We start from the raw sequence: 256,202 nt of genomic DNA on the forward strand, positions 1-256,202 counted from the left end.
AAAATAAGAAGAGACATTACATGTGTCAAATCCTGGTTCACATTGAAGTAAAGAAAAAACATAATCCTTGAAGCATCAAATTTTAAAGAATTTAGATACAATAAGATAATTACACATTATATTTTAATCTGACAAAGTATCATTAGGCTTTTAAAACTGTGTATATGATATATATGAAACTTTTTGCCCTATACAAGTAAAAAAGAAAATCTTATGCCATTGAATCACTTAACTGCTGTTTGAAGAACTTTAAAAAAAAACATATCCCATTAATGAATCAGTAGAAATTAATGGCTCTTACATTGCATCTTTTTCAGAATATTGGTTATTAATTTACCAGAACAGAATAAAGTACCCTAATCCACTGTTGGTTGTAATACAAACTGCTAAAACCACTATGGAAAACAGTTTGTAGATACCTCAGAAACTCGAATATAGTCCCACCATACGATCCAACCATCCCACTTGGAATTTACCCAAGGGAAATGAAATAAAAAATAAAAGAATTATCTGCACCTCCATGCTTATTGCATCTCAATTAACAGCAGCTAAGACATAGAATCAACCTAAATGCCCATTAACAGAAGACTGGAAAAGAAATTATGAGATATGTACTGTATGAAATACTACACAGTAGTTAAAAATGAAATCCGGCCATTTGCCTCAAAATGAATGAATCTGGAAAACATTATACTTCGTGAAGTAAACCAGTCCAAAAGAGACAAATGCCATATGTTCTCCCTGATCTGTGATAATTACCAGATCACCTAAAAGGAAACCTGTAGAAGTGAAATAGACACTATGAGAAGCAATGACTTGAACAGCCCTTGACTTGACTGTTGAGGAACTTTTTATTATTTTATTTTTTATTATTGTTTGCTACTTAATTCCACTGGTTGAAACCTTTACTTAACATAGAATAAAGCATAGGTGTATAAAGTGAATTGAAACTAAATCTCATTAAAAATGAGAGTGGGAATAAGAGAGGGAGGAGTTGTACAGTTCATCACACATTCGTGAGGACTTACCCCTAAGGGTAAAGCTAAAAATTTATCATGGGACTCCAAATCCCATCAAGCTGGGTGATACTAATGCCATCTTGCATGCTAAAGTGATCATATTAAGTTTGTAATTGGTCATATAGATAGGATTAGGTGTCAAAAAGATCACATAAATAAGATCAGTATCTGGTAATAACAATAGATAGAACTAAAAAAGAGAGAATGTTCCAACATGTTAAGCAATCCACACAACAGACCTATAGAAAGACAAATGCCCTAAACAGCACTCTATCCTCAGAATCAGCCCTTAATGCATTTGTATCTGGCTAAAAAGCCAATGAGAGCATTTCAGGCATGGAAAGCCAAAACACAGTGGCAAAAACATGTTCTACATGAAAAATATCTGTGAGTGAGACCCCAATGGAGAGAAGGGGCCATAAAACAAGTATGTACTTCTATCTGAAGGGAGGAGAGAACTTCTATTTGCTTATGGCCCTGTCTAAATAGTGACAGAGTTTGTGGACTCAAAAGATTCCCTAACCTTGGCAACTCATGTCAAGAGCCTCAGGTAATCACTGACATCATAAATAAGAGTGTTAGGCCGGCGCCGCGGCTCACTAGGCTAATCCTCCGCCTAGCGGCGCCGGCACACCGGGTTCTAGTCCCGGTCGGGGCGCCGGATTCTGTCCCGGTTGCCCCTCTTCCAGGCCAGCCCTCTGCTGTGGCCAGGGAGTGCAGTGGAGGATGGCCCAGGTGCTTGGGCCCTGCACCCCATGGGAGACCAGGAAAAGCACCTGGCTCCTGGCTCCTGCCATCGGATCAGCACGGTGCGCGGGCTGCAGCGCGCCGGCCGCGGCGGCCATTGGAGGGTGAACCAACGGCAAAGGAAGACCTTTCTCTCTGTCTCTCTCTCTCACTGTCCACTCTGCCTGTCAAAAAAAAAAAAAAATAAGAGTGTTAATCGTAGGGGCCGGTGCCGTGGCTCACTTGGTTAATCCTCCACCTGCAGCACTGGCATCCCAAATGGACACCGGGTTCTAGTCCTGGTTGCTCCTCTTCCAGTCCAGCTCTCTGCTGTGGCCCAGGAGGGCAGTGGAGGGACGGCCCACGAGCTTGGGCCCCTGCACCATTGTGGGAGACCAGGAAGAAGTACCTGGCTCCTGGCTTCGGATCGGCGTGGCACTGTCCATAGCATCCATCTGGGGAGTGAACCAACGGAAGGAAGACCTTTCTCTCTGTCTCTCCCTCTCACTGTCTGTAACTCTACCTATCAAATAAATAAAAAAAATTTAAAAAGAGTGTTAATTGTTACATCAACAACAGAAGTCACTGTGCACTTACTCCCCATGTAGAACTTCTGTCTTTAATGAGTTATACTATGAGAACTGACTGTAAAACTTGTTCATAAACACTATCTTATACTTTCTGTATGTGTGTGTGGGTGCAAATTGTTGAAATCTTTACTTAGTATAGTGTTCATCTTCTGTATATAAACTTAATTAAAATGAATCTTTATGAAGAATGGGACAGAAGAGGGAGTATAAGATGGGATTAGAGTGGAGGTGGGAGGGCAGATGTGGGGGAAAGAACCACTATATTCCTAAAGCTGTAACTAAGAAATTTGTATTCATTAAATAAAAGCTTTCAAAAAAGAAAGAAAATATCCCGTTACTAAGTATAAATTAATGGCTCTTACACTGCATGTATTTCAGAATATTGATTATTCTTTTATCAGAACTGAGCAGCACCAGTGGATTGACTGTGGCATAAACATTACTTACAAACTTCTGGATACTTAGAAAGACTTGATCATATGTCCACAACACATGGACTGAGATAGTCATGATGATGAGATTCAGGCAGTAGGTGTCCACAAAGGCACTCACCAGCAACAGGATAGTCTGGGTGGCCCTTTTCTCTAGGGAGGATCTTGGAGAGTGGCTGGTGTTGTGAAGGTACTGACACCTCTTCTGATGTCTGGACAAGAGAATCACCATGTACACACTTGAGAGCAGCATGACTCCTACTAGTAGGACATCTCTGGATGTTGTCATAATGAAAAATACCCTCCCAAAGATGGAATTCATTGGAGATATTGAGCAGTGTTTACCAATTTGGAGAAGATCATTTGGGGTCACATTAGGAGGAGACACAACATGGAAGATTACGGTACTACTGATGGACAAATTGAGAAACCAAAAGAAGATTAAAACATAGAGAATATAATTTGTCAATTTATGTTTACATCTCACAAAATAGAAAGTGCTGGGGCTGATGGTGACAGCCTGGATGACACTCAGAATGCAGGTGAAACAGATGGAGAGATTCCTCATCACCCGGTTTGTGAAGAATAAGGCTTTACATATGAGTTCATTCCAAAAATTCACTGACTCAGCCAGGTCCATAAAAATAAAAGACATTGCTGTGAAGAGCATCACTTCATGGACAAGGGCCAAGTGACAGGTGATCAATTTGGTGGGATAAGACCTGTGATCCTCGTGGAATGTGAATATGTGGAACAGAAGAAGGAAAGAGTTGGCTGCTATCCCAATGCCAAGTTGGAATAAAAAACATCTATTTATGAAAGCACAAGTGGAATGAGAATTCATTTCAGTGACATACTGGAAATAGTTTTATACCTGTAAGAAAGAATCATTTTCACATCACCAATGTTCTTTATCATCTTTATGTTAACCACTTGCATATAATATTCCATTTTGATTTAGAATCTTATTGATTAAGCCCCTGTATTGTCTTCTCCAACAAATAATTTATACATGTAAAACCCCAGCACATCCACACTAGTGGCCTTACAGGTTGCACACTGTCTGTATCCCTATTTTCTCTGGTTTCCAGTTTGAGAATTCATATCTGTTTATTCTGTGTACACTCACTTCTAGGTAGTGGTCAAATAGTGACAAGAATATAAAATTTCTCAATGACATTTGTATGGTGAAATATTTGTAATTTTTGCAAGCAAGAAAAGAATCACCAAGACAAAAATTGAACAAATATATCTGGCTGTAGCTGTCACATGCAATCCCCCTGGCAACTTCTGGTCTCATTCATTCTTTCACATTTTGGGACCCCTGGATTTGTATTGTTTATAGTCCAGTTAACATCCCAGTTTCTAGTAACCATTTTAGCAATTTTGATGCCTTATGCAACCATATTTTTGTTTATAATGAAGTCACATATACTCACAATATATGGTACATCCCCAGGTACATGGCTTTCACAATTGTTATTGTCTCAGACATTTCTTGTTTGAATGCTTATAGTCTCAGCTGAAAATTCAGCACTAATGTAATGGAACAAATAAAATTTGTTTAGGAACAAATGTTACAAATCCACTGTTGTTTATGAATATAGCTCATGTTTGACAATGTCCTGGGTTGAAACACTATTAGAAAACTATAAAATATTTTACAAGTACCTGTAATTTTTAAAGGACACACAAGCATGTCTATCATATTGTGAATTGTTCAGTGTTTATGTTTTACTAGACCCCAAAATGAAGTAAAATTTCAACTTGGGTAATTGAGAAAATTTCATAAACCAATAAATATATGGTCTTACACATCTAAGTTTAGTTATGATACAGTGAGTTCTAACACTGAAATCCTGAGCTGAGGATTCTTGTAATATGTCACTTACAACAATTCTGCTTCATCCCACCATTGCCTTGCAGTCTCCATGCAATGAGCCATAGAAACAGACACCCAGGTGAGTCTCCAGTGTGAGTGCATGTGAGGTGAGGCTCCCAAACTGTGCTTATAGAGTAGTGGCATCAGCTTTTCTCCCACCAGACCCATAAATGCCACATCATTTGTAGAAGCAGGACAGCCCTGTGCTTGGAATGATTATCAGCAAGAGTCACCAAAGGGAAAAGTGAACTTTCCTGGTTCTGGAAGACAACAGATTAGTAGCACCTGGGTTCCACAATTCACCACATGTGGTCTCATTTCCCTGAGCTATATGTGTCTAGTTTGCCTGCTCACTGTCCTTGTCAAAAGACTGAAGGAAAACAATAACATTCCCTTTGAAACAAGGAGAAACTACATCAGATTACTCAAGATATCCCCACTGCGTTGAAAGACCCCTGGCTGACTCCACACTTGCTTCCCTCTGATGCCAGGGTCTCAGCAAGATGATGCAACACACCTGTGTGAATTAGGAAACTGTTTCCTCCTCAGAACATACTCTGGAAAAGTAATCATTCATCATGGTTCAAGATCCTGAGCCAGCGACCAGCACTGGATCCAGAATGCAGGTTGCATTTCCTATTACCCCCCTAACTGAGCAGATTCATTTCTGAGGACTGCGTGTGTATCTCCGTTTTCAGCAACAAGGAGAGGGTGGGGATTCACTGACCTGCTTACTTTAACTATTCAGATATGGATGGTCAGGCTTCCGTGGCAGTGCACGCTACGACCTCCCACAGTCATATCACCAATTCCACACAGAGGTTCTTCATTTCACACACTCAGATATAATGACCAGAAGCATATCAACTAAAAAATTCCTTGTTTCTCTAACACCCACAACCTCCCCTGTTTTATTATTCACAGTAAGTGAACCTTTACCCCAATTAGGGCTGCAACATTTTGACCCAGTTTATTAGTTCCTAATTTGGACCAGTTTATTAATGCCATATCTTCTGATTTTCAAGTGATGACATTTGTTTTCTTATCTTTTTAAAAGAACTTACTTATTTTTGAGAGGAATAACGATAGAAAGATTTGGATATATATAGAAAGATACACTGAGACATAGTGAGAGAGATCCAACCTGCTGGTTCACTATTAAAAGACTGTTATAACAGGAGTTACATTGGCCCAAAGACAGGAAGCATAAACTCACTCTAATTCTCCTATGTGAGTAGCAGAAACCCCATAACTTCAGCTATAGCCTTGCCTCCCAGGGTATGCATTTTCAAGAATTTGCAGTCAGGAGCTGGGGCAAGTAATTAAACCCATGACATTTAAGTTTCAGAACTAGAAAAATTCACTCATTTTAAAGGTATAATTATATATTTATTTTATTAATTTGAGAGCCAGAGAGATGGAGATAGAGCAACCACTGATTCATTTCCCAAATGCCTGCCACAGCAGGGGTTTGGCAAGACCTGAGTCAGGAAAGAGGGACACAATGGAGGTTTACCATGTGGGTGGCGGGACTCAAGTATTTTAGTCATCACCTACTGCCTCTCACAATGCACATTAATAGGAAGACAGACTCAGGAACAGAACTGGGACTCAAGATCAGACATTTGGAAATGGGAGGAGGTAGAGGAGAGAGAGAGAGAAAGAGAGAGAGAGAGAGAGAGAGAGAGAGGAAATAGAGATAGAGATAGTCATGATTAATATCTGGTATTAAAGGAATATGATAAGAAACAGTGGTGGAATAGGCACAGACATGACATGAGTGATGTTAAGTCTGCAAAGACAGAAGAAGACTTCCTGGAGTGGGAGTGCACATGAATTAAAGTTTGTCCAGACAAAAAAGGAAGTAATTGCTATTAGCATATAGAACTATACACTGCTGTAACTCACAGACAGTTAGTTAGAATAAACATGTAAAGATAATATCAAAGTGAGAACATTCTTTCTCAAATGAAGCTCACAGAAACAATGTTGCATAAATGTTTTAGACAGCACCTCTGTCCATAAATGCAAAGACTTTTGCAGTGCTCTCTTCCCAGTGCTAATTTTACCAACTAGAACTGATAATAAATACCAAATTACATTACTGCAACATGAAAGAACTTATTTTCAAGTTTTTGTTAGAGTTGGCTACTGTGCTATACACTAAAAATTTTTATACAACTATGTATTTGCTTTATTTAAATATAATTAGGAAAATAAAAAAGCATAATAGTATGGATAATCAAATAATTAAAAATGGCTAGTACTCAACAAAAGTCTTCAGTAACTTTATTTTGCCTTAATTTTCAGCTACCAATTCCAGTTCTCTAGAGATATTTTAATGCAAACATTACATACTATGTCATTGAATTTGTAGACTATATTTTAGTGCCTACTTCCAAAGGCTGAATAAGTCTAATAAAACACAGTAATCATACTTAAAACAAAATTGCCGGCTGGCGCCACGGCTCAATAGGCTAATCCTCCACCTGTGGCACTGGTTGAGATGCTGGATTCTGTCCCAGTTGCCCCTCTTCCAGTCCAGCTCTCTGCTGTGGCCTGGGAGTGCAGTGGAGGATGGCCCAAGTGCTTGGGCCCTTCACCTGCATGGGAGACCAGGAGAAGAACCTGGCTCTTGGCTTCAGATCAGTGCGATGTGCTGGCCACAGCATGCTGGCCGTGGCTGCCAATGGAGGGTGAACCAACGGTAAAGGAAGACCTTTCTCTGTCTGTCTGTCTGTCTCTCTCTCACTGTCCACTCTGCCTGTCAAAAAAAAAAAAAAAAAACAAAACAAAACAAAAAAACAAAAAAAACCCACAATTGCCTAATTTCCTACGGTAACTGAGTCCCAGGGACAAATGTTTGACCTATTGGATAAAACCAACTGTGATCTCTGCATACCATATCATAGTGCCTAGACATAAATACCAGCTTCATTTCTGTTGCAAGTTACCTGTTAATTAATACCCTGGGAGGCAGCAGTGATAGCACAAGTACTTTCCTCCCTATAACTTGTGTTTAGATCTGTATTGAGTTCCCAGCTCCTGAATCCAGGCCTGTTAAAGCCTGTCATTGTGGGCATATGAAAGTAAACCAGTCTAATGGGAGTACTCAGTCTCTCTCTCTTTTTCTCTTTCTCAGTTCAATAAAATAATGTTCCTAAAAATTCAGTTTCAGTCACTTTTATCATTAATATTAGAAATCCCAAACTTCCAGGGATTTGGGGTGACACATATTAATATTTTGCATGACATATTTTTGTTGAGTTTTTAATTTTTTATTTACATAAGGTGAGCAAATTTCATGTTTTTCATATATACAGATTTGAGCACAATGGTATTTCACACCATAACTGTCTTCCCTCTCATGCTCTCTTCCCCCCTCCTCCTTCTTTTATTTCTTTTTCTTTTAGTTTTTACAATGACGTACTTTCAGTTTATTTTGTAACATCAAGTTTAACCCTCTACTAAATACATAATTGAACATGTAAGAAGTGTACTCTGTTCCTCAAGAGTACAGCCAAAAGCTATAAAAAAATCAAACCTCAAAATGCCAATTTAACCCAGCACCAGGCTGTTTGTCACTTCCATGTAGTATGCCTTCTTTGTTGTTGTTGTTTAATTGATGTGCCTATTCAGAGTCTCTTGTGTTTCAGTATAAATTTTAGCATCGTTTTTCTAGATCTGAAAAGAATGTTGTTGGCATTGCTTTGAATCTGTGAATTGATTTGGGTATTATGATATTTTAATTATATTAATTCTTCCAATCTAGAAGCATGGAAGATTCTTCCAGTTTTTATATCTTATATTTCCTCCTTTCATGTTTTGTAATTTTCATCATAGAGATTTTTCACCTGGTTGGTTAAATTTATTCCATGATATTTAAAAGTTTTGTAGCTATTGTGAATGGGACTGATATTACAAAATTTTTCTCAGCCATGGCACTGTCTGGGTAACCAAAGTCTATTTTTGTGGCTTAGTGTTATATCCTGTAACTTCACCAAACCCTCTTTGTGAGTTCTGATAGTTTCTTAGTGTAATCTTTTGTTTTTGTTTCCACTATACATAGGATCATGTCATCTGCAAATAGGGATAATATGACTTCCTCTTTTCCAACTTGTATCCTTTTGAATCTCGTTTCTTGACTAATAGCTCTGGCTAAAGCTTTCAGAACTGCACTGAATAGCAATGGTGGAAGTGTACATCCTTTTGTGGTTCTGTATATTAGTGGAAATGCTTCCAATTTTTCCCCCCATTCCAGAGGATGCCAGCTGTGGGTTTGTCATATATTGCCTTGAGTGTGTTAATAAATGTTTCTTCTATTTTCCATCTGCTTACGGTTTTTAACATGAAATGTGTTGGGCATTGCCTAAAATCTCCATTACAGTATGTTGCCTGGCGGATGTTTGAGGGCATGTCTGCGGCCATTGTGGTTAAGCTATGTAAGATCAGACCACCAGCAGGGATAGGTCCGCTTTAGTTCCTGACACGTGGACAGTGTGTGAACCCTGTACTTTGCTTAAGACGCCCCTGTGCATGCTCCACCCATGCCTGCATGACCTTTTCGCTGATTGGCTCCCCTACTACGCATGTCTTTTGTAAGCTTTATAAGCCTGCATACTTCTTCAATAAAGTGGTTCCTGCTTCGACAGAACTCACGGGTACTTGTGGTGTGTTCACGACCCGTCGACCTTACCTATCCCATTCTCCTTGTTGGGGAGTGTCTGACCAGCAGGGGCCAGTCTCGTGCTTAAGCCTCCAACAGAAATGTTGTATTTTATTAGCTCCTTTCTCTGTATCTATTGAAATAGTTGGCTTTTAGTCTTCAATTTGTTAATGTGATGTATCATGGATTACTGATTTGTGTATGTTGAACCATTTCAGCATACCAGAGATAAATCACACTTGATCCAAATGAATATATTTCTGATGTATTAGTGGATTTGATTAGCTAGCATTTTCTCCAGTTGTTTCTTCTTTAATAGTTTAGAAGAATTCAGAATTGAAACCATTGAGATCTGCTCTTTTCCTTATTGAATGGTGTTTATTACATTCATTCTCCATCTTGGTTATTGGTCTATTTCTATGTCTTCATGATTCAATTTTGGTGATTAAATGTGTCCTGAAAGCTATTTATTTCTTCCTGATTTTCCAATTTGTTGGCATCTAGCTGTCTGTAGTAATTCCTTATGGTTATTTATATTTCTGTGATATATTCTGTAACATCTCCCTTTTCATCTCTGATTCTATTAATTGGTGCTTTCCCCATGTTTGTTGCTACTTGGGAAAATGGTATTTCAATTTTGCTTATTTTTTCAAACAACATCTTTATTTCACTGATTATTGTGTCATTTTTGTTACAATTTTGATAAGTTACCCTCTAGTTTTAATTATTTTTCCTCCAAATACTTTTGAGATGGCTTTGTGCTTATTTTTCTAGGTCCCTGAGATACATTGTTAGGTCATTTACGGCTTCCCAACCTCTTGATGTAGATACTAATTGGTATAAAATTTCCCGCTTCCACCGATTTTATTGTAATTCATAAGTTTTGACATGTCTTTTGTCATCTTAATTTGTTTCCATTATTTTTTTTATTTTCTTTTGATTTCTTCAAAGACAAATTGTTCATCCAGGAGCATGTTTTTCAATCTTTGTGTTCGTGTATTTTCTATTTTCTCAAGTAATTAACTTAGCTTCATTGCATTGTTGTCAGAAAAGATACATGGTGTGATTTTCATGTTTAATGTGTTGAGACTTGCTTTATGATCCAGCAATTGGTCTATCCTAGATTAAGTTCCATGCACTGATAAAAAGAAGGTATATTCTGCAGCCATGAGATTAAATTTTCTATAGATATCAATTAAATTCATTTGGTCTGTCATGTAGAATACCTCTACTCTTTCCTTCTTGATTTTTTTTGTTTTCTTTCTCTTTTTTATGTTTGCTTCTTTTTTATTGTTTTTTTTTTATTTTTTAAACATTTATTTAGTAAATATAATTTTCCAAAGTACAGTTTATGGATTACAATGGCTTCCCCCCCCATAACTTCCCTCCCACCCGCACCCCTCCCATCTCCCACTCCCTCTCCCATTCCATTCACATCAAGATTCATTTTCAATTCTCTTTATATACAGAAGATCAATTTAGTATATATTAACTAAAGATTTCATCAGTTTGCACCCACACAGAACATAAAGTGTAAAATACTGTTTGAGTACTAGTTATAGCATTAATTCACATTGGACAACACATGAAGGACAGAGATTCCACATAAGGAGCAAGTACACAGTGACTCCTGTTGTTGACTTAACAATTTGACACTCATGTTTATGGCGTCAGAAATCTCCCTAGGCTCTAGTCATGATTTCCCAAGGCTATGGAAGCCTCTTGAGTTAGCTGACTTTGATCTTATTTATACAAGGGCATAGTCAAAGTGGAAGTTCTCTCCTCCCTTCAGAGAAAGGTACCTCCTCCTTTGATGGCCCGTTCTTTCTACTGGGATCTCACTCGCAGAGACCTTTCACTTAGGTCCTCTTTTTTGCCAGAGTGTCTTGGCTTTTCATGCCTAAAATACTCTCATGAGCTCTTCAGCCAGATCTCAGTGCCTTAAGGGCTGATTCTGAGGCCAGAGTGCTGTTTAGGACATCTGCCATTCTACGAGTCTGCTGTGCATCCCACTTCCCATGTTGGACCATTCTCTCCCTTTTTTATTCTATCAGTTAGTATTAGCAGACCCTAGTCTTGTTTGTGTGATCCCTTTGACTCTTAGACCTATCAGTGTGATCAACTGTGATTTTTTATCTAGTTGATATGTTCATTTATCAAAGTATGGTGTTGAAATCCCCATTATTAGGGCATAGAAGTACATTTCTCCCTTTAAATGTACTAATATTTGTTTTAAATAGTTGGTAATAGATGCATATTTATTTACTGTAGGTACATATTCTTGTTGGATTAATCTTTCATTTTTATTACATAATGTCCTTCATTGTCTCTTTCAATAATTTTTTGTGTTAAAGCTTATTTTGTCTGATATTAAGATGGATATCCTGCTCTTTTTTGTTTTCTGTTATCACAAAATAGAAAAATATAATCCATACTTAAGATATTTAGCATGAATATCAAAATGAAAATATTGGGTACACACACTGACATTAGAGGCACATAGACTATGATTGGAAAGTTAGGTTTCAAATGAATAGATGGATTTTTGCAAGCAACTTTATTCTTAAAACAGTCACACTAGAAGAGAGAATACTCAATCCAGTAAGTCTGGAAAGATAGAAAATCAACATCAATTTCAGTTTTCACATGAAAAAGTTGTAGAAATTAGGAAAAATGACATGAACCTGGCGTTTATAGAAAGATTCCAAAAAAGAAACAGGAAAATATTATCTAAAGAGTGAGATTTATGTCAGCCATTCTGAACACACTTAAATCTTAAAACTTAAGCTTATCCAGTTAATACTGTTGAAGGGGTGAATATATATGGTCTTTCTTTGAATATCCTAGGTAGTAAACATAGTAAACATATTAACAGTCAAGCTCCAAATCTATCTCACACTTGATCATAGCCAAAAGGCTGAGAAAAATCTATCTCAATAATACATTCCTCTAAAAGAAATATAAGCACTTGAGGCTGTCTAGAGGCTTTGTGTACAGCTTAGACCAGCAGACACTTGTACTATCACTGTACCAGTATCCACAACAATATTCTCTTTCATTTCACTTTAGCTCTTAGCAATAATAATAACCAATGGATTCTACATTAATAATTATTTTGCATTTTCCAATATCCACAGAGTGTATAGCTCAGAAGTTGAACTCTTTTGTTCCATTGCTAAAACTTTACTTCTAATATCTAATGACAGCATGACAAATGTCTCATTTCACGGATGTCTTGCTAGCCATCAAGGCATCGAATGTATACGATTCCCTTCCCTTAACCAATTGTTTTTCAAATATGATTGCAACATTTCTGATAAATCAAGGCCATTATGTCCTGTTCCATTTCTCCTGCATCTTTTTCAGGGGCCCTATGACCATTATCAATTTTAATGATATACTAGAAGGACTCAAAATCCTCAGGAATGCTTTGCCTTCATAGTTATGGTTTATTACATATTAAGAATAAAAATAACAGTATCAGAGAAAGAAAGCCAACAGGGTAGATACAAAATGTAACAGGTGCATATTTCTGTTTGTTCCTTCATTATGGAATCACATGAACAGTGTTTAATTCTTCCAGAAACAAGGTGTGACATGTATGTAATTTTCAGTCAAGGAAGGAAAATTATCACAATCGGAGTGTCCAAGGCATCATATTTGGCTTCAGTTACATATGTTGACTATAGCCACAGGAACGGGGCTCCTCAGTTTCTACTAGCCAGAGATCACAGTGACATATCATGTCCCAGTTTCCCAGGAATACAGAAAGACAGTCTCCAAAAATCATGCCATTGACATTATTGTGGCCCAAGAACTTAAGCGCTTTAACACAAGCAGTACATCTCAAGATCCTAGAAAATATCTTCCAGGAATGCAAAAAAAATCCAATTTTTGGGGATCTTTGTAATATGAATTTGTTGGCTTTATATCCAAATCTGCCAAATCATATCTTATTGCACAAATTCAGAAAGACAAAATATAAGAACCAAGAATATAGGATATATGAAATTGAATTCTTTATTTCTATATCATGAAGACTCAAACCATGAACATTCACTCCTAAATAAATTACTTCTGTTAATTTCTTTTTTTATTTCTTTCTTTTCTGTTAGTTTCCATAAGGCACAGAAATATTTAAAATATAAAATTTTTTTTCCAGGAGAAGAATTGGTATTTCATATAGAAATGAAGTACTTGCTTGGAGACACCCTTCATTCAAAATATTTCTGTCAGTAATCTTAGAATGCAAATGAGTCCTGGTCATACAATCAAGAAAATGAAATATGATTGACAACTAAGATGAAGTGAAAACCAGAATTCTGATTGAAGCTCCAGATAAAATCTCTTACTCCAGCTAAGACAAAGTTCCCTTGCTATCTGCTATTGGGAGATATTGTTGACAAAGTACATCTCAAACATATTAAGGGGAAAATATTCACTGCTACTTACTGGAATATGATAATGTAGAAAATGAATTGGAACACTATGTTGGGAATAGGGGCTTCTGCTAGCAGTCTTCCATTGGAGACAGAGATTGGACTCATTTCTGGTATAGTAGAGGTAAATGGAAAATCACAGTCAAGGAGTGGGGTAAGATTTTGTGGAAGCTACTAAAGGAAACACCAGTAATAAGGAGGATTCTGGCAAAAACACCCTACCAAGATTCTTGCTGAGAACTGACAAGAGTGATCAGACCTCACTGTAGGGATTGTGGAAGATGAGGAATCTGATTAGATATTGAGAGTGATCATATATCAAGGATTGTTCTTGGAAATGGACATATTAGAATTCTCTGCTATTGCTATTTTACAGAAAAATGACTGAGTGAATCCAGAAGCCCATTCAGGAATCTGACAGAATATTTGTCATTCAAAGAATTTTGTCAAATTCAGCGAAGTGATGAAACAAGAATCATTCTTTGAAATAAGATGTGGAATTGGAGCACTTACTCAATAAAATGATAATGAAATGTTTCATTAAATTCTATTTGCAAATATGATTTATTTAAGAGAATAGAAGATAAGAGAAGAAATGTAACTTTGTGGCCAGCGCCGTGGTTCATTTGGCTAATCCTCCACCTGCGGCTTCGCACCCCAGGTTCTAGTCCCAGTCAGGGCGCCGGATTCTGTTCTGGTTGCTCCTCTTCCAGTCCAGCTCTCTGCTGTGGCCCGGAGGGCAGTGGAAGATGGCCCAAGTCCTTGGGCCCTGCACCTGCATGGGAGATCATGAGGAAGCACCTGGCTCTTGGTTTCAGATTGGGGCAGTTCACCGGCTGCAGCGCATCAGCCATAGTGGCCATTTGTGGGGTGAACCAACGGAAAGGAAGACCTTTCTCTCTGTGTGTCTCTCTCTCTCACTGTCTAACTCTGCCTGTCAAAAGGGGGGGGGGAGAGAGAGAGAGAGATGTAACTTCGTGCAGATGAGAATGAGGTAATCATTTTTTAAAATTTTTTAATCTATTTGAGAGTTGTAGACAGTGAGAGAGAGAGACAAAGAGAGAGAGACAGAAAGTGTCAGGGAGAAAGGTCTTCCTTCTGTTGGTTCACTCCCCAAATAGCCGCTACGGTCAGCACTGTGACAATCCAAAGCCAGTAGCCAGGTGCTTCTTCCTGGTTTCCCATGCAGGTACAGGGGCCCAAGCACTTGGGCCATTCCCCACTGCCCTCCTGGGCCACAGCAGAGGGCTAGACTGGAAGAGGAACAACCGGGACTAGAACCCAGCACACATATGGGATACTGGTGTCACAGGTGGTGGATTCACCAAGTGAACCACAGCGCCGGCCCCTAGGTAACCATTTTGTACATCAGTTATATCACACATAAGTCTAGAAACCTGTACTGAGTTCCACGTGATCAATGCATCAAAATATTTTAAGCGCTACAATCAGCATCGCTAAAATCATAAACTATATCTGCATACATTTTATCCCATTTAAGTTAAAATGGCATTAAATCAGTTATATTTATGAACCTTCTTAAAATATCTGTTTATTTATAAGGCAGAGTTACAGAGAGAGAGGGAGTGACCGAGAAAGATCTTCCATCTTGTAGTTCACTCTGCAAATAGACATAATGTCTTGGTATGGTCATGCTGAAGCCAGGAGCAGATTGAATATATCTTTCTCTTTGTGTGCCCCTCCCTAATTCTCTGTCACGCTGCCTTACAAATAAATAAATAAATAAATAAGTAAATAAATATTTTTAAAAAGAATTCATATTAACATGATAGGCCCTACTTTGCAATTCCTTGAATGAAAAGAAATGCTAGTCTGTAATATCATGAAATTTTATGTTCATGTGTAATAGCGTGAGATACTGATGTTCATGTGCACTCCAAATAGAGTTTAATACTTTTATTTATTTATATAAAGTGAACAAATTTTGTATATGTGGATTTCAGAGCATAGTGATACTTCCCACCTTACAGTGGCCTCATCCCCCTCCTCTTTCCTTTCTTATATCTAAGTAGAAAGCATTTGACTATATAAAGCGCAGCTCTGATTCAATAGTTCCATTACTGATTGAGAACCATTTGAGAAAGCAAAAATCTTTCTGAAAACAGGTGGATTTTGAAATTTATAATTAATACTTTGAAAAAAGCTACCTCTGTAAGCTAAAATATACATGTGAACTCAGCTTCAGTTACTTAGGATACATGGACATTGGTTATATTTTTTATACTTCAAAGGATTGAGGTTGACCTGGAGACTATCAGCCAGAGTAAAAAGCTGGGTTACTCTGGCTTGGGAATAAATCCATTCTTTTGGGGAAAAGTGTGATCTTGCTGCCTCCTGGAGCAAAGGACCTCAATTGGAGCCCACAGGGACACACTAGGCTCCTGGGAACGAAACATAGCCGACTGAGATGCTTTGGAGAATAAGAAAGGGCTTTGGAAAGTCTCCACATATCTCCAGAAATCTAGAATGCCCTGGATGGGGCACATGTTCAACAAAGGCTATGCAAATGTTATGCTTCTACATCTGACTGATTTTTATTACATATAAACCTAAACAGAATAGAAAAAAACAGCATTATAAACTGATTGGCTCAGTGGCATAGGGATGACTTGTCACAAAGACAGATTACAGCTGTGATATAGCAGTGGTTTTCTCCAGACATTTAAGGTTTCAAGTCAAGATACAGCAAACAAACTAATGTAACCAGAGTATCAGTGCTCCCTTAACAAATAATAGAGCTCTATAAAATGGAATAGAATAATCACTAAACTAACATTTGCAACTTAAGTGAACAGCAACAACAAACATGAGATTGGGGAGAGAATATGATGTCCAGTCGCCACATTGTAATGATCTGAGTATCCATACTCCAACAAAAAAAATTCTGATCTATGCTAAGAAATAAGAAAAATAAGTGCTTCTCAGCTAAGAGAAAAATCAATCAGATGAAACTGCCTTTGATATAATACAGAATTCATACTTATAAAGAGTTAAAGGAAGCTGCAGATGAAAAGAAAATGGGTCACCTAATAGATTATACAAATAATAAACCTGCATTTTAAAATGAACCACATGGAAATCCTGGAGCATCACAGTATAATAATTGAAATTTTAAAAATTAATACATAGGCTCTAAAGCACATCTGAAGGGCTGGAACTGTGGTGTAACAGGTAAAGCCACTGCATGTGGTGCTGGTATCCATATGGATACTGGTTGAAGTGCTGGCTGTTCCAATTACAATCTGGCTTCCTGAAGTGTGTCTGGGAAAGGGAAAGATGGCTTTAGTGGCTGGGCCTCAGACCCGTTGTGGGAGACGTAGGAGAAGCTCCTGGCTCTGGTTTTGGATAAGCCCATCTCTAGCTACTGAGGCCAGTTTTTGAATGAATCAGCAGGTGAAAGATTCTCTCTCTCTCTCTCTCTCTCTCTCTCTCTCTCTCTCTCCCCTTGTGTAACTTTGCCTTTCAAATTAATAAACAAATATGTTTTAAAAAGAAAGCACATTTGAGAAGGCAGAAGAAATAGTGAATTTAAATTAGGTAATAAAGTAAGTTATGGAAGAAATGAGAAATGAAATTCTAGACTCCCTAGAAAACTCAGGTCACCGTGAATGTTTTAACAGTTTGAGGCACTGGATGCTTATTTGTGGCACAAAGTCAGCCCTTGGATTAATTGTTACCTTAACATCTGAAACCAGAAGGCTTCCAAAGATCTAATATCAAATCCCTCTGTAGAATTTGAAGCTTTTCCAACATGATGGGACTGCATTCACACCTCTGTTTTTCATGGAGTAGGAAGGGGACTAAACACTTATTCTCTCCTAGGTTCTAGATCATAATGCAATGACAAGAACCAGACACTTGACTTTTGGAGTAGCAGGAATCCAGACAAAAATCCAATAAAAACATGGTTGTAGTTGAAATGTAGAATTAAAAATAAGTCATGAGCATCCAAACTAACACATACAATTGAGTCAAAGAACTGATGAAATAACAAAATATGCCACAATGGATATTGGAAGATAATCAAAATGATACTGAACAAAAATCAATTAAATGCAGATAATAAAGGAGGAAGTAAGGAACAAAGCCCATATAAGACATCAAACCGATCAGAGAAAAAGTAAAATACAATGAGTGATCTACATTGCAGTAGTAATTTTATTTTTTTATTTTATTTATTTGAAAGACAGAATTACAGAGAAAGGTAGAGACATTGAGAGTGGTCTTCCATCGGCTGGTTCTCTCCTCAATTGGAGCTGTGCCTATCCGAAGCCAGGAGCCAGGAGCTTCTTCTGGGTCTCCCACATGGGTGCAGGGGCCCAAGGACTTTGACCATCTTCTACTGGTATCCCAGGCCATAACAGAGAGCTGGATTGGAAGAGGAGCAACAGGGACTAGAACCTAATACGTATAGGTAGATTAAAAGTTAAGTTTAAAGGGGCAGACTGGCAGAATGGGTTAAAACAATATCCAAGTATATGCTGTCTAAACTCCTCTCCTTGATTCTAAAGGGAGAGTATGTGAGCACTAGCTCCACAGACAGCACTACATGGGTTTCTATCATTGAACTAAACCTAACACTGTGTACATTTTTTATATAGAAAACTCTAATGCTCCCAACTAGGGTGTGGGTAAGACAATGATAATATTGTTTCATGCCTGTAGGGTCAATAGTGTATTGTGGGCACTCAACTCACATTGAATACACAAGGCTTAGAAAGGTGGTGGTGGACAGGGGAAGCATATTTGCCTCCATACAGAGAGAATAATATTCTTCTATGATGATAGTGGTGAGAGCTCACTCTTTCTGATTATCCCTAAGCCTAGAGCCGTGTTGTCTGGTTCTAGAGGCTGAGAGAGTGATTAAGGTAGCCTTAATGCCATAGCTGTTTACTCTGACTTCTATTATGCTCAGGATCTCTGATTACATCCTTATGGACTTCAAATTTTATTTTTACAGTTGTCAGAAGTTATTTAATTGGCTACAAACAGTTTGCCAATGTTTCCTCACAAATCTAGATGTTCAGACCCAAGGCTACCAGGTGTGCTCTACTCTGGAACTGCCTGGAAAGTCTGGCTTAGCTATTCCACACTTGGCACACACAGCTCTTTCTGCAGGGAAGATCTAGCTCCCCAGGCTCACAGGTGGGATACAGAGTTTGTGTTTCAGGAAAAGCATGGGCTTCAGTCTAAAGCTTGAAGAACCTGAATTGTTCTGGCCAGTTCCTCTCTAAGATGCTAATGGTTTCCAGTTATCATGACAAGAAATATCTCCTCTTTGCTAAACTGGAAAACACTGGGGGGTATTCCATCTGCCTTTGCCGTACTCAAAAAAGGTGGAATCTAAGATCACTTATCTGTAGAAGAATGGCCCTTCCTAGCACTTCTGGATGAAACTGGCTCCTGAGACCCCGGAACCAAGGGTGGTGGTGTAAGACAGCTAAGCTCCTGAGTGATTCTAATATGACACCTACCTGGAACCTGAAATGAAGACGCCCTACCCACCTACACCCACAGAGTGCAGAGTGAGCTGGGGGCTTGGACCCATCATTCTACTGTGTGACCTACTCATTAGAGGGGATCTAGTTCCTGATCTTACAGATTTTCCGTGGCTCTGGATCTCATGGCCTGCAAGGGCCATCTACACTCACATATTGACAGTGTTGTCAGCCATAGCACTGAAAAAGTGAAAGGAGAGAGAGAAGGGGCAGATTCCCTCACTGTTCTGTTATTCTGGGAAGTAATTTTCCCCTGAATGCTGTAATGAAAAGGTTTAGAGATCTCAATGATAATCTCTTGAATAGAATTGCTGTTTATTTTTCCCCTAATTTTTTTTAAACTTTTATTTAATGAATATAAATTTCCAAAGTACGATTTATGGATTACAATGGCTTCCCCACCATACTGTCCCTCCCACCCACAACCCTCCCCTTTCCCACTCCCTCTCCCCTTCCATTCACATCAAGATTCATTTTCGATTATCTTAATATACAGAAGATCAGCTTAGTATACATTAAGTAAGGATTTCAACAGTTTGCTCCCACACAGAAACATAAAGTGAAAAATAATAGATGATTTTTTTTAAATGATGATGAAATCAGAGCAGACCTATTGTCATGTTTAATCCCAGTGAGAGTCAAGTTGGGAATTGATAATTTCTTTTTTTTTTTTTACAGAGGATCAGTTTAGTATGCATTAAGTAAAGATTTCAACAGTTTGCACCCCCATAGAAACAGAAAGTGAAATATATTGTTTGAGTACTCGTTATAGCATTAAATCTCAATGCACAGCACATTAAGGACAGAGATCCTACATGAGGAGTAAGTGCACAGTGACTCCTGTTGTTGACTTTACCAATTGACACTCCTGTCTATGGCATCAGTAATCTCCCTATGCTCCAGTCATGAGTTTCCAAGGCTATGGAAGCCCTCTGAGTTCTCTGATTCTTATCTTGTTTAGACAAGGTCATAGTCAAAGTGGAGATTCTCTCCTCCCTTCAGAGAAAGGTACCTCCTTCTTTGAAGACCTGTTCTTTCCACTGAGATCTCACTCACAGAGATCTTTTGCCAGAGTGTCTTGGCTTTCCATGCCTGAAATATTCTCATGGGCTTTTCAGCCAGATCCGAATGGCTTTAGGGCTGATTCTGAGGCCAGAGTGCTATTTAGGACATCTGCCATTCTATGAGTCTGCTGAGTATCTCACTTCCCATGTTGCATCACTCTCCCCTTTATTTATTCTATCGGTTAGTGTTAGCAGGTACTAGACTTGTTTATGTGCTCCCTTTGACTCTTAGTCCTTTCATTATGATCAATTGTGAACTGAAATTGATCACTTGGAATAGTGAGATGGCATTGGTACATGCCACCTTGATGGGATTAAATTGGAGTCCCCTGGTATGTTTCTAACTCTACCATTTGGGGCAAGTCAGCTTGAGCATGTCCCAAATTATATATCTCTTCCCTCTCTTATTCCTACTCTTATGTTTAACAGGGATCACATTTCAGTTAAATTTCAACACTTAAGAATAACTGTGTATTAATTACAGAATTAAACCAGTCATATTAAGTAGAACAGACAAAAAAACTACTAAGAGGGATAATGTATTAAGTTGTTCATTAACAGTCAGGGCTATGCTGATCAAGTCACTGTTTCCCATAGTGTCCATTCCACTTCAACAGGTTTCCTTTTTGGTGTTCAGTCAGTTGTCACCGATCAGGGAGAACATATGGTATTTGTCCCTTTGGGACTGGCTTACTTCACTCAGCATGATGTGTTCCAGATTCCTCCATTTTGTTGCAAATGACTGGATTTCGTTGTTTCTTACTGCGGTATAGTATTCTAAAGAGTACATATCCCATAATTTCTTTATCCAGTCTACCGTTGATGGGCATTTAGGTTGGTTCCAGGTCTTAGCTATTGTGAATTGAGCTGCAATAAACATTAGGCTGAAGACCGCTTTTTTGTTTGCCAATTTAAATTCCTTTGGGTAAATTCCAAGGAGTGGGATGGCTGGGTCGAACGGTAGGGTTATCTTCAGGTTTCTGAGGGATCTCCAGACTGACTTCCATAGTGGCTTGACCAGTTTGCATTCCCACCAACAGTGGGTTAGTGTCCCTTTTTCCCCACATCCTCGCCAGCATCTGTTGTTGGTAGATTTGTGTATGTGAGCCATTCTAACTGGGGTGAGGTGGAACCTCATTGTGGTTTTGATTTGCATTTCCCTGATTGCTAATGACCTTGAACATTTTTTCATGTGCCTGTTGGCCATTTGGATTTCCTCTTTTGAAAAATGTCTATTGAGGTCCTTGGCCCATCTCTTAAGTGGGTTGTTGGTTTTGTTTTTGTGGAGTTTCTTGATCTCTTTGTAGATTCTGGTTATTAACCCTTTATCTGTTGCATAGTTTGCAAATATTTTTTCCCATTCTGTCGGTTGTCTCTTCACTCTCCTGACTGTTTCTTTTTCAGTACAGAAACTTCTCAATTTGATGCAATCCCAATAGTTAATTTTGGCTTTGACTGCCTGTGCCTCCCGGTTCTTTTCCAGAAACTCTTTGCCTGTGCCAATATCTTGAAGGGTTTCTCCAATGTTCTCTAGTAACTTGATGGTGTCAGGTCGTAGATTTAGGTCTTTAATCCATGTTGAGTGGATTTTTGTGTAAGGTGTAAGGTAGGGGTCTTGCTTCATGATTCTGCACGTGGAAATCCAATTTTCCCAGCACCATTTATTGAATAGACTGTCCTTGCTCCAGGAATTAGTTTTAGATCCTTGATCAAATATAAGTTGGCTGTAGATGTTTGGGTTGATTTCTGGTATTTCAATTCTGTTCCATTGGTCTATCCATCTGTTTCTGTACCAGTACCACGCTGTTTTGATTACAACTGCCCTGTAGTATGTCCTGAAATCTGGTATTGTGATGCCTCCGGCTTTGTTTTTGTTGTACAAGATTTCTTTAGCTATTCGAGGTCTTTGTGCCTCCATATAAATTTCAGCACCAATTTTTCCAGATCTGAGAAGAAGGTCTTCGGTATCTTGATTGGTATTGCATTGAATTTATAAATTGCTTTTGGGAGAATGGACATTTTGATGATATTGATTCTTCCAATCCATGAGCATGGAAGATTTTTCCATTTCTTGGTATCCTTTTCTATTTCTTTCATTAAGGTTTTGTAATTTTCATCGTAGAGATCTTTAACGTCCTTGGTTAAGTTTATTCCAAGGTATTTGATTGTTTTTGTAGCTATTGTGAATGGGATTGATCTTAGAAATTCTTCCTCAGCCATGGCATTGTCTGTGTATACAAAGGCTGTTGATTTTTGTGCATTGATTTTATACCCTGCTACTTTGCCAAAATCTTCTATGAGTTCCAATAGTCTCTTAGTAGAGTTCTTTGGGTCCCCTAAATAAAGAATCATGTCATCTGCAAAGAGGGATACTTTGAGTTCTTCCTTCCCAATTTGTATCCCTTTAATTTCTTTTTCTTGCCTAATAGCTCTGGCTAGAACCTCCAGAACTATATTGAATAGCAGTGGTGAGAGTGGACATCCCTGTCTGGTCCCAGATCTCAGTGGAAATGCTTCCAACTTTTCCCCATTCAATAGGATGTTGGCTGTGGGTTTTTCATAGATTGCTTTGATTGTATTGAGGAATGTTCCTTCCAAACCCAGTTTGCTTAGAGTTTTCATCATGAACGGGTGTTGTATTTTATCAAATGCTTTCTCAGCATCTATTGAGATAATCATATGGTTTTTCTTCTGCAGTCTGTTAATGTGGTGTATCACATTGATTGTTTTGCACACATTAAACCATCCCTGCATACCAGGGATAAATCCCACTTGGTCTGGGTGGATGATCTTTCTGATGAGTTGTTGCATTCTATTGGCGAGAATTTTATTGAGTATTTTTGCATCTATGTTCATCAGGGATATTGGTCTGTAATTCTCTTTCAGTGCTGCATCTTTTCCCGGCTTAGGAATTAAGGTGATGCTGGCTTCATAGAAAGAATTTGGGAGGATTCCCTCTTCTTCGATTGTTCTGAATAGTTTGAGAAGAATTGGAGTTAGTTCTTCTTTAAATGTCTGGTAGAATTCAGCAGTGAATCCATCTGGTCCTGGGCTTTTCTTTGTTGGGAGGGCCTTTATTACTCTTTCAATTTCTGTCTCAGTTATGGGTCTGTTTAGGTTTTCGATGTCTTCCTGGTTCAATTTAGGTAGGTTGCATGTGTCCAGGAATCTATCCATTTCTGATAGGTTTCCCTGTTTGCTGGCATACAAGTCCTTGTAGTAATTTCTGATGATTCTTTTTATTTCTGTGGTGTCTGTTGTTACATTTCCTTTTTCATCTCTGATTTTATTGATTTGGGTCTTTTCTCTTCTTTTTTTAGTTAGTTGGGCCAATGGGGTGTCAATTTCCTTTATTTTTTCAAAAAACCAGCTCCTCGTTTGGCTGAATTTTTGGAATGTTTTTCTTGATTCAATCCTGTTGATTTCTTCTCTGATTTTAATTATTTCTCTTCTCCTACTAGATTTGGGTCTGGTTTGCTGTAGGTTTTCTAGATCCTTGAGGTGAATTGAAAGCTCATCTATTTGGTGCCTTTCCAATTTCTTGATGTAGGCACCTATTGATATAAACTTTCCTCTTAACACTGCTTTTGCTGCGTCCCATAAGTTTTGGTATGTGTGCTGTTATCCTCATTTACTTCCAGAAAGTTTTTGATTTCTCTTTTGATTTCTTCTATGACCCATTGTTCATTCAGGAGCATGTTGTTCAATCTCCATGTGTTTGCATATGCTCTAGGGATTCCTGAGTTGCTAATTTCCAACTTCATTCCTTTATGGTCTGAGAAGCTGCATGGTATGATTCTAATTCTTTTGAATTTGCTGAGACTTGCTTTATGGCCTAGTATGTGGTCAATCCTAGAGAAGGTTCCATGTACTGCTGAGAAGAATGTAAACTCTTTAGCTGTAGGATTGAAAGTTCTGTATATAACTGTTAGATCCATTTGGGCTATAGTGTCATTTAAATCTACTGTATCCTTGTTGATCTTCTGTCCTTTTGATCTGTCTATTTCTGAGAGTGGAGTATTGAAGTCCCCCAGTACTATTGTATTGGGGTCTAAGTCTCCCTTTAAGTCCGTTAACAAATCTTTTAGATAAACCGGTGCCCTGTAGTTAGGTGCATATACATTGATAATTGTTATATCTTCCTGTTGAATTGATCCCTTAATCATTATGTAGTGTCCCTCTTTGTCTCTCTTAACGGTTTTTGTGGTAAAGTTTATGGTGTCTGATATTAAGATGGCTACGCCTGCTCTTTTTTCATTTCTGTTGGCATGGTATATCTTTTTCCAGCCTTTCACTTTCAGTCTGTATGGATCTTTGTTGGAAAGATGTGTTTCTTGTAAGCAGCAAATAGATGGGTTTTGTCCCTTAACCCAATCAGCCAATCTGTGTCTTTTAACTGGACAGTTCAGGCCATTCACGTTCAATGTGACTAATGATAAGTGGTAACTTTGCCCTGCCATTTGCCAAAGATAAGATCTAATATATGCTTTGATTCCCTGTGATCTTTTGCTGTGTGCTTTCCTTTCTTGGTTTCCTTCCTTTACCTTCTTTCATATTGATGACCGTGTTTCTTTGTTTCTGTGTGTAACACATCTTCAAGCATCTGTTGCAGGGTGGGACGAGTGGCAACAAATTCTTTCAATTTCTGTTTGTTATGAAAAGTCTTTATTTCACCTTCATTCACAAAAGATAGCTTTGCAGGATATAATATTCTGGGCTGGCAGTTGTTCTCTCTGAGTACCTGGGCTATATCTCGCCATTCCCTCCTAGCTTGTAGAGTTTCTGATGAGAAGTCAGCTGTGAGTCTGATTGGAGATCCTCTGAGAATAATCTGACGTTTCTCTCTTGCACATTTTAGGATCTTTTCTTTATGTTTCACTGTGGAGAGTTTACTTACAACGTGTCGTGGTGAGGATCTCTTTTGGTCGTGTTTATTAGGGGTTCTGTGGGCTTCCTGTACTAGGATTTCTCTGTCCTTCTCCAAACCTGGGAAATTTTCTGCTAATATCTCACTAAAAAGGCCTTCTAATCCTTTCTCCCTCTCCATGCCTTCAGGAACTCCTAGAACCCGAATGTTGGGTTTTTTAATAGTATCCTGAAGATTCCCGACAATATGTTTTAGATTTCTAATTTCCTCGTCTTTTCTTTGGTTTGACTGTATCCTTTCCTGTTCTCTGTCTTCTAAGTCTGATATTCTCTCTTCTGCTTCACCCATTCTGTTTGTAAGGCTCTCTATTGTGTTTTTCATTTGATCTATTGAATTCTTCACTTCAGTCACTATCCCAGTTTCCTGTTGTACTAGTTGTTTCGTTTCATTTTGATTCCTCCTTAATATTTCATTTTCACGAGAGAGATTTTCTATCTTGTCCATTAAGGATTTCTGTAGTTCAAGAATTTGTTTTTGAGAACTTCTTAATGTTCTTATCAATTTTTTGAGATCTGCTTCTTGCATTTCTTCTATGTCATCATCTTCATAATCTTGAATTGGGGTGTCTTTTTCAGTTGAGGGCTTCATGGTGACTTCCTTGTTTTTATTACCTTGGTTTTTGTGTTTGTTATTTGTCATATTGGAGATATTTGGTTTCTTCACTGTGGTGCTTTTTCTTGTTATACTATGACTCTAGATTAAGTGGACTATCTGTTTTTGATGGAGCCTTAGGGCTTGAGATGGGTGTGGCCTGAGAGCTCTCTTTGGTGTGCCAAAGGTGACACTCCCAGGTTAGGCGTGGTAAACCTCTCTCTCTCTCTCTCTCTCTTTTATTTTGATTCAAAAGGGAAGTTATTCTGCACAGCTGAACGAAGTTGGAGGTAGTTAGCAGGCAAATGATATACCCGCAGGAGCCAGAGATCGGAAGCTCTTTCCCAAGGACCACACAGGGAATCTGTTCGGCCCTCGGAGTGGGCTCAAATTCTCCTTCAGTCTCCCACTGGGTTGCCAAAGTTACAGAATTGTAGCGTCTCTGGAGAGTGCTCACGTGAATTCCGTGAGATCTCTCCCCCACCGTCTCTTTTTTCACAGTCTCAGTTCAGTAGCACCACAAATTTACTAGGTCCTAATCTCCTGTTAATTCGCCCCGCCCAGAGTCAAGTTTTTCTGCTAGGCTCAGGGCCGGTGCAGACCTGAGGTCGCTCTGCTTATGACGTATGTCCAAGATGGCGCTTGCTCTTTGTCTTGCTCGCCCTTGAGAGGTGAGCAGAGAGAGAGAAACCTGTGTCCGTACCAGTCACCTTTTTTTTTTTCCTCTCTCTCTCTTCCAGTTAGCTTGGTGAAGTCCCCCCCCCCGGGGGGTCGTTCCCTCTAGTCTCCTCTCTCCGCTTGCCTGCCGGTGTCTCGGGTTATTGAGGTTCGGCTCACCTCACGTTCCAGCGCTGGTGTGTTGAGTCTGCCACTGGTGTCCCGAACTGTGGGCTCCCACGCTCTCCACGCAGGTCCGCTCCCCTTCCAGCGCCAATGTGTGGACTCGGAGCCCTGGACGTCCCAAGTCTCTCCGCTGTTGTCTGTGTGGCACGCACTCCCCTTCGAGCACTTGCGCGCAGACCCTGCAGCTTGCGCAGCTTGGTCCCGCGGCTCGGTCCCGCGGCTCAGCTTTTGCGCGGTGGGCGACCTTGTTCTCCCAGTAGGTCCTCCGATTCACGACCACTGGATCCAGAAGAGTTTCCTCTGCAATATTTTGCTGGTTCTTTTTTCTGAGGCTACCGTAACTCCCCTTTTATTAAACTAAATTTTCCCGGAGTATCGGTGCGCGCCCTCACTATTCCGCCATCTTGGCTTCTATTTTTCCCCTAATTATTATCCATTTATTCTAATATGGAAAATAGATGTCACTACCTACAATAGTTGGATCTTCTTTTTTACTTTCCAGTCTTTTGTTGTTTGGCAGATATTTTATATAACTGTAGTTTATTTTTTGCAATTTGTAGCAATGCAGAATAATTCTTCTTAAGGCACATACAAGTGCAATTGGTGTATGATCAGTGGGTTTTCTTCCCTCAATAGAAGACAGCATTTTGACTCTTTTTGTTTTCATACACTGAGTTACATAAGTGTCTATCCTTTAGGATTCTCCTTGAAACTACTGGTAACATATTCATGGTTCCTTCAATAATAACCAGTAATCAAAATAGATAAGACTTAGTTATTTTAAATGTGTATAAGATTCATAATTTAAACTTCTTTACATCTATCCTTGAAAGAAATGCACCATGGGAGAGAAGAATTATTGGCACTCACATATGGGAAAAATACCTTTGGTAGTCACTGGGATGAATCGGTGTTTGTGTAGTCAGATGATCATGAAGATGATGATGGTGATGATGATGATGATGATGATGATTATAGACAGGTAACAATGATATAATAGACAGATATAGACAGATATAAGTATTTTAATTCATAGTTTTCTTATATATCCTTTGCCACAGTGAATGAATAAAGGACCAACGAGGAATGTAAACAATAATTTCTTTGAACTGACTTTGTTTAATCAGATATCCATGTTTCATAATTATGTTTGTCAAATGGGGCAAGCTAGAGTTTCTATTTACTTTCTTGGACACTTCCTGCCACGTGACCTAAATTCTAACCATACTCATATATAAAGTGAGATAAAAAGGCATTAAGCTACCATGGCACACTTATTACCATGATGGCTTCTGGGCATATTTATCTCCCTTGTGTAACATAATCCTGGTGATCAGGATACCTATTAGGCTTGTCTGTGTACCGGCCACACACTTAGGACTTGGGTGGTAAACCCTGCAGAGATGTTCTCTGTGCTCACTGACATGCTGACTTGAGCCATTCTCCTTGGGCAATAAGAAAGCATTGGGCTCCATTTTGAGCTATTAGGAAAATGCAGAGATCATCTGTATGAGTGCATCATGAATACTTTAAACAATTACCACTCTCTTACTGGCTTTAAGCAAGCACACATTTTGTTGCACATGCCAAGATTTCATGTTTTTGCCACTGATTTTGGAGAATTCTTTATATATTATATATACCAATCTTCTGATAGATAGGTGATTTTTAAATATAATCTCAAGCTGAATATATTATTTTTCATTCTATAGCAAACTTATTTCACATAATAAAAATGTTCATTTTTATGAAATACAGAAAAAAGAAAGCACACTTTTTTTTTCTCTTCAAGTTCTGAAGATCAGAAATACAAAATGAGTCTTACTGGGCTAAAGCAAGATATTGGTAGAACCAGTTCCATTTTGTGGCATAGAAGGAGCAGCCACCTGGTGCAGGGTTACAGAGATCATCAAGCTGGAAGAAAAAACTGTCAGCATCCAAAATATCTGAAACTGAAACTCTGTACCTGCCTGAAACTTGAACCCCTAATTTACATCCAGATATTTAGCTTGAGACAATGGAATTTGCTTGCTATGAGGAGACCAAGTACTTGGCCATCTTCTGCTGCCTTCCCAAAATAATGAACATGTGCTCATATAGGATATGCACACCACAGATGGTGGATGTACCCACTGCACCACAGTATCAGTCCTGAGAATTGTTTTCCTTTTTCATATGCAACTTATATTAGGGGTCTCATGTCATCCTTTTCAATTAGATATCTACTTTTTCCCAGGTTCATTTATTGTAAAGGCTATTGTTTTGTACTACATTATTTCATACCTTTGCCAAAAAAATCACCATAAAATTTTCCATTGACTATTAAAATTTATTCTATTGGTCTACATGAATTTAGCCTTAATGCCAGTTCAGGTTTAATAGGTGTTATTTTGTAATAAAAATGCATACCTGTCTATTTAAATCACAAGATTTAGTTATGCTATTTAAATTAAATGGATACAAAGAGGAAAGGAGCAAGTCAAATTATTGCTGTTTATAGATGACATGATCCTATGTACAGGGAAACCAGACTCCACAAAGAGACTGCTGGATATCTATTTACTACAGCAGCATATTCCTGTTGAATTGATTCCTTAATCATTACATACTGACCTCCTTTGTCTCTTTTAACAGGTTATGTGTTAAATTCTATTTGTCTGTTATGACATGGCTACCCCAGCTTGTTTTTGCTTTCCAATAACATAGAATATATTTTTCTATCCTTTCACTTTAAGTCTGTATGTATATTTGTTGTTGAAATGTGTTTCTTGTAGGCAACAAATAGATACGTCTTGATTTTTTTAATCCATTCAGCCAATCTGTTTCTTGTTTCTTTGTTAGTGGTTTTATTTATTTTTGGAGAGGTAGAATTACAGAGAGAGGGAAAAATAGAGAGAAAGCTCTTCCATCTTCTGGTTCACTCCCCATATGGCTGCAATGGCTGGAGCTGAGCCAATTTGAAGCCAGAAGCCAGAAGCTTCTTCTGGGTCTCCTAAATGCATGTAAGGGCCTAAGTACTTGGGCCATCTTCTCCTGCTTTCCCATGGCATATGGAGAGCTGGATTGGAAGAGGAGCAGCTGGGACTAGAACCAGTGACCATATGGGAAGCCAGTGCTACAGGAGGAGGCTTAGCCCACTACATCACAGCTCCAGCCCCCAATCTGTATCTTTACAGATACAGAATTAGAATTAGGCAATTTACAATCACAATTATTATTAAGTAATGACTAGCTCCTACCATTTTCCATAAATATACCAACTATTTGTTTTGGATTTTCTTTGCACTTTTACTAGGAGGTTTTATGCCTTCACATTCTTTCATAACGATGACTATAATTCTCTGTTTCTGTGTGTAGCACATCCTTAAGAATCATTTGTAAAGCACTTGTAAGGACAAGTGGTGACAAATTCATTTGATTTCTGTTTGTTTTGGAGGGCTTTATTTCACTTTCATTTATAAATGAGAAATTTGCAGGGTATAGTATTCTGGGTTGACAGTTTCTTTCTTTTAGAAGTTGCACTGCATCTCTCCATTCTCTCCTACCCTGTAGGGGTTCTGATGAGAAATCAGCTGTTAGTCTTATTGGGGATCCTCTGAAAGTAACCTGAAATTTCTCTCATGGACATTTTAGAATCTTTTCTTCAAGTTTTGAAATTTCACTATGTTTCATGATGAGATAATTCTGATCATGTCTATTAGGAGTTCTAAGTGCCTCCTATACTTGGATGCCTCATCTTTCTCTAAATTAGATAAGTTTTCTGCTATTACTTTACTGAATAGGCCTTCTAAACTATTCTCCCTTTCAATGCCTTCAGGAGGTCTTTACATGTACGTTTGTTCATTTAATACTTTTCCATAAATGTCAAACAATATTTTCAGTTCTATTTCTTCTAATTTTTTGTCTGACTGAATTATTTTAAAGGATTTGTATTCTAGCACAGATATTCTCTCTTCTACTTCATGAAGTCTTGTGTTGAGCCTTCTTCAATATTTTCTACTTGACATATTGAATTAATTATTTCTAATATTTCAGTTTAATTTGTCTTCAATATATCTCTTGGCAAATTTTTCAACCATATTGTATATGGATTTATTTATCTCAAAATTTTGTTTCTATGTGTTCTGAGTAATCTTACGATCATTATTTTGAATTCATTTTTCTGGTATTTCATCAATCTCTTTGTCTTCACATTATAATAGTGAAGTGTTGTTCAATTCTTCTGGAGAGTCACATTGTCTTCTTGTTCTTGTTTCTTGAATTTCTGTGTTTATTTGTAGGCATTTATGGAAATACTTATTGGTTTTCTCTTCTGATGGCTTTTCTCTTTGAACTATGTCTCTTTGACTGAGTGGGTTATTTGCTCCTTCTGTGGATATCCAGAGGCATGTGCTGGGTGGGGCCACAGATCTCTGGTCAGTGCTCAAGTGTTGAGTGAGATTACAGGGTGACACCCAAGTCAGGAAGGACAGGTCTCCTCTATTGTCAGCTGAGTGGGAGGGTATGATAATCTCTTATGACATAAGCACAGTGTCTCCTCCTCTGTTCCATGGTGATTAATACCTGTGGTTAGCCCATAGTGGCTACAACCCCCAGCTATGCAGATGCATGAACTGCACAAACGATCTATGGTGTCCTCAGTGTGAGCATGGGACCCTTGGCAAAGACCCTCTCCAGGCAGTCAAGGAGCTCTAAGCCTCTGAGTCAAGGGGCAGTAATGGCCAGAGACTCAGATACACCCCCATACCCTATCATGTAGTAACAGAATTCTCACAGTCATAACATGCAAGGCTCCCATGGTCACAGGGTGCTAGGGATTTACTCTCAGTCCCATGTGCTATCCTGTCCATGGAGAAAATAAAGACATTCCCAAAGTCAGATGCATTTGACTGCTCCTCCTTGAAAATCTGAACACCACAGCCTGTGATAGCAAGGGGGATGTGAGTGCCTCACAACCCGAAGTGGGTGCACCACCCACTGCTAAATCTCTAGACCAGACTAAGCATCAATGGGGAACATGGATTTATCCCTTGGATAAAATTCCCTAGCCCCATGTGCCGAGTCTGCTAAAGCCTCTTCTGGATTTATGACGTGCTTTCTTCCTTCTGGTCATACGGAATCCTCGTGAAGGGATGCTTTTCTTTCACAAGATTACCAGCTCCCAGCTGCAAGAGTTGTGTGTGCTGTTCCTGTTCCTGCTGCATGTTTTTGCTGTCCACAATGCTCCATGGCATCTCTCTCCTTTCTGTAAAATTTCCACTGCAAACTTCTTTCAACCTCTCCTGGAGAATGCATGTCCTTTGCTCTACTTCTGTTATTTTCTCCTTGTCAAAGTCAGCACATTTCCCTATTCAGCCATATTGGAATCTCCTTGTTTTCCTTGAACAAAATAAATGTCAGACTGCACTGGGGATTTGATTCAGATGATGAAAGCAGGTCTTCTATATACTCAATAGATATATTTTCCCCTGAACAGTTTTCCAGGGCCCTCATTTAGATGATGAATTTAAAGCATTCAGGGATTCACTATTTTGTAACCAGCTTACTTGTGAAAGATCCGTGTTCTCCATGTAAATGTGGTGATTCCCCTAAGTAAGATTTGTTGGTCCTCCAGTATATTTTTCAAAAATATTTATTAATTTACTTGAAAGTCAGAGTTACACAGAGAGAGAGAGAGAGAGAGAGAGAGAGAGAGAGAAAGGTCTTCCATCTGTGCATTCACTCCCAAATTGGCTGCAATGTCTGGAGCTGCACCAATCCGAAGCCAGGAGCCAAAAGCTTCTTCCAGGTCTCCCACTTGGGTGCAGGGGCTCAAAGACTTGGTCCATCTTCTACTGCTTTCCTAGGCCATAGCAGAGAGCTGGAACTGAAGTGGAGCAGCTGGCACTCAAACCGGCACCAAAATGGGAGGCCGGCACTGAAGACAACAGCTTTACCCATTACACCACAGTACCAGCACCCTCCAGTATATTCTTTACATTTTTTTAACTTATGTCATGTGCTATTAAAGCCAGTTCTTTTTTTGTAGTGTGAATTTAACTTCATTTTCTTGAGTAGTTCCCTTAATAAATATCTCAGAAGAATATTGAGTAGACTGGAAAAATGGAAATTATTTTCTTATTCCTAAACTTATAAATAAAGCCTAGAATCTTTCACTATTCCATATGATTTTGGCTGTAGGTTTTCATATTAGATTTTCAGGAGATCTCATGAGTTTCTTGGAATGTTATTACTAATGTGTATGAATATGTCTGATAATTTTCTTTGACTCATAAAATTATCATTTTGCTCCTTAATTTAAGTGATATTTTTCTTTACTTTAATTGTCTTTGATAGTCTGAAGCATGGAATTTGAAAAACAAAACAAAATTCTTGATCATAATAATGTATAATAATTTTTATATTTTACTGGATCCAGTACGTCAACATCTGTAAGGTTCTTGTGTGCGTTCATGTGGAATATTGGTCCAATATCTTCTTGACTTGTAATGCTTTGTAAAATGTATTTATTTATTTAAAAGGTGGGAGAGAGGAGGGGAGAGAGAGAGAGAGAGAGAATGAGAATCTTCTATCTACTGGTTCACTCCCCAAATGGCTATAATGGACTGCTCTGGGTCAAGCCAAGATGAGGAGTCTGGAATTCCATCTGTGTCTCTCATGTAGATTTCAGGGGATCAGGTTCGTTAGACATCATCCACTGCATTCTAGGTACACTAGCAAGGAGCTGGGTCAGAATCAGAAAAGCCATAACATGAACTCGCACTCTGATATGGGATGCTAGTCTCACACACAGCACCTTAACTGGCTGCACAACAAAGTGACTTGTGATGCTTTTGTCCAGCTTTGGTATCATGGTAATATTGGCCAAATACAATGAATTAGGGAGTCTAAGCTATTCTATTTTTGGATACTTTTTTGCACAAAAAAATGGCTATTAAATTTTCATTAAATATTAAAATTCACCATTTAAATATTTGACTTTGAAATTTTGGGGAGAAATACTTTAATATTTAATTGTTTATTGAGTATAAATTTTTCCTATGTGTATTTGCTTCTCCATGCACTCTATTTCTTTTTTAAAATTAATTAATTTATTTGAAAGTCAGAGTTACACAGAGAAGGAAAGGCAGAGAGAGAGAAGTCTTCCATCCGCTGTTTCACAATGGCCTGAGCTGTGCTGAGCCGAAGCCAGGAGCCAGGAGCTTCTTCCGGGTCTCCGACATGGGTGCAGGGGCCCAAGGACTTGGGCCATCTTCTACTGCTTTGCCAGGCTATAGCAGAGAACTGGATTGGAAGCGGAGCAGCCAGGACTTGAACTGGTGCCCATATGGGATGCCAGGGCTGCAGATCAGGGCTTTAACCCACTATGCCACAGCACCAGCCCATACTCTATTTCTTTAAAAATAAAAACACCCTTTTACTCATGTATTTTATATCATAGTTTCTAATGATCTTATTAGCAATTCTGACCTCATAGGCAACCATATTTTTCTTCTGCAATGTACTCCCATATATTCCCAGTATATGGAACATCCTTGGGGGAATCATTATGGTTACAAGATCCTTATTACACTTACTACCTAAAATGATCCAGGTTCTCACAGTTTAGTTACTGTTTCAGAAATTCCTTGTGTGATTTACAATGATTATAGCAGAAGAATTGTCACTACTGTAATAGAAAAAAATTATTTAGGAATACTAATGGTTTAGGAATTACTAAATACAACTGTATTTAGGAATCACTAATGTAATAGAAAAAAAGCAGAAATTTATTTAGGAACACATGTAAAATTTCTTGTTAAAAACAACTCATGTTTTATAATAATTGGGTTAAAATTCTCAGAGAAGTATGAAATATTTCACAGGGAGCTATACATTTTAAAGAACAAACAAATATTTCTATCACATTGTGAATTAGTTCAGAGTTGATGTGGTACTAGGTGAATAAAAATTAAATTAATAAAAAGCAAGTAAAATTCCAACCCAGACACATCAAAAATTTCATAATCCAATACATTTTAAATTAATGGCTGACACAACTAATGAATCTTATATATATATTTCTGAATACATTTACTGTGAATAGTTATGATATAGTAAAAGAAAACAAATGATGACCGTGACAAAAAGAAAAAAAAATGTCTAGAAATAAAATTGGTAACCGCCCCCCCCAAAAAAAGAACTAAGATTGAAAGTTTGAGCTGAGGATTCTTCTAATAAATGAATCCTGCTTCTTCCCACCACTGCCTGGTGCTCTCCTTGTGAGAAATCATAGAAACAGACACTCACCCAGGTGAGTCTCCCGTGTGAGTCCGTGTGAGATGAGGCCCCATGCTGTGGTTATAGGGAAGGGGTGACATCAGCTCTTTTCCCATCAGGCTCTTTTCCCATCAGTCGCATCACTGATAGAAGCAGGGTAGCCTGATCTTTGGGATCACCGGGAGCAAGATTCACATAGGGAAAACTAAAATTCCCTCATTAGGAGCAGCTGGTTTCCACAATTTCCCATGTGTGGACTCCTTTCCCTAAGCTATGTGTTTCTAGGGTTGCCTTGCTCAAAGTCCTTGCCAATAGATATAAGCAAAACAGCAACCCTCCCTTTGAAATAAGGAGAAACCAAAACAGATCACTCAAGGTATCCCCACTGCTTTGGGAGACACCAGCTGGGCTCCACACTTGTTTCCCAGTGGTGTCAGGATCTCAGTAAAATGCAGCAGTACTCCTGTATGAATTAAGAAAATGTTTCATTCACAAAGCTTACTCAGGAAAAGTGATATTTCCTCATGGGAGAATATCCTGGGCTACAGCCCCTGCACTGGGACCTGAATGATGCTTTCATTTACCCTGACAACCACCTAATTGAGCAGATCCATTTCTGGAGGACTGAATGTATACATCCATTTTTAGCAGCATAATGAGCTGAGAAATTCACTGACCTGCTCATGGGCACTTCCTCAGATTTGAACTTCTAGGCTTCCAAGGCAGGGCATCCTACATACCCACACAGTCATCTCCAATGCATTCACAGTGTTGCTCATTTCACACACTGGGTTGTAGAGAAATGGAATCTTATGAACTAACAAACTCTGTTTCTGTAACACCCACAAATCTCTTTTCCATAATTCCACCTCTGGCAAATCTTTACTCCACTGAACACAGTCAAATCTCTGCCTTGGGTTAGTAATCCCTAACCTTTTGATTTAAAGTGGTAATATTTGTTTTTTTTTATTTTAAAAAATCTATTTTTGAGAGCGATTATTACAGAGAAATATGAGTGTAGGTAGAGAAGAGAAGAGAGAGAGAGAGAGAGAGAGAGAGAATAGGAAAGAGAGACAGTAAAAGAGCTCCCATTGGCTGGTTCACTCTCAAAATGCTTGTAACAACCAGGCTTACGTTGACCCAAAGCTGGGGAGCAGAACTCAATCCAGTTCTCACACGTGAGTAGCAGAAAGAAAGTAACTTCAGCAATCACTGTGCCCCACAGGGTGTGCATTTTCAGGAATCTGGTGTCAGGGTCTGGGGTGAGGAATTAATCCCACAGCATGCAAGCCTCTTAATTGCTAAGTTAATGCATGATATATAGAGCTGTTGCTTTTTAGCCTACAGAGGAGAGCTACCACGCATAATTTGGGTGTCACTCTGGACTTTTGCCCAGACTTAACAGAGCTCTCTGACCCCACCCAGCACACATCTCTGGATATCCTCTGAAGGTGATGAAAACATCCCTTTGTACCTAGAAGTACATTCCCAAGAATAAACACTTCAGAACAAATATCAACACGCGTTTCTCCTGCTGTGTAAAATAAGCAAAGAAACACAGGAAACATGCACAAGGAAGAACATGACTCCCCAAGAAGAACATGATAATGCTTCAATATTAAACTGTGAAGATGAGGTTGAGGAAATGCCTGAAAAGGAATCCAAAAGATTAATTGTAAGATTACTCAAAACAGAAGCAGTTAATGTCATCAAAGTATTGATACCACAAAAATAATTTACAGATTTAATACAATCCTAATCAAAATACCAAATATATTCTTTTCAGATCTTGAAAACAATGTTAAAATTGATATGGAAAGAGAAGAGACCCTGAAGAGTTAAAGCAATCTTAAACCACAAAACCTTAAGCCACAAAAGCTTTGGGCATCACAATATCAGAGTTCAAGATATACCACAGGACAGATATAATCAAATCAAATGCTATGGGGCCGGCGCCATGGCTCACTTGGTTAATCCTCCGCCTATGGCACCAGCATCCCATATGGGCACTGGAATCTAGTCACAGTTGCTCCTCTTCCAGTCCAGCTCTCTGCAGTGGCCCAGGAGGGCAGTGGAGGATGGCCAAGTGCTTGGGCTTCTGCACCCGCATAGGAGACCAGGAGGAAGCACCTGGCTCCTGGCTTCAGATCGGCACAGCGTCATCTGTCACGGCTATTTGGGGAGTGAACCAATGGAAGGGAGACTTTTCTCTCTGTCTTTCTCTCCCACTGTCTATAAATCTACCTGTCAAATAAACAAAACAAACAAAACAAAACAAGTTATAGTCAGAACAGCTTTGTACTGGCATGGAAATAAACGTGTAGACCAATGGAACAGAATAGGAACCTCATAAATTAATCTATACACCCACAAATAACTAACCTTTGACAAATGAATCGAAATCAATTCCTAGAAAAAGGACTGTCTTCTCAACAAATGTTGCAAGAAATACTGATCTCCTCATAAAGAAGTATGTATGTTACACCTTTTACAATAATCAACACACAAAAGAAATGTATAGGAATGAAACAGAATGTTGTGATAAGATTGTTGTTTTTAGCCCTTATTGATATCCCTGTGGAACTATGCTCTTGTTACTTTTTATTTGTTGAATATTATTGCTAATGTGAATTAAGATTCTGATTTTTAGAGTGGATTTAAATTATGAATTTTGAATTTAAAAAAATGGAAGGAAGTGGGGAATGAATAGAGGGAGAGATGAAAGGGGATATACTGTTATCTTCTTAGAACTGTACCTATCGGCCGGCGCCACAGCTCACTAGGCTAATCCTCCGCCTTGCGGCGCCGGCACACCAGGTTCTAGTACCGGTCAGGGCGCCAGATTCTGTCCCGGTTGCCCCTCTTCCAGGCCAGCTCTCTGCTGTGGCCAGCGAGTGCAGTGGAGGATGGCCCAAGCGCTTGGGCCCTGCACCCCATGGGAGACCAGGATAAGTACCTGGCTCCTGCCATCAGATCAGCACGGTGCGCCAGCCACAGCGCGCCAGCTGCGGTGGCCATTGGAGGGTGGCAAAGGAAGACCTTTCTCTCTGTCTCTCTCTCTCACTGTCCACTCTGCCTGTCAAAAAAAAAAAAAGAACTGTACCTATGATATACATGGGACCTATTTTCTTCATACTAAGAAAAATTTAGGATAAATGAAAAGAAAAAGAAAAAAAACACAGCATTAGCCTGGTGGATACAAAATGGAAACTACAGCATTTGCTTTTGTTTACACCCTTTCCCTCCTCCTCCCTCCCAAAATCTAAAGGTGTGCTTGATGTTATTCTTCTTTTCTTGAACCAAATCTTTAAAATTTACACTCTCTGCTTCTAACTGACCATCATACCCTGGCTCCTTCATAAACTCTGCCTTCTTCCAGAAAAACCTTACCTGTTGGTTTGTAGATGGAAGGCCTCTCTGGGTTTTTGCCTGTAAGAATCAAATAATAAATGAGTACGAGGACTTACCGCTTTCATAGGGGTGAAGAAGATGTAGTTTAGTGTCCAGGCATGAAAATAGTCTCTTGGTGTTTTATTGATGTTTTTGGTTATTTGTAAATCATTTTACAGCATTCTTTAATTCACCAAGTCCTGAAAGATAAACAGGTAGCAAGAATAGAGAACTAACATTCGTGAGTATTTTGTAAAATCTATGTTAAGGAATTAAATGCCTTGCCTCATGTCATTTTATCCCTTAGATTAATTTTGGAGAAAATGCTATCACTAGTTTAAAAACAGGAAACTGAGGCAGAAAAGGTTTATCTAATTTTCCTATGCCAATATATTTAAACATTCTATAAGAAATGACAATCAAAATGTAAAGAATCACTCTTTTGTCTTCTGGCTCAGTTTCTAAAATCTGATTTCTTATAAGCAAAAATTAGTGAGAGAATGGGAGAGTACAGATATTGATAATCTACACTGCAGAGAACCATAGGATTACAAATTGTCTAAAAACAGAATGAGACTCAAGTATCATTACTGCTATTTTTATTTATTTATTTTTAAGGTAAGCAAATTTCATGTATTTCACATATAAGATTTAGGAACAATGTGATATTTCCCACTGTACTTTCTCTTCCACCCATGATCCCACAATTTATCCTCCTTCCTCTCTTATTCCTTCAATTTTTTAAAAAAGATTTATTTATTTTATTTTAAAGGCAGTTATAGAGAGGGAGAGGGAGAGGCAGAGAGAGAGAGAGAGAGAGAGAGAGAGAGAGAGGTGTCTTCCATCAGATGGCTCACTCCCCAGATGGCCACAACGGAGATGTATTGATTCAAACCCAGGAGCCAGGAGCTTCCTTGGGATCGTCCATGTGGCTGTAGGGGCCTAGTACTTGGGCCATCTCCCACTGCTTTCCCAGGCCATAGCAGAGAGCTGGATATGAAGTGGAGCAGCTGGGACTCGAACAATTGCCAATATGGGATGCTGGCACTGCAGGCAGAAGCTTTACCCACAATGCCACAGTACCAGTTCCATCCCTTTCTTAATTTTTACCATGATATACTTTCAATTTACTTTATAGTCATAAGATTAACTCTACACTAAGTAAATAGTTCAACAAATATAAGAAGAAAAAACACTGTTCCTCAACAGTAGAGATAAGGGCTGAAACACTCATTCAGTCTCAAAATGTCAATTTCACTCCTACACATTACATTTTTTGTACTCTATTGTTTACCACAGATCAAGGAAACCATACAGTATTTTTCTCTTTGGGACTGGGTTATTTCACTGAGTATAATGGTTTCCAGTTGCATTCATTTTGTTGCAAAAGACAGGATTTCATTCTTCTTTTATGCTGAGTAGCATTCCATTTAGTACATTTATAAAATATTATATATTATATATAAAGTAGTATACATACATACATATATATGTGTATATATATATATATATATATATAAAACACTTTCTTTATCCAGTCATCATTGTATGATGGATATCTAGATTGATTCTATTTCTTAGCTATTTGGAATTCAGATGCAATAAATATGGGGATATAGATAACAATTTCATATTCTGATTTCATTTCCCTTGGTTAAATTCCCAGGTGTGGGATTGCTGGGTCATGTGATATATCCATTTTCAGCTTTCTGAAACTAGTTTTCTGTACTAGTTTACATTCCCACCAACAGTGAATTAGGATTCCTTTTTCCCCCACATCCTTGCCAATGATTATTAATTGTTGGTTTTTGTATGAAAGATCTTTATATATTCTGGATATTAATCCTTTATCAGTTTCATAGTTCACAAATATTTTCTGCATTCTATCAGTTATCTCTTCACTTTGGTCAGTGTTTTCTATGCAACGTAGAAGCGTCTGAGCTTTAAGTAATCACATTTGTCTGTTTTAGATTTCATTGTCTGTGCTTCTGGGGTCTTTTGCAAGAACTCTTTGCCCATGCCAACATCTTGGAAAGTTTCACTGATGTTCTCATTGAGTAATTTAATGGTATCAGTTGTAGATGTGCTCCATTTTGAGTTGATTTTTATATACGGTGTAAGGTAGGGGTCTTGTTTCATGCTCCTGCATGTAGAGATCCAATTTTTCCAGCACCAACTATTGAAGAGACTTTCCTTGCTTGCCTCAGGGATCGCTTTTTGCTCCTATATCCAAGATTAGTTGGTTGTTGATGCGTGGATTGAGTTCTGGAGTTTCTGGTGTACATGTCTATTTTGTGCCAGTATAAGGCTGTTTTAATTTTAATTGCCCTAAAGTATTCCTTGAAATCTGGTATTGTGATTCCTCTGGCTTTGTTTTGTTGTTTAAAATTGATTTAGCTATTCTTGTTTCTCATGTTTACTATATAGGTGAAATATAAAAATGATGCATTCTTAGGTTTATGCATGTCCTGTATACTTTAAATTTTTATTTAGAACTAAATAAAACTTAAAATAGGTGGTGCGACCAGCGCCACAGCTCACTAGGCTAATCCTCTGCCTTGAGGCACTGGCACACAGGGTTCTAGTCCCGGTCAGGGCGCCGGATTCTGTCTTGGTAGCCCCTCTTCCAGGCCAGCTCTCTGCTGTGGCCAGGGAGTGCAGTGGAGGATGGCCCAAGTGCTTGGGCCCTGCACCCCATGGGAGACCAGGAGAAGCACCTGGCTCCTGCCATTGGATCAGCGCGGTGCGCTGGCAGCAGCGCGCCGGCGGTGGCAGCCATTGGAGGGTGAACCAACGGCAAAAGGAAGACCTTTCTCTCTGTCTCTCTCTCTCTCACTGTCTACTCTGCCTGTCAAAAAAAAAAAAAGAGGTGGTGCATAACAAATGAAACAGTGCACAGAGGAAAAAGAGACCTATTGAATGGGCACACATGTTTGCAACCAGTATGTGTGATCAGTGGATTGCAAACAAATCATGAGGAATGCCTACAACTCATTAGCACAAAGCCTAATGAGCCAATTTAAAGATGAATCAGGACTTAACTAGACAATTTGTCTTAAGAAGACATACAAATAGCCACAAGTATATAAAGTAATCTCAATATCAATAGCAAATATGAAAATAATCAAAGCTGCACTAAGATACCACCACACACATATAAGGATGACCATTATGTTTTAGAAAGGACAAAACCAAAGTACTAAAGGAGATGTGAATAAATTAACCCTGTTGGCATTGCTGAAGGGAATGTAAAATAGTCAAATTTCTATAAGAATTAATTTAGATGTTATGCAAAAATAATACCAGAATGGTCATATAGTCCTGCAAACCCTATTTTCTATATTTATCCAAAATATTAAAATCAAGACCTGAAAAGGAGATTTAGTTCTATCTTGCTTACTGAGCTTCATTCACAATAGTTAAGAGATGGCTATAATACAAACCTCCATTGGCGGATGAATGGAAAAAGAAAATATTCATAAAGGCAATGAGATATTGTTTAGCCTTAGGAAAGAAGGAAGTCTGGTTAATACACAGATATGTTTGATTCTTGATGATATTATGCTAAAGGAAATAAGTGAGTCACAGAAGGCCAAATTCTGCATCCTTCCTCCTACATGAGGTACCTAAAATAACCAAACTTTAGAAAGAGAAAATGCAGTGGTGCTTAGCAGGGTAAATGGAAACGGAGATATGCTTGAGTTACGGATCAATGAGCATAGAACTTCAGTCCTAAAGATGAAAGTCTTAAAGCCAGTTCTATAGCAATGCACATACATGTAGTTAACAGTACTGTTCTGCACATCTCAAGTTTTTGAAGAAGATAAAGTTCATATTATTTGGCTTAAGGTACAAGGATATAAAAACATATACAGTGCAAAAGGAAACAAAAGCATGCAAGAGTAAATATATTCACATAAAAATAGACATTAAGACAAAAAACAAATATATATAAAGTACATCAGTATGCAATCAATAATGGTCAATTTATCAAGAAGATATGATAATATATGAATATACACATAATTCCAAAACATCCAATACTTATAGCAAACATTAACAGAAAAATAGAGGAAAGACATGTTAGCATATAATATTACAAGGAGAGTTTAATATTCCACTTTCATCTGGTAAAGTAACAACAAAGAAATACAAAAAAAAAAAAGAGTGAGGTGAGGCCTTAGTCCACACAGCCATTGGGGATGATTATAAAATGTATTTTGTTTCTTATTGTTGAATAACAAGAAAATCTGTCTAAGCAAATTTTACAAAAATAAAAATCCTAGTGTATCATTTCATTTTCAAGGATTTGTTTATTTATTTATTAAATTTGATTTAAATAATACAAACTTCATGCATTTCATATATACAAATTTAGGAACATAGTGATTCCACCCACCCTACTCTACCTCTTCCCTGCACTACCATTCTTTTTCCTCCTTCCTTTCCTATTCCCATTCTTGTTTGTTACAAAGGTCTATTTTCAGTTCACTTCATACTCATAAGATTAACTGTACCCTAAGTAAAAAAGTTCAAAATATAGTATGAAGAAATTAAAAAGCACTGCTCCCTAACAGTCAAGACAAGGGCTGTTCAAAATCATCACATCTCGAAGTGTCAACTTCACTCCTATAGATTACCTTTTAGGTACTCTATTAGTTACCAGAAATCAAAAAGAACATATGGTATTCGAGTTTTTGGGACTCGCTTATTTCACTAACTATAATGGCTTCCAATCGCATCCATTTTGTTGCAAAAGACAGCATTTATTATTATTATCACTGTGTAATATTCAATAGGGTATATATACCATACTTTCTGCATCCAGTCTTCAGTTGATGGCCGACTGGGTTGATTCCATATCTTAGCTATTGTGAATTGAGCTGAAGTAAACATGGGGATATAGGTATGCTAATTTTGTTACTTTTGAAAATTTCCAGGAGTGGGATTGGTGGGTCATAGTATGTCTATATTGAGATTTCTGAGTTATCTCCATATTGTCTTCCACAGAGGCTGCACAAGTTTACATTCCCACAAACAATGGATTAGGGCATCTTTTCCCCCATATTCTCACCAGCATTTGTTGTTTGTTGATTTCTACCACACTGGAATAAAACTGTTGTTGAATAATTACACACATATGTAGAGACTAAACTACATATGACTGAATAAAAATAGTTTTTGGGTTTTTTTTTTTTTGACAGGTAGAGTGGACAGTGAGAGAGAGAGACAGAGAGAAAGGTCTTCCTTTGGCCGTTGGTTCACCCTCCAATGGCTGCCACCGCCGGCGCGCTGCTGCCAGCGCACCGTGCTGACCCGATGGCAGGAGCCAGGTACTTCTCCTGGTCTCCCATGGGGTGCAGGGCCCAAGCACTTGGGCCATCCTCCACTGCACTCCCTGGCCACAGCAGAGAGCTGGCCTGGAAGAGGGGCAACCGGGACAGAATCTGGCGCCCTGACCGGGACTAGAACCCTGTGTGCCAGCGCCGCAAGGCAGAGGATTAGCCTAGTGAGCCGCGGCGCCGGCCTTGAATAAAAATAGATCATTGAAGAAATCAAAGAGAAGTCTGTATCCCCATGTTTATAGCAGCTCAACTCACAATAGGTTCTATATGGAATCAATCCAAATGTCTGTCAACTGATAGCTGCATAAAGAAATATATCTGCATGGTTATGGCGTAAAATGTATTTTTTTTTCTTTTTGACAGGCAGTTAGACAGTGAGAGAGAGAGAGACAGAGAGAAAGGTCTTCCTTTCATTGGTTCACCCCCCAAGTGGCCGCTATGGCTGGCACTGCGCTGATCTGAAGCCAGCAGCCAGATGCTTCCTCCTGGTCTCCCATGTGGGTGCAGGACGCAAGGACTTGGGTCATCCTCCACTTCCCTCCTGGGCCACAGCAGAGAGCTGGACTGGAAGAGGGGCAACCGGGACAGAATCCAGCGTCCCAATGGGGACTAGAACCCCAGGGTGCTGGTGCATGGCACCAGTCTATAAAATGTATTTCTTACTGTGGTTTCACTGTTCAAAGAAATTCCAGAATCACTGCTGTAAGGGGCAAGGAAGTCCACTTTCACCCTCCCGCCTTCTCTCCACCTTGAACTCCCATAACTTGGTGCTAGTACTTTTCAGGAAATCTGGGCGAGAGAGAGCATGTCGGGAGCTGAGGTGGAAAGTAATGAGCACAACGCAACAGCCCCTGACACTGCCCTGGAGCTGGGGATAGAGTCAGAACACTAAAAATACTTCCAGCCCTCCTCATTCTGAATGAGAGCAGAACCACCTTAGACAGTGCGTGATGAACCAGACATACTGAGTATCCAGTTCTCCTACCTCCTCTTTATTCCGTGTAGCTTTCAAAGAGTAATCAGAAAGCAGCACCAGGAGGGACAGACTAAGCCAGTGGGGTGAAGCACCTTCCCCTGGCCAATAGTGAGGGGTGGGATGAGGGGCGGGGGGCCCTTACCGGTGAGGAGTTTGCACAGGGGACCTTCACCATTGGATGGTGTCATGGGGTCAGGAGGATGAGGCGCCTCTGGAGGAAGGGGAATCAGTGCTATAAAGTGGGGAGTCCTGCACGCTGCGTCTACAGAGAAGGCTCAACACAGGGCAAAGAGGATCTTGTCTGGATGGTGGCGAAAAGCAGAAACAAGCAGAAGACGAATGTTCCTGCCTCTTGGAACACCTGTCCCAGGTTGCCAGTCCAGTCTAAGCCAGAGGAGTGGCCGCCGCCTCTGGGTCAGCAGCACCTGATTCTCCATGAACTTGGCTTGCGCTGAGGGCCTTTGTTCCAGGGCACAGTACAGCCTCCGGGGCTCTGATGGAGAGGAAGGTGAGATCGATGTCCTGAGAGAGGAGAAAGATGAAGAAGACGGCGAGCAGGATGACAAGGAGGCAGAGGGAAGCCAGAATTTCCTACAGCAGCCTGGGCCGCCTCTGTTGCAGGGGGCGCAGCAAGGCAAGGTCGCTTATCCCCCAAAAGTGCACAGAAAGCAGCGGCAACTGCAGCGACCTCTCACAGGTTTGCCCCAAGTTCGAAGCACCAACGAGGTCTGTGGCAGCCCCAGGGGAATTCCCCTGTGCACCAGGCACAACTGGCACTGCAGCAGGTGACAGTAACTCCACGGGGTCATCGGCAGGCTGGGCACCCTCCCTGTACCCTAATCCCTCACCCCTTTCAGGATACTGTAGTTGCTGAAGGAGGGGCATCCGCCCCTGCTATAGCGACCCCAGGCCTTTGCTTTCCTTCCAAGGCCTGGAACCCTGCGAGGTTTGCACCACCCTCAAGGCATTGGGGGCTGCCACGTCTGTGCCTCCAGTCTTCCTCAGATGGTCCACTTAGGCCTGGGCAGACAGCAGCAGGTAGCGAAGGTGATGCGGGTGCAGCAGGGCACATGGGCGGCTCCCACGGACCATGCGGGGAAAGCTCCCAGGACAGGCGGCGGTGCAGCCCGGGTCCCAGGGAGGAGGCCCAGGTGTGGGCCATTCAGAGTGGTGGGCACTGCAGGCAAGGGGAAGGGGTGCTGGTGTGCCCCAGCGGGCAGCTGGTGACGCTTGAAATGCGACAATGTGCAGGAAGCTGCATTGTCAAACATGTCCTGAGAGGCTGGGTCCAGGTTCCAATAGTTGCCCTTGTCTGAGTGGCCTGGCTCACGGGGGATCTTGATGAAGCAATCCTTGAAGGAGAGGTTGTGGGGGATGCTGTTCTGCCAGGCTGGGAACTTGCAGCTGTAGTAGCGGAAGCGGCCGCTGATGAAGGCCCAGATGCCATCCAGAGTGAGGCGCTTGTGCAGGCTAAGTAAGACGGCCATGGTGATAAGCACGATGTATGAGTAGGGCAGCTTGGCGCTGCCCGCTTGTTGCACGTGTAGGCAGCCAACGCGGCCGCGTGGACCTTTCAGCAGCAGCAGCGGGAGGAAGAGAACAGCGCCGCCGGCTCAGTTCCCAGCGACAACGCGCTGCTGGGCCAGCACTTGTCCGCAGCCACGGCGCTGCTGGACTGTCAGTGCGCGGAAGGAAGAGGGCTCGAAACTAATCTCGCTGGCCGCTCCTTCCATCGGAGAAGGGGCCTCGCCGGCCTTCTGAGTAGGATCAAGCCGCTGCCCCCTTGCAGACCCCGCAGGGCGCACCTGGAGACTGCGGGGAGCTGACTCACAGATCAGCTCTCCTTGCCCCCAGGCGGGGCGCACACCACTCAGCATAGCCAGGACCTGATGTGCGTGTCTGAATCCCGCAGCGGGGGCAAAAGCTGTTTTTGTTCTTTGCGAAAATCACAGGAGCATCAGCTGCAGACCCTTTAAAGACAACGTGAGGGCAACGTTTGAAGGATGTAGGTCTCACCTTTCCTTTTCTCACCTTCAGTTGCAGCTTCCATAGCCTTTTGATTTGCACATTTCCCATGGAATTATGAACGCCAGTGCAGTATTTCGTTCCGGTGTTGAAACCAAGAAGTCTCCAGTGCAAAACACCTTGCCCGTCTTCATTTCCCACGGCTGCAAGTACTTCTTTGGAGCCAAGTGCAAAATGCTTACGCCCTCTGTGCCACTTAACACAAGTTCAATTTTAATTTCGGGATGTTTATTTCTTGTCGGTGTGTCTGATTGCCTGCCATCTTTCACGGAGACGTGTTGACAATATGCCTAGCTACATAGAAGAAAAAAATGCTACACTAAAAAAAAAAGAAATTATGCAATATATGCACGATGGAATGCTACTCAGCCATAGAAATTAATGAAATCCTCTTTTGTAACAAGATGGATGCAACTGGAGGCCATTATGTTCACTAAAATAACGACAGTCCTAAAAAGACAAATATATGTTTTTCCTGATTTGTTTTAAATAATATACAGAGTACAAAAAAGTAAGGTATATGTATGAAATTGACATTTTGAAATTTGATTAGTCCTTGTTTATAGCCCTTATATATACTCCTTAGGAACAGTGTTTTTCAACTTACTAGTTGTTGAAATCTCTATTGGGATGGGGATTAAGCTTGTGATTTTAAGGAAAATTGAAAGCATGTCATTGTAAAAACATATATATATATATATATATATATATATATATATATGAAGAGTGGGCAGGAATTAAGGAGGAAGGGAGATTATGGTAGGAATTATCATTATGCCTTAAACCTGTGTATATAAAGTATATGAAATATATTTCCATCTTAAAATAAAGAAAGAACATAAAAATGAAAATGCAATATGTCAAATCTTTTGGGGTAAAACAAAAGCAAAATAAGCAGGAAATTTATAGCAATAAGAACCAAGATGTAAGGGGAAAAAATTTCAAAAAAACAAAAAACTTACAAATCATCTCAAGAACCCAGAAAAGTAAGAACTATCTGAAACCTAAATTTGTAAAATAAATATTTATTACCCAAAAAATTAATGAAAGAAATAGAATCCAGAGATCACCCCTGACCCTCAAGCCTACTCCCACCCACCTAAGCACCTAGCTCCTCACCTGAGGGCCAAGGTCATGCTGGTTCTCCCAGGGAGACTGCAGTGTCACTACAACCTCTGCATGTGTCCCTGGCCACATGGAGCAGTACCACCAAAGCAAAGAAATAAAGATTTCAACACATTTGCTTATGGAAGCAGGCACTGTCCTGAGCACACTGGTGCCACTCAGCACACATTTCTGGATGTAGCAGACAGTTGACTAAGACACAGAAACATATTTCAAAGATTAAAACCCTCAGAGAAGACCAACAATTATTTCCACAAATGCCTAAAAATAAATGAATAATAGAAACAAGAACAAGAAGGAAAACAGCACACCCATATTGGAATGTGAAGGCAAAGAGATTGAGGAAATTTCTGAAAAGGAATTCAAAAGAATGATCATAACATCACTCAAAGACACAGAGAAGTCATTACAGGAGTTAAAAAAAATCCCTACATGACATGTGTGAGAAATTCTGCTTGTAGGTGGATATATTGAGGAGAAATCAAAATTAAATATTGGAAAGGAATTGTTCAATATGTCAAATAATAAATGCACTAGAAAACTTTATTGTCAGACTAAATGAGGCAGAAAAAAATTACCATATACAGAAGAGAGATCCTTGAAATATCTGGGAAATATAAGAAGGAAAAGAAGAAGAAAATTAGAAAAAATGAAAATAGTGATTGAGATTGATGATATAGTATCAAGTAACCAAGCATATATGTCTAAGGATTTCCTGAAGGTGTGCATATAGACAGTGGATTAGAAGACCCATTCAGTGAAATACCAGCAGAAAACTTGCCTGATTTGGAGAAACATAGGGACATCCAAACACAGGAAATATATAAAACTTCCAAGCATGATCAGAAATGAACTCAACCACAACTTTTGAAATTAAAACATAAACAAAAGATCCTAAAACATATATGAGAGAAACACCAGATTACCATCAAAGGATCTCCAATATGATTGACAGCTCATCAGAAACCCTACAGTGTAGCAGAGAATAAAAAGATAAAGTTCAGGGGCTGGCGCTGTGGTGTAGCAGGTAAAGCTGCCATCTGCCGTACCAGCATCCCATAAGGGTGCCAGTTCGAGTCCCAGCTGTTCCACTTCTGATCCAGCTCTCTGCTGTGGCCTGGGAAAGCAGTAGAAGATGGCCCAAGTCCTTTAGCCTCTGCACCCACATGGGAGAGTCAGAAGAAGCTCCTGGCTCCTGGCTTTAGATTGGGGCAGCTCCAGCTGTTGCAGCCAATTGAGGAGTGAATCAGAGAATGGAAGACATCTCTTTTTCTCTCTTTCACTCTCTCTCTCTCTCTCTCTCTCTCCTTCTCCCTCTCCTTCTCTCTCTGTGTAACTCCGACTTTTAAATTAATAAATAAATATAAAAAAAGAAAGATATAGTTCAAATTCTAAAAGAAATTAAAAAAACCTGACAACCCGAAATACTGTATCCAGTGAAGCTCTCATTGAAAATGAAGGTTAAATAAAAACCTTCCAAAATAATTAGAAATTGAAAGACATTGTAACCACTCATCCAGTTCTACAAATAATACTTGTGTATGTGCTACATACATCAACAGAAATAATGTGAAGGCAGAAAATCTCCTAGTAAATGTACAAAGGAAATCCAAAACAAATAATCAAGATATTTATGAAAAATGGCAGTACCAAAGTGATAATTACCTATGGAATGCATGGAATCTGTTCTCTTTATATTAATAACAAGAAAGAAATAGGAAAGAGAAAAATAAGAATCTTGATTACAAAAACATGATTGGCTTAAAACATTAAAAAAGAAGATCCATCTATTTGTTGCATACAAAAAAAAACACACCTCGTCAACAAATACACAGACAGAATGAAAGTAAAAAAAAATGGAAAAAAATCCAATAGTAATGGAAAGCAAAAATGAGCAGAAGCAATGATCCTAATGCCAGACAAAATATAATTTAAGATAAACTCTTTAAAATACACAAAGAAAGGCATTATGTAATGACTACAGGATCAATTCAATGGGAAGATGTGACTATAATTAATGGACATGCACACAAGGCCAGGGTGCCTGGATATTTCAAACAAGTATTATTGTTTCTAAAAGGAGACATGGTTCCAACCAACCAAAATAAAGTCACAAATCATAAAATCAGAGTTAAAAATGGGGTGTTACAACTGATACCACAGACATAAAAAGAATCATCAGGAATTATTACAAACAATTTTACATCAGCAAATTGGAAAATATATAGGAAGTAGTTTTCTGGACACATACAATCTACCAAAATTGAATTATGAAGACATAGAAAATATGACAGGCCAATTATCAAGAAGGCAATTGAGCCAATAATAAAAATCCTCCTAACAAAGAAAAGCATGGGACAAGAAAGCTTTTCTACTGAATTCTACAAGACTTGTAAAGAAATAATCCCAATTCATGTCATACTATTCGAAACAATTGAAAAGAAAATCTCACCAAATACTTTACGAGGTCCCAATATCTTAATTCCAGACTAGATAAAAATAAAATAAAGAGAACTCTGAAAGACACTGGCATAGGCCAAGATTTCTTGGATAAGACCCCAAAAGCACAGGCAATAAAGAGAAAAAATGGACAAATGGGATTACATAAACAAAGAAGCTTATGTAGGGCAAAGGTAACATTCAACAAAGTGAAGAGGCAATCCACAGAATGGGAAAACATATTTGCAAACTCCTCAGCTAATAAAAGATTAATATCCAGTATCTATAAAGAGCTGAAGCAAGTCAACAAAACAAACAATTCTGCAAAGAAATGGGCTAATGATATGAACATGCATTTTTTTTTTTTTTTTTTTTTTGACAGGCAGAGTGGACAGTGAGAGAGAGAGACAGAGAGAAAGGTCTTCCTTTGCCGTTGGTTCACCCTCCAATGGCCGCCGCTGCAGCCGGCGCACCGCGCTGATCCTGGCAGGAGCCAGGAGCCAGGTGCTTTTTCCTGGTCTCCCATGGGGTGCAGGGCCCAAGCACCTGGGCCATCCTCCACTGCACTCCCTGGCCATAGCAGAGAGCTGGCCTGGAAGAGGGGCAACCGGGACAGAATCCGGCGCCCCAACCGGGACTAGAACCCGGTGTGCCGGCGCCGCAAGGTGGAGGATTAGCCTATTGAGCCACGGCGCCGGCTCTGAACATGCATTTTTTAAAGGATAAAATACAAATGGCCAATAGACACATGAAAAGATGCTCAGGATCACTAGCCATTATTGAAATGCAAATAAAATCTAAATGAGGTGATTTTGTTTTGTTTTGTTTTGTTTTGTTTTTCTACACCTGCAAAGTTGAGGTGATCGCTGCTGCTCTCAGCACCTCTCCATGCTGCCCAAGGACAAAAAGGAAAAGAAGGTGCCGAAAGGCAGTTAAGAAATGTTATGACCCCATGAACAAGAATGGAGGCCAAGGCCAAAAAGAAGTGGTCTAAAGGTAAAGTTCAGGACAAGCTCAATAACCTAATTTTATTTGACAAAGCTACTTATAACAAGCTCTGTTAGGAAGTTCCCAACTACAAGCTCGTAAACCCTGCTGTGGCCTCTGAAAGACTGAAGATCCAGGGGTCCCTGGCCAGGGCAGCGCTGTAGGAGCTTCTGAGTAAAGGGTTTATCAATTGGTTTCAAAGCACTGAGCTCAAGTAATTTACACCAGTAATACCAAGGGTGGAGATGTACCTGCAGGTCCAATGAACTGGAAAAATTGGAAAAATAGAACTTTATTAAATTAAAAATAATGAGATTTCACTTCACTCCAGTTGGAATGGCTCTCATACAGAAATCAAAAAATTACAAATAGTAGAGAGGATGCGCATGTTGGAGGAAAATCAGTATGGAGATTTCTTAAAAACCTGCTAATAGATCTATCCCATTACTGGTAATTTATCAAAAGAAAATGAAATCAGTATATGAAAGTAATTTTTACCACCATGTTTATAGCAGCTCAATTCACAATAGGTAAGATATTAAATCAACTCAGATGTCCTTCAATCTATGAGTGGATAAAGAATTTATTTTATATACACACAACCGAACAGAATACTACACAGCCATAAAAAGAACGAAATCCTGCTTTTTCCTAACAAAAATGGTGCAGTTGGAACTCATTATGTTTAGTGAAATTAGCCAGCTTTAAAGACAAATATATGTTTTCCTTGATTTGTGGTAAATAATATACGGAGTATAAAAAATAATTTATATGAACAACATTGTTCATGAGATATGATTATTGTTTGTAGTCCTTGCTAGACTCATGAGGAACAACGTTTTCTCTAAATACTTGTTGAATTTTGTACTTAGTAGAGGGTTGAACTTGTGATTTAGAGAAAAGTGAAAATATGTCATTGTAACAATTATAAGGAAAGAAGGATGAAGGGTAGGAGAGATGGCGGACAGAGTGGCAGGTAACATTATGCTGTTAAAACAGTGTATAAATATAGGAAACGTGACTGTGCAAGACCTGGGAGGGGGTGGTCTAAGGCCTCCCCTGCTTCCACAGCCACAGGTGGTGGGCGAGGGGAGCAAGGCCGTGTGGCTGCAGACCCTGCGCCCTCTCTGTGGCTTTAGCACTCTGGTCCCGTCTGCCTTCTTTCCAGAGAGCTTAAGCGTGCCTGTAGAGGAAGGGATTCGCAAGCAGATGCTGACACTGAAGTAATTTTATTCCGGGGCGTTCTGGGATGACAGGCCGCTCCCTCCCCCCAGCACAGACCTCCCCCTATTTCTCTTCCTCTTCCAGATCTCCTTCCTGCCGCCTCAGCCTGCGCCAAGCCAGAGTATGGGTCCCAGGCAGGGCACCGCAGCACGGGTGGCTGGGCTTAGCGCTCTCCGCAGCGGGCATGGAGCAGCGCAGTTGGCTGGCGGTGTTCTCTTGACCTGGCTCCAGTCTGAGCTGCCAGCAGCGCTCCCTTCGCCACCGCCACCACCACCGCCGCTGCTCTGCCCCGGGGCTGTGCCTAGAGGCTGGAGAGTCGGGCCTGCCGCCCTTGGGAGACAGAGCAGAGCACCCTGGAGTACAGGAACTGAGTTTTTTGTTTGTTTGGGGGGACAGTGGGGATGGTGGGCGGGCTTACTTTTAAAAGTAATTGCTATTAGCATGGTTATTGGTTTTCTTGTCTTCTCACTGGTCCTTCCCATCTACCCTGTCCTGCCTCCCACCCTGGCGGGAGTTGTGTTCACAATGAAATGAGTGGGGACCCGAGTGAGTGATGCTGTGTCTCCCATGGTAAGAGTGAGTCACTGCCGCCTAAGGGGAGGGTGGGGGTGCAGCCTGGGACATGGAAGCCAGGGGTCCCCCGGGGCCACCTGGGACTTGGGCGACAAATCCACCACCTTTGCTCAGGCGATGCTCAAGTAAAGGTGAACCGCAGTCCCCACCACCTGGAACAGGGATGCACTTGCCGCGAAGGCTCCCCCGGGGGAACAAGGCTCACTGCAGGGCTGGGGTGTCAGGATCCAGGCCTTAATCAGCTCTGACCACCGCCAGAATAATTGTTCACATCACAGCACTCATCCCCTTTCCCTCTGGCATCTTGATTCTCCTTGGTAGCAGCACTAGCAGCCCCTGAGGGTGAAAACCAGGGTGATGGGGAAGCTGCTAGTGACTCCGCTGTTTTTTCTCATGGCTCTTGGTGGGCAAGGGCTGTCAGCGTCTGGTATACACTACAGTTGATTGCAGGGAAATTCTGGGCATCACGGCTTCCTTCTCTGATTTTGCACTTCCTCTTTATCCACCACCACGTGTATAGTAGCAAGCACTGGCAACACATAGCAATAGTGAAATCTGAAATAACTGAGAATTAATAAGGCACTAGAGCAATGAATCTGGCTGTGTAAAATCTAATTGGATATTTCACTTTCATTTCCAACCCCTGTTTTGATGTTTGTTTTTTACTTTTGTTTGTATTTAGAAAGCAAAGATCACTTTTCTCCCTCTCCACTCCTTTTCTTCAATCCCTTTTCATAAAAAGTGGGTGGACTGGGCAGTAGGGTGGTGGTGGTGGTGGTTGTAAAGGTGGATTTTAAGGACTGGGCTTGTGTGAGCTGTTTTATCACATACCTAAATCCTGATAACAGACTTTTCATTTCCCCCAAAGCCTTTATTTTTGCAGTTGTGCCCAATGTGGAAATTGAATCAGTAAAGAAAATCACTTTTTGATGACAAACCTAGCAGCAGATGGATCTGCTAGTGAATTCCACTAGGCTTATAAGGGAGACTCTCTCAAGTGATTACAAAAAGCAGATGATACCTCCAAACTCTCTAAAGCTAGCATTAGACTAATACCAAAAATTAGAACAAAAAGAAAACTATAAACCAATGAATATAGGTTCAGAAATTCTCAACAAAGTACTAGAAAATAAAATAAAACATTACATCAAAAGATAATTTGCCATGATCATGGTAGATTTCTCCCAGGGAATCAAGGATAATTCAATATATGAAATCAATAAATGCAATACATCACAACAAAATAATAAAAGATAAAAATCATATGGTCAATTGAATATATGCATAAAAAGCATTTGACAATGTTCAACCTTCATTCATGATTAAAATCTGAAAAACATTGTGTATAGTAGTAATACTGACCAACATAATACATACTATACTAGTATTTGACAGTACCACAGTGGGTATCCTGATAAATTAGGAAACATTAAAAGTATTTCTTTGACTGTTTAGTACAAAGCAAGAATGTATACTCTCAGTGCTCTTTAAATATAGGAAAAATTTTAGAGAAATTTGGCAACAAAAATAATAAAAGACCTATACACAGGATTGGAGAAAGCCAACATATCCCTATTTGAGACGACATGATTGTCTCTATAGAAATACTTAAATACTCCACCATGAGTCCATTAGAACATATTAATAAAGGTACAAGATACAAATTCAAGATGCATAAATCAGTAGCATTTTATATGCAAATAGCAAGCATTCTGATGAAATCAGAAAATAGTATTATTCAAAGTATCTACCAGTTAAACCCCAAAGTGTATAGTAATAAACCTAAACAAGGATGTGATATATCTCTACGAGAAATGTTAATAAAAATATGAAGATCCCCAATGTTCATATTTGGAAGAATTTGTATTATTGAAATGTCAACACTATCCAGAGTAATATACAGAGGCAAACCAGTCTCCATCAACACACCAATGAACCTTTTTCATAACTAGAAAAAATCCCAACATTCATATGTAAACACAAAAGACCCTGCATATACAAAGCAAATGAAAAATGTATGCAGTTATATGTTGTAAAGAATATATTGTTCCATAAAAACAAACACATGAAACAACGAGATGTGCTAGAGGTCTCAGAAATGAATCCACAAATCAATGGCCATGTGGTTCTTGACAGAGGTGCCAAAACAAACACTGAGAAAGGAACAGCTTCCTCAAGCATGTGATGGGAAAACTGGATCTTTATATGCAGAAGACTGAACTTTGAATCCTATTCTTCATCTTGTACAAAAATCCAGTCAAAATGAATTGAAAACCCGAAGGCATGACCTGATGCTATAAAACAACTGGAAGGAAATAGGAAAAAGAGTTCAAGAATGTAAAAAAAAACTTTCCTACAGAAAAGAGAAAAATGGACAGATTAAATTGGCAATCTACAAAATGGAAAAAAATTTACACTACTAATCTGACCAAAGATTAACAGTCAACATTTATATGAAAAAAATCTCAGAAAAATGAATCTTGTTTACCTTAGTGCTTAAGACATCCATGATCCACATCAGAATGCCTGGGTTTAGTTTCTGGCTATGCCCTGTGATTCCAATAAACAGTTTGAGAGACATTGGTGATAGCTCAAGTCATTAAGTTGTCGCCTTCCACACGGCAGAGCTGGTTCATGTTTATGGTTCAGGCCATGGGCCCATGATGGCTGTTGTGGACACCTGAGGAGTAAAAAAGTGGATAAAGCTTCTCTTTCATTCTCAGACTCTAAGATAATACTAAAATTTTAAATGACTGATTAATCAAAAATAAACAATCCAATTAAAATGAGGAAGGGACAAGAAAATATATTTATTTAAAGAAAAAATTAAAATGGCTAAAATCTGCATGAAAATTTGCTTAATATCACTCTCCTCTAAGGAAGTGAAATCCAAACCACAATGAGTTGCCATCTCACAAATGCTGAGGATATGGAGACAGAGGAACTTTTACACTGTTCTTGGGAATGTAAATACGCTTAGCGATCACAGGATTTGCAATGCTCAAGTTCACCCTCTGCTGAGGCTTTGTTTCCAGTGCGGCCCCACCATGGAATCTCCCCTCAGAGCAGATTGGAAGCTAACAGAGTCTTGGTGGCATCTCCTCTCACTTCCCAAGAACTGCTGTTCATATATTCTCCAAAAGTCCAGAAGCAGAAATGGGAAAAAGATGTAGATATGTTGGTGGTTTCATTATGTCTTTTCATTATAATTTGGCTTCTGAAATGCTACCTGTTTTTTATTCCTGAAGATTAAACAGCCACTCCACTATTACACAGCAAAGAAATATCACTCTGCACCTTTACTGAACCCTTTTTTATTCCATCCTTCCCAACTAATTCATTTGGCTGTTTTATATGCAATCTAAACATCAATGTAGTGAAAGTTAGGAAACAGAAAGGTGGATCTTTCCTAACTTTACAATCTTCAAGGTAATTAAAGTATTCTTAGTATGCAATTCCCAGTACATTATGAAACATATCTCACATGGTATGTGTGGTTCTCAGCAAGTACTACTCAATACACATGTAGTCTATGACTAATAAACATTGCATGGATGAATATAAGTGTGTTGTTTCCTAAATAAAGACTTACCAGACATCCCTGTCTTTTCCAGTCTTTTTAAAATATTTATTTATTTATTTGAATGGCAGAGTTACAGAGAAAGAGAGAGAGACAGAGAGATAGAACTTCGATCTTCTGGTTCACTCCCCAAATGGCCACAATGTCCAGAGCTGGGCCAGTCAGAAGCCAGGAACTCAAGCTTCTTCTGGGTCTCCCACATAAGCGCAGAGGCCAAGGACTTATGTATCCTCTGATGCTTTCCCAGACACTTTCTCAAGGACTTGAATCAGCGCCCATTTGGGGTACTGGCACTACAGGCAGAGACATTCCCCACTATGTCAGAGAATCGGCCCCCTTTCCAGTATTTAAAGCACCAGCAAAGCATATGACTTTCAATGTAATGATTAGAGATTTTCACTGGGAACCCATGGTACTTGTGTTGACAGAGTTGTGTGCACAGTCTCTGTGCTCAGCCTGATTCCCTAGCTCACTGCTCCTAATAGTGGTCTAGGAACACCAGCGTTAACAGGGGAAATGTTAAATAACAATTCATGGACTACACTCCAAGTCTGAAGGATCACAATTTCCTAGAGTGGGAATATGAATAACAACTGAACACTGAAGTCTGAGTGATATGACAGGCTCAGCTAAGTGTTTTTCAGCCCAGGCTTCCAATGAGAGTCATGGGGCCAGATTTACAAATTATCATCACATGTATCTGTCCCATGTATTTTACTTAATCAGCTGGGAGGAAGCAAATACTTTTTGTTTTAATTTTTAAAAGTTTGCGGTTTTATGTTTTCATTGTGTACAACATGATGTTTAACGGAGGATACTCCATTAATGACGGAGCCACTGGGAATTTACCAGACTATGCAGGAGACATAGGCAATCTGCTGTGCATTTGAGTTATTTTGAATAGGAGAATAATCAATTCATTTTTGTTGTTGATAAGGGCTGTCATTATCACACATGGGGAAATGTGGAACCCAGCTGTCCCTGCCTGAAATTTCCCTCCACAGTGTCTCCTGTTTGTTCCAGTCTCAAAGCCAGAGACTCCTGTGTTTCACAGGTGACATGGCAATTGCAGGCCAGGTGGGAGATGAGCTCATTGCATTTTTTTTCTTATAACCACACAGAGGGAGCCTCATCTCACCTCTATGGGCTCCATACAGAGACTCAGTTGGGTGAATGGGTGAGTGCTCCACAGGAAAGTGGGTTGGTAGATGTAGGAAGATCTCAATGACATGGGGATAAAGGACTGTTCTCATAAGTTTACCCATGTTTCTTACAAAATCAAGAGTGAAATTTGTACATGGTTTCAGACACGAATTAGTTTCTTGTCCTATGAAGCTATGATGTAGCCAAGAGATCCAAGAGGACATTAATAGTTGCATAATTTTATATTAAATGAAAATTGCTTTTATCCTATTCATCTTTTTTCCTTTTTTGAGAATTATTCATTTATTTCAAAGGCATGGTTACAGAGAGAGATGAGACAAGTGAGAGAGCAAGGAAGGAAGAGAAGGAGGGAGGGAGAGAGGGAGAGAGAGAGAAGGATCCTCCACCCAGTGGTTCAAATCCAAAGTGACTGCAACAGCCAGGGATAAGCCAGACAAAACCCAGGAGTCAGGAGCTTCTTACAGGTCACCCACGTGTGCAGAGGGGCCTGTGCACTTGGGCCCTATTACAGTGATTTCCCAGGTACATTAGCAGGGAGTAGGATCAGAAGCACAGCAGTGGGGACTCCAACTGGCACCCATATGTGTTCCTGGTGTTTCAGGGATATTAACCTGCTGTGCCACAAAGTCAGCCCCATTTTGCTTCATTTTGATGGTACTTTCATCTTGTTTAATTCATTTCAATTATTTTTGTAGCATTTGATATGTTTTTATTTTGTTGACATTTTCATTTTTATCATATTTATTTCATTTCAGTTGTTTTAGCACCTTTTAATAGCTTTCATAACTTTCACTTACTATATGCAGAATGTGAAATTTTATTTTTTGAAAAATGTCAAGTCTGAGCTAATTCATAGGCTTCACTTCTGCTTTTAGTTTTTTTTTTTAAACTTAGGATTATGTTTAGATTTTTAAAGTGTTTTGGAGCTGTTTAATTTTTTTTTAATTATAGTATTAGATTTTAAAACTTAAAAATAATTAAATATAGCAGGTCAATAAGAAGTTTATTTTTCCTCCATTATAATAATTGTCAGCGCAGGGATTTTTGTTTTCTGTATATCATAGCACTCTCTGGAAATACAACCTAATGTTTATCATACACTTGTAAAGCTAATCATTATCTTAGTGCATTCACCATGAGTTAATAGCTGTCCTGAGTTACATTCATATTAACACTTTAAGTTTTCTATATAAACTCAAATTTATAACAATTTACTAATTTATTTTGTTTGTTTGTTTTTTTACTTTTTTTTGACAGGCAGAGTGGACAGTGAGAGAGAGAGACAGAGAAAAAGGTCTTCCTTTGCCATTGGTTCACCCTCCAATGGCCGCCACGGCTGGCGCACTGCGCTGATCCGATGGCAGGAGCCAGGTACTTCTCCTGGTCTCCCATGGGGTGCAGGGCCCAAGCACTTGGGCCATCCTCCACTGCACTCCCTGGCCACAGCAGAGAGCTGGTCTGGAAGAGGGGCAACCGGGACAGAATCCGGTGCCCCAACTGGGACTAGAACCCAGTGTGCCGGCACCGCAAGGTGGAGGATTAGCCTAGTGAGCCACGGCGCCGGCCGACAATTTACTAATTTATAAGATTGTAGTAATTTGTATGAGATTTGTTTTATGATCAAAGGAAAGAATATAAAATATAAAAAATATAAAAGAAATTTCAGGCTGGCACCGCAGCTCAATAGGCTAATCCTCCGCCTTTGGTGCCAGCAACCCAAGTTTTAGTCCCGGTAGGGGTGCTGGATTTTGTCCTGGTCGCTGCTCTTCCAGTCCAGCTCTCTGCTATGGCCTGGGAGTGCAGTGGGGGATGGCCCAAGTCCCTGGGCCCTGCACCCACATGGGAGACCAGGAGGAAGCCCTTGGCTCCTGGCTTCGGATCAGCACAGCACGCTGGCCGCAGTGGCCATTGGAGGGTGAACCAACAGTAAAGGAAGACCTTTCTCTCTGTCTGTCTGTCTCTCTTTCTCTCTCACTGTCCACTCTGCCTGTCAAAAAAAATCTCTAATTTTAGTACTTTTTCTGTTTACATTTGAAGTTTCATTTTTTATTTGATTTGGAATAGTGCACACTTAATTTTAATTATTGAACCATCCCAAATTTCATAGCAGTGCATGGATTCAGCAGATGAGTTATGTGTCCTTAAATGAAAAACAGCATAGTGTATATTCAGTTAGAAAACAGGAATATGTTGTAGAGATTTGTTGCAGAGCCTAGTGACATTGTTAATGTGCTGTGTATTTCAATATTGCTAACAGAATAGGTTTTAAATGTTCTCATCACAAAGAAGAAACAAGTAAATGACATCCAAATGTTAAGTATCACAGTGGAATCATTTTATGATGTTATTTGTTTTAAGCATCATGTAGATAAACATGCTTATTATTTATCAATTAAAATGTAAAAATGAAATGAAATGACAGAAAGTAAAGACAGAATTAATAAATCTTATTCTGAAACCATAATGAACAAAAAGAACCAAAATAATGGTGACAATATTTTATTCCTTGTTGATGAGCACCAAAATACCTCAAGAAACTTGATCTGTAGCCACCCCTGATTTCTCTATGTAGACACTGGAGATGATTCAGTCCACCTTAGTAGCCTTAAAGCATTTTCTACAGTTTGGGAGAGGAAACACTGAGAGGAACTATTGACCTCCACTGGCCAGAGGCAGGGAACTACAGGCACGGGAAGAGCAGGGTCTCCATTTCCTTCTAAATCCATTCCTTACACTGCTGATGTGACTCTCACTCTCTCCTGATTATGGTACACAGGGGAACTGTGGTAAAGCACCTTGAATCTATTAAGCAGAGGGAGTTACAGTTTGCGCATGTCCTGTAAAATTCTAAGAGTACCTTTGTGCTATGGATGATTAGTCATGGATTTTACACAAATGTTTACATATGTGGTAAAATTGGTGAAGTATTGCTGATATGTGGTCTTAAACAATTTCTGTGAAGTAATGTTTTGTAATACAGATTATATAATTTTATCTAAGCCAAGAAAAGTACAAAAATCTGTAATTAAATCCTTCCTCAATTTGAAATATCCCCTGAACATTAGATACTGATGTAAAGATGAGGATCATATGAGTTATTTTTCTCTAAAATGTCAAATCATTGTATCTAATAAATCCTTCTTTTCAATGCACACCTCTTTGCTTCTAATCTCAGCCGATAGACTTTATGGTAAGTCTTTTGTTCCTATTATAGGTAATGGCTTATTTCCCCGGCCATAATCCACAGCCATGTGTATATTTCAGGGCTTACAATATTGAGAAAAAGTAAAAATCAGTACAAAGACAATGAACTTGCTCTGTGCTTTCTGTCTTCTGAGAGTTTTCACAAGTTTCGCCTTTAACCCCAGCACTAACTGGTTATCACGTCTGATAGTAAAGGCTGCAATGTGCATTCCCATTTGTATATTTGTAATAAACTAATTGGAATGAGCATTCTGTCACAGTCTGACCAGTCTGTATTTGACCTCTATGAATTTGAGCACCATATGTGCCCACTATTGTCTGCTTTTGCTGGATCCTTAGAGGCTGTGATGGGTGTGGCCAGAGAGCTCTGGTTCTACAGGGTTAAGGGTGTGCCAAGGGTGATTCACCCTGATTGTTCTCTTGCTCTCTCTCTCTCTCTCTCTCTTTTTTTTTTTTTTTTTTGACTCAGTTGGGAAGAAATTCCACACAGCTGAGCGGAATTGAGAGTAGTTGATGTATGAAATCTGGCCCCTGTGGATATTCCTTTGCTTACCAGAGTCAGGTTTTTCTGCTTGGCTAATGAGAGACACCCGCTTTACATATGCAAAATAGCGCGCACCGCTTTACTTACATAAAATGGCGCCTGCCCTTTGTCTTGCTCGGCTTTGTAAGGTGAGTGGAGAGAGAGGCTAAATGTCCGTGCAGGTTCCCCTTATTTATTCGATTTTTTCTCTCCTCCAGCCAGCCTGGTGAACTTTCCCCAATGGGGTTTCAGGCCTCGTTCTCTGCAGGCTTTTTCTGCCTTTCCCCGCCAATGTCTTGGGTTACCGAAAGGTTTTTAGCTCACCCCCACTTCCAGCGCTGGCGTGCAGACTCTGCAGCTCCAGTGGGTCTGGTGGGTCCAGTGGCCCTGGCGGCTCCCGCGGCTCAGCTTCCACGTGGTGGGCGACCTTGCTCTCCCCTTAGGTCCTCCGAGTCACAGCCACTAGATCTGGAAGAGTTTCCTCTGCAGTTTTTCCCTGATCCTTTTCCTGAGGCTACCGTAACTCCACTTTTATTAAACTATCTTTTCTTGGACTGTTGGTGCGCACCCTCACTATTCCACCATCTTGGCTCTGCCTCTCTGTGGTATCCGAAATTTATATGAATTCTGCAATGCAATGAAATTCTTAATACAATTTTAGATATTTATAAATGATTTTAATGGATTTACATTTTAAATTTTAATTGTTTACATTTTAAAATTTAAATCCAAATAAGTGTTTTATTCATGTTCATTCTAGTTGTCATATGACTCTCCTGTATTTTATATTTGATTGTCTCTCTGCAATGTAATCTGTCAGCCCAGTCTTCCAGTTCATTAATCCTCACATTTCCTGAGTTTACTTCAATGTATAAACTGTATAATTATATTTTTCACATGCTTGCATTGATTTTATTTTTTCCAAATATCGCTAATCAATTGTCTTATTATTTCTCATTCCCATTATATTTTGGTTCTTCCATTTTTCACTTTAAACTTATTTAAATATTTAAAATATAATTCAAATATCTAATTTCTGTAAACCTTTATTCTTCTAGCTAATTTATTTGTAAACTCATCAATCATTTTGAATTTGGTTCCCATTGTTACTGGGAAACTCTCTAGTTGCACATTTCCTTGTTTATTGTAGTTATTCAGAGGGAAGCCTGTGCAGAACTCACACAGGTTTGAGGCTCAAATGGTCAGCTGGCATGCTGAGTGCAGCACTTGTGTCTCAGATTGATTTCTCCTTTTCATCCAGATGCTGAAATGTGTTGAATCCAGGGAAATTCATATGGAGACACAGGAGACCTAAAATAGCTAAAGCAATCTTGTACAACAAAAATAAAGCCGGAGGCATCACAATACCAGATTTCAGGACATACTACAGGGCAGTTGTTATCTAAACAGCATGGTACTGGTACAGAAACAGATGGATAGACCAATGGAACAGAATTGAAACACCAGAAATCAATCCAAACATCTACAGCCAACTCATATTTGATCAAGGATCTAAAACCAATCCCTGGAGCAAGGACAGTCTATTCAATAAATGGTGCTGGGAAAATTGGTTTTCCACATGCAGAATCATGAAGCAAGACCCCTACCTTTCACCTTACACAAAAATTCACTCAACATGGATTAAAGACCTAAATCTATAACCCGACACCATCAAATTATTAGAGAGCATTGGGTAAACCCTGCAAGATATAGGTAATGGCAATGACTTCTTGGAAAACACCCCAGAAGCACAGGCAATCAAAGCCAAAATTAACATTTGGGATTGCATCAAATTGAGAAGTTTCTGTACTACAAAAGAAACAGTCAGGAAAGTAAAGAGGCAACCAACAGAATGGGAAAATATATTTGCAAACTATGCAACTGATAAAGGGTTGATAACCAGAATCTACAAAGAAATCAAGAAACTCCACAACATCAAAACAACAACAACAACAAAAAAAAAAACAACTTAAGAGATGGGCCAAGGACCTCAATAGACATTTTTCAAAAGAGGAAATCCAAATGGCTGACAGACACATGAAAACATGTTCAAGATCACTAGCAATCAGGGAAATGCAAATCAAAACCACAATGAGGTTTCACCTCACCCTGGTTAGAATGGCTCACATTCAGAAATCTACCAACAATAGTTGCGGAGAGGATGTGGGGAAAAAGGGACACTAACCCACTGTTGGTGGGAATGCAAATTGGTTAAGCCACTATGGAAGTCAGTCTGGAGATTCCTCAAAAACCTTAATATAACCCTACCATTCAACCCAACCATCCCACTCCTTGGAATTTACCCAAAGGAAATGAAATTGGCAAACAAAAAAGCTGTCTGCACCTTAATGTTTATTGCAGCTCAATTCATAATAGCTAAGACCTGGAACCAATCCAAATGCCCATCAACAGCAGACCGGATAAAGAAATTATGGGACATGTACTCTATAGAATACAATACAGCAGTTAAAAACAATGAAACCCGGTCATTAGCAACAAGATGGAGGAATTTGGAAAACATCATGCTGAGTGAAATAAGCCAGTCCCAAAGGGACAAATATCATATGTTCTCCCTGATCAGAGACAACTAACTGAGCACCAAAGGGGGAACCTGTTGAAGTGAAATGGACACTATGAGAAACAGTGACTTGATCAGCTCTTGTCCTGACGGTTGATGTACAATGTAATACTTTATCCATTTTAGTATTTTTTTTTTGTTCTGTACCATTGGTTGAACTCTGTAATTAACACACAATTATACTTAGGTGTTTAAATTTTAACTGAAAAGTGATCCCTGTTAGGAATTTGGAAAACATTATGCTGAGTGAAATAAGCCAATCCCAAAGGGACAAATACCATATGTTCTCCCTGATAGGTGACAACTAACTGAGCATCAAAAAGGAAACCTGTTAAAGTGAAATGAACACTATGAGAAACGGTGACTTGATCAGCCCTTGCCCTGACTTTGGATGAACAACTTAATATGTTATCCCTCTTAGTATTTTTTTTTGTTTGTTCTACTTAATACTTTTGGTTGAATACTGTAATCAATACACAACTATTCTTACCTGCTGAAACTTAACTGAAAAGTGATTGCTGTTAAATAAAAGAGTGGGAATAAGAGAGGTAAGAGATGTGCAATTCGGGACATGCTCAAGCTGACTTACCTCAAACGGTAGAGTTAGAAACATACCCGGGGATTCCAATTCAATCCCATCAAGGTGGCATGTACCAATGCCATCTCACTAGTCCCAGTGATCAATTTCTGTTCACAATTGATCATAATGATAGGACTAAGAGCCCAAGGGATCACATAAACAAGACTAGTGTCTGCAAATACTAGCTGAGAGAATAAAAAAGGGAGAGAATGATCCAACATGGGAAGTGAGATACACAGCAGACCCATAGAATGGCAGATGTCCTAAACAGCACTCTGGCCTCAGAATCAGCCCTAAAGGCATTCCGATCTGGCTGAAAAGCCCATGAGAGTATTTCAGGGATGGAAAGCCAAGACACTCTGGCAAAAAAAAAAAAAAAAACAACTAAATGAAAGATCTCCGCGAGTGAGATCCCAGTGGAAAGAATGGGTCATCAAAGAAGGAGGAACCTTTCTCTGAAGGGAGGAGAGAACTTCCACTTTGACCATGGCCTTGTCTAAATATGATCAGAGTCAGTGAACTCAGGGGGCTTCCATAGCCTTGGCAGCTCATGACAAGAGCCTAGGGTGATTACTGATGCCATAAACAAGAGTGTCAATTTTTTAAGTCAACAACAGAAGTCACTGTACACTTACTCCTCATGTAGTGTCTCTGTCCTTAGTGTGCTGTATATTGAGATTTAATGCTATAACTAGTACTCAAACAGTATTTTTCACTTTATGTTTTGTGTGGGAACAAACTGTTGAAATCTTTACTTAATGTATGCTAAACTGATCTTCTGTATATAAAGAGAATCAAAAATGAATCTTGATGTGAATGGAAGGGGAGAGGGAGCGGGAAAGGGGAGGGTTGTGGGTGGGAGGGACGTTACAGGGGGGAAGCCATTGCAATCCATAAGCTGTACTTTGGAAATTTATATTCATTAAATAAAAGTTAAAAAAATATAAATTTCCAAAGTACAAATTTTGAATTATAGCAGCTTTTCCCCCCATAACCTCCCTCTCACCTGCAACCATCCCTTCTCCCACTCCCTCTCCCATCCCATTCTTCATCAATATTCATTTTGAATTATCTTTATATCCAGAAGATCAACTTAATATATAATAAGTAAAGATTTCAACAGACTACACCCACAAAGACACACAAAGTATAGAATACTGTTTGAGTAGTAGTTTTACCATAATTCACATAATACAACACATGAAGGACAGAGGTCCTACATGGGGAGCAGGTGCACAGTGACTTCCGTTGTTGATTTAACAATTGACACTCTTATTTATGATGTCAGTAATCACTCAAGGCTCTTGTCATGAGGTGCTAAGGAAGCCTCTTGATTTCACCAACTCCGATCTTGTTTAGATAAGGCCATTTCAAAGTGGAAGTTCTCTCCTCCCTTCAGAGAAAGGTACTGCCTTCTTTGATGGCCCATTCTTCCCACTAAGATCTAACTCACAGAGATCTTTAGGTCATTTTTCCCCACAATGTCTTGGCTTTCCACACCTGTGAAACTCTCATGGCCTTTTTTGCCAGATCCGAATGTCTTAAGGGCTGATTCTGAGGCCAGAGTGCTGGTTAGGGCATTTGCCATTCTGTAAGTCTGCTGTGTATCCTACTTCCCATGTAGGATCATTCTCTCCTTTTTAATTCTATCAGTTATTTGCAGACACTGGTCTTATTTATGTAATCCCTTTGACAATCCTATCTTTGATCAATTATGAATTTAAACTGATCCGTTTAACAAATATGATGGCATTGGTACATGGCACCTTGATGGGATTGAATTGGAATCCCCTGACACGTTTCTAGCTCTACCATTAGGGGTAAAACCGAGTGAGCATGTGCCGAACTGTCTATCTCCTCCCTCTCTCATTCCCACTCTTATATTTAACAGGGATCACTTTTCAGTTAAATTTAAACAACTAATAATAATTGTGTGTTAATTAATGAGTTCAGCCAATGGTATTAAGTAGAACAAAAAAAAACACGAAAAGAACTAAAATAGTAAATTGCTCTTCGACAGTCAGGGCAAGGGCTGATCAAGTCATTGTTTCTCATAGTGTCCATTTCACTTCAACAGGTTTCCTTTTAGGTGCTCAGTTGTCACCGATCAGGGAGCACATATGATATTTGTCCCTTTGGGACTGGCTTATTTCACTCAGCATGATGTTTCCCAGATTCCTCCATTTTGTTGCTAATGACCGGATTTCATTGCTTTTTTTACTGCTGTATCGTATTCTATGGAGTACATATCCCATAATTGCTTTATCCAGTCTACTGTTGATGGGCATTTAGGTTGGTTCCATGTCTTAGCTATTGTGAATTGAGCTAAAATAAACATTGAGGTGCAGACAGCTATTTTATTTGCCAATATTATTTTTTCTGCTTAAATTTCCAAGGCGTGGGATGGTTGGGTTGTATGGTAGGGCTCTATTCAGGTTTCTTTGCAATCTGTAACACTTTAATTAGTAGTTCTACTATCATTTCAAAATTAATAGGATATAGGATTTGTAGATTTATGCTTTCATTATATTATTGGATACAAAACCTTGAAATTGTCAAAATTATTTTATTGCATTTGGAAATTATATTTGCTCTCTGTTTACTGATTAAAATGCTGTTCATGTGTGCATTTTACTAACTTGTCCATATTTCTTATAAAATATTTAACATTCATTACAATCATATTTATTATACCCAAATTTATTGATTTTTCATAGTTTTAATATTGCATATTATGATTTAAATATAATTTATCTTTTTTCCATGAATCTTCATCTTAGATATTTTGAAATGTTGTTAACACTTCTATGCTCATTTATTTAGTTGAAAGGCAGAGTGTCACAAAGAATGAGAGAGTAGAAGACAAAAACCCAGAGAGAGAGAGAAAGAAAGAGGGAGGGAGAGATCTCCAACCACTGTTTCATTTCCACTGCTTTTCCCAGGATGAAGCTATCCATACCATGTCACGTAGCCATAACCTACTGTCTTCCAAGAAGCACAGTAACAGAAGCTGGAATCAAAAGCAGAGCAGGGACTCAAATCCAGATATTGTGAAATATGATATGAGTTTCAAGTGGCATCTTAAATGCTGCACCAAATATACCAAATATATTTATTGTATATTTGAGGAGAGAGGAGAGAGGAGAGAGGAGAGAGAGGAGAGAGAGAGAGAGAGAGAGAGAGAGAGAGAGAGAGAGAGAGATTGAGAGATTCTCATCTGGTATTGAAGGGATATAACAGGAAAGTTGTGGAAAAGGCATAGACATGACATAAATGTTATTTCAGTGGTTAAGTATGCAGAGAGAGCAGAAACCTTTAAGAATTACAAGTACACAAGAACTATGTGGCTAATCTGACCAGCCAATAAAAATGGAAGTAAATGACATTAACAATATGAACATATCAAGACTACACTGCTGGGCCGGCACTGTGATGTAGTGTGTGAAGCTGCCACTTGCATTGCTAGCATCCCATAGGGCACTGGTTTGAGTCGCTGCTGGCTGCTCTACTTCCAATCCAGCTCCCTGCTAATGTACCTGGGAAACTGGCAGAGAATGGTCCAAGTCCTTGGGCCACTGCTCCCACCTGGGGGACCTGGAAGAAGCTCCAGACTTCCAGCTTAAGATTGGCTCAGCTGCAGCTGTTCAGGACATTTGGGGAGTGAACCAATGGATGGAAGACCTCTCTCTCTCTCTTATTCTGCCTCTCTGTAATGCTGCCTTTCAAATAAATAAATACATCTTCTAAAAAAAGAATAGATAAGATGACAAAAATATTGGTGTGAAAAAGGTAAACATAAATTTTTATTTTTTTATTTTTATTTTTTTGACAGGCAGAGTGGACAGTGAGAGAGACAGACAGAGAGAAAGGTCTTCCCTTTGCCGTTGGTTCACCCTCCAATGGCTACTGCGGCTGGCGCGCTGCAGTCGGTGCACTGCGCTTTTCCGATGGCAGGAGCCAGGTGCTTCTCCTGGTCTCCCATGAGGTGCAGGGCCCAAGCACTTGGGCCATCCTCCACTGCACTCCCTGGCCACAGCAGAGAGCTAGCCTGGAAGAAGGGCAACTGGGACAGAATCCAGCGGCCTGACTGGGACTAGAACCCGGTGTGCCGGTGCCGCAAGGCGGAGGATTAGCCTATTGAGCCACAGCGCCGGCCATAAATTTTTTTTTAAAAAAGGAAAACATTGCTTTAACTCACAAACTTTTAATGAAGTGAGTGAAATGGAGGAAACATATAATGAGATCATCAAGGGAAGAGTATCCCTTCTCAAATAAAATTTACAGAACAATGCAGCATAAAGTTTTTGACAGCACCACCTTCTATACAAAAAAAGAACTTTTACAGTGCTCTCTTTCCTGGGCTAATGCTACATTGTCATACAGTCTTCCTCCAGAAATTATGCCACCTAGAACTGGGACTAAATATCAAAATTCATGACTGAAACATTAAAGAACATGTTTTCATTATGGAATTGGCTTGTGTGTCATGCATTACATATTTTATAAAATTGTATACATTCATTATCTAAATATAATTAGGCAAATGAAAAATTAATAGTATGGATAATCAAATTACAAAATATGACTAGTACTCAACAAATGACTTTAATAATTTTCATTATTTTGCCATAATTTTCAACTACCAAATCCAATGATCTTAACGTCTATACTAAGTGAAATAAGTCAGTTCCAAAAAAAAAAAAAAACAAATGCCATATGTTTCTCCTGATCTGTGGTAGCTAAAAGAATATCTATAATGCAATGTACAGGAGTGAAATTGACCTTCTGAGATTTAATGATTCTTTATATCCTATGTCTCTACTGCTGAGGAACTGTGTTTTTTCCCCTCATTCTATTTGTTGAACTCTTTACTTAGTGCACTGCTAATCCTATGAGTGTACAGTGAACTGAAAATAGATACTTGTAAATATTAAGAGTGGGAATAGGAGAGAAAGAGGAGGAAGAAAGGTGACAGCATAGATTGGAAGGAGAGTAGAGTTGGAAGAATCACTATGTTACTAAATCTACAGATTTATGTACAGATTTACAGATATATGAAATGCATGAAATTTGTAAACCTTAAATAAAATGTAAAAAATGAAATAAAAAAGCAGATATGACAAAAATATGATTTAATTTAAGGTGTTTTATTATGTTCTTCTAATGATAGAATAAGTCTAATAACACATAAAACACAATTCCCTTGGGGCCGCTGTAGTGCAGTAGGTAAATGCCCTGGCATGAAGTGCTAGCATCCCATATGGGCACTGGTTCGAGACCCGGCTGCTCCATTTCCAATCTAGCTCTCTGCTATGGCTTGGGAAAGCACTAGGGGATGGCCCAAGTCCTTAGGCCTCTGCACCCACCTGGGAGACCCAGAAGAAGCTCCTGGCTCCTGGCTTCGGATAGGCGCAGCTCCAATTGAGGAGTGAACCAGCGGATAGAAGACCACTCTCTCTTTTGCTCTCTGCCTCTCCTTTCTCTGTGTAACTCTGACTTTCAAATAAATAAATAAATCTTTAAAAAAAGATTAGTTTTGATAGATAACAACTAAGACCTGTCATGTTGTTGATTGGATAATGATTCAACCTGCTCTGTTAGGGACTTTCGTGGCATCATGTGATTTTATAATGTTTATTTCTAATGCAGAATGTCCTACAAAATTTCTTGTAAGGCTGGTCTCAGTTTTTCCTTGTTTGAAAACACTTCATTTCTCCTTCACTTTTAAAAGATAGCTTTGTTGGATATAATATTCTTGGTTTGATTATTTTTTTCTTTTAAGACCTTGAATATGTCACCCTACTCTTTTCTAGTATGTCAGGTTTTCACAGAGAAGTCTGATATTAATCTAGTTTTCATATATATATATATGTAGTTTTCATATATATAAATATATATGCACTTTTCTATTTCTGTCATTAGGATTCTTTCTTTAACTTTGACAATTTAATGAACATATGCCTTTTTGGTTGAGTCTACCTGGGTTTCTTTAAATATTTTGTATCTGGATATCAAAGTCTCTTTCAAGTCCTAGGGAATTTTCAAGTATTATTTCATTTAAGCAGGTTAAAAACATCATTTTACTTCTCTTCTCCTTCAGGAATGCCTATACTCTGTTATTTGGTCATTTAATGAATCAGCTGGGACTAGAACCGGCACCCGTATGTGATGCCGGCATTTCAGGCCAGGGCTTTAACCTGTTGCACCAAAGTGTGGCCCATATTAGTCTATTTAGATTTTTCTGTGTTCATGAATCAGATTTGCTGGACTGTATGTGTCCAAGAATCTATCCACCTCCTCTAGGTTTTCCAATCTAATGTCATACAGCTCTTTGTAGAAATTCAAGGGTCCTTTTAGTGCTGTGGTATCCATTGTTGCATTTCTTTTTTCATCTCTGAATCTATTGATTTTTGGTCTTCTCCCTCTTCTTTTGGTTAGCTGAGCTGAAGGAGTATCAATTTTGTTTATTTTTGGAAAAAAAATCAGCTCTTCCTTTGGTCCAGACCAAACCATTGTGGCCATTTTTCTGTAGCTCTGTCTTTCAAATAAAATAGATCCATTTTTAAAAAAGAGAAATTCATTGTAGTGCATTTTTTAAATCATGTGTAGGTTTTTTGTAACATGCATTTACCAATAACTTTTTGAATACTCCTTATATATGTGATTCCATAGCCTTCCCATGAAGATTTGAAAATTAATTAATTTCTTTCCATGTTATAGGTCAATTAATATGTTTCTTTATGAATTAATTCTGATAACTTTATATATTTTCTTATAATTTCTAATGTTTGCTCTTCTAAATTTTCTTGCAGGTTGATACAATAAACATACAGTAAAAGAAGGAAGAATTATGTCTTCTATGAATAACTTGTTTCTTTCTATCCTGCCATAGGATGGAGAACATAATTATAACTACTCCATGTGCTTCTGAAACTTCCTGGATGAGACTAACAAATTATTGTTATAATGTAAACTGATAAATTGTGCCTTTTGACTTTGTACCTTTTCAAGAAGGCAGATTGATGTAACATCCTCTTTGTGTCAAAAGTTAGATAATGAAACAAACAAGAAAAAATGTAAAAAAAAATTTGTAAATGAAGAACAGTTTGAAGATGTGACAAGTTAACAAATCATAGTGAATAGTACTAATTTGTCTCATAGGACATATCCTTTACACACAGATTCACATAGATATATAGACATAGAGCTAGATTGTTATATACTACTGTTTTATATTTAACAAGAAGCACTACAGCAAATTATGCTGCAGTAGGGATACATGCACCCCATATTGGAATGCCTCATATCAGGTTTAGCCTCTGTTTCTGATCCAGATTCCTGCTAACACCCAACCTATTAAGCAGCAGAGGTGCACACAGGTGTGACTTTTTGTAACAATTGTATGGGCAGTGCAATAGCACTAAAATATCTGATTAAAAGTTCTATAACTGAATATGTATTAGGAGACTTGTGCTAGGGTATATAAGACAAAGCTCTGCTTAGTTCTGGGACCAGAATTTGGAGACCAAACTCTCCTCTAAGCCAACTGGCAGAAGAATAAAGCTGTTTTTCCTTAACAGCTTTAGTGTGTCCTGCCTCTCTGTATGAGTTCCTGCTACAAACCGATAGTGAATGTTACTTCCACAAACTAGGAATACATTCCTAAAATTTCAAGGCTTAGGAGGCAATAATGTCATTTACAATAAATATACAAATCCTATTTTCTATTAACTATGAAATAACAGAACTGCAAACCAAAGAGACACTGACAAGTCTTTTGGACAAAAACAGATTTTATTTAAGATTATCATATTTAACAGTTGTGTCAAATGAAATATCCAAACAAATTATTTTTAAGGAATAAGAAAAAATGCTATGTGGGAATTAGGATTATTGGACTCTACACCTCAATTCATTAACAAATTCTGGTCAGTAACTTTATAAAATAAGGAAATGCTTGTAAGTATTAAATATGACTGTTATAGTGATCACTAATATAGAGAATTAGAAATCTATAATTAGTGCAAATTCAATTCACAAAACATTTAAAATACACTTCAATCTACAAATAATTCATGTATGTATTGTAGTCATGAAATATTCCTTAACAAGTAAGCTGATATTTCCTTTTTTAAATATTTATATATTTGAAAGAGGTATAGAAAGAGAAAGAGATTGTGGGAGAGAGTGAGATTTTCCATCTACTGGTTCACTTCATTTTTTTAAGATTTATTTATTTATTTGAGAGCTAGAGTTACAAGAAAAGCTATGGAGAAGAAGTGAAAGAGGTCTTCCATCCACTGGTTTGTTCTACCACATGTCTGCAATGGCTGGAGCTGAGCCAATATAAAACCAGGAGCCAGTAGCTGCCTCTAGGTCTGCTATGTGTGTGCAGGGGCTCAAGCACTTGGACCATCCTCCACTGCTTTCCTAGTCCATAAGCAGAGAGCTGGTTCAGAAGTGGAGCAGCTGTGACACAAACCAGCAGTAATATGGGATGCCAGCTCTGCAGGCAGAGGTTTAACTAACTATCCCACAGCATTTGCCCCTACTGGATTAGTTTCAAATGGCTGCAGCAGCCAGGGATGGGCCAGGCTGAAGCTGGGACCCAGGAGCATCACACAAGTCTCTCACATGAGTTACAGGGTCCCAAGTACCTTGGCCTTCTACTGCTTTCCCAGGAGCATTAGCAGGTAGCTGGATTAAAAGTGCAGAAGCCGGGGGTGGGGGGCAGTGCTGTGATGTAGTGGGTTAAGCCATTGTCTACAGTGTTGGCATCGAGTATGGGATCCAGTTCCAGTCCTGCCTTGTTCCTCCACTTTGAAGCCAGCTCCCTGCTAGCATGACTGGGAAAGCAACGTAGGATAGCCCAAGCCCTTGTGCTGAGGAGACCTCCAAGAGAACCCTGGCTGCTGGATTCGGCCTGGCCCAGCCCCAGCCATTGTGGCCATTTAGGTAGTGAATAAGTGGATGGGAAATCTCTCTTCTCGCTTTCTAACTCTGACTTTCAAATGAATCCTAAAAAAAAAAAGTGGAGTAGCCCATTTGTGACACTGCTGTCACAGGTAGCAGCTTTACCTGCTGTGCCACAGCATCAGCCCAAAACCTGTTGTTTCTTACAGGATCCTATTGTCTGCCACAAGCAATCTATTTAAAATATTATACTCACATGTGTGTGCATTTGGTGTGCAAGTGCATATGCTAAAACATCTACCTCATTGTTTCCAAAACTCTTCCAATACAACTAAATGCTCTTAGGAAGTTACAAAAATCTTTAAAATGTTCAAGAGAACCAAAAGAAAAAATACAACATTCCCTAGAATCAAACAAAAATCAACAGCAGAACTGAGAAAAATCAAACTTTGAGGCAAGTGCTGCCCTCTGGATACTGGCTGCTCATTTGATACTAAAACCTGCGTGTGTCATGTAAACTGCCCTCTCATCAACAGGAATAAACAAGGACTTATGATATCAAAGAAGAGAATCAAATTGGAAAAAATGAAGGCCAGTGCCACAGCTCACTTGGCTAATCCTCCGCCTGTGGCACTGGCACCCAAGGTTCTAGTCCTGGTTGGGGTGCCGGATTCTGTCCCGGTTGCCCCTCTTCCAGGCCAGCTCTCTGCTGTGGCCCGGGAGTGCGGTGGAGGATGGCCCAAGTGCTTGGGCCCTGTACCCACATGGGAGACCAGGAGGAAGCACCTGGCTCCTGGCTTTGGATCGGCACAGCGCCAGCCATAGCGGCCATTTTGGGGGTGAACCAATGGGAGGAATATCTTTCTCTCTGTCTCTCTCTCTCACTAACTCTGCCTGTCAAAAAAAAAAAAGTGAAGCACTCAAATAAATAAGCATTGGATGAATGATCAAAGAGATTGGTTATTGGAATGTCTTTTCAAATATCTGAATAAATATCAACTGCAAAATGAAAGAATTGAAATAATAAAATAATGTAAAATAATAGCTAGGAAAGATAAATTTGATCAGCTGTATTTGGAAAAGACAAAATGTAACAAAGTAAGCAATACACAACGCACACTTAAAACAGTGAATGAAACTCAGTTACCTAGAGGATTACTGAACTGAAAGAGTGAGCTGCCAAATTACAGTACTGAACAACAATATTTTACTATGCTCCTAATGTGTATTTATGAAATGCATGCAAACAAAAATAAATAAAAAAGAAAAGAAAATACAACTATATGACAGCTAGAATGATAATTAATAAAATCTCTGCATCACTAGATTTTGACTATTTATAAAACTATGAAACGCAGCAATCTGATAAAATAATGTGTAAGTATATGTCATGATACACAGGTATAAGATATTGAAATCGGCACTGCATTGTATTATTGAAAGATAAATATAGGGAAATATTCAAAAAGAAGTGAGTCAAACTGAATAGGACCAAGCAGAAGAATATTTGATATGACAGAGAGGAGCATATACAACTTAAGCCACTGAGGGCAGTTTCCATAGCTTTACTATAAACTATGTGAGAAAAACTAAAGATTAACATTTCTGACAAATTGATAGCCAAGCAAGACTTGAATATTTGCCCATTTTAACTAATGACTAAAATAAGAAAAGTTCAAATGTAAAAAAACATGAGCCATTTGAATATACATGGTTATTTCTAAAATGTTCACTTTAGGAAGAATGAAGACATTTCTTGCGTGAAAGTCTGAACTCCAAAAGTAAGAGTAAGGAAATTGTCAATATATGGAAATATTAAATCATGGTGGATCTTGAATTGAAGAAAATGTAAATTCTGGACAATATAGGTTTCAAAGTATTTAGATATAAGAAAAGGAAAATCACACACAATTGAATTAATTATACAGCAACCCAGTCTTTTAAAATAATTTATATCCTATGAAACAAATCTATTTCAAGAAGGCCATTTTAAAAAGTATATATTTTTTGTATTTGAAAAGAAGACAGAGGGACAGGGAGAGGGGAGGGAGAGGGAGAGGGAGAAGAAGAGAGAGAGAGAGAGAGAGAGAGAGAGAGAGAGAGAGAGAGAGAAATCATGCACATGCTGGCTCAATACTCAAATGTCCTTGCCCAGGAGTAGCCCAGGTCAATTCCAGAAGCCTAGAACTCTGCTAGCCCAATCACATAGGTGATAGGAGCACAAGTACTTGATCCAGCACTTGCCATCCTCCAGAGTGCGCACTGGCTGAAAGCTGGATCAGAAACACAGGAAGGAATCAAACTCAGACATAGAAATATGGCAGGTGGGCACCCCAGGAGGGCTCTAAATGCTGCACCACACACATTCTGCAAGGCCATTTTTTCATTTATTAATTAAAATTCTAAGATTTTCCATGGAATATTTTGCAAAATATTTATGATCCTTTTTTCAGAACTAATAAGCACCAGTGGACTGACAGTGGCATATACGTTGACCACAAAACCCTGCACAAACAGGATGACTGAGTCATATGCCCACATTATCACTGAGGAGGATGAGATGATGAAGTCCACCCAGTACATGACCACAAAGAAACTCACCAGCAGCAGGATGGTCTGGGTGGCCCTCTTCTCTGGGGAGGATCTTGGAGAGAGGCTGGTGCTGTGAAGGTGCTGGGACCTCCTCTGATGCTTGGTCAAGATTTTCACCATGTACACACTTGAGAGCAGCATGACTCCCACAAGGAAGACGTCCCTGCATGTTGTCAGTGTGATTATCAAGGCCATGATGTCATGGCTGATGGGGAAAAATGAACAGTATTTAGTGATAGCCATCAGGTTGGTCTGGGTCACATTGGAAGATGCCACAGTGTGGACGAGTGTGCTAGTACTGAAAGACAAACACATTAACCATATGAAGGGGAAGCAATAGGAAATAAAATATTTTGATTTGTATTTAAACTGTGCCAACCAGGAAGTGAAGGGACTGATGGTGATGGCCTGGATGACACTCAGGAGGCAGGTGTTGCAAATGGAGAGGCCCCTCATTACTCTGTTTGTGTAGAGCAAAACTTTACACTTGAAGTCATTACAAACATTCACTGACTCAAACAGGTCCGCTGAGAACAAAAACAGCACAGTAAGGAGCAACATTATGTGGGTGAAGGCCAGGTGACAAATGGTCAGGTCAGTGGGCTTATGCCTGTGATCCAACAGGAGTGTGAAGATGTGAGAGAGGAGGAGGAAGGTGTTGGCTGAGATTCCAATGCCAGCTTGAAAAAGAAGATATTTATCAACAGCAACAGGAACATCAAGAATGCTCATCTTAATATCATGCATATCTGAAAAGTAAACAAACAAAATGATAGGTCTCATGTCATCAGAAAGAATTATTCTGCCTACCAGAAGTTTGCTTTCTATCTTCCTATCTTCACAATGGTCCTGGAGCTCTCTTGGATTCAGTTTCCATCCCAGAAATCCTTCTTTGAATTTTCTTCGAATCCAGAAGGTATTGTCAAAGTCTAGCTTTCAATCATCAAGAGGAAAACATCATAAATTATGCACTGTGAATTATACATGAAATTGCATTAAAACTATCACACGGTGACATTATTATTGCTAATCTAACTAATACAGGGAATTTAATTAATATACAGATACTCTATCTTACTTCTAAAATTTCTTGGATCCACAATACTTAAATTAATTCCTTTCTGGTTTAATTTAAGCAGCTGCAATGTTACAATTTCACAGTTACTTTAGCATGTGATTGCATTGGTTATGGGTATAATTATGTTAACTAAATAATTTATTCTAGGAGATGTGATTTGATTTTATGGTGCTACAAGATAATAATTTACAAACAGCAGAAAAGTGTTCCCTCAGCATTCCATAGGTTGAAAAACCTAAGGTGGAGGGACTACCAAATGGTGATGGCCTTGTTGTTTGTTCCATGGAAAAAAATGTAGGTACAGAGTGAGGGGCAACACATTTAAACTTAACTCAGGTTAAATTTCAACATGAGTGTCAGATGGGGCATTTAAATCATACTGAGGATTTAGAAAAAATTAGCATATGATAAGTAGGAAAACAGCAATTTAGCACAGTCCCTTTCATTTTTGAAGATGATGAATGTGCAATTATGTTTTAGAGCCACTTTAAGCACTGTAGACCCATCAGTATAAATATGTAAATTAAAATAGAAATGGCTCATATTTAGACATTTGTAGCTGTGTTCAAACAGATCTATAATGAAAAGTCCATGGATTTGGTTATCTGTTACTCTACATCACAAAGCTTTTTCTCCTAAATAGACATATGCAACTTCTAAATTTATTTATTTATTTATTTGGAAGGGAGAGGGAAAGAATCTTCTCTTTACTGGTTCACTCTACAAATGGCCCCAACAGACAGTAGTTGGTTGAACTGAATACAGAAGCCAGGAGCTCCTTCCAGTCTTCCACAGGGATATGGGGTGGGAGGTCATGAATTTTTGTCATCATATGCTGCCTTCCCAGATAAAATAGCAGAGAGCTGGATTAGAAGCGAAGCATCCAGGAATAAAATTGTCATTCTGATCTGGGATGTCAGCATTGTAAGTGGGCAGTTTATCTCCCTGAACCACAATGTTGGCCTCAGACATGCATATCTGAATTGTCAGTTAATCAAGATTTTGCTACCTCCAACAAATTACAATCAGCAAACATGGTTCTGCTCCCAGGTTGAATCCAGGAGAAGCGGCTCCAAACACAGGCAGTTTAATGAGTGTCCTAACCAGTGACTTAACTGCTGGGCCTGATGTCCACCACATGATTCTTGTTTTAAGATGGAGAAGAGGCCGGTGCTGCGGCTCAATAGGCTAATCCTCCGCCTTGAGGCGCCGGCACACCGGGTTCTAGTCCCGGTCAGGGCACCGGATTCTGTCCCAGTTGCCCCTCTTCCAGGTCAGCTCTCTGCTATGGCCCGGGAGTGCAGTGGAGGATGGCCCAAGTGCTTGGGCCCTGCACCCACATGGGAGACCAGGAGAAGCACCTGGCTCCTGGCTTTGGATCAGCGCGGTACACCGGCCACAGCGTGCCTGCCGCGGCAGCCATTGGAGGTTGAACCAACGGCAAAAGGAAGACCTTTCTGTCTCTCTCTCTCTATCCACTCTGCCTGTTAGAAAAAAAAATGGAGAAGATCCCCAAACCTGCATGAGACCAAGGTGCAGGAGCTAGAGAGCCCATGTATTATTGAAATGGCTTAAGAAATGTTTCTATTACTGTAGATGGAATCAGGGGTACATTATATAATTATTGCTCAAGGTTACCCATATGAAAGACTGGATCTTTAGCAAAACATTGAAATCAATACTGGCATTAGCCATCCTTGTGTCTAATTGCAAATAGGTGGTTGATATATCCAGCAAAAATAATTTTCATATCTTCATGGAATCTTGCTAAGAAGTATTAAAAACCTGTGAAGGATTTGTGTTAGAGGTAATATTCACTAATGTACTAATGTGAGAAAAAGTCACATCCAGCATAGACCATAACGATTGCAATATGCACATAAACTGTATTTTAACCTCCAATCTGCACCAGGCACTACATAATTTAATCAATGTGTGATTCATTTAAATTATCTCCATCAAAAGGACTGTGGCTCACTTCCTAGTGGCCATGCTGCAAAGGCTGAGCACATGGATCTACCCTTCACCATGACTGACATCAATGAGAAGACCCCAGCCTTACTCATGTGGATTTCTGCTGCAATCCACAGGAACAACTTTCATGAAATTGAAAGAAATGAGCCATAATGGAGTGAAAAGAAGAATTCATTTAAAATTATTTTGGTAAGGTACACATAACATAAAGTTATTATCTTATTTTTTTAAAGATTTATTTTATTTGAAAAGCAGAGTTACAGAGCGAGAGTGAGAGAGGTCTTCCATCCTCTGGTTCCCTCTCAAATGGCCGTAACAGCTGGAGCTGGGCTGACCCAAAGCCCAGCCTGTGAATGCTGCTTCTCGCCTTTTGCTCCTCAGTCTCTCCTCCTTCCTCTGCACAAATCACTCTCTCCATCAGTCTCTCTCCCTTTGTCTCTGGGATTTCTTTTCTGCACCCCACACATCTCTGTTCCCATGATTTTTCCCTCATTCTCCTTCCCCTCCCTCTCCCTCCACTTCTTCCCTCCCCACCCTCCCCCTCCCTCTCACTCAGATTCTTTCACACCCTCAGGCCTCCAGGCTCTCTACTCCACTTTAGTCTTGTCCGTGGTTCCCCTGAAAACTCACCTCTGCCCATTTCTCAATAAAGAAACTGCAAGACTTTGGGACTCACAGGGCTTGTCAATCAATGTTTCAAATTCAGATTCTCTTAGAGGCCTCCTGGACTTGGTGCCACTGGGGAGCAGCTGGCAAGATGAAATCAGGCTCCTGACAAGGCCTGGACCACTGGTTGCACCCTCATGGTCATTACCACCAGGAATGGCTGCCCTGCTCCAGCCTGCAGCACCACAGTTTCTGCCCAGGTTTGGGCAGAATCACATGGTGTCCACCCCAGGGGGATCAAGTGGTCTTCCCAGAAGCAGACACTTAGGCAAAGTCAGCACCACACAAGGTTTATTAGGGGAATCACTCAGACAGATAAGAGAGGAAGAGTCCTCGTGGGACAGGGAAAACATTCGGAAAATGGGCATCAGGTGGCTTTTTGACTCACAGGCACAGCCTGTTCCGGATAGCTGAGCTTCCTATTCCAATTCCACAATGGCTCTCCTGGAAGACAAAAGAAATTGGGATTGTTTCCCCCATCTACTGACTTCTCCCTTTCTACATTTGTCCGTGTTGTGTCTGCTCCTGATGTGTTCCATGTGCGGCTGTACCTGAGAGTCCTTACACCACGCAAACCAACAGTCCTCACATCTCAGCCACAGACCTCGGCCTCCACCTGTGCACATTCACACACTTCTCTTTCACCTTGTAGGTAGGATTTGCATTTTATTACTAGAGAGGGGAACTTTGCCTTTTCTTAGGAAACAGATTTTGCAAGTCTCTGGGTGTGAGCTATTGCACCCCCAGCTTTACCTAATGCACTTAATGAGCATCTCTTGGTGATCTTGATAGAAGACGGCTGCATATATGTACCAGATATTTGTAGAATACTTTTCCCATGGACTTAATGTCTTCCTGCTAACAACATCCTCAGAAACCAATAGGATCTCCACGTCACAGCTCCACAGAGCACTGTCCTCAGGGGCTAGGACAGCATGGACACAGGGAGAGAGACCCATATTGCCTGGTGTGACACTGAGAGGCAGGGGTGTCTGGAGGAGCTGAGACTCCTGAGGCTTCTTGTTGTGAGGCAGAGACAGCTGCCTGCTAATCGAGAGCCGACTTCATTGTCAGTATCCTTGGGGCATCATAAACTCAGGCAGAACCTGGACACACCCATGAGACTCCTTCCCTTTTCCTTCAGACTGTGGACAGAGGGCTGTAGGGCAACAAGAGCACTCTGAGCAGGATGGTGCCCTGGCCCCCACTGGGTCATGAGGACTCTCCTCCAGCAGCTCCGTGTGACCCCAGGCAGCCTCTACGTGCTCTGCTCACACCACCTGTCCTGCTAGGTCAGCTTTCCAGCCCCCATCTTAGGGAGCTCAATGTGACCCTATACGGCCCCTCCTCATCTCCTCCTCTTTGCCACCCCCTCATTTACACCCAGGAAATTCACTCCCTCTTACACCCTGGGGTCCTTCAATGGCACTTCCATTACGGCGATGACCAGTCCAGCGCTGAGCGTTGTGAGACCCTACAGGACCCTGCACTTCTCAAAGCCAAGGCCAAGTCTCATCCCTCACAGAGCTGAGCATAACCCCCCTCCCCAACACTGGGTTCCATGCTCTGCCAAACTGCTATTTCTGGCTTCTATAGATGACTTCTTTCCTCATCTGAACAGACACCTGCACAAGTTAGGGCTGTGATGCAGCCCACTGTGTGCCCTCAGAATCAATCATGAGCAATGTTACAGAGCCCTTAGGTAGCCTCATCCTTGAAATGCAAAGCCCGGCAGAATCACTGGGACATTTTGTGTAGGAATAAAAGTGACAGAAAAGATAGAGGTATACTTTGTAAGTCAGTTCATTCAGGGTAGATCATCATACCAAATTCTGGAGACAGAGGTACTGGCCGAGGTCTTGGAAACCACCAGGGTGGAGGAGGTGGCGGATAGCCCATGAAGGCTTCTCTGTAGCCCCCCATGGGGTAGGGCATGTAGGGTGGTCTTGGCAAAGGAGGAGGTCCTCCTGCAGCCACGCTGACCTGCAGAGCAGAAGTTAACATTTTGAAGTAGATTAATATCATGGGCAACACCAATACCAACACAACTGAATCACAGTACAGCAGGTGATTATGGCGGGCGCCTTCCTCTCCACCAGGTATTAAATAAGCAGCCTCAGCACCACAAAACTCTCCTCTTCCACTGGATCCCAACAGCTTGAGGAGTGAAGGGAAGTCACAGGATGAACTGCTGTCACCACACATCACTGTCCATGTCTGCAGAGGTATGTCCCAGAGAAACAGTGCCATGGTAAACTGATAAAGACACACACTCCATACAGATGATCTCCATGTCAAGGACTACCCAACATATCCACAGACATTTCCTGCACATTGGAGGAGGGGAAAGTCCACTGTGCACACATGAGAGGGCCTCTCCAATCTTCTCTGCTTCCCTCCCTAGCTGAGGGTCTCCTCACTGGGGGTGCTGCCCCTGGACACAGGATCTCCTGCAGAATGCAGATTCCTGGTGTCTTGCAGGGAAACTGGGAATGTGATTTTCCAGAAACCATGTTACCCACTGGAGTTAGGTAGGCACATGTTTCGATCTTAATTCATAGGCAAGACTGAATTGGAAGTACTCTGGGAGCTGCACACTACTTTTATCTCCTACACAAACAAGGTGGGAAATAAGAAATTTAAAACAAGGTACATTTTCATTTCAAACTACAGATGTCCAGTGGCATCTGAATGGAGAATCACCAACATCAGCATCTACACAGGTCACACAAAAATCTGCATATGGGAACGTCAATTAGGCTCTCCTGGGAATTGGCCTTGCAGGTAAATGCTGATGAACACTCTTCACTATCTCACAGCAGGTGAGCATTTGCCATTCTGCAAACATGATCCCTGAAGCTTCAGAATATTCCACAGAGGGCCCCACTGGAGGGTTTTCTGCACAGCCCATTTACCAAGAGAAATGAGACAGTGATTTGCTTTGTCCAAAAGCATTCAATATTGAACAAAACACAAAAAATCATGGATTCTGTGGGTGAAGATGTTCTGAATGGTTAAACAACCTAAATCAAAACAGGAAAGGAGGTATTTTATTCCGACAATGAAATGTGGCCTGGCCACCTCCCAGGTTGTAGAAGCTTGGGGGGAGTCACTGTGCCATGAGGCTGAAGGTCTCAGCCATCTTCTCTGCCAGTGATTTCCAGAAACTGACAAGCAAACCTTCAGGCTTCAGCCTGTAAAGCACCAGCACAGATGCTGAGCTGGAAAAGGAGAGGCCCACAGGCTTGTGGGGGAAGGCTTGGCTGCTTTGAAAAGTTACAGACACAGAAAAGGTATCACAGCACACACAAGTCAGAAAATAATGGAAGAGAGAGTGTTGTATATGCAATGATCAGGTTTCAGGAAATCATTACAAGGAAAACGACCACAGCAATTACCTGTTCCTTCCTGGTGTCCTCAGCAGGGGATGAGCCTTGGTTCTTCATGTGACCTGCACAACTTCTGGAATCTGGCCAACAAGAGACAGCAGTGTATTCTTTCTTAACAAAATGTTTATATATTTATTTATTCAAAAGGCAGAGACAGACAAATCCCATCTGCAGGTTCACTCCCCAAATGCTAGCAATAGCCAGGCTGAGGCAAGCAGCAAAGACCTCCATCCAGATCTCCTACATGTCTGTCAGGGACTCAAGTGCTTGAGCCACCATCTGCCACCTCACAGGCACATTAGCAGGAAGGTAGATCAGAAGCAGAGGCAGGACTCAGTCTCACGCAGTCCTCTGATATAGGACACAAGCATCCCAAGAGGCAGCTTACCTGCTGTAGCAAAGTGCCAACCACCCGGGGAGGGGAGTTATTCTGCCTCAGTGTTGAGAAAACCCACACACCTTTTCACCCTCTAAACTCAATCCCATGTTATGTCTCTGGTCAGAGGCCCAGGGTTTACCAGGTGCCTCAGAAGAGCCCTGAGTACAAGGAGGAGGCCCATGTCCTCACTGAGGATGATACCACCTTAGCCTGTGCCAGGGGTTCTCACCACAAACCAACTCATTGTACCTAAGTCAGTGCTAAAATTAGCTGGAAATCAACATGATATGTTGATATACATACCTAATATGTATAGAGGAAATTATAGTTTAAGAATATCCTTGGACATATAGAATATCAATAAATCCTGACCATGAGCAGCCCCAGGCCCTGAAATCATGGGAAGATTCTGAAAATCTTAGTCCCTCTGTAACTGGCCATCTATGTGATCTGTTGTGATATAACTATTTATAAATGGAAAAGGACTTAACTATATTAATGATGAGAGTGATGACAAAAGGAAAATGTTTTCATTGGGTTTATTATAAAATTTGAGTGTTATAATATTATAGAAGTGAAATTACATAGAAAATTAATTTACTGATGGAGCTCTATAGTTGACAGTAAAGAAAAAAAAAGCCAAAAAAAAGAACACAGGCTGACTGATGTCAAGTAGAGCTTGCAGAATATTACTAGAGGGATGATAGTCCAGGACATTTCCTCTCTTATCAGGATGTTTAACCTTTACTGTCAAGTACTGTTGGTGCTGCTAAGGCCTCTACCACTGACTCAAGGTGGAAAGGAGGATCTAGCCAGGTTCCCTTCTATGCCCTTATTGTCAGTTAAAAAGAACTGAGTTCAGGTGCAGTGGAGGAGAGTCCCCAGTCAGTACTGGGGCCTGAGTTCTACCCTGCCTGGGGTCTGGTTGAAGGGCCACTTGTCCAGGGCACATGAGGGAAACAGCACCCAGCCTCCCTGCAGGACAATCAGTTCTCTTTGCTAAGTGCATGGAACTCTTCAGGAAATGGAACAGTCACTGCCCAGAGTGAGAAGCTGAGTGTGTGGAATCTGCAGGGGACATGAAGCTATCACCGTCCTTCCACACTGCTCCTACCTCTCTGTGGAGGGTTCTCCCAGCCAGGTCCCCCTGACACCGGCTTCTGCCTCCTGGATTCCTCTGCCTGCATGATTTCCAATCTTGAAGATAAAGAAAGAAAAAACAGATTTAAGTAACAGAACACACACATACACACCCCAGAACAAGTCCTTTACTAGACACTCAACAACTTAGTCTTAAATCAGAGACATGCTTAAAATGCCTGCTCTTTCATGCACCTGTGTTTCAAGTGGGCAGTCTCCCTCTTCTGCGCCATCAACTCCCGTTCCAGAGCTTGAGCCCTGACCTGTGGGGAGGGAAATACATGCACATTCAGTTGTGGAAAAGAGGGCAGAATGGAAAGAACACATGAAAAATTTTTACCTCAATGTCACGAGCCTTTTGTTTATGAACAGCAATCTGAAAAGGCCAACACAGAAAGTGAGGGCTTAGGGACTCTCAGGGGCCCTTTAACCATCTGCATTAAGACGTGAAGGACGGTGCAGCTATTGGGCAGCATGCAGTTACCTCCTGTCTGAAGGTCTCCTTTTCTCGCTGCTGCTGAGCCTGCATTTCTTGCAGTCTTCTCCTGTGATTCAGAATCACTTTCATCAGATGAAGCACAATGTTGACTATGAATTTAAACAGCTTCCCTATGTTACCCTATCCTCAGATGTCAAAAATACTCACGATAATTGTAAAAGTACAGAAAGAGTAAGCCCTACTGCTGCATCATTTCCTTATCCTTTATGTTATACCTGCAGGATTCCCAGCTGATGTCATCTCCTTATTTCCCTAGTTTTTCCTCCCTTGTGTGTCTTTTATCATAAAAGTCCATTCTATTTCTTATATCCTTGCCGTGTTTCTGAGGGCAGCAAGAACCGGGTCTATAAAATGGGGACAACCATTGTAATGGATTTGATCCATCCTACAATGAGCTGTCTTCCTAAGGATTAGGAAGGTGGATTCTCACCACCCCAAAAAACAATTGAGTTTCCATGCAGTCAGGCCAGCATTTGGAATCAGGAACTGTGTAGAAACAGTATCACTTGGTCATTTGTAAACTTAAAATATTTGGTATAATCTTGTATGAATCATCTCTATGTCTCTTGAACATTGCTTACAGTTCTCTTTTAACTGGGCCTAAGCATTAAACAGTTAATCCAACCATTGTTTCTGGACTGGTTGTTTAGTCTCTAGACTCACACATAGTTCTCAATTTCTTCTTCAGCCCGTTTCAAATTCTCCTCCTTCTCTGACAGCTTCGTCTCCTTTTCCATCCACTCTTGTTGTTTCTCTGCCATCTTCCTAGGATGGGAAAGAAATGCATATTTCCCAGAAGCCCATGTGGGATTATGCCTCCCCACTTGCTAACACTCTGAGTGCATGATGGGAAAGTCCCCTTGCAGGCATCCGTATAAACACACAGACCCACAAACAGTGCAGAATCAGAAGTGAAGCCTCCCACTGACAGAAGACGATCCATTGGCCAGCTGGCAAGTTCTCTCTAATTACTGTGTGCTCCTATGCATTAGTAATAAGTCAATGAGAGGCCGGCGCCGTGGCTCAATAGGCTAATCCTCCACCTTGCGGCGCCAGCACACCGGGTTCTAGTCCCGGTTGGGGCGCCGGATTCTGTCCCGGTCGCCCCTCTTCCAGGCCAGCTCTCTGCTATGGCCAGGGAGTGCAGTGGAGGATGGCCCAGGTGCTTGGGCCCTGCACCCCATGGGAGACCAGGAAAAGCACCTGGCTCCTGGCTCCTGCCAGGATCAGCGCGGTGCGCCGGCTGCAGCGGCGGCCATTGGAGGGTGAACCAACGGCAAAAGGAAGACCTTTCTCTCTCTGTCTCTCTCTCTCACTGTCCACTCTGCCTGTCAAAAAAAAAAAAATAAGTCAATGAGTATACATAGCACCTGACACTAAGCAGTTGTGATTTGAAATGGTGAACACTCCTTTGTGGAAAAGCAGGTCAAATCATTTCATCACTAGTAATCCCATTAGGATGAGACAGGGGGTTCTCACTCGTCTGCCTCCGTCCATGGAGGAACATGATTCACAGTCTGGCTGGGACCATGCTACAGACAACCTGATCTACAGAGATCCTTCCAGCTCATGGAGTCCTTAACACTGCAGTCACTGTGAACACTGCTGTGATGCAGGGGTAGAGCTCCTGCCTCCTACAGCTGGGAGCCTGATGCAGGGAAGAAGAAAATCCAGTGCTGACAACATGAGTGAAGTACACTGTCCTGAACTGCCACCTTATTGGGGCTTTCCTCAGCTGCTGAGAACCTGCAGCTTTGTCTGCGAAGCCCTCAGCCCCAGTGCTATTTACTTCTACATAGTGGCAATCACTGAGAATGCAGGCAGCAAAAGCCCATGGTCTAGAAAGAGTGTCCCTTTGATATCTGCTTTAATCCACATTACCCATAAAACCCCAACAGCTGTAGGACACAGGCACAAAACAATGGAGAGGGTTAATGCCTTGGAAGTCCTTGGTAAATTCTGTGTTTTTAGGTGCCAAGGATACAAAGTAGAGTAGGCACTGTTCCTACCTTAAAAACCCACAACATACTAGTAAGGACAACAGCAACACTTGTCTCAGACTTGGGAAATATTATTCCAAGTCTGAGCCATGGGGGACCATAAGGAAGAGTTCTGGTTTTGAACATGGGTGAGTGTGGATGAAGTCCTGGATCTCCCCCGAGAACAGTAGGAAACACTGGACAAACATGAGGTATACAATGGAATAGACTGAATCACTAACACATCAGCAACAACATGTGGGAGCAACATGGAGAAGAAGGAATCTTGGAAACAAGATCGACCTGGCATCTCAGCTGGCATTTGAGGCCCATTTCCCTGTAGATCATGAAAGAATTCTCTAGGAGACTAGAGAGAGGTAAATATGGGCAGCCTTTGCTCACATAGATGGGTTCAAAGGAATACAGTGGAGTTCAGGGTCTGACTGGAAAATCTCACAGCTTTGCTTGGAACACTATGAATGGAGGAGAGGACATACACTGGCCTTTGCAATGAATGCCCTCAGCTGCTGAATGAATTAACAGCTCCCATACTGCCAGCATCCTTGCCTGAGGTCATCTCCTTATTTTCCAAAGCTAGATCACATCACACCACATTTTAATTTTTTCCCAATATTTTTACTCAATGACAGGCATTCAATTAGAAATGACTAGACACAAGAAGGAAAACAAAATACATGATATGACCAAAAATCCCAACAATATAAAGGTATACAAGAGAGGTTGAACAGCTGCTCCCTGCTGATGGCCCGAAAATGCAGTGGAGGATTTGTCCAAATCTTTGGGCCCCTGCATCTGCACCCAGAAGAAGCTCCTGTCTCCTGGCTTTGTATCTTTTTTTTTTTTTTTTTTTTTTTTTTTTTTTTTTTGACAGGCAGAGTGGACAGTGAGAGAGAGAGACAGAGAGAGAAAGGTCTTCCTTTGCCGCTGGTTCACCCTCCAATGGCCGCCGCTGCAGCCGGCGCACCGCGCTGATCCTGGCAGGAGCCAGGATCCAGGTGCTTTTCCTGGTCTCCCATGGGGTGCAGGGCCCAAGCACCTGGGCCATCCTCCACTGCACTCCCTGGCCATAGCAGAGAGCTGGCCTGGAAGAGGGGCAACCGGGACAGAATCCGGCGCCCCAACCGGGACTAGAACCCGGTGTGCCGGCGCCGCAAGGTGGAGGATTAGCCTATTGAGCCACGGCGCCGGCCTGGCTTTGTATCTGCTCAGCTCCCTCCATTGTGGCCCTTTAGAGAGTTAACCAGCAGACTGAAGACCTTTACCTCTGTCTCTCCTTCTCGCTGTAACCCTTCCTCTCAAGTAAATGAATAATTAAAAAAAAGAGAGAGAGATAGAATGCAGACATGGACATTAATGATGCTGGTATCAGTTCTTCCAGTACCCACAAATAAATTACGAGGGAGTGTATAACAAACAGTTGAAAGAAACAGAAAAATGCATATTATGGGAATCAAGGCAAAAAGGATGAGAATTCTTTACTGACTGAAATTAGCACTGACATTACTGCGTCGGTTCAGGACATCTTACTTTGCGGCAGCTGCCACCTTCAGTTTGTAGATTTCATGAAAACTCTCCATATTCATATCCATCAGTTTGATTTCAGCTTCCTTTGCTGCTTTCATGGACTTCAAGGTATTACAGCTTTTTTCCAGGTTCTTTTTACTTTCTGTAAAGGATAAAAGTTTTCTTTGTGTGTGTGCACATGGACCCAAGGAGTTGGCTGGAGTTGGGAGAAACAGCAAGGACCCAGGAGGCAGGAACCACTCTTCACCTTCCCAATGCAGATGTATTTACACTAGACAGGACCTCCCTCTAATGAAGGAACGTACCTTCCAGCATCCATATTTTGGCCCTCAAGGCTCTCAGCTGTAAATCCTTGACTCCATCATTTTCATCTTCTGACTTTAAGAGATTTTTAAGAAAAGACATTCAAGAAATGGTTGCAGAACAATGCAAATGTCATTACTACTACAGAAATGCACACCTATATTGTTCAATAGATAATTTTGCATCACCACAGACTTTATAGTTAATTTTAGTTTAGAACAACTAATTTAAAACAGGTAAAAAGGAAATGAGAAAGTTCAGTTTTCTGGATCACAGTCTCTTCAAGAATGTGATTAATTTTGTTACCTGCTCCTACTAGATTGTCAACTAAGTATTTTACTTTTATAACTTCAATTTCCCTTCACTGAAGCCAGTTTCATTAAAGGTGATTGGATCTTAACTGAAAACACTGTAATTAGTTACTTCACAAGAACAAAATTCCACATAGTTATCATATAAATTTAATCTTCAAAAATGAAATATTTCTCATTAGAGCTAAAATGTACAATTGAAATATTGAAACAATTATAGAAAGTTTACCTCTGAAATTCCCGAGTTGTTCATTGAAATAACTTCTTTCAAGTTTTCAGTAGATTTCCCTTTTTCAAATGCCTGCACATAAGATAGAAACAAAACAAGTGCTAAGGTTTACAAAAAGAGGCAGGAGTTTCACATGGTGATTAAGACTCTGCTTGGGAAACATGTATTCCATATTGGACTGCTTGACTTAATGCCCTGGCTCTGCTCCCAAATTTATCTTCCTGCTAATGCACACCCTGCACAGCAGCCATTGATGGATCAAGTACCTGGGTCCCTACCAACCACATGAGAACACAAACTGAGTTCTAGTTTCCTACCACTGACCTGGCTGACCCATGGCTATCATAGGCATTTGAGGGGTGAATCCACAAACGAGAGCACTGTGCTAGTCTGCATCACTATTTGTAAAGTCAACTGGAGAAAGAATTAATTGAAGTGCTTTTTAATTCCATGACAACACCAGCTGAAACAGCTAAAAAGCTGAAATAGCAACCAAGCACATCCCACGGCTAACTATATTTTATGGGCATGTCATGGATCCAGATTGGGTTTAGAAGAAATGTCAAAAATATAATGAAATGAGGGGGAAAACACACTGAAGTAAGAATACTTTGTGGCATAAACAATCTTTCTGCTTAGGAGATAATGAGAGAAATGACTGAGAAGTCAAAAGCAAATAATGTAAAAATGTGTGCAAGTCAACCTGCTTGAATGAACTTTTCTTAATGGAACAGCTTTTCTTATTAGAATATTAATAAGGGAATAAAAATAACTCTCAGATTTCACTGATAATTTTTTTTACTGAGCATTAAGAGGGGTAGGGGCTGTTTAAGTTCATCTAAACAGCCCCTACCCCCTTAATATTCCTTAACTATTCACACATTTCCTAAATATCTTGCAGGACAGCAATGAATATTGTGATAATTGCCCAGACAGGAAATCAAACACACTTCTTGGATCCTTCATTTAAGATGTTACTTCAGTATTTTTTACAATAACATTGAACATTTTTTCAGAAGAAAGTTCATCCCCCATACTCTTAGACTTTTACTCTGTGAAAAGCAATAGAAAATGTACCAGCTGGATCACTAAATGGACAAAAAGGCTCAGAGGCCAAATTATGGTAAAATATAGGAGCCAAATTACTACCACATCATGATTCTTAGCATTCTGATCTCTTCCAGACTGCAGGTTATATGTACCTTGTACGTGGTAGTTTTAGTGTTGTCACTTTTTTTTTTTTGCATTATCCTTCAATACAGCATATTGCATCAGGAATATTTATTTCTTTTACTTGTTTTTATAATGGATTCCATAAAGGCAAAGGTTTATTACCTTAAGTTTAACTGATTCATCAGAGACCACCTTTTTTTGTCTTTTAGTCTCCTGAAGACGTTTTCTCGACTCAGTGATCTATATGTATATGTAATAAAGAATCAGAATACAAAAATGTTAATTAGAGGGCCAAGTAACACCTACCCTCATGTATGATTCAGTACACAAGTGAACAGAGCAGCACTTTGCATGCAGGAGGCTGACTTCACATGTGAAGAGCTTACAGATCTTATGAAGCAGGGCAGTGGATGAAAGAGGGTACAGTGGAATACCTGAACTAGACGTGGAAGTGACTCAAACTGAAACCATGAAAAATATGAAAATTGAAAGGACATTGATACCTTCTGTTCCAAAACAGAAATTTGTTGTACAAGTTCTGCATTTTCTTTCGTGACATTATTGATCTTCTCAGAAATTTGCTGCAAATTAACTAAAGGGAGATAAAAACTAAGGTTATAAAGAATAAAACAATATAGTTGAATTACCTCAATGTATTAGCAGAAATTACTTGTTATCTGGCATTATGGCCAGAAAATAACTTCCTAACTTCACTACTAAGCCTGAAGAAAGCAAACTTTACTTACAGTAATTTTAAAACCAATATAACTAGTAGGAAATAAGAACCAAATGTCAATTATAATCCTATTTGAAATTATTGGAAACATGGGAAATACATGTTTTCATTGAAGTACTCTCATCAATGGAAGATGGCACTTCATTCTTAGAAAATTCCATTACTTGGCAGGCGCCGTGGCTCACTAGGCTAATCCTCCAACTGCGTTGCCGGCACCCCGGGTTCTAGTCCCGGTTGGAGCACCAGGTACTGGTCCCAGTTGCTCCTCTTCCAGTGCAGCTTTCTGTTGTGGCCCAGGAAGGCAGTGGAGGATGGCCAAAGTGCTTGGGCCCCTGCACCCACATGGGAGACTGGGAGGAAGCACCTGGCTCCTGGTTTTGGATCGGTGCAGTACGCAGGCCATAGTGGCCATTTAGGGGGTGAACCAACAGAAGGAAGACCTTTATCTCTGTATTTCTCTCTCACTGTCTAACTCTGCCTATCAATAAAAGAAGAAAAAAAAGAAAATTCCATTACTTCAAATAGTTTTGTCTTCACCAGAGAAGAAACAGAAATCAAACACCCTAGCTACTTACATTTCTATTCCCTAATTATGAAGGTAGATAATTATGTTCCTTCCTCAAATACCATCATTTGAAATTCCCATGAAAGCAGCGTTCAAAGTGTCAATCGATTGGCTACTCCAGGGCCTCCAAAGACTTCCTGCTGCCCTGAGGATTGTCTTTCACAAGAAGCAGAATGGAGGGCTCTGGAATGGTGTTGAAGTATAGAATAATTTAATACAACCTGTTACCACTTAGTCTCTACGGGATCTGGATGAGCTCCCAACCCTCTCAGATAGGACTTTCCACTACCAAGATCAGAATGCTACTGCCTACCATAAAAGTGAACACTGTGCCCTGATGCACCCATCCTGTAAGGTGGATGGCTCACATAAACACCTAAAGGACTCCTCTGACAGTCTTTTAGTTCTCTCATCTGACCTCAGATGCATCCTTATTTTTGTTTTGTTATTTGCCCATGATATGAGCTCTGCTGCCCTGAATTCACCCTTTCAAACAAGACCAGTGATAAATTCAGTATAAAAAATAAACACACAGAGCCATTGCTGTGGTATAGCGGGTTGATTCTCCACCTGCTATGTCAGGAACCCATGTGGGTGCTGATTCGTGTCTTGGGTGCTCTAACTCTTATCCAACTCCCTGCTAATAGCCTGGGGAAATGTTGGATGATGGCCCAAGTGCTTGAGCCCCTGTCACACATGTGGGAGACCAGGATAAAGCTTCTGGCTTCAACCTGGCCCAGCCCAGCCATTGCAGCCATTTGGAGAGTGAACCAGCAGATGGAATTCACTCTCTCTTGCTCTCTCAACTCTGCCTTTCAAATAAACTAAATAGATCTGTAAAAATAAAACGTGTTGGGCCTACTATGTGTCTGGCAGCTTCGGCTCTCAATAGATAGCAACACTTATTTATTGCCCATAAAGCCTATATGAAATCCTTCTTCCACCGTATGCATCATTTCTGCTCTTTCTGCTCCGGCATTAAAGACTTTCCACGTAAATATCCTGACACATTCTCCCCTCCCCCAGAAAACCAGATCTTTTCTAAGTCTTAAGCTTTTTGATAGGTTCATGTGGGGAGCAAGCCGGACTAGACTGAGTTACTGGAATTAAGACTTATTCTATGCATCTGCTCTCCCACAATGTGGCGTTGGGAGAGAAGTAAACAGCTTCCGCACAGCTGCCTCCAGTTCAACTGATAAACTGTAGGACTTGCTCCTGATTGGAGGAGAGCAGCGTACTCGGCGTGTGGGCAGCCGAGTTGGGATTGGCGGAGGAGGACTATAAAGGAGGAGAGAGACGGCATGCACCGGGAACATCTATGGGGAACATCTAAGGGAACCCGTGCAGCCCCCAGAGAGCCGGCCGGCGGTGTGCCACTCCCCTGCGGAAGTGGGGAATGTGGCCAGGGGGAACTGCCCTTCCACGGAGGTGGAAGGGATAGTAGCCAACCCGGGAAGAACCAGCAGCAAACCCGGGGAGGGCCGAGCAGACGAAAGAACAGCGCAGGGCTCTGTGTTGCTCCTCCACGAAGAGGGGGAGCGACAGTTCACATTATATAATTTTTTAAAAAAAATATTAGCATCACTTGCTTTTTTTTTTTTTTTGACAGGCAGAGTGGACAGTGAGAGAGACAGAGAGAAAAGTCTTCCTTTGCTGTTGGTTCACCCTCCAATGGCTACTGTGACCGGTGCACCGTGCTGATCCGATGGCAGGAGCCAGGTGCTTCCTCCTAGTCTCCCATGGGGTGCAGGGCCCAAGCACTTGGGCCATCCTCCACTGCACTCCCTGTCCACAGCAGAGAGCTGGCCTGGAAGAGGGGCAACTGGGACAGAATCCGGTGCCCCAACTGGGACTAGAACCCAGTGTGCCAGCGCCACAAGGCGAGGATTAGCCTAGTGAGCCACGGCACTAGCCAGCATCACTTGCTTCTTAAACATTTCTAGGCGAAGCTAAACTCATTTCAGTCTCCTATGCCCACTAATGCTTCTTCTTCCTGCATTCTTACAACAGATCACGAGTCCCTCTCCATTGTCATTTAGAAACCACTCCAGGAATACTAAAACCTTCAAGAAGTAATAAGCCAGGAAGTTATAAAAATTACTGTACTTAGAGCTAGTTTAAGAAAAGATCTCATCTAATACCAGCACTGAGAAAAGTATTATAAAGAAAACAGAGGCTAAAATCTTACCTTGATAAACTGGCTGTTTTATCTAGGACAAGGAAGAAACAAAGTTAACCTTATTATAATAATATATATTAGGAAATACATGTTGTTCCTGATGAAAGTAAAAACACTAATCTAGTGAAATAACAGTCATTTAGCTTAAAGGACTTCTAAAAGATTAAAAACAAAATGAAAGAAGCCAGCGCCGCGGCTCAACAGGCTAATCCTCCACCTAGTGGTGCCAGCACACTGGGTTCTAGTCCCGGTCGGGGTGCTGGAGTCTGTCCCAGTTGCCCCTTTTCCAGGCCAGCTCTCTGCTATGGCCTGGGAGTACAGTGGAGGATGGCCCAAGTGCTTGGGCCCTGCACCCATGGGAGACCAGGAGAAGCACCTGGCTCCTGCCTTCAGATCAGCGCGGTGTGCCGGCCGCAGCGCGCCAGCTGCGGTGGCCATTGGAGGGTGAACCAATGGCAAAAGGAAGACCTTTCTCTCTCTCTGTCTCTCTCTCTTTTATTGTCCACTCTGCCTGTCAAAAAAAAAAAAAAACAATGGAAGATATTTCCTACTTCATTGTGATCTTTCATTAAACCATTTCTGATAGGGTAGAAAGGTAAACAGTTATTTTTGACCAAAACACCTATTTCCATATTATTAAAGGAAAACTAATCTATTTAATTTTTATCCCAGAAATGGCAAAATTCATAATTAGAATGCAAATACATTATTTGATTTGTTTGGGGGGAAACCCAATATCTATAATGAAATCTTAAACAAGAAAAGCCTCTATGAGAACAGAATAAATTCTAAAACATTTGTACTGCAGTAAACTTTTTTTTTTTTTTATTTTTTTTTTATCTTTTATTTAATGAATATAAATTTCCAAAGTACGACTCATGTGTTACAATGGCTTCCCCCCCCATACCGTCCCTCCCACCCACAACCCTCCCCTTTCCCACTCCCTCTCCCCTTCCATTCACATCAAGATTCATTTTCGATTATCTTAATATACAGAAGATCAGCTTAGTATACCTTAAGTAAGTATTTCAACAGTTTGCTCCCACACAGAAACATAAAGTGAAAAATAATAGATGATTTTTTTTAAATGATGATGAAATCAGATCAGACCTATTGTCATGTTTAATCCCAGTGAGAGTCAAGTTGGGAATTGATAATTTCTTTCTTTTTTTTTTTTTTTTTTTTTTTTTTACAGAAGATCAGTTTAGAGTACATTAAGTAAAGATTTCAACAGTTTGCACCCCCATAGAAACACAAAGTGAAATATACTGTTTGAGTACTCGTTATAGCATTAAGCCTCAGTGTACAGCACGTTAAGGACAGAGATCCTACATGAGGAGTAAGTGCACAGTGACTCCTGTTGTTGACTTTACCAATTGACACTCCTGTTTATGGCATCAGTAATCTCCCTATGCACCAGTTATGAGTTTCCAAGGCTATGGAAGCCCCTTGAGTTCTCCGACTCTTATCTTGTTTAGACACGGTCATAGTCAAAGTGGAGGTTCTCTCCTCCCTTCAGAGAAAGGCACCTCCCTCTTTGAAGACCTGTTCTTTCCACTGGGATCTCACTCACAGAGATCTTTTTGCCAGAGTGTCTTGGCTTTCCATGCCTGAAATACTCTCATGGGCTTTTCAGCCAGATCCGAGTGCCTTTAGGGCTGATTCTGAGGCCAGAGTGCTATTTAGGACATCCGCCATTCTATGAGTCTGCTGAGTATCTCACTTCCCATGTTGGATCACTCTCCCCTTTATTTATTCTATCGGTTGGTGTTAGCAGATACTAGACTTGTTTATGTGCTCCCTTTGACTCTTAGTCCTTTCATTATGATCAATTGTGAACTGAAATTGATCACTTGGAGTAGTGAGATGGCATTGGCACATGTCACCTTGATGGGATTGAATTGGAATCCCCTGGTATGTTTCCAACTCTACCAATTGGGGCAAGTCAGCCCGAGCATGCCCCAAATTATACATCTCTTCCCTCTCTTATTCCCACTCTTATGTTTAACAGGGATCACATTTCAGTTAATTTTCAACACTTAAGAATAACTGTGTGATAATTACAGAATTAAACCAGTCATATTAAGTAGAACAGACAAAAAAAAAAAATACTATGAGGGATAATGTATTAAGTTGTCCATTAGCAGTCAGGGCTATGCTGATCAAGTCACCATTTCTCATAGTGTCCATTTCACTTCAGGAGGTTTCCTTTTTGGTGTTCAGTCAGTTGTCACCGATCAGGGAGAACATATGGTATTTGTCCCTTTGGGACTGGCTTACTTCACTCAGCATGATGTGTTCCAGATTCCTCCATTTAATGGTCTGAATTCTTCAGTTAAAAGACACCGTTTAGCTGACTGGCTCACAGAACACAACCCAACTATTTGTTGCCTACAAGAAACACATCTCTCTAACAAAGAGGCATGCAGACTGAAAGTGAAAGGTTGGAAAAAGATATTCCATGCCAACAGAAACCAAAAAAAAGCAGGTGTAGCCATATTAATATCAGACAAAATAAACTTTAATACAAAAACTGTTAAGAGAGACAAAGAGGGACACTATATAATGATTAAGGGTTCAATTCAACAGGAAGATGTAACTATTATAAATGTATATGCACCTAATTACAGGGCACCGGTCTATTTAAAAGATATGTTAAGGGACTTAAAGGGAGATTTAGATTCCAATACAATAGTACTGGGGGACTTCAATACTCCACTCTCAGAAATAGACAGATCATCCGGACAGAAGATCAACAAGGAAACAGCAGATTTAATTGACACTATTGCCCAAATGGATCTAACAGATATCTACAGAACTTTCAACCCTACATCTACAGACTTCACATTCTTCTCAGCAGCGCATGGAACCTTCTCTAGGATTGACCACATACTAGGCCATAAAGCAAGTCTCAGCAAATTTAAAAGAATTAGAATCATACCATGCAGCTTCTCAGACCACAGCGGGATGAAGTTGGAAATTAGCAACTCAGGAAACCCCAGAAAGTATGCAAACACATGGAGACTGAACAACATGCTCCTGAATGAACACTGGGTCATTCAAGAAATCAAAAGAGAAATCAAAAACTTTCTGGAAGTAAATGAAGACAACAACACAACATATCAAAACTTATGGGATACAGCAAAAGCAGTATTGAGAGGCAAATTTATAGCAATAGGTGCCTATACCAAGAAATTGGAAAGGTACCAAATAAATGAGCTTTCAGCGCACCTCAAGGACCTAGAAAAACTGCAGCAAACCAAACCCAAATCTAGTAGGAGAAGAGAAATAATTAAAACCAGAGAAGAAATTAACAGGATTGAATCCAAAAAAACATTACAAAAAATCAGCCAAGCGAGAAGCTGGTTTTTTGAAAAAATAAACTTTTTTGATTCACTAGAAACACCTTACAAATTTTAAAATACAGTTGGATGGGGGCTGGCACTGTGGAGCATTGGGTTAAAGCCCTGGCCTGAAGTGCTGGCATCCCATATTGGTGCCAGTTCGAGTCCTGGGTGCTCCTCTTCTGATCCAGCTCTCTGTTATGGCCTGGGAACACAGTAGAAGATGACCCAAGCCCTTGCCATCAGTCTCTGCCACTTTCAGTACCTGTAAACTGTAATGCCAGCTAAACTTCTACCAAGATACCATAAAATCTCTCACAAAGGACCTGTGTAAATCAGTTCCTTTCACTCAATGTAATGTTGTGATTTTAGTAAAGAATTAGAAGGCATATTAAAAGACAAAATAATCAGTTTGATTTGAGAAGGCAAGCATTAGAATCACACTCAGATAAATTACCCTTCCAAAACGGACACAGACTTTCTAAGAAAAACATCAAAGAACTCTCTCTTTCTTTCTTTCTTTTTTTTTTTTTTTTTTTTTGACAGGCAGAGTGGACAGTGAGAGAGAGACAGAGAGAAAGGTCTTCCTTTGCCATTGGTTGGTTCACCCTCCAATGGCCGCCACGGCTGGCACGCCGCGGCCGGCGCACCACGCTGATCCAATGGCAGGAGACAGGTACTTATCCTGGTCTCCCATGGGGTGCAGGGCCCAAGCACTTGGGCCATCCTCCACTGCCTTCCCGGGCCACAGGAGAGGTGGCCTGGAAGAGGGGCAACTGGGACAGAATCCGGCACCCTGACTGGGACTAGAACCCGGAGTGCCGGCACCTCAAGGTGGAGGATTAGCCCAGTGAGCCGCGGCGCCAGCCAGAACTCTCTTTCTCATAAGCCACACTACAAAGATTTTAAAAGAGGCTCTTCAGACAGAAGGAAGCGAATATATGTCAGCTACTTGGATCTACATAGTGCAAGAGCAATAGGCAAAGGAGTAAGTGAGGGCAAAGTTGTTATCTTACTGATTGGTTTCTCAGACAACACTTTGCTTAATATAACTGAACAAAGTAGTAATAGCAATACATATGGCGATTATAGCTTATGGATATAGCAGTGTCGTAAGAAATGGGACGGAGTTCGTGGAGTCACCTTTTACAACATAAATTTCATTTCCTGTGAATTGGATTACTTTTTAAAATGTGTATTTCCAATTCAGGGAGAACCACTTTCAAAAAAGACAACAAAAAAGATAAGTTCAAGTATAATTGGTGTGCTAAACACAATGAAATAAAACTTGCAAGATTCTAAGTTAGGCCCTGAAAAGCCATATAAAGAGTGTAAGGCAAAAGGGGACAATGAATAAAAAACAGCCATAAAGGTGATAGATGTTAAACCAATTATATCATTAATAGTTTTAAATGCTAATAAAGTAAATACACCAATTAAAAGACAGTGACTGTAGAGTGGAATAAAAAATAATTCCCAGCTAATGAATGTATAGCAGGAGCCCATTTTCAAATCCAAGCTATAAATGCATTAAAAGTGGGTTAGAGAAAAATGTACAGTTAGAACTAATCAAAAGAAAGCTGGAGTAGCTATTTCAGTTTCACACAAAACAAGCACAATGCAAGGAGCATTCAAGGATCACATGGTATTACAATAATGATAAAGGATCCATTTTTCAAGAAGACATGACAACCCTTAATGTATAAATACCTAACAACAGAGCTTCAATATTCATGAGGCAAAACTGCACTGCAACTAGAAATAGATGAATTCACCCCCACTCCTCCCTCAGTCACTGGCAGATCCAGCAGGAAGAAAGTCAGTAAAGATTCAGAATAACTGAACAGCACTGATAATCTGCTGAATCAGTCCACACTACAGAATAATTCAACCAGCAAAACAGAATACACTCATGTGGGCTCACACAGCACATTTACTCCATTCACTCAAGACATAAGTTCACTTTACCAAATGGAAAGGAGTAGGAATCATAGAATGTTTGCTCTCAGGACAGTGAAAGTAAGCTAGAAATGAATCAGGGAATTTGAAAACTACAAAGCATTTGGAGATTACATCACAATTTCAAAAGAACACATAGGTCAATCTTTCCAGACTTTTAAAACATGTTTCAATCCAAATTATAATGAAAACAACCTTATTAAAATTTGTGGGTTATGGGGAAAACAATGAATGGAGGAGGACTGATTTTACCAGGTGCAAATGCAATTACTATACAAATTCCTCCTTATTTATCATATAAAACACTCCTAGTATACTCACAACAAGAACAGTTGTCCAGAAGAAAATGGCAAATGCCGAAATAGCTACGACTGTAGCAATAATGATAAGCTTCCGAAAAATCCCCCCAAAATCAGTACTGAGCTGAAAATGGTCAGGAAAGTTCTGAGATAGCTGCAATAAAACATTGGAAACAGTGAGAAGACACAGACATTGACTGTATTTCAGTTGCTAAGAACCCTAGGTCAGCCTGCAAGGAGTAATCATGTCCCTCAACTGACTCAAGGTGATTTCCTTGCTTCTAGGAAGACTGGGGTCCTGGTGTCTGGCACAATGGCTAAGACCCCACTGGTGATGCATGTATCCCACATCAGAGTGCCTGGGTTTGAGTCCTGGCTTTACTTCCATTCTATTTTCCTGATAATGTGCCCCCCTGGGAGTTAGCAGATGACAGCTCAAGGATGTATATGGGTGTCTACTGTACAGGTGGAAGAACTGGACTGAATTCCAGGCTCCTGGCCTTGGGCTTGGCTCATCCTTGGCTATTGTAAAAATTGGGAGAGTGACCCAGCAGGTGAGGTGGAGAACATCTGTCCTTGTCTCTTTGCACCTTTAAAATACAAATAAAAATTAATGAATTAAAGTTTAAAAATAAGCATAACTTGCCAGCCTCAAGTTTCTTGGGTGGTTGGTAGTGTTGTTAGATATCTGTGTGGGTGCCTTTGAGCACAGAGTATCCTGGTTCATTGTGGGCCCTGTACTCTCCTTTGTCTAATACTGGGTGAGAGTTCCTCTCCACCACATCTTCTCTTGTATTGATGATTTCTTTTAAATACCAGTACCCATCAAAATGTGAGTGAAAAGCTTATAAGGAGAAAATCAAATTTTAATGCTTAAATAAAATCAAAAGTGGCAAGAACAATGGTAGCACCAAAACACAAGATTTTTTAACAGTCTTCATATAAATTCTATTGATCCACTATGTGAATTAAGACAAATGTTTCAGCTGAGTAAGTTAACACTGTTTTATTTACAACTTTTCTACATAGGTTGCATTGGATTTAACTGTGTATTTGTTGAAATTTGGCACCTTAACCCTAAACAATTCCTATAGAATGGTGAATTAAACAGAGATGTTCATTCAGTAGAAATAACTCAGATGAGTTGGGAATGAAAGCAAATGAATTACTGATCCATACTGCAACATGAATTCTCTCAGACATATTGTCCTGAGCAGAATCAGGTGATACAAAATAGTCCATATGGCACGCATGCATCTATTTATATGAAATTCTAGAAGAAATGTAATATGTTTTAATCTAAATTGATATAAACATTAACATTAGAATAATTTATATGTAGCCAGCGCCGTGGCTCACTAGGCTAATCCTCCACCTTGCGGCGCCGGCACACCGGGTTCTAGTCCCGGTCAGGGTGCCGGATTCTGTCCTGGTTGCCCCTCTTCCAGGGCAGCTCTCTGCTATGGCCAGGGAGTGCAGTGGAGGATGGCCCAAGTGCTTGGGCCCTGCACCCGCATGGGAGACCAGGATAAGTACCTGGCTCCTGCCATCGGATCAGTGTGGTGCACCGGCCGCAGTGCGCCAGCCGTGGCGGCCATTGGAGGGTGAACCAATGGCAAAGGAAGACCTTTCTCTGTCTCTCTCTCACTGTCCACTCTGCCTGTCAAAAAAAATTTATATGTATATAAATATATATGTATATATATATATATATATGTATATATGCCATTGGAGGTTGAACCAACGGCAAAAAGGAAGACCTTTCTCCCTGTCTCTCACTGTCCACTCTGTCAGAAAAGAAAAAAAAAAGAATGGAGTCCTGTCTTTTGCAACAAAATGGATCCATTTGGAAACCATTGTGCTTAGTGACATAAGCCAATCTCAATAAAGACAAATATTATATGTTTTCTAAGATATATGGCAGTTAATATAGAATACCAAAACATCTATAGGAATGAAATGCCCATTTTGGACTATTATTGTCATATGTAGCTCCTGTTTATACTCCTGTTGAACTGCAGTCTTCCTAATTTTTACTTGTGAATATTAGTGGTGAATTAAGTTTTTGAATACAGTTTGGATTAAAATGATGGCTTTGCAAAAACTGATGAGAGGGGAGAGTTGGAAGGGGATTGGGGGAGGAGCAGGGCAGTGAGGAAGTGCGGTTGTCTTCTTGGAACTGTACCTAGGAAAAACAGAAAATCTCTTCTCTTAATAAAATAATTAAGAAGTTTAGAACTAGGGTAAACAAATTTGTCAACTTTAAATGATAAATGAAAAATGAGAATCGTTTGAGAGTTTTCCATTTCTATGCATCCTTCAATTTCTAATTTCTTCCTATTCCCCTTCTCTTTTGAATGATTTGGATTTTTTATGAGCTCATAAAAGCAGGATGCAGATACTTATTTTCACATCTCGTGTCTGTCTCTGGGCTCCCTTCAAATATAGTCCCTAGGAACAGCCTCCAAGAGCTGAGGAAAAGAACAATTCAAAAGTTAACAAAAGCAACAAAGCAGATAATCCACAGCAGAAGTGACAGTTCACGTGCAACAATCTAGTACTAATACCACCCACTCAGAACCACTGTTTCAAGGCTGCCTGGTGTCAACACACATGAGTCTTATCTCAGTGACACTGCTACATGTGTGATGGTACCAAAGGAGCAGCAGCTGAGGATCTCCCACAGATCCTGCAGGAACCAGGCTAACAATCATGACTCCTAAGAAATCAGTGTTTCCTGTGTTATTTTCACCACTACAACATGTAATCCAGTGGCTTCTAGCATATCCACACATCCTCTTTTGATACTATGAGGTTACTGTTTCCAGGATTCCACCCTGTCAGGCTTTCCTGCTGTTGATCAAGCAGAAGTTGATGCCACAGGTGTGGCAGAGGTTTGTCAGCCTGGCCACGACACCTGTGATGTCTAACTTTCATCTAACTTCATCTTTGGAAAGGAATGGATGGCTGTGCAAGAGCCAGTGAAATGGTGTTATCTAAACCACAGTGGGACACAGCCAATAGAAGGAAAGAGACCAAAGTGAATCTGGTGTTTACTCACATTCTGCACTGTGTGACTGGGCAACCCCAGCACAGGGAGCCAGAAGATCCACCTCCATATCTTCATGTCCGGGTCCTCTCAGTGCACTGAGTTACCAGGAGTGAGAAACTAGAGTGGGGGGTAGAGGAGAAGGGTGTGACTTAGGGTGGGGCAAGGACTGAGCTCACAATTGGCTTGCCAACAGGGCAGGGCAGTGATTGGCTATCCATTAGGTGGGGGATGGGGTGTGGCAGTAATAGGTCACAATTAGGTTGGGGATGAGGAGCAGTGTGGCAGGAAGAGGAGAGCAGGGTGAAGAGTGTCAGGGTCAAAGTAGGGTTTGGGAGCAGGGTTCAGAGGTCAGTGGGAGATGATCCACAGACCAGTTGGGCACACATAAGGATGGGAGTCTCAGGAGTGAGGGATGGCACAAACCAGGACTCTGGGTCTCTGTTCTCCTCTTTGGTGGTCACCTCTCCCACCTGGGATGTTCATTCTCTCCTGACCAATTCCCTGCCATGTAACCCCACCTGATGTGTAGAACAACCCTGCCCGGCTGAGCCAGCACAAGGAGACAAACCAAGAACAGAACCTCTGCAAACTTCTTTCTACTTCTGACTCTGGTTCTTCCTGTAGCTCCTCAGTGGCCCCCTTCTGGGTAGATCCTTTCTGTTGGAACTCCTCATGTTTCCCACAGCCACTGATGGGGGCAAAATATACTAAATAACTGATCACAGTACTTCAGGTAGAACCTAACATACAAGCATGGTGAGAGGTTTCACAAGTCTCTCTCATGAATGGATTTAAAGAGTAAATAAAACATTAGTAAAAAGTATAAGGCCTTAGCAGCAAATCATCTTAACTCTAACTTTCTAACTTTATAGAAACTCAAAGGAAGGTGGATATGTCACTTTTCTATGTCATACAATAGCTTGGGCTTTAAATTTGAATTCCAGTGGGTGGTGGAGGAAAACCAATCTGTCATGATTGACCTTTCAGGTATCTCCAAGGGGACTGTGCATTTTAAGAGAGAAAATTCATCAGATTTCCACGTGGGTGATCAATGATATCCACAGCCCTGGAGAACATAACTAAGGATGGGAGGCTGGGGTGGCCCTGGACATAGATGTTGTCTATGGAATGTTTCTTTAACTCGGCAAACCAGTAAAGGCTCTGCTTATGTTCTGCGATAGTCCCTGCCTTCTTTGTTCTTTGCCTGCACACATGCAGATGTGATGCCACATCCATTTATCCCTGTGACTTCCCTTCATTCCTCAGGCTGCCAGGACCCAGTGAAATAGGAGAGTTTTGTGACTCTGATGCTCCTTATTTGATATCAGGTGGAGAAGCGCCTATCCCTTCCTCTACTCTGGTTCAGCATTCATTGGTGTTGCTTGCATCCATCAGACTGATATATTTGCACACGTGAGCTTGTGCTCTGCCCTTCAATATGGATGTAGGACTATCCTCTTCTTTCCTAGGATTCCCCTATGTGCCTGAGCCCCATGGGTATCCCCTCAGTACCATTCATGGGCACCAGTCACCCCCTACACTCTCGTGGGCTCTTAGGCCTCATCCAGCACCTCCACCTCCAATGTCTGGTATGATGATCTTCACTGAGGGAACTGACTTGTAAACTATACCGATCTTTTCTCTCATTGTAAATTATTACAAAAATGTCCCGGATGGTACCGCAGGGATTTACAATACAAGGGTGAGGCTGTTTGGGGGCCCTGTAACTTGGATTGATATTCTGATGACATACAGTGGGCTACATCACCACCCCAACAGCAGGTGACAGCAGGTGTCCATTTAGATGAGGAAAGAGATGGCCTACAAAAGCAAAAATGCAAATGTGACATGGGAGAGGGGTAATGTGCCTGGCTTTGGAAGGGGTAAGATCAGTCCCCGACTTTGAGGAATGAGAACCTGACAACAGGGGAGCAACACAAAGCATGCAGTACAGAGCTGGTGATCACAACAGAGGCACCAGTGACGGGCATAAGAGTACAAAGGCAAGAATGGAGCTCCTGGGTGTAAATGGGGGGGTGGATAGGAGGAGGAAGTGTAGAACTTTATTGCCTATGTATTAATAATAAACATTTTATATGATCTGTCCTTATGAAAATTAAAAAACAGCAAATAGTAATAGTCATTACTATAGAAAAATTATTTCTTTAGCTTGTGGAGTTTTTCTTTAAAGATGTTGAACTTTCCAACTATATTAAATCATTCTTGCAATCCATTTATCAAATATGACCTGAACACATAGTAGTAGTAGTATCATGATCTAGGCATTCCAAAACACTGCAAAATTCAGAGCTGACACAGTTAGTGACTGACTTGGCCCACTGACATCACTTTGGGGTTTCTGGGTGTATGATGTGGGCTGCCTGCCTTGAGGTGCAGAGGACTAGTAAATGGAAAGAAAAAATTGCCAGCTCTGGTATGCATGGCACCTACCTTGCTGCTGAACACCTCATACAGGAAGGCTGTGCTTTCTCCTGTGATTGGCATTGAAGGTAAGTCAGCTTTTCATTACTTTAACATACAAGAGAGGAGCTACTCAGGAAAGAAAATGCTTATTTTTGCTTACAGCTCGGAGATCCTTAGTTGAATATCGGACAGCCACATAGACTAGCTCTGGTGAGGCTGGCGATGGTGAAGCCTGTGTGGAGGGATGATCCCATGGTGAGCCTGGAAACACAGCGAGAGACACAGCAAGCATGCCACGGTTAAACAACCAACCTTCTCATGAGAACCACTCTCTGAGGGCAAGCCTGCAAGACCTAAAGTCTCCTCCAGCAGATTCACCTAACAAAAGCCATAATTAGAACAAGTATCTACTTTAAATTGATCAATTGTCAACATAAGACTCTGGAGTTTAAATGAGCTGGGGGAGCAAGTCATATCCAATCCATAATAGAGAGGTCAATTTATTAAAGGTCAATGATAGTCTTACACCATTCAAATGACACAGTAAAAACATGTGCAAAGATAGGCAGAGAAACACAAGTTAAGGGGGATTCCAGAAGTAGCATGAAAAACATATGGCAATATGGCCTATGAAATAGGAAACATGTCAGTGCAGGTGTTCAGACACCTCAGCAGTCATCTGAACAATATAAAACAAAATTTAATCCTCACTTCAATGTGAATAGTAAAGTTATAAATGATGGCCATGGTTTAATATTGAAAGTGAAATCATGTGTATTTCTCCATGGATAATGAAAACCTCAGTTGATGTTTTAGGGATGAGGCCAGGAAACTTTGCTGACTGGGTGTCAATTCAAGTGGATTAGCAATGCACCTTTTCTCATAAATCATTTCACCTGTAACTCACTCGTTCAAATAAATAAAATAAATCTTAAAAAATCAGAAGTGAGAACTGAAATATTGGTATTAATTTTCATTTATTCTTCATAGATTTCATGGTAATGTTGGAAGACTATTGGGAATTGCAACAAACTTTTAGCTTATATGTGCTATGGGCATGATCAGGGTAGAGCATCTAAACTGGTATGTCTCTGTGGCCTGTCATCAACAGCAATGCAGCATACCCAGGGCTGGAGGCTTTTAGGATTCCAACTCTGCTCAGCTGGAGATAACGGGAAAATCAGGAAGGACCAAGAAAGAAACGTGTTAGGCAGTTAAATACTTTAAAACCTTGTTTGGAAGTTGTACTCACATGTTTCTTACTCAAGTTATTGAAATCACATATACACAAATGTGGGTATTTCAAAAAGTTGATAGAAATTTGAGGTAAAAGTTTGTTTTGTTGCAAAAACTGTTTGAGATGGTAATTCACAATAATTCATGTAAAATGTGTAGTACAGCGGTAGACCTGTGGCCTGCCAGTTAAGACACCAGTTGGAACACCCACATTCCATTTCAGAGTATCAGGTTTAGAGTCACAGCTCCTTTCTGCTTTTTTTTTTAACTATTTGTTTTGAAAGCCAGAGTTGAGAGAGACTACGAAGCCAGAAACTAGGAATTTCTGGGCCTCCCATGTCAGCAGCAGGGGCCCCAACATTTGGGCCTGCTTCCTCTGCTTATTCCAGACCATTCTCAGGCAGCTGGATGGTAAGTGGAGTCACCAGGACACAAAATACAGCCCATACAGGATGCTGCATCACAGGCGGCAGCTTTAACACCACGTCACAACACTGCCCCTTCCCCAGCTCCTCTCAATTCCAGCTTCCTACTAACGTGCATCCTGGTATGTCCCAGGTGATGGCACAAGTATTTGGGTCCCTGTAACCCAAATGGGAGACCGTGATTGAGTTCCTAGCTCCTGGCTTCAGTGTGGCCCAATCCTAGCCATTGAGGGCATTTGGAGTAAGAACCAGTGGAGGAGCTGGGGGCACTCTCTCTCTCAAATAAATAAAGTTCAAAATTAAGAATTAAACAAAGACAATATTTATCCAGTAGGACTGTTACAAAAGATTGATTCTGTTAAAATTATTTTCCTAACTCAATTAAAATCAAATCCCACTAAGGAATCCTCCGATTTGGCAAAGTAATTAACAATTCATCTAAAATAATGTAAACACTACCAAAAGAACACTAAAAAGAGGAATAAGGAGGCAGAAACTTGACACTGTAATGGACATCAAAATGCTGTACATTTTATTGATAAAGAAGCAAAGGCAGTGCTGTTCTGTTTCACGAAGCAGACAGTAACACTCATAAACAGACACCGCAGTGCCTGGCACAGGGAACCCGAGCGCCTCGGCTGGCTTCTAAGAAGCTACAACAGAGCCAAAACTTCAGCTGCTTCTCATCTACTCACAGTTCTCCTCACAGACTGCTGTATTGGCCACTTAAAGTGACATCATCAACCAAACTTGATAAAGCTTAGTGTACACGTTACACACACACACACGCACTCCTGTATGCGTTATAGAAAAGTGGAAATGAGAGAAAAATTTTCCATAATATATCAGTTTCTGGGCTGAAATTCTTTGAGTGGAAGCCAGTATCCCTTTTATATCCGTGCACACATTTCCTGTCAACGCACACCTACTCTTCTGAAAGATCTGAGAAGGAAACATTGAAGCGGGAAGATTGTTTCATGTTCCTGAACAGGAAGACTCATATTTTCTAAAAATGTGAGCTCCTCATCTGTTTTTCTATTTTATATAAACCAAATAAAACAGGAGGGGTTAAAACTTTTTGAATTACACATGCTCTTATTGTTTTGACGACACTGATTTGTAATATATAAAGAATGGCCTTGTGGTTATAAAAAATGGGCAAATTTCCATATTTTACTGACCACTGAACAGACCAATAAATGAAGATAAGTGACTAAAAAATCCAAATATATGTAAGAATTTATGATTTGATAGTGGTTACGTTTCATATTACTAGGCAAAGGTGGAATATTTACAAATGATGCCTGGTAATTTGGAAACTGGCTAGGATTTTATGTCACAAAACTACATTCTTGATGTACTAAATATTACCAATTTTAAATACACAAAATGAGAAAAATGCTAAGGGAAAACACAGTGCCTTCAATGGCTTTGTGTGGTCAAAAGCCTTACTAACGGTTTCCTCAAAAGCAAGCATTCTGAAGGTTCACTGAGTAAAATAAAAACTAAATCCCCCTGGCATTTGGCACAGGGGTTCAGATGCCACCTGAGACACCTGCATTCCATGGATGCCTGCGGTGAAGTCTCAGCTCTGCTTCCAACTCCAGCTTTCTGGGGATGTAAACCTGGGGATGATGGAAGTGAAGGTGCAAGTAGTTGGGTCCCTGGCACCCAAATGGGAGACTCAGATTTCTGAGTTCCTGCCTGCCCCAGATCTGGCTGTTGCGGGCACTTGAGGAATCAATCAGAAAATGGAAAGTTCTTTCTGCCTCATTCACTTGCTATCTCTCTTCTTTTTAAACAAAAAGAAAATAAAAAATAAATTTAAAAATTAAAATGACTTGTATAACAGAAATACCAAAATAAATGACAACTATTTTCCAAAACACTTACAAAATATATATTTCAGATGAAAAATCCACTTTACAGAGAATTCTTTGAAATAAACAAAGTACCTTTTTTTGCCAATTAGCAACCAATGGCATAGAAAAAAGGATTTATTGTCCTTGGTAAGAGAAAGATTTTTAATAATTTATTTATTTGCTAATTGTCCCTTTGGGACTGGCTTATTTCACTCAGTATGGTGTTTTCTAGATTCTTCCATTTTGTTGTAAATGACCAGATTTCATTTTTTACCACTGTGTAGTATTCCCCAGTTTACATATCCCATAATTTTTTTATCCAGTCTTCCATTGACAGGCATTTAGCTACTGTGAATTGAGCTACAATAAACATGGAGGTGCCGATAGCTCTTTTATTTGCTGATTTAATTTCCCTTGGGTAAATTCCGAAGAGTGAGATGGCTAGGTCGTATGGTAGGGCTATATTCAAATATCATATATTCTCCCTGATCTGTGACAACTAACTGAGCACCTAAAAGGAAACCTGTAGAAGTGAAACTGACACTATGAGAAGCAATGACTTGACCAGCCCTTGTTCTGACTGTTTAGGAACAGCTCACTATTTTATCCTTTTTAGTATTTTCTTTTTTTATTTAATACCATTGGTTGAACTTTTTACTTAACACAAAATTATTCTTAGTTGTTTAAATCCAATTGAAAATTGATCCCTGTTAAAAAAATATGTGTATGAATAAGAGAGGGAGGAGATAAACAATTTGGCACATGTTCCCACGGACTTACACCTAAGAGTAAAGCTAAGAATTTGTCATGGGACTCCAAATTCCATTATGTTGGCAGGTGCTAATGCCATCTTACACATTAAAGTGGTCATATTAAGTGTGTAACTGATCATATAGATAGGACTAACTGTCAAAGGGATCTTATAAATAAGATCAAGTTTCTGCTAATAATAATAGATAGAATTAAAAAGAGAGAATGATCCAACATGGGAAGCGGGATACAGAGCAGACTCATAGAACGACAAATGTCCTAAACAGCACTCTGGCCTGAGAATCAGTCCTTAGGCATTCAGATTTGGCTAACAAGGGGTCATCAAAGCAGGGTGTACTTTTTTCTGAAGGGAAGAGAGTGCTTCCACATTGGTTGTGGCCCTTTCTAAATACTGATGGAGTTTGTGGACTCAAAAGGCTTTCATAGCCTTGGCAGCTCATGACAAGAGCCTCAGGGGATCACTGAAATCATGGATAAGAGTGTAAATTGTTAAATCAACAACTGGATTCACTGTGCACTTTGCTCCCCATGTAGGACCTCTGTCCTTAATGAGTTGTACTATGAGAACTAACAGTAAAACTGGTCTTCAAACAATAGTTTATACTTTGCATGTCTTTGTGGGTGAAAACAGCTGAAATCTTTACTTAGTATAGAGTTGATCTTCTGTGTGTAAAGATGAATTAAAATGAATCTTAATGAAGAATGGGATGGGAGAGGGAGTAGGAGGTGGGACAGTTTAGGGGTGGGAGGGTGGGTATGGGGGGAAGAACAGCTGTAATCCAAAAGTTGTACTTATGAAATTTAAATTTATTGGGGCCGGCACCGTGGCTCCCTTGGTTAATCCTCCACCTGTGGCACCAGCATCCCACATGGTTGCCAGGTTCTAGTCCCGGTTGCTCCTTTTCCAGTCCAGCTCTCTGCTGTGGCCTGGAAGGTCAGTGGAGGATGGCCCAAGTGCTTGGCCGCTGCACCTGCATGGGACACCAGGAAGAAGCACCTGGCTCCTGGCTTCATTTCAGCGCAGTGCTGGCCATAGTGGCCATTTGGGGGCTGAACCAATGGAAGAAGACCTTTCTCTCTGTCTCTCTCTTTCACTGTCTATATAACTCTTCCTGTCAAATAAAAACAAAACTTAAAAAGAAATTTATATTTATTAAATAAAAGCTTTCTAAAAATAATTTATTTGAAAAACAGAGTTACAGAGATGGGAAGAGTTGGTGGGGAGAAAAAGGGAAGGAGGGAGAGAGGGATGGAAGGAGATACAGATAGGGAGGGAGGGATGAAGGGAGGGAGGGAGAGAGGGAAGAAGTCTTATCTACTGTTCACTTATCAGTCACAACAGCCAAGTCTGGCCAGGCTGAAGCCAGGATCCAGGAACCCCATCCTGGTCTCCTACATGAGTTTCAGGGGCCCAAATACTTAAGCCACCTTCCACTGCCTTCCCAAGCACATTAGCAAGAAATTGGATCGAAGTTCAGCAGGCGGGACCCAAACCAGAACTCTGATATAGGATGCTGGAATTCCAAGTGGCAGCTTAACTCATTGCACCACAATGTCAGGCCTCAAGACAAAAACTTTAAGTTAAAATGGGAATTAAAATACTGTTTTCTGTCAGTGAGAATAAAGAGCAGAATGTACAGTGTTGCTTACATGCTATGTTGCCTATGACTTTTAAAATGAACAATTTCATGTTATGTATTGTACAACATTTAAAAATGCATGCATTCTACTCTTCAGTTATATTATACAACAGTATATTTCAAAAGTAGCCAAAGATAAATCAATTTATTTACCCAGCACTACTTAAAATAGCAACTTGCTAAGAAGAATTCCCAATGGATGTTACCAACTATAATGCATCTACAGGATGCAGTCATGTATGACCACTGAAAGTGGCATAGACAGATATATGTGGGCATGCACAGATATATCTGGTATGCCACGTAAGGAAAAAATCAGTTCATGCATATGTTAGCTAAGAAAATGTACAAAATATGATAAAAGGTGATATTTCAGGCTGGTGATTTATATGTGAAATTTTCTTTTTTATTTGTTATCTCTACAGTGAACACATAAAAATTCTAATAAAAGGTTAATAACAGAAGAATCCTTGGAAAGAGGAAAAATATGAATCTTGCAAGATAAAATGAGTTACTTGCAATTAAATGTTTATGGATTATTTTTACTAACTTTTAACCTCTTCCAAAGTAAAGAAAAATTTTTATCTGTGTTTCTATTATTATTTATGCTTTTAATTATATATTTTTCATACTATAAACTTTATTGCTTATGTATTCATAATAACCATTTTATATTATGTGTCCTTCTGGTCATTACTATAGAAAAATTATTTCTTTACCTTGTAGAGTTTTTCTTTAAAAAGATGTTGAACTTTCCAACTGTATTTAATCATTCCTGCAATCCATTTATCAAATTTGACCTCAACACGTATTACATAGTACACATATTCTCTCAGAACTCTAGCATATTTCAAAACTTTGTTTTTCTGTCCAGTATCAGCAAGTTGAGAATTAAAATTGAAGTAATGAGGGGCCTGTGCTGGGGCACAGGTTAATGCACCCATATAGGTTCTAGTCCCGGCTGCTCCTCTTCCAGTCCAGCTCTCTACTATGGGCTGGGAAAGCAGTAGAAGATGGTCTGAGTGCTTGGGCCCCTGCTCCCACATAGGACACCTTGAAGAAGCTCCTGGCTCCTGGCTTTGGATTGGCACAGCTCCGGCCATTGCAGCCAACTGGGGAGTAAGCCAGAGGATGGAAGACCTCTTTCTCTCTTTCTCTTCCTCTCCTTCTCTCTCTCTCTGCAACTCTGACTTTCAAATAAATAAAAAAAATCTTTTTAAAAGAGCAAATTTAATTATATAAAGGATAATCAAATATACAGATAACTGATCTCTCACACTTTTATGTATTTTTCTCTAAAGACTTGCCATCAAACTTCATCTTGGTGATCCACTGTCTAAATCAGAAGAAAAAGACTACGATTTTGATGCCAAGGTAAATGCTCTATTATGAAACAAATGTTCTTGGTCAGAATTTAGTTTTATATATTATTTACTTTTAAAATTGAGCAGTGCTCTATGTATCATCATCTCACATGTTTAATGGAAAGTTGGTTAGAGAAAATAATTTTGTAGAAATATGATTAGTTGTCATTTTAAAATGCTTTTGGTTTGGTAAATATCAAAAATTAGTATGTACTTTAAAAAGGTAAGAGTGAAAAGAATGGGCTGAGAAATATATAGGGGAACATTAATAGGAAACACTTTACTGCACTAGAGGGAATATAAAATTTGGTCAAGGGTGCATTTGTAAAACACTGTGACTTTCAAATCATATCAACCTCTTAGAATGGGTATGTCTAAAGAAATCATGAATGAACCAAATTAGTTGTTATCATAATCATGGGATCTCCCTGGTGTGCTTCAGTTCTGAAACTGTTAGGATATGTCAGGGAATTTTTTTCTTTTCTTAGATCTTTTATTTTGCCATCATGTAATTTTTAGGAGACAATTTTCCCCATTTCTATTCTTGGTTCTGAAATTTGACTATTATGATATTAGAAATTATGGAAATTTCAATTTTGGGTCACAATGGATCCCAATCCTTTTTCTAAGTCATTCCATTAACTGCATAGTTAAAACTCTGCATATAAGAGAATACATGTTTTTCCCAATAAGTTCTAGAAGAAGAAACTCTTAACAGCATACGAAAAAACTTAATTTCAGAATTTTTTAAAAGGATTTATTTTATTGGCCGGTGCCATGGCTCAATAGGCTAATCCTACGCCTGCAGTGCTGGCACACCGGGTTCTGGTCCCAGTCGGGGCACTGGATTCTATCCCGGTTTCTCCTCTTCCAGTCCATTTCTCTGCTGTGGCCTGGGAAGGCAGTGGAGGATGGCCCAAGTGCTTAGGCCCTGCACCCACATGGGAGACCAGGAGAAGCACCTGGCTCTTGGTTTCAGATCAGCGCGGTGTGCCGGATGCAGCACACTGGCCTCAGTGTCCATTGGTGGGGTGAACCAATGGAAAAAGAAGACCTTTCTCTCTGTCTCTCTCTGTCACTGTCCACTCTGCCTGTCAAAAAAAAAAAGATTATTTTTCTTTATTTGGAAAGACAGAGTTAAAGAGGTAGAGACAGAGAGAGAGGCTTCCAACCATGGTTTATTCCCCAGATGGCTGCAACAGCCGGAGCTGCGCAGATCTGAAGCCAGGAGATTCCTCCAGGTCTCCAACATGGGTGCAGGGGCCCAAACACTTGGACCACCTTCTGCTTTCCCAGGCCATAGCAGAGAGCTGGATCAGAAGAGGAGCAGCAGGGACTAGAACCAGTGCCCATATGGGATGCCGGCACTTCAGGCCTGGGCATTAACCCTCTGCACAACAGTGCTGGCCCCAGAAATATTTTGGACTGTTGTTTAAAAAAAATCTACCTTAAGTCCTTATATTACATTCTAAAGATTGAAATTTTAGGAATTTTTGTATTTGGTACTATAAGTATTCATGTAAGCTCCTTCATCACTGTGAGCTATTGAAAATTAGGCAATATTTATATATTTCCTAGAGCACTTAAAAATAAGGTATTAAAAGGGAGATCCAAGATTGTTAAATAGGGAGAAACGTGTTGATTTTGCCTGAGAGAGATAAAGAAAAGCAGAGTAACTGCATTCCCAGGAGAAGCTGAAGAGAGGTTTGCAGTGGAAATTCTACAGAAAGAAGAGAGACACCATGGAGCAGTGTGGACAGTACAAACACCCAGGAGTGAGTGGGGACATCACCAGCAACTGCCACAGCCAGGGACTGTAGGAGATACCATCTTCTTGAAGCAAAATGAGAGGAGTCTGCAGCAGCCTGTTTGACTGGTGATATCACCAAAAGGAGATCTTGCACACCAAACTTGTTTTGATTTTGGCCTGGAACACTAGCAGGGTCAGGGTGTCCACCTAACCTCATGAAGGGAGAACACATGGTTTTCTTCTGATCCCCCCATAAAGGCATCTGGCAACTAGCAGGGAAGAAACACCATCTTAATAAGACAAGCAGAGTCTGTTGTGGCTTGCTCGCATGCACAACTAGGGAATGTTATTGGAGGGATAAACCTGAAGTCCCCACTGACTTTGATTCTAGCTTGTTGGCTGGCAGGGAGCAGGAAGCCCACTTAGGCTTGAGAGGTGCTTTCTGCCCCCTACTCTATCATGTGCACCCAGACTCAACCTACCAAGGTGGAGCAGTGACAAGCAGCTGGCTCTGGGATAACCTCTAGGCTGTAGACAGGACAGCCTGCTCCCTGTGCCTGTGCCATGCCCTGCATGCTATGACTGACAATTCTGTAACTCCATGATAGGGCATGGGGAATAGCTGGTTCTCTAGGAATCACTGTATCCAACTTCTGAGGCTCAGATTTCACTGAGGGCCTGGGGTGGGTCATTGCAGAGGGTTCTGGGCTGCACTGAAGCCACACAGATCCTTTCTGTGGTTCCTGTGAACGTATGGGTGGGGAGTGTAGCCACTGTGGGCTCACCCTGGGCATGGAAATGGGTGTGGAATTTCATAGTCAGAGAAGATCCTTCTGAGTTTGATATTGAAACTGCTGCCTGAAGGGTAAGAATGCACCATCCCTGTGATAGTCCAGGAAGAGGAAAGAATGGACCGAGTCCTGGAACAGTGGATCTCATTCAAATATCATTTTGTTTTTGGCACTGGGGAATGGCCAGGACATATGAAATAGAATAACTATATTTATTGTCATTTTTATATTATATGTGAAAAGAAAAGGTGTAAATAAGTGCCTAACATATTTGGGAAGCTAAGGAAGTAAATACTGCTCTTAAATATTGCTATAACTTTTTGAAAATATTTACTGGGAAAAACTCACTTTAGTATCAATATATGCTTCTCTTACTTGTAAGCTGAACTGCTTTTAAAATTTGAAATTCGTTTCTTTGCTTAGAAGCTGTAAGTATTTATATAACTTATTGTTGACACTAATTATTACAGCATATTTCTAAATGTCTTCTTCAGAAATATGTTGGCAAATATGGGCCTGCTGATCAAAGAAGGAAAGATATAAATGAACAACTACAAGGTAAGAGCTAATTTTGTAAAAAACTCATTTGACAGAATGTTTGTCTAAAATATGAGCACAGATAAGTTCTAATAATGAAAGGAGCTAACCTATTATATGCATAGTAAAGAAAAAGGTAAGTAAAATGCTAATAAGTTTTGCATTTTACCAGCCATCAACAACAGCTTAAATTGTGAGTGCCACTGAAGAAACTGAATTTTAGTTCCATTTAAAGGGAATTTTTGATCTGAGGAAAATCAAGATACACAGAAGTGAAAAAGAGGAAATAAGAGTAAGAAAGGTAGAGGATACCGGAAGTAAAAAAAAGTAGTTGAAATATCTATATCGAGTGGAGGATGATAAAATAATTGTTTTGAACCTTTTAAAAGGTGAATTTTTTGCAGTGACATAATTTTAATCCACTCTATAATCACAGGCTTTACTCACCACTAACTACAACATTCAACAAATAGAAAGTAGGAAGACCACAGTTCCACAGGTATATAAGCAATCAAATCACAAGATTCCATTTCATCCCTGTAAATTTTTTGTATTCTATATTAATTTCCACATATCAGAGAAAACATGGTATCTGTCTTTTGAGGACTGGCTTATTTAAGTACAATGGTTTCCAGTTGCATCCATTCTCTTGTGAAACACAGGACTTCATTCTTTTTACAGCCTTGTAGTATTCCATAGTGTACATACACCACATTTTATTTCCCCAGTCATCAGTGGATGGACATTTGGTTGATTCCATATCTTAGCTATTATGAATTGAGCTGCAATAAGCATGGTGGTACATGTTGGGTGGTTGAATAGTCCAATGAATACTGCTCCCCCTTGCTTATGTTTGAACATTCCAGTCAGTGTGGATAGAAGGGTATTGTCCATAGCACACTGTTATCTGACTGCCCACAGATGTCTGGTATGATAAAAGCATCTCCCCAGTGGGCACTAGGCCTAACATCAGCTCCTGGCTTATCATGAGTGACTCCATTCTACTTTCATTTTGTGGCTAGTGGTAATGTTTCACTCAATATTTTACTGTAGGTTTTCCACAGTTCACCTCATTTTGCTACTCAGGTAAGTGGTGATCTGTGACTCTATTTTTAGGACTTCCTGTGGATTCTCTACAATTACTTTACTCAACAAGAAGGAAGCAACTGTAATGAGAAGAGATTGCCTCACCTTACTAACAAGCATTCTAGTCCATTAGCTAGTACCATCATGTAAGGAAAATGAAGCCATGTTGTATCCACATGTTCCCATCTGCAGAAACCTCACAGGACAGTACAAATTCCTCACACTTTTACGTTCATTAAAGCAGCAAATTCCTCCTTGCCTTTAAGGGTATGGTTGTGGCGTGACCCTTGGCTAACAGGCTGTGAAAATCCAGTTTGCTGTAGCAGAGCTTGCTAACAGGCATTTAAAAAAAAATTAAATAACCATGTGAAATAATTCTGGCTTAAAATAGAACATAAATTACATAGTAGAAGTTAAGGGACAAAAAGGCTTTTATCTTTAATTTCTCTAGAGAATTACATAAAGGTTTTTGTTTAACAGTTTTGCCCTGATTACTGAAGTAGCAAGTAAAACTAGAGTGAATATTTTGTTTTGAAAAGGTGCTCAAGCTCCGGTATTTTTGGTTTTCATAGCTGTGAAGCATTTATCATTTGCATGACTAATAGCACAGGAAAAACCTGTTTTACAATTAAGTGTAGAGGGTTTTCTTTTTTTCTTTTTTTATATTTATTTGACAGATGGAGTTAGACAGTGAGAGAGAGAGACAGAGACAGAGAAAGGTCTTCCTTCCATTGGTTCACCCCCGAAATGGCCACTACGGCTGGAGCTACACCAATCCAAAGCCAGGAGCCAAGTGCTTACTCCTCATCTCCCATGCATATGCAGGGGCCCAAGGACTTGAGCCATCCTCCACTGCCTTTCCAGGCCACAGCAGAGAGCTGGACTGGAAGAGGAGCAACCAGGACTAGAACCTGGCACACATATGGGATGCCAGTGCCGCAGTCAGAGGATTAACCAAGTGAGCCATGGCGCCGGCCCAAGTAGAAGGGTTTTCAACTAACTTTGGAGTTTTTAAATGCTGATGAGATTATCTTGAGCTGGGCTGCTGTAGATAAATTTGGCCTTCAGAACTGCTATATCACTGAATCTGAAATCTATGTACCACCCCAAATATTCTTGACATCACAGTCTTGTGCAAGTAACCTTTTGTCTTACATGTGTAACTGAGAGAAGAGTATATGTTGTGTGTGCATGTATGTTTATGGTTCCTAAGAATTTGGCACAAGTTGGAAATTATTGCCTATTCTGAGAACCTATACTGCAGAATATAGTGTATCAAGGACTTTTTCTTTTAAATTATTTGAGTGTCTTTTATACATTATTGAAATCATTGATAGCCCACTCCCCAAAGTACTTAATAACTGGCATTAAGGTTAGAGGATAGGGAAAAAATACTGGATAGTATTTTTCATAAATAAGAAAAAATAAATTAAAGCCAGGCTATGGCTATCAAGAATGTTTGTGAGTATTTGCCTGCTTTGGTGTGTTTGTTTTATAATCCTCATTTATGAAGCTCCTTGTGGAACAGACAGAGAGTTTTAACCAAATTTATTGAAAATATATTCGACTATATAAAAGTTGCTTTGACTCAAATGCAGGGAAATCAAAGATTCAAGAAGTATAGTTTAATGAAGTAGGAAATATGCATTAGTGAATTGTTGGGGCTTTGAAGCTTCTAACTTCCCAGAATGATTCTGGATTTTGAGAATTCTATAATTAATAGCAATTTATGACAACTAAGATTGCATATTAGAAGCAACTATGAAAATTCTGCAGTTTTACATTTTGGATTGCTATGCAGATGTGAAAAATAGGTTAAAATGTAAAAGACTTTGAATAGCAGTGGTGAGAGTGGACATCCCTGTCTGGTACCAGATCTCAGTGGAAATGCTTCCAACTTTTCCCCATTCAATAGGATGTTGGCTATGGGTTTTTCATAGATTGCTTTGATTGTATTGAGGAATGTTCCTTCCAAACCCAGTTTGCTTAGAGTTTTCATCATGAACGGGTGTTGTGTTTTATCAAATGCTTTCTCGGCATCTATTGAGATAATCATATGGTTTTTCTTCTGCAGTCTGTTAATGTGGTGTATCACATTGATTGTTTTGCACACATTAAACCATCCCTGCATAGCAGGGATAAATCCCACTTGGTCTGGGTGGATGATCTTTCTGATGTGTTGTTGCATTCTATTGGCGAGAATTTTATTGAGGATTTTTGCATCTATGTTCATCAGGGATATTGGTCTGTAATTCTCTTTCAGTGCTGCATCTTTTTCCGGCTTAGGAATTAAGGTGATGCTGGCTTCATAGAAAGAATTTCGGAGGATTCCCTCTTTTTTGATTGTTCTGAATAGTTTGAGAAGAAATGGGATTAGTTCTTCTTTAAATGTCTAGTAGAATTCAGCAGTGAATCCATCTGGTCCTGGGCTTTTCTTTGTTGGGAGGGCCTTTATTACTGTTTCAATTTCTGTCTCAGTTATGGGTCTGTTTAGGTTTTCGATGTCTTCCTGGTTCAATTTAGGTAGGTTGCATGTGTCCAGGAATCTATCCATTTCTGATAGGTTTCCCTGTTTGCTGGCATACAGGTCCTTGTAGTAATTTCTGATGATTCTTTTTATTTCTGTAGTGGCTGTTGTTACGTTTCCTTTTTCATCTCTGATTTTATTGACTTGGGTCTTTTCTCTTCTTTTTTTAGTTAGTTGGGCCAATGGGGTGTCAATTTTGTTTATTTTTTCAAAAAACCAGCTCCTCGTTTGGCTGATTTTTTGTAAATTTTTTTGATTCAATCCTGTTGATTTCTTCTCTGATTTTAATTACTTCTCTTCTCCTACTAGATTTGGGTCTGGTTTGCTGTAGGTTTTCTAGATCCTTGAGTAGAATTGAAAGCTCATCTATTTGGTGCCTTTCCAATTTCTTGATATAGGCACCTACTGATATTTTTTTTATTTTTTTATTTTTATTTTTTTTTATTTTTTGACAGGCAGAGTGGACAGTGAGAGAGAGAGAGACAGAGACAAAGGTCTTCCTTTTGCCATTGGTTCACCCTCCAATGGCCACCACAGCTTGTGCACTGCGGCCTGCGCACTGTGCTGATCAGATGGCAGGAGCCAGGTACTTATCCTGGTCTCCCATGGGGTGCAGGGCCCAAGTACTTGGGCCATCCTCCACTGCACTCCCTGGCCACAGCAGAGAGCTGGCCTGGAAGAGGGGCAACCGGGACAGAATCCAGCACCCCGACCGGGACTAGAACCTGGTGTGCCAGCTCTTCAAGCGGAGGACTAGCCTAGTGAGCCATGGCGCCAGCCTGCACCTATTGATATAAACTTTCCTCTTAACACTGCTTTTGCTGCGTCCCATAAGTTTTGGTATGTTGTGCTGTTATCCTCATTTACTTCCAGAAATTTTTTGATTTCTCTTTTAATTTCTTCTATGACCCATTGTTCATTCAGGAGCATGTTGTTCAATCTCCATGTGTTTGCGTATGCTCTAGGGATTCCTGAGTTGCTAATTTCCAACTTCATTCCTTTATGGTCTGAGAAGCTGCATGGTATGATTCTAATTCTTTTGAATTTGCTGAGTCTTGCTTTATGGCCTAGTATGTGGTCAATCCTAGAGAAGGTTCCATGTACTGCTGAGAAGAATGTAAACTCTTTAGCTGTAGGATTGAAAGTTCTGTATATATCTGTTAGATCCATTTGGGCTATAGTGTCATTTAAATCTACTGTATCCTTGTTGATCTTCTGTCCTGTTGATCTATTTCTGAGAGTGGAGTATTGAAGTCCCCCAGTACTATTGTATTGGGGTCTAAGTCTCCCTTTAAGTCCCTTAACAAATCTTTTAGATAAACCGGTGCCCTGTAATTAGGTGCATATACATTGATAATTGTTATATCTTCCTGTTGAATTGATCCCTTAATCGTTATATAGTGTCCCTCTTTGTCTCTCTTAACAGTTTTTGGGGTAAAGTTTATGTTGTCCGATATTAAGATGGCTACGCCCGCTCTTTTTTCATTTCTGTTGGCATGGTATATCTTTTTCCAGCCTTTCACTTTCAGTCTGTATGGATCTTTGTTGGAAAGATGTGTTTCTTGTAAGCGCTAAATAGATGGGTTTTGTTCCTTAACCCAATCAGCCAATCGGTGTCTTTTAACTGGACAGTTCAGGCCATTAATGTTCAATGTGACTAATGATAAGTGGTAACTTTGCCCTGCCATTTGCAAAAGATAAGTTCTAATATATGCTTTGAATTCCCTGTGATCTTTTGCTGTGAGGTTTCCTTCCTTTACCTTCTTTCATATTGATGACCGCGTTTCTGTGTTTCTGTGTGTAACACATCTTTAAGCATCTTTTGCAGGGCTAGACGAGTGACGACAAATTCTTTCAATTTCTGTTTGCTATGAAAAGTCTTTATTTCACCTTCATTCACAAATGATAGCTTTGCAGGATATAATATTCTGGGCTGGCAGTTTTTCTCTGCTATACAATATAGTTCTGAAAGTTCTAGCCAGAGCTATTAGGCAAGAAAAAGAAATTAAAGGGATACAAATTGGGAAGGAAGAACTCAAACTATACCTCTTTGCAGATGATATGATTCTTTATTTAGGGGACCCAAAGAACTAAAGAGACTATTGGAACTCATAGAAGATTTTGGCAAAGTAGCAGGTTATAAAATCAATGCAAAAATAAACGGCCTTAAATCCCTGTTAAACATAAGAGTAGGAATAAGAGAGGGAAGAGATATATAATTTGGGACATGCTCAAGCTGACTTGCCCCAAATGGTAGAGTTAGAAACATACCAGGGGACTCCAATTTAATCCCATCAAGGTGGCATGTACCAATGCCATCTCACTAGTCCAAGTGATCAATTTCAGTTCGCAATTGATCATAATGAAAGGACTAAGAGTCAAAGGGAGCACATAAGCAAGTCTAGTACCTGCTAACACTAACCGATAGAATAAATAAAGGGGAGAGTGATCCAACATGGGAAGTGAGATACTCAGCAGACTCATAGAATGGCAGATGCCCTAAATAGCACTCTGGCCTCAGAATCAGCCCTAAAGGCACTCGGATCTGGCTGAAAAGCCCATGAGAGTATTTCAGGCATGGAAAGCCAAGGCACTCTGGCAAAAAGATCTCTGTGAGTGAGATCTCAGTGGAAAGAACAGGTCTTCAAAGAAGGAGGTACCTTTCTCTGAAGGGAGGAGAGAACCTCCACTTTGACTATGACCTTGTCTAAACAAGATAAGAGTCGGAGAACTCAAGGGGCTTCCATAGCCTTGGAAACTCATGACTGGAGCATAGGGAGATTACTGATGCCATAGACAGGAGTGTCAATTGGTAAAGTCAACAACAGGAGTCACTGTGCACTTACTCCTCATGTAAGATCTCTGTCCTTAATGTGCTGTGCATTGAGATTTAATGCTATAACGAGTACTCAAATAATATATTTCACTTTGTGTTTCTATGGGGGTGCAAACTGTTGAAATCTTTACTTAATGCATACTAAACTGATCCTCTGTTAAAAAAAAAAAAAAAGAAAAGAAAAGAAACTATCAACTCCCAACTTGACTCTCACTGGGATTAAACATGACAATAGGTCTGATCTGATTTCATCATCATTAAAAAAAATCATCTATTATTTTTCACTTTATGTTTCTGTGTGGGAGCAAACTGTTGAAATCCTTACTTAATGTATACTAAGCTGATCTTCTGTATATTAAGATAATCGAAAATGAATCTTGATGTGAATGGAAGGGGAGAGGGAGTGGGAAAGGGGAGGGTTGTGGGTGGGAGGGACGGTATGGGGGGGAAGCCATAGTAATCCATTATTCGTACTTTGGAAACGTATATTCATTAAATAAAAGTTAAAAAAAAATAAGAAAAAAAAAATCAACAGCCTTTGTATACACAGACAATGCCATGGCTGAGGAAGAACTTCTAAGATCAATCCCATTCACAATAGCTACAAAAAAATTCAAATACCTTGGAATAAACTTAACCAAAAATGTTAAAGATCTCTACGATGAAAATTACAAAACCTTAAAGAAATAAATAGAAGAGGATACCAAGAAATGGAAAAATCTTCCATGCTCATGGATTGGAAGAATCAATATTATCAAAATGTCCATTCTCCCAAAAGCCATTTATACATTCAGTGCAATAGCAATCAAGATACCGAAGACCTCCTTCTCCGATCTGGAAAAAATGGTGCTGAAATTTATATGGAGGCACAGGAGACCTCGAATAGCTAAAGCAATCTTGTACAACAAAAACAAAGCTGGAGGCATCACAATACCAGATTTCAGGACATACTACAGGGCAGTTGTAATCAAAACAGCATGGTACTGGTACAGAAACAGATGGATAGACCAATGGAACAGAATAGAAACACCAGAAATCAACCCAAACATCTACAGCCAACTCATATTTGATCAAGGGTCCAAAACCAATCTCTGGAGTAAGGACAGTCTATTCAATAAATGGTGCTGGGAAAATTGGATTTCTACATGCAGAATCATGAAGCAAGACCCCTACCTTTCATCTTACACAAAAATTCACTCAACATGGATTAAAGACTTAAATATACAACCTGACACCATCAAATTATTAGAGAGCATTGGAAAAACCCTGCAAGCTATAGGTACCGGTAATGACTTCTTGGAAAACACCCCAGAAGCACAGGCAGTCAAAGCCAAAATTAACATTTGGGATTGCATCAAATTGAGAAGTTTCTGTACTGCAAAAGAAACAGGAAAGTGAAGAGACAACTGACAGAATGGGAAAATATATTTGCAAACTATGCAACTGATAAAGGGTTAATAACCAGAATCTACAAAGAAATCAAGAAACTCCACAACATCAAAACAAACAACCCACTTAAGAGATGGGCCAAGGACCTCAATAGACATTTTTCAAAAGAGAAAATCCAACGGAACAACAGACACATGAAAAAATGTTCAAGATCGCTAGCAATCAGGGAAATGCAAATCAAAACCACAATGAGGTTTCACCTCACCGTGGTTAGTATGGCTCACATGCAGAAATCTACCAACAATAGATGCTGGAGAGGATGTGGGGAAAAAGGGACACTAACCCACTGTTGGTGGGAATGCAAACTGGTTAAGGCACTATGGAAGTCATTCTGGAGATTCCTCAGAAACCTGAATATAACCCTACCATTCAACCCAGCCATCCCATTCCTTGGAATTTACCCAAAGGAGTTTAAATTGGCAAACAAAAAAGCGGTCTGCAGCCTAATGTTTATTGCAGCTCAATTCACAATAGCTAAGACCTGGAACCAACCAAAATGCCCATCAACAGTAGACTGAATAAAGAAATTATGGGACATGTACTCTATAGAATACTATACAGCAGTCAAAAACAACAAAACCCAGTCATTTGCAACAAGATGGAGGAATTTGGAAAACATCATGCTGAGTGAATTAAGCCAGTCCCAAAGGGACAAATATCATATGTTCTCCCTGACTGGCGACAACTAACTGAGCACCAAAGGGGAAGCTTGTTGAAGTGAAATGGACACTGTGAGAAACAGTGACTTGATCAGCTCTTGTCCTGACGGTTGATGTACAATGTAATACTATATCCAGTTGAGTATTTTGTTTTTGTTCTAGTACCATTGGTTGAACGCTGTAATTAACACACAATTGTTCTTAGGTGTTTAAATTTTAACTGAAAAGTGATCCCTGTTAGGAATTTGGAAAACATTATGTTGAGTGAAATAAGCCAATCCCAAAGGGACAAATACCACTTGTTCTCCTTGATAGGTGACAACTAACTGAGCACCAAAAAGGAAACCTGTTAAAGTGAAATGAACACTTTGAGAAATGGTGACCTATTCAGCCCTCACCCTGACTGTTGATGAGCAGCTTAATATGTTATCCCTCTTAGTATTTTTTTGTTTGTTCTACTTAATACTTTTGGTTGAATACTGTAATCAATACACAATTCTTCTTAAGTGCTGAAACTTTACTGGAAAGTGATCACTGTTAAATATAAGAGTGGGAACAAGAGAGGGAAGAGATGTGCAATTCGGGACATGCTCAAGCTGACTTGCCTCAAACGGTAGAGTTAGAAACATACCAGGGGATTTGAATTCAATCCCATCGATGTGGCATGTACCAATGCCATCTCACTAGTCCCAGTGATCAATTTCTGTTCACAATTGATCGTAATGATAGGACTATGAACCAAAGGGATCACATAAACAAGAATAGTGTCTGCAAATACTAGCTGATAGAATAAAAAATGGAGAGAATGATCCAACATGGGAAGTGAGATACACAGCAGACCCATAGAATGGCAAATGTCCTAACAGCACTCTGGCCTCAGAATGAGCCCTTAAGGCATTCCGATCTGGCTGAAGAGCCCATGAGAGTATTTTAGGCATGGAAAGCCAAGACACTCTGGGGAAAAAAAAAACTAAATGAAAGATCTCCACGAGTGAGATCCCAGTGGAAAGAATCAAAGAAGGAGGTACCTTTCTCTGAAGGGAGGAGAGAACTTCCACTTTGACCATGGCCTTGTCTAAATATGATCAGAGTCAGTGAACTCAGGGGGCTTCCATAGCCTTGGCAGCTCATGACAAGAGCCTAGGGTGATTACTGATGCCATAAACAAGAGTGTCAATTTGTTAAGTCAACAACAGGAGTCACTGTGCACTTACTCCTCATGTAGGATCTTTGTCCTTAGTGTTCTGTGCATTGAGATTTAATGCTATAACTAGTACTCAAACAGTATTTTTCACTTTATGTTTCTGTGTGGGAGCAAACTGTTGAAATCTTTACTTAATGTATGCTAAACTGATCTTCTGTATATAAAGAGAATCGAAAATGAATCTTGATGTGAATGGAAGGGGAGAGGGAGTGGATAAGGGGAGGGTTGCGGGTGGGAGGGACGTTATGGGGGGGAAGCCATTGTAATCCATATTCTGTACTTTGGAAATTTATATTCATTAAATAAAAGTTAAAAAATATATAAAAAAGAATTAACTGAGAAAAAAATGTGATAGACTTGGCAAAATGTAAGCTGGAAAAGATTATCTTAAATTTTGGGTTTTAGTTAAAAATGTTTCTATCAGATACTAAGGAGGGCTTTTACTGTACAGATGTTAGTAATAACTGATTTGACTACCTGATCAGTGTTCCCATATACACATTTTGTGATAAGACATCAAAGATTTCCAAAACCTGGACATCGGTCCACCTGTGCTCTTATTATTGGTATTCATTTGGTAAGAACATAATTCAGTTTGAATGAATGTGTCTGTTGAGGTGGTAATAAAAAGCTTAACAATGGGAAGATTGCATTTGTTGGCACAAGAAATATTAGTGGCTATAGAGAAAAGTTGGTGACCTTGGGTCACTATTCTATGCCCTGATCAGACTAGCAGGTAGATTGGTGAGTTTGAATTTCTAACATGCCTTAAAAATATTATGCTTTGATCCAAAGACCCACTTTTTCTTTAGCTATTGTGATAGGTTTTCTTTTGTTTCTTTTTATACAAAAGCAGCATTTTTAAGTTGTTTTCTTTTAATGTTGCAACTTTTTTTTCAGCTGTGATACTGATGGTAACTCTGCCTTTCATTTTGCCGAACTTAAAAGAAAACCAGCTGGCATCTGATCAAAAGTGTTACGTAAAAACTTTTCTTAAACTATTGGAGGGTGCTTCGTTGATTTTTCTCCTTTAGTTTGTAGTTAGGACTGAAGTTTCACCTCTGATGACTATAGTTGCCATCACTTTTCTGTGTTTAAAACTACTGATATTGGCTTTCCTATATGAGGAAATGTTACCTAATGTTGGCATTCACTTTCAGGGTTTTCCAGTTTGAGTGTTCTCAGTGTCCATATGAAGATAATTGTTTTGTGTGTTGCTGTTAAGCTTTTGTTTGTCTTGTTTTTAAGTTTTTTTGTTCTTAGTAGTTTTGTGTTAGAACTGGTTAAGTTTAATTGTCTCCTTAGCCAATGAAATGTTTAAGACTATGGGGATTTTTTTTTAAACATGTCATTGTGCATCTGTTAAATCTTGTTCAGGGTTTCAAGAATGACTGCAGTGGGTTTTGGAAACAAACTTAACATTATTGATTTGGGGTTTCCCAGAGATATAGTTCACAGTTAATTGTTGGGCTCTAATACAACTGACCATTTAAAATGGAACAACAACTTATTGTTTTGAAATAGTGTCAGTTGTGAAATCTTGACATTTTGATTAAAACATGAGTTGTAGTTATAACTCAATGCAAATTCAACAGTTGTATTTGGAATTAAATTATTATAACAAATAAATTTATTTAAAGAAACTGGAAAAAAAGATTGAAGTAACTTTAGATTTCATAATAAATTTAACATTACAGAACATCTGAATTTACTGTGAAGTTTCTCAATGATGAAAATTAGCTATGTTTTCTTCTAAGATGATTTTTTGGCTTCTAGGAAAAACATGCTTTTTATTAAAAATAAAGCTTATTTATTTTTACTCAAGTTAACTATGGATAAAGAATGGTTATTTATAGAAGCTAAAATAAAGTTTCTTTTTTACAGAGCTTGCCACTGTTTGAATATCAAATGAGAGTAATCAACCAGTAACAAGTAAAGAGAATAACTAACTAAATAAACAGGCAAATAAGTAAATTTACTTACTATTGGGCAAGGATTGTTGTATGTTAAATAAGCACTCATATAAATTTCAGGCCATTGTGGACATTTGGGGATTGAACCGGTGGATGGAAGACCTCTCTCTGTGTGTCTCTACCTCTTTCTGTAACTCTGTCTTTCAAATAAATAAAATAAATCTTTTAAAAAATCAGAAATGTCATTGTCTAATAATTTTATATATTTACATCTATATCACTCACATTAGAATAATTTATTTTACATTTTAGTTTGCTCTCGTCCAGCTCTTATGAGCCTTTATACACAATTCTCAATATTGATTTTTATATATTTTTATTTATATTTATATGTACATACTTTATATAAGCAGTTTTTTAATTCTATAAAATATTTAAAGGAAATATATAGATATAACACACAGACTTCAATCCTCTCCATCATGAAAACTAGAACTTAAAATATATAGGTGTGGACCTCGAGCCTGGAAGCAAGAGGCTCTCATCTCACATCTGAGTGCCTGGGTTCAATCCTCAGCTTTATCTCCTGATTCCAGTTTCCTGCTAATGCAGACCATGGGAAGCAGTGGTGATGGCTCAAGTTGTTGGGTCCCTGCCACCCATATGGGAGACCTGAATTGAGGTCCCAGCCTGGAACTTTAGCCTATCCTGGTGTTGGCTGCTTTAGTCATTTGGGGATTGGACCACCAGATAGGAGATCTCTTTCTCATACACACACATACAAATACATGCATGTATGTATCCATACATTATATGGTGTGTCTGTACATGTATACCTTCTACATGGAGGCAGGTTAAAAAAACAGAAGTGAAGAAGTTACATAATGGTCTTCTAGTATTATAAATTCTTTCTATTCACTAAATTTTTCTAGCCACCACATTTTCTGAAAAAGCTTATTATTTTTCCTTGAAAAGAATATCTGTTGATTTTTGTTAAGTAACTTCAAAGCTCAAGGAATTAAGTATCAAATATGACATTAAAGCAAAACATTTATTTGGTAAGCTTTTTATCCATAGGAACTCTAAAAATCAAAAAGGAATGTTAAAAATCAATATTAATATATAATTTAGATAATTTAAAATTCTTCAACTACACAGATTGAGGGAACACAAAGATGCGGCGCCGGCACACCGGGTTCTAGTCCCGGTTGGGGTGCCAGATTCTGTCCCGGTTGCCCCTCTTCCAGGCCAGCTCTCTGCTGTGGCCCGGGAAGGCAGTGGAGGATGGCCCAAGTACTTGGGCCCTGCACCCCATGGGAGACCAGGAGAGGTACCTGGCTCCTGCCATTGGATCAGCACGGTGCGCCGGCCGCAGCATGCCAGCCGCGGCGGCAATTGGAGGGTGAACCAATGGCAAAAGGAAGACCTTTCTCTCTGTCTCTCTCTCTCTCACTGTCCACTCTGCCTGTCATAAAAATAAATAAATAAAAATAAAAACAAAATACATTAAGCAGCCTGAAATGTAATTCATTTTAAAAAGCTTATACTGCTTAAGGGGGAAAATGTACCTGGATTCACAGCTAACACAAGATTTGCAATACAAAATAAGTTAATAAGGAAAGAAATGACATAAGCTTTAGGGTAATGCTACTTGCTGGAACAGAAGAATGCCACAGTATAATTCCACAAGTGAGATCTGCAACACAGAATGTATATTTAAAAGAAAATGAAAACTTACAGTAATGCTGTCACTCCATGCAAACATTTTCCATCAGATTTGGCACATTTCAAGTCGCACAACAGTACAAAGATGTTCACCATTTAAATGACTTAATTGCTGCGCAATATAAGTGAAAATAACCTGAATTTACTTGAAAGTTTTCTACTTGCTCTGATTTCTCCTACCTACATATAACCATTGGGCATTTATTCTTTATTGCCTACTCTACCACCATCACATTTCTCATAGTCAGGAAATGAATCATATCAGATCAATATTAGAGTAAATGGAATTTAATCCTTTTCTAGAAATGTGGCTTTCCAAATGTGTTTTTTTTTTTTCATTTTAAAATTAAGTTTTATTTACATATTCGGTACTTTAAAAATTTTGTTCCTTATGCCTTTGTGAATATTTTCTAAACCCCTTAAAAGTCTTTTTAGCAATTCTATATATTAGTAGGTCTCAATTAGAAATTCAAGAACTTCCAAGATGGCGGAATAGTGAGGGCGCGCACCAATAGTCTGGGAAAACTTAGTTTAATAAAAGGGGAGTTACGGTAGCCTCAGAAAAAAGAACCAGGAAAATATTGCAGAGGAAACTCTTCTGGATCGAGTGGCTGTGAATCGGAGGACCTACTGGGAGAACAAGGTCGCCCACCGCACAGAAGCCGAGCCGCGGGACCGAGCCGCAGGAGCCGCGGGTGCCGCGGGTGCCGCGGAAGCCGCAGGGTCTGCGCACCAGTGCGGGAAGGGGAGTGTATGTCACACAGACAACAGCGGGGAGAGTTGCGATGTCCAGGGCTCCGAGTCCACACATCAGCACTGGAAGGGGAGGTGAGCTCAATAACCCGAGACATTGGCGGGGTAACGGGGGTCAGAATCTAGAGGGGGGCTGGAAAGTGCAGCAAACTCACTACAGAAAGAAGGAAAAAAAAAAAAAAGCTTGGGGGTTTCTCTTTCCCCTAACCTTGCAAAGGTTGCAAGGCTGCAAGGCTTGAAGAATTCCCAAGAGACAAAGAGCAGGCCCCCTCTCTGGATTTACATATCAACAGCGGAGAGCTAAGGAACTGAGTCACTACAATTCAGCAGCCTAGGCAACCCAGTGGGAGTCCAGAGGAGCCTAAACAGACTCTTTGGGTAGAAGCCAGAGACTGGAAGCTAAATACCATCAATTCTGCACAGCTGTGCCCTGCGGTGTTACTTACCCCCTGAATAAATAAAATAAATAAATAAATAAATAGAGAAAGATTTACCACGCATAACCTGAGGGTGTCACCTTTGCACACCCTTAACCAGGAAGAACCAAGCAGAGCTCTCAGGCCGCACCCATCTCAAGCCTCCAAGGCTCCTCCAACAGCAGGCAGTCCACTTAACATGGACATAGTATAAAATAAAAAAAAATTAAAAAAATGCACAGTGACGAAAGAAGAATTAACTATGCCAAGTAACAAACACAGAAATCGAGGGAACAAGATCAACGATGACACTATGATGCCTCCAAATAAACAAAACACCCCAAACCAAGATTATGAAGATGATGAGATAGAAGAAATGCAAGATACGGATTTCAAAAAATTAATGATAAGAACATTTATAAGTTTTCAAAAGCAAATCCTTGAACTACAGAAATCCTTATTGGACAAGATTGAAAATCTCTCTCATGAAAATGAAATTTTAAGGAAGAATCAAAATGAAACTCAGAAACTAGTAGAAGAGGAAAGTGTGATAGTGAAGAGAAATCAAAATGAAATGAAGAGCTCAATAGATCAAATGACAAACACATTAGAAAGCCTTAAAAACAGAATGGGTGAATCAGAAGAGAGAATATCGGACTTAGAAGATAGAGCACAGGAAAACATACAGTCAAACCAAAGAAAAGAAGAGGAAATTAGAAATCTAAAAAAATATTGTTGGGAATCTACAGGATACTATTAAAAAAACCAACATTCGGGTTCTAGGAGTTCCTGAAGGCATAGAGAGAGAGAAAGGATTAGAAGGCCTTTTTAGTGAGATACTAGCAGAGAACTTTCCAGGTTTGGAGAAGGACAGAGGCATCCTAGTACAGGAAGCTCATAGAACTCCCAATAAACATGACCAAAAGAGATCCTCACCACGACACGTGGTAATTAAACTTACCACAGTGAAAAATAAAGAAAAGATCCTAAAATGTGCAAGAGAGAAACGTCAGATTACTCTCAGAGGATCTCCAATCAGACTCACAGCAGACTTCTCATCAGAAACCCTACAAGCTAGGAGGGAATGGCGAGACATAGCACAGGTGCTAAGAGAGAAAAATTGCCAGCCCAGAATATTATATCCTGCCAAGCTCTCATTTGTGAATGAAGGTGAAATAAAGACCTTTCATAGCAAACAGAAATTGAAAAACTTTGTGGCCACTCGTCCGGCCCTGCAAAAGATACTTAAAGATGTGCTACACTCAGAAACACAGAAACACGGCCATCAATAGGAAAGAAGGGAAAGGAAGAACACCTACCAGTAAAAGAGCATGGGAAGCTCAAAGCATATACTAGAAAATATTTCCGGGAAAATGGCAGGGCAAAGTCACTATGTATCAATAGTCACATTGAACATTAATGGTCTGAATTCTTCAGTTAAAAGACACCGTTTGGCTGACTGGCTCACAGAACACAACCCAACTATTTGTTGCCTACAAGAAACACATCTCTCTAACAAACAGCCATGCAGACTGAAAGTGAAAGGTTGGAAAAAGATATTCCATGCCAAGAGAAACCCAAAAAAAGCAGGTGTAGCCATATTAATATCAGACAAAATAAACTTTAATACAAAAACTGTTAAGAGAGACAAAGAGGGACACTATATAATGATTAAGGGTTCAATTCAACAGGAAGATGTAACTATTATAAATGTATATGCACCTAATTACAGGGCACCGGTCTATTTAAAAGATATGTTAAGGGACTTAAAGGGAGATTTAAATTCCAATACAATAGTACTGGGGGACTTCAATACTCCACTCTCAGAAACAGACAGATCATCCGGACAGAAGATCAACAAGGAAACAGCAGATTTAATCGACACTATTGCCCAAATGGATCTAACAGATATCTACAGAACTTTCAACCCTACATCTACAGACTTCACATTCTTCTCAGCAGTGCATGGAACCTTCTCTAAGATTGATCACATACTAGGCCATAAAGCAAGTCTCAGCAAATTTAAAAGAATTAGAATCATACCATGCAGCTTCTCAGACCACAACAGAATGAAGCTGGAAATTAGCAACTCAGGAAACCCCAGAAAGTATGCAAACACATGGAGACTGAACAACATGCTCCTGAATGAACACTGGGTCATTCAAGAAATCAAAAGAGAAATCAAAAACTTTCTGGAAGTAAATGAAGACAACAACACAACATATCAAAACTTATGGGATACAGCAAAAGCAGTATTGAGAGGCAAATTTATAGCAATAGGTGCCTATAACAAGAAATTGGAAAGGTACCAAATAAATGAGCTTTCAGAACATCTCAAGGACCTAGAAAAACTGCAGCAAACCAAACCTAAATCTAGTAGGAGAAGAGAAATAATTAAAACCAGAGAAGAAATTAACAGGATTGAATCCAAAAAAACACTACAAAAAATTGGCCAAGCAGAAGCTGGTTTTTTGAAAAGATAAACAAAATTGACACCCCATTGGCCCAACTAACTAAAAAAAGAAGAGAAAAGACCCAAATCAATAAAATCAGAGATGAAAAAGGAAACTTAACAACAGACACCACAGAAATAAAAAGAATCATCAGAAATTACTACAAGTACCTGTATGCCAGCAAACAGGAAAATCTATCAGAAATGGATAGATTCCTGGACACATGCAATCTACCAAAATTGAAACATGAAGACATAGAAAACCTAAATAGACCCATAACTGAGACAGAAATTGAAACAGTAATAAAGGCCCTCCCAACAAAGAAAAGCCCAGGACCAGATGGATTCACTGCTGAATTCTACTAGACATTTAAAGAAGAACTAATCCCATTTCTTCTCAAACTATTCAGAACAATTGAAGAAGAGGGAATCCTCCCAAATTCTTTCTATGAAGCCAGCATCACCTTCATCCCTAAGCCAGAGAAAGATGCAACACTGAAAGAAAATTACAGACCAATATCCCTGATGAACATAGATGCAAAAATCCTCAATAAAATTCTGGCCAATAGAGTACAACACATCGGGAAAATCATCCACCCAGACCAAGTGGGATTCATCCCTGGTATGCAGGGATGGTTCAACATTCGCAAATCAATCAATGTGATTCACCACATTAACATACTGCAGAAGAAAAACCATATGATTATCTCAATTGATGCAGAGAAAGCATTTGATAAAATTCAACACCCTTTCATGATGAAAACTCTAAGCAAATTGGGTATAGAAGGAACAATCCTCAATATAATCAATGCAATTTATAAAAAACCCACAGCCAACATCCTATTGAATGGGGAAAAGTTGGAAGCATTTCCACTGAGATCTGGTACCAGACAGGGATGCCCACTCTCACCACTGCTATTTAACATAGTTCTGGAAGTTTTAGCCAGAGCCATCAGACAAGAAAAAGAAATCAAAGGAATAGAAATTGAGAAGGAAGAAGTCAAACTATCCCTCTTTGCAGACGATATGATTCTGTACTTAGAGGATCCAAAGAACTCTACTAAGAGACTATTGGAACTCATAGAGGAGTTTGGCAAAGTGGCAGGATATAAAATCAATGCACAAAAATCAACAGCCTTTGTATACACAAGCAATGCCACGGCTGAGAAAGAACTGCTAAGATCAATCCCATTCACAATAGCTACAAAAACAATCAAATACCTTGGAATAAACTTAACCAAGGACGTTAAAGATCTCTACGATGAGAATTACAAAATCTTAAAGAAAGAAATAGAAGAGGATACCAAGAAATGGAAAAATCTTCCATGCTCATGGATTGGAAGAATCAATATCATCAAAATGTCCATTCTCCCAAAAGCAATTTATAGATTCAATGCAATACCAATCAGGATACAAAAGACATTCTTCTCAGATCTAGAAAAAATGATGCTGAAATTCATATGGAGGCACAAGAGACCTCGAATAGCTAAAGCAATCTTGTACAACAAAAACAAAGCCAGAGGCATCACAATACCAGATTTCAGGACATACTACAGGGCAGTTGTAATCAAAACAGCATGGTACTGGTACAGAAACAGATGGATAGACCAATGGAACAGAATTGAAACACCAGAAATCAACCCAAACAACTACAGCCAACTTATATTTGACCAAGGATCTAAAACCAATTCCTGGAGCAAGGACAGTCTATTCAATAAATGGTGCTGGGAAAACTGGATTTCCACGTGCAGAAGCATGAAGCAACACCCCTACCTTTCACCTTACACAAAAATCCACTCAGCATGGATTAAAGACTTAAATCTACGACCTGACACCATCAAGTTATTAGAGAACATTGGAGAAACGCTTCAAGATATTGGCACAGGCAAAGAATTTCTGGAAAAGACCCGGGAGGCACAGGCAGTCAAAGCCAAAATCAACTATTGGGATTGCATCAAATTGAGAAGTTTCTGTACTGCAAAAGAAACAGTCAGGAGAGTGAAGAGACAACCGACAGAATGGGAAAAAATATTTGCAAACTATGCAACAGATAAAGGGTTAATAACCAGAATCTACAAAGAGATCAAGAAACTCCACAAAAACAAAACAAACAACCCACTTAAGAGATGGGCCAAGGACCTCAATAGACATTGTTCAAAAGAGGAAATCCAAATGGCCAACAGGCACATGAAAAAATGTTCAAGGTCGCTAGCAATCAGGGAAATGCAAATCAAAACCACAATGAGGTTTCACCTCACCCCGGTTAGAATGGCTCACATACAGAAATCTACCAACAGATGCTGGCGAGGATGTGGGGAAAAAGGGACACTAACCCACTGTTGGTGGGAATGCAAACTGGTCAAGCCACTATGGAAGTCAGTCTGGAGATTCCTCAGAAACCTGAAGATAACCCTACCGTTCGACCCAGCCATCCCACTCCTTGGAATTTACCCAAAGGAATTTAAATTGGCAAACAAAAAAGCGGTCTGCACCCTAATGTTTATCGCAGCAGAATTCACAATAGCCAAGACCTGGAACCAACCTAAATGCCCATCAACGGTAGACTGGATAAAGAAATTATGGGATATGTATTCTTTAGAATACTATACCGCAGTAAGAAACAATGAAATCCAGTCATTTGCAACAACATGGAGGAATCTGGAACACATCATGCTGAGTGAAGTAAGCCAGTCCCAAAGGGACAAATACCATATGTTCTCCCTGATCAGTGACAACTGACTGAACACCAAAAAGGAAACCTCCTGAAGTGAAATGGACACTATGAGAAACGGTGACTTGATCAGCATAGCCCTGACTGTTAATGAACAACTTAATACATTATCCCTCTTAGTAGTTTTTTTGTCTGCTCTACTTAATATGACTGGTTTAATTCTGTAATTATCACACAGTTATTCTTAAGTGTTGAAAATTAACTGAAATGTGATCCCTGTTAAACATAAGAGTGGGAATAAGAGAGGGAAGAGATGTATAATTTGGGACATGCTCAAGCTGACTTGCCCCAAATGGTAGAGTTAGAAACATACCATGGGATTCCAATTCAATCCCATCAAGCTGGCATGTACCAATGCCATCTCACTATTCCAAGTGATCAATTTCAGTTCACAATTGATCATAATGAAAGGACTAAGAGTCAAAGGGAGCACATAAACAAGTCTAGTACCTGCTAACACTAACCGATAGAATAAATAAAGGGGAGAGTGATCCAACATGGGAAGCGAGATACTCAGCAGACTCATAGAATGGCGGATGTCCTAAACAGCACTCTGGCCTCAGAATCAGCCCTAAAGGCATTCGGATCTGGCTGAAAAGCCCATGAGAGTATTTCAGGCATGGAAAGCCAAGACACTCTGGCAAAAAGATCTCTGTGAGTGAGATCCCAGTGGAAAGAACAGGTCTTCAAAGAAGGAGGTACCTTTCTCTGAAGGGAGGAGAGAACCTCCACTTTGACTATGACTTTGTCTAAACAAGATAAGAGTCGGAGAACCCAGAGGGCTTTCATAGCCTTGGAAACTCATGACTGGAGCATAGGGAGATTACTGATGGCATAGACAGGGGTGTCAATTTGTAAAGTCAACAACAGGAGTCACTGTGCACTTACTCCTCATGTAGGATCTCTGTCCTTAATGTGCTGTACATTGAGACTTAATGCTATAATGAGTACTCAAACAATATATTTCACTTTGTTTTTCTACGGGGGTGCAAACTGTTGAAATCTTTACTTAATGCATGCTAAACTGATCTTCTGTAAAAAAAAAAAAAGAAATTATCAATTCCCAACTTGACTCTCATTGGGATTAAACATGGCAATAGTTCTGATCTGATTTCATCATCATTAAAAAAAATCATCTATTATTTTTCACTTTATGTTTCTGTGTGGGAGCAAACTGTTGAAATCCTTACTTAATGTATACTAAGCTGATCTTCTGTATATTAAGATAATCGAAAATGAATCTTGATGTGAATGGAAGGGGAGAGGGAGTGGGAAAGGGGAGGGTTGTGGGTGGGAGGGACGGTATGGGGGGGAAGCCATTGTAATCCATAAGTCGTACTTTGGAAATTTATATTCATTAAATAAAAGTTAAAAAAAAAGAAATTCAAGAACTCCACAAACTTACATATATATATATATATATATACACACACACACACACACACCAAATATTAATTGTCTAAGCATTTGCTATTTTTCCAATGTAGGTATTATAGTGACGAATTTAAAAAACATATATATATATATAGTTTAAACATACATATTTAAAAGCAATAGGAGTTCCACTTTTCAGTCAAGATGTATTTTCATTTATAGTAAGTACTACCATCAGGTGGTAACCCATATTTTGTTAAAAACTACACACACTGAAACAGGTGTTCAGTCTAGTGGTGAAGACACCTGCATCCCATGTTGATGGCCTGGATTTGATTCCCAGCTGACTCTAGCTTACTGCCAATGCAGTCCCTGGGTGGCAGCATTGCTGACTCAAGTGCATGGTCCCTAATACCTATGGGAATACCAAGGGAAACCTTCCTGATTCCTAGCTTCAGCCCGGCCAGTCCTAGTTGTTGTATTTGGGCAGTGAAAAAGCAAATGGAGCTCTCTCCTCTTTCCCTCTCAATAGTTTTTTAAAAAGATTTATTTTATTTATTTCAAAGACAGAGTTACAGAGAGGTAGAGATGGAGAGAGAGGATCCTCTCAATAGTTTTTAAACTACAGACTTATGAGTAACTTGCCATGTAATGAACCAAAACACAGGTAATGAATTAAGTCACAAATATATTCTGTAGCACAAACATTTTTATTTTAAACTTTTATTTGAAAGGCAAACACACACAACAATCTTCCATCCATTGGTTCACCTCCCAAATGCTCCCAACAGCCAGGCCTGGGCCAGGCCAGCCGGTAGCCAGGAACCCAACTCGGTCCCTCTGACCCATATGGGTGACAGGAACCCTACCTGAGCCACCACTGCTGTCTCCCAGGGTCTGCACCAGCAGAAGGCTGCAGTCAGGATCTGGAGCTGGGACTGGAACCCAGCCAATGACAGGGGGTGCAGGTAATCTAAGTAGTATCTTAACAGCTATGCCAAACATCCATCCTTTTATTTATTTATTTATTTATTTATTTATTTATTTATTTTTGACAGGCAGAGTTAGACAGTGAGAGATAGAGAGAGAGACAGACAGAGAGAAAGGTCTTCCTTCCGTTGGTTCACCCCACAAATGGACGTTAAGCCCGGTGCCATGCCAATCTGAAGCCAGGAGCCAGGCACTTCCTCCTGGTCTCCCATGTGGGTGCAGGGCCCAAGCACTTGGGCCATCCTCCACTGCCTTCCCGGGCCACAGCAGAGAGCTGGACTGGAAGAGGAGCAACTGGGACAGAATCTGGTGCCCCAACTGGAACTAGAACCTGGCCTGCTGGCACCACAGGTGGAGGATTAGCCTGGTGAGCCGTGGCACCACCGCCATCCTTTTATTTTAATAAAGGACAATATAAGAAAACTGAGACTGTTTATAGGAGTGTATCTTTTGCAGAAAAGTGAGTGTGAACTCATCTGTACCTCAAACAAGGTTTACTATTTGTGTATCCTGCTGTGTTACATATATTTGAGTAGAACTGATCTGTCGTACCTCAGTAACCACCCAACAAAAACATTTTTTGTTAAACAGCTCCTCAATGAAGTGAAGATTTCACTTTTCATTCAGACCCACTGGGTTTTAATTTGATCTTAGGTCAAATGAAGTTTTTCTGAATGTGAAAGGCCATTAGTTCTTATTATTTTTGCAGTTATTCTTAGCACTAACAATTTTTTGCATTGCTTGCTCATTTCAAAGTTTATTGCATTAAGTCAGGGACAGATAATTATGACTTTACACTGTGATTTCTAAACACAAGCTGCTATTGTGCCACATCAAGGAAATATTTGGAAATGTGACAAAAGGGATGTTTGGCACAGGGAGCCACATTTTCAGAGCCTGAGACCATCTGGCCCAGGTGACTGTTCTGGACGGTGCTCAGAAGGGTGCATGGGTTTCTGACACACAAGTTCTAAAATACTATTCTACACTCACATCTTGGACATTTTTTTCAACAAGTGAAGGTAAGGTTTAAATCAAGTCTATGGCATTTGAGAGGCAGAAGCTAAATTTTACCTGAGAAAACAATAAACACTTGTGTATCTGTGGTAGATGCTGGGTATCCAGACATCTCTACTTCCTCACAAAATCAGTTTTATATATTTAGTAAGTGCATATGTGTTTGTCTCTCTCACTAAGTGCTAACTTCTTGCAAGCAGTAATTATGTCTTCTTCATGTGTAAAACCAAAAAACAGCAGATAAGCTTCACCCATTGAAATGTCCAATCTGTTTGGTGACTTCAGAGTTGTTTAAGAAACTACATGTGCAATGCAGAATTGATGAGTAGATGTGATATATAAAAATTATAAAGATTGGGGCTGGTGCTATGACACAGCAGGTCAAAACCCCAGCCTGAAGTGCTGTATCCCACACTGGCACTGGCTCAAGACCCAGCCATTCCACCTCCAATACAGCTCTCCACTCTGGTCTGGGAAAGCAGCACAAGGTGGCCTAAGTCCTTAGGCCCCCCGCACCCATGCAGGAGACTCAAAGGAAGCTCCTGGCTCTTGGCCTTGGACCAGAGCAGCTCCAGCCATTGCATCCAACCGGGGGGTGAACCATCAGATGGAAAGCCTCTCCCTCTCCCTCTGTGTGTGTGTGTGTATGTGTGTGTGTGTCTCCTCCCTCTGTGCAACTCTTTCAAATAGATAAATAAATCTTCAAAAAATTATAAAGAATATTCTCCATTATGTCAAAACCTTACATGAGTGATGATAAAAAACATATCATATTGTGCATAAGATGGTACACAAGGGGCTTTCATCAACAGAGTTTTCCAAAATCTGACTGCATTCTGATTATTAAAATGATCAAATTGCATTTAATTCATGGTTTCTTTTTTAAAAAAGATTTTATTTATTTACTTGTGAGAGTTACAGGCAGTGAGAGGAAGAGACAGAGACTCACTCCCCAAATGGCCACAATGACTGGAGCTGTGCCAATTTGAAGCCAGGAGCCAGAAGCCTCCTCCCAACCCCCTACGTGGGCACAAGGGCCCAAGTACCTGGGCCATCCTCTACTGTTTTTCCATGCCACAGCAGAGAGCTGGACTGGAAGAGGAGCAGCTGTTACCAGAACCAGCACCCATGTGGGATGCCAGCACCGCAGGCAGAGGATTAACCTACTACACCAAAGCGCCAGCCCCAATTCATGGTTTCTGAACTTTTGATCAATACAAAATATAAAAACATCAATTTATGATGACTGCACCCTCTGGTGGCCTATTTCACCTATTTTTTAAAAACCTCTGCAATATATTCCAGCCTCACTGCTTACAGAATACTCTATCCAGTGCGCCTGCTCCTCCCTCCTTCATCTTCCACCCCATATATGTGTGTGTATATAACACAAATATGCAGTTGTTTGAAAACACAAGCACAATATAACCTTGGATTAAAAAACTGCCCCAAGATATGTGCCCTATAAATATAACAGGGCAGGTATCTGGTACAGTGGTTAAGTCCCGACTTCGGATGCCTGTATCCCATACTAGAGTCCAGCTAGTGTGTATCTTGGGAGGCAGCAGATGATGGCTCAAGTGCTTGGGTCCCTGACATCCACACAGGAGACCCAAATTGAGTTCTGGGGTCCTTGACATCCCCAGAAGAGACTTGAATTAAATTCTGGGTTTATGGCTTTGGCCTGGCCCAGCCCTGGCCACTGCAGGCACCTGAGAAGTGAACCAGTGGATAGAAGATCTGTTTCTGCCGTTCAAACAAAATGAAAATAAATAAATAAAAACTACAACAGACGATGATGTAACTTATGGAGCTCTCTGGGCTCACAAAGGACATTTCATAGTCAAAGCATACCCTCCACTCCTTTCCTCTGACTACATTCGCAGGGAAGCTTTTCCCTGCAGAGACATGGTTGCAAGATCAGCTCTCTCTCACAGCAGGTTAGCTTCCTCAACACTTGTGTGGCCTGTTCATTCTTTAGTCAGAAGTGGCTGATGAAACACTTCAAGTCTTCTCGCAACATCTCCAGCTTTGGGTTGTCAGATACTCTTGCCAAAATTAAGTCAAGGTCTTCAGCTTCTATTTCCATTAATGAAATATTCAACATTTTTATCAAAAAGTGAACTCTGGGTTTGTCCAATTCACTGAATTCAACTACCTTTAAAATGGAAAGTGGGAGCGATTTTGTCTTCAACAAGTGGGCCACCAGGTGAGCCAAACTGGATAAATTAATGGCTGGCAGATTTTTTTCTAAGTCCTGAAACTTGTCCCAAATGCTGAACTAGAAAGTCATCTGAAACCTCCTTTCATATTCACAAAATTTGCTGGCCAAGAATGCATAGAAAGGATTATAAGTTTTTTCTTGAAGGCAGCAATCCAAAAGCACATGGACCATTTCTCCTGCTGATCCTTCAGTCCAAGCTTTAGAAGCTCTTCAAAAGCATCCAAAAATCCTCACTGGTCATTACTGTACAGAATATGTTTCTCCTGATGTCAGTGTTCATCCTCTGTTTTCAGGCAAGTTCTAGTATCTTTGAGCTAACCATCCCCAGAAGCTCATTCTGTGGGTGGGAATGATGACTGCTGTTAATCATTGGGGCCCCACTCCTTGCACACCCCACAATCCACCAGCAACCTGTCTGCTTGGCATTCAAGACACTGACCCAGGATATGTGAAGTTGAGTCTCTGTACCTGAGCCAGCGTACCAGAGCTCTCTGTCGTTTCCTGTTTCTCCACTGGCTCGAGATCATAGGCTGGAATTTTGCAAATGTCATTGTTCTTCAGGGCCAACATGGTTTCTAGCATAAACCGAACCCTGTTCTGGTCCTGAAACTTGCCACATGCTCCACTGGCTTTGGTTTGCACTTCAGCAATCAGCTCCTTCAGTGACAAGGCACCATCTTTTCTCAATGAAAAGCCCACGTTTTTCAGCATTAAGAGTATCAGTTCAATATCTTTTTCTGTGAAATTTCCAGCTAGTTTTTTAAAAATGTCAAAGATGAGTAGAGACTGCACCACGCAGAAGTTGTACAAATGGGCCATAATGGTAAACAGGTTATCACATTCTTTCCCTTCACTTCCATTTTTGTACACGTCATTGAACTTCCCCACCACAGCCTCCAGAAAGTGAGCACCAACCTCAATTCCAACAGTGTGGTGAAGAGCGCTGACCAAGAGAACGTGCTCCAACACAGTCTGCTAGGCATAGCTGCGGCAGTGACACAGCACCCATGAGGGCGGCAGCCAGGGTGTCACTCGTGTCCTTCCATGTCCGGCTCCTCCAGCTGTCCACTTACGGATGCCTGTTTGGTTCACTCAACCCGCGGTGAGGCATAAATACACACTGTTAATTAGACCTTCACATGTTTCATCAGCCTTTCTAGTTCCTCCTTCTTCTGGACATCTACTTGTTCCCTCAGCTCGCCTCCCATGGGATGGGATGTACTTTTCGGCACTTTCATAGAGACTCTGGTCCTCTGTATCACCATCCTCTGAAGAGCTGTCACTCTTGCCTTCGTCTTCTGCGAAGGGGACTCTCTTTCTCTCCCTTCGCAGAAGACGAAGGGGACTCTCTTTCTCCCCCTTCCCTCCCGAGTCTCCCTTTCTGCTTCTTCCTCTTCCTGTTGCACACCCTCATGCTCGCTCTGCGATCCCTCACCTGCTTCCTGAGCTTTCTCTTCCTCTTCCACATCTTCCCGCTCGTCCTTACTTTCCTCCTTGGAGTCACTCTCTAGATCCCTCTCGGGGGTGTCTCCGCAGCGTCCTCCACCTCCTCCCCCCCTCACTGCTTTCGTACAAGCTGCTGCTTTTCCCAGACTCCAGGGCTCCCAGAATATAGTCCAACCCATCGCGTGCAAAGCTAAGCGGCACGGAGCTGCCCTCGCCTTTCCTTTTCCGCTTGCTCAAGCCAAGGCAGCGCGCCCCCTTTCGGATCTCGCGGTCCTCCTCCTCCTCTTTGGCCGAGAGAAGTGCCCGTTTTCGTGTAGCGGTGTTGGTGGCCGCTGAGGGTCTGGTCTGCGCAGAGGGAGACTTGGCCGGGGGTCAGGGGGTCTTGGCCGTGGGTGGTGGCGGGTGCCTGGCTGACGACGGGTCCTTACAGGCGGCACGGCGGGCGCTGTCCTCCTCCTCCCCTGATCAAGGGACTCCAGGGCTCTGGGTGCTGCCTGCCATCCTCTGCAGGCGGCGGGCTTTCCTCAAGCGTCCTTTCTCCTTTCTCAGCTCCTTGTGGCTTTTCTCACCGCTGGGGCGGGAGCCCACCCAGGCACCGCGGCCCTTGCAGCCACTGGGAGCCTTACCTGGCTTTCCTATTCAACTGGGCCATGCGCCCCCCGCCCCCGCCCCGAATGTGTTTTCAAAACGTGATGCCCTTCTTGAAAACGTGTTTAGATTTGTAGTTGTATCATGCTATGATAAACAATCGCGGTGTATATATTGATAAGGAGTATATTTAATCAAAAATTTTACTTGAATGCTGAATGACACAGTAAATGATGCATGAGAATGAATGACCGTATAAACACCCTATGTTATACACTAACCACAACAGGGAAAAATATTTAAAACAAACCACCCTTTGACTTGGTTAGCATTTTCAAAAATAATACACCAATACATTACACCTTTGAAGAATTGACATTTATGGGGCTGGCACTGTGACATAGCAGGTAAAGCCGCCACTTTCATGCCAGCATCCCATATGGACCCTGGTTCGAGTCCCAGCTGCTGTACTTCCAATCCAGCTCTCTGCTATGACCTGGGAAAGCAGTGGAAGATGGCCCAAGTCCTTAGGTCCCTGCACCCATGTGGGAGACATGGAAGAGGCTTCTGGTTCCTGGCTTCAGATCGGCACAATTCTGGTTGTTGAGGCCATCTGTGGAAATGAACCAGTGCATGGAAGACCTCACTCTCTCTCTCTGCCTCTGCCTCTCTGTATCTCTTCCTTTCAGATAAATAAATACATCTTAAAAATTGACATTTGTATCTTATAGGATTATTTGAGTTATAAAGACTTTTTATCCAAACATATATCCAAATGTATTCTTTCTGCAGCATTCTGTATCATTGTCATGGCAGAACAGGATGTACTAAATTTAGAACAATCAAGAACTTATTTAATTAAAAACATTTAAAAATATTTGGGTAGCATTTGCTCTGTTGAGGAATTTATATAGTAGTATTGATTGCACATAAATGTGAAGAAACCAATATTAAGTCATGCCATTATTAAAAAATAAAGAGGGGCCGGCGCTATGGCTCTTGGTTATTCCTCCACATAAGGCACTGGGTTCTAGTGCCGGTTGCTCCTCTTCCAGTCCAGCTCTCTGCTGTGGCCCAGAAAGGCAGTGGAGGATGGCCCAAGTGCTTGGGCCCTGCACTCACATGGGAGACTGAGAGGGAACACCTGGCTCCTGGCTTTGGATCGGCATAGTTCTGGCTGTAACGGCCATTTGGGGGGAAGACCTTTCTCTCTGTCTCTCTCTCTCTCACTGTCTATAACTACATGTCAAATTAAAAGAATAGAGTGATCTCTTTCTCTCTTCCCTCTCTGTTGCTTTCTCCCTTTGAAACAAATAAAATAAATTTTAAAGAGAATTCAGGCAGGTACGTTTAACAAAAATTACACAAGTGGCTTGCTTTAAGGGAAGTCCTGCCTCCCTCATCCCCAAAGAGCAACAGGAGACAGTGGTCAAAAGACTTGCAGGGAAGCTGTCTCGGTGGAGGGCTGCCCACTAGGAGGTCTCTGCACAGCTCCCAGGAGCTCTCAGGCAGTCCCAGAGGAAGCATCATCCAACAGGAGATACTTGGCTAGGCACTGAGAGCCGCACAAGAACTTGGGTGCTCTAGGAGCACTGAGTCCCTGACCACAGCTTCTGTGGAAAACGCCTGCCCCAACCCTGCCCAGAGTCTGGCTTGGGAGAGCAGCTTCCCCTAGCAAAGGCCTTGTGACTGCCAGTGCTCAGGCCTGGAGGAGCCTACATTGGATGCTGACCTGCAGCCGGACTTCCCCAAAACAAGTTTCTTTTGTTATTGACAAGAGCTATAAGCTATAATTTATTTTTATCCATAATGTAAACATATTCAAAACTAAAGTAACAAAACTTCATGTTAATATTAAATGATACTTTTTCTGATAGCTTGAAATAATTTATCAACCACCCAAAACATCTGGCTTTGATAGATTGTTTGCTTACTGTTCTTATTGTTGAAACAAATTTTCTACCTTATAAATGTCAAATTCATGAGGAGAATCCGGAAACTCACTTCCTCAGCTTTCTTTTCAGTTGTTCTGTAAGCATCTCACCTAGAACTCAACGCAATCCTTAAAACCCTTCAATCTTTACTTCTGTCACTACGTGCAATTTAGATACATTCCAAAATTAACTCAAGGGTCAGGTAACTTTAGAAACACAGCTGTAAATGCACTGTTCATTGGACAAGAAAGTAAGAAAATGTCTAAAGACAAAAAGGAGCAGTTGAAAAGCTGAGCAGGGAGAGATAGAGTTAGAGGTAGAAATAGAGAGAGAGAGGGAGAAGGAGGCGGGGGAGAGAGAGATTTTCAAACCAGCTTTAGATCTTTGGATTATCACTGATCCTAAATAAACTTGCATCATCAGCCTCTCTCTCCATGAGCCGGAAGATCCTGCATCTGAACCGGGGCTGCAAAGCCTATGACCATGGCCAAGACCAAGAAGAAGGCGGAGGGCAGTGTTCACGGAGGAAGACTTCCAGAGGTTCCAGCAGGAATACTTCAGCAGCTAGGCTCCCTGGGAGCCCCGGGGGACTAGGCCACAGGCCCAGCCTCCTCCAGCTGCCCTCCTCTGCTGGCTCCAGCACCCTGCTGTGCGAGCCCTGCACCGCTTGACCAGGAGGTGGCGATGGAGGGCCAACCTGGTCTGGGAAGCCCTGGACCTGGAGCGCAGGGAGGGTGGAGTGGAGCTGGTGAGGTGGAAGCCCTGGGAAGGATTTGTACGTGGAATGGAGTGGACGTCTGCAAGTTAAGGATGTTCACTCAGCATCTGCATCTGCTGCAAAGGACGTTTCTGTTTTGTTTGCTTTGGCTGGGAGGTGCCCCTGGGCTGTTTGCTGTGGAGAGAGGCCAGTTACTGGCAGCCACAGCTCCTGTACTAGGAAGATGGGACTGGGGTGGGCTTCCAGGTTTTGATAAACATGGGCCCAGGAGCTGTGTGTGTGCTGCTGCCTCCCGTCTGGCACCAGGGTCCTCTGTACCCCATGGCACTGGGCAGTGCTCAGCTCCAGGTCAGGAGTCCTGCAGTGCCTGCCGAACCCCAGAAGTGCCTCCTGCCCTGGGAGTGGCAGCCACAGTGGAGAAGGTGGCCCTAGAGGCAAAGATTGCCCCACAGCTGCTGGGCCTTGTCCCCAGAAGCAGGTGCCACCCCCAGCCTCCTAGGGACCCAGGCTCTGCTGTGGTCACCCACAGGTTCCAACCAGTGCCCTGCACCCAAGGGCTGGGCCGCAACCCATGTCCTCCTTAGCCCAGAGTGCTGGCTTCTGCTAGGGGGCATCCATGAGTCCTGAGGCTGGGTCGGGTGGGGAGAGGCACAGCCCTCCAGCACCGGCCAGGATGGGCTCCACAGTGCTGGAGTAGAGGCTGCCTGTGTGAGAGAGGGTTCCCCACCACAGCCGCCTCCACTGCTCTGCTCTGGTCTCTGGCCAGCTTTCCATCCCATGAGCAGGACAGAGGGGCCCCAAGCTGCCCAGGGCCAAGCTACCCAGGAGGTCAGGGCCAGCTGGAGAGGAGGAAGAGAAGGGAGGCACTGGAGCGAGGAGCCAGGATCTCAGTCAGTGTCTCCCACAGAGTGGAAGGACCCAAGTATTTGAGCCATCACCTGTGGTTCACCTAGCAAGAAGCTGGGTGCAGCGGGGCTGGGGCTCCAGCCCGGGTGCCTCAGTACAAGGTGGGGGCACCCCAAATGGCATCAGCAGATGCCCACCACTTGCTAACTAGCTCAGCAAGAGGTCGGCTCAGCCACTTGCTCAAGGGCATTTGCATCACAGAAGAACAGGCTGACTGAGGACACACTTGTGGCCATGGCACTTGCTGTACCCAGGCACCTCTCATGCCAGGAGGAGGCAAGCAGGGGTCCTAGCCTTGTCCTGCTCCTGAGGTCTGCAGCCGTCTCCCCTCCTAATGACACCAAGTAGTGCCAGGGGCAGGGGGCTGCGTGCCCATGTCCCTCTGCAGCCAAGGTCACCGCTGGGCTTCTGCCCCACAGGTCAGGGGTGAACAGTTCCCGTGGATGATTCTGGTCCAGTGACCAGGAGGCTGCTGCAGGCCTGTGGGGGGGGTGTGTGCTGGTCAACAAGGGGACGCTATTCTGTCACACTCAAGCCAGGGCTGAAAGGACAGAACAGGAAGAGCCCCCGCATTGACCAAGACCTGTGTAGATGTGAAAGTGCCAGAGGCTGACATGTCTGGGCCCAGACTCTGAGGAATCCACAGTGCAACCAAAAGGGTCCCAGGCAGACTTCCTGTTCCACTTCCGGTAGGGCTGCTTCTGCTTGCACCACCTGAGGACCTGGCCAAGAGCAGTGGGCCAGGAGTGGGATGGGACTGCCCCACGGGACCCCAGCAGGGCGGGCTGCAGGCTCACCCTGGCAGTACACCAGCCCTGCTAGGGCCAGGCTGCTTGAACCCAGGTCTGCCACCTCTTCCAGTGTCTGCCCTCACCTCCCTGGGGTCTTTCTGGGGTGGGTGCTTGCCCTGGACTCCACATCCATCCAGTGCCCACCACCCTGTCCACCTTGGTGTCTGACACTCCTCCAGATGTCCCCAGCATGGGGGCTCCCTGGCTGCCAGCCACCCCTCCTAGTATAGCCCAGCCCAGGGCCAGGTGCACCCCAGCATCCCCCACCTTGCCCACCATCTCACGCTGTCTCAGTGCCCAGCACAGCAGGGACAGTCGTGGGGGACAGAAAAGGCCATTTTCTGCCCTCAGCCACCTGCAACCTAGTCCCAGACACCAAGAGAAGATGCTGAGCTGGGACCCTTTGGCCACTCCCAAGGACCCAGTAGAAGCCTGGCCCCCAGTCATATGGTGAGTCACCTCTGTGGGGTGCCACCCTGGCCAATTGTGTCCAAGGACAGGCAGGGGCTGCAAGTGGCCACACACCAGCCTCCCCGGGCCCCTTGCTCTGTGCTGGGCACTCAGGCACCTGCCTCTGTCTCTGCTGAGCTCGGCCTCTGTCCAGGCCACATCCACTCCAAAGTCCAGGTCTGCTCGGGATGCCTGGGGAACAGCAAGTGCCAAGGCCCTGAGGTAGGAATGAGCTGAGCAGAGAGGTCAGAGGGGCTGTGTGGAGCAGGGCACAGGCCCACAGGGTACAGGAGCAGGGGGAGGGGTGCAGCCAGTGTGGGTGCCCCCTCCCTGGCACATTCCCCAGCTCCCAAATGACAGCTTGACCACTGAGGGGCATTGGCCCTGTGGCCAGGTGTGGCCCTGGCCCAGGTGGCTGGGTCACCTCTGGGGCTGCTGCCCCTGTCCCCTCCTCTCAGCTCTCAGCACCCTCTGCCTGGCACCATCCTTATCCCTCAGGCTCAGCCAGGTACCCCTTGGGCAAAGCAGGCTCGGTATTGGGATCTTGGCAATGGTAGATCACTTCTTACCTTGAAAAAAACCAGCAGTCACAAAACCAAAATGAGGCACAGAGCAAGGACTAGAAACAGCAGGAATTGGGGCGAGGGGCAGCACTGTAGCACAGCAGTAAAACCACTGCCTGCAATGCCAACATCCCATGTGGGTGTTGGTTTAAATCCCAGCTGCTTGCTTCCAATCCAGCTCCCTGCTAATGTATCTGGGGAAGCAGGAGACCTGGATGGAGCGCCAGGTTCCTGGCTCTGGCCTGACCTGGCCCAGCCCTGGCTGTGGCGGCCACTTGGGGAGTGAACCAGAGGATAGAGATTCTCTTAAGTAAGAAAATGTAAGAACCGAGCCCTCCCTCCCCAGCAGCTATGCCAATGGGGGCCTTGGACACCCTTTATCCTCGAGCCCCTCCCCCAAGTCACCATTTTCAGGGAAGAGTTCAGGTTTCCTGGAACCTGAGAAACTTCCCCATTGTTGGGGATCCCGGGCCACACCCCTCGTTCTTGGAAGCCTTGGCTTGACCACAAAGCGCTAAGGCCCTCCTTCCAACCTTATGGAGGCCTCTGCCCTGAGAACCAGAGCCGCGTGCCACACCATGGTGCTGCCCGGGCTGAAGCCGCCCCTGCTCCCTGCCCCGTGGCCTCACTGCAGAAGGGGCCATGTCCTTTAACCAAGGTGTTTGGCCTGGAGCCTAGTGCCGATGGCTCTTGCAGCCTTGCCAGCTGGGAGGTCTCCGTAGGTGCCGTCAGGTAGCCTGAGTTCTGGAAGGCAGCCATGTGGGCAGGTGTCCTATTGCCAGGGGTCAGACCCTACCAACCCCACCTCTGCCTCTGGCCAGCTTCCTGCTCTTGTGCTGGGGATGAGGTCCGTGGGAGACCCGGATGGAGTTCCTGGTACCCACCTGCAACCCGGCCTAGCCCCAGCTGTTACAGGGACTTAGGGAGTGAACCAGCACCAGTATTTCCCTGTCTGAAAAATCAGTTTGACCTATGGAGACAGAAGGAAAACTCCAAGGTCACACAGCCAAGGAGGGGAAAAGCCAGCGTGGTTCTAGAACCTCCTAACACTTAGGGGGATATCTGGGTGGCTCCCCGAGATTAAGACAAGGGAGACCCATGTGGGGGATTTGAGAAACTCAAAGATGACAGGTCCCAGACTGTGACAGCCCCTCCCTCTGGTGGCGTGTATTCAAACTGCTGGCCTGGAACACCAGAGTCTGGCCTCAAACCCAAGTAAAGCCCCAGTTTGGGGCGGGTGCTGTAGAGTAGCAGGTAAAGCTGCCTGCAGTGCCAGAATCTCATGTGGGTGCCAGTTGAATCCCATCTGCTCTACTTCCAATCCAGCTCTCTGCTGTGGCCTGGGAAAGCAGCGGAAGATGGCCCAAGTCCTTGGGACCCTGCACCTCTGTGGGAGACCTGAAGAAGGTCCTGGCTTCAGCTCAGCCCAGCCCTGACCATTGTGGCCATTTGGCGAGTGAACCAGCAGATGGAGGACCTGTCTCTGTAACTCTGCCTTTCAAATAAATCTTAAAAAAAAAAGAAAGAAAGAGAGGGGGAGGGGGGGTGGAAAGAGAGATTTTCAAACCAGCTTTAGATCTTTGGATTACTGCTGATCCTAAATAAACTTGAATCAGCCTCTCTCTCCCTCTCTGTCTCTCCACTTCTATGCTACCCTCCCTACCTCTCAAGAAATTTACAAACTTGCAAAATGAATATAATGGTTTCCTCTATTGTTAACACCTTACCACATTATAGGGCATTTGTCATGACTAATGAAACACAATTATAACTCTCCTTCACACTTGGTTTTTCTTTCATTTTTAATAATAATGTTCTATTTCTGGATCCTGTCCAAGATACCACAGTATTTCATGTCATCACGCCTCATTAAGAACTTTCCCAATAACCATTTCTGATACTGCCCTTGGTTTTAATGCTCTTGACATACTTGAGGCATATTGGTCAGGTAGTACATAATGACCCTCAATTTGAGTCTGTAGGTCATGGGCTTCTATTTTGAGGTTTCTGAGACTTGGGGAGCAGGAACAAAAGTCAAAGGTCTACTCAGGCTGCCTCTTCCTGTAAGCAATGCTTGCATAATACTGAGTCCACAAAACAAAATACTCTCAATGTAAGGGTAAGATTGAAGCAAATTGGCCAACTCAGAAATAAATCAAAGCCAAATTTATTGTCTGTCATCAGGATTGAATAGAGACAAAAATAATCTCACCTGAGAATACATTTAAAATCTGGACCACAAGCAGGTATGCAGCCCAAATTTGCAAAACTTCTTGTCTAAAATCATTTTTTCAATCCAAAGACATAGTTTCATTGGTTGCAATATAGTGATTTTTTATTGGCCCAGCACAAGCAAACTGGTGAAATCTTTATACCACGCTGTAAACAAGGCCAACAGAAAAAGTTCTAAGTGCCTAAATTCACAGAAGAAAGCAAAGATAAAGACACCATGAACTGATCAGCAGAATGAGACAGAACACTTCTTATGTCTGAATTAGGTGACACAAAGCACAGCTGTAAGTATGTTGAGTAAGAGTAAAATCAAAAGGGGAAAGAGGGAACACAGGGCATTCTGATCCAAAGGGTGTCATTTGGAGTAGATCAATATTCCTGCAGAGGACAATCAGAAAACTGCATCCAATCCAAAAGTTATGTTTCCTGGAATCAGAATGACAGGAGAAACAAGAGGACTAAGATTATAAGAAGAAAATCACAGAGAGACAAAGACCTGGTCTGGATTTTATTGCTTGGAATATCTGAAAACTCTAACAAAAACAAAACATGCAGCCTGTCACGTAGCATGGTAGGCTAAGCCTCCGCCTGCAGCGCTGGCATCCTGTATGGGCACCAGTTTGTATCCTGACTGCTCTTCTTCCCATCCAGCTCCCTGCTGTGGCTTGGGAAAGCAGTGGAAGATAGTGTAAGTGTTTGGACACCTGACACCCACTTGGGAGACCCAGAGGAAGCTCCTGGCTCCTGGCTTCAGATGGGCGCAGCTCCAGCTGTTGTGGCCATTTGAGGAATGAGTCAGCAGATAAAAGACCTTTCTCTCTGTCTCTCCCTCTCTCTGTCTGTAATTCTGTCTCTCAAATAAATAAATAAAACCTTAAAAAATGCAAAAAAATGCATAAACAGAATCAATTCACTATTAACAATGAGCACATTATATTCCTATATCTAGGAGAAAAAACTGATAATTTTAAAATGGTGCTTTAGTAATTAGCTATTCATGTTTTTAAATAAATAGTTAGATTACTTCCACACAAATGTATAAAAATAATATCAAGTAGTAGAATGTGTGTAAAAGCAACAATGGGAAATGTTTAAAATGATTTAATTTTTATGACCTTGGGGAAGGAAGATATAATAAAAAGTGTGACTTTTAAGTCCTGGCCGATTTCAAACCCCACTCCTCCTTCTGCTCCTATTTCCCAATGTCTGGAAAAGCTGATGGGAAACTCTGCTGCTCTCCATTCTGGTCTGGAGTGAGGATCAAACTATGGGAGCCTCTGCTGTGCCATGACTCCACCCCTAACTGCTGCCATAACCCCAGGACAGTCTCCCTGTACTGACCCCTCAAGCCTCTGTGGAACAGCTTCGTAAGCCTGCCCTGCCCTCCCCACAAAGCCTCATTATAGAAATAACAAAAGCTTTCATAACCTCAGGTTTGTGTATTTTGTCAGCATCTCAACATCTGAGCCCAAGTTTGGGTTGGGGTTGATCCTGTTATGTGATCACAAAAGAGTAACTGCTTTATTTATTTATTTGTTTTTTGACAGGCAGAGTGGACAGTGAGAGAGAGACAGAGAGAAAGGCCTTCCTTTGCTGTTGGTTCACCCTCCAATGGCCGCCGCGGCCGGCGTGCTGCGGCCGGCGCACCGTGCTGATCCAATGGCAGGAGCCAGGTACTTATCCTGGTCTCCCATGGGGTGCAGGGCCCAAGCACTTGGGCCATCCTCCACTGCATTCCCTGGCCACAGCAGAGAGCTGGCCTGGAAGAGGGGCAACTGGGACAGAATCCGGCGCCCCGACCGGGACTAGAACCTGGTGTGCCAGCGCCGCAAGGTGGAAGATTAGCCTAGTGAGCCGTGGCGCCAGCCAAGAGTAACTGCTTTAAAAGTTTTATAAACAAAAGAACAGGGGCCAGCACCATGGCGCACTAGGTTAATCCTCTGCCTGCGGTGCTGGCATCGTACAAGGACGCCGGTTCTAGTCTCGGTTGCTCCTCTTCCAGTCCAGCTCTCTACTGTGGCCTGGGATAGCAGCAGAAGATGGCCCAAGTCCTGGGGCCCCTGCACCCGCATGGGAGACCAGGAAGAAGCACCTGGCTCCTGGCTTCAGATCAGCACAGCTCTGGCCATTGCGGCCATTTGGAGGTGAACCAACAAAAGGAAGACATTTCTCTCTGTCTCTTTCACTGTCTATAACTCTACCTGTCAAATAAATAAATAAAATTTTAAAAAAGGAAAATATATACTATAAAAATCAGAAATTCTGCTAATTAGGATACATCCTGAAGAATGGAAAGACATGTTGCATCCTAGGAAAATACATTTGGAGTTTCATATGCCTCATGAAACTACTCAGGTCGATAAATACATTTGATGTACACATGTTTAAAAATCACATATTGCCCACATGATAAATGGGAAAAGATTTGGGTATTTCCCAGATGAGAAAATAGGAAAGGCCATGAAAAGAAAAGGAAAATCTCATCCTCATTAGTGATGACAGAAATGGTAAATAATCCACACTAGAATATACATTTATGCTCTCCATTTTGCATAGTTAAAAATCTGGCAACAACAGATGTGTTGTGGTATGCAGCTCCTGGACCTGCTGGTGAGAGTGAAAATCAGTGAGCCATTTTGAAAATTATATCTGGGGGCCCTGTGCTGTGGCATAGCAATTAAAACCACAGCCTGCAGTGCCAGCATCTCATATGGGTGCTGGTTAGAGTCCTGGCTGCTCCACTTCCAATCCAGCTCTCTGCTATGGCCTGGGAAAGCAGTAGAGAATGGACCAGGTGCTTGGGCCCCTGCACCGTAGTGGGAAACCCAGAGGAGGCTCCTACCTCCTAGCTCCTGGCTGTGGATCGGCCCAGCTCTGACTGTTGTAGGCATTTGGGGAGTGGACCAGCAAATGGAAGATATCTTTCTCTCTCCCTCTCTTTCTCTCTCTCTTTGTTTTTTTCCTTCCCCCCTCACTCCCTACCACCCTCTGCTTCTGTCTCTTTGTAACTCTGCCCTTGAAATAAATAAATTAATCTTTTAAAGAAAGAAAATTACATTTGTATCATTTGGAAAGTTTGGATATATATATATATAATATAAATATATGTATATAAAATGTATTGCCCAGTAATTCTAATCCAAATCCCGGTACAATGCCCTGTCTTTTCTCATTCCTGAGTATGCCACTTTAATGACAACTAGATGTAATTTCTAATCCAATTCTGCTACATACTTTCACCTGTTTCTTGTTTGCTGGACTTCTACTTATTTTTGTATCTGTTATATATCTATAGCTTTGCATAGAAAATTACAAAGTTGCTCACATTCTTTTATCTAAAAAGTACCTTTCTGAAAGTATTTGCACACAGATAATTATGTTAGAATTACTGAGTCAACTCCCTTCCTTTTTAATGTTTGCTTTAATTAAATGTCATGCAACTTACCTTACTTTACTAAAGTAGAAGGATTTACTGGGATGGTATATGCAAACTAATAGAGGGTCTAGAACAGTTTTTTCTCATTAAATAGGAACTATTTCTAAATGGAAATTTAAAAGTAGCTTGAATATTTTATTTCCTCATTATGAGTGGTAACAGGCAGTAATTTGTTCTAGTTTTATTTTTATTTTATTTCCTTATCAACCCTTTGAAACTAAGATTATTAGTTTTGTATATCATATATTAGGCCCATATTTATAAAATATCTTGTTGAAGAAAAAGTGTAAATAAAAATCTTTTTTCTTTCACATATTTTGTTTTTTATTCAAAGGTTCCTTTTTAAAAATAATTTATTGTTTGGGAGGTGGAGAGTCACACATAGAAACAGTCAAAGACAGAGAAATCCGGTTCACTCCTTAAATAGCTAAAACAAATGGAGCACCCACAGCCAGGAGCTGGGGATTCCCACAAGGAGCAGGAACACAATTGCTGCCTCCCAAGGCCTGCACCATCAGGAAGCTGGAATCAGAGTAGAGACCAGGAATCCAACCCAGGTGCTCTGATGTAGGACATGACTTCCTAAACAGTAGGCCAGATGCCTGCCCCAAGAATCATCACTAATAATTAATATTGGACTTTTGGACTGAAGAGTTTTGTTTTTGAAAAGCATTTTTCATTGTGAAATGTAAAATAAACTGTGTTAAGTATGAATATCATAAATATACCATGAGTTGAATTGTGTCTTATATCATGCAGATCTCAAGAGATATTTTTGTTTTGTCTGCTACATTTGACTATATATATTTCATAATCACCAGTCCTTCCAGAGTGCCAAGATTCTTAGCTTTACAACAGATTGAACAGTGGAGATCTATTTGTAATTAATGCTAATCATGAATCCACTGAAGACATTTCAGAAGCTATTTTCAACTTATCCATAGTTATCACCCCTTGATTTGTTGTGTAAGATAATTATATAGGCATTTCCATTCTGTTCTAACAACACAAGACTAAAAATTGCCATTTAGTCTAATAAACCATGTTTTCCTTGGCATTGAATGTTGCACTTTGTTATCAACTTCCTGCCTAAGGAAACCTCTCAGATGCAATACACTCATCATAGTGGAAAGCAGAGGTGAGCTAGTGCACAAATAATCTCCAAGAGCAAAAGCAGAGATCCAAAAAGAATTTGTATTTGCCTTGATGTTAAACTTTAATGATTTATTTCTCAGCAATATTTCATCACAATTAAGCTTGTTGGACAAACATTGAAATGAATTTTTTAAAGATTTATTTATTTCTTTGAAAGTCAGAGTTACACAGAGAGAGGAGAGGCAGAGAGAGAGAGAGAGAGCGAGAGAGAGAGAGGTCTTCCATCCAATGATTCACTCCCCAGATGGCCGAAATGGCTGGAGTTGCACTCATCCAAAGCCAGGAGCCAGAAGCTTCTTCCAGGTCTCCCACCTGGGTGCAGGAGCCCTAGGATTTGGTCCATCTTCTACTGCTATCCCAGGCCATAGCAGAGAGCTGGATCAGAAGTGGAGCAGCTAGGTCTTGCACCGGCGCCCATATGGGATGCCAGCACTTCAGGCCAGGGTGTTAACCTGCTGCACCACAGTACCGGCCCCTGAAATGAATTTGAACAGTAGACATTCGTTTATGGCTATCTGAAACCTTATAAGTTTTTTCTCTGGTATTAATGCCTGTAAAGGCATGTAGGAAATTCTTTCTGCCAATTCTTCAACCAGTTTTGATAGAATTTAACTCACAACCACTTTGTACATGTGATCATTAATGATTCATCAGTAACATTTTGATTTAGGGGCTGACACTCAGCAGCCTGTGGACTCCGAATCATGTACTTTCTGCTCTTCTTCTGACCCATCCCTCTGCTAATGGCCTGGGAAAGCAGCAGAAGATAGCTCAGGTACTTCGGCCCCTGCACACACTTGGGAGACCCAGAAGTTCCTGGCTCCTGGCTTTGGATTGGCTCAGCTCTGGCCATTGCAGCTATTTGGGGAATGAACCAATGGATGGAATACCTCTCTCTCTCTCTCTCTCTCTCTCTCTCTCTCTAATTCTGCCTCTCAAATAAATAATAAACCTTTAAAAACATTTTGATATTTACCAAATATGGGACATAAAATCTTTCCTATTGGGTAAAAATTGAAATTCTTCATTTTCTTTATTTTAAAGAGTGACACAGAGAGATGGAAAGGCATAGAGAATGAATCTTCTGGTTCATTCCTCAAATGACTGCATTGGTGGGGGCTGGGCCAGGCTGAAGCCAGGAGCCTGGAACTTCAACTGGGTCTCCTACATGCATTGCAGCGGCACAAGGACTTGGACTACCTGCTGCTGTTTTCTCAGACATATTACCAGATGGCTGCACTGGACGTTGAGTAGCCAGGACTCAAATCAGCATTCTGCTATGGAATGCTAGCATCACAGGCAACAGTATTACCCAGTGTGCCACAACACAGGTCTTGTGGGAAAAAATAGTCTTGATATTTCCTACTACTCTCGGTAGTCTAATCTTTTTTTTTTTTTTGACAGGCAGAGTGGACAGTGAGAGAGAGAGACAGAGAGAAATGTCTTCCTTTGCCATTGGTTCACCTTCCAATGGCCACCGCAGCCGGCACGCTGCAGCCAGTGCACCACGCTGATCCGATGGCAGGAGCCAGGTACATATCCTGGTCTCCCATGGGGTGCAGGGCCCAAGCACTTGGGCCATCCTCCACTGCACTCCCTGGCCACAGCAGAGAGCTGGCCTGGAAGAGGGGCAATTGGGACAGAATCTGGCGCCCTGACTGAGACTAGAACTCGGTGTGCCGGCGCCACAAGGAGGAGGATTAGCCTAGTGAGCCATGGCGCTGGCTGGTAGTCTAATCTTGATGCATAAAAGTGCTAAATCTATCTTGCTAAAGCAGTCAGCATTTAAAGCCACTGGGAAAAAAAACAAAATGAGTTATAGAGATGTCCATTTCAGTTCTGAATCAAATTGCATTCTATTTAAATTATACTAATCTATTTTGCAGCTACATAATCCAATAGCACATTTTCTTTTTCTCTTTTACTTGTTTTCTTTCCATATATTTGATTTCAATTCTCTGTCATTGGTGAAAAATTTCTTAATTTATGAAGCTTGTGCTTCCAAACCAGACATAAATAAAGAACAGAAGAAAAGCAAGTAATGACAGAGAAATTATTGATAAGTATAATATTTCTCCATTTTGTAGGCAAGGTGTTCATATGATCAATCAAAAATTGTGCATTCATGTGTAGAAATGATTAGATGATAATAATAAATGTTGGAAAATGTAATAAAAGTCCTACCCAACTAAATATTGGGGGTAACAAAATTGTTATAGGAAGATATAGTCCCTTTGATTAATGTCTGTGTGATTTATTTCTCTGAACATTTGTTGAACCAAGTCCTATTGGCAGCCCATTCTTGATGAGATGAGGATGATAAGATCAGCAGTCTTGTGGATGAGCTTTAGTTTCTCATTGTTTGCAAGCACAATCCCAAGCTGGAATTTAGAATCACTTCATTTTTGTTAATCCAGTGTTTTGACATATAGATGAGAGAGCATAGAAAATTACAATTTGGATTCATTTCTTCTACACTAATTTCTCCTTCTAGTGTACACTCACTCAGTCTGGAGACCTTGATGATTCAGTAAACCAGATCTGCTATGAGCAGCATCACTGATGGATGGCACTCCCAACTGCCCTTTTGGATCCACCAGTGCATTTGTGTAGAGGTCACACTTCCCATGCAGTAACTGGCATTTGTGGGTGCACTAATGAAGAACATTCACTGTGACAAGAGATCTTTCAATTAGGCTACATCGGTTCAAACACTCCTGAGTTATATTGCCAAAATAACAAAATGCTGTTTTTCCTCAAGTTATCTCTCCCAGCTCAAGTCTTTTTATGCTTACTTCCTCCTGTTTAAAAATTGGTCTTTGCAGGATGTTTCCATTAAGGCAATTCAGCAATATTACATTTATGGAGGGTAAACCCAATTACCTACTTGAATTACATTATGAATAAGTATATTTGAATTCCTAGAAAAATCTATGGAAGTTTTATGCAGAATTTAAGAACATCTAAATGCTTAGCCTGGTAAGTCTTCTGCATCTATTTTCATGACTACACATGATGTTTGTATTCTGTTGTCTCTGGTTTCTTTCTAGCCACGGCCACTGATACTTATCAAGTTTCTACCTTCTACGGTACTCTACTTGGTTATGGGATTAGAAAGACTAATAAGGTATGACAATATCAATTGATTAATGGAGTAGAAAGCCATGTGAGATATTTGCTCGTGGCTATTCTATTCCAGTAGTTCTGGTAGTGAAGGTCTGTACATGATAATGCTATGGGAACCAACAGATTGTAATACAAACCTAACTTACAGTTTTTAGTAAATAATTTAAAACCATTTTCACGAGCATCAAAATATATATCCATGAGTCTAGAATTTTTATTGTCATTCAGATTAAACGCTTTGTAATGTCTATTTAGATGCCCTTTTTGATGATGGATTAATGAAAGTTTTGTGTAACTTCCATACAACCATATTTTTTATTAGTTATCAATTTTTTAATATTTTTCCAAATAATTTATTTGCTGTGAGAGATTAGACTCTGAAATACTAGCATTTTTAAGAATTTTAAAAATAACTTTATATTATTATCATTTTGTCAGGTAATCTCTGTGCCCTTGAAAATAATGTAAGTTTACTCACTAAGATGTACAGTTATTCTTCATTTGCAAATTAGGTAAGATTTTTCAGTGTTTTTGTTCAGATCTCCTGTATCTGTGTAACAGAGATGTACCCTTATTTTAGCAGGGGTTGAAAGACATACAAGACACTCTCTAATAGGATTTTGGATTTATTGATTTCTCATTAATTCATTAGTTATGTTTGCACATGCTCGTTTTGTTATCATCTGGATTTACCCTTGCTCAATCATCAAATGTTCTTCCTTTTTTTGTTAAAGATTTATTTATTTATTTTATAGGCAGAGTTAAAGGAAGAGAGAAATGGTGAGGGGGTAGACAGAGAGGGAGATCATTCATCCACTAGATCACTCCCCAGATGGCCAAACCAGTGCCAGGAACAAGGGCTTCATTTGGGTCTGTCAGGTGGGTGACAGGGGCACAAACACTTGGGATGTCCTCCATTCTTTTCTCAGGCCATTGGCAGGGAATTGGATTGGAAATGGAGCAGCCAGGACATTAACTGGCACTCACATGGGATGCCAGCATTGCAGGCAGTGGCTTTACCTGCTATGCCATGACGTTGGCTTCTGTTCTTGCTTTTAAAAGTGGTGAATGTATTAAAGTCCACTTTTCTAATATTATAACTCTTCTTTGTCTCATGCTTGCATAGTAGGCCATATCATATACAATTGTATTGACAAACATCAAATATTGTTAATATACCCAATTCAAAAGTTGTGAGAACTCCACAGTGAATATTAAAAAATAATTTCTTAGGAATTCATACGTACATTCAAAGAATATATTCAAGAAGACATTTATGAAAAAGATATACTATATATATTCAAGAGATATACTATCAAAAGGAATATTCACCAGAAGGTGTAAGAGTTCCTCATTGTTCACCAACTAAGGTGATTAATAGAAAATGCCATAAAAGCAACAGAATATATCCCACAAAGGGTTTGGTAAAATTTAATAGCCATTAACATTAAATGACTATGTCATTTAGCATGTGTCCTGTGTCCTGTAGCTTGTGTTCTTTAGAATGTGTCCTGTGTCATGTAATCTGTGTCCTGTGTCCTCTGGCCTGTTTCTTTTAGCCTGTGTCCTGTGGACTCTGTCCTATGTTGTATAGCCTGTGTCCTGTAGCCCATGTCCTGTAGCCTGTGGCCTCTGTCCTATAGCCGGTGACCTGTGGCCTGTAGCCTGTGACCTGTGGCCTCTGTCCTGTATCATGTGTCCTACTGCCTTTGTCCTGTGTCCTGTAGCCTGTAGCCTGTGTATTATGTCCAGTAGTCTGTGTCCTGTGTCCTATGTGCTGTAGCCTCTGTCCTGAAGCAAGTGTTTGTGTCCTGTGTCCTGTGGCCTTTGTCCTGTGTACTGTATCCTGTAGCCTGTGTCCTCTGTCCTGTGTCCTGTGGCTTCTGTCCTGTAGCTCATGTCCTGTTACTTGTAGCCTGTGTCCTGAATCCAGTTTCTTTTAGCCTGTGTACTATGTCCTGTAGCCTGTGTCCTGTTGCCTGTGTCCTATGTTTTGTAGCCTGTAGCCTTTTCCTGTGGCCCTGTGCTGTGTACTGTGGCCACTTTCCTGTGTCCTGTAGCCTGTGTCCTTGTCCTTTAGTCTGTTTGTGTATCCTGTGTCCTGTGTCTTGTGTCCTATAGTCTGATCCTGTAGCCTGTGGCCTATGGCCTGTGGCCTGCGGCCCATGTCCTGCTTCCTGTAGCCTCTCTTCTGTGTCCTCTATCCTGTGTCCTATAATCTGTGTCCTATGTCATGTGGCATGTGAACTCTAGCCTGAGTCCTGTGTCATGTAGCCTGTGTCCTATATCCTGTAGCCTGTGTCCTGTGGACTCTGTCCTATGTTGTATAGCCTGTGTCCTACAGCCCATGTCCTGTAGTTTGTGTCCTGTAGCCTGTGGCCTCTGTCCTATAGCTTGTGTCCTGTGACCTGTGTCCTGTGTCCTTTAACCTATGTCCTGTAATCTGTGTCCTGTGTCCTCTGGCCTGTTTCTTTTAGCCTGTGTCCTTTATTCTTTGTCTTGTGTCCTGTGACCTGTGTCCTATGCTGTGTAGCCTGTGTCCTGTAGCCCATGTCCTATAGCCTGTGGCCTCTGTGGCCTCTGTCCTGTACCTCGTGTCCAGTTGCCTGTAGCCTTTGTCCTGTTTTCTGAAGCCGGTTTCTTGTAGGCTGTGGAATATATTGTAGCCTGTGTTCTGTAGCCTGTGTACAGTGTTCTGTAGCCTGTGTCCTGTGTCCTGTGCCCTGAGTCCTGAGTCCTGTAGCCTGTGTCCTGTGTCCTGGTTCCTGTAGCCTGTGTCCTGTGGCCTTTGTCCAGTAGCTGGTGTCCTGTTTCCTGTATCCTGTGGCCTAGGTCCTATACCTGGTGTTCTCTGTCCTGTAGCCTGTGTCCTGTAGCGTGTGTATTATGTCCGGTAGTCTGTTTCCTGTAGCCTGTGTGCTGTGGCCTCTATTGTAGCCAGTGCTTGTGTCCTGTAGCCTGTATCCTGTTACCTGTGTCCTTTATAGCCTGTGGCCTATGTCCAGTGTTGTGTAGCCTGTGTCCTGTATCCTGTGTCCCTTAGCCTGTGTCTTGTGTCCTGTGTCCTGTAACCTGTGTTCTGTGGCCTTTGTCCTGTAGCTGGTGTCCTGTTTTCTGAGCTGTGTTGTGTTCTGTAGCCTGTGGCCTGTGGCCTGTGGCCTCTGTCCTGGGTTGTGTAGCCAGTTTCCTGTAGTCTGTGTCCTATTTCATTTAGCCTGGGTCTTGTGTCCTGTAGCCTGCATCCTGTGTCCTTTATGTTGTAGCTGGTTTCCCATTTCCTATAGCCTGTGTCCTGAACACGGTTTCATGTAGCCTGTGGACTGTCATGTAGCATGGGTCCTGTGTCCTGTGTCCTGTGTCCTTTGTCCTGTAGCCTAGCCCTGTGGCATTTTTCCTGTAGCTGGTGTCCTGTTTCCTTTATCCTGTGGCCTATGTCCCATAGCCTGTGTCCTGTGGCCTCTGTTCTATAGCCTGTGTCCTGTGTGCTGTAGCCTGTGTCCTGAGTCCTGTGTCCTATAGATGGTCCCTTTGTTCTGTAGCCTATGCCCTGTGTCCTGGGCCTGTGTCCTTTAACCTGTGTCCTGTAATCTGTGTACTGTGTCCACTGGACTGTTTCTTTTAGCCTGTGTCCTATAGCCTTTGTCCTGAGGCCTGTGTCCTGTGTCCTATGTTGTGTAGCCTGTGTCCTGTAGCCTGTGTCTTCTAGCCTGTCCCTGTGTTCTGTAGCCTGTGTCCTGTAGCCTTGCCTGATGTTCTGTAGCCTGTGTTTTGTGTCCTATATCCTGTGTCACTTAGCCTGTGTCCTGTGTCCTGAGCCTGTGTTCTGTAGTTTGTGGCCTATGTCCCGTAACCTGTGGCCTTTGTCTGTGGCCAGTGTATTGTGTTCTGTGTCCTGTAGCCTGTGGCCTGTATACTGTGTCCTTGTCTTTAGCCTATTCATGTAGCCTATGTCCTGTGTCCTGTTGCCTGTGTCCTGTAGCCTGTGTCCATTGGCTTTTCCTTTTAGCCTGTGCTCTGTATCCTTTTGTCCTGTGGCCTGTGTCCTATGTTGTGTATCCTGTGTTTTACAGCCCGTGTCCTGTACCCTGTGTCCTATGTCCTGTAGCCTGTGTCCTGTGGCCTTTGTCCGGTAGCTGGTGTCCTGTTTTCTGTAGCTGTGTTGTGTTCTGTAGCCTGTGGCTTGTGGCATGTAGCCTCTATTCTGGGTCATGTCACCTGTGTCCTGTAGTCTGTGTCTGATTTCATTTAGACTGTGTCTTATAACTTGTGTCCTGTGTCCTGTAGCCTGTGTCCTGTGTCCTTTGTGCTGTAGCTGGTTTCCCATTTCCTGAGCCTGTGTCCTGTGTCCTGAAGACAGTTTCTTGTTGCCTGTGGATTATATCATTTAGCAAGGGTCTTGTGTCCTAGTTCTGTGGCATCTGTCCTGTTTCCTGTATCCTGTGGCCTATGTCCTATAGCCTGTGTCCTCTGTCCTGTAGCCTGTGTCCCTGTTGCCTGTGTCCTCATCTTTTTGCCTGTTCATGTAGCCTGTGTCCTGTGTCCTATAGCCTGTGTCCTGTGGCCTCTGTCCTGTATCTCATGTCCTGTTTCCTGTATCCTGTGTCCTGTTTCTTGAATCTGGTTTCTTGTAGCTTATGTCCTATATCCTGCAGCCTGTGGCCTTTGTCCTGTGACTGGTGTGGTGTGGCTTGTGGCCTCTGTACTGTTCCTCTAGCCTGTGTCCTATAGCCTGTATCATCTTCCTTTAGCCTCTCCGTGTAGCCTGTGTCCTGTGTCCTGTAGCTTGTGTCCTGTTGCCTGTGTCTTGTGTCCTGTAGCTTGTGTCCTGTTGCCTGTGTCTTGTGTCCTGTTGCCTGTGTCCTGTAGCCGGTGTCTTGTAGCCTGTGCCCTGTGTCCTATAGCCTGTGTCCTTTAACCTGTGTCTTGTGTCCACTGGCCTATTTCTTTCAGACTGTGTACTATAGCCTTTGTTCTGTGTCCTGTGCCCTGCGTCCTATGTTGTGTAGCCTGCGTCCTCTAGCCCGTGTCCTCTAGCCCGTGTCCTGTAGCCTGTGGCCTGTGTCCTTTAGCCAATGGCCTATGTCCTGTAGCCTGTGTCCTGTGTCCTGCTTTTAGGGTGACAGGCAGATGGGCAGAGTCACCTGACTGCTTTCTGAAGCCCTCTACAAGCCAAGCTACTCAGGATGTGTATCCTAGGTTCTTTCCAGGGCAATGGGAGGGGGAGCGGGGCTACCAGACCAGTTTATAGGGCTGGGTCAGCTGGGCTCTTGGGAGGAAGCCAGATGAAAGGCTCTCAACAAAGTTTTGTGCAGCAAGAGCCTAATGTGAAGAGGGCAAAATGTAAGCTAGTATCTTTCTCTAAGGCCATGCAGCAATGTGATACTCCTGAAGGTCCCCACACCAGGCTCCGGTTCTTTGAGAGCTTCATTATTTTTGGAAAATATTTGCCATATAATTTAATTTAGTCAATAAATGTTTGCATACTAATTGATCAAATCATTCTGAATCTTTAGGAGAAGAAAATGATTTATTTTCTCTTTAAATGAATGTATAAGCGGGGCCAGCGCTGTGGCGCAGTGGGTTAATGCCCAGGCCTGAATTGCTGGCATCCCATATGGGCACCGGTTCGAGACCAGGTTGCTCCCCTTCCTGTTCAGCTCTCTGCTATGGCCTGGGAAAAGCAGTAGAAGATGGCCCAAGTCCTTGGGCCCCTGGACCCACATGGGAGACTGGGAAGAAGCTCCTGGCTCCCAGCTTTGGATCAGCACAGCTCCGGCTTGGCTGTTGTGGCCATCTGGGGATTGAACCATCAGATGGAAAAACTCTCTCTCTCTCTCGGCCTCTCCTCTCTCTGTGTAACTCTGACTTTCAAATAAATTAATAAATCTTTAACGAATGTATAAGCATATATATTTTCCTTACAAATTTCAGTTTTTAGTAGATTCATAGATGTGTACATACAGGTACACATTTAGGTATTGTATATCACAATCACATTTCCATTTTCAATATTTTAGGAATAGTATGCTAATTAATCTATGTTCTCATAACTCCATACTTCTCAGTCAGCTGTGTTTTGCTGGGACACAGACTGCACACCATATTTCTAATTTATTGACTGACTCCCTAGTGTATTCTACCAGGCAGGACATTCAAGAGAGACTCATTTTTGCTCATTCTCAGCATTTGTTTTTGTTTTCATTGTATTTAACCCATAGCAGTGGAAGGAGCCACTGAGCCATTCAGAACCAAACCAAGCAGCATCGTCTACTGAAAAGTTGGAATTCAGATTATCACCTCTTCAAGAGTGCTCTTTTAATTTTTAAATGTTCATTATTTCAAACAGAAAGGATAGTTATTCACTGTAGGCTGATTTCTCCATGAGAATGCTTGACTTTTTCTTTGTCGTTATTTTGTTAGTTTTTGTGACCAGTTTAACAATTGGAACTGGTTAATAAACTAACTTCTTTGATTATATCTAACCAACTAAAAGGGAAAATTCCTATGTTAAGGAATGATATGAAGGTATAAAATAAAGTGTCTCACTGTATTTCATGAAAAGTTTAAAAGATATTAGGAAATGAAAAATATAAAAGAAAAAAATTAAAGAATCATAGAATTTCCTAGAAATGAGAAATACATGAAAGGAAAAGTGTCTGTTAGAATGAAATTAACATGTGATTAGACTTTGAAAATAAGAAAAATAAGAGCACCAAGGACATGGCCATTAGACTATCCTGAAAAATCAGAAAGAAGAGTTAAAAAAATGTTAACAGTGAAAAAAGTCTCCAACAGGTCGATAACAACCCAACCACATGGTGATGTAGATAGGGAAATGGTCAAATACAATTCCTGGAGAAATAATACCATAACATTTTCAGAATTATTTTATTTTCATTTAAAAGAGTTACACAGAGAGAGGAGAGGTAGAGAGAGAGAGAGAGGTCTTCCTTCCGATGGTTCACTCCCCAATTGGCTGCAATGGCCGGAGCTGCACCAATCCAATGCCAGGAGCCAGGAGCTTCTTCTGGGACTCCCACATGGGTGCAGAAGCCCAAGGACTTGCATCATCTTCTACTGCTATTGCAGGCCATAGGAGAGAGCTGGATCAGAAGAGGAGCAACCCAGCACCCAGATGGGATGCTGGCACTTAAGGCCAGGGCTGCTGCACTGCTGCACCAAGTGACGGCCCATGGTTTATCTATTTTTTTTTTGACAGGCAGAGTGGACAGTGAGAGAGAGAGACAGAGAGAAAGGTCTTCCTTTGCCGTTGGTTCACCCTCCAATGGCCGCCGCGGCCGGCGCGCTGTGGCCGGCACACCGCGCTGATCCGATGGCAGGAGCCAGGAGCCAGGTGCTTTTCCTGGTCTCCCATGGGGTGCAGGGCCCAAGCACCCGGGCCATCCTCCACTGCACTCCCTGGCCACAGCAGAGAGCTGACCTGGAAGAGGGGCAACCGGGACAGTTTATCTATTTTAAAGACTGGCAAGCAGGGGCAGGGAGAGAGAGATCTTCCATCTGATGGTTTACATCAGATGGGCAACTGCTGGGGCTGGGCCAGGCTGAAACCAAGAACCTCCCAGTTCACTGGCTTGAACTCTAGTACTTGAGCCATCAGCCAGCCTTTTAATTAATTTAAATATTTAACTCTCTCAGAAGTGTATTACAAGAAATTTTAAGAGAAGGTTTTCAAGTAAAAGATAAATGACACAATTATTTGTTTTTTAAAATGTATATATACATACACACACAACAGTTGTATGATTTTATATGTGTATGTATATATGTGAATACATACATTAAGATTTTCTAAATATATCAAGGTATACCTAGAAATTTTATATTTGTATTTACCTCTAAGTGGAAGAGAAGTAGGCAAAGTTCATATATTTTTAAAAGCTCTTTCGTTCACTTCCCATAAACTGAAAAAATGATTGAGTCCAACAATTGAACAATAAATTGTTCTGAAGACTGATGAATTGCAGTTGTTGAATTTTAACAGAATTGAAGGATTATTTAATTGAGTTTTCAGCAGATAGATTTGAACCTCTTTTTTGGTTACATAAGTCCCTTTGTGCATTTTAACCTGTATCATGGAATGACAAAAATTTTAACATCAAGCATTAAATAAGCATGCACACGTGTACATGGAGCTTCAATTCTCATCCCTTAATCCTGTGATCAACAATGCTCATTATTCCAGTGTATTACATGCATGGCTGAGGATCAAAAACCACATTCCTAAAGGATGACACCAAACCCTGATTGCCTATCAGTTTTATGTGTCAGCTTGGATAGAGTTCTAATTTCTTCAAATATTGCCTTCAAGGTTGCTGTAAAGATACCATGTACATGTGACAGAAGTGGCCACACAGTTGACTTTAAGTAAGGATTCTTACTTCTAGTACCCTAGTGAATTTGATGTGATTAGTTGAGACCTATAGAAAGAGCTGTGGCTTCTTGAAGAACTTTCATCCCTGGATGATAGCTTCCTGATCTACCCTCTACCCACAGGCTGCCTTGCCGAGACCCTGCTTTGGGGAAATTATATTTGCCCGACCAGCTCCCACAATCACGTAAATAAATTCTTGCACTTAATATTCTAACATATTTATCTGTTACTTTGTTTCTTTTTTAATTTTTAATTTGAAATGCAGAGTTGAAGAGAGAGACAGAGAGAGATAGAGAAAGTTCTATCTACTGGTTCACTCCCTAAAGGATGCAACAGCCAGAGTTGGGCCATGTTGAAGCCAGGAGCAGGAAGTCATTCTGGGTCTCCCACGTGGATGTAGGGGCCCAAGCAATGGGACCATCCTCTGCTGCTGACCCAGATGCATTAACATGGAGTTGGATGGGAAGTGGAGCAGCCTGGATTCTAACCAATGCCCATGTGGGATGCCAGCATCACAGGCAGAGGCTTAACCTGCTGTGCCATATGTCAGCCCCTGTTTTATCTGTTTATCAAGTTGAATCCTAACCAACACATCCTTTCCCACTCTAAAAATAAGTAATTTCTAGCCAAGAATACATATATGGATCGAAAAAATTCACTCTCATGTTATGACATTTTTCTTCCAATCTAAAACTTATCATAAATAATCATCAAATAAAATGTATGATGTGCTTATATTCATATGTCAATATTGATAAATGTAGTTAATTTGGAATTTTAAAATGTTAAAATGCCTGCAACAACCAGGGCTGAGGCAGATCTAAACCAGGAGCCAGGAATTACATCTCAGTCCCTCAAATGGGTGCAGGGAACCATGGCCTTAGGACATCATCTGCTGCCTTGCATTAGGGAGAAACTGGGTCAGAAGAGTGTAAGAGCCTGGACTCCAACTGGGCACTCTGACTACAGATAACATGTGGTGTCTGCCCCTAATAAGACAGATTTGCCACTTGTTGAAGTCACAGGGAATTTTATAAAATTACTTTACTTGATTTAAAAATTTCCATTTTAGAAAAGCATGTTAAGATGATGCCTATCTGTCTGTAGATATAGAACTATCCATGGATACATGATATATACATAGATAAAGAGATGATAGGTGTATGCATACTTTAAAAAACTATGGAAGCAGAGATAAAATACACTTATTTGTTATAAAATTATTTGAAATTTGTGCACCATTTTTCATAATATCCGCTTTCCACAAATACGTTACAGACATCATATGTGTGTATGTATTTATGAGTGCCAAATCACTGTTAAGTAAATTTTACAACATGTATTTAAAGGACTATATCATAATTTTATTTGGAAATGTCAGTGTTTATAAAATAGTAAAATTATATTATGGGAAAGCAGGGGAAGATGACCCAAGTTCTTGACTTGTGCCCCTACACCCATACTGGAGACTCAGGTGGAGTCCCAGGCTCCTGACTGTGGTCTGGCACATTCCTGCCATTGTGGCCATTTAGGGCACAAACCAGTGGATGGAGGATCTCTCCCTCTTTCTGTAATTCTGCCTTTCAGATAAATAATTCTCAAAAAATGTGTAGGGAAGATCACACACATAATTATTTTTGTATTTAATTTGTGTTTTATGAATGAAACATCTGTGGAGAAATGCAAAAGTTAAGAGCATTGTTGCTATAGTCAAACTGCTGGGTTTGCATTGAGACAGTTAGTGATACCAGATGTTGAGTTTCATTTTTGCCATGTTTAAAAGTGAAGAATAATGTTTATCATAAGCATATAAATTGCTTGATCTTGCTTGTCTTCTTTTTTTTTTTACAGGCAGAGTGGACAGTGAGAGAGAGAGACAGAGAGAAAGGTCTTCCTTTTGCCATTGGTTCACCCTCCAATGGCTGCTGCGGCCGGCGTGGTGCCGCCGGCACACTGCGCTGATCCAATGGCAGGAGCCAGGTGCTTCTCCTGGTCTCCCATGGGGTGCAGGGCCCAAGCACTTAGGCCATCCTCCACTGCACTCCCTGGCCACAGCAGAGAGCTGGCCTGGAAGAGGGGCAACCAGGACAGAATCTGGCGTCCTGACTGGGACGAGAACCTGGTGTGCCGGCGCCACAAGGCAGAGGATTAGCCTAGTGAGCCGCGGTGCCGGCATGTGCTTATCTTCTAAATTGCAATGAGAAAATCTGTATCTCCTCCCCAAAACAAGATATTCTGCATTTCCTACCTCTGTTAAATATAGCTCTTTGTATCCAGATAGGAGATTCAGGTCTTTGGACTCTTTACTCCTTGTGCCCTGTGTGGCAGTCTCTGGGAGATCCTTAGCCGCAGCAGCCAGAGTGATGAACAGCCTTCAAAGCCAAGCCCAGGACTCTGGAGAAAAGAATGCAGGAGATGTCCTTCATCTTGAAATACTGCCAAGACCCAGCTCAGACCTGGCTATTCTATCCCTTGAGAACTTTCCTATCACTTTCTGAGCACTACTAGTCATTTGCTCAGATGGGCTACCATTACACTCTGGGATAGCCCTAGTTTTCCGCATTTACCCTGTATGGTAAATAAGTGCTAATTTACCTAGCTTGTCAGTTGTACATAAGAAGTAGCATGCTTCTTTTGGTTTTCATTCAATACCAGGCAGCATGCATTAGTAATTATTCTGTAAGAGACTTCTTCTTTTTGTTTTTCTTTGACAGGCAGAGTGGACAGTGAGAGAGAGAGACAGAGAGAAAGGTCTTCCTTTGCCATTGGTTCACCCTCCAATGGCCACCGCAGCCGGCGCGCTGCAGCCAGCGCGCCACGCCGATCCGAAGGCAGGAGCCAGGTGCTTCTCCTGGTCTCCCATGGGGTGCAGGGCCCAAGCACTTAGGCCATCCTCCACTGCACTCCCTGGCCACAGCAGAGAGCTGGCCTGGAAGAGGGGCAACTGGGACAGAATCCGGTGCCCCGACCGGGACTAGAACCTGGGAGCCAGAGCCGCAAGGTGGAGGATTAGCCTACTGAGCCATGGCGCTGGCCGAGACTTCTTCTGACTGCATAACTTTACATTGCTCATCATTCAGTTTCCTATTTTGTCTAGATGACAGTATAGTAAGAACAAGTCTTTTTTAAAAAAAAAATTGAGTTGATTTTTTGGGGGCTGAATTGAATGAATGTGTTCAGTTAGCTAGATATAGCTCTATTTTAATAATAGCTGTACTAAGCTGGCTTCAACTGATAGTTGTTTTCCATGTCATATAGGCATTTAGATTGATTTTTACAATTCATGGGTTCTTTAAACTTCCTGAACACAATCCTTTCTCTACATACATCAAAGGACACTCACTGTGTTTCATGACTCAATTGATTGTTTTAACTTCTAATCCTCATGGAAGGTTTCCAATCACTTTCCTGACTCCTGAAGTCTTTTATTTTTGTTAGTTCATACCCTTGTTCATTTTACTTTCCAAACTAAATGAAACAAAATACTTCAAATGCTAACTTTTAAAATGGGGTAACTTACATATGTATTTTTCTCTTTATATCTTGCCTCTAGGTTTTTCTGATGCTTCTGCTTGAATAAGGTCTTTGACAGTCTAAAAACTGTATACTCCCAATTCCTACAGGCACTTTCTGATAAACATAGCAAACATGCAATGTCCATAATATTTCTCAGACACTCGCTGATTTAAGTGCTCATTTCTGGAAACTGTATTCAAATGTCCCCATATCTCATATACATGACTAGACACAGAGAAAGGGAAAATATCTTTGTTGCCTGAAAAGGAGAAAACATGGCATTGTGCAGAAAAGAATCATTTTAAAGTGGCTGTGGAATTTCACTTACAGAAAAATTGAAAAAAGAAGAAATATAATTCCTATACATCCTTCATCTACATTACCTAAATTTAAACATTTTATGAAGTGATATTTGATATGTCATTCCCTCATTTTCTATAAAATCTATACTTTACATTCTCAGAAAATGTTACCGAAATTATACCATTTACCCCAAAATTACTCACTGTGACTTTCTATTAATAACTTTAAAAACCATAAAATCAGAATATTAACATTTACATAATCCTACTGCTATTAATTATCTACATCTTTCTCTTCTATAATATATAAATACATACTTATGTATTTAACTACATATATGCATATATATATATATATTGTGTGTATATATATCATCAGTATTTCTGTATCTTTAGATTGTAAGAGACTTTTTTTTTTGACAGACAGAGTGGATAGTGAGAGAGAGAGAGACAGAGAGAAAGGTCTTCCTTTTGCTGTTGGTTCACCCTCTAATGGCCGCCACAGCTGGCGTGCTGTGGCCCGCTCACCACGCTGATCCAAAGGCAGGAGCCAGGTGCTTCTCCTGGTCTCCATGGAGTGCAGGGCCCAAGCACTTGGGCCATCCTCCACTGCCTTCCCAGGCCACAGCAGAGAGATGGCCTGGAAGAGGGGCAACCGGGAAAAAATCTGGCACCCTGACCGGGACTAGAACCCGGCGTGCCGGTGCCGCTAGGTGGAGGATTAGCCTATTGAGCTGCGGCGCCAGCCATAAGAGACTTTTTTCAACACAGCATTAAGTTTGCATTTCTGCCGTTTAATTTACACCTATCATTTTAGAACATGGATATTTCTAGATGTTATGGTAAGCACATTTAATTATTGATGAATTAATAGTTACAAAAGTCTTCCTAGTTTCCAGTATATTTCAGTTTCAAAAACTTTCTATTTTGCTCAACAATGAACATGAGGTAAGAGGGCTTTGGTATCTTGCCCTATATGATACGTTCTATAAGAATCAGAATCAGGAATTCAGATTCACACATACTGATTATAGATTTCAACCCATTAATACTTCATCTGTTTTCTTCCTATATCCTTCTTCCTTTCAACTAGATTCAGTGGTTTTCAGGGATAGAATGTTGATCCAAAACTTTTTGCTTTCTTCCAAAGTACATGTTTAAAATTATCTGAATAAGATGACTTTACTCTATTTCTTCTCAGATTTTAAGAAGCAGTCAGTGGCAGATTTTTATTTTTTTCTCTTTTATGCAAAAGTGCTGTTATTTTCACCATCTCAGTACTACTAAATGAATAATTTGTTTGATAATAATTCTATTTGCTACTTCTCTCACCTTGAAAATCATCAAATATTTATTTTGTCTTCCCTTTTCAAACAACAGCAATTGCCTTTCTTTTCTGAATGGCTCTGACCACTGTCTTTCACAAACACAAGACTGCCTTGCCCTTGCCCCTTTGGGGTTTCTTAAAATATCTCAAAAAGAGAAATCCATGTTCAGATTTTTCTCATGTGTTTTTGTCTAAAATACTTCCATAAGTAACATTACTTAATAAAATAATTCAAGCAATAGATTGAGTTCTTTACACAGAATTACACATTCCTCAGATGTTACAAGTTACTAAAACTTCAGGGAGTTTGAGAAATGAAAGGCATGATTCAAAAAACCAGTAAATATAACCTAGTAAAATAAACAAATAAAAACAAAATGTTCCAGAATTTAAAAACACTGTCCCATAAACTCATTAATGTCTTCTTTCATTGCTTAACCTTTCAATTTATAGGAAAGTGCTTCAAAAACCAATACAATGTTAAGTTTATTTTGTTGCCAACATTTCAAAAATCTGTGCAGAGAAGGGTCTTCACAAGGCTCATGAAATATGTGTCTTTGAACGAAAAATGTTATTTTTTATTCCATTTCTCCATGAATATTTTGAAATACCCTCATACACACACACCATATTTATGCATATTTTAATTATTTACTATATATTATGGCATATTTCAAGCACTTGGGAGCCATATGTGTATTCACACAGCCAACATTTCTAGGGAGAAAAAGAAAACAAGCAAATAAATAAACTGGATATTCAGAAAGTATCATTGTTGGGAGAAATTTTGTTGGCATTTCTCCAAGTATCTGCCCAGGTTGAGTCTTGCGAGCAAAATATTATGTTTTGAATTGCAAATGACATTAGAAGCTGGAGATAGATACTCCTGCAGAATAGATTTAGAGAAATATTTTCCTCCTGGAAATGTCCATGGTGGTAAAGTTCTCCCTGTCTTTTTTCCAGAGACATTTGCTTATATTTCAGGATAATAAACCTAGACATGTCTCTCATTCCCTTCAGGAGAAGACTTAACTCAAGTTCCACAGAAATAACTCATCCTCTCAAGATTGAGGTTGGGTAGTTTCACATGCAGCCACTTAAAATCTTAGGGTCTCTTACTTTCATACCTCTGCACACAATTCACCACACATGCATGTAAATCTCTAGTCCTCATAAGTTTATTTCTGACAATCAAGGTGTGAAGATTGAATATAGGAAACTGATTGAGCAACTCTTTTTGATACTGTGCCTGTGACCTACCTTTTAAAACATTTTTAAAGATTATTTATTTCAGAGGCAAAGTTACACACAGAAAGGGAACAGAGAGAAAGAGATAGAGACATAGAAGTCTTCTATTCAATAGTTCACTCCACAAATCTCTGCAAAACCTAGGGCTGAGGCAGGCCAAAACCAGGAGCCTGGAACTCCATCATGGCCTTCCAGGTGGGTGGCAGGGGAAAATTACTTGTGTCATCTACTGATTTCCCAGGTGCACTAGCAGGATGTTCCATTGGAAGTGGAGCAGCCAGGATTTGAACTGGTGTCCCTATGAGATGCTGGCACTACAGGTGATAACTTAACCCACTACACCACAATGCTAGCCCCATGTGGCCTATTTTTGATTCAAGTATCTCAATCTGTTGTGTGTGTGTATGTGTGTGTGTGTGTGTGTGTGTGTATAACATCCTAAAAGTCTATAGTCATCTTGAAAACAAGGTAAAAATCTCAGACACTTCTGACTTTCCATTTTAATAATCATATGTACTAGACAAAAATTTGATGAAGATAAATGGAAACTATGGAGAGGTGGATGGAAAAGACATGTTTAAAGAAAGCCTCTCTGCCACTGAAGTGGATACCTGGAGATGTGAAGGTGTCATTAATGGAAAGAAAATTTTCCTTAAAGATGAGAAGCAGATGAAGTATTCATGCAACAATTAGAAAACCCTTGCATTGACTAAGATTAAAGAGTTGTAGAGGGATACAGATGTGGATGTGGGGAGGGGCCAGGTCAGGCAGGTGTGGTTGCTAATATATGGTTACACTGAAGAAATTAGTGGAGGCTTAAATTCAGGTTTTCATTAATAATTTGGTTCAAGATACAGTTATTTTGATATTTTACAAATGGAAAGGGTACATCAACAATTGGCTTTATAAGTCTGTAGTTGAAAGAGGAATCTTGGGATTCAGAAAAGTTGGCCTGCATATAATATGTAAAACCAAGGATAATATCTGTTCACCTAAGGAGTTGGGATGGACAGAGAAGTCTATTCAGAGCAATTGAGCAATAGTGATGGGAATGAAAATAAAGTGTGTTATGGTGTACATCACAGGGTAAGTTGCCACATGCCTTTGTACTAATGGCTAGTGTGAACAGAAGGGTGTCTGCCATCAGGCAATGTGGAAGTCATGGGTGAAATTCCTAAGAACCATTTCCCTGAGGTGATCAGGATAGTAGTTAATAGAAGTGGGAGGCAAGTAAGAACACACAGATGCTGAGTGTCTTCAGGTCCTTCGATTTTTTTCCCACATAAAGGTGCAGAAAATAAAGTCGAGATATACAGATTTGAGTGGATTTCTACAGAACTATTTTCTTCAAGTTGAGGTTATTAAAGAGGAAGAGGGACTATCACTGACATTTGATTTTCAACAATTGAAGTATCATTTGTTGATACTGATTCAGAAAAAATGACCTTCTATCCATCCTTAATCCCTTTGTCTGTGAAATCAGAAAGTATCTTGTACTTCCAAAGAGCTATGTATGAATAAAGCATGTTTAACTATGAGAATGCACATTCATATGATAGGAACTATATATAAAGATTCATTTCACCAATTTATACTAAAACAAAAATAAAATAAAATCACTGGATAAATAATGTATCCATGTAAATTACAATAAGCAGTACAATATGCCTACTTTAATTTTCAAAATAGAGTGGATTTTTTTAATTTTAATGTAGAAAAACTTGTATGAGAATAAGTGGCAATGCGATCATATCATAGTAGCCTATGCTTATTGTAATTCCATGTTGGTAGAAGTCCTAGAAATTAGTTAAAATGCTGACGTAGCCACTACAATGTTTACATGCAAAGCATTCAAGATTTAGAGCATTAAAATAGGTAAGGAGGGGCTGGCACTGTGGCACAGCATGTTAAAGCCCCGGCCTGAAGCACCGGTATCCCATATGGGCATTGGTTCTAGTCCCGGCTGCTCCACTTCTGATCCAGCTCTCTGCTAGTGCCTGGGATAGCAATAGAAGATGGCCCAAGTCCTTGGGCCTCTACACCCATGTGGGAGACCCAGAAGAAGCTCTTGGCTTCTGGCTTTGGATTAGCACACCTCCAGCCATTGCAGCCATCTGGGGAGTGAACCAGTGGATGGAAGACCTCTCTCTCTGTCTCTACCTCTCTCTGTAACTGTGTCATTCAAATAAATGAAATAAATCTTTAAAAAATAGGTAAGGAAATTTTAATGAATTGTATTATTACATTTTGCACTGAAATACAGAGGGTTCTAGTTATCTTTAATATTCAAGCTAATAATTTTCGAGTCCATAGTATGTACTATGAGAAAACCATAATGAACATGTATTATTCTCTAATTTTAAATATTCTAAGCAGTTGAAACCCAATAATACAACTTAGAAATATGCCAAAATATATTTGTGATTCAAAGAAAAGAAATACAAAATTATTAATATCAAGTCAGCTTACCAAAAGATTAAGAAATTAGAACACAAATCCAAGTAATGAAAAAGCACTATGAACATTTATCAACAAAGTTAAAAGTTCCTTTTTGCTCAACTTTTGTTTTAGGTACAGTAGACATGGAATAAAATGGAATGTAACTGACCTAATGACAAAGAGTCTGGTGTATACATTCCATACTAGATCGCTTTAATAAATCGTAATATCACAATGGCACAGTATATTCAGAAACTAGAAATAGATATTAGTAAAATTTCATTAATAAACACAGAGAAATATTTTGGGTACACAGGTTTGATCTTTTAAATTCTTAAAGATGAAAATCTAATCCTTGTGAATTTTTTGTCTCACCTAAGAAGCAAATCATTACAGTCATAATAATCTGAACAATAAAAGTACTTATTTTTCACATATAAAGTGATTCCATAGATAATTGGTAATGAGTATATTAAAGATTTATAACATCTTTGTGTTTTGTACCTAAGTTTGTATATTGAGTTAGGAGACCAAAAGAAGAAATCTGAAGAATAGAATCAAAAACATGTGTATGCTTGAAAAAATAGAGAATAAAACTTCAGATATTTTTTTCAATTTAGAAACTTGATCTATGGAGCAAATAGAGTGACAAATACATTAAAAGACAATGCCAGTGTATAATTAAGAGAAATTATTTTCCATAATGAACAAACAACAGATGATGCTTACCTCTTTGAAATTAAGAAAGGAAATTATAATGTATTACTTTAGATATAAAATTAGCCATGACAAAAAGAAAGCACTTAACAATATCTGTTAGTAAGAATGAGTCAGGGTGTGCATATTGGCCAGTGGTAAAAGATACCTTTGGGACACCCACATCCCACATCAAAGTGCCTGGATTTGAGACCTGACTCTGCTTCTGATCCAGCCTCCTGCCAAAGGAAATTCGGGTGGAGTTCCTGGCTTCTACTTTAGGGCTGACCAAGTCCTGGATGTTGTTGGCACTGGGGAGTGAACCAGATGATGAAAGATCTCTCTGCCTGGATAACTCTAAAATTCTATCTTTCAAATAAATAGATAAAATATTATATCACATTGAAATTAAAGAGAATAAGTGAGCCTTGGGGAATGCAAAAATAGACTTTTTCTATATTTTTATTTCACAGACATATATATCAATGACAATTTTAGATTTGATTGAATGAGTAACTCTGACTTAATTTTGTCATGAAGATAATCCATTATCAGTAATCAAAATTCATTAAAACAAAACAAAGTTATAAAATAAATTGCCATTTTAACAATATTTAACTAATATATTGTTAGAAAAATAGCCCATGTCTTGGAATGAACTTAATGGGCACATTGATAGTTATTGCTTATACATTAGAATAAATGAAAATAGTCCCAGGCTTATCATGATTATTAGGAACAAACCAGTAAAAATGCAAGCTAAGTACATTGGTGAGTATATTAATTCAACCTCACTGTGATGTGTGTTAAAAAATGTCTTTTAGAATTGAAATTTAAAATAACACTTTGAAACTAGTTGAAGATCATACCTCTATATAAAGCTGACTAAAACTGTTAGACATTTTGAGAAAATAGATTTATGAACTCTAATAATTATCACCCTGTAAATTTTTATTATTCACGAAGTGGGAATACTTGCAACAGGAAGAATGTTTTTCAAACTAATGAGAACCACATATTCTAAGTGACTAAAATTAACCCATATTATTTTTAATATTGTTAATATTATACTAATATGTCAGAATGCCAGAGTCAGCATTTTTATGTTCATGGCAAGCATTTTAATGCATTTTGAAAGGTGGGAATCGTTTAGTTTTTATGTACAATTATAATTATAATATAAAATGATGGAATACATTTTAAGCAAGATGTTAAAATTTGAAATGATGTATTATAAACAGTCTCAGGTTAATTAAGAATTAAAACAGTACTCATGTGTTATTTTGTCCCATGGAACATAATGTTTACATAGCTATTTATACACAATGTAAAAGTTTCTGTTTGTGAATCTGACAAAATTTTTTTTATGAATTGAACATACTTACTTTAATATGTCTTAGAAAACTATGTTATGAATAATTAAAGCAAATTTGAAGAAGGGAAGAGAGAGGGGACATTTCACTGCTAAGTATCAGATAGCTGTGGAACTATTCTAATAGATAGTATGGTTTTTTGTTTTTTGTTTTTATTTTTAGTTCCCTCTGGTCTTTTTTTTTAACTTTTATTTAATGAATATAAATTTCCAAAGTACAGCTTATGGATTACAATGGCTTCCCCCCCCATAACTTCCCTCCCACCCGCAACCCTCCCCTTTCCTGCTCCCTCCCCCCTCCATTCACATCAAGATTCATTTTCAATTCTCTTTAAATACAGAAGATCAATTTAGCATATATTAAGTAAAGATTTCAACAGTTTGCACCCACATAGAAACATAAAGTGAAAAATACTGTTTGAGTACTAGTTATAGCATGAAATCACAATGTACAGCACATTAAGGACAGAGATCCTACATGAGGAGTAAGTGCACAGTGACTCCTGTTGTTGAATAACAAATTGACACTCTTGTTTATGGCATCAGTAATCACCCTAGGCTCTTGTCATGAGCTGCCGAGGCTATGGAAGCCTTTTGAGTTCACCGACTCTGTTCATATTTAGACAAGGTCATAGTCAAAGTGGAAGTTCTCTCCTCCCTTTAGAGAAAGGTACCTCCTTCTTTGATGACCTGCTCTTTCCACTGGGATCTCACTCGCGGAGATCTTTCATTTAGGTTTTGGTTGTTGTTGTTGTTTTTTGTTTGTTTGTTTGTTTGTTTTTTGCCAGAGTGTCTTGGCTTTCCATCCCTGAAATACTCTCATGGGCTTTTCAGCCAGATCCGTGTGCCTTAAGGGTTGATTCTGAGGCCAGAGTGCTGTTTAGGACGTCTGCCATTCTATGGGTCTGCTGTGTATCTCGCTTCCAAAGTTGGATCGTTCTCTCCCTTTTTTATTCTATCAGCTAATATTTGCAGACACTAGTCTTGTTTATGTGCTCCCTTTGGCTCTTAGTCCTATCATTATGATCAATTGTGAACAGAAATTGATCACTGGGACTAGTGAGATGGCATTGGTACATGCCACCTTGATGGGATTGAATTGGAATCCCCTGGTATGTTTCTAACTCTACCATTTGGGGTAAGTCAGCTTGAGCATGTCCCGAATTGCACATCTCTTCCCTCTCTTATTCCCACTCTTATATTTAACAGCGATCAGTTTTCAGTTAACTTTCAACACTTCAGAATAACTGTGTATTGATTACAGTATTCAACCAAAAGTATTAAGTAGAACAAACAACAACAACAAAAAATATGAAGAGGGATAATGTATTAAGTTGTTCACCAACAGTCAGGGCAAGGGCTGATCAAGTCAGCATTTCTCATAGTGTTCATTTCACTTTAACAGGTTTCCTCTTTGGTGCTCAGTTAGTTGTCACCTATCAGGGAGAACATATGATATTTGTCCCTTTGGGACTGGCTTATTTCACTCAGCATAATGTTTTGCAACTTCCTAACAGGGATCACTTTTCAGTTAAAATTTAAACACCTAAGGATAATTGTTTGTTAATTAAAGAGTTCAACCAATAGTACTAGAACAAAAAATATACTAAAATGGATAAAGTATTACATTGTACATCAACAGTCAGGACAAGAGCTGATCAAGTCACTGTTTCTCATAGTGTCCATTTCACTTCAACAAGTTTCCCCTTTGGTGCTCAGTTAGTTGTTGCCGATCAGGGAGAACATATGATATTTGTCCCTTTGGGACTGGCTTAATTCACTCAGCATGATGTTTACCAAATTCCTCCATCTTGTTGCAAATGACCGGGTTTCATTGTTTTTGACTGCTGTATAGTAATCTATAGAGTACATGTCCCATAATTTCTTTATCCAGTCTACTGTTGATGGGCATTTTGGTTGGTTCCAGGTCTTAGCTATTGTGAATTGAGCTGCAATAAACATTAGGCTGCAGACCGCTTTTTTGTTTGCCAATTTAAACTCCTTTGGGTAAATTCCAAGGAATGGGATGGCTGGGTTGAATGGTAGGGTTATATTCAGGTTTCTGAGCTACAAAAACAATCAAATACCTTGGAATAAACTTAACCAAGGACATTAAAGATCTCTACGATGAAAATTACAAAACCTTAAAGAAAGAAATAGGAGGATACCAAGAAATGGAAAAATCTTCCATGCTCATGGATTGGAAGAATCAATATCATCAAAATGTCCATTCTCCCAAAAGCCATTTATACATTCAATGCAATACCAATCAAGATACCGAAGACCTTCTTCTCCGATCTGGAAAAAATGATGCTGAAATTCATATGGAGGCACAAGAGACCTTGAATAGCTAAAGCAATCTTGTACAACAAAAACAAAGCCGGAGGCATCACAATACCAGATTTCAGGACATACTACAGGGCAGTTGTTATCAAAACAGCATGGTACTGGTACAGAAACAGATGGATAGACCAATGGAACAGAATAGAAACACCAGAAATCAACCCAAACATCTACAGCCAACTTATATTTGATCAAGGATCCAAAACCAATCCCTGGAGCAAGGACAGTCTATTCAATAAATGGTGCTGGGAAAACTGGATTTCCACGTGCAGAAGCATGAAGCAAGACCCCTACCTTTCACCTTACACAAAAATTCACTCAACATGGATTAAAGACTTAAATCTATGACCTGACACCATCAAATTATTAGAGAGCATTGGAAACACCCTGCAAGATATAGGTACCAGCAATGACTTCTTGGAAAAGACCCCAAAAGCACAGGCAGTCAAAGCCAAAATTAACATTTGGGATTGCATCAAATTAAGAAGTTTCTGTACTTCAAAAGAAACGGTCAGGAAAGTGAAGAGGCACCAACAGAATGGGAAAAAATATTTGCAAACTATGCAACAGATAAAGGGTTGATAACCAGAATCTACAAAGAAATCAAGAAACTCCACAACATCAAAACAAACAACCCACTTAAGAGATGGGCCAAGGACCTCAATAGACATTTTTCAAAAGAGGAAATCCAAAGGACCAACAGACACATGAAAAAATGTTCAAGGTCACTAGCAATTAGGGAAATGCAAATCAAAACCACAATGAGGTTTCACCTCACCCTGGTTAGAATGGCTCACATACAGAAATCTACCAACAACAGATGCTGGCGAGGATGTGGGGGAAAAAGGACACTAACCCACTGTTGGTGGGAATGCAAACTGGTCAAGCCACTATGGAAGTCAGTCTGGAGATTCCTCAGAAACTTGAATATAACCCTACCATTCAACCCCGCTATACCACTCCTTGGAAAAATTTTTCTTTTTTTCTTTTCTTTTTTTTTTTTTTGGTAGTCAAGGTGAGTTCATTGTCCAAATATATAACCTAATTGCATCCCAAACCATTTTCAAATCCACCTTCTACTCCATCTTTAAACCAAGTCAGAACAGGGTATGGATTTTTTTTTAAAATCACTTAACACTGAACAGAAAAGGCCTCATCAGAGGCAGCTGACTACACTGTGTCACTGTCACAGCCAACATTCTGCCACACTCCCTAAAAACCTCGTTTACATCCATCACATTACTTAGCACTGTCTAGCATCCCAACCAGATAAATAGCCACACACTTCTTACAGAGTACATGGTGAGAGGCTAACATGGACTTGCTATGGTATCACACTTGTTTTAAAGCAAAAAAAAAAAATTAAAATTAAATAAATAGAGTAAAAAGGAAAAAAAGGGCCAAAATGAAAAACTATAACTGAGAGAGATATCTGAGGTACATGGTACAAGGTAATGAACCTAATGGAGAAACAACCAGTGGCCCAGGGATTTGCTGGAGACATAGGAGTTTGGCTGGCAGTAAGAAACTAAAACTGATTCAAAACAAAACAGACGCTTTTCTCTTCTCAAGGACAGGCGCCTGTCAGCGTACATGGGAAACTGTAAGGCCACGGTTGGTAAGGCACTTTGCATCACCCACAGGCCACGGGCCAGGATGGGACCGGGACGGAGGCTCCCAGCCCAGCCACGCTGACACGCGGGGACATGCGAAGGCAGCACAAGAGTTTGTGCCGAGGGACTCCTGCAGGTGGCTCAGAGCCTGGAACCATGCAAAACCACTGCCGTGAGAAGCCAGAAACACCCTCCTGCACCTTCCCACCCAATCTTGTACCCACAGATGGACGAATGACTGCATGAGCAATGCCCCAGGTCCACAGCCATGGAAGCCTGCGCTCCATCCAGGGGTGCACAGGGGACTTGACCGTCTCAGCATTAATTTCCCTTTTAAAGCTATTCCCAAGGTTGGACTGTCTCAAAGATAAACAAAGAGGAATCCTGTTGGTGTGGATGCCAACTGGCGTGCTCCAACGTCCGCCTCGCTCCTACCTCCAATCCTGCACTAACCAGGATTATCTTCTTGAACTAGAAACTCAGTATTTACACGACATAAGGTGCAAGTATATTTCTTCTCCCAGCCCCGTCCCCCGTGGCCCGTGGAGAGAAAATCCCCCTGCCCTCCTGGAGGGACTCAGCTGGTCCTCACCTGTGGGTGCCAGAGCTCCCTGGGCAGCCTGGAGGGGCCCTGAACATGCCAGGCTGCAGGAAAGCCACAGCTCCCTCCCCACAGTCAGCCCTGCGGCTGGCCCAGGGAGGGAGTCAGTGGGTTCCTACTCCTCCGGCCTCCTAAGCCTCCGCCTGCCTGAGCCAGAACAGAGCACCCAGCCCAAGGGCAGCCCGAAGGCCCCTCTCAAGGAGCTCACCCCCCAGCACACCTGAGGCAAGGGGTTTGCAAAGGAAGCTGCCGCAGCTTCCTCCCTGACTGACCCCCACCTGCACGGTGTTTCCCCACTCAGCATTTATTTCTGGCAATTTCTCCCCCACAAGATTGGGCCAAAATAGGGGAAGGGTTAAAATTTGGCAAGCTGGGAGTGGGAGGACAACTCAGTCCCCACTGATGGAGAAAAAACAAAAACTTAGAAATTAAGAAAAAAGATCAGAATAAATGTGGAGCCTGGTTCGTGGGAGGTGAGACAGAGGGAGAAAAAAAAAAAAGTTGAAATCCATGAGCAGATGTGAACCTCTCTGGGGTGGAAACTCCTTCCTATGGGGAGACCAGGACCCAGAGAGGGTGTGCGTCCCTCCAAGAAATCCAGGGCTCCTGCTTTTGCTTATGTAGGACACAGAAAGAAAACCTATTGCCCTGTCGTTGGCAACGGCCATCCCTCATGGCCCCACGGCTAGGAGAGAAAAAGCTAGAAAGACCCAGACCACAGGAAGAGGCTGGGAGGGCTGCTCCTCCCTCATCTGTCAGCTTCGGCGCACGTCCCAGGGCTGAATCTGCACCAGGACTCCCCGAGAACCCCAGGGACCGGGCCTTCCCCATGCCGTGCCGCACAGCGCCGGCTCTGGGTGAACACTGGCTGCTCCATTTTCTGCTCCCAAACCTCAGGATGCGCCAGCCGCGCCCCACCAGCGACCCCCACCCCGAGAATCTCGAGGTCGAGCTAGTCCCAACCCCCTGCCATCACACTTCCTGCAGCCTCTTAGCCACCTCCCAACACTCACCTACCCCATCTGTTCTTTGTGCCAACTCCATCATGTGATTTTGAACCCCGGAATCTCGCGTTCCGGCCTCACCGAGGACCTGGCCTGGCCTACTGCTTGCCTAACCCTGGTCTGAGCACCACACACGCTGCAAGCTGCAGGCCTGAGACCTGGGACAGTTTCAGAGATGACGGGGGAGGGGGTGGGGGTCTGTGCACAGGAGTGAGACAGAGGGGAGACGGCCGCCCGCAAGCCCTGCGCATGCTGCAATGCCCTCCGGCTTCCTTCCTGACGCCTACAACTCCTGCGCCAATGCCGCTGGGTCCAAGCTTGAGTTCAAGGTCTGCCTTGTGGGGGGTGGGGGTGGGGTCCCTTGGTTCAATGCATTGCTTTTCCATCCTGAGGAGGATACCGGAGTCAGAAAGGGAGCCCGATGGCCTGTGAACATGGACAGGCCCCTGAGTGCAGGGCCTGGCGAGTCCTCCTCCCCACCCAGCCTCGCCTTGCCCTCCTGGGGACTTGCTCCCAAAGCAGAAAGTGTTTGGCTGTGAGGTAAGAAAATCATTGTCTTTTGCAGTTATTGATTTTGTCCAGTAAACCTGAGGTAAAGAATGCACTGTCTTTGAAGATTGTGATCAGAGGGAAAAAAAAAAAGAAACAAAACCCACTAACCATGAATATGCTACCAGAAGGAACAAAGGATGGGCGGACTTTTCCAGTAAGAAGAACTCATATCTTAACCATCTACTTCAGGACTTGGAACTTAAGCAGTAAAATAATATATTATAAAAATGTTTAGGGGAGGAGGCAAGATGGCGGAATAGGAAGGGAGCACACTGATAGTCCGGGGAGAGATAGTTTAATAAAAGTGGAGATACTGCAGGTTCAAGGAAGAGTAGGGGAGGAAACAGCAGAAGAAACTCTTCCGGAACACGTGATTCACAGTGGACCTGCGTGGAGAGCATGGGAGCCCACAGTTCAGGACACCAGCAGCAGACTCAACACACCAGCGCTGGAACACGAGGTGAGCCGAACCTCAATAGCCCGAGACACCGGCAGGCAAGCGGAGAGAGGAGACTAGAGGGAACGACCCCCGGGGGGGAAAAGTTCACCAGGCTAACTGGAAGAGAGAGAGAGAGAAAAAAAAAAAGGTGACTGGTACGGACACGGGTTTCTCTCTCTCCGCTCACCTCTCAAGGGCAAGCAAGACAAAGAGCAGGCGCCATCTTGGACATACGTCATAAGCAGAGCGACCTCAGGTCTGCACCGGCCCTGAGCCTAGCAGAAAAACCTGACTTTGGGCAGGGCGAATTAACAGGAGATTAGGACCTAGTAAATTTGTGGTGCTACTGAACTGAGACTGTGAAAAAAGAGACGGTGGGGGAGAGAACTCACGGAATTCACGTGAGTACTCTCCAGAGACGCTACAATTCCGTAACTTTGGCAACCCAGTGGGAGACTGAAGGAGAATTTGAGCCCACTCTGAGGGCCGAACAGATTCCCTGTGGGGTCCTTGGGAAAGAGCTTCCGATCTCTGGCTCCTGTGGGTATATCATTTGCCTGCTAACTACCTCCAACTTCGTTCAGCTGTGCGGAATTACTTCCCTTTTGAATCAAAAAAAGAAAGAGACAGAGAGAGATCTACCACGCCTAACCTGGGAGTGTCACCTTTGGCACACCAAACAGAGCTCTCAGGCCACACCCATCTCAAGCCCTAAGGCTCCACCAAAAACAGATAGTCCACTTAATCTAGAGTCATAGTATAACAAGAAAAAGCACCACAGTGAAGAAACCAAATATCTCCAATATGACAAATAACAAATGCAAAAACCGAGGTAATAAAAACAAGGAAGTCACCGTGACGCCCTCAAATGAAAAAGACACCTGAATTCAAGATTATGAAGATGATGACATAGAAGAAATGCAAGAAGCAGATCTCAAAAAATTGATAAGAACATTAAGAAGTTCTCAAAAACAAATTCTTGAACTACAGAAATCCTTAATGGACAAGATAGAAAATCTCTCTCGTGAAAATGAAATATTAAGGAGGAATCAAAATGAAACGAAACAACTAGTACAACAGGAAACTGTGATAGTGACGAGAAATCGTAATGAAGTGAAGAATTCAATAAATCAAATGAAAAACACAATAGAGAACCTTACAAACAGAATGGGTGAAGCAGAAGAGAGAATATCGGACTTAGAAGACAGAGAACAGGAAAGGATACAGTCAGACCAAAGAAAAGAAGAGGAAATTAGAAATCTAAAACATATTGTCAGGAATCTTCAGGATACTATTAAAAAACCCAACATTCGGGTTCTAGGAGTTCCTGAAGGCATGGAGAGGGAGAAAGGATTAGAAGGCCTTTTTAGTGAGATATTAGCAGAAAATTTCCCAGGTTTGGAGAAGGACAGAGAAATCCTAGTACAGGAAGCTCACAGAACCCCTAATAAACACGACCAAAAGAGACCCTCACCATGACACATTGTAATTAAACTCTCCACAGTGAAACATAAAGAAAAGATCCTAAAATGTGCAAGAGAGAAACGTCAGATTATTCTCAGAGGATCTCCAATCAGACTCACAGCTGATTTCTCATCAGAAACCCTACAAGCTAGGAGGGAATGGCGAGATATAGCCCAGGTACTAAGAGAGAAAAACTGACAGCCCAGAATATTATATCCTGCAAAGCTATCATTTGTGAATGAAGGTGAAATAAAGACTTTTCATAGCAAACAGAAATTGAAAGAATTTGTCGCCACTCGTCCAGCCCTGCAACAGATGCACAGAAACACAGAAACACAGAAACACGGTCATCAATATGAAAGAAGATAAAGGAAGGAAACCTCACAACAAAAGATCACAGGGAATTCAAAGCATATATTAGAACTTATCTTTGGCAAATGGCAGGGCAAAGTTACCACTTTTCATTAGTCACATTGAACGTTAATGGCCTGAACTGTCCAGTTAAAAGACACAGATTGGCTGATTGGGTTAAGGAACAAAACCCATCTATTTGCTGCTTACAAGAAACACATCTTTCCAATAAAGATCCATACAGACTGAAAGTGAAAGGCTGGAAAAAGATATACCATGCCAACAGAAAAGAAAAAAGAGCGGGCGTAGCCATCTTAATATCGGACAACATAAACTTTACCACAAAAACCATTAAGAGAGACAAAGAGGGACACTATATAATGATTAAGGGATCAATACAACAAGAAGATATAACAATTATCAATGTATATGCACCTAACTACAAGGCACCAGTTTATCTAAAAGATTTGTTAAGGGACTTAAAGGGAGACTTAGACCCCAATACAATAGTACTGGGGGACTTCAATACTCCACTCTCAGAAATAGACAGATCAATAGGACAGAAGATCAACAAGGATACAGTAGATTTAAATGACACTATAGCCCAAATAGATCTAACAGATATATACAGAACTTTCAATCCTACAGCTAAAGATTTTACATTCTTCTCAGCAGTACATGGAACCTTCTCTAGGATTGACCACATACTAGGCCATAAAGCAAGTCTCAGCAAATTCAAAAGAATTAGAATCATACAATGCAGCTTCTCAGACCATAAAGGAATGAAGTTGGAAATTAGCAACTCAGGAATCCCTAGACCATACAGAAACACATGGAGATTGAACAACATGCTCCTGAATGAACAATGGGTCACAGAAGAAATTAAAAGAGAAATCAAAAATTTTCTGGAAGTAAATGAGGATAACAGCACAACATACCAAAACTTATGGGACGCAGCAAAAGCAGTGTTAAGAGGAAAGTTTATATCAATAGGTGGCTACATCAAGAAATTGGAAAGGCACCAAATAGATGAGCTTTCAATTCACCTCAAGGATCTAGAAAACCTACAGCAAACCAGACCCAAATCTAGTAGGAGAAGAGAAATAATTAAAATCAGAGAAGAAATCAACAGGATTGAATCCAAAAAAACATTCCAAAAATTCAGCCAAACGAGGAGCTGGTTTTTTGAAAAAATAAACAAAATTGACACCCTATTGGCCCAACTAACTAAAAAAAGTAGAGAAAATACCCAAATCAATAAAATCAGAGATGAAAAAGGAAATGTAACAACAGACACCACAGAAATAAAAAGAATCATCAGAAATTACTACAAGGACTTGTATGCCAGCAAACAGGGAAACCTATCAAAAATGGATAGATTCCTGGACACATGTAACCTACCTAAATTGAACCAGGAAGACATCGAAAACCTAAACAGACCCATAACTGAGACAGAAATTGAAACAGTAATAAAGGCCCTCCCAACAAAGAAAAGCCCAGGACCAGATGGATTCACTGCTGAATTCTACCAGACATTTAAAGAAGAACTAACTCCAATTCTTCTCAAACTATTCAGAACAATCGAAGAAGAGGGAATCCTCCCAAATTCTTTGTATGAAGCCAGCATCACCTTAATTCCTAAGCTGGAAAAAGATGCAGCACTGAAAGAGAATTACAGACCAATATCCCTGATGAACATAGATGCAAAAATCCTCAATAAAATTCTCGCCAATAGAATGCAACAACACATCAGAAAGATCATCCACCCAGACCAAGTGGGATTTATCCCTGGTATGCAGGGATGGTTTAATGTGCGCAAGACAATCAATGTGATACACCACATTAACAGACTGCAGAAAAAAACCATATGATTATCTCAATAGATGCTGAGAAAGCATTTGATAAAATACAACACCCGTTCATGATGAAAACTCTAAGCAAACTGGGTTTGGAAGGAACATTTCTCAATACAATCAAAGAAATCTATGAAAAACCCACAGCCAACATCCTATTGAATGGGGAAAAGTGGGAAGCATTTCCACTGAGATCTGGTACCAGACAGGGGTGCCCACTCTCACCACTCCTATTCAATATATTTCTGGAGGTTCTAGCCAGAGATATTAGGCAAGAAAAAGAAATTAAAGGGATACAAATTGGGAAGGAAGAACTCAAACTATCCCTCTTTGCAGATGATATGATTCTTTTTTTAGGAGACACAAAGAACTCTACTAAGAGACTATTGGAACTCATAGAAGATTTTGGCAAAGTAGCAGGGTATAAAATCAATGCACAAAAATCAACAGCCTTTGTATACACAGACAATGCCATGGCTGAGGAAGAACTTCTAAGATCAATCCCATTCACAATAGCTACAAAAACAATCAAATACCTTGGAATAAACTTAACCAAGGACGTTAAAGATCTCTACGATGAAAATTACAAAACCTTAAAGAAAGAAATAGGAGGATACCAAGAAATGGAAAAATCTTCCATGCTCATGGATTGGAAGAATCAATATCATCAAAATGTCCATTCTCCCAAAAGCCATTTATACATTCAATGCAATACCAATCAAGGTACCGAAGACCTTCTTCTCCGATCTGGAAAAAATGGTGCTGAAATTTATATGGAGGCACAGGAGACCTCGAATAGCTAAAGCAATCTTGTACAACAAAAACAAAGCCGGAGGCATCACAATACCAGATTTCAGGACATACTACAGGGCAGTTGTAATCAGAACAGCATGGTACTGGTACAGAAACAGATGGATAGACCAATGGAACAGAATAGAAACACCAGAAATCAACCCAAACATCTACAGCCAACTTATATTTGATCAAGGATCCAAAACCAATCCCTGGAGCAAGGACAGTCTATTCAATAAATGGTGCTGGGAAAACTGGATTTCCACGTGCAGAAGCATGAAGCAAGACCCCTACCTTACACCTTACACAAAAATCCACTCAGCATGGATTAAAGACCTAAATCTATGACCTGACACCATCAAGTTATTAGAGAACATTGGAGAAACCCTTCAAGATATTGGCACAAAGAATTTCTGGAAAAGACCCGGGAGGCACAGGCAGTCAAAGCCAAAATCAACTATTGGGATTGCATCAAATTGAGAAGTTTCTGTACTGCCAAAGAAACAGTCAGGAGAGTGAAGAGACAACCGACAGAATGGGAAAAAATATTTGCAAACTATGCAACAGATAAAGGGTTGATAACCAGAATCTACAAAGAAATCAAGAAACTCCACAACATCAAAACAAACAACCCACTTAAGAGATGGGCCAAGGACCTCAATAGACATTTTTCAAAAGAGGAAATCCAAAGGACCAACAGACACATGAAAAAATGTTCAAGGTCGCTAGCAATTAGGGAAATGCAAATCAAAACCACAATGAGGTTTCACCTCACCCTGGTTAGAATGGCTCACATACAGAAATCTACCAACAACAGATGCTGGCGAGGATGTGGGGGAAAAGGGACACTAACCCACTGTTGGTGGGAATGCAAACTGGTCAAGCCACTATGGAAGTCAGTCTGGAGATTCCTCAGAAACCTGAAGATAACCCTACCGTTCGACCCAGCCATCCCACTCCTTGGAATTTACCCAAAGGAATTTAAATTGGCAAACAAAAAAGCGGTCTGCACCCTAATGTTTATTGCAGCTCAATTCATAATAGCCAAGACCTGGAACCAACCTAAATGCCCATAAACGCTAGACTGGATAAAGAAATTATGGGATATGTACTCTTTAGAATACTATACCACAGTAAGAAACAATAAAATCCAGTCATTTGCAACAAAATGGAGGAATCTGGAACATATCATGCTGAATGAAATAAGCCAGTCCCAAAGGGACAAATACCATATGTTCTCCCTGATCGGTGACAACTGACTGAACACCAAAAAGGAAACCTCCTGAAGTGAAATGGACACTATGAGAAACGGTGACTTGATCAGCATAGCCCTGACTGTTAATGAACAACTTAATACATTATCCCTCTTAGTAGTTTTTTTGTCTGCTCTACTTAATATGACTGGTTTAATTCTGTAATTAATACACAGTTATTCTTAAGTGTTGAAATTTAACTGAAATGTGATCCCTGTTAAACATAAGAGTAGGAATAAGAGAGGGAAGAGATGTACAATTTGGGACATGCTCAAGCCCCAAATGGTAGAGTTAGAAACATACCAGCGGACTCCAATTTAATCCCATCAAGGTGGCATGTACCAATGCCATCTCACCAGTCCAAGTGATCAATTTCAGTTCACAATTGATCATAATGAAAGGACTGAGAGTCAAAGGATGCACATAAAGAAGTCTAGTACCTGCTAATACTAACTGATAGAATAAATAAAGGGGAGAGTGATCCAACATGGGAAGCGAGATACTCAGCAGACTCATAGAATGGTGGATGTCCTAAACAGTACTCCTGCCTCAGAATCAACCCTAAAGGCATTCGGATCTGGCTGAAAAGCCCATGAGAGTATTTCAGGCATGGAAAGCCAAGACACTCTGGCAAAAGATCTCTGCGAGTGAGATCCCAGTGGAAAGAACAGGTCTTCAAAGAAGGAGGTACCTTTCTCTGAAGGGAGGAGAGAACCTCCACTTTGACTATGACCTTGTCTAAACAAGATAAGAGTCGGAGAACTCAAGGGGCTTCCATAGCCTTGGAAACTCATGACTGGTGCATAGGGAGATTACTGATGCCATAAACAGGAGTGTCAATTGGTAAAGTCAACAACAGGAGTCACTGTGCACTTACTCCTCATGTAGGATCTCTGTCCTCAATGTGCTGTACATTGAGACTTAATGCTATAATGAGTACTCAAACAGTATATTTCTCTTTGTGTTTCTATGGGGGTGCAAACTGTTGAAATCTTTACTTAATGTATACTAAACTGATCTTCTGTAAAAAAAAAAAAAAAAGAAATTGTCAATTCCCAACTTGACTCTCACTGGGATTAAACATGACAATAGGTCTGATCTGATTTCATCATCATTTAAAAAATCATCTATTATTTTTCAATTTATGTTTGTGTGGGAGCAAACTGTTGAAATCTTTACTTAATGTATACTAAGCTGATCTTCTGTATATAAAGAGAATCGAAAATGAATCCTCATGTGAATGGAAGGGGAGAGGGAGTGGGAAAGGGGACGGATGCGGGTGGGAGAGACGATATGGGGGGAAAGCCATTGTAATCCATAAGTCGTACTTTGGAAATTTATATTCATTAAATAAAAGTTAAAAAAATGTTTATAAAATAGCAGCAAACTTGGTGAACCATTACAGCTAGGTACTGTTAATATGAGTAAGGACGAACAATCTCAGCTTCTTAGCAGTGCAAAAAAAAAAATACTAAAAAGCTGAACAAAATAAAATGAAAATAAGAGACCCTAGATTTTTCTCCATCTTCAACCCTCACACTACGAAACAAGGCAGAATCTGTGTATAAAATAATTCTTCAAGGTACCCCTTTTCTGATTTATTTTACTTAGAAAAAACAAATATTGTAACAAATAGCTTCATTACATGTCAATGACAATTGTGCAAAAAAAAAAAAAGTTGTTGCTCCAACCTCTCTGCTAACTGAATGCCTCGAAGAAGTGGAGAGCAAACAGAAAATTCAAGTACGCTGAATACGACTTTGCAGTGAAACTAACGCAATGTTCAAGGGCGCAGCACGCCATACCCGAGGTCCAGCCCTCCCTGAGGACGCCTGCCCCTCGCTGTCGAGAGAAGCTGTAGCTGCGGAGGAGCCCTTCGCGCCATCCACGTGCTAACCGGGCTTTTTTCAGACTTTTCCGAGGAATGTCCTGATGGGAATGCCAGCAGAAGGGGTGGGTACTGGAGAACTCAAGACTGGGGGCAGGATGGGGAGAGGCCAGAGAGAAGAGGGGAGGAGTCAGCTTGATTTGCATAAACCATCCCATCTACCACTCGGGAATAATTTTCAAAGTGCTTTAAGAATGGAATGGTTGCAGCCGGCGCCATTGCTCAATAGGCTAATCTTCCGCCTTGCGGGCCGGCACACCGGGTTCTAGTCCCGGTCGGGGCTCCAGATTCTGTCCTGGTTGCCCCTCTTCCAGGCCAACTCTCTGCTGTGGCCAGGGAGTGCAGTGGAGGATGGCCCAAGTGCTTGGGCCCTGCAACCCATGGGAGACCAGGAGAAGCACCTGGCTCCAGCCTTCGGATCAGCGCGGTGCGCCGGCCTCAGTGTGCCGGCCGCGGCGGCCATTGGAGGGTGAACCAATGGCAAAGGAAGACCTTTCTCTCTGTCTCTCTCTCTCACTGTCCACTCTGCCTGTCAAAAAAAAAAAAGAATGGAATGCTTTATAACAATGCTCAAATGTGGGCCAGACATGCCAATCAGCACCAAAAGATCAGTTTTTTCCTAATACAGGATGCCACGGTTGCTGTACCCTCTCTCAAACAGTAGGAGAAAAGATCCTATTCCAGATCCCACCCTCTGCTTCCATGTCCCAAAGAGTTTTGGTTAGGGCCCGATAGCTGCATTTCTCTCCCAGATGATATGGCGGAGTCTGGGATGAGCCACGCGTGGAAGGAAAAGTGCCGAGTGTGGCAAGAGAGGTGGGGTTATCACCCAGCACCCCCATCCAACCAGCCACGTGCTGCCACAGCTGGTGGAGACTGGAGGCGCTTCTCCATCCAATGGGGTTCAATCACAGCAATTTATTTTTTGGTACTCCCTCCCCATCATGTGCCCCCTCCTTATTTCTAATTCCTTGTTGAGTTCATTGCTTGGCAATCTAATCATTCCATAAATGGCCTACACAGTTCCTTGAAATGCCACTACAAAAAGGGGTGTTATGCACTAGTTCGTAACATGAGAAAGAGTCTCTTCTAATTGGTTCCCATATTGCAAGCGTACATATTGTTTAGCTACTCTGCAGGGTTTCCAGTAAGCATTTTATTATCACTTTTAACATAATCAAACAACAACTGTTCGCATATACAGGGGATTCCCTTATGTTGTACTTTAATAGGCACCACACGCTTTTAATTGTTGTTTGGATAGGACCTTTTTCTCTCACTTCTAACAGATCTTTAAATATGATCTACGTGGGAGCAGATTTTTTTTAAAGTTTCATCCTAAAACACAAAGAACAAAACATAACAAGAGAGGAGAGTGCAGATGATGACACTCCTCTCTCGCTCGGCCCACCTGGCATCCTCACAGGTCGATGTCCTGCACGTCTGTAGGGGTGCTGGCTTGGTCCAGTTCATCCTCCGACTTGGATCCGTCGCGCTGCTCCTGACGGAACTGCTGCAGGCTGTTGAGAAGCACGGCCGCAATCTGCTCCTGGCAGGCTCTGAGACAATCCACATCCGTGTTGGTGATCTTGGCTAGCAGCTCGCTCAGGGCATCGCAAGTGAGCGAGCTCACTTCTTCGTCCTGCTGGAGCCCGCGGATGGCTGCCCCCACGCTTCCAGTCGCGATCATGGACGGCGGGTACATGGCGAACTTGAAGTCGGTGGCGCAGAGAGCAATGAAGGTCTGCGCGTGCTTGCGGATCAGAGACAGCTTCTCCCTCTGCAGCGGAAGCTTGCGCAGGATGTGCTCCTGCAGTTTTGAGGGGAGACGGCAGCCAGGTTCCACTTCAGCTTCCCCAGCACCACCAGCTCCCACTCCAGCAGCTCCTGGGGCTTGATGGAGTTGCCCGTGTAGATGCACAGCTTCTCGGCCGTCAGCAGGATGGTCTCTTTCAGCTTGGAGGCCAGAAACATGCACACGGTCCCCAGCAGCTGCAGATGGGTCTTGGGAGTCGGCACCCCGGCCAGGAAGGGTCCAGGTAGTTCATGGCCAGCGGGAAGACCTCCTCCTCACACTTCTGTTCCTTACAGACCTCCAGCGTCCAGGTGGCCACCATCCTGTGCATGTAGGGCTGGATGTCCTTCTGCACACACTTGAAGTAGCAGCACTGGGGAAGGTAGCGTTCCTCGATGGTGAGCAAGTTCTGCAGGGCGTGGTCGTCCAGCAGGTTGCGGTCCGGCACGGCCCTGCGGACCGGGTCCACCTCGCAGCACAGCAGCTCCATGCCAGCCGGGTGACCCTTCGTTCCCCTGCCTTCTCCGGACTGCAAAAGTTAGGGTTTTTTTTTTTTTTTTTTGGAGGGGGAGGGGAGAGAGTTCCCCTTACCTCCTTCCTTTGGCTAAATAGGGAGTTTTCAGGGGGCGAGGCGAGGGCAGAGGGAGAAGAGGAGGAGCCGAGAGGAAGGGCTGGGCGGTGGGCGAGCAGAGCTTCCGGGGCTGCCTGCCTCGCACCCGACCTCCCCTCAAACTTGTCTCGCTCTCTCCCGGAAAAATTTTTCTTAAGGTGAGTTGAGTGTCAAGAAATCTTTATTCTTGGCTCAGCTATACCTATCCTTAAGGTATAAATACATTCTAAAGTCATCCCCCAGGGCAAATTGGTCATTATAAGAAACTAAAATTACCAAAGTAAAAAACCAAATGCCTTACATTAGCCCTATCTATTGAATGATGACAATAGGTTCCCAGAAACTTCTAACAAATTGCAAAGTCTACTGCAACTAGAAACATAATGTAAATAAAGTGAGTTGAAGTATAAAACAGTAGGAGTTGATTGGGCTTTGTTGAGTTGTAGAGAGCATAATTAATAAAAAAATGGACATGTTCAGATCATTGTGGCATTGGGAGGAAGTAGGCCTGGGAGTACATGTCTGTAATTTCTGCACAGAATTCATAACTCTGTTTCTTTTATATGAAGTTACCAATTTTTAAATAGAGTAAATAATTTATATTAAGAGAGTCAAACAAAGCAAATATACTGTCCATATTGGTCCTATAGAAAATATTTTCCATGTACTTTTTCTTTTAATGATCTCTTTCTTTACTTGAAAGAAAATGAGAAACACAGAGAACTTTCATGTACCAATTCACGCTTCTCCAGTGCCAAAAATAGGTGGGGTTAGGCCAGGCTGAAATATGGAACCTGGAACTCCATCTGGGTCTCCCATGTTTGTGGCAAGGACCCAACTATTTGGACCATTATCTACTGCCTTCCCAGGTGCATCACCAGGATGCTGAATCAGAAGCAGAGTGATTGAGACTTGAATCAGCACCTCCATATGGGATGTGAGTGTTTTAAGGTACAGCCTAACCCACAGGGCCACAACACCCACACCTGCCACTTTGCATTTAACAAGAAATTTTAGCCCAATATTACATAATAGAACACTTTATAGAAATATTTTAGCATGCTAATTTTAACTAATGTTTAATTTATTTGAATATACCATTTTAACATTGAGGTTAAAGTAAGGTACTTTTCCAAACTTACAATATGCTTTGCTTCATTTTGAGGTGATATCTGATTGAACCATTACCAGGTATTTGCATTTATAGATGCATTTTATCCAAAGGACTTTCCCATTTATCAGCCTCTAAAATGAATAAAACCTATATGTCTTTGAATCCTAAGGAAGTGAAAATCGATTGTGAACTTGAAAAGGTAATGGTGAAGGTACTTCAAAAAGCTCAAAGGAAAATGAAATGAAAAGATAAGTTCATTTTTGTGCAAAAAGATTGAATTACATACATAGTTTTTATTTTTGGTAACACACATTTTCCATGAAGTTTTAGGAGACTGTTCACATGAATGACTTCAAAATTTTTTACCTTAAAATAAACTTGCATTGTAATCCCATTTTTCAGGAACTTTTGAAGTCCTTAGTATGATTTTAATTTAATTCTGTGAGATGCATGAAATATCTCAATGTAGCACACTGGAGTATAATACTTTTCAAGTAGTTCAATTTGGATGGTATTTGAAGTAGAAAAAAATAATGCTATAATTTATAGTGCTATGAAATAGATAATGTTATATTTACAGAGTTATTCAGTATTCCAAAAACTAAGCAACTGTAAACAAACACACACAACACTCTGCCCATAGGGATCTAACAACAATGCCAAGACCATATTCATCTCCAACAAAATTTATTCAATAAAAAATTGAGCTCAATGTTCAGACTGTGTGTGTGTGTGTGTGTGTGTGTGTGTGTGAAGCCCACTGTATATACAAGTGCCTAGAATACTGACTGGCACATGGTCAGTGTTCAACAAATATTTTTGGAATATATGAATACACGACACTCATTTGAGGAATGGCTTTTGTCTTCCCCATGAGCATAAATGTACAACGGTAGCATTAGAGAAATTGTTGAGAATTGTAGTAGGCAAAAAACCTCCCCAGAACCACAGGCACTGTGGTAGGGCAACAACAGAAAAGACAGTCTTACAAACCCTCTACACAGAAGGATCAGAAGGGAAGGGAGTGCGCTATTTCTATAAGAAGAGAAAGGTGAACCAAACAGGTCATGTGGATTATCTACAGCAGAGAAATAAAATACTTTTCTATCAGTGAGCTTACAGTGTCTTCTGTTTGTTTTGAACTAAAAGATTGAAAGAGAGTTGTGTTATTCAGGTGCAAACCCTTCACTGACCTCTCAACTTTTACAAGGTGCCTTAACAACTTTAGACATTTTAGTTATTGGTTCAAAGACAAAATGTTATGGGTGTGCACAGGGTTTGTCACCTCAGTTGCAAATAACTTGAAGCAAAATTAAATTCAATTTAATTTTCCTCTGGCACAGTGAGTGAGTGTTCAGATTGGCCATTTGCAGTTCAAAGAAACTGAACTATGCTGTGCTTTTTGCATAAAACTTTTTCTGCCACATGTATCCCATGTGATATACTTGTACCACACTTAAATAGCAATTCTTCTCATTGCCTATTAGGAAAGGGATTATAGTATTAATACAGCCTTGAAAGTTTTGAATGGAAATGCTAAATTTCAGTGAAAATTCTCAAATAACATGACACTATTTGTTAACTCTTACAAGGCTGATGGTATCTAAGGTGCACACATTTCATTAAAATTACTAAATTCTTTAATTTCTACATTTTAGAATGTCAAATGACCCAGATTTTATCTATTTTACCTGAAGAAACTCTGAAAAAAGTACAGAAAAGTGGTTTTTGGTGAATTAAAAAAACTGAATGTCCCAACTTCTACAGTATAAAATGCATCTCTCTGGCTTTTTTAGTTATTTTTTCTACTTTCTCTCCATGCAGTAGATAATTATTCATTGCTCATTACAAGCCAGGAATCAGTTTTCAGAGAACAAAACCACCATCTGCATTTGCAGTATCAATCTGTAACATATATCCTTAGGTCTTTAGATCTGACAGAGACTTTGGATATCACTTTAGGCCAATTTGACATTTATATTTATGTGTGTGTATGTGCGTGTGTGTGCATGTATATATCATGGTTCTATCATAGATCTACTATGAACTATATATACATTGTTCCAGCTAGGAAGAAAAGTCAAGTTTAAGTAGATTTCTGTTCTCCAGAGATACTAGTGTAGTGAAGAATCAGAATTTCTCATTGCTATGATTTGAATGTGGTTTCTCTCCTCTGAAACTGATCTTGAAATGTAATCTCCATTACCAGATATTCCAAGAACAAAAGTGGAGCCTGTAATAGGTGATTAGAGCTCTGCCCCCATGAATGGATTAATGCATGCATCCAATCAAGGATTAATGTGTTGGGTTTTCTCAAGGATATTTTTTCTAATATCTTCATGAGAGTATTTTTCTCATACTTTGAATCAGAGTATTATTTTTCTAGAGGTTCTGGATGAGACATTTCTGAGTTTCTCCCATGCCCTTGCCTTTGCCTAGGTGATGCCCTACACTGCCTCAGGACTCTGCCAGCAGGAAAGTGGTCCCCAACTGGGACCTCTACTGTTAGGCTACAAATGTCAGCCAGAATAAACGTTTTCTTTTTAGAATTTATTCAATCTGTGTTGTTGTGTTTTTAGCAATGGAAAATGGGCAATGAGAATAAGCACAAATATCAGTATTAAAGATGTTGATGAAGACACTTTGGCTCAACCTTGGAGGTGATGAATGAGAATATTGAGTGAATGAAAATATTAAGTTTGCTAATTCAACAAACCACTGATTTGAAAACCACTCATCTTGTTTAATCTCTTAATTTTAAGGCTTTTAAATCCATAGAGAATTGGTATAGAGCAAAGGGTGACATAAAATCCTAGAATAGGGGCTTGTGTTGGGGCATAAATCCAGGTAAGCCAGCAAATTGAAGCATCCAATATGAGCACTTATTCTAGTTCCAGTTGTTCCATTTTTGACCTAAATCCTTACTAATGCATGTTGAAAAGAAATGGAAAATGGCCCAACTGGATGGACTCCTAGTACCCACACCAGAGACCCAGATGGAGTTTCAGAATCCTACTTTCATCCTGCCTCAACCCTGAGCATTAATACTATTTGGAGAGTGAAAAGATGATCTTTTTTTCTTCTCTCTTTTCCTCTATCCTCTTTCCTTTCTTTCTTCTCTTCTCTCTCTCTCTCTCTCTCTCTCTCTGTCTCCCCCTTGCTCTCTCTCTTTCTCTCGAACTCTATTTATTTCAAATAAATAAATGTTTTTTAAAAAAAATTCTGACAAAATATCTCCATTAAAAAAGTCTCAGCAGTATAAGCACAGAAGTTTATACCATTAATGCTTACATTAAAAAAGAGAATTGGGGCTGGCATTGTGGCATAGTGGGTAAAGTAGACACTTGAGCACCTCTATCACATATGGGTGGTGGTTAGAGTTCTGGATGCTCCACTTCCAATCCAGCTCCCTGCTGATGTGCCTGGAAAACAGGGAAGGATTGCCCAAGTGCTTGGGCCCCTGCACCCATATGGGAGACACAGAAGAAACTCCTAACTCCTGGCTACAGATCTGCCCAGCTGTAGTGTCCATTTGTGGAGTGAACCAGCAGATGGAAGATTCTCTCTCTCTCTCCCTCCCTCCCTCCCTCGCTCCCTCTCTCTCTCCCTCTCTCCCTTTCTTTCCCTGTAAACTCCATTTTTTAAATAAAAAATAAAGAAACAGTGGTCTCAAAGCAATACTGTAAACTTCCCACTTAAGAAAATAGAAAATGAGGAGCAAATTAAATCTAATGTTAAATAGAAGATAGAAAATAATCAAAATAAATCAGTCAATGAAATTAAAAATAGAATAAAGAAAAACCAATGAACCATATTTTTCTTTAAAAAATGAAGACTTAATATGTGTATTGGCCAAACCCAGCTACTATTTAAACATACATATGGAAGAAAATAACAAATTGCAAATATCATAAAAGGATTTCCCATGAGATCTTACAGGTACTGAAGGAAGTGTATTATGGCTAATTTGACCTCCATGAATTCACCAAATTAGATAAAAATGGGAAAAAGAATGTGAAATAGCAAAGCTCATCAAATAAGAATTAGCAGTACTGTATATATTAAATAATTGAATTTATTATTAAATATTTCCCACAAAGAGACTCCCAGGCCAAATAGAGCTCGTGGATTCTACAGGATATCTTAAAAAAAAATACTAGTTCTTGACAAACCTACCAGAAAAGTTTCCAGCTCATTTTATGAGGTCAGCATTCACTTGATATCAATATTTGACAGAGTCAGTACAAGAAAAAGAAAAAGAAAAAAGATATCTCTGATATCTCTCACAAATATGAACATAAATTCTTTATCAATATTAGTAGATGAAATCCATCCGTGCATTGAAAAGATAATCTCAGTAATATGGGATTTGTTCCAAGAAAGAAAACTTGATTCAACATTTAAAAATTGATTTTTGTGGCTGGCACCGTGGCTCAACAGTCTAATCCTCCACCTAGTGGCGCCGGCACACCAGGTTCTAGTCCCGGTCGGGGTGCCGGATTCTGTCCCAGTTGCCCCTCTTCCAGGCCAGCTCTCTGCTATGGCCAGGGAGTGCAGTGGAGGATGGCCCAAGTACTTGGGCCCTGCACCCCATGGGAGACCAGGAGAAGCACCTGGCTCCTGCCTTCAGATAGGCGCGGTGCACTGGCCATGGCGCGCCAGCTGCGGCGGCCATTGGAGGGTGAACCAACGGCAAAGGAAGACCTTTCTCTCTGTCTCTCTCTCTCACTGTCCACTGTCTGTCAAAAAATCGATTTTTGTGAACCACCTTATCAGCAGATGTAAAAAATGATTATCTCAAAAGATACAGGCAAAAGCTCGACAAAATTTAATACATGGACATTATAAAAACATTCACTAAACTAGGAATGGAAGGAAATGTTTGCAGTTTGATAAAGGTGATCTAGAGAAGCCTGTTTATATTCACTTACTAGTGGAAGATCAAACTCTTCACTAACAACTCAGAAAAAGCAATGATGTTCATTTTCACTGTTGCTACTCATCATTCTACTGAAAAATTTAGTCAGTGAAATAATGGTAGAAAAACAAACTCTCAAAGAAAAAACAACAATAAATATTAATAAGTCAGTTGATTCAGCTTTCAGGATAAAAGATCAGTATAAATATCCAGTGTATATCCAAATATTGGCAATAACAATTGAAAAGTGATAGAAAATATAACATTGATGATAGCACTGATAAAATTAGTTGTGAAAACAAAGAAAATATTTGAAATAATCATATGTATCAACTTACAAAACATTGATGAAAGTAATTAAAGTATACTCAGATAGACAAATACTGGTCCTGTGCTTATGGGCTGAAAATCTACATTGCTAAAGAAGTAATTTTCTCAATAAATATCTATATTCAGTCCAATCACAATCAAAACAACAGCAGATTTTTAAAAAAATTTTTGTTTATTCAAAAAGCAGAGATACAGAGAGAAGGAGAGACAGAGAGAGAGAGACAGAAAGAGAGAAAGTCTTCCATCTGCTGGTTCACTCCCAAAATGGTGCAATGACCGGGGCTTGGCAAGGCCTAAGCCAGGAATTTCTTCAGGGTCTCCCATGCAGATTCTGGGGCCCTAGAAATTGAGCTGTCTTCTACTGCTTTCCCAGATTCCTTAGCAGTGAGCCAGATAGGAAGTGGTGCCCATGTGGGATGCTAACATTTTAGGCTGAGGCTTAACCCAATATGCCAAAGCTCTGGCCCCAACAGCAGAGTTTTTAAAGATATTGATAAGCTGATGTAAAGTTGTGTATCATTATATAGAGAATCTACATTAGCCAAGCATCTTTTAATAAATTTTAAAACTAAAATAATCAAGTTAGTATGGAACTGCCAAAAATAGTGTGGGGAGCAACTCGGACTAGACTGTTACTCGAATTAAGACTTATTCTATGCATCTGCTCTCCCACAATATGGCGCTGGGAGAGGAGGAAACAGCTTCTACACAGCTGCCTCCAGTTCAACCAATAAACTGTAGGACCTGCTCCTGATTGGAGGAGAGCAGCATGCTCAGCGTGTGGGTAGCAGAGCACGGATTGGTGGAAGAGGACTATAAAGGAGGAGAGAGACAACATGCACCAGGAACACCTGAGGAACATCTGAGCAGCCCCCAAGAGAGCCGGCTGGTGGTGTGCCGCTCCCCTGTGGAAGTGGGGAAAGTGGCAGGGGGAACCGCCCTTCCACGGAGGTGGAAGGGTCGGTAGCCAACCCGGGAAAAACCAGCAGCAAACGCGGGAAGGGCCGAGCAGACCAAAGAACAGCGCAGGGTCCTGTGTCATTCCTCCACGAAGAGGGGGAGCGACATAATGGTGCCGTGACTCGGATATGAAGCCTCGGCAGGGTCCTGTGTCGTTCCTCCGTGAAGAGGGGGAGCGACATAATGGTGCCGTGACTCGGATAGGAAACCTAGGCAGGGTTTAGTGTCATTCCTCCACGAAGAGGGGGAGCGACAAATAGACATGCGGATTAATAAAACTACTTTAATAGAAACTACTTAATAGACTTCAGATGTAGACTCACAATACATATTCAGCTAATTTTTACAAAGTTAAAAGTACCAATTCTTCAAAAGGAATGAAGTCTTATCAACAAATCGTGCTAGTTCAATTAAAATAAACATAAAAGTAACTTCACCTCATATCTTGACTGTATATAATATCCAATATTAAATGGATGACAGACCTAAATGTAAAACCAAATGCTATAAAGTTTCCTTCGGAAGTAATAAGAAAGAAAAATAATTTTACAATTGAGTTAGAGGATAGTTTATTTTTAAATATGACAGAAAAACCATGAACAATCAAAGAATAATGAAACACACACTAATGAATGAAATTGTCAAAATTCAATGCTTTTGTTTATCTTGAAACATGATGAAGAGAGGTGTGTCATAGAATTACAGAAAACGTAATTCCCAATTACACTTTTGGTAATGATCTTTTATGTGCAATAAATGGAAAACATTTATAACAGAGATCATCCAATTAAAAATTAGATAACTCGTGTGAATAGGTAACTCATCAAAGAAGTGAAGATTTACAACTAAGAATATAAATAATTGTTGAACATCTTAATTAAAATCACAATATGGGGGCCAGTTGTGGCATAGCAGGTGTAGCCACCACCTGCAGTGCCAGCATCCCATATGGCTGCTCCATTTCCAATCCAGCTCTCTGCTGTGGCCTGAGAAAGCAGTGGAAGGTGGCCCGAGTCCTTGGGACCCTGTGCCCTTTAGCCTTATGTTTAAGACCCCCGTGACTTACATTGTAGTGCCCAGGTTCAATTTCCAACTCCAGCTCCTGATTCCAACTTCCTGATAATACGGACCGGCAAGTCAAAGGCAATGGTTCAAGTGACCTGATTCAGGCCACTGATGAGGGAAAACTGGACAGAGTTCTCAACTCCCAGCGTGTGGCTAGGCCAGTCTTAGCCATTGCCAGAATTTTGGGAGTAAACCAGTGAATTTTCTGCTGTCTGTCCCTGTTTTTTATTCTCTCTCTTTATCTTTCACTCAAATTAATTTAAAAAAAATAATAATCATGCTGGTGCCATGACTCACTAGGCTAATCCTCCGCCTGCAGCACCGGAACACTTTGTTCTAGTCCCAGTCAGGGCTCCGGATTCTGTCCCGGTTGCCCCTCTTCCAGACCAGCTCTGCTGTGGTCCGGGAGTGCAGTGGAGGATGGCCCAAGTGCCTGGTCCCTGCACCTGCATGGGAGACCAGGAAAAAAGCACCTGACTCCTGGCTTCAGATCAGCGTGGTACGCCAGCTGCAGCGCACTGACCACAGCGGCCATTGGAGGGTGAACCAATGGAAAAGGAAGACCTTTCCCTGTCTCTCTCTCTCACTGTCCACTCTGCCTGTCAAATAAATAAATAAATAAAAATTAAAAATAATAATCAAGTTCACAAATGTGACTGTAAGCCTTCTATACCTGCTGTTTGTTATACATCATAACCATCTAACTTTTGGTTTGAGTATAAATGGTGAACTTGCATAAATTGAAGTCATTAACTTACGTATGAAGAATTGGAAAATAATTGTCTCTTCCTAGTTTTAAGGCATATAGCATAAATAGCTCCAAGAAACACTGTTCCATTTTCTTGTTTACTTTAATTTCAAAATTAATGTCATAGTCAAAAGCTATTAAACAAAATAATGTAAAGTAAAAATGAAATCCTCCCCCGGATTCCTTCACAATAACCTTCCTGGAGTGGGCATTTGTCCTCATGGATTGAAATGCCAGTTTATGTGCCAGAGTTCCATATCTGCCAGTCAGGATTTGATAGCTGATTCCAGCCATTTACCAAAGCAGAACCCTGGTAGCACCAGGTAAAAGCTTAAGTAGCTGGGTTCCTTTCATCTGTGTGGAAGACCTGGCTTTAGTTTTTGCCTCTGGCTTTGGTCCTGGCTCATCCAGACCTTTGCCAGCACTGGGAGTAAACTAGATAATGGGAGCTCTCTCTCGGCTCCCCCCTCCCCCCATCTGTCTCTTTGCCCTTCAATTAAATTAAATTAAACAAGAATTCTCCAACCTTAAAAGTATCCATTTAAGAGACATGTAAACTGTGATTGTGGACAACTGACTTGGTGTGTGCTGTCCACAGGCACAAAGTAAGTTGCATGTTTTAGGCATATTCTTTCAAGTTACCTGTATTCAATGTCATGTGCTTAGATGAATCTGGTAAAGTTGTTAAACACACCTCCACATGACAAGCTTGAAGGGCTAGAGAGTGGACTGGCAGAAGGGGAAATTCATGTTTCTGATCACTCAGGGTCCACATAGATGATCAGGCTCTCCAGGGCTAGGCTTCCCTATGTACATCTTTCAAAAAAAAAAAAAAAACAGACTTTGTGTGAGACAGGCTCACTGTGCCTTGGTTTCCAGTGTCTGAGCCTTTTGGCACAGAAATCTCATGCACACAAGTTGCATAAAGCAGGTGTAGTACTCATGGATAAACAGCAAGGGACAACAGATGCCTAGGGCAGAGAGCAAGCCCGGCCAGTGAGGTTCAGGACAGCTGTCTAGTAATGACAGGACCTCCACTGTGTATTTCCCACTTGAGAGCTCCAGAACCCCAGGGCCACGTGAGTATACACTTGAAGTGTTGAAGGACAACCTGTTTGTAAGGGAACTGGGACAGAAGCAGGCAGCTATGGTCCCAGTTTCCTCCCCCATCTCCTTTTTTCTCAGCAAAATTAATGGTTATTCTTGAAAGCTGAAGTGAGAAATGAAGAACTGGTGTCAACCCAAGGCCATCTGGAGACCTGTCTAGCACACTGCATGTGGGAGCTTGCTTTATTTCACATATTCCATGAGCCAGTGCACAGTTAAACATAAAAATAACAGCTCTCAGACTTCGCCACAATTAAGGTATAGGAGTCAGGATTTCTTTTTTGGAAAATCCAAGTAAAAAATGTGAAATATGTGAGTAAGCAGCTCTAAATACAAAGTTGAATCTGATATGTTTGAAAAAGATAATTACTGACATGCACACTGAAATACTAAGGAAAAGAAAACATTTTGGTTTTCAAGGATTCAGAAGGTGATTTTTCCTTATAAAGAGAGATTTTGTTCCAGCTGTAAGCAATCATCCAAACTTTTATCTTAAGCAGTTTGAAACTGATAACAATATTGTTCCAAAACAATTATTATCTAAAGATAATTAAATAGGCTGGCGCTGTGGCTCACTAGGCTAACCCTCTGCCTGCAGCACAGGCACCCTGGGTTCTAGTCCCGGTTGGGGTGCCGGATTCTGTCCTGATTGCTCCTCTTCCAGTCCAGCTCTCTGCTGTGGCAGTGGAGGATGGCCCAAGTGCTTGGGCTCTGCATTCTCACAGGAGACCAGGAGGAAGCACCTGGCTCCTGGCTTCGGATCGGTGCAGTGCGCCAGCAGTAGTAGCCAGTTGGGGGGTGAACCAATGGAAAAGGAAGACCTTTCTCTCTGTCTCTCTGTCTCTCTCTCTCTCTCTCACTATATAACTCTGCCTGTCAAAAAAAAGATAATCAAATAAAAAGCACTTGACTCTAAAATATTGACAATTTCTATGATGACTTTATAAAGAAGCTATGTAGGAACTTCCTATATCTAGATATTTAGTCTGCTACTAAATTATATTGAAAAAGCCTTTATCAGGAGTAATTATTTCTGTTTGTAGGTCATTGATATATTTTCCTTATTTATACATTGATTTTCACCTCACTCTGAATAATTGCAGCAAAATTATCGCAAGTAATATTTCACCTAATGTCAAAGAAATTAATTTATTCTTTTCCATATTCACATCTATGGAGTTGTTCTATTTTCCAATTGTCATTTTTCAACCATGGCCTCTCTCATTGACCCAGAAAAAGCCCCCTTCCATGTCATAGATTGTCTGGTAGTTGAAGCTGTGTTACAGGCATCTTCTTGGTTGTGGGACAGATTCAAATGCTCACTTTGCTTACCTTGCCTTTTTTGCTTATCACTAAACCCAATCTTTTCCTAACTATCCACACAATCACTTCTCCCTCTCCAGTTATTTATAATGTAAGTTGTGGTGAGAGGTATTATGTTCAAAGTACCAAGGGAACAGTGCCTAGAATTCCAACATAAGCAATTAGTTCATGTCATTTCTGAAACTTATTGTAAGATCCTAGTGTCCCAAGTTCATATTTAGCATTCATGAGTAAGAAAAACTCAGGTTCATGCCATTAACTTATATCATTTCTGTTTCATTCCATTCTCTCTCTTCCTTACAGAATGATGGTAGCAGTAGTAGGTATCAGGTGCTAACCCACTGTATCTGATATTATCTTATGCATGTTATGTTTTGATTATATTTTATTTTCCTGTTAGAGGTGGAATTCTGTTTCTCCTTTTTTAAAGATTTATTTATTTTGAAAATTGGAATTAGAGAGAGATAGATTTCATCTACTGATTCACTCCCCAGATGGTCATAATGGACAGGTCTGGACCAGGCCAAAGCCAGGAGCATGAACTTCATCTAGGCCTCCCACTTGGGTGGCAAGGGCCCAAATACTTGGGCCATTTTCTACTGATATCCAGGCCATTAATAGGAGCTAGATCAGAAGTGGTATAGCTGGGACACAAACTAGCACTTATATGGGATGCCACAGGTGGTAGATTTACCCACTGCCCAACAAAACTAGCCTGGATTTGGTTCTTCAATCATAAATTATAAATTTGGAATTTGGGTTCATAAAACCACCCCCACAGACTTGGACAATGCCAGACTCATTTCTCATCAGCCCAAATAAGAAAATAACACAGATTTATAATATGGAAATTGGGAATGGAATGAACAGAATTGGCATTTGTCTTCGTGCATTTTCTGTTACTAACAACACAATACAACAGACTGGGCAAAGTACACAGGAAAAAGACTTACCCTGGCTTGTGACGGTGGTCCAGGTTTAGAGGCCACATCTGGTGATGGCTTTCTTGCTGGTCGAGACATCGTCTTGCAGGTGGAGGGCACCAGTCACTATGGAGCTTCTGTCGCTGGTCTGTTCTCAAGATAATCTGTTAACCCAAAATTCACATGCATAGGTTAACCCAGTCATGAGAAGGTCCCACCTTGGTCCCACTTCTTAATATCTCATAATGGGGGTTAAATTTCAACAAGTTTCAGAGGAGGCAGATACATTTAGACAACAGCAGCAATCTAGAACTGTTTCAAACATCATCTGACCATGTGCTCATCTTATAAAATTTTGTAGAACTCATTACTGAGACATTTTGTAAGCTTCACATGTCATGTTTTAGGTCCAACATACTTTTTAGTTTATTTTTGTTCATTACACATAATACTTTTATTAAGCCATGGAGCTAAAATTATAACATGTCATTTGTATAGGAATTATTTTGAAAATATAATGAGACTATAAAAAATCTGGAAATAATATTTGCTGGAATAACCTTAATCTATTTCTCTGCAGTATGAAGAATTTAAATCAGGTACATGAAAGAAGTGGTAAAATGGAATTGGATGCTGTCTATATATTTTATGAATTATTTTCTCATTTTTAAAAATCAAACATGTAAAAGTACCCCATGTTGTACTTGAGTTCACTCTACATAAGACTTTATGCCTCCCTGTAGATTTATTGTAAGAATTGGCACTGAGAACTAGAGGAAATGGTGAAATAGGCAAATCTAAGAAAAATAATACTTTTTTGTTTATAATTAAATCACTAGGGATGAGATTAGCTAACAGCATGAAAATTTTCCAGAAGGAGCTTGCCTAAAATGGACTTGGAAATATTCAAGGTGCCTCCTTTGATGTTATTATGAAGTAGTCAAATTAAAATTAGCCAGTATTTACAAAAGAATTAGTTTGTCAGATATATTATTAAATAATACTCCCATTACAAAGCATGATTTTGTGATGACAAATGTAATTGTCTCCCAGCTATTGAAACTCAAGGGAGAACGGTGGATTTCTAGACCAGTGAGATCTCTTAAATAGAGGGAACTAAATGATCATCAGAAAAACAGACAACCAAGAGGGTCTCAGGATAAAACAATAAATTATATATAGTAAAAGTTTATGATATCAGCATATTCTTTGTCTAGGAAATTGGATCAAATGCTCATAGAGCTAGGATTGAATTTTGAAATTATCTAGAGTGATAGTGCTATTAAGTTGTGGTAACTACCTGAAATTCCAGCCAGTGACTTCTCAGAAGTTTCAGCTGAGCAGTTCAACCCACAGCCAAAGTCAGGAACATGGGACCACTGGAAATATTCCTGGTTGGACACAGAATGAACCCTATGATAATGATTGGGGTTGCTAGAAACAACATCTGAGGTTTGTTAATACATCTGTTTTTTTTAAGAAAGCACGGACAGCACCTATTCCATCTGCAACTGAAGAATTAACCAGAGCAAAATTTACTTTGTGTGTATATTCCTCTGAGGAAATTCATAGACCAATTTGTGATCTGTTGTTTTGGGAACTGCTCCACATTAGGAGTGCCTCCTTACTTTATTCAAGAATTATTTTATTTATAATCAAAAAGAAAATTCTAGACACCAAGAAGAGAAATCTAGAACAAGGTTCGTTCATATTCAGTGTGTTATTGTTAAAATAAATACACACAGTACAATTATCTAGTATCTGCCTAAAGGTTGAAAATAATAAGAGTATGGGGCAGATATAGTGATATAGCAAATTAACCGAGTGCTTGGGATGCTTGCATCCCATGTTGGACTACCTGGGATCAAGCTCCACCTCTGCTTCTAATCCAGCTTCCCACTAATGAATCCTAGGAGTCTAGGGCTAATGGCCCAGGTGCTTTGACTTCTGCTGTCCACACAGAGCACCCATGTGGATTTTCTGAGATCCTGACTGTACTTTGGCCCAATTCTGGCTATTGTGGGACTTTGGAGAGTGAATCATTGAATCGAAGTTTCTCTTTCTCCCTCTCTCCTTCTCTCTCTGATTTTTTTTTCTGTCTTCTCACATTTTCTGTCACTCTGCCTTTCAAGAGTGTGAAAAAACAAACATGTAAAAAAACACCAGCAAGTGTCCAGTTGGTCTTGAACCTCAGCTGGCATTCCTTATTGAGGTAGTGATTTATGAAAAGACAAGCATCTGCAATTTCCAAGAAAACTGCTGATCTTTCCTATTAATAAATTCCTGGATACTAATGAATAACTGTTCTAGGACCTGAGAAGGCAAGATTATGAAATGAAGAGCACATTTAAACATTCACCTGTCTCAATCCCAGTCACTTTTCCTTTTTCTGACAGATTTATAGTTTTCAGTTTATTTGTTTATTTGAAAGACAAAGAAACAAAGACAGATAAAGAAATCTTGCGTGCATGGTTTCCTTAGGAATTCCTGCCACAGCCAGAATTGGGCCAGTCTGAAGCCAATGCCTTGGACAGCAGAGGGAGGCAGCCCAAGGACTTAGGCCCCTGAACCCACAATGGAGTATTGGAAGTCCCTGGCTTCTGCTTCGGCCTGGCCCAGCCCCGGCCTTTGTAGCCACCTGTGGGGTGAACCCCCAGATGGACGATCACTCAGAGAGAGGAAGAGTGCTCAAGATGCCCGAGCACTGCTTCTCTGCCCAAACGGATTCGATGGCTAGCCTGAGCCAGGCAGAAGCCAGGAAGCAGGAGCTCCAGTCAAGATTCCCACGACAGAAGGGGGAAGGGTCCAGAGTACCTGGGCTAACAGTGGCTGCGTCCCTGAGTCACAGCCTGGAGAGGCGGGACTGGAAGTGGCCCTGCGGCATTGGACGCTGGATGAGGCAACGCGCATATGCGTCCAGCAGCGCCATGGCGGCCGCCCATGAGGAGTGCGCCTGCGCCAGCGCTGTGACCCGGAAGTGCAACCGCACGGGCGGCCTCTTCTGCCCCGCGGTGCTCAGGTGGGAGTCCGCGCCGCGTTCTCACCTGCCCAGAGCCTGCGCAAGCCCTGAGGAGCTGTCCTCCATGCTGCTGTCCGACGCTGCAGGCCAAGCCTGGGGGAGACCCAGCGCCCCCAGGGTCAGGCCGGGATCAGGAGAGGCTGCAGCGGGAGGTGGTTTTGTTTCCTTGGGCTTGTGGAAATTTCTGGGCGCGGTCCTCTTCTTTGGCCCCTGTGGAAGTCTACACCTCAGGACTCAACTTCTGTCCCTAAGGAGCAGAAACGTTCTCTCTGCTGGGTGTTTAGTGCAGTGGCGATCCTGTCACAAGGTAGGCGGGGCCCCGGGTGCACAAAGCGGGGATGGGGTGTGTGTGTGAGGGGGCGCGGGGACAGGAGGAGGAGAGAGGGGGCCAAGGGGGAGAACGAAAAGGGTGCAGGAAGGTGGGGAGGCGAGGAAGGGAGGAAAAGAAACGCGCGTGGGGGAGAGGAAAGGGAGGGGAGAGTGACAGGAGTCCAGGTGGGCGGCGGGGTGTGGGGGGGCGGACGGGAGGTTGGGAGAGGAACTTTTCCCGCAGCCCCGGTTCCGTTTTGGGGTTTTCGGTCCCTGGCCGGAAGTACCCTTGGCAGCGTCAGTGAGAAGAGGCCGTGACGGCCTCTTATCCGGGTTGTTCGGAAGGGTAAGGTGTGTGCAGGAACACAGGGGCATGGGGCGTTTGAATTAATTCGCACGCAGTCTGGTGAATTTTCACAGACTGCACACACGGAGGAGAAAGCAGAAACGTGAGACAAACCCCAAGAATCGCTCTGTGCTCTGTTCCAGCCTGCCCAGGCTTCTGACACTGAATAGTACTAGTTCTTTTTGTTTGTTTCTTTCTTTCTCTGTTAAATTTGGTTTGAAAGGCAGAGTTATACATGAGGCGGTGCGGGAGAGATCTTCAATATACGAGTTCACTCCCCAGGTGGCTACAATGGCCAGAGCTGGGCCAGGCCAAAGCAGAAGCCAGGGACTTTATCCAGTACTCCAGTGTGAGTTCAGGGCCCCAAGCCCTTGGGCCGCTTCCTCTGCTTTCCCTGGCATGTTAGCAGACAGCTGGATCATAAGTGGAACAAAGGGGAAGGGGGGGCGGAGCAGATGAAGCCACCACCTCCAGTACCATCATCCCATAAGGGTGTCGGTTCAAGTCCCAGCTGCTCCACTTCCGTTCCAGCTCTCTGCTAGGGCCTGGCAAAGCAGGAGAAGCTGTCCCAAGTCCTTTCGGGCCCCTGCACCTCTGTGGGAGTCCTGGAGAAAGCTCCTGGATCCTGGTTTCAAATCAGCTTTGTTTTGGCTGTTGTGTCCATTTAGGGCGTGGACCTGCAGATGGAAGACTTTTCTCTCTCTTTCCCTCTGCCTCTCTGTAATTCTACTTTTTAAATGAATAAGTAAATCTTTAAAAAAAAAAAGAGTGTAACAGGCAGGAATCCAGTTGGCATCTATATGGAATGACATTGTACCAGGCAGTGTCACAACCTGCCATGCCACAAGGCAGGTCCTTGTAAGTATTTTTCTGCCCACTCGTTCTTTTTAGCTGAGCAAAAACAGGATATGTGAATTTAATCACTAATATATATTTAATAATTTTCATTATACTTTATAATTATGCTTCTATAGTTATTATAAATTATAACATTTAGTAATTATGGAAGCATTCAAGTTTTTTGTTTCTCTTTGTGTGAATTTTGGCATATTCTGTTTTTCAAGGGATTCACACAGTTCATTTATCTTAGGAAATTTTTGGTCACAGAGTTGTTCATACTATTCCTTTACATTATCTTGATCACGGGGCCATGGTGTCACCGTTTCATTAATAATATTAGTAATTTGCACCTTTTTGTCTTGGTTGGTCCCGATAAGAAGTTCACGAATTTTGTAGATGTTTTCAAAGAACCAAATTTTAGTTTTATTGATCTTTGTCTGCAGTTGTACTTTTTACAGTTCCATTGACTAGTACTTCTAACTTTTATGATTTATTTTCTTCACCTTGCTTTAAGTGGTTAAGTTGCTTTTCTTCCTCTGACTTCCTAGGGTGAAAGCGTAGCCCATTGATCTTGGTTCTTCTTTTCTAAAATATGCATCCATTAATATAAATTGGCAGGATATAGTTTCAATTTAGTTTGAAATATTTTTATTTGAGATCTATAAATGTGTTATTTTGAGGTTTGTTGATTTTTCTCCAAGTTTTTTATATTTTCCAGCTTTTTTGAGCTGACTTCTCAGGTAGTTGCATTGTGATCTGAGAGCTTACGTTGTGTGGCGCCTGTTCTTAGGAGTTGAGGTCTGCTCTACACCCACAAACGTGGTCAGAGTGGATGTGCCATGTGTGTCTGAAAAGTGTGTCGTGTTCTGTTGCTGTGAATGGAGCATCCTCTAAGGATCCGTTTGGCACATGGTTGATTTAGGTGCTTTTCTGTTCAGCTGCATCCTTACTGATTGTCTAACTGCTGATCTGCTAACGAAAGAGATGTCTTGATGTCTGTGAGTGTAATAGTGCATTCGTTTATTTCCTTTTGTAGTTTTAATGATTGTTGTTTATGTATTTTGGCATGAGGTTTATTTTGGACTCACAATCATACTCCATTGAAATGTGTATCTTCTGTTCTTTCACGAAATCCAAACCATCTTGTTTATTGTAGGTTTATTGTAAGTCTTGAGACGCAGTATTGTGATTTCACCCAGTTCCTTCTTTATCATTGTGGACATGATAGTCAATTGTCTTGGGTTTTCCTGATTACAGTCAGCTTTGTTTTTTTCTCAAAAACCTCTTGCTGGAATCTTTATTTGGATTATCTTAAACCTATAGAACCATTTTTCAAGAAATGGTATCTTAATAATATTCAACCTTCCAGTCCTATACACAGTGTATTTACTTAGATCTTCTTTAGTTTCCATCATCAGCATTTTAATCTTCAGCCAACATATTTTTGTATTTTATTCATAGAGTTATAAGTTTTAATTTTATTATGCTATTTTAATTTTTATATCAGTATCTACCTGTGCACTGATGGTAGTATACACTTGATTTTCTAATAAGTACTTTTTTAAATACTTTATTTATTTGAAAGGCAGAGCTAGAGGTACTGTTCACTGATGGTAACATACACTTGATTTTCTAATAAGTAATTTTTTTTAGATATTTTATTTATTTGAAAGGCAGAGCTAGAGGTAGAGGCAGAGGGAAAGAGACAGAGACAAATAGAGGTTTTCCAGGTTCATTCCCCAGATGGCTGCAGTGGACACAGCTGAGCCAATCAGAAACCAGGAACCAGGAGTTTCTTCTGGGTGTTACAGGGAGGTGCAGGGGCCCAAGGACTTGGGCCTTCTTCCACTGCTTTCCCAGGCCATAGCAGAGAATAGGACTGGAAATGGAGCATCCAGGACTTGAGTGGGTGCCCATGTTGGATGCCAGCACTGCAGGTGGTGGCTTTATCTGATGGGCCATAGTGCTGGCCCTGCAATTGATATTTTTACATTACCCTTCTACCCATCATGGTCTTGCTAAAATAATTTATTATTCCTAGTAGCTCTTTAGAAAATGCTTTTGGAACTATTTGTAGATAATATGTCTTCCTGTTTTTTTTTTAATGGCTTGAATATCAAATGGCTGTGGCCTCATGTGACCAGTACAAATGGCCCAGAAGTATGTGGAGTAAAAGTCCTTGCACCTTCTGCACAGTTAGTACCAGTTGCTGCGGGTACACACATATGCTGTATGGATGCACCTGCTTTCTGGATTCTCCAAGGAGAGCACCCTGCCATGAGCCCCGTTTTCCTGTGTTTCATAGTGGAGCTGGAAGGTGAAACTGAAGGTTCTGGGTTGACTCCAGACTGTGCCCTGTACTGAGTGACTAATTTATTCTCCATGCCTCGATGTCCCCAATGGGGCCATGGGGTTAACAGCAGTACAGCCCCATGAGACTGCAGTGGAACTCGGGAATTTTATGGGACAGTGCTTTGTGTTATTACTGTTCTTTTACTATCATTTATATTATTTGCATCATTATTATTTTATTCTCATGAGTCTCTTGTTTGTACCTTGTTGCTTTCTTCTGTTTGCTTGTTTTAATTTTGAAGGACTGGCATTGAGACAGAGCAGGTTAAGCTGCTGCCCATGCTGGCATCCCATATGAGTGCCAGTTCAAGTCCTAATTGCTCTACTTGCAATCCAGCCCCCTGCACATGCACTCTGAAGGAAGCGGAGGATGGCAAAAGCATTTGGACCACTTACACCCACATGGGAGTCCCAAATGGAATTCCAGGCTTCTGGCTTCAGCCTGGCCCATCCCTGGTTAGTGAGGCTATTTTGAGGATGAAACAGCAAGTGGAAGAGAGATTTTTCTCTTTCCTCCCTATTCTCTCTCTGTATAATGTTGCATTTTTAAAAAAACATTTATTTATATCAAGGGAACAAATTTCATGTACTTCATATACACACTTAGAAGAACATAATGATACTTCCCATTACATCCTTCCTCTCTCCCTCACTCCCACCCTGATCCTCCTTCCTTTTTTTCTTTTAATTTTTACAATGAATACTTTAAATTTACTTTATTTAGTGGAGGGTTAAGCTTGTGATTATGAAGAATTCAACAAGTAGTAAGTAGAAAAACTATTCCTCCAGAGTATAGACAAGGGCTATAAACAATAATCAAATCTCAGAATGCCAGTTTTGCTCATAGACATCATGTTCCTTTGCTTTATGTTAGTTACCACAAATCAGGGAAAACATATTTGTCATTTTGGGACTGCTAATTTCAGTAAGCATAATGGTCTGCAGCTGCATCCATTTTATTGTGAAAGACTTGATTTCACTCTTTTTTATGGCTAGGTAGTATTTTATCATGCATATACACCACAATATCTAGTCATCAGTTGTTGGATATTTGAGTTAATTTCCTATCTTACCTATTGTTAGTTGAGCTGCAATGAACACTGGCTTACAGCATCTTTCATATGCTGATTTCATTTCTTTTGGGTTAATTCCCAGGAGTAGGATGGCTGGGTCATATGGTAGGTCTATTTTCAGATTTCTGAGGAATCTCCATACTGTCTTCCATGATGATTATACTACTTTACATTCCCACCAACAGTATATTAGGGTGCCTTTTCCCCTACATCCTCACCAGCATTTTTTGATATTTTTGTGATAACAATTCTAATTGGGGTGAGTTGAAACCTCATTGTGGTTTTTTATTTGTATTTCCCTCATGGCCAGTGAGCTTGAGCATTTTTTCATCTGTCTATTGGCCATTTTTATCTCATCCCTTGAAACATGCCTCTTCCTATCCTTAGCCCATTTCTTAACTGGATTGCTTGTCTTATTGTTGGTTTTCTTGAGCTCTTTATGTATCCTCAATATTAATCTTTTATCAGGTGTATAGTTTGCAAATATTGTCTCCCATTCTGTAGGTTACCTCTTTACTTTGTTGAGTATTTCCATTGCAGTGCAGAAACTTCTTAGGTTGATGTAAACCCACTGTCCATTTTTGCCTTCATTGCCTGTGTTTCTGAGGTCTTTTCCAAGATGTTTTGCCTTGGCCAATGTCTTACAGTCTCCCTTATTTACCCCTCTAATAATTTGATGATTTCCAGTCTTAGTGTTAGATCTCTGATCCATTGTGAGTGGATGTTTGTATCAGGTGTATGGTATGATGGGTCTGGTTTCAAACTTCTGCATGCAGCAATCCACTTTTTCTAGAATTATTTGTTGAAGATACTGTCCTTTCTTCAGATAGTGATTTTAGCTCATTTGTCAAAGATTATTGGTTGTAGATGTTACAGATAAAAACTTCTAGGGTCTCTAATCTGTTCCATTGGTCTAGATATCTATTCTTGTGCAAGTACCAGGCTGTTTTGCGGAATAATGTTATGGACAATTAGTGCTCGATCAGTTAGATTAATTAGATTCCCTGGTGTCACACAATATGATTGGGTGACTATTGTTCACAGTAATCCATTATGTATTTTATAAGAAAATGGAAGAAAGGAGCTCAGGGTTCCAACCATAAAGTAGTGTCACAAGATAAATGTGCATTTGATCGGTTCAATTTGTATACATATATTGAAATGTCACACTGTAGCCCATAAATATTACAGCTGTTGTTAACAAAAAAATGAAAATACCAGCATTTTATTTGGTGTATAAAGTTAAGGGGTGTTAAAATGTTTAATATCACAACTAATATTGCAGTATTTAGAAACATTTCATTAATATTGAGACAAACATAATCTGGAACTAATTGGTCTTACCAAGACGAGTGGAAAGGCTACCATGGTTTATTTTAAGTTGGTGGTGAAAATTTATTATAGATTGTTCCCTTAAGGTAAGAAAAATGGAATTAGAGCACTACAAAAATGTGAAATCAAATGATAGACTATTTTTAAAAATTAAGATTTTACTCGTGTTGAGAATCAATACACAGACAATTGATGTACACAATTCTTAATATACACACCAACAATCTTAAAAAGTCATGAATTTTTATTCTTCTTAAATTTGATATTATTTTCTTTTGAAGATACATATTTTTAATTTATCTTATGCTTAATGGCTTAATGTCCCACAAAAGCACAGTAGAGTTAGAAAGGAAGAATGTATGCAAAGACAATAAAGAGTAATCAAATTTAAAAATATCAACTATAGTCATCCACAGTAAATTCACAGTTTTCAAGCTCCCCTCAGAAATGGTGTACCCAGGAGTGTCTGCCCAACTATAACTACCACATGTTTTTACATTTATTACATGCTTTGGAGAGTTATGTGATCACCACAGAAGAAAAATAGCATATTTGCATTGATGAAAAGATATTTTATGCAATTCCTCATTCTCCACCAACACAGACAACTGTTGATTTAAAAGTTTTTAAGAGATTTGCCTTGTCTTACATGTCTGTAAATTGGATTCATACAGAACAGTGTTTAGTCTTTTGATTGATTTTTTAAAGATTTATTTATTTTACTTGAAAGTGTTACACAGAGAGAGAAAGAGAGGCAGAGAAAGAAGTCTTCCATCCACTGGTTCACTCCCTAGCTGGCCACAACAGTTGTAGCTGTGCCAGTCTGAAGCCAGGAGCCAGGAGTTTCTTCTAGGTCTCACACATGAGTGCAGGGGCTCAAGGCCTTCTTCTACTGCTTTCCCAGGCCATAGCAGCGAGCTGGATAGGAAGTGGAGCAGCCAGGACTTGAACCGGCTCCCATGTGGGATGTTGGCACTGCATCAGTGCCTTTACCTGCTATGCCACAGCGTAGGCCCCTTATTCTGATTTCTTTATGTGTTTTTCTTTTAGTTTGTTTCTTTAGTGACATGTTTTTTTGTAACTTCATTTTTGACTGCCACATAGAATTAATTGTGAAGATAACACAACTCATTTTTTCTCCTTATACATAGATATTTGATGTTTTCCCATTTGGCTTTCATGAATAGTGCTGGGATGGGCCTTTGTGTTTATGTTGGTTTTATATTTTTAGGGGCAAAACTGTGAGTAGAACTGCAGATCAATAACAGTAACTTCATCTAAAACACTTTGAGAAGCTACTAAACTGTTTTTCAAAGTGTCTGCACCATTGTAGTGGAATTGCATGAAGTTCTCATGATCCTCAGTCAGATCTGTCAGCATTCATCTCTTGCTGAACCATAGTCATTTTACTGGCTGTGAAGTGGTATCTTCTTGAGGTTTTGATTTGTGATTTCCTGGTGACTAATATTAAGCATATTTTTACCTGGTTACTGGAAAAATGCATGATTTAATTCATTAAGTGACTTGAAAATTGTTTATCTCCATTGCATTTTGTATTTTTGTGTAGTATTCGGGTATTCTTAAAATTTTTATTTGTATTTTTCTTCCTTCCGATGCCATTTTGAATGCTGCTGTTTTTTCAGAATATTCATTGTTGTACAGAAATACAATTGATACTTTTACATCTGTTCTATGCCCTGAAAGATTACTGGATTTTACTTTGAATATATAGTGAATTCATCAGTATTTCTTTTATATGCAGGATTATGTCTTGAGCAATGCAAAGCAATTTTACTGTTTCCATTTGAAATCTGAAGACTTTTTTCTTTTTCTTTTCATGATTTTTTTAGTAAAGTTTTCCATTACCATGCTGAATAGAAGTGGTAACAGTATTTGTTTCTTGCTCCCAGTCCCAGCGTTTGTAGATTTTCCATGGGTGGCCTTTCCCTGACAGAAGTTCTCTTCAATTCCTAATTTGTTTATGGTTTTCCTATAAGATAGATTTAGAAAAAAAAAAACACAAAACTTGTATTTATGGGGTTATCATATCTTGACTTTCCTTTATTTTACTAGTGAGTATAATATTAACTTAATTTTTTAATTTTAAGTTTTTAATTTGAGAGGTGGGGACTGAGAGCTCCTGAGTGCATACTTACTGCCCAGATGCCTGCAATGGCCAAATCTGAGCTTGCACAATAAGAAGCCCCCAGAAACAGAGTCCACGTTCCCAGTGTTGGTGGCAGGAACCCAATTTGAGCTATCACCACTGCCTCCAGGGATGTGCATTGGCAGGGACCTGAGTCAGGAGCCCAGGCTGGGATTGCATTGTGGGAATCTTAACCAGCATCTTAACTGCTAGACCAAATGCCCACCAGTTCTCTCTTTATTCTATGCCTTTGGTCTGTGTATCTGATCTTATGTCAATATCACCCTATTTTGATTGCTGTTGATTTGTAGAGAGTTTTGAATTCAGGAAATGTGAGACCTCCAACTTTGTAATTCATTTTCAAACTTATTTTGGTTGTTTGTGGTCCTCGTACATTCTATATGAATTCTATGTTGTTTTTAAAATTTTCTGCTAAAATTAAATGTTGATGTGTTTATAAGGATTGCTTTGAATATGTAGATCATTTGGTGCAGTAATAACTTCTTAAAATTCTTTTTATGTGTGTCATCTTCAATTCATTTCATTAACACTATAGTTTTTGGTGTTTAAATATTTTATTTCTTTGGTTAAGTTTATTCCTAAGTAATTTATTCCTGTTGAGCTATTGCAAATCCAGCTGTTCTCTGTATTTTCCTTCAAGGTTGTTCAGTTTTGCATATAAATGCAACTGCTTTTTCTATGTTTATTTTGTATTGTACAGCTTCGCTGAATTCAGTTTTTGTACCAGTTTTATTGAAGAATCTTGAGTGTTCTCTACATACAAGATCATGCAAGAAGGCAAAGATAAAGCTTACCTGCAGAAAGTATCTGTTGTTTGCCATGTGAGAATTAGAATAACATCTAGTAGACTTATGGACTAGCACTGCTAAAGGAGTCCACTGATTCACCCATTGGCTTACCACTGCTATCTATGTCCCTACACAGACTCCCCAGGAGACTTCTTAAGGAAGGGCCTACACTGACGGATGCCTGTTGTGTGTTGCTGGCAGCTGCATATAAGAAACATGATTGGGGCCGGCGCGGTGGCTCACTTGGTTAATCTTCTGCCTGTGGCACCAGCATCCCATATGGGTACCGGGTTCTAGTCCCAGTTGCTCCTCTTCCAGTCCAGCTCTCTGCTGTGGCCTGGGAGGGCAATGGAGGATGGCCCAAGTGCTTGGGCTCCTGCACCCACGTGGGAGATGAAGAAGAAGCACCTGGCTCCTGGCTTTGGATCAGTGCAGCACCAGCCATGGTGGCCATTTGAGGAGTGAACCAATGGAGGGAAGACCTTTCTCTCTGTCTCTCTGTCTCTCACTGTCTGTAACTCTACCTATCAAAATAAATAAATAAAAATCTTTTAAAAAAGAAACATGATTGATCTCATGTGCTCATTTCAGACATGGGTACCTCCATCTGGGTGATCCAGAGCCTTGTGTGCCATGGGAATGTGAGTCTGTGTGCACCACATGATGGCTTGCTGCAACTCAGGTGCTGCTGATATTGGAAATGACCCCCTAAAATTATATCAAAATGTGACCCTTTCAAGTTCCCCAGAAACACCATCTGGGATGCCACATAATGGTATCAAAATTTGGGGTGCCATATGATACCACCATATGCTTATTAAAAAAATCCCCAATATTAATAAGCCTGAGAGAGTTCTTGCCTAATATTTGGAGAATTCTAAATACCAGCATAAACAAATGAGGCAGTATGGTACATTTTAAGCTTTTATTTAGTGTGAAAGATGCATAGGAGAGTGGGAGCTTTATCTAAGAGAGAGAGGTAAATCTGGGTTCATACTAAGCACCAGGAACCAGCCACCTGGAGGAGCATCTAGGGAAGGTGGCCCAAAGGCCTCATGCCTTGGAGATGCTGGGCTACAGCCAGGCCCCTCCTGGTCAATGGGCCAAGGCAAAGAAAAAGGGGTGGACATACTGTGTCCCAAGCTTTTAACCCACTTCCAAAGGGGTTTGGTTAATTAACCTGATTGGCACTTAGGTGTGGCCAGGTAGGGGTATGAGGTCACACAGAGGTATAGCAAAGGTGTCAGGTACGGCATGAGGTCACACAGGGGTGTGGTGACAGCATGGTCTTCCAGCTCACAAACCTAATTTTTTTTAACCTGTATGCCTTCCTACTTCATTCCCCCCTCGTAGACACCATCCCTTAATCCTAAGGGAAGTTGATGAACATCAGATCATCTTTTCTGTAACTGCTTCCTGCTTATGAGGGGCATAGTGCAGGCCCTGCCTATCCAGGATCTGGAAGTCTCTGTCTAATCCTATCTAATGAATTTGTTTTGTGAGCTGGAGCAATCTCGGTCATTGCCAACATCTGTGTCCCACATGGTTAGTTGCTCCCGGAAGTCAAGTTCTGAAACATATAAGTTGTTAATTAGCAAAGGCAAAACTGGATCAAAACCATTTGGTAGGTAGGGTGCCCCTTTAGATGAAAATAACAAATGGGGACAGGGAAGATCCACTCTGAAAACGAAAATAACAGACTAAAATAATGAAAATATTTAATCCTGCTTCAGAGGTGAAAATAACAGAGAGAAGAATAATCCATTCTGAAGATGAAAATAACAAACTAAAATAGTGAAAATATGATTTAAAATACATAGCTAATGAAGATCTGCTCTGGAAATGAAAATAACAAACCAAAATAATGAAAATATTTAAAACACATAGTTCTATTAACCATTCATGTAGCATGTGGTGGGCCATGGGGGCAGCCATCTTGGGGTGGGGTCTGTTGCCCATCTTTCTGTGAGAGTGGACGTTCCCTTTGTGGGCCACCATCTTGGGGCAGAATCTATTTCCCATCTTCCTGTGAGTGCAGAAGTTCCCATGGTGGGCCACCATCTTGGGGCAGAGTCTATTTCCCATCTTCCTGTGAGTGCAGAAGTTCCCATGGTGGGCCACCATCTTGGGGTGGAAGTCCCACCCTCAATTACAGGAAGTAGAGCATCTTCCATGTTTAAAGTTCCTTCTCTGACTCTAACATGTTTCTAAGAAACCAGACCAATTCTCCAACTTGAAATTAGCCATTAAAATCTTGAACAATAAGGCCCAGAAACAAAGCGAAATCTTTCTGAACTTTAGCTGCTGGTACTAGTTTAAAATGTAACCTTAGAAAAGCATGTAAATCGTCTTTGAAACACACCACAACCACTCAAGAATCCTTAGGAGTTTGTCCTTCATGCAAATCTGTTTTGTTTGTACTAGCAATGATACCAAAAGTCCTTAAAGCCAGAAACAGCAACTGAAACCCCATCAACCCCTTCCTTTTTTGAAAACTAGCAAAACAAAAGGAAAGAGAAAGAAATAAAAAGAAAAAATCTTGCTTGTCTTTTGTGTGAGCGAGCTGCTCTTCTCCCTCAGGGCAGGGTGGCTCTGGCCTCACACCACGTGTTCTACTAGGACACTAGGCTCCTCTTCCCACTCCAATATCAGCCTGCTTTGAGCATGTCCTGGCTGCCACCTTAACAATTGAACAGTGCACTGGCCACCCAGGTGGGCTGCCAAGCACTCGTGTAGGCAGAGCTAGCTCATGCCTCTGCTGAGCCGCTGCAGATCAAACAGGCCTTGTGGAACTCGGCACCAGTCTGCGCTGTCAACACACATAAAAGGCACTCCCACTGAGCCACTGCAGGCAGAACCAGCCTTGGGGAACTTGGCATGGGTCTGTACACTGTCTGCACATGTGCATGCACTCCCGCTGAGCTGCTGTGGGCCAAAACAGCCTTGGGGAACTTGGTGCGGCCCCCAAGCTTTCATGTAGGGCAGGACCAGCATGAGTGTCCACCAGAGGGGCAGCTCCCTGCGGGTGGCCCTCTAGCGGACCCAAGGCTGAGTGGCCAGATGCAGGGTGCCCGTGGTGCCCAGATTTGGCGCTGAGCCTGGAGCAAACTTGAGCCACATGCCTGGCCATTGTACCCTGCCTAGTGACCAGCGCCAAGGCCAAAGAAAGCGATGCACCCCTCCCACACGTAGGCCGTGCGTGCATCCCCACCTGGGTGTTGCTTTGGACCCCTGCATTTCCATGGACAGGTGTGCAGGGAAAGCACCAACCCAGATGGGAGAGGGAGAGGGTGCAGGCAGAGAAATAGGGTCAGAAGCCACAAGACGTCCACTCCCACCATGCTGCCTAGTTTTAAAATTTCTTAAAAATCAGTCCCATCTTAAAATCCACATGTTAAATGTTCCTTCGTGGTCTCCATATGATATTGGAAATGACACCCTAAAATTATATCAAAATGTGGCCCTTTCAAGTTCCCCAGAAACACCATCTGGGATGCCACATATGGCATCAAAATTTGGGGTTCCATATATCACCACATGCTTATTAAAAAATCCCCAATATTAATAAGCCTGAGAGGGTTCTTGCCTAATATTTAGAGAAGAATTCTAAATACCAGCATAAATAAATGAGGCAGTGTGGTACATTTTAAGCTTTTATTTATCTTCTGGGGTCTTAACCAAAAAGTCATTGCCCCAACCTCGTTTAAGAGATGTCTCCCTATGATTTATTCCAGCAATTTTGTATTTTCAGATCTCAGATTTAGGTCTTTGATCCATCTGAGTTGATTTTTATGTGTGGTGAAAGGTAGACATTTAATTTCATTCTTCTATATATGTTTATCTAGTATTGTCAGCACCATTTATTGAAAAGACTATGGGATTTTCATCAAAAATCAGCTGTTATATATGTATGTTTGTATTTATGTATTTTTTCTCTGTTTTCATTTATCTTTTTGTATCCATCTTCATGCCAGTTTCATTCTATTTTAATTACTATACATTTGTGAAATCAGGTATTGTTATGCCCCCAGCTTTATATGTTTTTGTGTAGGATCACTTTGGCTGCTCTGGGTATTCTGTGGTTCCATATGAATGCTAGAATTTTTTTTTTTCTAATTGAATAAAGAATGTCATTGGTATTTTGATAGGACTTGCATTGAATCTGTAGATTTCCTAAGGAATATGAACATTTTAATGTTAATTCTTCTAATTCATGAACAGGGATGTCTTTCTATTTCCATGTGTTTTTGATGATTTATTTCATCAGTGCTTTATAATTTTATTGTTGTGATCTTTCACTTATTTGGATAAATTTATTACTAAATATTTTTGTAGCTACTGTGAATACTTTTTTCCTGGTTTATACTATTTATTTTATTTAGGATACACAAATTTCATCTATTTCATATATACAGATTCAGGAACACGGTCATACTTTCCCTCCTAACCTCCCTCCTGCCCGTATTCCCACCCTTCTCCCTCTTCCCTCTCCTATTCCCATTCTTACTTTTTACAAAGATCTTAAACTTACCTTTACAGGAGATCATTATTGGTGTATAAAAATGCAACTTTCTGTACATTGATTTTGTATCCTGTGACTTATTGGTTTATCACTCCCAACATATTTTTACTGCAGTGTTTGAAGATTTTTATCTAAACTCATGTCTCCTGAAAAAAAATAAACAGATATTTTTCCTTCCTCCTTCCCAATTTTCATCCCCTGTATTTCTTTACCTGAGTATTCTTGTGAGTACTTGAGATACTGTATTGACTAAGAATGGTTTATGGGGTGTCCTTATCTTGTTCCAGAACTCAGAGGAAATGTTTTAGCTTTTTCCCATTCAGTATGATAGTGGCTATTAGTTTATCATATAGCTTTGATAATTTTGAGCTATGTTTCTCCTGTACTTCGTTAGTTGAATTTTCTTATCATGAAGGGATGTTGACTCTTTCTATGGAAGCATTCTCAGCATCTGTGGAGATGTTCATGTTTTCTGTTGTTCATTCTGCTGATGTGATTTCATTGATTTTTTTATAGATGTTGAACCACATTTGCATTCCTGTGATAAAACCCACTTCATCACATTACATGTTGTTGTTATGTATATATATACATATATCATACATATGTGTATACATATATATATCTTTTTGATGTATTATTGCATTCATAATATTTCCAAACCCTCACAGCCTAGAAATTGCTTGAAATAAGAGAGCTGGAACTCACTACCCATGCTTTTGCAATCCCAGAAAGTCAAAACACTTTCCCAAGGTCACAGAACAACAGAATGTACTAAAGAAAAGATTCAAAACCAAATTCCATCAGATGGAAGACCTCTCTCTCTCTCTCTCTCTCTCTGCCTCTGCTCTCTCTGTGTAACTCTGACTTTCAGATAAACAAATCTTTAAAAGAAATCATTATATTCATTCCCAGCTGATACAGTTCCACATTCCAGCCTTGTTAGTTTTAGTGTTTGGCCTGGATTATTATTTCCTGTGGGGGGCATCCTGGACACTTGTTTTGTCTCAGAGAACTGTGGCTGGAATTACCCAAAAAATGGCAGCAGGGGAACTCCAAACCTTCCTGAAATAGGGCTGGTTGGGATTCCAAAGACGAGGTTGCTAAATGCCAGGGTAACTCCTGCAAGGCACTTTTTAGTCTCACTCTCAAAGAAGACTGCAGCTTCCTTGTGTGGACAGCAAGCAGGGTTCCCAGAGAGGGATATATCATGTGAGGCTCCTGGTTCCTGGCTTTGGTCTGCCCAGACTTGGCCATTGTGGCCATTTGGAGAATGATCTTCCTTCCCCTTCTTCCTCCCCCTCCCTCCTCATTCTCCTCTCCCTTCCTCTCCTTCTCCATCTCTCTTCCCCATTTCAAATACATGAATATATAAACCTTTTTTTAACAACAACAAAAAAAGCTGTTCAGGCAGAGGGGAGGAACCCCCTGTGGAGGCCAAGATGAGTCATTAGAAAAGCCAGCATAGAACCAGGAGAGTCTGGTCATGGAGGCTGGAGAGCAAGAACCTGGTGGCAAGGAGCAGCAGTCTCTGTGGGTGCTTCCCCACGATGGAGGACAGTGCCACCTCACAGGGAGAGCAGGGGAGGGAGCTCAGATCTCAGGAACTTACCCAGCAGGGAGTCCCTGTATCCCTGGAAGAGCTGAGAATGGCTGGAGGTGGAGAGCATGGAGTCTGACCAGCACAGCCCTGGGTTGCAGGAGTGGGTGGTGCTAGAAGGGGAATGCTGGTCTCAGAGGGAAGGCTTCAGTGCAGAGGAGGCTGAGAGAAAGCGTTTGTTCTTACTTCAGTCTTGTGTGTAGGCAGGGGACAAAGCACACAGGTATATCAGGCTGCAGATGGGCGAGCCAGGGGCTTAGATGGAGTACATGCAGGAAGGCACTATGGTGTGTGACCAGCCCAAGGCCAGCAGGGTGGGGGTGGGTGTGACAGTTTCCGTGTCCTGTGCCATATGTGTGTAAGGCTGAGAGGCCAGTGGCCTGGAGGTCATGGAAGAGAAGGGCATTGATGAGGGCTGCACCTCCTCAATAGTTTTTCTAAAGTTTTAGAATAATTTTCTCCTTCACAAAGCAATTTTTTCTCCCATTTTGTTTTGGAAACATGCATCACTCCCATTTTGTCTTTTCTTTTGATTTAATATTGTTTATGTTTGATGGAGACCAAAGGCCTCTATCAGGCAGATTTTTCTGGCCCTCCTGGGAGCAGAGGAAGCAGGTTGTAGCAGCCTGCTGATGACGGCTGCTGTAAGGCAGTGCCGCTCTGCAGCCCCAGCTGGTCCTGCCAGGTTTCCCATGAGCCTCACCCAACTTTGAAATTAGTGACTCGTATCTTATCTACAAACTGTGCATATTTCCACAACATGCAGACCAAAAGAAGTGTTTGCAGTGGGGTCTAACCAGTTGGTCTCAGACATGGCCCAGCCCACAGTTTTCCAATGCTCAAGGGCCAGAAGAAGAGGAGGCGTATCTGAGGTCACTGGCATTGATTTGATATTACAAACTCCTTAGCAGCATCATTGTTCCATGCTACATTTAAGGCCATGTTGGAAACTGCCTAGTCTTGTTTATTTCCTAGGAAGTGAGAAGTAACTTGCTGAGCATGCTCTCCAAATGTTTCCTGAGGGGCTAGGTGGTGTTCCCTGGTTCATCTCCTTGCTTCCCTCACAGCACTGCCCTGGGTTTATGGGGGTTAAAGACCTAGAGTAGGTGTCACCCCTGGTGGGCCTGCAGGGAAACCTAGAAATGACATTGGCCTCATGACTCTCCATGGCTGTAAGATGAACCCTGTGCATCTGCAGCCACCAACAGGATGGTGATGAATGCATTCCCACCACTGCTCTCCTTGCCATGATGGCAGCAAGTGGGCTACACTTTTGGAAAAGATAGGAAAGGTAGCTCCTATCTGGAGGTGCCATGAGTGCCCCCCATTCCTTTTCCTGTTTGTCCATCAACAGGCAAGACAGTGGCTAGGAGACAAGCCTAGTCTTAGATGCCCTTAGTTTCTACTTTCCTCTGAGTGTCCGCTGATGGTGCATGTCCCTTTGCTTCCCCCTCAAGACTGTATGCTGTTCTGTAGTCACCCCAGCCCAGCCCTCTGGATCCTGATCCAGCTCCTGTACACAGACACACAGCTGCCTTGTGAGCAATGCGAGCCTAAGAGAGGGCCTCATAGAGGAGCCAGGCAGAGTTTGAATCTGTAGCCATCCCTGAATGGCTCTCTTCCCCAGGCAGCTCCCTGGCTGTCCTGTCCCTGGGTGTCCTTGCTGGCTTATTCCAGCACAGTTCTCAGTGTTGCCAGCTCCCCCAACCATTCCCTACCATCCTTCGGGTTGAAATTTTCTTGTGCTCTTCCATGAGATGCTATCTTCTGTGCTCCCACAACCAAATGACATCCAAGGAACTGAGTGAGGGATGGCATTGCCAATGAAGGGCAGAGGGGGAGGGGAGAGGCACTCGGCTCTTCAGTTGGAGGGGGGTGAGTTTGGGAACTGAAGAGGCCCCAGAGATGTGCAGGCCCTGATCCCTCAGACCTGTGCTAATGACCTCTCAGGGAGAAGGGTCTTTGCAGACATGCTTAAGGACAGAGGGATAGGCCATCCCTTGGATCATCTCAGTGGGCCCCATGTGGTCACAAGACCTTCATTAAGGGGAGGCAGGTGGAAGAGCAAAGGGAAGGTGGTGGAAGCAGAGCTGGAGTCAGGAGATGCTGGACCCCTGGCCTTGAAGTGCAGGAAGGGCTGAAAGGGTGAAGAAACAGCTATTCCCCCAGGGCTCCACAGGGAACCAGTTCTGCCTGTGCCTTGTTTGGGCCTCCCCAGGTTCTTTCTGATTCCTGTGTGCTGAACTGTAAGATGGCAGATTTCTGTTCCTTTAAGCGACTACATTTTTTCACAACAGCAAGCGAGGAGGACATTGAAGTGTTTTAAGCACACCTATACACATAGGCACATGCATATGCACATTTGTGCAGGACCATTTTGGTCATCGGGAGGGGGAAGTTTTGGTGGAATCTGTGCTAACAAAGTTTCAGGTGTTGCTACATTTTTATTTCATAATGCTTAATGCTTGCATTCAAAACTTTTATTTACTTGAAAGGCAGACACAGATTTCCCATCCACTGGTTGACTCCCCACATTCCTGCAACAGCAAAAGCTGTGCTAGGCCAAAGCCAGGAGCTGGGGATTTAGTTGAGTCTCCTCCAAGGGTGGCAGGAACCTCAGTATTCAAACCATTATCTCCTGCATCCCAGAGTGAACGTTGGCCGGAAGTTGCAACCAGGAGCAGAGCTAGGACTTGAGCACAGGCACCCCAATATGCAACGAGGGTGTTCCAAAGAAAATCTTAACCATTGTTTCAGCGTTTGCATTTTGAACACTTCATCTGCAATGCTATCTCAGGGATGTGATGTTTTAAAATCATAAAACATGGGAGGAAAAATGAACTCAATATAATTTATGGCAGTGGTCTGGAAAGGAGAACAGCCATATTACCACAGTGGGACTTTTGAGTACCTATTCCTCATGACTTTGATCCTTGTATTAAGGTGTAAATTAGTGCAATAAAAACTCCTCAGATCGAACAAATATCGACCTCTGTGCTACTCTGACCCACGTGGAGATGTAGAGTGTTTCCATCTCCCTGAAGGTTGTCCCCCCTCCCTGGATTCTGACTCCACACCTGAGTGGACAATGGGGCTGTGCCTTGACCCTCCAATGTTGCTTTTCCACCTTTAGTCCCTGGCACCCTCTCTTTCCTCTGTCCAGAGCCTGCCCTCCAAGTTTGGCCCTGGGCTTCCATATTGTTGTTTCCTGGAGGAGTCTTCAGGAGCTCATCCCCACTCAAGCACATGTTGGACTTTACCTGATTTCCCCGGCTTATGTTTTTCATAGCACACAGTTTGAAATAGCTTTAGTGTTTCTGCTAACTGGATTCTGGTTTGTCTCCATCTACTGTGAAATGTCAGCTCCTTAAGGGGGAGGGGAATGATGGTCTTTACCTGTTAGAACCTGCCTGCCCCATTCAAGTTGCTCAGGAAACACCTCAGAGGTGTGTGAATGAATGCAGGTGTCTTACTGGGGACTGTCACATGCTCAGATGGCCTCTGCTGCCAGGTGGATCCTGTACATTTCTTCATTCTGTTTATTTCTGAAATCAATTTCATGTCAGCTGAGTCCTGCTCTTTCTGACGGTCCCAGGCCATTGAATTTTCTTCCGCGTCAACTACCTTTAGACAGTCAGTCACAAACAGAAAGAGCTTTGTGATACTATATCTCCTTGGGATCCTGATAGCTAAGGAAGCAGTGAGCTAAGGATGAGATGCATGGGGTGGGGGTTACTGAACATGCAAAGGGCAGTCAACTTGTTCAATCCCAAAGTCATGGCAGACAACAGAGAGCAGTGTACACCACACACTACGTGCTACATACTGCATAGTATGTGCACGTGCACACTGGATGGTGCACAGTCATCTTTGGGGGTTGAGAGAAGTGGGTGCAGGGACCCACCCCTACACAACTGGTGGTTGGAGATGGGGGTGCTCTGGAAGGGCTCACATGATCTTTGGCTGGGGCTGGGTGGCAGTGAGGATGGGGCAACAGAATTGTACCATTACCTGCCTCGGGGTGCTCTTCAGCATCTGTCTGCTGAGTGTCCAGTGGGCTGATATCCCTAGTGGGCCTGGGGCTTCTGTGGGCCAACTACACAGGCATCACTGGGCAAATCCAAGAGGCTACTGCTCACTACTCCATGGCAGTTTCTAATCTCCCTGAGTTTGAGGCATTTTCAGTTGTAGCAAGCTTTTGACCCCAAAGGGCAGGGATAGGGGAATCAGAAACTGTCTTGAGCTGCAGAAGCTTAGAGCTTTGGAGAAGGAAGGGTGGAAGTCAGCCTGGACAGATGTCCAGGGAGCTGGGATCTGCATGGCTGTGTGCACTACCCTGACAGCCTCAGGAAGGGCTAAACAACCAAAGATGCAAGGGAAAGGGAAACAGGAAAACCCACCAGCAAGACCCAGGGAAGGGCCGCGTATTGCAGCCTGGTATTGCAGAGGGGCCTGGGGCTGGTGATGGGCAGCAGGTCTGTGTGGCACTTCAGGAGACCAAGAGGAGGGCTCGGGCACAGGAAAGTACACTTAAGGGTCAACTCCTAGCCACTGCATGAGTTCAGAGCCAGGTTTCAGGCCTTACCTTGATCTGTTTAGTGCTGCCTTAATAATATACTTGAGGCTGAGCACCTTATGAAGGAAAAGTTTATTTGGTTCATAATTCTGGTGACTACCATGTCCATAGAGCATGGCATCAGGTGAAGGCCCCCTGGCCATGTAAGAACAAGGAAGCAAGAGTGGAGACAGTGGCCATCTGGTTTTTTTTAAATATACTTTTATTTTTATGGACATAGTAACTTTCGTATTTATGAAAATACAGTACAATTTCCTACCATGCCTAAAAAGTGAAGTGATCAGATCAGGATAATGGGCATGTGTATTGCACAGGCAATTGCACACATGCACAGGTTATTGGCATATTTTATACCTGTATCATTTTTTGTGTTGAGAACATTGAAAATTGTTTTAGTAGCTATTTGGAAATACTCAGCTGTGGTCATCCACAGTTACCTTGCTGTGCTGTAGAACACTGGAAGTTATTCCCTCTATTCAGGTGCACCCCTGTACCCACTAACCCTCACCTCTGCTTCCCTCCCACCCTGCACCCTCTCCAGGCTCTGGTAACCACTGTTGTATTCCCCACATATCTGTGATCGACTTTTCCACTTCCACACATAGTGACAACTGTGGTATTTGTCTTTCTCTGTGACAGGCTTATTTCATTGAACACATTGCCTGAAAGTTCCATCAGGTTACAGCAAAAGATAGAATTTCATTCCCTTTTAACATTCCTTTGCATGTGTATATCACATTTGGTCTATCCATTCTCCAGCTGATGAGCACCTGATTCTACATTGTGGTCACTGTGAATAGTACAACACTAAACATGGTGCACACGTCTCTTCAACATACTTTCAGCTCATAGATACACACCCAGTAGTAGGAGAGCTGGAGCATATAGCAGTTCCGTTTCTGGGTTTCTCAGGATTGGCCACATAGTTTTCCAAAATAGTGATAGTCATTTCCATTCCTACGAAGAGATCCCCTTTCCCCACACCCTCACCAGCATTTGTTATTTTTATCTTTTTGATCAAACTGTTCTAACTGGAATGAGATGTTGACTTTGATTTGCAGTTCCCTGATGATTAATGACATATCTTTTTCCATATTCTTGTAGGTTGTTTGTGAATCCTGATTTCAGAATATCTGTACAGGTTATTTCCCCATTTTATAATCAGATAATTTTTTGTATTTAGATTCTTGAGTGTCTTCTTCATTATGGATATTCATAACTATTCATTCTCAAAGAAATTTCTCTAAGGTGCACTTCTGTGTTTTTCAGTCATTTTAGAAGAGTCACCATGGGGGCTTCTAGCTCTCTCATTCCCTCTGTTCAGTCAGTTTGGTCTGTGACCTAGGCTCCAGGTCTTTATCACTTCAGGGCCTCTTAGTGGATCCAGTCTTGAAGAGGTTTTTTTTTTGTTGTTGTTACATTTTAAAAATATTTATTTATTTATTTGAAAGCTGGAGTTACACAGAGAGAGGAGAGGCAAAGAGAGAGAGAGGTCTTCTGTCCACTGGTTCATTCCCCAATTGGCCACATGGCTGGAGCTGCACTGATCCAAAGCCAGGAGCTATGAGCTTCTTCTGGGTCTCCTATGCTGGTGCAGGGGCCCAAGGACTTGTGCCATCTTCTACTGCTTTCCCAGGCCATAGCAGAGAGCTGAATGGGAAATGGAGTTGCCGGGACTTGAACTCCCCCATGTGGGATGCTGGCACTGCAAACGGTGGCTTTACCCACTAAGCCACTGTGCAGGCCCTGAAGGTCTTTAAATTTTTTTGTGTGGGTCTTTGATTTCTTATATCAGTGTTATATTACTATTTCCATTGTAGAATTCTTTCACATTCTTGGTTAAATTTATTCCAGGATATTTCATTTTATTCATTTTAACTGTTAAGAATGGGATTGTTCTTATAATTACTATCTCAGCAGCTTCATTATTGATTTATAAAAGTGCTTTTGATTTCTGCATGTTGATTTTGTGTTCTACAACTTTACTGAATTTGTTGAAATAGTATCAGTAATAATATCAGTTGTAACAGTATTTTACTGGAGTCTTTAAGCTTCTCTAAATATGTAGAATAATATCACCTGCAAACATGGATGATTTCACTTCCTACTTTCCCATTTGCATGCATTCTTTCTTTTTCCATTTCTGTGGTTAAAATTTTCAGTACTTTACTGAATAAAATTGGTGAGAGTGTATATCCTCTTTTTCCAGACCTTAGAAGTATCGCCATTTTCTTCACCAAACTGTCTATTCTTAAAATTCAACTTTTACTCACTTATCAGATGAATAATTGTGTCTATTTGTTTAATTAATGTTAATAAGGTGGTTCATTTTTCAGACATTCATTCATTATTTAATTGTACATTAATTTGCCTCTATTTTGCATTCTCTTTTTTCTCATTTTTTATTGTTTTTTTTTATTTAGTAAATGTGAATTTCCAAATGCAACTTTTGTATTGTTGTGGCTCCCCCCCAACCTCCCTCCCTCCTGCGGCCCTTCCCTCTCCCGCTCCCTCTCCCATCCTGCCCTTCATTGAGTTTCATTTTCAATTACCTTCATATACACAAGATCAACTTAGTATACACTAAGCAAGGATTTCAACAGGCTGCACTCACACAACCACACAAGGTATAGGGCATTGTTCGACTAGTAGTGTTGTTTTTAAGTTTCATAGTAAAACACATTAAGGACAGAGATCCTACGTGGGGAGCCTGTACTCAGTGACTCCTGTTGTTGATTTAACAATTGGCACTCATATTTATGATGTCAGCAATCACCCGAGACTCTTGCTATGAGCTGTCTAGGCTATGGAAGCCCCTTGAGTTCACCAACTCTGAACTTGTTTAGCCAAGGCCATATCACAGTGGGGGTTCCTTCCTCCCTTCAGAGAAAGGCACCTCCCTCCTTGATGACCTGTTCCTTGAAGAGGTTTTAACTATAGGTTCTGCATTAACATCCCAAGAGGAACTTTCCTAAACCGCAAACTTCATTGTATCATTCCATAGCCCCACAATTTATTGAATCCTTAAAGCACACATAGAGAGATGCCGGCAGCAGAGTGCAGCTTAATGTGGTGCACGTAGAGGGATGCACCTCAACATGAGACCCAGGATGAGGGACTTTCTGCAAGGACTTTGGAGGGGTCCATTCACTCTTCCACCTTGTGAGGACACTTCAAAAAGGGGCCACCTTTTTCCTAATGTTTGCATGTTGAACTCAGTCATACTGGTGTGTTTAAAGGGGTACAATGCTCCCTTTCAACTCTTACACATATGGTAAATAGCAGGCCTCCAGCCTTCCCTTTCATTATCAATTTTTTGAAGAGGGCACCAACATAGAAGCAGAAAGTGAGCCCTTTCAATTACTGGATCTGCTGGTCCTCAATTTTACTCTCCCCAGCCTTGAGAACAGTGTGAAAATTTTCAAATACCCAAGACAAGGTCTTGTTACAATAGCAAAAAAGCACTGACATCTCTGGGAATGTCTTGCTTTTCTCCCTACAATTTGAAACATAGCTTTGCAGGCTACAGATTCCTCAGTTTGTGATTTTTGTATTGCCTTCTGCACTGCACCACATCAGCCCACTGCCTTGTGGTCCTCCAGGGATTCCGATGAGCAATCTGCTCATGAACATAGGGGAAGTGATGGAAGACACCTCCCTCTCAGCTCTACAGATATGAACAATGCACCAAGATGTCACGGGCAACAGAACATTTTGTGGTAGTGTCATGATGCCGGGAAAGTGATCCCATCATGTTGAGACCTATCACTCAGATGTTACAGAGGAAGGAAAGGCTATTTGGGGTGTAGACTTTAGGAGGTAATTGGAACATTCTACATGTGCTAATTTTGCAAAAAATAAATATCAATTCCTATCAATAACCTAAGCAAAGATCTTTTGGGGGTACTTCCTCTTTAATCAAATGGACAGATACTCCTGGAAACTGCCGTGGAGTATCACCAACTGTGATTGGTCCATTTCTTGCTCTGACATTGGAAGGCACACTGTGATGTCATTCCAACTGCCTGTTTGAATCCCTGGCTGGGTGGAGGATTTTGTCCGTTTTTTCCAGGAAGCAGTTGGATGCTGACCGGCGAGACTTGGACAAAGCTACGTGTTTTTCCATATTTTGTTGTTTTTGCTGTTTTGTCTATTTCTTGTTAGTGTGTTGTTTATTTTGTTCTTTTATTATTCTGTTCATTTTGTCCTCTCCCTTCCCCCACAATCTTTTACTTCTTATCTGTGCATTTTTATTTTATTTAACTATCTCCTCATTTCTCTCTTGATTTCTCTTGTCATTTCTTCTATTTATTTTCTGTTTTCATTTTCTAATTCTTTAATTCTTGTGTATCTCACCTTCTTTTTCTCATCTGTAATCACTTTCTTTACATAGGAGTATTAGTATTGTAAGTTTAGTTATAAGAGTTGGTGTTTTACTTTCTGTGACAGTTTTCCATGTTTCTGTTTTGTCACTTTTGATTATTTTGTTTGAATCACTGATTAGTATAGTGTAATTCATATATAGTGTTTGTTCAAAATATTAGCATAGTGAATAGAATTAATCTTAATAATTAGTGTACTTCATATACTGTTTTTTTGTTATGCCCAGATATGCCCAAGATATTATTTGATATGCCCAAGAAGTTATCAGCAACCCATCACACTAAAATCCAAAAGCAAGGTTTTTATTAAAAAGGTAAAAGCCGCAACAGGGACCTCATCCAACCAACCGGCGCAGCGGAGGAAGGAGGAAAGGCCCAGGTCTTTGTTTGGGGACACTTTTAAAGGGGAGATACATCAACAAGGGCTTAAGGTGCGGGGCCTTTTCTGATTGGGCAGGGTAGGGGGGGTTTCTATTTGGCTTGGGCTCAGGAAGTTACCTCATTTGGTAGTCTCTACTGAGCTGCCCTTGGTCTGCTGAGCTAGCTGTCCTTGGTAAGCTTTGATATCTCCGTAATGCCTGAATGCCTGCTTGTACAAGGACTCGGGTCTGCTATGGGAAACAGAGGCTGCTTTTTATTGTTTCAAAATAGAGTCACTTTGGCTCTTCAGTTTTGTCTGTTCTTTTTAGTGCTGTTTCTTTTGTTCTTTTTTTTGTTTTGTTTTCCCTCTTTTCTTCCCCACAAATTTTTGCTTTTTATCTGTGTGTATTTTATTTAAAAATCTCATTTCTTTTTTCATTTCTCTTGTTGTGTTCATAATATCACATAGTGAATTAGAATTGGTCTTATTGATTAGTACAGTGAAGTTCATATACAGTTTTTTGTCTACTTGTTCTTTAAGAGCTTTATTTTTTTATTTTTTATTGTTAGTTTTCTCCAACTCAATTTTTTTTCTTTTTATCTCTGTGTATTTAATTTAAATATCTTTTCTTTTTCTTGTTATATTAGTAATATGAGTATAGTGAATAGAATTAATCTGTAGTACAGTAAAGTAGTGTTACCTCTTAGTTCACTTATTCATTTGTTTCTTTCATTTTATTTATTTATTATTATTATCATGTTTATTTCATTCATTTGTTTTTGTTATGTCACTTTTGATTATTGTGTTTGACTCACTGATTAGTATAGTGTAATTCACATATAGTGTTTGTTCGAAATATTAGCATAGTGAATAGAATTAATCTTAATAATTAGTGTAGTTCATATCCTGTTTTTTTATCTGTTCTTTTTAGTGCTGTTTATTTTGTTAGTTTTTTGTTTTTCCTCTTTTCTCCCCCACAAATTTTTGCTTTTTATCTGTGTGTATTTTATTTAAAATATCATTTCTTTTTGATTTCTCTTATCACTTCTTCAATTATTTTCTGTTTTCATTTTCTAATTAATTCTTGTGTATCTCACCTTTTTAATTATTTCTCATCTATAATCACTTTATTTACATAGGAGGATTAGTATTATAAGTTTAGTTATAAGAATTGGTGCTTTACTTTCTGTTATGGTTTTCCATGTTTTTGTTTTGTCGCTTGATTATTTTGTTTGATTCACTGATTAGTATCGTGTAATTCATATATAGTGTTTCTTCAAAATATTAGCATAGTGAATAGAATTAATCTTAATAATTAGTGTAGTTCATATACTGTTGTTTTGTCTTTTCTTTTCAGTACTGTTTATTTTGTTCTTTTTTTCTTTTTGATTTTTCCTCTTTTCTCCCCCTCAAATTTTTGCTTTTTTTTTTTTTTTTATTTTTTTGACAGGCAGAGTGGACAGTGTGAGAGAGACAGAGAGAGAAAGGTCTTCCTTTGCCGTTGGTTCACCCTCCAATGGCCGCCGCTGCAGCCGGCGCACCGCGCTGATCCGATGGCAGGAGCCAGGATCCAGGTGCTTTTTCCTGGTCTCCCATGGGGTGCAGGGCCCAAGCACCTGGGCCATCCTCCACTGCACTCCCTGGCCATAGCAGAGAGCTGGCCTGGAAGAGGGGCAACCGGGACAGAATCCGGCACCCCGACCGGGACTAGAACCCGGTGTGCCGGCGCCGCAAGGTGGAGGATTAGCCTATTGAGCCACGGCGCCGGCCCAAATTTTTGCTTTTTTATCTGTGTGTACTTTATTTAAAAATCTCATTTTTTTGTTGTGTTCATAATATCACATAGTGAATTAGAATTGGTCTTATTGATTAGTACAGTGAAGTTCATATACAGTTTTTTTGTCTATTTGTTCTTTAAGAGCTTTATTTTTTAATTTTTATGTTAGTTTTCCTCCCCCAACTCAATTTTTTATCTCTTTATATCTCTGTGTATTTAATTTAAATATCTTTTCTTTTTCTCTTTTTCTTGTTATATTAGTAATATGCGTATAGTGAATAGAATTAGTCTGTAGTATAGTAAATGTAGTGTTACCTGTTAGTAGTATTAACATATTGACTTATTCATTTGTTTCTTTCTCATTGGATTGCCAGGTCACCGTAGGTGCTGTAGGAGACTAGCTAGTGTTACTCCCAGTACACTAGACACAAAGATACCCCCACAATGAGTGGTGACAGATCCTCACACACAGAGGAGGAGGTGTTCCGGGGATATGAGGTCCTCAGAACCCTTGGCAAGGGCAGCTTTGGCAAGGTGAAGCTGGCCCGCCATATGGAGAGTGGGACCATGTTGGCTGTGAAGATCATTGCCAGAGGGCATGGGGATTCCTCCGAGTTCCCACAGGCAAGGGTAGAAGCAGAGATTATGAATTCTCTGCATCACCCTCACATTGTCAAGCTAATGCAGGTAGACTACACTGCAGAAAAAGCCTACCTGTTCATGGAATATATTAGCGTGGGGGACCTTGGAAAGTTAGTGGCAGTGCGCGGTCACCTGCAGGAACAAGAGGCGTGTTGGTACTTCAGTCAGACCCTAGAAGCTGTGGAATACTGCCATAAGCAGCACATTGTCCACAGAGATATAAAATTAGAAAATCTCCTTGTGGACAGAAACATGTGCATTAAGCTAATTGACTTTGGCTTAAGCCAAAAGCTGAATGAAGGTCAACAACTCAGTTCATTGTGTGGCAGCCTTCAATACTGTGCCCCAGAAGAATTCTTAGGTAAGGAATTCGATGGGTACAAGGCGGACGTGTGGAGCCTGGGCGTGCTCCTATACACCATGGTGAAAGGGTGGCTGCCCTTTGAAGGGGAGAGCTTTGCCTGCCTGAAGGAAGCCATCCTGGCTGGCTCTTACCTAGTCCCCTCCTCTATAAGCGGGGAACTGGAGCAGCTGCTGGACTGGCTGATGACCTACGACCCTGCTGAGAGGCCCACAGTGGCAGATGCTATGGGCCACAAGTGGCTCAGCATGGAGCAGAAAGGGCCCAAACTGAGTGAGGACACAGCTGAACAGTCTGTGAGTTCAACCGAGGACGAGGACCTCAGTGACAGTGTGGAGAGCCTGAGCTCTCAGGAGGGCCTCAGAGAACAGGACGGCCCCCTGTGGGCCCAGCTAAAGGCTGACCTCAGAGGAGGAGGAAGTGAAATTTACATGGGGCTCCCAGGTCCTTCGCATGTTACTGAAGGTCTGAAATACCTCTCAGGCCTTCTCTTCCAGCTGGGCCGTGAGGAGGAGGATGGCTGCTTGTCCCCTGCTCTGAGCTGGGGGAAATCCCAGGAGGGCTTCCGTGGAGCAGCAAGACCTGAGCTCACTGAAGTGGAGCTTCTAGCATCTCCGGAGGATGCTGAGGCCCAAAACTACCTGGTGGAGCTGGGCTTTCAGCTGAGCCATAAAGCAGCCTCCCTGACACCCAGTCTCCAAGCCAGCGCCATGTCCCCAGTGCTGCCCGAAGGTGACCAGTCGTCAGGGCTAAATGCCTGCCACGGAGCCCGCAGGATGGACGGTTCCCCACCTGGCATGATGATGATCCACACTCCATGCCCAGTCCTCAGGTACAACAGCCCCGTGTCCTCTGTGTCCACTCTCAACACCAGCAGCAATGAGGCCCACAGGTCAGATAGTCCCCACCCTGTCATAAGGAGGAGGACCTACATTCCTGGGCCAGTCCTCAGCTACAACAGCTCCTTGTCCTCCATAGCCACCATCAGCATCACCAGCAGTGAGGCTGAGAAGACAGATGGTCCCCAACCTGGGATAAGGAGGAAGACCTACATTCCCTGGCCAGTCCTCCGGTACAACAGCCCCGTGTCTTCCATATCCACTCTCAGCTCCAACAGCAGTGAGGACCACTTAGCAGACAGGAGCTGTTCCCAGAGAGTGGCAGAGAACGAGAGCCTCCCAGAAAATCAACAGGACGAGGAGGCAGGGACCTCGCCTGCTAAAGCTGACAAGAGCAAGGGCCGCCGGGGGGTCTGCAGGAGGATGGTGAACTGCCTTCTGCGGGTGTGTTGTATCCTGCCAGACCCAGAGGAAGACCTCTGAATTCAGTGGAGAAAGGTGGCCCCGTAGCTTCATTCACTGGAAATCCCAAGAGGAAGTTATGATCCCTGGCTGGCAGGAGGGATTGTGGGGAGGCAGTAAGATATAACAGGCAGGGAGTGAAGGCAATGGGTCTCATAGGAGGAGCTAGGATCAGGTGTCAGACCAGACCACATCACAAGGTCCTGTGTCTCACGTGCTTAGCAGCTGATCAGGTGAGCATAACCTGATTTCAGTGGTCAGGTCAGTGCATTTCTCGGTTGTCACATGGTTCAAGTAGTCAGCAGAATAACATTTTTATTGGTTAGCCTCCATAACCATATGCTAGCCACCAGAAAAACAGACACCTGATATTGAAACGCTGTAGTGAATGTATCCACGTATAAGGACTTACTATAGAAGCTCCTTTAGAAGAGGCATAACATACTGGGGCACAGTGCCAGCCTCAGGGACCTTTCTCTATCTGGATTCTGAGGACAGAGTCACACTGTGTGCATTCAGCAGGACTTACCAAGAACCGTATGCATAAACATCTCCCTGATTCTATAAAAAGTAGAAAAAAGGAACAAAGAGACCAGGCCCTGGGACTTCCAAGAGCTGTACAAACCTTGCCTTCACTGGGCAAGTAACTCCCACATTCTGAGCCCTGGTTACTACTAAAAAAGTTTGGGAGGAGGCTGGCTCTGAAAAGTCCTTGTGACACAGTGAGGTCTGGAGTTTCTGGGATGACAAATCCAGCCATGTGCTTGCTCAGGGAAACCCTGCTTGGATGCATCCATCCCCAGGTACGTGTGGAAGATAAGCCTGCCTTCTAGCATGAATGTACTGGACTCTCAGGTTATACTCAAATAGTCTCCCATCCTGTTTTGGGATGTGTGCAGGGGCCACTGGCTGCTTGGGGGATGATTGGCAGCTGCTGGCCCCAGTGGCCCACTTAGGTATATGATGTCTGGGGTCACTGTCAAGTCCAGCCTAGTATTGGCAGCTATAGTCAAATTGAGTAATTTTGGTCTGCATTGATAGATATTGGGTGGAGATTCTTTTACCTTTTAAATCATTCTAATAAAACAAAACACAAATGTTACTATTTTAACCCTTTTCAAGTATACAGTACAGTGGCATGAAGAGCATTCACAGGGTTGTGTGCACATCACCAACACTCCTCCACATGAAACACTCCCCATCCCCCTCCCCAGCCTCTGGCACCCCCAGGTCTACTCCTGTCTCAATGAATGGGACAACTCTATCTCAAGTATTATGCAGTATTTGCTCTCTCATTAAAATTTCATTGTATTTGCTCTTTGAGAGGCAGAGAGACAGGCAGAGCTCCCATCAGCTGGTTCACTCCTTGCAGGCCTGTAATGGTGAGTACTGGACTAGGCTGAAGCCAGGAGTGGGAAATCAGTTCAGGCCTCTCAAGTGCATGGAATGAAGCCAATCACATGAGCCATCAGCTGCTACTTCCCTGTCTGCAACAGCAGAAAGTTGGAGTCAGGAGCCAGAGCTGAGAGTGAAACCCAGTAACTGACATGGTATGCAAGCATCTTAACTGCCTGCCCTTGGTGTTTGTCTTTCTGTGGCTGGCTTGTAGTATCCAGTCCTCAGGATTCATGCTTGCAGTAGCAAGTGTCAGAATATCCTGCCTTTGAAAGGCTGAATAATACTCTGTGGTTCAGTTGGACCACATTGTTTTTCCACACTCATTTTCTTTGGATGGTCCCATGGGTTGTTTGCATATTGGGGTAATGTGAATAATGCTACTGTGAACATGGGTACAAATTACTCCTTGAGCCCCTGTCTTCAATTCTTTTATTATATATGTGCTTACATATTTGAAAGACACAGTGACTGAAAGAGATCTCTGCCTCACTCCCCAGATGGCCACTACAGTGAAGGCAGGCCAGGATAAAGCCAGGAGCCCTGCACTCCATCTAGGTCTCCCACATAGTTGACAGAGGCCAAGGACTGGAGCCATAATCTGTTGCCTTCCCATGAGTGTTAGCAGGAAGCTGAATTGAAAGCCTATTAGCCAAGACTGGAACCAGACACTCCAGTATGGGATGTGGACCTCCCAAGTGGCAGTTTAATTGGCTACACCACAACACCCACCCTGTTTCCAATTCTTGGAGTCATATGCCTAGATATATATACACCTAGATGTATACATACCTAGATGGACTACTTGATAATTCCATGTTTAAAAATTTGGGTGGCAGTTCTCTTTTGTGGTGTAGCAGGTTAAGCCACCACTTGGAACACCCACACTCCATATTGGAGTCAGTTCATGTTCCAGCTGCTCTACTTCCAATCCAGCTCCCCGCTAATGCATCTGGGAAAGGCATGAAGGTTGTCTCAAGTACTTGGGCCCCTGTCACCTACATGGGAAACTCAGAAGTTCCTGCCTCTGGCCTGGCCCAGCTTGTCTGTTCTGGTCATTCGGGAGGTGAAGCAGTAGATGGAGGAGTCTCTCTCTTGTCCCTGTCTCTGTCACTCTCCTCCCACTCCCTGCCACAGGCTTTGCCTTTCAAATCAATAAATCTTTTTTTTTTTTGGTTATAAGGAAATACCTTATATTTATTTTTAATTTTAAAAAATATTAATTTGAAAGGCAAATGTACAGAGGCAAAAGCAGAGAGTGAAAGGGAGACTGAGAGAGAGAGAGAGAGGTATCTTCCATCTTCTCCTGCACTCCCCAAATGCTCACAACAGCCATGGCTGGGCCAGGCTGAAGCCCAGAACTTGGAGCTCCATTCTGGTCCCTCAAGGGAGTGAAAAGAACTCAAGTATGTGAGCCTTCACCTGCTGCCTTCCAGGGTGCACATGAGCAGAAAGATGGACTGGGGACCTTAACTTAGTCTAGAGTCCAGGCACTTGGATGTGGATGCAGACCTCCCAAGTAGTGTTTTAGCTGCTTGGCCCATTTGCCTGCCACAATGTTTAATTATTTGGTGAACTGCATCCCATAGCTTTCTGTTTTATGTTTGTTAGGGGCACATCCCAGGTCCTACAAACTCAAGGGTGGGGGGTTGAAAAAGTGATGGGACAAAGCATGTAGCCAGGTTCAGACCATGGAGCTGGAAGTCACTGAGCCCTTGCCCCCTGCAGTTCTAGCCTACTTGTCCACCAAACAACCCTTCCTGGGACACGTCTCCTTTCCCTGTGATCTGAGGGTGAGGGGCCAAGTGAGTAGCCACTTACCTTCTGACCTCATACACCAGCAACACTGGGAAAAGCAAGCTCTTCAGCTGGAGACCAGGACAGAAGGAGGTGCTGCCTCTCCCATTCCCCTCCCCCAGCTGTTTATGCTGCTGGCCACTCCCCACCTATGCTCATGCATGTGTGTTCTTTCTCCTTTTAATAAACATCATCATTCTGGGCAGTTTATATGTGCCTGTACTTAGAATGCCTCTCTAAATAGAAGGTACAGACCTGGAATACACATTCAGCCCCACTTTCTCCACTTCTTATGGGTGAGCCAGCCAGGTGTGTGAGAAAGCCCAACAGGGAACTGAAAATGCAACAGTGGTAAGTGGAATTTAATTTGTCCCTGTCTCAGCTGTACTAAGCTTTTACCTCCTTGTGAAAATTCAAAAGTGTCTCCCTCAGTCTCACTGCTGTTGATCTCAGGCAGATCTGTTAAGATGCAGTTGTGGGCACCTTGTTCCTAAGTTATAGCATTAGGGGATGAAAGGCGGCTATGAGATGTCTTAGTAAGGAGGATCTGGACAGAGAAATGGGAAGAGAGTGGGCCAGTTTGTGGCCTTGTGCCCAAATTCTTTGTTTCTAGTGTGTAGTATGTTTTTAAAATTTTAGATTCATTCTCGCTGCTGAAAAACCTGGAACTTGCATTTAGTTTCTACTGGATGCAATACACCTGGCTGAAAAGTTTGGTCTTAAGATTTTGAATCATGGTGCTTTCCTTATTAAGATGGGCAGATGGGCCAAACAACTCACCTTGTGCTAGCAAACTTCTCTTCATCTGACTGGCGTGGTCCTCAAAACAGGTGTGCAGTGTATATGTGCCACACCCCCTGTCAGCAGGCGGTACTTCCTAACATGGCAGGAGTTCCTCATCAGGAGCCGAGGGAGCGATTTTGCCAACCATGGAAGCCTCAAGTGTGGCTTCAGCTTTTTGGTGGAAGATGGAAATGGGCCCCACTTGACCATGGTGGACCCCATAGCTAGTGCAAGCCATGTACCTAGTCAGCAGCACTACAATTCTTCTTAGCTTTATGCTGGTTTCTGCCACCCTGGAATACACACCCAGGTATGGGTTTCAATGCTACCTGAGGTCACAAGCTCTAGATATGCTGGTCCTAGCCCCAGAGAATGTCCAGGGCACAGAAGCTTCAGGGCTTACAAACTCTAGCAGCTGGTCTTCAGGCATAGGCTGTGTTATTTTTACAACCCAGGAGCTTTTCCTCCTGGAATGAGGAACAGTGCCCCACTAGAGATGGGTTTCTTGCAGAGATGACATCCCATAAGTTCATGTTGGATGCTGGGAAAATGCCCCACTATACATGTGTTTGCTGCCAAGTGGGTTGGCACCATTGAGAAAGCAGCAGCACTCTTCACATGGCCAGATTATGTAAGGCATGTTCATTCAAACAATTTAATAGGGGCATTGAGTAATGAAGATGCCCTTAGATAAAGATCAACCCACAGGGGCCCTGGAGGCAGGCTGCTTAAAACTGAGAACCTCAAATTGGGGTATAAAAACATTGTAATGTATCCAATACAACTAGTACAAGGGATCTGAATCACATGTATAAGCATAACAGGGCTTGTGGAGAGCCATTATCACTTTTGGCTTCTCAGGTTCTACAGAAACTTCAGCTGTATATGATTCCTCATTCATCCCTGTGGACTCACTCCTAAGGGTACAGTTTTAAAAAACCTCTAGAAAATCAAGATACAAAGCGGTTTACTGACAGCAGTAGTTGCATGAAGTAAGGAGTTAAAAAGGCAGGTTATGCCATGGTGGGTCTTACTCAAGTGATAGAATCTCAGACATTGCCATCTAGAACTTGATTGAAAAAGGCCAAACTTACTGCTTTAACTATAGCCTTGCAATGAGGAAGAGCTAATGAGTTAAAATGTACGGGCTCCAGTTTGTTTTCCTTGAGTTCCATGCACATGGAGCAATTTGGAAAGGAAGAGCCCTCCTGACTGCAAAGAACTCTCCCATTAAATAAGGAGAAGAGATATTGGCTCTCCTTCAGGAGCACTGGAGTCTTTAGAAAGTGGTTGTCATTCACTGCAGGGGACACAAGAAGACAGATAGCCATGCTATTCAGGGAAATGTGCTAGCAGATAAGGCAGCAAAAGTCACTGCTGCACAGCAGTTCTAGAAATAGCTTTACTACCTGAGCTTTTTGGTCACTAAATATCCTCACTACACGAGCCCTGTCATAGAATGTTCTCCTCAACCAGGCTACACGAAGGATGCCAGTGGAGGTGGCCGTTCAGTCATAAGGCCATGTGCTGAATGGAGGATTATTAATATATGACTCTCACTGTTTTGGAAGAGGCGGTTTAATGCCACGAGTTCCTTGGGTGTTTGGAGGGTAAAGGCTGCATATTGTCATAAAGACAATACCTCAGCATGTAGTGACTGCTTTAGGTTTTTCTTATCTCCATGCCCCTTGGAGACCTTAGTCATCATATAAACTCAAAAAGCTAGTCATATTCTTAAGATAATCTTGGCTAAGCTTTGCCAAGAGACCTCAGAAACATGGCTTAAATTCTTACCTATTGCCCTCAGGATCAAAGTGGCACCTAAGGCTGCCTGACTAAAATGCTATATAAAAAGGTCTTCTTCACCTCTGACACTCTCTTTGACTCAGGGATACAGGATCAGATAAAAGTTTATTATTAATCTTTTTCCTATACAAGAGGCTAATGGACTGTGGTAATAAAATTCTCACAGTGCCAGGTCCCAAAAGTCATGACAGCCTGTCCCCAGGAGACCAAGGCTTAAGAGACACTTGCACCAAAGACTCTAACTCTGATCAGTAGCAGCCTAAATGAAAGGGGTCCTACCAGGTGCTTCCCAGCACTCCTACTGAAGTCAAATTCAGGGCATCCCAAGCTGGGTACCTTTGTCAAGGATCTCAGTTCTACCTCTTTAGTCTTCACAGGTGCACACAGAGAACAAGTCTGCTCACTCTTGTGAATGCGTTGAAGATCTCGAATACATCTTCAAAGGGCAAAAGGGTGAGTAAAATCTTTGCTTTTTTCATATTGAACCTGCTACATTTAATAGCCCACATGTTTTACCTATCTTATTCTCTCAGGAGGCTGCCGTTGTGAGGAAAACTCCATAGTTCTTGTAGTATGATAGTAGGAGATCCTGCTAGGCCATAGAGAACCATTTAAAAATCTGTTCATTGTGTGGGCCAAACTAGAGCCTACACTTCAGGCCAGATTTTACAGCAATTGCTTGAGTCCGTGGGTGCTCTAAGACAGTCATGGACAACTAGCTGGCCATAAAATGCATACTGGCAAAATTAGGAGCATGTGCAGTGATTAATGGAACTGCGGCATCTGCTCTAACAGTTGTATATTCACTGAAAAGGATACTAGCAGTCTTTATGGCTATGCTAGATGGTTTTATAATCTGGGCAAAGACAATCTATCAATGCCCATGTTTTGGGAAACAGTGGAATATACTCCTATCTTGAAGGGGATTCAACTTGAAATTTATCTTTTTTCCAATTATGCTCATCCTGATTGACAAACTTTTCTGTTTCAGAATTTGACAGCTTCTCAAAATGATGATGACCATGCAGGGCAACAGCGATTGGCCGTGACAGATGAAAATTTTCCAGCTCATGAGATGGATCAATTAGATAAGAAGAGGTTTCCGAACCCTGGATAGGTAGGGACAACGCCCCTGGCCAGCAGGAAGTAGCTACAGAAGACGGATCATCATCCTTCAGCACCCCCTTAAGATTAAGGGTCGGAAATCTCTGCGGGGGGGATGAGATGGGATAAGGCAGGTAGCTAGGTTAGGGCCACAGAGCTGGAAGTCCCAAGTCAGAAGCCCTCACCCCATGTAATTCTATCCTACTTGTCCAATAAACTGCCCCTTAATGGGCATGTTTCCTTCTGGGTGGGACACGTGCCATGTGAATAGCCACCACACTTCTACCTCAAAAGCAGCCAGCACTGGAAGAAGTGTGTCCTGCTCTTGGGAGACGGATGCTGAGGTGCTCTCTCCACTCCTCTCCCATCCGTTTTCTCCTTCTGGCCCACTCCCCACCCATGCTCATGTTTCCTTACTTTATCATCCCTTAAATAAATGTTATCATTTTGTGTACTGTACATGTTTCTGTGTTTCAAATGCTTCTCTCAGTAGAAGACCCCACTTCAGGGTTAAGGTTCCATTTGCAACAGAAGGATCCCATATCAGAGGGCCAGTTCAAGTCCTGGCTACACCACTTCCTATGCAGTTCCCTATTGAAGCACACTCTGGGAAGGTAGCAGGTGATGGCCAAAGAGCTTGGGTCCCTACCATGTGGGAAAGACAGATGGAATTCTGGGATCTTAGCTTCATCTTGGCCCAACATCAGCAATTTTGTCTGTGTGGGGAGTGAACCAGTGAATGGAAAATGTGTGTGTTTGTGTGTGTGTGTGTTAGAGAGAGAGAGAGAGAGAATGAGGGAGAGAAAGAGAGAGAGAGAAAGACTCTGCCTTTCATATAAATAACAACAAATATTTAAAAAAAAACAGATTGTACCAGGAGGTGGGGATCAACAGTGGCTATCTAAGAGCCTGTCTATACAATTCACGCCATGAATGAACCTAGAATGTTCTGTGTGGCACCTGAAACATGTAAACCATACAAGCAGGAACAAACTCTTTGAACAAGGTGCCCACCAATAGGTTTTCTGTCTAATTTAATGGGGATATTGAGGCTCAGTGGTGAAGTGAGTTGACATTGGTAAGATGCTGCTACCAGTGAAGCAAAATTGAGAACCTGCGCCCATCTCACTCTAAATGCAGGCTTTTTCCTTTGCACCTCCCTTCTCTGATTCTCATTAGAGTGGTGTGAGAGACACACTTGGGGGTGGGCATTTGGCTTAGCGGTTAAGACACTGCTTGGGACATGCATGTCCCATATTGGAGTCCTCGGTTTGAATCCTGGCTCTGCCTCCAATCCTAGGTTCCTGCTAGTGCACACCTCGGCAAGTAGCAGATGATGCTCAACAACCTGGGAAACACAGATGGAGTTCCAGGCTCCTGGGTGTTGCCTGCCATGGCCTGGATCTTACAGGCATTGGAGATTGAGCCAGCAGTTGGAAGATATCTATGTCTCCCTTTCTAATAATAATAATAAATGAGTAACATAATAAAAAGCCTAAACCCTGACACTGAGCAGGTGTTGGCAAAAGTTCATTCCTAGAATTTCAGCAAACAGTAACCACAGATACAGGCACTTGCACCTATGCTTACATTGTCATCTCTTCTAAAACCAGCCTGGAGGCATCTAGGAAATGTCCCAGCTCAGTTAGTGGAGGAAATGAGCACCCAGTTGAGCACAGAAAAGCCAGCTGGGTGGTTAAAGTGAAGGCAAAGACAGGATGTTGGAGCTGCCTCCTCCACTTCTATCACTTGTCATGTCACACATGGTGTGATCACACTGGCCCTGCCAACTCCACAGGCCATTTAGGTTTACCTATGGGGCATGTGTTTAATTGGAGCTTAAGAAGCCCATGTCCCACTCTGGAGTGCTTGAGTAAAGTACTGCAATTGGCTCTTGACTCCAGATTCCTGCCAGTACACAGCCTGGGGACCAACAGTGATGGCTCAAGTGATTGGAGCCCTGAACAGAGATCTTGGCTACTGGCTTTGGCTTGGCCGAGCCCTAGCCGTGGTGGGTATTTGGAGAGTGAACCATCAGATGAAAACTTGCTGGCTCTCTGCTGTTCAAATAAATGTCTACATGCAAAATTTAAGTAAAAAATAAATTTTCCCATAATATTGCTAGTAGGCACTTGCTTTAACCCAGGAATACAGTAACAAGCAAGATGTGTTTAATTAGGGGCTTCTGTTGTGAAGCAGCAGGTTAAAGCACCACCTGTGATGCCAGCATCTCATGTCAGAGCACTGGCTCAAGTTCTGATGCTCTGGGTCTGATCCAGCTGGTGTGTATCTGGGAGAGCAGTGAGGTATGGCCTGAGTGCTTGGCTCCCAACCACCCACATGGGAGACCCCAGTGGAGTTCCTGGCTCCAGGCCTAGTTCAACCCTGTTTCAGCCATTTGAGGAGTGAACCAGCAAAAGGAAGATTCTCTCTCTCTCTCTCTCTCTCTCTCTCTCTCTCTCTCTCTTCATCCCTCCCTCCCTACCCCAATCCCTCTTTCTCCCTCCATTTTAAATAAATAATCTTTTAAAAAAAAAAAGATTCAGTGATCCAACCATCATCCCCAGACATGCATGTTGATTGCTAAGCATTCACCACCAACAACAGCTAGTGGAGCTGTGTGATTTGGGAAGCTTGCAGCCTTGCAAAATAAGTCATCACCCCCACTTTACAGAGAGGGAAAAAGGACAGTCTGACACTTGCCATAGGTGAAATTGGTATAGAGAAAGCCCTACATCCAAGTTTAGCCTGATAAGGCTGCCAGATTTAGCCAAGAAAAAAACAGAAGTACCTGAAACAATAACACCCAAATGCCCAGTTCCATTTGCATGCTAGATAGTCATTGAATGACCCCTTAGTGTAATCATATCCCAAATGTTCCATGGAGTGCAATATATTTGTTAAAAGTTTTTTTTTCCATTCATCTGACATGTGAATTGATCTGAGTTGATCAGAAATGCAAATGCATCTAAATATTACATAGAATGTTAAATAAACTCACAAATTATGCATTGGTCAACTGTTGAGAAAATTCATTTTGGAGTCCTGTATTTTCTTTTAAAAGATATTTTAAAGATCTATATATTTATTTGAAAGGCAGAGTGACAGCACAGGAGTGAGAGACAGAGATATGTTCCATCCACTGATAGATTCCTGAAATTCTCGCAACAGATGGGGCAGGGCCAGGCTAGAGCAGTGAGCCAGGGACTCATTCCAGGCCTCCCATGTGGGTGGCAGGAACCCAATTACTTGGGCCCTTGGCATTGCCTCCCAGGGTCTGCATTGGCAGGAAGCTGGAGTCAGGAGCAGAGCTGGGCATCAAACACAGGCACTCTGATGTGTAACAGAGGCAGGGAAACTCCACTTTTTGAATAAGTTATCCTTTCTTTTTTGAATTCCCTGTGGTACTGAGTAAAAAAAATTCAATTGGGCATATTTGTGTGGTCTATTTGGGTTCTCTGTTCTGTTGTCTATGTCTGTCCTTTTCCCAGTGTCACAAACTCTTGATTACTGCATCTACATAGTGAGACTTGACACTGACTGCAGTGAATCTTTCCACTTTGCTCTTCCCACTATCCCAAGACTGTCTTAACTATCCATATGAATTTTAGAATAAGTTCACCAAGACCTACAAAAATCTTCCTGGGATAATGAAGGAATTGCATTAGAGTTATTAACTAATTTGGTGAAACCAGCACCTTTAGTATGTTTATCCTGTAATCCATAGGCACAGTATGGTTACCAGTTCTTTAGATGTACTTTGCCTTTTTAAATCAGTGTACAACATTATACATATTTTGTTAGTACTATACATAAGCATTTCATTTTCTCAGATTAGTTGAAAGTGGTATAGTTAATTTCAGGTTCTACATCTCGATTGTTAGTATTCAGAGAGAGAATCAATTTTTTTATGTTTTGTAGCTGGAAAACATGCTAGGGAGAGGGGGGGAGAGGCTCAGGCAGCATGGCCCTTTGCAGTAGGCCAGGCCCACACAGCTGGGAACACCTGTCCCCAAAGCATCATGACATGAAGAGAGCAAGTCCCACTCACCTGGACCTGAATCCATCCACATCTCCTGAACTTCCTTCTTGCCTAGAAAACAAAGTCCAGCTCAGCCAGTCACTTGACACAGGAGTGGCCTCTAACTGCTGTAGAATATGGAAGGAGCAGTGCTTAGCAATGATGACATCATGGAGTGCAGTCACAATGGCACCCTCCTAGATCAGCAGGTGTCAGGGTCAGGGTTCCCAACCCCCTGAGGAATCAGAATCCCCTAGCAGTGGGGCCTGTGGTCATCCTTGGATCAAGAGAAAAGGGCAGATGTGTGGGAGGTGTGTCATGGGCTCAGATGTCCCGGTGCCCTCTGTCACCTGCTGGACAAGGTCCCAGGTCCCTGCCACCCTCCATCCTCCTTTTCCTCCTCTACAATTATATTTTGACTTTTGAGCATTTGCATTTTGGATTAATATGAGTGCAATGGGTGACCTCACAATTGGCATACAACTACCTGAGGTCCCCGTACTTTGTCCACCCTTGCAATGACCAGAACTGGGGACTCCCAGTGGCCACAACCTCCTGCCACATGGCAGGCTTACCCTAGCACTGCAGATTCAGGCTGTGCTTCTTGCCCTCCTCCTGGCTTCTCCTTGCTGCTGTAGTTGCTGTTGTGCCTCAGAGTCCAGAGACTAGGGGAGGGGTCAGGCAGGCTGCCTGCCACCTTTCTGGGACCTTGAGCCAGCAGGGACCAGACTCTCTGCATGAGGGACAGGGACTCTGTCCTGGACACAGGCAAGAGGTTAAAGATTGAGTCGCTGTGACTTCACCACCAGCCCCTGACACTGGTGCTGACCACACAGAGGCTGACGGTGTCTGTAAGCATGTGGGACTCAGGAGCATCCACAATCCCTAGGGCTCCCAGATGAGGGACATCCATGTCTGGGGACACCTTCACTTCAGCACCACTAGGCCCCTTCCAGCTCCTCAGGTGGGCATGTTTACCTCTGGCTCCTGCAGGGACAGTGAATGCCTTGCAGGATTTGTGGAGCCTCCTGGGTCTTGCTGTGGCCAAGTTCCTCACTACTCTCCCTGTCCTGGGGCCCTGAGCTGTAATATCCCACTGGGGACAAGTGTGAGCCTGTGTGTGCACGTGCATGTGCACAAGCCCATGTGTGTTCCTAGCTCTGCAGGTTCCATTGCTGCTGTTGTATTCACCAGTCTCCTCACCACCCTTGTCTGGTCTCTCCTGGAGGTGAGGGTGGAGGGAGGCCAAGGGCATGGTCCTGTAAGGAAGCTGGGCTCTGGCTAGTGGAGGTGAGTGTGGTGTGGTGCTGGGTGTGATCTGTAGAGCAGGGATCCCCACCCTGCCCCAGACATCACCACATTCAGGGACTCCAAGGATGAACCACTTCCCAAGGTCTCAGGGCAGCTGGGTTACCAGGTGCTGCTGACCAGGTCATGGGTTGAGTAATAGAAGATGAGAACTGGGAGAACTCACTTGAGGGACATTGCTTCTGTCACTCAAGGGGTCATATGGGGGCACCTCCCATCTGTCATCCCCTCCTCTGCCATCCACCCTCATCATTGGAGACTAAACAGGAGGGAGTAGTGGTGGACATGTCCCTGCAGCCTGTCCTACCCTCCTGAGCCCCACAGGTTCCCACCCCCCGCTCCTTAACCCTGACTCATGCTGTGATAACCCCACACCATGGCCAGGGCATGTGACCATCAGGGTTAAGGAAATGACACAGCTCCTCCTACATAGAACAGCCTGAAGCCTCCCAGCCCTGTTCCTGCCAGGACAGTCATTCAGGTCTCACTGAACCTGCACTTAGTCTTGGATCCCACTACACCCCTGCCTGACAATTTCACATCATTCCATCATGGTCCTCCTTGTGCTGACCTCCTGTGAGCTCACAGCTTGCCCAGGAACTGAGCCCACAGTGTCCAGTGTCTCCATGGACTGCACTTCCAGTGTCTCTGCTCAGGACAGGCCACCAGTGTCCTTGTCCCAAGGAGACTCTTCATGTCCATGAACTCACCTGTTGTGTCCATCACCCACTGGTCCACTTCTTCAGTTGTCAAATTATAGTATATATAGAAATTATTCGTAGTCAATTTGTATCTGTGCTCTAGGGTGAATCCAAGATTTTTGTTCAAATAATTAAAGGAAGAAATATTTGTAGAAGATAATTCACGTTTCCTATTTCTAATGTTTAGGTGTCTTTCAACACACACTGTGTCTTTTCTGTGAATCCATAAAGAGCCTTGTGGTTTCTGGTCCATAACATGAAGCATTTATTGAATGAATGAGTTCTTTTGAAACTACCTAGTGTCTGCTGCATGATAAAACAACGTAAAAAAGCTCCAATACAAAAATATTTCAATAGTTTGTGAAATATACAGTTATAGAATTCTCTAAATATTACCTATAAAATTAGTTCCTCATTTGAAATTATTCTATTAAACACAAATAACACATTGACAATAACTCTTGTGGTCCAAGAATATCCCCCATCAATACTATAAATCCCAAACACAAAAATCCTTCAGATATTATTTAGATATTTAAAGCAAACTATGATCATAGTAAACACATTCATTGATCAAGTACCAGACATTAGAATTGTGGCTTAGAGACATTAAGAACACAATTATAGGTGCAGTTTCACCGATTTTCATAAATCTTCTAGCATAGTGCCCAGGACTGTCTTTGTGCACCCACTCCATATATATGGTAGTGCAGCACACATCATACTGAAGACTACTTCCCTTCATTACTTGGCTGTTTATATATGTTACTGAAAAACAGGCCAAAATTTAATGCCAGTGAAGACAAAAATATAAAATTAAAGCAAAATCTTGAAAATACATTCTAATTTTTTAAATTGCATGAACACTATTTCATCTAAGCTAGCATCAAAATAAGCAGGAAGAATTTAAATATCAACAAAAAAGGTGAAGGTTTGACCATTCCTAAAATATTCATAAATATTTTCAATAAAAATAAAAGCACTTTGTCAGTAAAGAAATAATGTCATATCTCTTGCCAATTTAGAATGCCAGAGATTTGAAGATAAGTGTGCAGTATAAAATATCTGTACCATATTGTAAAATGCAGTTCAAAAATTGTAATCTTCCTGTGACTATATAAGGGAATTTTTTCACAGTGCTATTATGTTAATATTTTAAAGGGCTCATCTAGGTAAATGTAGTATAAACAGCAATATACTTGAATGACTAAGGTTTGTTCACACTGTATAAACTACTGCCCATACTCACACGGTTTACCTGGCACTGCTGCTCTTCATCATGATCGGTCCCTCCATTAGAGAGACTGCAGCAAGGATTCAATCATCTGAAACACTTTGAAGCACACAGTGAGGTCCTTTAATCCATAAGCAGCACCCTCAGCTACTTCTCTGCTAGGAAACACATGAGCAAAACCTGTGATTCCCTCGCAGACTTGTGCAATAGCAACTAGAAGGAAGACAGCAGAAAATCATCTGTCAGGGAAAGTAAGACTGTGCTAGTCCTCTTGTGACATGCTTTCTGCACGTTATGTGACCTAAACTATGACAACTGTATTTTTTTTTTGACAGGAGAGTTAGTGAGAGAGAGAGAGAGACAGAGAGAAAGGTCTTCCTTTTTTCATTGGTTCACCCCCCAAATGGCCCCTACAGCCGGCAAATGCGCCGATCCAAAGCCAGGAGCCAGGTACTTCCTCCTAGTCTCCCATGAGGGTGCAGGGCCCAAGGACCTGGGCCATCCTTCACTGCCCTCCCGGGCCACAGCAGAGAGATGGACTGCAAGAGGAGCAACCGAGACAGAATCCAGCACCCCAACCGGGACTAGAACCCAGGTTGCTGGAGCTGCAGGTGGAGGATTAGCCTAGTGAGCCACAGTGCTGGCCAATGACAACTGTATTTTAAGGACATATTTTCTTTCTAGAGGAATGTTTAAAAGTGGAGTCTAAAATTGAAAATTGTCATCCTATAATTCAGTAGTCTACCATCTGGGTTAAGTTTTCACACATGAGAACGTGCATTCCACAGGCAGAGCAAAAGTTAAGCAGTTTCAATCAAACTCCTCAACTGGCTTCTCTCTTCCTGTTGATTTCTGCTTCACTAGGGCTGGAGGGGAAAGAGAGGGGCGTCCCTCCAATCCACCCCCACCAGCTCCCACCAGGAGCAAGGACTTGTAAAGAGAAAGCTACACTCCACCCTGCAAACATGAACACACAGCAAGAATGTATCCTTTCTCTAAGGGAAGCCAGGCTGGAGACATCCACAGGGAGGGAACCAGATGCAAATGCACAGCCCTGCTCCTCCTGGGTGGGGGGCTCACCACTGGGGTTCCTCAGTGCTCCTGAGATTATAGTGTCAGGCACAAGCAAGTCAAAGCAGCTTCCACAACAGGCATCTTCTATCAGACCAGTGTTGGGGAGAAAGGCGTTTCAAAGGGTGTTTCGTGAAAACTCCAAGTGGTTGCCAAATTATACCCCAGTATGTATAAGGGAAATCAGCTAAAATCTTGAATTGTTTCAAAAAACAGTATTTCAGTTAACCCCCGCAGTTACACAACATGTGTTTTCAAGATCAACGCAAAACCAGAAAATTAGATGCCACTGAAACAATAATGAATCCCCTCAGGAACCAGAGCTGTGCCCTCCGGGAAGCCAGCAGCCCTCACCAGATCAGTCAGGATCCAGGCTCCTCACTGAGCCTCTGGGGTTGAACCCACCCCCTGCAGATCTGAAAGCAAGAGATGCATCCCCAGCAGGGGGCGCCATGGAGTCCGCTGCCCAGGAGTTGTCCCACCCCCTCCCCTGATGAAGTGGCGCTAACACCACCAGCTGTCACCAAAAGGCAGCCCTTAGCTGACTTAACCACCATACAGTCCCCCAAACAGGCCCAGGTGACTTCTGCTGTGTGCAGCACTTCCTGTTGTTGCATGCTTTCTGAATTCCAAGCCATGTTAGAAGACAGTGCCCCACACAAGCCCTCTTTGAAAAACTTGTTTTCCCTCCTGCCTGGGGTGCACTTTTCATTCTTTTAAATAAGATTTGTTTATATTTTTGAGACACAGGGTGAGAGGGAAACAAGAGAGCACCAGTGCTTAGCGGCTCCAAGAGTTCATTGTATGCCTCCCCCCCCCCCCCATTCTACATTCACTCCTGTCACCCATATGAAGCCAAGATTTACCAGGTTTATTAGAAATCAAGACTTGGGGTAGAAATAAAGAATGACTAAATCCAGAATACAACATGATTCAATCCAGAGGAAGAGCATGAACCCTCATTTTGGTGGTGGCAGGAATGATGGTTATGGTACACACAGGTTTGTGCAAAGATTTAATTTTAAGCTTTTGCTACGTTGTCTTTTCTAGTTGAGGAAATTTAAATCGGGTAATTCAGCTACTGCATTGGACAACATTTTCTATATCTCTGTAGCAATTTTTAAAATGAAAACTGATTCCTATTTTTTTTTCAAATTTATCTGACAGAAAGACACACACAATGGACAGACACACACCCACAGAGACAGAACAAGAGCTGCCCTCGCTGCATTGCTCCCCAAAGCCTGTCTCCAGCCAAGGGCTGAAACTGGGAGCTGGAAGTTCTATCCAGGTCTCTTATGTTGGTGGCAAGAACCCAAGCGCCTGGGTCATCACCACAACCTCCCTGGGTCCATATTAGCAGGAAGCTAGACTCATGGGCTGCTACTCGGAATGCAGCAATGTAGTTTTTTGGTTTTTTTTTTAAATATTTGTATTTATTTGAGGCAGAGTTACACTCAAAAGAGAGGCACAGAGAGGAAAGTCTTCCATCCACTGATTCACTCCCCCAAGTGGCCATAATGGTTGGAGCTGGGCTGATCCAAAGCTAGCAAACAGGAGCTTCTTCTGTGTCTCCCTTATAGTTGTAGGGGCCCAAGCACTTGAACCATCTTCCACTGCTTTCTCAGGGCATTAGCAGAGAGGTTGATGGGAAGAGGAGCAGCCAAAACACAACTGGCGCTCTTATAGAATGTGGGTGCCACAGGCAGAGGCTTAGCCTACCACACCATGGCACTGGCCCCAAACCCAGGCAGTTTAATGAGTGTCCTAACCAGTGACTTAACTGCTGGGCCAGATGTCCACCACATGATTCCTGTTTTAAGATGGAGAAGATCCCCAGTCCTGCAGGAGACCGAGGTACAGGAGCTAGAGAGCCCATGTATTATTGAAATGGGTAAAGAAATGTTTCTATTACATTAGATGGAATCATGGATACATTAGATAATTATCAAGGCTACCAATATGAAAGACTGGATCTTTAGCAAAACATTGAAATCAATACTGGCATATTAGCCATCCTTGTGTCTAATTGTTGACTATATCCAGCAAAAATAATTTTCATATCTTCATGGAATTTTGCTAAGAAGTATTAAAAACCTGTGAAGGATTTGTTTTAGAGGTAATATTCACTAATGTACTAATGTGAGAAAAAGTCACATCCAGCAAAGACCATAACGATTGCAACATGCACATAAACTGTATTTTAACCTCCAATCTGCACCAGGCACTACATAATTTTAGTCAATGTGTGATTCATTTAAATTATCTCCATCGAAAGGACTACAGCTCACTTCCAAGTGGCCATGCTGCAAAGGCTGAGCACATGGATCTACCCTTCACCATGACTGACATCAATGAGAAGACTCCAGCCTTATTCATGTGGATTTCTGCTGCAATCTACAGGAACAACTTTCATGAAATT

The 256,202-nt window shown here is 41.4% G+C and overlaps 4 protein-coding genes and 2 pseudogenes across 8 annotated transcripts; 1 reads left to right on the top strand and 5 right to left on the bottom strand.

Annotated features, from left to right (window-relative positions):
* Positions 1-2,683: 2,683 nt before the first annotated feature.
* On the bottom strand, positions 2,684-3,610 carry LOC138847085 (putative vomeronasal receptor-like protein 4). Its single transcript, XM_070064770.1, has one exon. The coding sequence runs from the start codon at positions 3,608-3,610 to the stop codon at positions 2,684-2,686; it is 927 nt and encodes a 308-aa protein (XP_069920871.1).
* A 72,366-nt stretch (positions 3,611-75,976) lies between these two features.
* ORYCUNV1R1590 (vomeronasal 1 receptor oryCunV1R1590) lies at positions 75,977-76,906 on the bottom strand. Its single transcript, NM_001167277.1, is given in 1 exon segment — positions 75,977-76,906. A coding segment is annotated over 1 exon segment (930 nt).
* Positions 76,907-80,166: 3,260 nt separating this feature from the next.
* On the bottom strand, positions 80,167-209,776 carry LOC103346830 (transport and Golgi organization protein 1 homolog). Of its 4 annotated transcripts, XM_070064930.1 has the most exons (21): positions 209,627-209,776; positions 208,113-208,203; positions 206,843-206,976; positions 169,115-169,260; positions 105,558-105,658; positions 102,983-103,090; positions 99,944-100,075; positions 94,329-94,350; positions 91,343-91,431; positions 91,002-91,079; positions 89,667-89,738; positions 89,129-89,201; positions 88,827-88,965; positions 85,963-86,064; positions 85,285-85,345; positions 85,141-85,176; positions 84,996-85,063; positions 84,775-84,857; positions 83,291-83,361; positions 81,719-81,875; positions 80,167-80,336 (listed from the first exon to the last, which is right to left on the bottom strand). In XM_070064930.1, the coding sequence occupies exons 6-21, from the start codon at positions 103,046-103,048 to the stop codon at positions 80,260-80,262; spliced, it is 1,326 nt and encodes a 441-aa protein (XP_069921031.1). In that variant the 5' UTR covers positions 103,049-103,090; positions 105,558-105,658; positions 169,115-169,260; positions 206,843-206,976; positions 208,113-208,203; positions 209,627-209,776; the 3' UTR covers positions 80,167-80,259. The 4 variants fall into 4 exon arrangements, with proteins under 4 accessions (XP_069921031.1, XP_069921032.1, XP_069921030.1 ...); XM_070064931.1 differs by lacking the exon at positions 169,115-169,260; XM_070064929.1 differs by lacking the exons at positions 105,558-105,658; positions 169,115-169,260; positions 206,843-206,976; positions 208,113-208,203; positions 209,627-209,776 and having other exon boundaries at positions 102,983-105,301.
* LOC100351068 (nucleolar MIF4G domain-containing protein 1-like) lies at positions 136,956-148,520 on the bottom strand (annotated as a pseudogene).
* LOC127491464 (G1/S-specific cyclin-D2 pseudogene) lies at positions 192,482-198,995 on the bottom strand (annotated as a pseudogene).
* Positions 209,777-232,218: 22,442 nt separating the features above from the next.
* On the top strand, positions 232,219-243,305 carry LOC127488693 (serine/threonine-protein kinase MARK2-like). Of its 2 annotated transcripts, none has more exons than XM_070064917.1 (2): positions 232,219-234,549; positions 236,631-243,305. In XM_070064917.1, the coding sequence occupies exon 2, from the start codon at positions 236,701-236,703 to the stop codon at positions 238,579-238,581; it is 1,881 nt and encodes a 626-aa protein (XP_069921018.1). In that variant the 5' UTR covers positions 232,219-234,549; positions 236,631-236,700; the 3' UTR covers positions 238,582-243,305. The 2 variants fall into 2 exon arrangements, with proteins under 2 accessions (XP_069921018.1, XP_069921019.1); XM_070064918.1 differs by having other exon boundaries at positions 232,219-234,432.
* Positions 243,306-256,202: the final 12,897 nt, after the last annotated feature.

This window comes from Oryctolagus cuniculus, chromosome 19 (assembly GCF_964237555.1).
Source record: "Oryctolagus cuniculus chromosome 19, mOryCun1.1, whole genome shotgun sequence".
Classification (NCBI taxonomy): Eukaryota; Metazoa; Chordata; class Mammalia; order Lagomorpha; family Leporidae; genus Oryctolagus; species Oryctolagus cuniculus.

Coding starts and splice junctions, on each gene's coding strand:
- LOC138847085 (XM_070064770.1), bottom strand. CDS start 3,610: ATGAATTCTCATTCCACTTGTGCTTTCATAAATAGATGTTTTTTATTC.
- LOC127488693 (XM_070064917.1), top strand. CDS start 236,701: ATGAGTGGTGACAGATCCTCACACACAGAGGAGGAGGTGTTCCGGGGA.
- LOC103346830 (XM_070064931.1), bottom strand. CDS start 103,048: ATGAAGATATGGAGGTGGATCTTCTGGCTCCCTGTGCTGGGGTTGCCC. Junction 85,346..85,962: donor GAAGAAATTGAGAACTATGT/GTGAGTCTAGAG, acceptor TCTGAATCACAG/GAGAAGACTGCAAGAAATGC. Junction 84,858..84,995: donor ACTGCCCACTTGAAACACAG/GTGCATGAAAGA, acceptor TTTATCTTCAAG/ATTGGAAATCATGCAGGCAG.